The sequence below is a fragment of the Symphalangus syndactylus genome, chromosome 18, assembly GCF_028878055.3.
Source record: "Symphalangus syndactylus isolate Jambi chromosome 18, NHGRI_mSymSyn1-v2.1_pri, whole genome shotgun sequence".
Taxonomy (NCBI): domain Eukaryota; kingdom Metazoa; phylum Chordata; class Mammalia; order Primates; family Hylobatidae; genus Symphalangus; species Symphalangus syndactylus.
Window position 1 is genome coordinate 29,663,523 of NC_072440.2, and position 216,712 is coordinate 29,880,234.

The window sequence follows — 216,712 nt, forward strand, 5'->3', positions numbered from 1 at the left end:
AGCTGCAGAAGAAAAATTGGAAGCTAGCAGAGGTTGGTTCATGAGGTTTAAAGAAAGAGGCCATCTTCATAATATAAAAATGCAAGGTGAAGCACCAAATGCTGATGTAGAAGCTGTGGCAAGTTATCCAGAAGATCTGCCTAAGATCATTGATGAAGGTGGCTATGCTAAACAACAGATTTTCAATGCAGATGAAACAGCCTTAGGGTGGAAAAAGGTGAGATCCAGGACTTTCATAGCTAGGGAGGAGATGTCAACACCTGGCTTCAAAGCTTCAAAGGACAGGCTGACACTCTGGTTAGGAGCTAAAGCAGCTGGTGACTTTAAGTTGAAGTCAATGCTCATTTACTATTCTGAAAATCCCAGGACACTTAAGAATTATGCAAAATCTACTCAGCCTGTGCTCTATACAAGGAACAACAAAGCCTGGATGACAGCGCACCAGTTTATAGCATGGTTTCCTGAATGTTTTAAGCCCAATTTTGAAATCTACTGAGAAAAAAGATTCCTTTCAAAATAGTACTGCTCACTGACAAAGCACCTGGTCACCTAAGAGCTCTGGCAGGGATGTATAAGGAGATTAATGTTGTTTTCACGCCTGCTAACACAATATCCATTGTTCAGATCAAGGAGTAATTTTGGCTTTGAAGTCTTATTTAAGAAATACATTTTGTAAGGCTATAGCTCCCATAGATAGTGATTCCTCTGATGGATCTGGGCAAAGCAAATTGAAAACCATCTGTAAAGCATTCACCATTCTAGATACCATTAAGAACATTTGTGATTTGTGGAGGGAGGTCAAAAATCAACATTCATAAGCCATTACAATGGTCTATGCCTGTAATCCTAGCTACTCAGCAGGCTAAGGTAGGAGGATTGCCCACAAGACTGTTGTGGGCTATAATTATGCCTATGAATAGCCACTACATTCCAGCCTGGGCAACATAGTGAGACTCTCTCTCTAGAAAAAAAAATTAACAAGAGTTTGGAAGAAGCTGATTCCTACCCTCATGGATGACCATGAGAGGTTCAAGACTTCAGTGGAGGAAGTGACTGCAGATGTGGTGGAATAGCAAGATGACAAGCATTAAAAGTGAATCCTGAAGATGTGACCAAATTTCTGCAATCTCATGATCAAACTAACCAACAAAGATTCTTATGGATGAGAAAAGAAAGTTATTTCTTGAGATGGAATCTACTCCTGATGAAGATGCTATGAACATTGTTGAAATGACAACTAAGGATTTACAATATTTTGTAAACTTAGTTGATGAAGAAGCAGCAGGGTTTCAGAGGATTGCCTCCAATTTTGAAAGAATTTCTACTGTGGGTAAAATGCTATCAAACAGCATCACATGCTACAGAGAAATCTTTCATGAAAGGAAGAGTCCATCGATGCAGCAAACTTTATTGTTGTCTTATTTTTAAAAATTGCCACAGCCACTCCAGCCTTCAGCAACCACCACCCTGATCAATCAGCAAACATCAACATTGAGGCAAGACCCTCCACCAACAAAGATGCCAACTCACTGATGGCTCAGATGATCATTAGCATTTTTAGCAATAATGTTTTTTAATTAAGGTATGTACATTGTCTTTTAGACATAATACTATTGCACACTAGACTACGTTATGCTATAAACATAATTTTTATAATGCACTTGGAAACCAAAAACCTCATGTGACTTGCTTTATTGCAATAGTCATTTTATTGCAATGGTCTGAAACAAACTCACATTATCCCAGGGGCATGTCTGTATACCGAAAAGGTGTACAAAATGGTATATATGTTGTCATCCCATTTATGTAAACAATACATGAAATTCTGTCTTATATGTTAGGTTTGATTATCATTTCAATTCTTCACTTCTCCTTTGCCATGTGACCTTATAGTGCACTGGAGTCGGGAGAGTGCATTTCCCATCACCATTAATCTTCAGCTTGACCATTTGATTTGTTTTGGCCAAGGGAATGGAGACAAAAGTGACGATGTGTCAGTTCTAAGCCAAGCCCTTAAGAGGCATTACATGGTTCTGTCACATACTTTCATTTCTGCTATTGCCACAAGAAAAATATGTCCTGGGAAACTGCTGATTTAAGAGGATGTAAAAACAAGTGAAGCAGAATGAAACCAACCCAAATCTTGAACCAAGCCAAATTAACCCACAATCTAAGAAAAGGCACTCAAGCCAAATCATAGACCCACGCACAAGAAAAATAAACCTGTGTTATAAGCCATTGAATGTTAGTTGGTGTATTATGAAGCATTATTGTGACTGTAACAAAGGCATACTTTGTATTATTTAATTATATACAAGAAAGAGAAATCTGGAGAATAAATTGCCATCGTATTAACCTTGCCTATCTCTAGATGATAGGATTTAGTACTGATCATTATTCTTTTAGTAATTTCATCTAGTCTCATTACTTTATTTTTTTCTTTCTTTATATATATATTTTTTTCTTTTTTTTTTTTTCTTGACACAGGGTCTTGCTCTGTCACCCAGGCTAGAGTGTAGTGCTGCGATCACAGCTCATAGCAGCCTTGACATCCCCAGGCTCATGTGATCCCCCCACCTCAGCCTCCTGGGTAGCTGGGACTACAGGCAGCCCACACCACCAGCCCTGGCTAATTTTTTGTATTTTTTGCAAACACGAGGTTTTGCCATGTTGCCCAGGCTGGTCTCGAACTCCTGGACTCAAGCGATCTGCCCACCTTGGCCTCCCAAAGTGCTAGGATTACAGGCATGAGCCACCATGCCTGGCCTAAAATATATATATTGAGACAGGCATCCTGCTATGTTGCTCAGGGTGATCTCGAACCCCTAAGCTCAAACAGTCCCCCTGCCTCAGCCTCCCAAGTAGCTGGAATTATAGGCATGCTCCACCACACCTGGCTGGTTACTTTATCTAAAGGCTAACAACTCAGCCCAGCCTCATTTCTGAACCCCAGATCCATCCATCCAATTGCCTACTCAACATCATGTGAATCTCTCAATCTTAATATGTCCAAAACTGAACTACTGATATTCACCTTAAAAATCTGCTCTACCTACAGTCTTCTCCATCACAGTTGAAGGTAAAACCATTCAATTGTTCAAGCCAAAAAATGTGGAGCAATCTTTTTTCTTTTTTTTTTTTAATTATACTTTAACTTCTGGGATACATGTGCAGAATATGCAGGTTTGTTACATAGGTATACATGTGCCATGGTGATTTGCTGTACCTATCAACCCATCATCTACATTAAGTATTTCTCCTAATGCTATCCATCCCCTTGACCCCACCCCTCAACAGGCCCCGGTGTGTGATGTTCCCCTCCCTGTGCCCATATGTTCTCATTGTTCAACTCCCACTTATAAGTGAGAACATGCAGTGTTTGGTTTTCTGTTCCTGTGTTAGTTTGCTAAAAATGATGGTTTCCAGCTTCATCCATGTCCCTGCAAAGGACATGAATTCATCCTTTTTTATGGCTGCGTAGTATTCCATGGTGTATATGTGCCACATTTTCTTTATCCACACCATCATTGATGGGCATTTGAGTTGGTTCCCAGTCTTTGCTATTGTGAATAGTGCTGCAATAAACATACGTGTGCATGTGTCTTTATAATAGAATGATTTATAATCTTTTGGGTATATACCCAGTAATGGGATGGCTGGGTCAAATGGTATTTCCAGTTCTAGATCCTTGAGGAATTGCCACACTGTCTTCCACAATGGTTGAACTAATTTACACTCCCACCAAGGGTGTAAAAGCGTTCCTGTTTCTCCACATCCTCTCCAGAATCTGTTGTTTCTGGACTTTTTAATGATCTTCAGACCCAGCAGGCAGGAACGTTTAAGTCTGCTGAAGCAGCGCCCACAGCTGCCCTGGGAATTTTATCTATAAGCCCCTGACTGGGGTTGCTGCCTTTCTTTCAGAGATGCCCTGCACAGAGAGAAGAAATCTAGAGAGGCAATCTGGCTACAGCGGCTGTGTGGCACTGCAGGGGGTCCACCCAGTTCGAAATTCAGGGTGGCTTTGTTTACACTGTGAGGGTAAAACCACCTACTCAAGCCTCAGTAATGGCAGACGCCCCTCCTTCCACCAAGCTCGAGCATCCCAAGTCAACTTCAGACTACTGTGCTGGCAGCAAGAATTTCAAGCCAGTGGATCTTAGCTTGTTGGACTCCATGGGGGTGAGATCCACTAAGCAAGACCACTCAGCTCCCTGGCTTCAGCCCCCTTTCCAGAGGAGTGAAAGGTTCTGTCTCACTGGCGTTCCAGGTGCCACTGGGGTACGAAAAAGAAACTCCTGCAGCTAGCTCGATGTCTGCCCAAATGGCCGCCCTGTTCTGTGATTGAAACCCGGGGTCCTGGTGATATAGGCACCTGAGGGAATCTCTTGGTCTGCGGGTTGCAAAGACAGTGAGAAAAGCATAGTATCTGGGCCAGATAGCGCCATCCCTCATGGCTTCCCTTGGCTAGGGGAGGGAGTTCCCTGACCCCTTATACTTCCTGGGTGAGGCAATGCCCCACCCTGCTTTGGCTCGCCATCCTTGGGGTGCACCCACTGTCTAATCAGTCCCAGTGAGATTAACTTGGTACCTCAGTTGGAAATGCAGTTGGCCTCATTGGGAGCTGTAGACCAGAGCTGTTCCTGTTCAGCCATCTTGCCTGGGAATCCGGAGTAATCTTTTTTTTTTTTTTTTTTTTTGACCAGTGGGGTGATCTCAGCTCACTGCAACCTCCGCCTCCTAAGTTCAAGCAATTCTCATGCCTCAGCCTCCCATGTAGCTGGGATTACAGGCGTGCACTACCACACTTGGCTAATTTTTGTATTTTTAGTAGAGACAGTGTTTTGCCATGTTGGCCATGCTGGTCTCAAACCCCTGGCCTCAAGTGATCCACCCACCTCAGCCTCCCAAAGTGTTGGGATAACAGGCAAGAGCCACTGTGCCCAGCTGGTATCATCTTTTCACTCTTCCTTTTCTTATATCTGCCACATCTAGTCCCCCAGAAATTATATTGGCTGTAACTTCAAGATCATCCAGAATCCCGGCCCCTTTTACCATCTCCACTGCTACCACCCTGGTCCCAGCCACCATTTTCTCTCCCTTGGATGGCAGTATGAGCCTCCTGACTGGTCTCCCTGCTTGTCCCCTGCTCCCCCACCATGGCTGCTAGAATAAACCTTTTAAAATACAAAGTCAGGTTATCTCACACCTCTGATGAAACCCTCCAAGGGCCCCCATTTCACTTATGCCCTGGTCTTCATTGCCTCTGACCTCACCACTGCCTACTCTTTCTCTGACCCCATCTCCTGAGGCACAGAGGATTTTCTCACCTCAGGGCTGGTGCACCTGCCATTGCCTCTGCCCATAACATCCTACTCATCAATATTCCAAGCCTCACTCTCACCTCATTCAAGTCTCTGCTCAGCTGACACCTTTTCAAAGAGGCTTATCTCAGCCATCCTTTCAAATTAGAAAGCTGCCCCTTTCTCTGCCTCAACTCTCTTTCCCCCTTACTCTGTTTCTTTCTTTTTTTTTTTTTTTTTTTTGGTCATATCACTTACCATCTTCTCATATACTAGTTATGTACTTTACTTAATTATTACCTTGCCTATCTGCCTCCCATGCTAGGGGGTCAGCTCCCCAAGGGCAGCTACTTTTGTCTGTTTTGTTCACTGCTGAGTCCCAAGTGCCTAAACCATGTCTGGCACATAGTAGATACTTTAAAATTATTTGTAGAATAAATGAAGGAATGTCTTCTTTGTAAATATTTTTTCTTATATCTCATTAGCATGTATCATTTTAATAAATAAAACATTTTTGCAAATCTACAATTAGGTATTTTTGTCACCAGTCAACTTTTTTCAAAGACTGGTTAATTCCATAAGGGTTCTCTCCTTCAATAGAATTAAATCTGTGAATCTCCTAATTTGACATATCACCCTTAAAGTTTATCCACAGCTCCAGGTCCAACAGCTATCCTGATACCAAAAGCTGTTCAGCTGATTTTTTTTTTCAGCCATTGGCGATTTTTTCTGCAGCACTAGCCACAAATGTTCTCTTCAGTCTGCTTCAACTATTAAAACAAGGAGAGGAACAGCCTCAACTGGCCCTTCTAAGGTTCCTGAACAAGGTTTCCTTGAAATACGTTGTATGTCTCTGTGACAAAGACAGAGAAAAATAATTATTTACATGCCACGAACTCTCTCTACCACTCTGCTGGCTAGCTTTTATCTCTTTGGTAGACAACGCCTGCGCTATCAGCTAAACTCTGACAACAGGATGTTAGTACCTAGCTCTTCTCCCTGATTTCATCACTGATAGCTCCAGCAGGTTCTTGGTTCACCAGCAGACCTGCTTGGATTCATCCTGTTTTCAGTTACAGACTAAGCTCTCCAGAGTAAATACATGCAGCTAAAAACCTTCAGACAATTGGCTTGGGCAGAGGAAGTTTACCATCCCCATCAACTCCATCAGCCACCCCAAATAAGCATCACATCTAAGTAATAGACATCATGCTCACAACTAAAAGGCAGGGTTGTATAATGGACAAGTGTATACATTTTGGAGTAAGACTACATTGGCTTGAGTCCTTTCTTCACCACCCGTGTATGACTTTGGGCAAGTTACTCACAATGCCTCAACTGGAAGTCAGCACAGTAAGGTTAATAATAAAACATCCATCATAGGGTTGTTTTGAAGATTAAATGAAGCATGCTTACTGCAAAATAAGTTTTCAATCAATGGTAGTTTAAATTATTATGCAAACTCTGTTGCAGAACAAGTTCCTAGCTGCCCTCCTTTGAACCAGATTGGCACCCCTAAGCCCCTTTATTTAGAAAGTTTGGGAGAACCCCTGATTTAGACAAGATTTGTCAAGCACTTCCAGTTTTCAATGGTCACCAATCCAATAGCTCTTAAAAGGAGATATCTGTTTGCTTATGCTGTAAGACCACCAGCACAGTGACAGCATCTACCCAACACCTGCACACAGAGAACCCAATAACCAGAAGAGCACAGGCCATGTTGCCTGTTCTCTAGTCTGTAAGCAAGGGTAAAGTTAGCATTTTCAGACAGTCGGCTACCGAGTAGAAATCAGCCATCCTAGAGTCTATACTTCCACGACCACCTCAGTCTCACATTTCTGCAACCCCAAAGATTATTCACAATTGCAATTTGATAAGATCTACGAATCAAAGACTGCAAATGCAATTAAGACTTGAAGCATCTCCCATTTTCCATTTTAGTCAAAGAGAACAATGCCTAGCAACTTCTTGAAAAGTCAGAGTTTCCAGAACTCTCTGCCCAAATTTCAGACCAAGAGCTGGGAACTGATGAAAACACAACGTAATCTTAACCCCATGCAACCTACTCAATTTCTAACATTTATCACCCAAGTGATCTATTTGGATGAAAAAGAAATTCTATTTGTTGCAGAATTATATTATGTTCTACATGAATTCAAGGAGAATTTGTTTCATTTACCATTTCTTCTGGGCCATGAGGGCCTCCTTGTCCTCTGAGAAAGCAGATGGTACAGCTGAGGTTGTAAGCTCTCTGCCCAAATCCAAGTGACAGGAAGGGGACCTGCAGGCACAAAGAAGCAATTCAACTTAGAAATGTTACACTGCAGGCTGCCGATTAAAAACCTTTGTTGAGATGCAGTCAGCCATGGAAGATGTCATGTGTTGTCAGGTTTAGAGACACCTGTGCCACTGATGGGTGGCTTTCTTCCATTGACTTGGGCACTCCATCTGAAGTGAGAGGGCATTCCTACCAATAACTCTTGAGACTTAAAGGGAGAATGACACAGGAACAAAGAACACAAGCCTGAAAGTCAGATTATTATGCTACTACTGACTCTATTATGAAATTCTCAGTTCTCTAGACCTCGGTTTATCTTCTGTGCAGTGAGGGATTTGAGCTATAGGATCTCTGCGGTCTGTAACTCCAGCCACAGGAAATGGAAATCTGCTCCCTTTCACAAAGGCTCTTTGTCATGAAATCCCTTGCTGCTGACCCCCTGGACCTCATGCAAGCACAATCTTTAGAAATTAGCATTATATTGATTTTGACGTGGCTGTCATTAATGCTTCTGTTTTATGTGTTTTAATTAAATGTTATTATTTGCCACTGTGTCCCGAGGCCATGTGTTGGGAATGGGTGAGATTGCATAAATCAGACGTGGAATTCTATGTTGGGAGTCCATTGACTCTCTCAGGATATCGCTGTAATTATTTCCCTTGGATCAATAGAGAAGCTTTGATGTTGTCTTTACAGCCAAGAGAAGGCTTCTTTCCATTTATCTCCCACCTTGCTGAAAATGCACAAAGGCCTTCTCTAAAACTCACCCTCCCTTGACATAAAAATGAGCATTTCATTGTGTTTTCAATGTTGTTGCTGTTTTTAGGCACTGTCATCTCTCAGAGCCACCTCCACCTGGGGACTGGGAGCCAGTTTCACCCTGTGGCATGAAGTCCTGTCTTGGGCCTGGGCCTTCTGTCTGTTCCTCTCTGGCTCCCATCGTGGTTCCTCTCTGCTCCCTATGCTGCACTGCAGGCCTGGGGCCACTATTCATTCTAAACTTCTAAATGCTTGTGTTATCAAGGATGTCATTTTTATTACCCTCTCTACACCCGCATGTCTGCCTTGCATAAAGTTAGCTCTCAGTGCATGTTGGTTGAATCGAACTAAGAGGAGAGAGTGAGGAATTTGAACTTTTCTCTAGCAGAGTCACCCTAGAGCCAGTCGAGGTTCGTCTCAGAACCTGTACCCTAACTGGGACAGGAAAGACCGTAGCTGGAGGAAGAAGAGAGGCTATGGTTTTCTAGAGCATCATTCTGTATATTAAGTCCAAACAATACTAATGTTTTTTTAAAAAAAAAAAACTCCCATTGTATATAATAAATGCTTAGCACACTTTGGGGATGGGGCTGGGAGGGATGATTTACTAACCATTTTTTGCTCATGCTTAATAAATATTTCCTGAAAGTATACAAGTCAAGAATCCAACTCAAGAAATGAGAAAAAAGAGCATCTTCCTCAAAAAAAAGAAAAAAAATTTTTTAATCAATGAAATTCATTTTGTACTGTTTACCATTTTATTGCTACATCCTAGGCACTGACACATAATAAATGCTCAATAAATATTTATTGAACAAAAAATACATCAATAAACAAATCTTTCTTGAATAGATATCTACATAGAAATGAGGGACCAGAGCAAGTGCAAATATCCCCTCAGACTCCCTGTCTTCCTCAATCCAAATCCAACCACCTCCAAGAAACAGGGCTTTCCCCAACACTGGCATTTTCATTTTTCTGAATTTCTAAAGCCATAGGTTTCTGATTAATTATACCTTTATTTACTTAAAAAATATTTATAGAGCACTATGTGCCAGTCACCATTCCAAGCACTCATATATATCTCATTTAATCCTTAAACAATTCCATGAGTGGGTATTAATATTACTAATACTATTATCTTCAACTTACTGATGAGAAAACTGAGGCATGAAAGAGCTAAATAACTTGGCCAAGATCACACAGCCAGTGAGTACTGGAGTCAGGATTTATTTATTTTTATTTTATTTTATTTTAGAGACAAGGTCTTACTCTGTTACCTAGGCTTGAGTACAGTGGTACAATCACAACTCACAGCAACCTCGACCTCCTGGGCTCCATCAATCCTCCCACCTCAGCCTCCCAGGTAGCTAGGACTACAGGGGCACACCACCATACCAGGATAATTTTTTTAAATTTTTGTAGATACAGGGTCTCACTTTGTTGCCCAGGTTGTTCTCAAACCCCTGGGCTTAAACCATCTTTCTGCCTCAGCCTCCCAACGTGGGTAAGCCCCAGAATCTGTTTTTGTAACCACTATTCTGGGCCACTACCACCCTTGCCATGATTGATCTTCAGTTGTTTCATGCCAGCCTGGGCTCTCTCGTTGTCCTGTGAGCCTCCTGACAGGTGGGACCACAACTCCTGCTGCTTTTATCACATTCCCCCATCATATTTATTCAATAAATGTTTATTAAGCACCTCCTTTGTTTCTGGCATGTTCTAGGTTCCAGGAATACAACAATGAACCAAACTGTCCAATCCCCTCCTCATGGAGTTTACATTCCAATGAGAGAAAACAGACAATACCCAGGGAAACAAGATACTTAGAGATCACTACAAGTGCGATAAAGGAAATAAAACAGAGTGACAAGTCAGGAGGCCTTGAGGCAGAGGGAGCCTCCTTACATCATGGAGTGAGAAAGGGCTGTCTGCGCTGAGTCCTGAAGAAAAAGAGCCAGCCAGTGAGGAGTTGAGGGAAGAGAGCTCAGGTGCAAAGAGCCTGAGGCAGAAATGGGCTTGGCAAGTTCTGGAAGGAGAAAGATGCCTGGAGGGTGACCAAACAGGATAGGAGAGGGGAACAGAGCTCAGAGCTTGCAGGCCGGGGGAAGTTTGGATTCTGCACACGGTTTTGGGAGAAGCCACAGGACATGCCACAGCGCTGAGTCCCTAGTGAACACTAAACGACTCCCACATCTCTATACCTGGGTGCCTCTCTGCACACCAAGCTACTTGGAACCACTGAGCACTGCCTCCGGGGTGCCCCGTTACCCCCAAAATTGCTGTTCTAGTAGGGTGCCGGGGACAACCTCGTGGGCCTGGAGTCAGATGGTCTGAGTTTCAATCCCTACTCTTCTGATCACACGTTGAATGACTTTAAGCAAATTATTGAACCTAAGCTTCAGTTTTCTAGCCTGAAAAAAGTACATCATAAAAGACATATCCCAGATTACTGTAAGGGTTAAACGAGCGGATAGGTACCACATGCTCAGTCGTTCTTATGTTGTGGTGGTGATGTTTATTAATTGTGCTAGGAGTTCAGCCCTGAAGTGTAAAACACTTCCTAGCAGAACGTGCTGTAATTTCTGGCATCAGCCATACTGTTTTCTGGGCTAAGAGCAACAGATCAGTGAAAAGGCTCTGAAAAGAAGAAAAAAAAAACGGTATGATACAAGACGTCTACTATTTCCCAAATAACATGACTTCTACTTTCTATTTTTTATGCAACACGCTGGAAATTTCTAATGCGTTCAAAATCCCTCTCCAAGCTCTCTCTGGTTTCTTATTAGCATATGTCCAGAGACAACATCAGTCGTGCGACCCTCTGAGGAGAATCGCTGACTGAAAATGTAGGGCGCCATGACCAGAAACTCAATTCCCGGCCAGATGAAAAGAGAAGCCCATTTAACCCAAGGAATGCCAAGGCCAGGGTTTCTGTTCAGATTTCCTGAGAAACAAGAGTTACATGGAAACGCCGAGACGGAGGCCTCCATCCCCACGCCGAGCGTGTCTTTTCTTTGGTGCTCCAAGGATCCCATTAAGAACCAAGCCCTGGCGCCATCTCCTGGCAGTCTCGAAAACTGAAAAGCAGACGTTTAACACAAGGGACTCCTCCCTCTCCTTGACAGAAATTAAGTTCGGAGGAAAAAACTGGTAATTTCATGGGAACTTCTGTGTTTTCAACCTCCTGTTAAATATTTGAATCGAGAAGAGCAGATGGTAGCAGTCTCAGCCATTTACAGTCCCCACAAGGGACTGTCCCTGCTATACCGCCACTTCCTTTGTTTCTGTAAGAGCTTGTCACTCAACAGAGGTACCAGAGATCAGAGCCAGCACATTTATCTGCAGTAGCTGGTGCTTGGCCCCACTCCCACCAGTGCATCCAGCATTACCTGAGGATAGTCCTCTGCCCAAATTAACATCTTCAAATACATCTACTTTCTCAAAATACTTTACACAAAGAAAGCATGCATGAAATCTGCCTTCAAAGAGTTGGGCTCCAAGCTCACTGCAGAGCTGCAAGCCCAAGTTCACCTCAGTCCCCAGAATCTCATGATAAGGATGAGTTTGGGGTCCTGCTCTCCCAGGTGGCACGTTTGCCTTCACAGTCACTTTCACTTTCCAAGGCTTTGCCTGGCCCGGGGAGCTTCTGCAGTTAGCGTTCAGCTTCATACTCACCATAAAGCCAGGTAACTTGGCATCATTAGACACAGAGACTGAAGTGACTAGAAAAAATAAATCTGCAGGGTTGCTGACCAAGGAGTGAACCGAAATCCCCAGGAATTTGGTCTTATTCCTCCGGAAGGACAAGCAGGGTGGTTTTGAAAACAGGGAAGTCATTGGCTGGGCTGTTTCCTCCCTGCTTTACTCAGGGATATATATTTACTTATTTAAAATGCATTGAGCCCTTTCTGCTTGGCAGGTAATGTGAAAAGCACTCTACCAGCAGTTCTTTATTTAATCTCAACAACAACCCGTACAACTGGCATCATTTTTATTTCCATTTAACAGATAGAAAACAGAGAGAACTTTATATAATTTGCCCAAGATCTTACAGCAAGTAAATGGTAAAGGCAGGATTCAAGTTTATGCATCCCAATTCCTCTTAACCACATAAGAAACTATCTCTCAGAGACCCAGGACTTGGGATTTTCATTGGCACTGCTGAAAACACAGCCACTCCTCATATTTGTAGGATGAATGAAATGGGATAATTTTCCTTAAATAAAAAAGGTGCACTCCATAGTCCTTCGAATGTGTGTGTGTGGTGGGGGGAGAAGGAGCTGCAGTAACATCTGGCCCCGAATTTTAGTCCTTCTTGAACTGCATATACCCAATGTAAATTCTTTCCCCTGGGTCTTCACACACTTGATCCATTTACTGAACCGTAGTCCTCGTCCTCAGCCCATTTTTTTGGGACCTTGTCCTTAATTTTCTCATATCACTCATGCCTGATGACTGATTTCTCATGGTTATTTGCAAAAGCACAAATACAAATGCTATTAACTGGTAATAAAACTAGCCAGCCATTTCTAAAACTCAGTGCTGTGACTGCTTAGTGGTCTTTGGGGACCCTGGGTTTGCCAGATCCCACTAAAGCAAACATTGCTTTCGATACAAACATGCCAAGGGTGGCAAATGCCACATATGAAGTGATTCGAGACTAAGACAAGGCAATACACAGTCAGGTATGGGGTGGTGGAGTATGGGTAGTGAGTTCTAGTCATGCTCAGAAATAGAAATGGTTGGCATGGTAGGAGCAGTCAGAGGGGAAGCCACTGCTCCTGCCACCCACTGCCCCACTCTCCTTATACCTTGCCTGACCTCAGTATCTGATGTGTAAAATGACAGAGCTCAGTTGATAACAAATCCCTTTTAAGCAGTGACCATAATTCAGGCACTTTGTGGTCCTGGTGATACAGTGTTGAACAAGACAATGATTTTGTCCTAATGGATTTTATAGTGTGGTGGGGAAGAAGGGGAAGGCAGACGATAAACAGATAAATAGATAAGTCATATGGTAGGTAGTGATACAGGCTACAAATAAAAGTAAGTCAGGGTAAAAGGATAGTGAGTTGCAGTGGAGGTGCCAGAAAGGGAGGCTAGGGGGATCTCTTTGATGAAATAACATTAAAGTAGGGGTGTGGATGAAGTGAGGGAGCAACCCAAACTCAAACCTGTGGGAAGCGCATTCCTGGAAGAAGGAGAGGGAGGAAAAGGCCCTGAGATAGGAACGATGCAATGTGTCCAATGAGCAGCAAGGAGACCAGTGTGGCTGGGTCACCAGGAGAGTTGGGGAGTGGCGGGAAATGAGGAGCACCCAGGAGCCAGAGCATGGAGGGCCTGGCAGGCCATGGGAAGGAGCTCAGTTAGGAAGCCCCTGAAGGCTTTAGAGTGTGTGCCAGGCAGGGTGTGGTGGCTCATGCCTGTAATCCCAGCACATTGGGAGGCTGAGGCTGATGGATCGCTTGAGCTCAGTTTGAGATCAGCCCGGGCAACATGGCAAAACCTCTTTTTTACAAAAAATACAAAAAAAAAAAAAATAGCTGGGCATGGCGGTAAGTGCCTGTAGTCCCAGCTACTTGGGGGGCTGAGGTGGGAGAATCGCTTTAGCCCAGGAGGTTGAGGCTGCAGTGAAATGAGATTGCACAACTGCACTCCAGCCTGGGTGACAAAGTGAGAACGTGTCTTAAAAAAAAAAAAAAAGTGTGTGTGCCAGAGTGTCTCGAACCCTCTCCGAATCTAAGCCTTGAGACTTGAGCAGGACCATCCTAAATAAGTAGGACCTAGACTGGAGGAATACAAATGTTAAGTATTCACATTTAAGATGGTATGGGCTCATTTGCAATTAGAGAGTTACTTAATTAGGGAGGTAACCAAAGCAAGCAGAAAAAAATACCAGAGTTAGAGGTTCAGAGACCAAAGAGAGTCCCAAGCATTTCATGAGCAAATTGGGAAATACATGGTGCAACTGACCTCTTTAGGCAGCCAGTCCCTTACGCTGTCTCTCTTCTGCCCCAAGATTCTCAATATGGTGCCCTGTTAGAGCCATGCAAGGCCCTGTCCTCCTAAATACCAACGTGCCATTTGAAACTTATTCCTCCTTGTTTCATTGCCACTGTTATCTGTACTGTAGATTACAGGTAGTTGCTAATGTAAAATAAATCCAAGCTAACTTGGTACTTCCCAAATTTCCTAGAAGTCTACTAAGGTAGAAGAGAGAAAACTGTGGCCCCAGAGCATCTGGAAGTTGTAAGGTAAGAAGCAGTCTGTTGCAAGCAGGAAACTTAATTGAAGATTCACATTTTGTCATAAAATTCATGTGAATGTTGCATTCTATTCCAGGTCTATTTCTAAGACCTCAACAGCAATGTTTTATATTACTCAATGACCAAATATGACCCACCAAGAAAATATGGCACATACATTATCCTGTGCTTTGCCACACACCTGGCACACTCTACTGTGTCCCTATGACTGGAAAAACACAACTTTTTGTAGCTGAAAAGCATTAAGTTGATAACTAAACTTAACCCAATTAAAGCACTCTTCTCTCCAGAAAGATCTTAAGTCATTGCTAATATTTGGGACTTCAAAGATCATGGCTCACCATTGGAAGGAATATATGAGGCCGAGGACTCCTAAAGCAGATCTGGGTGCCTTCTTAAATAAAGACCCTAATGCCAGGCCTGATTTCACAGTTGTTTATCTTAGGAAAGCCCAAGCCATTTCAACTATGGGTTGAGTTGCCAATACAAGTTGGAAATATTCTGCATCTTAGCCATCTCTGAACATCAGCAGGCATCAATGAGAATAGCGTGCACAATATGGCAGCTTCATAGCCATTACATAAGTGTGAGTACGTAAGTGTGAGTACATTCCTTCAGTGTCGCATGCCTTAGAAAGTAATGTTGTTGCAGTGAATATGAAAAGCATTTACAAACTGACGTTTCTGTTTACCTAAGTGGTAGTTAGCAGCATCTCTGAGTGGGGATGTTTCTTGTATTGTTTAATATCTGACAATATCTTGGCTCATGTTCTAGTGGATTTGATATAAGAAGATTACTTGTACATACACAGTTGTCTGTAGAGATAGAAGAAAGTACTTATTTGGGGGGAAAAAGGAAATTAGAAGGATATATGCATTATGATACATGCATCAATATCACTGTGACTATACAATGCTGTATTTTGAGGGACTTACTCTAAATACCATCCTTTCTTCCATCACATAATGCACATAATCACAGGCTTTCTGGCTCCTAGAAAAGGAAAGAATGCCATGTTGAATGCTGTGGATACTAGGGGATTGAGCAGGCTGCTGCTGCCATACAGTGGGGACTGTTGAAATGGCAGCCACAGGAAGTTTCACCTGCTTCCAAAGAGAAAATGTAAAATATTTTCTGTCTGTGCAATTCCTATTTTCAGTTATCTCAAATTAACAACAATTATAATACATAGCACACACAGAATGCTTTATATAATTGCAAGTTCATTGTGCAGCACAAAATGTACTGAAGATATGGTAAATATATAATTTCATTCTGTCATTTTACCTTATTAAATATCTAGTTTTTCTTGTATTTACAGTAAGATTCCTTTTTAAAATTCAGGTCTGATATGTGTTTTTATACTGAATTTTAAAAATAGTATACTAAGTCCAAAGTAAGTGGCATTTTTGCTTTAGGGGGCAAAAATATCTCAGTCTGTGATGACAATTTTTGTTCTATAAGAGCTTTCCTTTTTGTTTAAGCTAAGCATTGTTTTTAGGTAAAATATTCCTACCCCCAAAATTTAAGAATCCTTATAAAATAAATAGAAGTCTTTGTTTAACTTATAAGTTAGTTCTTAAACTGGATATTAAAAGAATACTCTAACGGTTGACTTCCCAAATTGATAGAGGCAGATGCAGGGATGGGTTATTTGGGCAGCTTTCCAGGGCACCAATCAACCAGGAGAACTGAAACATCAAGGAAAGCATAATGAAATGAATTTATGAAATCTCTATTTCAGACAGACTATTATATCTAATCTGAAGGAATGTTTGTGATAAGCTTTTTGCATTTGGGAGGAAAATCCCCAAGTAGGAAGATAAAACTGACTATAAGAAGAGTTTGAAACACTTAGCCAACTAGGAATAGAGGGGAAATTTCCTTTTTTTATTTTATAATTTCAACTTTTATTTTAGATTCAGGGAGTACATGTGAGGATTTGTTACATGGGTATGCTGTGACCCTGGGGTTGGGATACAAATGATTCCATCATCCAGGTGCTCAGCAAAGACCCAATAGGCAGTTTTTCAGCCCTTGTCACCCTCCCTCTCTCCCTTCCCCATAAGGGAACTTTCTTAATCTGATAAAGGGTCTTTACCAAAAATCATCAGCAATTATCATATTAAATGGTTAAATATTAAGAGCAATGCAGTAATAGCTTGTAATCGTGAAAAATTTGGAAAACTTTAATATCCGTCAATCAGAGTAGATAAATTGTGTGCGGTGTTATTGCACAATGGAATACTAAATAGCAGTTAAAATTAATTAGCCACTTGGATCTACGTGGGTAGAGCTTGAAAATATGTTTAGAGAAAAGAGCCTGTTACAGAGTATTGAGTGAAGCGTACTGTAATTCATGTAAACTTCAAAAACACACAGCAGCATTGCATATTGTTCACAGATTCATAAAAGTATAAATGTAAGGATGCTCAAATTCTTGACAGTGTTGCCACTGGGGAAAGTGGCAAATATATAGGCCTTCACTTTCATGTAATATTTTCCTTTTTTTAAGAAAAAAAATAAGAAGATGAAGAAGAGGAAGAGGGAATATAGCAATTATGTCCAAATATTAAACACTTTTATAATTTTGTATGGTGGTGGTTACATAAGTGTTTTTCATATTATCCTTTCCTTTTTTCACTAAAAAGCAAAAGAGGCTGATCTGATTCACTGCAGAATCTTTGCTATGCCAAGTATAATTTGCAAGTCTGGGGCCAGATCTAAACAAACCAAGGGCAGAATGATCAGCATTTCTTCACAATAAATTTGATTAAACATCTCAAGAACACTGGTTTGAAGGTGCATCAAATCATTTTTCTGCCCAGGACACTCTATGTCTCCTCCAGCCCTTGAATTGACACATTCAGTCTTAAAACTTAATGTAGACATAACCATCAGTTTTTTTGGTGTGGAGCAGCCCTCTTGGTATCCTGAAACTCACAGTTAACAACTGAAAGAAATTTCTATGATAAACTTTTAGAGACAAAATAAAGAATAAAATTGCAGGCCAAATATTTTCAACTGAACAATGTACAACATCTCCTTCTAGTTTCATACAAATACACACACACACACACACACACACACACACATTCTCTCTCTCTCTCTCTCTCTCCTTCTGTATAAGTAAAACAGATACCATGAGAATTTGAAAGGGAAGAAAAAGAACTTGTCATTTACCTTCCTTAGGCATGTAACCATTTGTCTGAAATTCGTTAAATCCGAAACTCTCACTCTGACTTCAATATCTGATCAAAGAAAAAGGAACAGGAAAAAAAATCACTGAAAATCTTAACAGCAGCAAGAGAATGGGGCAAGATGGGATCCTCATTGATTTTTATTTTTGTTTGGATTGTCACTGTGCATTTCAGCAAATAGAAAAATGTCTATTTTTTGCTCTTGTTCTAACTCAATAGAGATACAACAACAAAAACAGTCTTATAGACTACTGTCACTCCCCAACACAGCAGACATTAGGAACAGAAACTTGGCAAACACAAATAAAGGAAATTTTAATTTAATTTACTACCATAAACAACATAAATGTGACCATGCATTAGAAGCTCCCTGGAGGGAATAGTTCTTCAGAAATAAAAGAAAATATGATTTGGAAGAACTGTATTTTAGGTGATTATTTATCTGTGTAAGGAAGCTAAAGCTTGCTCTAAAATAAATTTTGCAGTCTAGACTGCAGTCTACAGAGAAATGAGACTATAATCTATTTGTTCCTTTTGCTTTCACAATAGAGCCACTCACAGTTGTGATGAGAATCATCCGAAATTATAAGGCATAAAAATTGGCATTGCCTCACATATTATTAGTCTATTTGCAGATGGCACTACAATTTACAACCCAACCCTAGTACAAGAAAGGCTGATTCCACAGATACTCCGCCTGTGAGCAAAAGGAAGCTGTTAGAAATCACAGCAGAGCCATACTCTCTGTAAGCTTTGCAAAATGTACATTAAAGAAGTTCTTGAAAGTTACAGGAAATAACCCTACCTTCTTCAATCCATTGCAAATCTTTAGACCAAAAGTGGATATAAACTAATAAATGTTATTATTACTCTCTAATGTAATCACAAACAATTAAGCATAATTATTTCATAGAGGGGGAACTTAAAAGGACCTAATATGTTGAACAACTAGCAAAATATATCCAGCAAAACTTCGCAAAACTTAATTAAGATTCCTCCAACATAAAATTAAAAATATCAAATATGGAACTGCCAAATACTAAAATAGGCAACAGCAAAAAAGGTTATTGGCATATATTAGGAAATTCTTCCCAAAGATTGAGGATTCCAATTCTTAGGGATTTTTTTTCTGATATTTTACTTATGAGCTGCCCAAAGACTACAAGTTTAGTGTGAAAGCTAAAGTAACCAGTCAACTCCTCATATTTATATTTAATATTTGAACAGATGGAAATTCAAATCATCCTCACAAAACTGTTATCTTCAACTCAGCAAACAGCTACAGAGGACCTGCTGTTGGCACAATGCTCAGAATGGTAACAAATATGTCTGGATAAATCTTACCACAATTTTATCACCTCCTCCAGAAAGCCTTCCCAGATGTACTCTTCTATCCTGACTGGTTCATAAATTGGAGTTTATCATTATTTGAAAATATATGCTCATCACAAGAAATTTGAAAAATACAGAGAAATAGAATTAGGAGGGAAAGCCATCCATAGTCTCACTAGGTAATTATTAAAATCTTTATGTTTCCTCACAATATTTTGCTGAGAACTTTTATATAATTGCAGTTATGTAATATATCCAAGATTGTACAAGCCAACATTTCAAAGTAATATACAACATCAGGCCGGGTGCGGTGGCTCGAGCCTGTAATCCCAGCACTTTGGGAGGCCGAGGTGGGTGGATCACCTGAGGTCGTGAGTTCTAGAACAGCCTGGCTGACATGGCAAAAACCCTGTCTCTACTAAAAATACAAAAATTAGCTGAGTGTGGTGGCACACGCCTGTAATCCCAGCTACATGGGAGGCTGAGGTGGGAGAGTCGCTTGAACCAGGGAGGCAGAGGTTGCAGTGAGCCGAGATCGCACCATTGCACTCCAGCCTGGGTGAGAGAGTACGCCTCCATCTAAAAAAAAAGAAAAATGGAATATGCAACATCATAAACCAACTAGATCTAACAGAACAATTTACCCATCAACAGCAAATAATTTCAAATGCACATGAAAAATTCTCCAGAATAGACCATATGTTAAGCCATAAGATGAGCCTCAATAAATTTACAAGATTAAAAATAGACGGAATATGTTCCCGAACCACAGTGGAATGAAATTACAAATAATAACTGAAAGAAACTTGGGAAATATACAACTATGAAAATTAAAGAACACATTCTTTTTTTTTAACTTTTAGGTTCTGGGGTACGTGTGCAGGTTTGTTATATAGGGGGTTCTGGGGTACATGTGGGGGTTTGTTATACAGATTATTTCGCCACCAAGGTACTGAGCCTAGTACCCAACAGTTATTTTTTCTGATCCCCTCCCTCCTCCCATCCTCCGCCCTCAAGTAGGCCCCAGTGTCTATTGTTCCCTTCCTTGTGTCCATGAGTTCTCATCACTTAGCTCCCACTTGTAAATGGAACATGCAATATTTGGTTTTCTGTTCCTGCATTAGTTTGCTAAGGAAATGGCCTGCAGCTCCAACCATATTCCCACAATAGACATGATCTCATTCTTTTTTATGGCTGTATGGTATTCCATGGTGTGTATGTACCACATTTTATTTGTCCAATCTGCCATTGATGGGCACTTAGGTTGATTTCATGTCTTTGCTATTGTGAATAGTGCTGCATTGAACGTACGCATGCATGTGTCTTTGTGGTAGGGTGATTTATATTCCTTTGGGTATATACCCAGTAATAGGATTGCTGAGTCAGATGGTGGCTCTGTTTTTAGCTCTTTCAGGACTCACACACTGCTTTCCACAATTTGAACTAATTTATACTCCCACCAACAGTGTATAAGCATCCCCTTTTCTCTGCAACCTCGCCAGCATCTGTTTTTTTTTTGACTTTTTAATAATAGCCATTCTGACTGGTGTGAGATGGTATCTCATTGTGGTTTTGATTTGCATTTCTCTAATGATCAGTGATGTTGAGCTTTTTCTCATATGCTTGTTGGCCACATGTATGTCTTCTTTTGAAAAATGTCTGTTCATGTCCTTTACCCACTTTTTAATGGGGTTGTTTGTTTGTTGTAAATTTGTTTAAGTTCTTTATAGATGCTGGATATTAGACCTTTGCCAGAGGCATAGTTTGCAGATATTTTCTCCCATTCTGAAGGTAATTTACTCTGTTGACAGTTTCTTTTGCTGTACAGAAGCTCTAAGTTTAATTAGATCTCATTTGTCATGTTTTGCTTTTGTTGCAATGGCTTTTGGCATTTTGTCATGGCTTCCCTTCACCTTCCGTCATGATTGTAAGCTTCCTGAGCACCTCAGCAGAAACAGATGCCAGCACTAGCTTCATGTACAGCCTGCAGAACTACAAGCCAAACAAACCTCTTTTCTTTATAAATTACTCAATCTCAAGTATTACTTTACAGCAATGCAAAATAGACTAACACAATATAAACACAAAAGTACTCAAGAAAATGCTAACAAACTGACTCCAGCAACACACAAAAAGATTATACACCATGACCAAGTGGAATTTATCACAAGAATGCAACATTGGTTTAACATCTGATAATCAATCAATGTAATACACAATATTAATAGAATAAAGAACAAACCCCATATGATTACTTCAATAGATACAGAAAACAAAATTGATGAAATCCAACACCCTTTCATGATAAAAGCATTCAACAAAGTAGGAATAGAAGGGAACTTTCTCAGTCCAATAAAGAGCATCTTTTTAAAAATCTACAATTAACATAATACTTAATAGGGAAAGACTGAATGCTTTCCCCCTACCATTAAAAACAAGAAAAATATTCACTTTTACCACTCTATTCAATGTTGTGCTGAACACAAATTTGCCTGGGCAAGAGAAATAGATAATATCCAATTGTAAGGAAGAAGTAGAACCATCTCTGCTCAGAGATAACATAATCTTGTATACAGAAAATCCTAAGGAATGCAAAAAAACTATAAAAACTAATTAAAGTGTTCAGCAAGGTTCAAAACACAAGATCAATATACAAAAAGCAGCTATATTTCTATACACGAGCAATGAACAACATGAAACTGCAATTAAGAAAACAGTTTTAGTTACAGTAGCATCAAAAAGAATAAAATACTTAGGAATAAATTTAACAAAAGTAGTACAAGACTTGTATACTGAAATTTAAGTTCTAAATAAATAGAAAGACATCCCCTGTTTATGGATTGGAAGGCTTAATATTGTTAAGATGGTAATACTTCCCAAATTGTTCTACAGATTTAATGTAATCTCTATAAAAATTCACCTGGTTTCTTTGCAGAAATTGGCAAGCTGATCCTAAAATTTATATAGAGCTGCACGGGACCCAGAATAGCAAAAAAAAAAAAAAAAAAAAAAAAAAATCTTTATAAACAAGAACAAAATTGAGAGGATTCACACTTCCCACTTATAACACTTACTACTAAGCAACAGTAATAAAGTGTGGTACAGTCATAAAGATAGACAAACAGATCAATAGAATTAATTGAGAGGCCAGAAATAAGCCTGGATGCCTACCATCAACTGATTTTCGACAAGGGTGTCAAGACACTTGAATATGGACAGAATAGTTTTTTTAAAATAAGTGGTGCTGGGACAACAGAATATCTACATGCCAAAAATAAAGTTTGACCTCTACTTCACACCACATATAAAAGTTAACTCAGAAACAGTGACATGTACCTGTAGTCCCTGCTACTCAGGAGGCTGACAGGCAGGAGGATCCCTGATCTCAAGCTCAGGAGCTTGAGACCAGCCTGGGCAACATAGCAAGACCCCATTTCAAAAAGACAAAAATGAACTCAGGATCATAGGCCTACATGTAAAAGCTAAAACTGTAAAATTCTTAGAAGAAAGAATTTTACAGGACTAAATCTTCATGACCTTTGATTAGGCAATAGTTTCTTAGATAAAATACAAAGCATGAAAAGAAAAAAAATAGATAAATTGGACTTACATCAAAATTTAAAATTTCTGTGTTTCAAATGATACTGTCAAGAAAATGAAAAGAGAACCCACAGAATGGGAGAAAATATTTGCAAATCATATAGCTGCCAAGGGACTTCTATACAGAGCAAAGGACTCTTACAACTCAACAATAAGAAGAAGACAAAGAGCTCAATTGTTTTAAATTGAGAGCTCAATTGTCTTTAAATTGGCAAAGAATTTGAAAAGACAATTATTTGGAGAAGAAATACAAATAACCAAAAGAACATTTAAAATGTTCAATGGCATGTCATTGGGAAAAAGAAAATCAAAACCATTTCATACCCATCAGGATAACCACAATTAAAAAAAACAGAAAATAACAAGTGTTGGCAAGGATATGAAGATATTTTAACCCTCATACTTTCTTTGTGGTATTACAAAATGGCACAGCTGATTTGGAAAACAATTTGGTGGTTTCCAAAAAATGTTAAACATGGAGCTAACATGATCCAGCATATACAAAAAAAATTTAAAACATGTGTCCACACAAAAACTTGTCCGCAAATGTTTGTAGCAGCCATATTCAAAATAGACAAAAAATGGAAACAATTTAAATGTCAATCAACTGATGAATGGATAAACAAAATATAATATGCCACTATGATGGAATATTATTTGTCTATAAAAGGAATGAAATGGCCGAGCGCTGTGGCTCATGCCTGTAATCCCAGCACTTTAGGAGGCCACAGCAGGCAGATCAAGAGGTCAGGAGTTCGAGACCAGCCTGACCAACATACTGAAACCCCGTCTCTACTAAAAATACAAAAAAAATTATCCAGGTGTGGTGGCGCATGCCTGTAATCCCAGCTACTCAGGAGGCTAAGGCAGGAGAATCGCTTGAACCCGGGAGGAGGAGGTTGCAGTGACCAGAGATCGAGCCACTGTACTCCAGCCTGGGCGACAGAGGGAGACTCCGTCTCAAAAAAAAAAAAAAAAAAATGGGAATGAAATACTGACACATGCTACCACACGAATAAACCTTGAAAACATTATGCTAATTCAAAGAAGCTAGACACAAAAGGCAACTTATTGTAGGATCATTTATATGAAGTTTCAGAATAGGCAAATCCATACACACAGAAGTAGATGCCCAGGTCTGGATGGGTGGAAGGGCAGAGAATGAAGAATGACTGCTAATGGGTGCAGGATTTCTCTTTGGGGTGATGAAACTGTTCTCTAATTAGATAGTGTTGATGGTTGCAGGTTGCACAATTCCAAGTATAGTAAAAATCACCAAACTGCACACATATAAAGGGTGGATTATATGGTATATAAATGATCAAGTAGAGAACAATTAATATACAGTAATTTTTAAGCAGAGTGGAACTGTCACAAATCATAGATAGAAAATGATGTGCAAAGGAATTTGACATCACTTCTGTCCCTGAGTCATGTATTTATCTTTCTCAATTTAAAAAAATACTGAAGTCATTCAAGATAAATTATTATCTACTCTATCAGATTTCTTTCAAACTGAAAAAACAATACATGCTTGTATTGCCACTTATTTTCCAAGAAAAAAAAATCCTGAGTATCAAAGAAAAACCCAACAACATTTGCCTTTCCCGTGACTCTCACTCCTGCTATTATCCCTTCCTGAAAACAAGAAATGTTAATTTAGTGTCCACATTTTTCTACATTCATATGAATGCACACAACTGAAAATATTCACACCAATAAAAGGCTTTTCTGATTTTACAAAAAACAACAATCATTTATATACATTTCTCTGCAACGTACTTTGCTGGTGGCCTTTCCTATCGGTCATTGCATATAAATCTAACACCTCCTTATTAGTAGCTACGTAATATTCCAGAAATCTGGACATGCCACAGTTTATTCAATCACTCCCTATTGAAGGCATTCAAGTTGTTTTACTTTGCTTTGTCACGTTCAATGTGTATCTTTATACATATCCTTCTAAGCTAATTCTTTCATTTTTATAGGATAAAATCCTTCAATATAAGTTTTAAAGACGCAGAAAATCATTACTTGGCTTGGCAATAAAAAAATTCATTATGTTGCATTAAGCATCCTGCTTGGTGGAATCAGGGGAAATGTATTTATTTCTCAGCACTGAATCATTACCCTGTGTATAGACTAGCTTTTGTTTGCAAATACATAAACAAAATACAAATTACATGTGTTCACCAAACAAAGCTTTAAATTCTAGCTGCACCAAGGAGCAAAGGATGTATGGTGAGAGACACATTTCCTGGTACAGGAAATGAGCAGCAGGGCAAGGAAGCAGCTTGAGGAAGCACTGCTGGACCAAGCTTCACCTTTGCCTGCAAAATCTCCCTGAAAATAAACACTCCACAGGGATCCTGAGTGCAGGGTTACAGTTAGGTTTGGGATTAGGCTTAGGTGAGACCCACAAGTCCTTTCAGACCATGCTTGCCCATATTTAGCTCTCTAGTTTGCTTCTCTTGGTTGGCTGGAGCAGTTTTTTCAAGAAGGTAGTGTGGATGGTGTGATTCCTGTGCCCATACACATCTAAGAATAACTTTCTATTGCCATCACACACAAAAGACAACTTTGCTGATTTTAAACTTTACTTGTCTCCCTCCAAATTCTGTAGATACTGAAGTTTTTTAAGCATTCTAGCATATAGTGATTGTGAAGACAACCCAACTTTTGTTTATTTGCTGGTGTCATTAGAAGGTATTTAAAAATACTCCCATTCCAGCAGGTGTAGCTAAGAAGAGAAAAGAAAAAAAGAAGGTATTTTCAAACCTCCATAATTGTGTGCTCTGCTCCCTGCATTTTTCCCAGGAGTATGTATAAAGGGCTGTCCATGTGTGTGTGTGAAGAATATAAATACAGTAAATTAAAAAATAAACTCCCTGACCAGGCACGGTGGCTCACACCTGTAATCCCAGCAACTTGGGAGGCCAAGGCAGGTGGATCATCTGAGGTCAAGAGTTTGAGACCAGCCTGGCCAACATGGCAAAACCCTGTCTCTACCAAAAATACAAAAATTAGCCAGGCGCAGTGGCACATGCCTATAATTCCAGCTACTTGGGAGGCTGAGGCATGAGAATTGCTTGAACCTGGGAGGCAGAGGTTGCAGTGAGCCAAGATCATGCCACTGCACTCCAGCCTGGGCGACAGAGCAAGACTGTCTTAAAAAAAAAAAAAAAAAATCTATCATTAAAATGGCCAACAGCTAAACTGTCTGGTCTAATGCACTCACAGCTTATCTAAAGTAATAAAATAAGGAAGGAAGGTCACATGAAATATGCCCACAGCAACATGATTATATCAGTAATTTTGAGTCTTGAAGACCCAAACAGAAAGGCCACAGAAAATTAGCCTGATGTGATAATTTAGAGATCTGATTTTACTGTTCTCTTGCTTTATGTTATTCAATGCCACCAGAAGTAGCCATCCTACCCTGTTGTTCCAGAATGTTTAAATTATTTTTTGCCATCAGCTACTCAGTTTTTCAGAGCACCACCTTCTGGCGCACATAGAGGGAACATAACAGTTGTTTTACACTGTTGGGATACTAACCCACAATATGAAAGCGAATTTTCCCCCTTTTCCCCATTCTGGCCAGTTTCCCCGCTCCTCAAAAATCTACATTTCTCTGAGGGTATCTTGCCAACTGGAGCAAAAGTGGAAGTTATAAGCAGAATATAGGGGAACTTAGAACCTAGAAAAGGTAACCCAACAGGTTTGAAAAAGAAACAAGGGCCAATCCTGGAATTTGTAAGAAGTGGTAAAAGACATTATGGCATTGCAACTAGGATGAATGAGCAGACGCAACTATATTCTGTCATTTTATTGCTCTGCTAAAGTTTCAGCTCCAGAGAGACAATCCTGTCAGTCTCAGGTTGCATTCCCATTTCTTGGCAGGAAAGGTCAAAATATCTTGACTTATGGTTCCATTGTAATGACTCAAGTAGAGAGGAGTCAGTTTCCCAAAATAGCATCAGAGTGCTTTTAGGAGAAAAAACTACTCAATAATTCCTGCGATTGACAGATAAATTATCTTTTCTAAATAAATTTATAGGACTTTTTAAAAACCTGTATAATTCAAAATTTTTCTTTGAATATATGTAGATGTGGATCTCTTCTCTTTTCATCTGAAATGCAGTGAGCCCCTGCAGCTTGCAAACTTAGGTTTTATTTCATCTTTTATGATTGCTTCTATTCCATGTGTTATGCTGTCTTCCCTAGAAACACAAAGTAATCATATGTTAGAGCTTTTATTTTCTCTTTCCTTCTGCTTGTGCATTTTTTTCTGCATCCTAGAAAAGCTTCTCAAATTTGTTCAGTACATAACTGATTCTGATTTACAATTAGGTACTGATCATGTTATTGCGCTCTTGGTTTACTTGAAAGCCTTCCATATCTCAACATGCTGTCTTCTTTCAGCCTATTGTCTCATCATGGTGTTATGTTCCTATTTCACAACACAATGCCTCATTGAATTCTATTATTGCAGATTCTAAACAATCTCCTGTAATTTTCTTCTTGTTCCTATAGGCTCTTCAGAGATAGAATCTTTCTATGGGATTCCAGAGTACTGTCCTTTATCCATTGTTCTGCAGTATTTTTAACTGGGCTCATGTGTTGCTGATGTTTACTCATTCTCAAATGAGGCAAAATCTATCCACACTCGTTGAAAGCTAACAGGCAGGTGGTATTTGCCATTGACCCCATTCTCTATCCACTTCAGTATGAATCAAAGAATCCACTCAGGTCTTTAAGGGATAGACCAATGTGTCCTGTTCACAGTTTATTTCCCAGATAGTCATCTTGAGAAACAACTTACTGGTGAAGCAGCATCTTTCCCTACCTCCATGGTCCAGTTCTTCATGATAAGCTTCACTGTGACTTAAACTCACACTGCTCAGCACTATCACCCAGTACCTGGACCTTGTGTTTTAGAAAGCCCCACTCTGACATTTTTTTGGATTATGTCTCTCTCTACCACAAGAGGAATCTGCAAGACCAAGGGCATGTGCCCACCCAGAGCCCTTGCAGACCACATCCTAGAAGCTCAAGAGCCTTGAATTCTCTGCCCAGACAACCCCAAGCCTGCTTGCAGGACCTATACAGGCCTTGTCCATAGGTGCATCCTCCCAGGGTTAAACCACACCACTGGTATTTACACTCCCAGGTCCAAAGAATGGTCAGGGCAGCTATTTGCAGAGGCTCTGGACATTCCAATTGGGGCATCCACACACATGTACTCAAAGATGCTTGCAATGAAGGAGACAGTGATGGAAAGGGAAGGGGGCTCAGGCGGGGGCCAATGAGCTTGGGCCCAGCCTTCTCCTAGCCACCACATTTCAGCATAAAACTCCAAGGAGTTTGAAAATTCAAAATTTAAACCTGGCCTTCCAGACTATTTTGAAAACGTATTTGTCAAAGTAAAGTGTTAGAACTTATTTTATCTAACCTTGAACGCTCTGCCCCAGGTCCTGTAAATATTAGGGGTGGCCTAAGGAGCGACTTCTAAGGCTCATCCTGCCTCCTCCCACTCACAAAGAAGCAGCTACTTAGTTTCAGAGGCTCTTCATAAGTGTGTGTATCAGTAAGTAAAATGTAATCAAGAAGGGCCCAAGCTTGCAGTCCCTGGATGGATTGCCATCACACTCATGTGTGAGCAGGGCTCCCAAAGCTTTAAAACTGGCTGTGCTGTTCTCTTTGCTTTACCTACACTCTATCAGGCATCTTCTAAAATTAAACTGTTGCATCCACATTGAAAATCTCCTCAGGCAGGTGTCATCCACACCACCTCCCCCTCACCCCCTCGATGATTTCCAACAGTATTCTACAGAATTTTTAGCAACCATGGTGTAAACCACCTTCGTGTTCCAACCAGAACTCCTGGGATCTGTGTGTGTGGTGTGTGTTCACTCCTCCAGCTTCTGTGTGTCTTTACTTCTAACAGCCCATACCTGTGACTTTTTTAGAGGACTGCCATCAGGCTACAAGGCCGCTTTGCCACAACAGGCAGAAAACAAGGAACACTTGGGAATTTACATCTTGTTTGGCCCTTAGACAATGATCAACTTGTATTGGAATATGAAACCCAGCTCCCTGGCCTGAGTCTGATCAAACTCTCAGGGTAACTTACCAACCAGAGTTCCTCAGACACATCAAGCCAAAGCTACCTCCCCCAAGCCTTTACCTGAAATCACACACTGCCGCTTCCCCGTCCTGCTTCCCCTGCTCCTCACCGGTTTCTCATGGGAACTTCAGTATCCGCACCTGGGAAAGCCAGCCTAAGACACGTGGCCTTCCTTCTCCCCACCTCAGGACTTAATTTAATGTTAGGCAGATTCCAGTGAGGCTTGGGCCTTTGGAACCATCCAAGTCATGCAGTGTTTGCAACAATATTTGCAGCAGCCCCTCTACCATGTTTAATCTGTAATCTCTCAAACCAATTCCTAGCTCTATCTGAAATTAGCAATAGGTCAATAGGCATCTGGTGTTGATGCTGATCCCACGGCCATTGTTAGGGGATCTTAATGACTTTTTTTCTTTTTCTTGGGAAACATGGGGAATTAGAACATTGTGATTTTTATTTATTGTTCTTGAGTGCCCATCTTTCAGAAAATAAATTATACTAAACTCAACAACAGATGAGATCATTTTATGTCTGCCAAATTCCAGTGAGAAATCTCAGTCCAGAAATTATGCTTTCTTACTGATTTAATGAATATATTTTAAAAATAAAGAGGAAAAGAATTTCCCAGTAAATCCACCTCAAATGAGGTAAAAGTTACACTTAGATGCCCCAAATGCCACTATGGCCAATAATTTCTTCCCAGGGAAGTAAGAGAAGAAGACAGAGCCCCTCCCATTCTGAGGGAATCACTTGGTTGTATCCACTCCATAAAACATATAAGCAGAGTTCATAAGTATGCCAACGCCCAGAAAAAAAATATCTCACCATAAAAGCCAAAAAATAGTAGAATAGCATCTAGCATCTAGGTGTGATTTGCCATTGTCCAGTGCAGAGAACAAGAAGTATATTAGAAAATCCTTCAGTCCAGTGGCATGTGGCAGCCAGCTCAAGCTGGCTTTGGAACCCATTACACATCTTTTCCCAGCTCCAAGTTTAGTGAGGTCAGGCTCATTGTTTGAAATCAGCCATGCTGGGAGTATTTACATAGAAATTGGCAAATGTTACAAATCAGAGATTTTTTTTTTTCCTTTGAGGGCCTAATTACCAACATATCTTATTATAAGGAATTTTTTAAAGATCCTACTCCAGAGAAGCACATCAGTCTTGATATTGGTAATATTCTAAAATGACAGCTCTTACAATTTTCTAATTCATCTGTGACTCTTATTCATTTCCTGTTCATTATTGTTAATTGCATAAGCACAGCACTTTATACATTTTGCGTGATTGACTTTGTTCATGAGGAACGGTCTCTTAATGAACAATTTATTTCATATTTACATGTAGAATTTGTCATTTTATCTTCGTTTTGAATTTGTAAAATTATCTTGATTTTCATTTTCATCATAATCATCAGCCTTTTCTCACTAGCAAATGTAATACTCTGCTTTTGTACTTTCAGACATGATTGTATTAAAGATTATGTATTAAAAATTTTACAAAACATCACTACACTCAGTAAACAGAGTCTATAGGCTAATATATTTCAGAATAGTGAAAACTAAATGTCTGCTCAAAACTGCTTCCATTTTCTGTTGGTGACTGGAAATATTGACATGGTTTTGTTTGTGTCTATTAAAAAATTATCATATAGCTGGGTAGTAGTTAATTCATAGTATAATTTGGATTTAATGAGGAAATCTAATTTATTTATTTTATCTATAATTAATCTGATCTTCCTACTACAATTTCCTACCACGGTTTAGCAGAGGAAAATTCACTAAATATTCAGTACAATTTAAAGTTTATTTCAAACCAATCATTTATGTTGTTTTATAAATTTATATCTTTATCCCTTGGTTCATACACTGTTATCTCTTAACTCCCTATCATGTGAGGGAAATATATTAGCAGCTCCACCCTTCTTCTCCTCCTCGAACATTCTACTTCCTAGCTTCTGCCGACTGTTTATTTAGTCTTGTTGTTAAAAGGATAATTACATCCAAAATGCATGATTTTTGATTGTGCATTTATACTTAATGGGAGACCAGGTGACCAGCCAGAGTTTTTCCTGCTGTTCTATCCCTGTCAGGTCTTTCCCACCACCAAGACGGCTGACTGGACACTCTGTGTGTGTCTGTGGAGTTTGACTAGCTGACTTCACTATAGGGGAGACAGTTGGGGCACTAGACCTGGGCCTCCAAGTGACATATTGGCATTCAGATTGTAAATGTTTCCACTACTATAGTAATAAAACCAGTGATGACAGATAAGGCATCACAAGGTAGACTAGCAGTACCTGAAACCCCTCTTTCCAATTTCTCATAAAATATCCAACAAAATGGAAAGGACTATATATTGGTAATAATAGTGTAACTAATGATAAGAAAAGACCATTCCCCAAAGTCTAGGCTGCATCACCAGTAGGGATGGACTGAGAAACAAAGTGCTGGACTTCTGCAGACTGACCACAGTCCTCACGGAAAATAGAAAGAGGTCTGCCCCCACAAGGAGCATAGAAAGATTCCAGACCATGAAATAAGTGGACATTACACTACTGCACACAAACTGTCTGTTGAACTGCCAAGTGCAAGGTCCTTCCACCCCTCCTTCAGCCATTTACACTATCACACCTGTTGATCAGCAGTAGCCACTGTCAAGATATAGGGAAGGCAGCACTTAGACCCAAGCTAAGTCAAGCTAGGTGACCAGCACCACTACACCATGTCACCAAAACACATCATATGACCCATATGAACTCGGATGGTCCTGAAACGTCTTCCTGTGTGCAAAGAGTCAGGAAGAAGAAGGTGGAAAATAACAACAGAGATTCAGTTGCCACAGATATGATACTTATTCTTCTGAAATATTTAATGAAGTTATTTCTTAATCAGTTCAGGCTGCATAACAAATTACCATAGACTGGTTGGTTTACAAACAACAGAAATTTATTTCTCATAGTGCTGGAGGCTTGAAGTCTGAGATCAGGGTGCTGATATGGCCAGGTTCTGGTAAGGGCTCTCTTCCAGGTTGCAGATGGCTGACCTCTTGCTGTATCCTCACTTAGTGCAAAGAAAAAGAGAGATCACTGACCTCTTCTTATAAGGACACTAATCCAGTTAATGGGGGCTCCATAAACTAATTATCTCTCAAAGTCCCGTCCTCCTAATACATTGGGATTAGGGTTTCAACATATGAATTTGAAAGTGACACAAACATTCAGTACATTGCAATGATCATGCATAACATGCAAAAGAAATCAAAATACTAGAATTAGAGAAAGCAAAGAGATTCCTAATTTAAAAAAGTCACTAAACAACTCAGTAGTAAACAAACAAACAGCCAAATTTAAAGATGGGCAAAGGACCTGAGAAGACATTTCTCAAAAAAAAAAAAGACATACAAATGGCCAACAGGTATATTTTACAATGCTCAACTTCACTCACTAATCATCAGGGAAAGGCAAATCAAACCCACAATGAGATACCATCTCACATCTGTTAGAATGCTTATTATCAAATACATGAAATATAACAAGTGTTGGTAAGAATGTGGTGAAACGGGAACTCTTGTACACTGTTGGTGAGAATGTAAATTAGTATAACCATCATGGAAAACAGTATTGAACTTCCTCAAAAATTAAAAATGAACTACCACATGATCCAGCAATCCCACTACTGGGTGTACATCCAAAGGAAGTGAAATCAGTATGTCTCAGAGACATCTGCATTTCCATGTTCATTGCAGCACTATTTACAATAGCCAAGATAAGGAATCAACCTCAGTGTTCACCAATGGATGAATGGGTGAAGAAAATGTGGTATATATACACAATAGAACATGATTCTGCTTTTAAAAGAAGAAAATTTTGTCGTTTGTAACAACATGGATCAACCTGAAAGACATTAGGCTACGTGGAATAAGCAGGCCCAGAAAGACAAATACCGCATGAGAGGTTCCACTTACATGTGCAATCTCAAAAAGTAGAACTCATGGAAGTAGAGAGTAGAATGGTGGTTGCCAGGGGCTGGAGGGCAGGGAAGGGGGGGTCTGTTTGGGGACACACAAAGTTTCAGTTAGATAAGAGGAATTAGCTCAAGAAATCTATTGCATATCATGTTGACTATAGTTAATAATAATATATTGTATATTTGAAGTTTGCTGAGTAGAGTTTAAGTTTTCAGCACAAAAAAATGCTAAGTATGTGAGGTACTGCATACGTTAATCTACTTGATTCAGCTATACCATAACATTTACGTGTATCAAGACATCATGTTATATATTATAAACATATACAAGTTTTATTTGTCAATTTAGAAAATAAAAAATAAATCACAGCTGAAACACCTGTATGGCTTGGGTAGATCCTGTCCGTGACTGTGGTGTCCTCTTTCTGCTGCAGAGGGCAGTGGAGGACCAGTCTCTTCGGTGCTCGGCCTCAGCATTTTAGAGCAGGACTACTCAGAACTGCGTCAAGGCCAGCGTTCAATGTGACAACTCTTTCTTCCACAGCAGGTTCATTGTGAGGTTAAAGACTCCATGACCCCAGAGACTGGGCCTGTCTCCCTGCTCTTCCCATATGAATCAGATATTAAAAGCAAGAGCTGCTAAAATAAAAATGATTAAGCCCTGCCAAGTCTGTGATTCTGGAAGTGGTGAATATGACGTTTCTTAGGGGTGGGGGTTCTGGGGATACGTCTACAAGTAAGTTCTCTTCCCGTCTGTGGCACAGCCTTCTTCACACCCAAGAGGGGCACCTTTATTCCTTTCCACACACACAAGATTTTAACCATAGCTGCTTTCCTTAGAATAATGCCTCTCATGCTAAACAGATTCCTCACTATCATCGTGTCACTTTCCAGCCCAGAACTGGTGGCCCTGCATCCAGAGCAGGCACATGGCTCCGGAACACCTCTGGACACTGCTGTGGATCCAAGCAGCAAGGACACTCTTGCTGTTATTAGTTGATACTTTGCAGAAATGGCATCAGTCTCCTCCTATGGATCTTGACTTTCCTGTTGTTCAGTCAGCAGTGGGTTGCAGACACTTTTCATGCAGCTTTACGAACCTGTGGATCTGCCTCATCCTCTGCACCTGTTGTACCCATTCCCTATGTGCTCACATTAAAGTGCTCGCCTGCCAATGAATATTTGGGTTGTTTCTATTCTGGGTTATTTTTTATTTTTTATTTTTGTAGGTACATAGTGGGTGTATATATTTATGGGGTACATGAGATATTTTGATACAGGCATGCAATGCATAATAGTCACATCACGGTAAATAAGGTATCCATCTCCTCAAACATTTATCCTTTGTGTTACAAACAATCCAATTACACATTTTTAGTTATTTTAATGTAGAATTAAGTTATTTTTTACTATAGTCACTCTGTTGTGCTAGAAAATACTAGGTCCTACTCATTCTTTCTATTTTTTGTACCCATTAACCCTCCTCACTTCCTCCACCTCCCCCTACTACTCTTCCCAGTCTCTGGTAACCATCCTACTCCCTAGCTCCATGAGTTCAATTGTTTTAATTTTTAGCTTCCACAAATAAATAAGAATATGCAAAGCTTGTCTTTCTGTGCCTGGCTTGCGGCTGTTTCTTTTTTTTTTTTTTTTTTTTTTTTTTTTGACAGAGTCTCACTCTGTCACCCAGGCTGAAGTGCAGTGGCGTGATCTCAGCTCACCGCAAACTCTGCCTCCCAGGTTCAAGCAATTCTCCTGCCTCAGCCTCCCGAGTAGCTGGGATTACAGGTGAGCACCACCACACCTGGCTAATTTTTGTATTTTTAGTAGAGACAGGGTTTCACCATGTTGGCCAGGTTGGTCTCAAACTCCTGGCCTCAAGTGATCTGCCCACCTCAGCCTCCCAAAGGGCTGGGATTACAGGCGTGAGCCACCACACCCAGCCAGTAGTTTCTAGTTTTTAATATCATAAATAATATTGCACTGAATAGCTGCACATCTGTAAATATTTTGCCACAGTACGTTCTAAGAAGTAAAATTGCTGGACATAAGATATACAACTTTAAAATTTCAATATGATTTTAAGCCTCTCTCCACCTGACCTTGGGCATGATGGCAGATGGAAAAAGGTCCACAGAGCCCAGCGGCAACATGTCTAGGACGCCTCCGCCTGCATAGGGGGCAGAGCCTGTTCCCTTGAGAGTTTCTGAAGTGGGCTCCACAACAGCTTTTTGAAAACCCTCAGTGGACAAAAGTCTACTCATGCTGCTTTGGTAGAATTGGACATAGCCAAGGAGCTCATCAGAAAAGGAGCTGCTAGTCACAGGCAGCAACAAACCCACCTCCACAAGGGGATCCATTGTGGGGCTGCAATAACTGCTCCTTCTCTGAGTGATACAGGATGTTCTGAGGCAGTAGATGTGACACCATCCAGATCCTACAGAAGACATAGGATCAAAAATTTTCTGTCGTTCACTCAAGAAGTGGCTGATGGATGGGCGGTATGTAATGACACAAGCTCAGTGAGTACAAGCTGAGACATGATGGAAGTCTACGCGTCCCATCTACACAGCTTGATGCAGCTCTTCCAATTAATGGCCAGCATCTGGCTGAACTATTATAGGTGATAAAACATGCCACCATAAAACTAATTAAACTGCCAAGATGAGGCATAAGAATGAAGATGCACACACAATGGAATGATGTTTAGTCCTGATGTTGGTCCTTAAACAGACCGTTTAGCCATAGCCTGAGTCCCTGACTCCATTGCACACTTGAGCCAGGATGGAAAGGGCTCTGCTCACCAATCATTATTTCTTCCATATGCATGCCCTCTGCAGCTACCACTGTGTTCCACCCACAGGAGAATGACAGTGGGCAAGTGCAAACTGACTGGAACTGACAAATTGTGAAATGACATACTGTTCGCACAAAGGTGCACGATTTTCTGGGCAAAAGGCACAGCTTCATACGAGCGCAACAGCAGTCTTCACCAGAGATCAATGAGCTGGTGAGTGTGGTAATTTAACCATGACCAAGAGGCCATAATTAAAGGAAAGAGCATTCCAGGCCATCACCTGTATGATGAAGACTACAGGTGTGGGCTCAGGGATGTCCCCACAGTCACCAGCATGAAGGACAGCAAACACAAATGACTCTCAGCTCCTCTATATCTACCAGGCATACCTGCATATTGCTGAATTATTGCAAGTAAAGTTAAAAAGAATTCATCCTGCACAGATTGACCACATGTAAACCTAGAAGCTGAACGCTAGTACCATGAAGACTTTCCATGCTTTCCTGTTTAATTGTACCACCTGAAAGATTGCTAAAATTCCAAAATAGTTCTAAAGAACAATTGGTTTGAATTTCTCAGGTGAAACCCTAGAGCTTGCATTCCATCCTTTTCATAATAGTCAGCTTATTATCAAATGAATGAGACAGCATCTTCAGCAGCCTTGTTATGCTGTGCAGAGTTTCTTATAAATGTAGAACCCCAGTATATTTACATATATCTGGAGCCCATCTCTAGCCAGAATCATCGCTGTGCTTCCTGGCTGACATAAGAAAAAATCTAGAGGAAGCCGCTTTTTTATTTTTTGTTTTTTAAATAGAGACAAGGTCTCGCTATGTTGCACAAGCTGGCCTCGTACTCCTGGCCTCAAGCAATCCTCCCACCTCTGCCTCCGCCTCCCAAAGTGAGGAAGATTCCTATAACAACCAAGAACATAACATTTATTTGGTTGAGTAAAATAACCTCTCTATGAACTTGCTCAGGACAAAGAAGCTGTGTAAGCTGTTGAAATTTAAGGAGATATAACTCTTGACACAATTCCTGCACTCTAAAAATAAGAATGGCAGCTTGAGGCTACAGTTTTGTTTCAAATACATGAAATTAAACTGCCTTTCAGATGAATTGACTAGCTCTCTCTTCAGTTGGTTATTTTCAGGATGACCCTGGCTGTGGATAGAGGCAGAATGCCTTGAGGATGGGCCTGTGTTGGAACAGAGATCATGACCTTTATCCTGATGGTGACCGGCCAGCTATTTGGCTGCCCTATCTGGGACATGCCTAGGGCCTTATGGATGGGCTGCCTCAGGTGACCACCATCAGCTGTCCTGGTTTGATACTGACCTATCAATTATCCATAGGAGTGACAATACAAATGGATTTAGGGACTAATTCAAAGAAAAGAATGTACAAAAATGGGTCATAAGATGAAATTTTTTAAAACTGAATCTTTAACAAAATAATAAATGTAAAATATTTATAAAGGAACTCATTTTGCTTGCTCAGAAGTGGTCCTTTAATTAATGTCTTCTTTGGAATAATGGTTAGTTATTTAAGTTACAATAAATAGTGCACCAGCAATTTCTAATTTTTAAGAAGAATAATAAGGGTTCGGTGAACTAAGGCCTGTAGGCCAAATTCAGCCCACTGCCTGATTTTGTATGGCCCCTGAGCAAGAAGAGTTTTTACATTTTTTTAACATTTGGGCAAAAAAATCAAAAGAAGAATGGTATATCATACATATGAAAGTTATATGAAATTCAGTTTCTAGTATCTGTAAATAAAGTTGTATTGGAACACCACTTTGCTCATGAGCTAACATATTATCTGGGACTGCTTTCGTGTTTCAACAGAAGAAGTGAGCAGCTGCAACCCAAACTGCAGAGACCACCAAGGCTGAAATGTTTGAAATCTGGTCTTTTACAAAAAAAGTTTGCTGAGTTCCATTGCAGAACACTAATTCTAACTTTATTCTAAAAAGTCTAACATTGTATGGGCTCTTTAAGTAAAAATGACAAACCAAAGGGTTCCAATTATTTTCTTTTTTTATATGCTTAAAATAAGCAAGTGGATCTATTTCATGGCTCTGGGCAAATACTGCCTAAAATATTTCTGGGTGAGGGTTGATAAGAGATGTCATTTAGAATCTTACACCGGACAGTTTTGCTAGTTGTTGATCCCAAAATGCTCAGGAGAAAATGGATTTACCAAAATGATTCCAAATCAAAATAAAATTTTAAATTGATAAAAAGTTAAATATGTACTGAGAAAAATATTAACATACACTGATAAATTGCCCTCCAGAATATAGTACAATCCTAAATTGTCCTATATTACAATCCCGCCAGTAATAAAAAAAGGATATATGTATATCCTTGTATCTATCCATTTCCCCATATCCTTGCCAACAACTGATCTACTGAAAAATGATGCCTTTAAATTTGTAGTTTCCTGCTTATATGTGACAATAAGCATGTTTTCATCTTTATTGGTAATTTTTTATTTCATATTCTGTGAATTCCCTGTGTATGTCCTTTGCCAATTTTTTACTGAGTTGCTTGTCTAATTAACATTTAATTTTGTAAGATTACTATTGTTTAGGGGTCTCAAAGTGCAGTCAGTTTTCAGAAAGCAAACACAATCTGATACCACAATCTAAATTAAATTCTTGTCCAAGTCAGTGCTGGGGTTAGCATATTGCCCCCAGTGTGTGTTGTACACCTAGAATAAAGCGCAGAAAATTGCCAGATGATACATTAGTTATATTGTCTAGCAAAAGCCACATACCTCGTCTTTCCTCCTCTAAATAACCAGTTCAAACAAAGAAGGAAATTGGTAATAAAAATAGCTGCTGATTTTATCAGCAGAACTCAATAATAGTCAAAATCAGCTTTGGGCTCTGACAGCAACAGCAAGTATTAAACATCCTCATGTGTGCAGTAATGATGGTGAGTTTTTTAGAAGATAGCAAAGAAATGTCCAGATCCTCCTGCAGAGGAAAGGGGCTAAGCAAGAGCAGATCAGCTCACCAGGGGGAAAGACTGGAGATAGGAGGAAGTTGAAGCCTTTGGAGTGTGTCATGGTCAGTCAAGGTGATGTGGATCAGCTGACAAGTTCAAACAGCAGGGCCAGGACCAAAGACAAGAGGCAGCCTATAGTTTAGGGCATGGATAGATCTGGAAAGATAGAGAGGTGGAGAGGGAAGCAAGGCAAGCCCTGGGAGCTTGCTGTTCCAGAGAGGGAGGTCCCGACCTGCGATAACAGCCATAGGACACAGGTATGTGGGTGCCCAGGCTGAGTGGCTTAAAGCACAGTTTCTCCACTCTCACTGTGAAACCTCTGGATGCCAGGGACCCTCCCAGAGAAATGCATTCATTTGGTCCAGGGTGAAGTCCAGGCATCAGTATTGTCTAAAACCTCCGAAGTTAGTCTCCCTTGAGAACCATAGCCTTTAAGAGTCAAATCAGCAGGAGTAGATGGAAGAGGTGCAGCTGTGGCCCCGTGCAGGTGTGTAACTGCTGTGCTCAGAATGACTAGCTCCAGCTGCGGTGGAAAGCTACTCTGGGCTGCCCAAAGTCAAACTTGAGAGGGCAATAAATCCCAAAGTACTATGCCATACCATGCCACAGGGAAGAGGCTTATGCTAGAGAAACTATGTGCCATAAATTAATCTAGGAAACATGGCAGAAGTGGCTGATCTGAACAGAACATAATGTGTTTTGTGTGAGACTTCTGTGGGTGTCTGGATCAACTACATGTCAGAATGTTCCAGTTAGAAATATAGATGAATCACTCAGGACAGAATGCTGGGCTAAGGATGTGCATTAGGAACTCACTAAAAAGAGCTGCTACCTAAGGAATTGTGACCCCAAAAAATTCCTGTGTTGAAGCCCTAACCCCCAATGGGATCGTATTTGGAGATGGGGCCTTTAGGAGACAATTAGGTTTAGATAAGCCCGTGAGGGTGGAGTCCTCATATGGGATTAGTGCCCTTATACGAAGGGACACCAGAGAGCTTCTGGTTCTCCCCAATCCCCAAAGCCCCCATCATGTGAGGACACAGCCGGCAGGTGGCCTACAAGACAGGAAGAGGGCCATGACCAGAAATTGACTGTGCTGACACCTCAATCTTAGACTTCAGCCTCCAGAACTATGAGAAAATAAGTATCTGTTGTTTAAACCACCCAGTTTATGATATTTGGTTATGTCAGCCTAAACTGACTAATACAAGAGCCACGGGAAGGGATCAGATTACACAAGGAGAGGCAGAGAGGGAGGTGAGACCACGCACCTATAACTGAACCTCGGGAGCCTACATTTACGGCAGGGCAGAGCAAAGAGATACAGAGACGATGCAAACAAACAGCCAGAGAAATAGAAATAAAACTAGGAACGTGCCAAGACAGAAGAGATTTGAGGAAGGCAAGGGTGCTCTGCAGAGTAATTGGAGAGAAGGGCACAGTGCAGGGAAGGGAGAGAAGCCTTTCACATCCTCGGCAATGAGGCAGCCTTAGAGAGACAATGTCACTTGACGGAGAGAGGCAGGCAACACATTGCAGAGAAGGGGTTCTTTTTCTTCTGCCCCCCGGTAGGGCTTGCAGCCTGGCCTGGTTAGTCCAGCTGTGGGCCATAGGCTTTGGGCTGGAAAGAACATTCAGAGCTCCTCCTTCAAGGTGAGAGGACTGCTTGAGGCCAGGAGTTCGTGAACAGCCTAGGCAACGTAGCAAGACCCGGTCTCTACAAAATATTTAAGAATTAGCCAAGAGTAGTGGTGCATGCCTGTAATCCTGTTTACTCAAGGGCTGGGACAAGAGGATCACTTGAGCCCAGGAGTTCGAGGCTGCAGTTGAGCTATGATTGCATTGTCCTCTAGGCTGTGACAACCTGGGCAATGGAATGAGAACCTATCTCAGAAGAAGAAGGAGAAGGAGGAGGAGAAGAAGAGGGAGGGGAGGGGGGAGGGGGAGGGGAAGGGGGAGGAGAAGAAGAGGCAGAACTCCTCCCAAACCAGCTGGTCCACCAGGAATGGTTGCTGTCTGTGTCTGGGGCCCACAGAAAAAGCAAACAGTGCTTACCTCATCCCCAGGATATGCAGTCAGATTACTTCACAGGCCTTTTCCTCATGTCCCCAGTTCCTAGCTGTAACCTCATTGAATCTAGGGCCCAGGCCCTTGCCCCCCAGCCTCAGGAACTGGGGGCTTGGACTCTCTCAGCTACCCCCTGCCAGCTCCCTTTCTTGGGGCTAGTCCCTGCTTCCTTACATTAGCTTAGGCAAATCTCTGATTTGTACCTTGGACACTTAGCTATGACCAAGAACTGCAGCCATCTCCTGGAAGCCCTGACTTTTGGCTACCTGAGGCGTGGCTGACGGCAAGACCAAACACGTCAGTACTCCACCTTGCATTAGGAACTTGCTGCTGCCAGCTTATTGGTCCCTACCGGTCCCCTTCCCCATCCCACCGCTGCCCTATGCCAGCTTAGTCTCTTCCCTGCCCTCTGCCCCTCTGCCTTGAGAGCCCCAAGCATGCCAAGAGGTTGGGGCCACAGCACTAATAACACATACTCACACTTTGCTCAGAAGCACTGTCCCAGTTGACCCTGCTGAGTGCCTCAATGCCTCTGCCAATATGGGAGCCCATCACTTTTTAAAAATAATGTGAACAGATATCTCAACCCATTTGTCTCAATTACAAATCAACAGAGAAAATTCAAACACTTAACAGGGTAAACATGAGATCTGCCTCCAGGCCACAATAATTTTCTTGCTGGAATGCAGTCATGACAAACCTTCTCTCACCTCCCTCCCCCCACATCCTCCCCATAGAGCCTGCCTGTAGCTCCTCAGACCCAGATGGTCCCACCAATGAATAGACAATAGGCTTGAAGCAAGTTTCCGGGACCAAGCCAAACCCACGCTGCCTGTGGCCCAATCTATAATGAATGATTGGGGATCTTGGAAAATGCTGTGTGTCATATATCACCCAAGGAACAATTTCTTGTTGTCAACTTTTTAAAAGTGATTTCCAAGAGGACTTGGAAAAAAAAAAAAGCCCACAAGACAACATCACACTCCTTGAGCTTTGTAGAAGTCTTTGATGTGCTCCCATGAAAGAAACGGTCCTGTGTAATTAATGTAAGCCTGTGGACAATCCCCTAAGGTCTGATAGGTGTTGGACCAAGCCTGGCGGATGCAGAGGAGGCAGCAGGAGTTATTCCTGACCTGTTTGCAGCTTCAAGAAAAGTTAGATGAGCCCCAAGTCTGTTGTCACCATTTCCCCACAAATGAGGCAGAAATGAAATCCAAACCAGAGCCCCTGCTGAAAACCTGGATATACAGAAAGGCTATGATCATCTTTGGCCCTGGCAAATCTACTAACCTGCCTCAGTTTCTCCACTGGAACTGAAGATGGATGCAGCTTGGACCAAAGAATACTATTCTCTATAGGTATGCGCCCTTGCTCACTCCCCAGCCCTCTCTCTCCTGCCCTTAGTCACTCCATTCCAGGGGAATAGATAGGACTGGTCAGCCCATCAACCCAAATATCTGTATCTCTAAGAAATGGAGGTGGCCTCCTTCCTCAAGAGCTGTATGTTGCCAAGTACCCCCAATGGTCAGATTCTATCTGCCTCTTCAGATCCTGGGTATGGATCTTTTATTGCCATATCCATTTTCTTGGCCTGTCCCATAATCCTCAGGCAGGCAAAAGATAAAATATTATACAGAAATATAGATAACATGGCCCAAGTGGTCTGCCTTACTAAATCATGCTAAGTTAGTTATAAACACAAATATCTCCTCTCACCATCTTAACAAGTCCAGCATCAGGACCAAAGCCATGCCAATTACTTTTCCGAGTTACTTGGGCCAGAGGCTATTAGTGGGAAGAATGACTCAAGTGAGGGCGGAGAACATGCCGCCCACTCAGGTAAACAGCTGCCAAGCGTCAGAACGGGCCAGGCACAGGCCGTGGGAACACTGAGTCCCAACCCTGATTTTGTCCCAAGGTCACTCTGGACTTTGTTTTCTGTCTGCCTCACCTTCTTCCTTTGTGGATGAGAACACTGGCTGCCTGCCAGAAAGGGCCGGGCTGAGCAGTCCCTAATGAGAGACCTAGCAGCACTTTATGGGTGCCCTGTGTGGAACAGCACGTCCTCGTTAGCCCACATCCGCCGCCTCTCCTCGGAGACATCACCAGCTCCCCGCAGGCAGCTCAGAGGATGCAGACACCCACAGGCCTGTCAGCACTGTGGCCCCACAGGGGGTGTGAAGGCCGTTCGGTTGTATCATCACTGATCATAACTAAATAATGCGGTGCTTCTATTTCTGCCAATCAGTAATTGACTTAGGATGCTTAATAAGAGCCAGACATCATCACCTCATTGACAGCCCACCAAACACAGTGGTGTTCATTCCATTGATACTGCTGAGGTTTTATATGGAGTTTGTTTTTGATGCAGGGGACCATGGAGAGGCTCATGGCCAACAGAAGTGGTCAGTGAAGACTACTGCCCACCCAAATGGTGGGGAAAATTCAGCTTTAGGCCAGTCTTTTATTTTATTTTATTTTATTTTATTTTTATTTTTATTATTATTATTATTTTTGAGACAGTCTCACTCTGTCACCAAGCTGGAGTGCAGGGGCGCAATGTTGGCTCACTGCAACCTCCGACTCCCAGGTTCAAGTGATTCTCCTGCCTCAGCCTCCTGAGTAGCTGGGACTACAGGTGCACGCCGCCACGCCCGGCTAATTTTTGTATTTTTACTAGAGACAGGGTTTCACCATGTTGGCCAGGATGGTCTCTGTGTCTTGACCTGGTGATCCGCCCGCCTTGGCCTCCCAAAGTGCTGGGATTACAGGCGTGAGCCACCGCTCCTGGCCTAGGCCTGTCTTTTAACTTGCATCTCTCCATTTGTCATCTAGCTTTGAGTCCCTTAAATTAAGTTGGTCCTCTCTTGGGCGAAATTGTACCATCTTTGGATCACAAAAAATATTCCTGCAGGTAACCTACTGAACCTGTATCCAGCATTCAGTAATGAACCACATTATAATTACAAGGACCTCACCTTTGGCAGCTCACAATATCTTTCCCTCTTTCCTTCTCTATTCCTGCTCCTTCAGAAGCAGCAGCAGCAGCCAGTCAGTGCTGCGAACCATAACTGCAGGAGTTCTTATGTCACCATGATTATTGGAAAGAAGAGCATGGTTGCATTCAACTCTATCTGTGGTCATATGATCAAAGACCCAGGAATGACAAATCCTGCCCTGTCATCACATTTGTTCCCTACAGTAAGATTCCAGGAAGATACATGCAAGGTGCAATAGCAATATGAGAATAAAAAGTCATTTTATTAATTGCTCTCAAATGCCTGATGTTTTGAAAAGAGCTCCATTAAAAATACTGAGTTGGCCAGGCGCAGTGGCTCACACCTATAATCCCACCACTTTGGGATAACAAGGTGGGTGGATCACCTGGGGTCAGGAGTTCAAGACCAGCCTGGCCACCAACTCTATAAACACAAAAATAAGCCAGGTATGGTGGCAGGCACCTGTAATCCCAGCCACTAGGGAGGCTGAGGGAGGAGAATTGATTGAACCTGGGGGTCGGAGGTAGCAGTGTGAGCCAAGATCACGCCTTTGCACTCCAGCCTGGGTGACAAGAGAGACTCTGTCTCAAAAAAAAAAAAAAAAAAAAAAAAAAAAAAAAAAAAACAGAAACAAAACAAAACACTGAGTTATGGCCAGGTGCAGTGGCTGACACCTCTAATCCCAGTACTTTGAGAGGCTGAGGAGGGGGAATCACTTAAGGCCAGGAGTTTGAGGCCAGCCTGGATAACACAGCAAGACCCCATCTCTGCAAAAAAAACTAATAATAAATAAATAAATGGTGAATTAGAACATGTCGATTCTGCTTGAGACCTTAGCAGGATATTACCTCCCTGCCAAACCTAAATCTAGGGATTATCAAGCTCAGATGTGCTTTCAGAGAGCTATAAAAAGATGGATGAACTTTCAGGGCCACCCAGCATGCTATCATCCAATTTCTTGGACTCAGCATGAAAGAGAAAGAAGTACATACAGAATAAAGTGAAAACAAGAGAGGAGTGGTGGAACCAAAGATGGCACCCTTCAAGGCACATTGCCCCACCTCCCAGTAATTGTCTGGAACTCTGTTCCATCATCAGATTAACAAGTTCTCTCCCTTTGGAGAGATAGATAAAGGTATATACTCACAGGTGGCATGAAGAAGGAGCAGTGTTCCTTCCCTTACAACTGGCAACATCATTATTGTTATCATTAAGCCAAAACAAACATTCCTGTGTCCATGCAGTCATCCTAGGGAACCATCACTTATTTACTGTGCTTCTCCTAAGTAATAGGCATGGTGCAAGGCATCCACAACACCAATAGAGCTCTCTCTAGTGATTATAGCTTAAGACAACACTGTGAATTCAGATGTATATTTCAGAATGCAACTAGGAATGGGACATTGACATTGGCTAGAGAAGCCCCCAAAACAGGCCTAGGCCTTGGCAATAGAGCTTCTTGCATGGTAGAGCAGGCACTCAGCTTCAGGTCATGGGGGAACTCCAGCTAGGAAATTAATTCTAGAACATAAAAAGTAAGTAACCGAGATGTCATCTAATAGTCCAGTCAAAGGTAATGATAGGGGTGTCCTGCCAAGCAGACAGATGGGCAAAGCCCACCAAGGTTGAAAGGAGGTGGTGAAACGGGAAGGAAGAGGATGAGATGGGTGAGAAAACAACACAATCTGAGGGTGACTATGAGTAGCTGTTCTCCAAGTTGGCAGTGGGTAGGCAGTTGACCAGGGAAAGATTGTTTCAGGCAGATGGAGCAGTGTATGCACAGGTCCAGAGAGAAGAGTTGGCAGATTGTATGTACCAGTTAAATATTGCAAAATAGGGAAAGTAACAGACACCTGGGGAAAAAAAGAGGTGAGTTTATTTTTGTCTTAACTGAAAGATCAAAAGTGGGCATTTCTTAGTTGATATGTCAGCCCCACGAAGTCTTCACTGACCTGGACTTACTTGTCTCTTGCTACTTCATCACATTACTGGAATTACTGCCTCACAATCTCATGATCATGGCTGCTTGAGCTCCACGCTTGACATCTGCATTAAGGAAAAAGAAATAATCAGATTTGCCATTTTGGAGGATGACTGTTCCTACATTGTGAAGAATGACTTGGAGGAGATAATACCTGTTACCAGACTATTAAAGTAATTCAGGAAAAAGATCATTGCAATCTGGATCGCTTAAGCTCAAGAGTTCGAGACCAGCCTGAGCAAAATGGTGAAACCCCAGCTCTACAAAAAATACACAAAATCAGCTGGGTGCCTTGGCATGTGCCTGTAGTCCCAGCTACTTAGAAAGCTAAGGCAGGAGAATCGCTTGAGCCTGGGAGGCAGCGAAGGTTGCAGTGAGCCAAGATCACACCATTGCACTCCAGCCTGGGCAACAGGAGTGAAACCCTGTCTCAAAAAAAAAGAATATTAAAAATTCCAAAATTGATCATAAACATGAATCCAAAAATCCAGGAAACACAACACATCCCAAAAAGAAAAAAGAAATCTACACCTACAGATATTGTGGTGAAAGAAAACCAAAAGGACAGGAGAGGATTTTGAAAAGTAGCTGGAGAAAATTGATAGATTACTTTCAAAGTAATGACAGTTTGACTGAAAGCAAATTTCTCAACAGCAACAATGGGTATTTAGAAAAGGAAGAGAAATAACTATCAACTTAGAGCTGTGTGCTCAAAAGCAACTATCATTCAAGAATACCAGCTGATCCTGATTCCAGACAATTTAAAGTGAGTACATTTTCTTACTAGCGGCATATCCATAGGGGTCTGCGGCAACCTCAATTCTTGACTCCTCAGAAGAAAGAATTCAACTGAAGGACATAAGGCAGAGTGAGAGACCAAGGCAAGTTTTAGAGCAGGAGTGAAAGATTATTTAAAAGTTTAGAGCAGGAACAAAAGGAAGTAAAGTACACTTAGAAGAGGGCCAAGCAGGCGACTGGAGAGAGCCAGTGCACGGTTCGAACTTTGACTTGGGGTTTCTTACGTTGGCTCTCTTTCTGCATGACTTCTCCCCTGCTGTTCTTCCCTTGGGGTGGTCTGTAAGCATTTGCAGTGGCCTTCCAGTACCTGGGAGGGGCCACATGCACAGCATGCTTACTGGAGTCGTACCCATGCTCACTTGAGGCATATTCTTCCCTTACCAGTGGAACGTTCCTAGAAGGTCACGTACCAGTTAAACCCTGCCATTTTGCCTCTTAGTGCGCGTGCTTGAACCCACTCGCCTAACTCCTGAGATCTTGTCAGGAAGCTGCTGATCACCAGTTTCAGGTGTTTCTATCTGTTAGGAGACTGCCTTTCCCTGGCACAGGCTGCAGCCAATTATTATCTTAGAGAAACAACTGCCTGACATTACCTGATAGGTCACCTGACATTCCTGGTTGGGGGTGGCAGGAGCCCTGCCCTGCCCTGCTCGTGTCTGACTAGCTACCTACTGTAACAATTTGACTCTGTTGCTCTCATTGAACACAACTAAAACAATGGGCAGAATTCATGAGCAGCTGTCTCAGGAATATGAAAAGTAAATAAGAGATAACAGAAAGATTGAGGAAGGATGCCAAAATTTTAAGAATTGATCTGGTAGTGAGTTTCCCTTTTTTTTTTCCTTTCTAATATCTCCTGGCCTAGATTCAAAAGCAACACACAACTGGGTGAGAAAAGGAGGAGCTCCAAGAGAACCTCTCTCCTTCTGGTCTAAGGAGTGAGAAAGGAGATTTCTAAAGGTCAGAGAAAGTAGGAGAGAAATCCACGTTCTTTTTCTTTTTTCCATTTTTTCTTACCCATAGCAGCAGTAACAGTGGTAGCAGGTACTTACAGTCTGAAAGAGAGGAATCCTTCTCTCTGACCAGAGTAATTGTGATTCCAAGAGCATGGAATTAATTCCTGTTTCTCTCTCTCTCTCTCTCTCTCTCTCTCTCTCCTCCCATTGCTTGTGCTTGGATCCTTGGACAGAGATGCAGTAAAAGGAAGTATAGAGCAGAAGAAAGAAAAGAAGACCTCTTATTTCTAGACCGAAGACTAAGAATGGAGGCCCCAGTCAGCTGGAAAATGTTACAGAGATCACGGAGAAGAAAGAACTCAAGAGAGTAAACGGAAAGTGTGCATAAACTCCAGGCTCAACTCCAAGCTGTGTATGCATGGATCTGACCTTAAGCAGTATATTAAAAGCTTTGAGATCTGCATTATAAGGCAGACCACTTCCTCGGTCCCAGATGGGCTAATGTACATGCTGGACAGATCCAAATAGTACTATATAGGCTTTGAAAACAGAACTGACGCAGGAACCACAGTGCACAGAATGTAGGCCAAAACTTGAGACCTGAACCTAACAAGGTCAGTTGTCTCTTTTAAAATAAATCAACATTGTCCTTAAAATCTAAATAAGACCTAAAGTTTCATAATGGAGGAAGTTTACTTAACACACAACAAATACTCACTTTAAAAAAATTATAAAGAGCAAACCTTGGAAAGAACGACTTTTTTCCATGAAGACAGACTAGGATACAAAAAAAAAGGAAAGATAAGCAAATAAAATTATAAATATATTCTTTCATTGCTTTACAAATATATAAGTATATTTGTAAATATATTTATAATCTATATTTAAAACAAAACAAAATAAAACTGTCATGTAGTGAAAGCGATATTTAGATGGAAACATATGGCTGTGAATTCTCCATGAATAGCTCATGTTCCTGCACAGCCTGAGTCCTCTAAGTGAAGGCATTTACAGCCAATGCTTGCATAAGGAGACATTTCAGGGTAGTAAAGCTTAGAGACATCTCACTCCCTAGAAATAACCCAAGGTAACAAAGATAAAGACCTCTTTCTCCTTTCCTGGAGGAGATTTACTTACATTTCAGGATGAGTCATCGCTCCCTCTGAAGGGGAGGATAGATAGATCCCAGAAGTTTCATACAAGTTTAGAGTCTTTTAATTTCAAAGTTCTTTTGACTGCTCCCCATTGCATTACAGGTACCATGATACCCTCACCATTTCACCCATAGGATTAGGGCTCAGGAAAACAGCACTGTGAAGTTACTCTAGCTTATAACTATTCAACATAAGATATTAGAAAAGAATAGTGAAATGAACCCAAGTAGAAAGAAGATATATTTCATTTAATCAAAGACACTATTGATTTTATGCATTGTTTTTTATATATCAAGAGCAGAAGAGGGAAATTGTAGATATTTTTTAAACTTGTTTTAGGCTTGTTTGGGTACAGTTTTATCAGCATAGTATCATTCAATTATTTTTCAACTTCAAGTTGTCAGTGTCTGTGGCTTTTTTACATAATATTATTTTCTGTGCTGTTGAGAAAATGAGTGATGCAACATTTCTTAAAAGAGTGTGCCATGATTGCCTCGGGGATTTTGTTCCATTCTACAAGTTTTGATGCTGTAAAGGATCAGAACATGCTATTCCAAAATATGCCACTTTGATGTATTTTGAGCTGAAGTCACTTGAGAAACAGCAGATTCAAGAAGGGCTCTCTGACCACCCCCTTTCTACCTAAAAGCAGGTCATAAAATTTCCCATGAGAAAGGTACCCTTCCTGTGCCAACAAGTTATATTCTTATCACCAGAGATGGAGCATTTATACCAAGTTTAATGTGTACAAAGAAACCTACTGAAATAACCCTTATCTTGCATTAGTTTCACCCACATATTTCCTAGTCACTTTCCCAAAATTTATCATCCCTAGCCCAAACTCCTTTTTCCTTTGTCTTGTCACAACACCACAATTTATTTTTCTTTCTTGAAATGGTATATAAGATCTCAGGTCTATCCACTTCTTTGGGTCATCATTTCTTTTCTATGAAAGCTCCAATGCCTTGTAAAGAAAGTGAAAAGTGAAGACAGGCCATAACCTGGAAGAACATATTTTCAACACATATTACCAGCCAAGCATTAGTATCCGGAATATAGTTTTAATACTTCTTCAAATCAATAAAAAAGACAAAAAATCCAATAGAAAACTGGACAAATCACATGAATAGCCATTTCACAAAAGAGAAAACACAAGTGATAACTGGACACATTTTTAAATGCTCAAGATAATTAAAAACTAGTAAAATGCAGATTAAAACACGAGATAGCATTTTACACCTACTAGATTAGCAAAACTTAGGAAATACGACAATTCTCAGTGTTAAGAGAAGAATATAAAGTTTATCAGTGTACAGGAACTCTCATGCAATAATGGTGAAAGTGTAAATTGATGCAACCATTTAAAAAACTTGTTAGCATTATAAGTCAGTATTTAAATTTTTGAGTAACCACATTAAACAAGTAAAAAGAAACAAATGAAAGTAATTGTAATAATATATTACACTTTACTATATCTAAAATAATATTATTTTAGTAATATATTAAAATATTATTAATATTATTAACATGGAATCAATATTTAAATAATTATTAATGAGTTTTTTCATAATATCCAGGATGCATTTTACACATTCAGAGGCTGAATTATCACTGGAAATCTTTGATCTCTATTTAGATTTTATAAAATTGGCAGTTGAAAAAGTCATGTACATACTAAAATTGTTCCAAGCATACTTAAAAATTTTCCAATAACTACATTTCAGTATTTAAATTAAAATTAATTAGAATTAAATTAAATATTCAGTTCACCATTAATGATAGCTGCATTTCAAGTGCTCAGTAGCTACCTGTGGCTACAGTATTGAACAGCCATAGTCTTATAAGCTGGAGAGTTATATATCCTTTGCTATGGTTTGAATATGCCCCCCAAATTTTGTGTGTGGGGAACTTAGCCCCCAAATACATATGTCGATTGGAGGTGGGGCCTTTGAGAGATAATTAGAATTAGATAAGTTCATCAGGGTGGGACCCTCATGATGAACTGATGGCCTTATAAGAAGAGGAAAGACCTGAGCTAACAGGCATGTGCTTGCCCTCTCACCACAGGATGCCCTCTGCCATGTTATGACACAGCAAAAAGGTTCTCACCAAATGCCAGTGCCATGCTCTCTGACTTCCCAGCCTCTAAAATCATGTCCCAGCCTCTAAAATCATGAGCTGAATAAACTTCTTTTCGTTATAAATTACCCAGCCAGTGGTACTCTGTTATACCAACATAAAATGAACTAAGACACACTTTTGACCCATTAATTCTACTCCCAAACAAATTCCCAATATCAGTAGTTGTCTGCAAGCATCAAAATATCTGGAGGGCTGGTTAAGACACAGATTTCTGTATCCCACCTCAGAGTTTCTGATTCAATGGGTTTGGTATGAGGTCTAAGAATTTGCATTTCTAACCGTTTCCCATGTGATACTGAAACTGCCCTAAATGACGTGTATGAGAAAGTCTATTGCAGACTCTGTGATAGCGAACGAATGGACTCTAATAGCAGAAGAATGGACTTTTGTAAAGGGTGGTATAAACACAAAATAGAATACTATACAAAACTGGAAATGATGCATTGTCAAATAAAACAATGGGGATAAAACTTAGAAGTATAATACTGGGGTGGAGGGAGCCAAGATGGCCAAATAGGAACAGCTCCGGTCTACAGCTCCCAGCGTGAGAGACGCAGAAGACGGATGATTTCTGCATTTCCATCTGAGGTACCGGGTTCATCTCACTAGGGAGTGCCAGACAGTGGGCCCAGGACAGCGGGTGCAGCACACCGTGTGCAAGCCGATGCAGCGTGAGGCATTGCCTCACTCAGGAAGCGCAAAGGGTCAGGGAGTTCCGTTTCCTAGTCAAAGAAAGGGGTGACAGACAGCACCTGGAAAATTGGGTCACTCCCACCCTAATACTGGGCTTTTCCGACAGGCTTAAAAAACGGCACACCAGGAGATTATATCCCGCACCTGGCTCGGAGGGTCCTATGCCCACAGAGTTTCACTGATTGCTAGCACAGCAGTCTGAGATCAAATTGAAAGGTGGCAGTGAGGCTGGGGGAGGGGCACCCGCCACTGCCCAGGCTTACTTAGGTAAACAAAGCAGCGGGTAAGCTCGAACTGGGTGGAGCCCACCACAGCTCAAAGAGGCCTGTCTGCGTCTGTAGGCTCCACCTCTGGGGGCAGGGCACAGACAAACAAAAAGACAGCAGTAACCTCTGCAGACTTAAATATCCCCATCTGACAGCTTTGAAGAGAGTAGTGGTTTTCCCAGCATGCAGCTGGAGATCTGAGAACAGGCAGACTGCCTCCTCAAGTGAGTCCCTGACCCATGAACCCCGAGCAGCCTAACTGGGAGGCACCCCCAAGTAGGGGCAGACTGACACCTCACATGACCGGGTACTCCTCTGAGACAAAACTTCCAGAGGAACGATCAGGCAGCAGCATTCGCGGTTCACGAAAATCTGCTGTTCTGCAACATTTGTTGCTGAGACCCAGGCAAACAGGGTCTGGAGTGGACCTCTAGCAAACTCCAACAGACCTGCAGCTGAGGGTCCTGTCTGGTAGAAGGAAAACTAACAAACAGAAAGGGCACCCACACCAAAAATCCATCTGTACCTCACCATCATCAAAGACCAAAAGTAGATAAAACCACAAAGATGGGGAAAAAACAGAGCAGAAAAACTGGAAATTCTAAAAAGCAGAGCACCTCTCCTCCTCCAAAGGAACGCAGTTCCTCACCAGCAACGGAACAAAGCTGGATGGAGAATGACTTTGACGAGTTGAGAGAAGAATGCTTCAGATAATCAAACTACTCCGAGTTACAGGAGGAAATTCAAACCAAAGGCAAAGAAGTTAAAAACTTTGAAAAAAATTTAGACGAATGTATACCTAGAATAAAAAATACAGAGAAGTGCTTAAAGGAGCTGATGGAGCTGAAAGCCAAGGCTCGAGAACTATGTGAAGAATGCAGAAGCCTCAGGAGCTGATGCGATCAACTGGAAGAAAGGGTATCACTGATGGAAGATGAAATGAATGAAATGAAGCGAGAAGGGAAGTTTAGAGAAAAAAGAATAAAAAGAAATGAACAAAGCCTCCAAGAAATATGGGACTATGTGAAAAGACCAAATCTACGTCTGATTGTTGTACCTGAAAGTGACGGGGAGAATGGAACCAAGTTGGAAAACACTCTGCAGGATATTATCCAGGAGAACTTCCCCAATCTAGCAAGGCAGGCCAACATTCAGATTCAGGAAATACAGAGAACGCCACAAAGATACTCCTTGAGAAGAGCAACTCTAAGACATACAATTGTCAGATTCACCAAAGTTGAAATGAAGGAAAAAATGTTAAGAGCAGCCAGAGAGAAATGTCGGGTTATCCACAAAGGGAAGCCCATCAGACTAACAGCAGATCTCTCAGCAGAAACTCTGCAAGCCAGAAGAGAGTGGGGGCCAATATTCAACATGCTTAAAGAAAAGTATTTTCAAAGCAGAATTTCTTATCCAGCCAAACTAAGCTTCATAAGTGAAGGAGAAATAAAATACTTTACAGACAAGCAAATGCTGAGAGATTTTGTCACCACCAGGCCTGCCCTAAAAGAGCTCCTGAAGGAAGCACTAAACATAGAAAGGAAAAACCGGTACCATCCACTGCAAAATCACGCCAAATTGTAAAGATCATCGAGGCTAGCAAGAAACTGCATCAACTAACGAGCAAAATAACTAGCTAACATCATAATGAGAGGATCAAATTCTCACATAATAATATTAACTTTAAATGTAAATGGACTAAATGCTCCAATTAAAAGACACAGACTGGCAAATTGGATAAAGTGTCAAGACCCATCAGTGTGCTGTATTCAGGAAACCCATCTCGTGCAGAGACACACATAGGCTCAAAATAAAAGGATGGAGGAAGATCTACCAAGCAAATGGAAAACAAAAAAAGGCAGGGGATGCAATCCTAGTCTCGGATAAAACAGACTTTAAACCAACAAAGATCAAAAGAGACAAAGAAGGCCACTACATAATGGTAAAGGGATCAATTCAACAAGAAGAGCTAACTATCCTAAATATATATGCACCCAATACAGGAGCACCCAGATTCATAAAGCAAGTCCTGAGTGACCTACAAAGAGACTTAGACTCCCACACAATAATAATGGGAGACTTTAACACCCCACTGTCAACATTAGACAGATCAACGAGACAGAAGGTTAACAAGGATATCCAGGAATTGAACTCAGCTCTGCACCAAGCGGACCTAATAGACATCTACAGAACTCTCCACCCCAAATCAACAGAATATACATTTTTTCAGCACCACACCACATCTATTCCAAAATTGACCACGTAGTTGGAAGCAAAGCTCTCCTCAGCAAATGTAAAAGAACAGAAATTTTAACAAACTGTCTCTCAGACCACAGTGCAATCAAACTAGAACTCAAGATTAAGAAATTCACTCAAAACTGCTCAACTACATGGAAACTGAACAACCTGCTCCTGAATGACTACTGGGTACATAATGAAATGAAGGCGGAAATAAAGATGTTCTTTGAAACCAACGAGAACAAAGACACAACGTACCAGAATCTCTGGGACACATTCAAAGCAGTGTGTAGAGGGAAATTTATGGCACTAAATGCCCACAAGAGAAAGCAGGAAAGATCCAAAATTGACACCCTAACATCAGAATTAAAAGACCTAGAAAAGCAAGAGCAAATACATTCAAAAGCTAGCAGAAGGCAAGAAATAACTAAAATCAGAGCAGAACTGAAGGAAATAGAGACACAAAAAACCCTTCAAAAAATTAATGAATCCAGGAGCTGGTTTTTTGAAAAGATCAACAAAATTGATAGACCACTAGCAAGACTAATAAAGAAGAAAAGAGAGAAGAATCAAATAGATGCAATAAAAAATGATAAAGAGATATCACCACCAATCCCACAGAAATACAAACCACCATCAGAGAATACTACAAACACCTCTACGCAAATAAACTAGAAAATCTAGAAGAAATGGATAAATTCCTCGACAAATACACCCTCCCAAGACTAAACCAGGAAGAAGTTGAATCTCTGAATAGACCAATAACAGGCTCTGAAATTGTGGCAATAATCAATAGCTTACCAACTAAAAAGAGTCCAGGACCAGATGGATTCACAGCCGAATTCTACCAGAGGTACAAGGAGGAACTGGTACCATTCCTTCTGAAACTATTCCAATCAACAGAAAAAGACGGAATCCTCCCTAACTCATTTTATGAGGCCAGCATCATCCTGATACCAAAGCCAGGCAGAGACACAACCAAAAAAGAGAATTTTAAACCAATATCCTTAATGAACATTGATGCAAAAATCCTCAATAAAATACTGGCAAACCGAATCCAGCAGCACATCAAAAAGCTTATCCACCATGATCAAGTGGGCTTCATCCCTGGGATGCAAGCCTGGTTCAACATATGAAAATCTATAAATGTAATCCAGCATATAGACAGAACCAAAGACAAAAACCACATGATTATCTCAATAGATGCAGAAAAGGCCTTTGACAAAATTCAACAACCCTTCATGCTAAAAACTCTCAACAAATTCGATATTGATGGGACATATCTCAAAATAATAAGAGCTATCTATGACAAACCCACAGCCAATATCATACTGAATGGGCAAAAACTGGAAGCGTTCCCTTTGAAAACTGGCACAAGACAGGGATGCCCTCTCTCGCCACTCCTATTCAACATAGTGTTGCAAGTTCTGGCCAGGGCAATGAGGCAGGAGAAGGAAATAAAGTGTATTCAATTAGGAAAAGAGGAAGTCAAATTGTCCCTGTTTGGAGATGACATGATTGTATATCTAGAAAAACCCATTGTATCAGCCCAAAATCTCCTTAAGCTGATAAGCAACTTCAGCAAAGTCTCAGGATACAAAATCAATGTACAAAAATCACAAGCATTCTTATACACCAATAACAGACAAACAGAGAGCCAAATCATGAGTGAACTCCCATTCACAATTGCTTCAAAGAGAATAAAATACCTAGGAATCCAACTTACAAGGGATGTGAAGGACCTCTTCAAGGATAACTACAAACCGCTGCTCAATGAAATAAAAGAGGACACAAACAAATGGAAGAACATTCCATGCTCATGGGTTGGAAGAATCAATATCATGAAAATGGCCATACTGCCCAAGGTAATTTATAGATTCAATGCCATCCCCATCAATCTACCAATAGCTTTCTTCACAGAATTGGAAAAAACTGCTTTGAAGTTCATATGGAACCAAAAAAGAGCCTACATCGCCAAGTCAATCCTAAGTCAAAAGAACAAAGCTGGAGGCATCATGCTACCTGACTTCAAACTATACTACAAGGCTACAGTAACCAAAACGGCATGGTACTGGTATCAAAACAGAGATATAGATCAATGGAACAGAACAGAGCCCTCAGAAATAACGCCACATATCTACAACTATCTGATCTTTGACAAACCTGACAAAAACAAGCAATGGGGAAAGGATTCCCTATTTAATAAATGGTGCTGGGAAAACTGGCTAGCCATATGTAGAAAGCTGAAACTGGATCCCTTCCTTACACCTTATACAAAAATTAATTCAAGATGGATTAAAGACTTTCACGTTAGACCTAAAACCATAAAAACCCTAGAAGAAAACCTGGGCATTACCATTCAGGACATAGGCATGGTCAAGGACTTCATGTCTAAAACACCAAAAGCAATGGCAATAAAAGCCAAAATTGACAAATAGGATCTAATTAAACTAAAGAGCTTCTGCACAGCAAAAGAAACTACCATCAGAGTGAACAGGCAACCTACAGAATGGGAGAAAATTTTCGCAACCTACTCATCTGACAAAGGGCTAATATCCAGAATCTACAATGAACTCAAACAAATTTACAAGAAAAAAACAAGCAACCCCATCAAAAAGTGGACAAAGGACATGAACAGACACTTCTCAAAAGAAGACATTTATGCAGCCAAAAAACACATGAAAAAATGCTCATCATCACTGGCCATCAGAGAAATGCAAATCAAAACCACAATGAGATACCATCTCACACCAGTTAGAATGGCCATCATTAAAAAGTCAGCAAACAACAGGTGCTGGAGAGAATGTGGAGAAATAGGAACACTTTTACACTGTTGGTGGGACTGTAAACTAGTTCAACCACTGTGGAAGTCAGTGTGACGATTCCTCAGGGATCTAGAACTAGAAATACCATTTGACCCAGCCATCCCATTACTGGGTATATACCCAAAGGACTATAAATCATGCTGCTATAAAGACACATGCACACGTATGTTTATTGCGGCACTATTCACGATAGCAAAGACTTGGAACCAACCCAAATGTCCAACAACAATAGACTGGATTAAGAAAATGTGGCACATACACACCATGGAATACTATGCAGCCATAAAGAATGATGAGTTCATGTCCTTTGTAGGGACATGGTTGAAACTGGAAATCATCATTCTCAGTAAACTATTGCAAGGACAAAAAAACCAAACACTGCATGTTCTCACTCATAGGTGGGAATTGAACAATGAGAACACATGGACACAGGAAGGGGAACATCACACTCTGGGGACTCTTCTGGGGTGGGGGGAGGGGGGAGGGATAGCATTAGGAGATATACCTAATGCTAAATGACGAGTTAATGGGTGCAGGAAATCAACATGGCACATGTATACATATGTAACAAACCTGCACATTGTGCACATGTACCCTAAAACTTAAAGTAGAATAATAATAAAATAAAAATAATAATAATAATTAAAAAAAGACTTAAGGCACATCACCAAAAAAAAAAAGAAGTATAATACTGATGTTTTTAATAAAGTAATTTCAAGAAGACTGCAGACAGTATGTTGCTCTTTTTATAAAACTCAGAAGCAAATGATATATTATGTGGACAAAATTTAAAAAAAAAACTTTTATTTTAAAAAACAAAGGAATAAAAAACACAAAATTGGGAATAGTGGTTGCCTCCAGGGATAGAGGGGTGACATAAAGTTTAGACTAGATTCACGGATGTTCATTTTATTATTATGCTTTATAACTTATATACATGTCATGTTATTTTGAAGTATCATATATAACAGTAAAGAAAATAAAATTAAAAAATTAAAATTACACTATATATCACAGAATTTCAAATATATTTTAAAAATTCATGCATTTATAGATGCAAAGAAAAAATCTGGAAAACATAGAAGAATGTTAACAGTGCTTATTTCTGGGTTGTAGAGTTTGGATGTGTTTTTTTCTTTCTCTATAAAATATGTTTTCTACAATAAACATGCAGTGCTTTATAATTAGACAAGTTTGTTTCTTTTTATCTTCACCACATATGGAATTCAACTTGCTATTCTCAGTTATTCCCCAAACCCTCTGTACATTTCTGTACCACCTCAGTACCAAACCTCAAAAATAACCCACTTCTATTATCTACAACATATGTCTTGGAGGCCTTTTTGTGTTTTTAGTAATGTTAATAGCAACAATGATAGATGACTTTTATTGAGTGCCTACTATGTGTTCTTGTGTTCTGAGTTTTTAATGAATAAACTTGGTTAATTTTTTTTTTTTTTTTTTTTTTTTTTTTTTTTTGAGATGGAGTCTCGCTCTGTCGCCCAGGCTGGAGTGCAGTGGCGCAATCTCAGCTCACTGCAAGTTCCGCCTCCCGGGTTCACGCCATTCTCCTGCCTCAGCCTCTCCGAGTAGCTGGGACTACAGGCGCCCGCCACCACGCCCGGCTAATTTTTTGTATTTTTTATTAGAGACGGGGTTTCACCGTGGTCTCGATCTCCTGACCTCATGATCCACCCGCCTCGGCCTCCCAAAGTGCTGGGATTACAAGCGTGAGCCACCGCGAAACTTGGTTAATTCTTACAAAAAAAGCTACGTACAATTATTCTTCTCATTTTACAAGTGTAGAAAAGGAGGTATGATGCTTACTTAAGCAGCTTGATTAAGTTGCTCCTCCCAGGCCATACCGCTAAAAAGGTGGTTTCCCATCAATGGAATCAGTGAGGAGGAAAGCAAGAGTTTTCATTTCATAACTAAGTCCTGTTTTGTGGCACATTTTCTCAGAAATAACTTGGAGATATGTTCTACATACCAACAAAACGTGGGGAAAGGACTCATGGAAAATTTATTAGATTTCCTGATCTGATAAATTAAAACAAGCAATTGTAATTACTGCCAGTGACAGAACTTCCTGACCAAAATCAATATCTGTCACAATGAGTAGTGTTTGGCTATTCTCAGCCTAATCAAGACAAGCAGAAACCTGGATGACGTCAGCAGTGGTCAGGGTCAAAAAAGCCCTCAGCTTCCTCAGGCCCCAGAGACTCCTACAATTTGGTTCACCTTTAAAGAAAAGAGCCCCAAATCCATTAGCTGTGTTATTAACTGCTAGAGAAAGTTCTATGACTGTTTCTCTCCCTTTCCATGTGCGTAGATATTTCATCTTTGATGCTGAGATAATCAGTCATCAAAGATGCAAAATACAATGGGAAATAGAAGCTGATTTTTTTTTTTTTTTAAGCAGCATCATGCTGGGATACTGAGGCTCCCTCAGTTCACAGGTTTTGCTTTTCAATCAAAAGTGGCCTGAGTCATCAGCAAGCAATTTATCTACTTTTATTTTAATAAAATCCTCAAATATATCGTCTCCTCTACCCAAGCCAGCACCAAGGCCCTTTGGGAGCTTCATGTTTCTCTCTTCTTTTCTCTCTTTCTACCTTTCTTATGCCTTAGGGATAACTTCAAGTCTTTAGAAGCCCCACCTCCTTCCAAAAATAAATAAATAAATAAAGTCTACTTAATTTCATGTCAAGGAAGCAAGCACCTGCAAAAAACAAAATCGTAAATCCATAATGACAGAAAACTTGGGTATATTTGTGGGAGCCAGCCTGAGCAGTCGGGTTTGGGTCTGACCAGATTCAGAGTGACCATGGAGGCCACTGAGAGTTGTGTTAGACCAAGCTGGTGGCTTGCCTCAGCTATCTGGAAGGGCAGAGCCACACCCCAGTCCAGTAGGTAAGGACAAGGGATTTGTCTAGGCAGAGAAACCAACACACAAACAATCCTTCTCATTAGACGAAAATCTATAACTTAGAATGATGAATCACCTACAGTCCTCACAGTTGGTTTGAGAGAGCAGTTTCCTCTAAGTAAAGCTTAGAGTCTGCCAGGATTTAAATAGAAAGGAACTCAGAAAAAAAATCTTCAGGTGGAAGGAGCAGTAGAGCGCAGTAGTTATAGCCACAAGTTTTGGTTCAAATCCCCTTTGGCCACCCAACAGGTGTGTGAGACTTTAGGTTCACTCACTGAACTCTTTCAGCCCCAGTTCCTTCATCTGTAAATACGAAGGATCTATGCCATACATTTTTTGGGATGATTAAATATGACCATGCATATGAAGTGCCTAGTTCATAAGAACTCTGTAAATAGTAGTTGCAAGGGTCAGCTGAACGAGGACTTCCTGTGTTGTACAAGTTTAGAGAGCACCATTCACACAGAATTCAATGAGAACAGTACTCCATGGAGTTGTGCAATATGGCAACCCTGCAGCTAAAGCTGAGCTCTTATTCTTTTGCTGATACCCGCAGCCTCACAGATACGCTATTCTTCACCAACTTTCCTTTAAAATGCTGGCCTATTAAAGACATTTTTTTCTTCCTTTTCCATGGCACAGCTGAGAAACATTGAAATTTTCCAAAGAAATATCACTAAAGACAAGTGAACAATCCAAATATGAAATTAACTGTGTCATTTGGCCAGGCACAGTGGCTCACACCTCCAATCCCAACACTCTGGGAGGCCGAGGCGGGCGGATCACCTGATGTCAGGAGTTTGAGACCAGCCTGGCCAACATGGTGAAACCCTGTCTCTATTAAAAATACAAAAATTAGCTGGGCGTGGTGGTGCATGCCTGTAATCCCAGCTACTCGGGAGGCTGAGGCAAGAGAATCACTTGAACTCGGGACGCAGAAGTTGCAGTGAGCCAAGATCACGCCACTGCACTCCAGCCTGGGTGACAGAGCAAGACTCTGTCTCAAAAAAAAGAAAAGAAAAAAAAAAAAAAGAAGAGAAAACTGTGCCATTTGCAGTAATTTCAAAAATAATAAAGTACTTAGAAATAAATTTAAAGAGATGCAAAACTTGTACTCTAAGAATTACACAATATTATTGAAATAAATTAAGGAAGCCCTCAAAAAATGGAAAAACAATCTACATTTATGGGTCAGAAGACACTGTTAAGATGGTAGTGCTCCTGAAATTTATCTACAAATTCAGTGCAGTTGCTATCAAAATTCTAGCTGCTCTTTTTGCAGAAATTAACAAGATGATCTAAAATTCATGTGGACATGCAAAGGGTTCATAGTAACTAAAACAATCTTGAAAAGAAGAACATAGTTGGAGGGCTCATACTTCCTGATTTCAAAATGTCCTACAAAGCTACAGTAGTGAAGACAGTGTGACACTGGCATAAGTATATACATATAGATCAATTTAATAGAATTGAGAACTCAGAAATAAACACTCACTGGCCAGGTGCAGTGTCTCATGCCTGTAATCCCAACACATTGGGAGGCCAAGGCAGGCCTTGCTTGAGCCCAGGAGTTCAACACTAGCCTGGGCAACATGGCAAGACCTCATTTCTACAAAAAATACAAAAACTAGCTAGGCATGGTGGTGTGTGCCTGCAGTCCCAGCTACTCTGGAGGCTGAGGTAGGAGGATCACTTGAGCCTGGGAGCTGGAGGTTGCAGTTAGCCAAGATCATACCACTGCACTCCGGCCTGGGTGACAGAGCAAGAAGTGGTCTCAAAAAATTAGAGAGGAAGGGAAGGGAAGGGAAGGAGGGAGAGAGGAAGGGAGGGAGGAAGAGAGAAAAAGAAAGAAAGAAAAAGAAAGAAAGAGAAAGAAAGAAAGAAAGAAAGAAAGAAAGAAAGAAAGAAAGAAAGAAAGAAAGAAAGAAAGAGAGAGAGGAAAGAAAGAAGAAAAGAAAGAAAGGAGAAAGGAAGGAAGCGAGAGAGAGAAAGAAAGAAAATATTTACATTTTCAGCCAATTGATTTTCAACAAGGATACCAAGACAATTCTGTGGGTAAAGAATAGTCATGGTGCTGGGACAACTTAGATATCCATTTGTAAAAGAATAAAGTTGGACCCCTGACCCACACCTTACATAAAATTTAACTCAAGATAGATCATAGACCATAGTAGGTAGAACAGCACCTCTCCCAAAAGATGTCCTAATCCCCAGAACTTATAAAATACTAAGTAACGTATCTGGAAACAAAAGTGACTTCATCTTGGATGCTAATCTGCCATGTTAACTTCTGATTAGCCCTAGCTTCATGAATTCCTAGTTTATTTATTGTCCTTAGTGTGAGAAAATGTATTTACTATCGATTCTACTCCAGATGAAAACAACCTTAATGTTATCACACAAATTATAGGCTATGGCACACATAGCATTCTTGCCTGTTCTGGAGGTCTGCCTTCAATTGTCTAATTGCATATAGAGCAGGCACACTCCTTCCCTGTGGTATACTTCCCTGGATCTGAAGAGTAACAGGTGTGAAGATCTACCTGTCTTGCAGCCACCCAAGACCACACTTCCATCTGTAAGTTCCCCCCATAAAACATTGTTTGCTGACATGCTGAATTTGTCTGCCATGTTCTTTGGTTTCTTGGCTCTCTCTGTATTTAGGGACTGCTTTGCATATATGGCTCTTTCATGGAACACATGGCAAAAGTGAATTCAGGTTACAGATGGAATTAAGGTTGGTAATCAGCTGACCTTCAGATAGGGAAAGTATCCTTGATTTCCAAGTGGGCTCAATGTAATTACAAGGGTTGTTAAAAGTGGAAGAGGAAGCTGGAAGAGGGAGCTAGAGAAATGGCAGCATGAGACAGATAGTTTTTGACTTTAAAGATGGAGGAAGGAACCATGAGCCAGAGTGAGTGGCATCTAGAAGCTAGAAAAGGTAAGGAAATACATTCTCTCCCAAAGCCTCTGGAAGCAAAACAGACCTGCCAACACCTTGCTTTTAGCCCAGTGAGACCCATTTCAGACTTCTAACGTTCAGAACTGTAAGATAATACATTTGTATTAAGTCAGTAAGTTTGTGGTCATTTGTTACAGCAGCAATAGATAATATAGAGACCGGAATGTAAGCGTTAAAAATAGAAACACCTAGAAGAAAACATAGAAGTAATTATTTGTGACCATAGATTAGGCAGTGGTTTCATAAATATGACACCAAAAGCAGAAACAAGAAAAAATGGATACATTGGATTAAATCAAAAGGTATAGCTTTGATGCTGCAAAGGACACAGTCAAGAAAGTGAAAATACAATCCACATAACAGGAGAAAAATATTTGCAAATTATATGTGTAAGAGACTAGTATCCAGAATGCATAAAGAACTCTTACGACTCAACAATAAGAAGACAAATAGTCTAATTTTTAAGGGGGCAAAGGATCTTAAGAGTCATTTCTCAAAAAAAATGTATATATACAAATGGCCAATAAGTATATAAAAAGATGCTCAGCATCATTAGTAATTAAGGAAATACAAACCAAGACCACAATGAGATACCACTTCACAACCACTGGGATAGCTATAATTAAAAAAAAAAAAAAAGACAATAATAAGTTTTGGCAAGAATGTGGAGAAATTGGAAACCCCACACATTTCTAGTGGGATTATAAAGTGATGCAGCCACGTTAGAAAACTGTTCGACAGTTCCTCAAAAAGGTTAAACATACATATGATCCAGCAATTCCACTCTGGGCATATATCTAAGAGAAATAGAAACACATGTCCACAGAAAAACTTGCATGTGAATGTTTATAGCAGCACTTTCCACAGTAGCAAAAATAGAAAGAATCTAAAGTGTTTATCAACTGATGAGCAGGTGAATTATATGTGTCCTATCCATATGATGGATGATTCAGCAATTAAAAGGAATAGAGTACTGATACATGCTACAACATGGATGAACCTTGAAAACATTAAGTAAAAGAAACCAGACACAAAGGGCCACGTGTTGTATGATTCCATTTATATATGAAATATTCAGAATGGGCAAATCTATAGAGGCAGAAAGGAGATTAGTGGTTGCCTAAGGCTGGGGGAGTGGGGAATGGGAAGTAACTGCTAATGACTACAGGGTTTCTTTTAGGGATTTAAAAACATTTATTTGGGGGGGATCAAAGTTTGATCATAGTGATAGTTGCACAACTCTGTGAATATACTAAAAACCATTTCACACTTTAAATGTGTGAATTGCATGATGTTATGGTCTGAATGTGTTCCCCAAAATTCATATGTTGAAACTTAATCACCAGTGTGATAGTACTGAGGTGGGACCTTTAGGAGGTGATTGTCACGGGAGCTCAGCCCTCATGAATGGGATTAGCAATCTTGTTGAAAGGGCTGGAGGGCACTAACTAGGCCCTTTTTTGTTTCCACCCTTCCACCATATGAGGACACAGCAATCATTCCCTCCAAAAGACATGGCAACCAGGCACCATCTTGGAAGCAGAGACCAGGTCCTCACCAGACACCAAACTTGCTGGCGCCTTGATCTTGGACTTCCCAGCTTCCACAACTGTGAGAAATAAATTTCTAATGTTTATAAATTACCCAGTCTCAACACAAATGAACCAAGGCACGAATTAAACTGCTAAGAAAAGTTTCTCTCCCGACCCACTTTCTTCTAATTCGGCCCAGTCACCGCCCAAATGGCCATCAGGAGCTTGGTTCTTTCTTTTTTTTTTTTTTTTTTTTAGAGCTTAGAAATAGACATGTTTATTTTATTTTTTTTAATTATAATTTAGGTTTTAGGGTACATGTGCACAATGTGCAGGTTTGTTACATATGTATACATGTGCCATGTTGATTTCCTGTACCCATTAACTTGTCATTTAGCATTAGGTATATCTCCTAATGCTGTCCCTCCCCGCTCCCCCGACCCCACAACAGTCCCCGGAATGTGATGTTCCCCTTCCTGTGTCCATGAGTTCTCATTGTTCAATTCCCACCTATGAGTGAGAACATGCGGTGTTTGGTTTTTTGTCCTTGCGATAGTTTACTGAGAATGATGTTTTCCAGTTTCATCCATGTCCCTACAAAGGACACGAACTCATCATATTTTATGGCTGCATAGTATTCCATGGTGTATATGTGCCACATTTTCTTAATCCAGTCTATCGTTGTTGGACATTTGGGTTGGTTCCAACTCTTTGCTATTGTGAATAGTGCCGCAATAAACATATGTGTGCATGTGTCTTTATAGCAGCATGATTTATACTCCTTTGGGTATATACCCAGTAATGGGATGGCTGGGTCAAATGGTATTTCTAGTTCTAGATCCCTGAGGAATCACCACACTGACTTCCACAATGGTTGAACTAGTTTACAGTCCCACCAACAGTGTAAAAGTGTTCCTATTTCTCCACATCCTCTCCAGCACCTGTTGTTTCCTGATTTTTTAATGATGGCCATTCTAACTGGTGTGAGATGGTATCTCACTGTGGTTTTGATTTGCATTTCTCTGATGGCCAGTGATGATGAGCATTTCTTCATGTGTTTTTTGGCTGCATAAAGGTCTTCTTTTGAGAAGTGTCTGTTCATGTCCTTTGCCCACTTTTTGATGGGGTTGTTTGTTTTTTTCTTGTAAATTTGTTTGAGTTCATTGTAGATTCTGGATATTAGCCCTTTGTCAGATGAGTAGGTTGCAAAAATTTTCTCCCATTCTGTAGGTTGCCTGTTCACTCTGATGGTAGTTTCTTTTGCTGTGCAGAAGCTCTTTAGTTTAATTAGATCCCATTTGTCAATTTTGGCTTTTGTTGCCATTGCTTTTGGTGTTTTAGACATGAAGTCCTTGCCCACGCCTATGTCCTGAATGGTATTGCCTAGGTTTTCTTGTAGGATTTTAATGGTTTTAGGTCTAACATTTAAGTCTTTAATCCATCTTGAATTAATTTTTGTATAAGGTGTAAGGAAGGGATCCAGTTGCAGCTTTCTACATATGGCTAGCCAGTTTTCCCAGCACCATTTATTAAATAGGGAATCCTTTCCCCATTTCTTGTTTTTGTCAGGTTTGTCAAAGATCAGATAGTTGTAGATATGTGGCACCATTTCTGAGGGCTCTGTTCTGTTCCATTGATCTATGTCTCTGTTGTGGTACCAGTACCATGCTGTTTTGGTTACTGTAGCCTTGTAGTATAGTTTGAAGTCAGGTAGCGTGATGCCTCCAGCTTTGTTCTTTTGGCTTAGGATTGACTTGGCGATGCGGGCTCTTTTTTGGTTCCATATGAACTTTAAAGTAGTTTTTTCCAATTCTGTGAAGAAAGTCATTGGTAGATTGATGGGGATGGCATTGAATCTATAAATTACCTTGGGCAGTATGGCCATTTTCACGATATTGATTCTTCCAACCCATGAACATGGAATGTTCTTCCATTTGTTTGTATCCTCTTTTATTTCATTGAGCAGCGGTTTGTAGTTCTCCTTGAAGAGGTCCTTCACATCCCTTGTAAGTTGGATTCCTAGGTATTTTCTTCTCTTTGAAGCAATTGTGAATGGGAGTTCACTCATGATTTGGCTCTCTGTTTGTCTGTGATTGGCGTACAAGAATGCTTGTGATTTTTGTACATTAATTTTGTATCCTGAGACTTTGCTGAAGTTGCCAATCAGCTTAAGGAGATTTTGGGCTGACACAGTGGGGTTTTCTAGATATACAATCATGTCATCTGCAAACAGGGACAGTTTGACTTCCTCTTTTCCTAATTGAATACCCTTTATTTCCTTCTCCTGCCTGATTGCTCTGGCCAGAACTTCCAGCACTATGTTGAATAGGAGCGGTGAGAGAGGGCATCCCTGTCTTGTGCCAGTTTTCAGAGGGAATGTTTCCAGTTTTTGCCCATTCAGTATGATATTGGCTGTGGGTTTGTCATAGATAGCTCTTATTATTTTGAGATACGTCCCATCAATACCTAATTTATTGAGAGTTTTTAGCATGAAGCGTTGTTGAATTTTGTCAAAGGCCTTTTCTGCATCTATTGAGATAATCATGTGGTTTTTTTCTTTGGTTCTGTTTATATGCTGGATTACATTTATTGATTTGTGTATGTTGAACCAGCCTTGCATCCCAGGGATGAAGCCCACTTGATTATGGTGGATAAGCTTTTTGATGTGCTGCTGGATTCAGTTTGCCAGTATTTTATTGAGGATTTTTGCATCAATGTTCATCAAGGATATTGGTCTGAAATTCTCTTTTTTGGTTATGTCTCTGCCAGGCTTTGGTATCAGGACGATGCTGGCTTCATAAAATGTGTTAGGGAGGATTCCCTCTTTTTCTATCGATTGGAATAGTTTCAGAAGGAATGGTACCAGTTCCTCCTTGTACCTCTGGTAGAATTCAGCTGTGAATCCATCAGGTCCTGGACTCTTTTTGGTTGGTAAGCTATTGATTATTGCCACAATTTCAGAACCTGTTATTGGTCTATTCAGAGATTCAACTTCTTCCTGATTTAGTCTTGGGGGGGTGTATTTGTCGAGGAATTTATCGATTTCTTCTAGATTTTCTAGTTTATTTGCATAGAGGTGTTTGTAGTATTCTCTGATGGTAGATTGTATTTCTGTGGGATAGGTGGTGATTTCCCCTTTTTCATTTTTTATTGCATCTATTTGATTCTTCTCTCTTTTCTTCTTTATTAGTCTTGCTAGCAGTCTATCAATTTTGTTGATCTTTTCAAAAAACCAGCTCCTGGATTCATTAATTTTTTGAAGGGTTTTTTGTGTCTCTGTTTCCTTCAGTTCTGCTCTGATTTTAGTTATTTCTAGCCTTCTGCTAGCTTTTGAATGTGTTTGCTCTTGCTTTTCTAGTTCTTTTAATTGTGATGTTAGGGTGTCAATTTTGGATCTTTCCTGCTTTCTCTTGTGGGCATTTAGTGCTATAAATTTCCCTCTACACACTGCTTTGAATGTGTCCCAGAGATTCTGGTATGTTGTGTCTTTGTTCTCATTGGTTTCAAAGAACATCTTTATTTCTGCCTTCATTTCATTATGTACCCAATAGTCATTCACGAGCAGGTTGTTCAGTTTCCATGTAGTTGAGCGGTTTTCAGTGAGTTTCTTAATCCTGAGTTCTAGTTTGATTGCACTGTGGTCTGAGAGACAGTTTGTTATAATTTCTGTTCTTTTACATTTGCTGAGGAGAGCTTTACTTCCAACTACGTAGTCAATTTTGGAATAGGTGTGGTGTGGTGCTGAAAAAAATGTATATTCTGTTGATTTGGGGTGGAGAGTTCTGTATATGTCTATTAGGTCCACTTTGTGTAGAGCTGAGTTCAATTCCTGGATATCCTTGTTAACTTTCTGTCTTGTTGATCTGTCTATTGTTGACAGTGGGGTGTTAAAATCTCCCATTATTATTATGTGGGAGTTTAAGTCCCTTTGTAGGTCACTCAGGACTTGCTTTATGAATCTGGGTGCTCCTGTGTTGGGTGCATATATATTTAGGATAGTTAGCTCTTCTTGTTGAATTGATCCTTTTACCATTACGTAATGGCCTTCTTTGTCTCTTTTGATCTGTGTTGGTTTAAAGTCTATTTTATCAGAGACTAGGATTGCAACTCCTGCCTTTTTTTGTTTTCCATTTGCTTGATAGATCTTCCTCCTTCCCTTTATTTTGAGTCTATGTGTGTCTCTGCACGTGAGATGGGTTTCCTGAATACAGCACACTGATGGGTCCTGACTCCTTATCCAGTTTGCCAGTCTGTGTCTTTTAATTGGAGCATTTAGCCCATTTACATTTAACGCTAATATTGTTATGTGTGAATCTGATCCTGTCATTATGATGTTAGTTGGTTATTTTGCTCGTTAGTTGCTGTAGCTTCTTCCTAGCCTCAATGGTCTTTACAATTTGGCGTGTTTTTGCAGTGGCTGGTACCGGTTGTTCCTTTCCATGTTTAGTGCTTCCTTCAGGAGCTCTTTTAGGGCAGGCCTGGTGGTGACAAAATCACTCAGCATTTGCTTGTCTGTAAAGTATTTTATTTCTCCTTCATTTATGAAGCTTAGTTTGGCTGGATATGACATTCTGGGTTGAAAATTCTTTTCTTTAAGAATGTTGAATATCAGCCCCCACTCTCTTCTGGCTTGTAGAGTTTCTGCCGAGAAATCAGCTGTTAGTCTGATGGCCTTCCCTTTGTGGGTAACCCCACCTTTCTCTCTGGCTGCCCTTAACATTTTTTCCTTCATTTCAACTTTGGTGAATCTGACAATTATGTGTCTTGGAGTTGCTCTTCTCGAGGAGTATCTTTGTGGCGTTCTCTGTATTTCCTGAATCTGAATGCTGGCCTGCCTTGCTAGATTGGGGGAAGTTCTCCTGGATAATATCCTGCAGAGTGTTTTCCAACTTGGTTCCATTCTCCCCGTCATTTTCAGGTACACCAATCAGACGTAGGTTTGGTCTTTTCACATAGTCCCAAATTTCTTGGAGGCTTTGTTCATTTCTTTTTATTCTTTTTTCTCTAAACTTCCCTTCTCGCTTCATTTCATTCATTTCATCTTCCATCACTGATACCCTTTCTTCCAGTTGATCGCATCTGCTACCGAGGCTTCTGCAATCTTCGCATAGTTCTCGAAACTTGGCTTTCAGCTGCATCAGCTCCTTTAAGCCCTTCTCTCCATTGGTTATTCTAGTTATCCATTCTTCTAATTTTTTTTCAAAGTTTTTAACTTCTTTGCTATTGTTTTGAATTTCCTCTCGTAGCTCAGAGTAGTTTGATTGTCTGAAGCCTTCTTCTCTCAACTCATCAAAGTCATCCTCCATCCAGCTTTGTTCCGTTGCTGGTGAGGAACTGTGCTCCTTTGGAGGAGGAGAGGTGCTCTGCTTTTTAGAGTTTCCAGTTTTTCTGCTCTGTTTTTTCCCCATCTTTGTGGTTTTATCTACTTTTGGTCTTTGATGATGGTGATGTACAGATGGGTTTTTGGGTTTTTGGTGTGGATGTCCTTTCTGTTTGTTAGTTTTCCTTCTACCAGACAGGACCCGCAGCTGCAGGTCTGTTGGAGTTTACTAGAGGTCCACTCCAGACCCTGTTTGGCTGGGTGTCAGCAGCAGTGGCTGCAGAACAGCGGATTTTCGTGAGACCACAAATTCAGCTGTCTGATAGTTCCTCTGGAAGTTTTGTCTCAGAGGAGTACCTGGCCGAGTGAGGTGTCAGTCTGTCCCTACTGGGAGGTGCTGCCTCCCAGTTAGGCTGCTCAGGGGTAAGGGACCCACTTTAGGAGGCAGTCTGTCCGTTCTCAGATCTCCAGCTGTGTGCTGGGAGAACCACTACTCTCTTCAAAGCTGTCAGTCAGACAGGGACATTTAAGTCTGTGGAGGTTCCTGCTGAGTTTTTGTTTGTCTGTGCCCTGCCCCCAGAGGTGGAGCCTACAGAGGCAGGCAGGCCTCCTTGAGCTGTGGTGGGCTCCACCCAGTTCGAGCTTCCCGGCTGCTTTGTTTACCTAAGCAAGCCTGGGCAATGGCGGGCGCCCCTCCCCCAGCCTCGCTGCCGCCTTGCAGCGTGATCTCAGACTGCTGTGCTAGCAACCAGCGAGACTCCGTGGGCATAGGACCCTCCGAGCCAGGTGCGGGACACAATCTCCTAGTGTGCCGTTTTCCAGGCCCGCTGGAAAAGCGCAGTATTAGTGTAGGACTGACCCAATATTCCAGGTGCCGTCTGTTACCCGTTTCTCTGACCGGGAAAGGAAACTCCCTGACCCCTTGTGCTTCCCGAGTGAGGCAATGCCTCGCCCTGCTTCGGCTCGCGCACAGTGCGCCGCACCAACTGTGCTGCACCCACTGTTTGGCACTCCCTAGTGAGATGAAACTGGTACCTCAAGCAGAAATGCAGAAATCACCCGTCTTCTGTGTCGCTGGGGCTGGGAGCTGGAGACCGGAGCTGTTCCTATTCGGCCATCTTGGCTTCACCCCCGGAGCTTTGTTCTTTCTGCAGCAGCCGCGGCCTGGGATATCTTTCAAAATGTAGCTCACTTTGCTCTGCCAAAGCTAGATTGCTTCAAACCTAAGCCTCTCTTACATCTAATTTTTCCTAAATTTCCAAGAACAATCGGATTGAGCCTGACATACAGAATTTGGCAAAGGAGGTAATTCATGAACCAACTCAATCACTACTCAGCTTAAAACCTAAGGACCCGTTTTCCAGTATAATGTTTCCAGCAATCATTTAATGCTGCTGTCTAGAGGATAGACTCACATTGCTGTTATTATGGGCCACAATAGAGATTTAGTGTTATCCAGGGGAAGATTGTAGAAAAATAAAGTGAGGACTGGGGTGAGTAGGAAATCGGAAGTAATTATCTTTTATTATTACTAGGATATCATTTAATTCATGTCTGTTGTGGAGAGTTCAATGGGTACAATCAAAAAGCTCCCTTGGAAGACATAGCTGACAAAAGTTTGTGAAACTAAGATTCCTATGTCCTGGGAGTGAAGAGATCTGCTCCTCTGTAGAGGCATCCCAACCAGCCCAATGGAAATGTATAGCAGGGCTGGCACAGTGGCTCACACCTATAATCCCTGCATTTGGGGAGGCCAAGGTGGGAGGATCACTTGAGCCCAGGAGTTCGAGACCAGCCTGGACAATATAGTGAGACCCCATCTCTACAAACAAAATTTAAAAAAATTAGCTGGGTATGGTGGTGCACACTGGCGGTCCCAGCTACCTGGAAGGCTGAGGTAGGAGAATCGCTTGAGCCTTGGAGGTCAAGGCTGCAGTGAACTGTGATCATGTTACTGTACTCCAGCCTGGGCAACTGAGTGAGACCCTGTCAAAAAAAAAATAAGTATACTGGTAATGCCTCCATTCCTGAAGGCCACTTCTTTCCTTTATGCCCATCTGATTTATTTAAAATCTCCAGTATCATTTTCATTTCCCCTTTAAACTTGATTTTTCTGAATTGATTGTTAGACTCCACCTGGAAACATAATTCACATTCGCCTATGAGCCATGCACACAGCCCCTCATAACAATCATCCCTCACAATTCCATTTCCTGTGCTTTTTCTGTTTCTCTATTTCTCCAGAAAGAGCAGAACACAAGGTCTTGCTGCAGCTGTTGGTACGTGACAAGCCTGTCTCTCAGGAAGTCAGAAACACAACATAACCTTGGCCATGTGCTTAACTGCAAAACCCTGCACTTCCTCAACTTTTATTCTTCTGACTTTTAAGAACATTGAACCATTAAAAAGTATCCTCTCATACAACAAATATTTATGGTACTTCTATTTTCTTCCAGACATTGTGCTTATCTCCAGGGATCCAGTGGTAAGCAAAATAGACATTGTCCTTATCCCTGGGAAGTTATTGAGGGAAAGAGTGGTGAACCATTACTAAAAAATAAAACCACATACTTAAATAGGCACTGTTTTAAGTACTTAACATGCATTAATATTTTATTTTCCCAACAATCCTAAATGTTATTATTTATATACCCATTTTATTGATGAGGAAAATGAAGCTCAGAGGGGTCAAATAACTTGCCCAAGATTATCTATCTAAATAGTAATGGAGCTAGTACTCAAACCCAGACTGTCAGGGTCCAAATTTTGTGCTATCTGTCTTTTTTGGTTTCAATAATTTTGTTTGTTTGTTTGCTTGTTTGTTTGTTGAGACAAGGTCTTGCTCTGTTGCCCAGGCTGAAGTGTGTGGCATGATTATAGCTCACTGTAACCTCAAATTCCTGGGCTCAAGTGATCCTCCCACCTCAGCCTCTTGAGCAGCTGGGGCTGCAGGTGTGCACCACCATGACTGGCTAATTTTTTCTTTTTTCTAAAGATGGGGTCTTGCTATGTTGCCCAGGCTGGTCTCAAACTCCTGGCCTCCAGTGATCCTCCCACCTTGGCCTTCCAAAATGCTGGGATTACAGGTGTGAGCCACTGTATCTGACCTTATCAGTCTTTTCCATGTATTATCTCTTTGTGACACCATGAACATATGTATTCCCTTTGTGATGCATCTCTCTTTTGCGGAAACATCTATTTTACCTAGAGTGACAGACCAGAAAAAAGATTGCTGAAAACAGGTTGAGAAACAGGGCAAAGAAAAAAATAATCCATCAAACATCTGGCACTAAGCCAAGAAGCCCAGTCTAGTTTGAGGGGAGCCTGTTGCAGTTCTAGAAATGAGCAGCAGCACTGGATCCCACTAACTAGAGGCAGCCATCAGAACCTCTACCATTTGCAATGGCCTCGCCAAAGAACGTGAGACTGCCCTGCCAGTTACAGTCCTAGATAAGCCTACTATGGCCCCAGAATGGATCTCTGGCTTCATAAAAACCAGATTCTAGATTCTACCTAGTGCAAGAGAGCTCTGATCTCTACCTAAGCCTTCACCTGCAAGGAAACACACCTTCACTGACAGTCTGAGATCAGTAAGAAACATGCCTTCACCCAGAAACTGCTTCCTCTCTTCTCAAAACTCAAATATGACCAGCTCCGTAGTGGGCACTGCCCAACAGCTTCCAGCTGCAGGCATGCTTTGAAGTGTCCCTGAAAGGTCTCTTCCAATGCAGGAGCCCCGCTCTTTGTGTAGGGCTTTCCCTGATGATATACCCAGGTCACTCTGCAGAATACACCAGATGTAAGTCAAGCAACTAAGAAAGAAAGAAATAGAAAAAAGTGAATGAGACCCCTAAACTCTTTAGCACCTGCCTGCTAAGGCTTAAGCAGGCCTTAGAGCCCCAACCATGTTCCTATAAGAGAAATGAACAGAGACAATAAAGTCAGAGCAGTATCACCAAGCATCACCTTGCCTTCAACCTTCTCTGCAGAAGCCTGGATGGGTAAACTGAATTGTATTTCAGAAGGTTGTGCTTTGGCCGGTCTAATTTGACTTGAGTAACTTAATCAAAAGCCGTTTCAGTGACCTCCTATTTCCACTGCCCCTAGGCTCATACTCTCTCTTAGCTCCTTGCGATCTCACCAGTGGTGAGAAGAGAAAAGGAAAGATAAACCTGTGGGGAAACGTAATAAAGAAAAGGGGAATCTTTCTCCCTAAGGTCTTCAGTGTCAGCCTAAAGTTACCTCCCCTGAAGTCTTCCAAGAGCCATGAGGAAGAGGAAGGCTCCCAGGGGACAGAAGGCTCCCAACCCATCTCACTGCATTGAGGAAGGGAAACATTCCAAAGGGGCCAGCTCCAGCAAGAACACACACGGGGGATTCTAAAAGATATTTGGATTACAATATTCTTTGCAGCATATTCCCAACAGCCAAGAGGTGGAAACAACCCAGTGCCTATAAACAAATGAGTGGATAATGAAAACGTGGTGTATACATACAAGGGAATATTATTCTTCCATAAAAACAAATGACAGTTTAATATATGCTGCAAAATGGATGGACCTTTAAAACACATTTAGTGAACTAAGCCAAACACAGGAGAACAAATATTGTATGATTCCACTTATACGAGTTACCTAGAATAGGCACATTTATAGAAACAGAAAGTAAAATAGAGGTTACCAGGAGCTAGGGAGAGGGTTATTGTTTAATGGCTACAGAATTTTTGTTGGAGGTGATGAAAAAGTTTTGAGTATAGATAATGGTGTTGATTACATAACGTTGTGAATATATTTAATGCCAATGAATTGTACAATTATGAATGATTAAAATGATAAACATTATGTTTTGTATATTTTGCTATAATTTTTTGAGACAGAGTCTCACTCTGTCACCCAGGCGGGAGTGCAGTGGCACAGTCTCAGCTCACTGCAGCCTCCACCTCCCAGTTTCAGGTGATCCTCCCACCTCAGCCTCCCAAGTAGCTGGAACTACAGGTGCATGCCACCACAGTCAGCTAATTTTGTGTGTTTTTTGTAGAGACAGGGTTTTGCCATGTTGCCCAGGCTGATCTCGAACTCCTGGGCTCAGTCTCCCAAAGTGCTGGGATTACAGGTGTGAGCCACCACACCTGGCCTATAATTTTTTAAAAGGCCAAAAAACAACACTCACAGAGAATACCAAGATTCAGCCTCATAAGGAAGATTCGGGAAGGAAAAGAACCCCCAAAGGCTTGAAAAATGAACAGGAGTGATGATTTTCTTCTTATTTTCTCTTTTATTCCATTTTTGTGAAAATAGCCATAAAGTTAGGAATAAAAAACTAAAAAAGAAAAATTTTCACCATGAATTGAGTAACATGCTTGTTATTCAAAGAGTTATTGGATGAACGCATGGTCTCCTCTCACTACTCAATAAAATTTTCAGAATTCCAGAACGAGTTTAGGATTCTACAATAACTAACTACCCACTACAGCCAAAGGGCTTGAGCATTTAGCTTCAAGCTCCCTAAGTCTGTCTTGATCTAGACATCCCACTTGAAAGTCTACTCTGTGTCTATCTGCTTCTTCTTACTAACAGGACAGGAGTGACCAAACTGTTGCTCAGATTCAATAGGGAAACCCCATCATTATGTCCCACCATGTCTACAAGAGACGTCATGGAACAAACCCTATAGACGTCACTCACAAACTCAGAGAGCCCAGAAAATGCTGCAGAACTTTGCTTTATTCTTTGGAATAGCTAACCCTTATTGAGTTCTTATAGTGTTCAGGTGCTGTTCATATATGTTAATTCATTTAGTCCTCCTTGAGTCTACAAGGTCAGATTAAATGGGGGGAAATGTCTTCTTAAATCGTAAGTGCAGTGATTTAAACAGGGTATCAGTGGCTTTACGCATCCATGGCTTTACTAGAAAATTTTGTTTTAGAGAGCTGTATCCAGTTCCTTTTGCTACATTTTAAGAAGTCTCTGCCTTTACTGAGAAAGGCATATCAGTAAAGATGAGCCCACCTCCTAGCTGAAAGAACAGACAAGCTAAACACCTGCTTCATTTGATCCTATTATGCCCACTTCCACATCCTCTGTCTCTGTGAGGGAAGAGTTCAAAGGAATTCAAGGCAAAACATCCACCCTGATTTATTTATGAAAGATGGTCTGTCTCTACACAGCCTACATTAGAGGGAGAATTATTATTTTTTCCTTTTCCTGAGGGACATCATTAGCATGGTGATAATTAATGAAAGGCAGCAGCTGGAGTTGGGTAAATTACTAATGGTTTCAATCATCCAGAGAGCAGACAGCCCTGGGTGAAGTTGTCCTTGGTGACAGCGTAGAAGTGCTCTGGGGAAACAGGGATGGTGGGCAGGGAAGAAAGGCCATATGTATATAGCTCTGCCTTCTGGAGTCTGCACACATAGGTTTGGCTGTTCTCATCCAAATGGGCTGGGTTTTCATGCAGAAGTGTTCGTGGATTAAAACTGGGGGTGAGTCCCTCTTGTAGGTGGTGGATACGATCAGATTCTCCCTACAGAATGGCTATGTGGGAATTAGGACTTGTTCCAGAGACCTGTTGGAAAGTTAAGGGTAGGGGGTGGTCTCTTACAGCAACCACAGAAATTAGAAACCAGGGGGCAAAATTGAGAACTGCACTAGATCAATGAGGAAGAGTAGCTGGAGGATGTATCCAAAATGGGTTATCAGAACCAAAGGGATGGAAACCAATATCAGGAGCTAAGATACACAAACGAAAGGCATCCAGACAACCCGGGGAAATGAAAGTGAGGAGTATTGTGTGGGAACAGGCGAGAGAAGAGAGGACCAGGACAAATTCCCGGGGAAGAGGAATTCAATGCCACAGTAGGAATCTTTCTCCCTCCATAGATTCACCTTTATGAGTCCCTCCTAAATAGAGCCTTCTTGTTACATAACATCATAAGCTCCTTGAAGGTGGCAGTCTTTACTGTTTTCTTCTCGGCTGTATCCCTGGAGCCTACCACAGTGCCTGACACAGAAAAGGTGCTTTAAAATGTCTGTTGAATAACAAATAAAGGGGTGAATGAATGAATGAGTGAATGAATGAATGAATATATCTAGCTTGCTATACTGGATACCGGTCAAAGGAAATAAATTTGATAAGCGACTTTTTACTTATGTATTTATTTTGGATACAGAGTACAACTCTGTCACCCAGGCTAGAATGCAGTGGCACAACCTCAACTCACTCCAGTCTCAAGCTCCTCAGGCTCAGGTGATCCTCTCATTCAGCCTCCTGGGTAGCTGGGACTACAGGCACATGACACTATGCCTCACTAATTTTTGTATGTTTTGTAGAGGTGAGGTTTCACCATGTTGCCCAGGCTGGTCTCAAACTCCTGGGCTCAAGCGATCTGCCCACCTTGGCATCCCAAAGTGTTGGGATTACAGGCATGAGCCACTGCATCTGGCCTAGCAATTTTTTCAGTAAAACCACATTAATTGTTACTTGAAGTAACAAATAATTTACTGAAAAACTCGTTGGAGAACAGGAAGAGAGGTTTCCAATATACATCACACAGCAAATCACTTAATAAATGCTCATTAGATATTTATGTTTTTCCCCAAATTCCTTCTCCAGATGTCTTCTCTTCTTCAACCATTCCCCAGTGCAGAGCACAGGATTTTATTACTGCTTATGTAAAAAAATCCACTGCTCTTATAATCATAACGTGATTTAAATAGCAAGAGGTACCATTCCCACCTGCCATCTCAGAGCTCGTGGTACCCTCTCTCTCTTTGAGAGCATATGCTAGCCTTTGAGATCTCCAGCCAGGGACAGGTATTAACAAAATGTGATAAATCTGGTCCCAGTATCTCCCTACAGAGCCCTGATAGCTCAGCTTCTCTGCAGTCACCGAAAAAGAGGCTGTGGAGAACCCACCCCCCGGAAGTCTGAGTAAGTGAGTGGTCTGTGCCTTTCAGGAGTATTTCCTTTTTACACCAGAACTATGAGAAAAGGGAGTCTGGGAAAATGATTGTAGAGACTTATCCAATAGACTGTAGATTATTTACTGAATAAAACCAAATCTATTAATTATAGAACAGTCTCAAGATTTTTTCCCCCAGGACTCAGAGGACAAACACCAAGATGAAAAGGAGAAAAGAAAACATGCAATTCACATAAACATGGATATGAGAGAGCCTACACTTATGTGAAAGGAATCCCAGAAAGAAACTGAGCACACAGCAGAGAAACAGTAAGCAAAGAAATGAGAGAAATCCCTTTCACTTACCCAAAGCAAATCTTGAATATTTCCATTGAAAGGGCTCAACAAGATTCAGACAAGATACAGAGACAGACCTATACCAAGATACCCCGAGTGACATATATGAAGCTCAAATATAGGAAAAAACACTTACTCAGAGACTGAAAGAAATAAGATACCTGGGGAAAAAAGGCAACTACAGTGAAAGATTTCCCTTACCACAATACCAGAAAACAGTGGACTAATCGCATGGGAAGGAGTTTCGATACCTCTGTTATTTAAACAAACAACAAAAAAAAGTTTCTTGCAAGAGCAAAGTAAACCCAATCTCAAGAATGCAAAGATTCAGAAACATAGTACCCAAGTACCCATCCTCAAAAGGTTACTTAAAGAAAGACTGCAATTAATTAAAATTAAGAATTCAAGAATCGAGATGATTTTATAAAAGAATCAATGATGAACAATAAAACTTAGAATTAGGGAAAGAAAATTGTTGCTACGTGGTTGCAAAGCTTAAGGCAAATGTTAACAAATCACTCCTAAAGTGAAGTATATAAAAATTTAAATATTAAAAATCTAGATATGAAATATCAGATTATTTTAAAAGAGGCTAGAAAGCAGAAGGAAGTCTCAACTCAAAGAAAGACTCCTACTACACATCCAAATAAAGATGCCATGAGGCCGGGCACAGTGGCTCATACCTGTAATTCCAGCACTTTGGGAGGCCAAGGTGGGTAAGGTGGGTGGATCACAAGGTCAGGAGATCGAGGCCATCCTGGCCAACAGGATGAAACCCCGTATCCACTAAAATACAAAAAAATTAGCCAGGCGTGGTGGCGTGTGCCTGTAGTCCCAGCTACTCAGGAGGCTGAGGCAGGGTAATTGCTTGAACCCAGGAGGTGGAGGTTGCAGTGAGCCGAGGTTGCGCCACTGCACTCCAGCCTGGGCAACACAATGAGACTCCGTCTCAAAAAAGATAAAATAAAATTATATAAATATGCATCCCAAAATGAGAAATCTAGACCCCCACAGTCGTTGCTGGAGGAGATTCACATAAGGAAGCCCCACAACCCAGTGTCAGAATCTGATTTGGGTCTGGTATTGGAGTAATTGGTTACAATGGCTAGTATCACTTATCCTAATACACATCAGAAGCGATACTTCAGGGCCAGGTGTAGTGTCTCACACCACTAATCCCAGCACTTTGGGAGGCCAAGGGAGGAGGATTTCTTGAGGCCAGGAGTTCAAAACCAGCCTGGGCAACATAGCGAGACCAAATCTCTACCAAAAAATGAAAATAAAAATTAGCCAGGTATGGTGATGTGCACCTGTAGTTCTAGCTAATCTGGAGGCTAAGGCAGGAGGATCACTTGAGTCCAGGAGTTCGAGGTTGCAGTAAGCTATAATAACCCCACCACACTAAAGAATTGCTACTTCAAAGCAAATTTATAACTTTAAAAATATGTATTAACACTCCAAACTATTGGGAATAAATTAATTTTCAAGAAACTAGAAAGTAAAGCCTAAGAAAATAGAAAGAAACAAAGATAATACCAGAAATCAGTAAGTTAGAAAACAAAGCAACTATAGAGGATTAATAACACAAAAAAGACCAATAAATATACAAATCCCCCCCCCAAAAAGAGAAAGAGTATTTAAGCAATGTTAGAAATGAAAGTGGGACAAAATTATACTTACAGAATAGATTTGAATCCAATGCCAATGAATTTCATAACTTAAATGAAAAAGACAATTTTCCAGAAAAATACAGAACCTTTAAGATGGACTCAAGAGAACAGAATAAACCAATAGCTATCTATGTGAGTGGTTTGGTTGGTTGGTTTTGTATCTCTGAGAGTAGTTTTTATGCACAGCAAAGATTAATCAAGTGCTATCTTGAGTTTTAAAGTTATCCTTCAATTTATAAATTCAAAAACTTAGCTCTTCCTTATTCTATTCTTAGACCTTTTTTTAACATCCTTCCTAACTAGATTTAAATTAAGTCCAATTGAAGTGTGCAAATCTCTCATGTCTCATCTATCCCCAGTCATAGTTCTAAGGTCATTTAAAAAATCATTAAAGAAATTGACTCAGTAATCAAAGTCTTCCGCCCACAAAAGAATTTAACCAAACAGTCGCAGATAATCTCTCTTTACAAACTGTTTCAAAAGACAAGGAAAGGGAAGGGGAAAACAAACTTCCTAACTCATTTTTTTAAGCTATTACAGTCTAACACTGAAACTAAGCAATGACAGTATAAGAAAAGAAAATTACAAATCAATTTTTCTTAGGAGCATAGATTTAAAAGTTCTAGCATATATACCAACAAATAGAAGCCAATAATGTGTTATAAAATTCGTCATAACTAAGTGGAGTTTATCCCATGCATGGAAAAACGTCATTATAAAATCTATCAGTAAAAAGTACCACTATCAAGCAGACAATGTGAATGACCAGGCAGCACATATAGCCTGTCTACAACATCATTTAAGGGGGCAGGGAAACTCATGATGGGGACAAGAGCAAGAGCAAGTGTGTGACTTTCCACTGCCTCTTGCATGCTGAGCAATGCCCAGGATATAGGATTAGATGTTAACCTCTGAGAAAGGAACCTGGCCCTTGGGTTAAGGGATGTATGAGCCACTCACCCCATGGGATCAGCAGCTATGACTGTAAGACAGGGCAGAACCTTGGACTCCAGCTCTGATCTTCTACCCCAACACTCACCAAGATTGATCACTCAAGTATTGACAAAATGGAAAGGCAAAGTTACTTTTAACGAGCCATTGAAAATTAAGAGCTGCTATCATTAGTGCAGAACATGTTAGCACCATTAACTGAAAATCTGGGCCCCCAAACAAAATTTTTGGAAAAAAAAAACCTCTTCATACAGAGTCCACAGATTCCCCATTACCAACTTCCTATAGCCACTTGTCCACATCCCTTAGTCTTATCAAACAAGAAAGGAGGCATGACAGAGTAAAGGTAGGGGTGAGGGGAGCAAGCTAAAAAGGTTTAGAGTCAAGTTTATATTCTTTTCTTTGAACTCCAGATTCCTCCAGCATCTCTTGCTTTTGGGGAAACACACCAGGCTAAAAGGCAAAGCAATTCTGGCCAGATGTGGTGGCTCACACCTATAATCTCAGTGCTTTGGAAGGCAGAGGCAGGAGGATCGCCTGAGCCCAGGAGGTCAAGACCTAGCCTGGGCAATAAAGCAGGACCCCATCTCTCCAAAAATTAATTTTAAAAAATCAGCCAGGTGTGGTGGCATGCACCTATAGTCCTAGCTACTTGGGAGGCTGAGGTGGGAGGTTTCCTTAAGCCCAGGAATTTGAGTCTGCGGTGAGCCAGGATAGCACCACTGCACTCCAGTCTAGGCAACAGAGTGAGACCTTGTCTCTAAATAACAATAATAATAATAATAAGGAGAAAAGGCAGTTGTGTGTGTTAGCCCTGACGGTCCTGCCTGTTCACTAAAGCAATTTCCTGATCTGATTTATTTAGGAATGATACAGATAGGAATAGTCAAGGGGCTCAAGAATATTCTAACTGAAATGATTTCTGGAAAAGTAGCAGACTGTGAAACTATTAAATAACTACTTGCACTTTTTAAAGATTAAAACATATCCCATTCTGCCTGGGTGATGTGGGTTGTGCCTGTAATCTCAGCACTTTGGGAGGCCAAGGTGGGCAGATCGCTTGAGCCCAGAAGTTTGAGACCAGCCTGGACAATATGGCGAAGCTCCATCTCTACTAAAAATACAAAAGTTAGCCAAGCATGGTGGTGCATGCTTGTGGTCCCAGCTACTTAGAAGCCTGAGGTAGGAGGATCACTTGAGCCTCGGAGATCGAAGCTGCAGTGAGCCATAATTGTGCCACTGCACTTCAGCCTGGGTGACAGAGTGAGACCCTGTCTCAAAAAAAAACAAAAGAAACAAACAAAAATACCACATTCTAATCACATATAGGCTTGTGTAGAGGAATTCAAATGGAAGTGCAGCCCCAAAAAATACACCTTGGCCCCCAGTGAGCAATCTTTATTAAAGAAAGATGTGCTTTCTGGGAAATTCAAAGCCCAGTCTGTTGATTGCCTAAGTGACATGGAGAAAAAGGACAAATCTTTGGATTCAAAGGGATTAAAGCTAAAATTATTATTTAGGATGGTATGATGTAAGCAAATTCCATAATTCTCTTGCCCTCTGTTTTCTACTCTGAAAAATAGTAATAATATCTATCTTGCATGATTAGCCATGCTAATAATAATCACACTGCAAATGGTAACTGGGTACCATTTTCTATCAGAAAACTCCCTGTGAATCCGTGGAGGGGCTTTATTTTTCAATTCTGCTATTATGCAAGTGCCTCTTGAGTTTGGATTAGGAAGCTGTTAACATTTGTTTCTCTCCTGATGCTGCTACTTAGATGTTACTTAGTCTAGTTTAAACCCTTGGAAATGTGACCTCAAATAAGCACTCAGAAATATTTATAGGCTACTTAACTTTACATTTAATATGTTTTAATTTCTTGAGATGAATTCTCACCTCCTCCAATTTTTATTTGTTCCCCTCAAAACTATTTTCTGAAATGACTCTTTCTCCTGGAATAGAGAATTTTTCCAAGAGCGTGAATTTACTTATGGGAATGAATGGGTCTCATAACCTTACAGCCTTTAGACAAATAACAACCCTAAACAGCCCATATCTTTAAATCAATGTATATTTTCTAATAAGGGAGTTGTCAAAACAAAATTTCTAATTTTTCAAATTGCTTTTAATGTGACTAAAACATGAAAGAGTTTATATTTTATCGGTCTCACTGTTTAAAGTAAAGGATCTGGCTAAAGGTTTTAATAAACAAAATCATATCACCTCAACTCCAACCATCTCAATCTCATTCATCTCTCTCTCTTTCTCTCTCTCTCTCTCTCTCACACACACACACACAAACACACACACATACACACCCCACATCGCTGCAATCAAAGAAAAATAGAGTATACTAAAACTGGCTTGGCAAACTCCTAATTAACGATCAAAACTCCTTGGAGCTAAGGTGCCATTCTCCCAATAGGCTGCTATTTTTAAAATATTTCTCTTTGAAAACAACAGCACGATTAATCTCACCATTTCCACTTAAATTACTTATATGAAAACAACAGTGCACTATGGGCAATTATTAAAAACACTTTATTATGTATAATTTGTACATGCTTCAATTTGTGTCACTTAGGGTGATTTATTTTCCAGGTTGTAATGACATCTACCAAGATTAGCTAGATCTAATTTTCATTCTGCCATGCCACATACAAAAATACAATTTTCAAACAAAGCTTCCCTTCTTTACACAAAGGTACACAAGAGTTTGTCAGACAAATAAAATAAGAATACTTCACACACGTATCAACACCATACAAGGCATTATTCTTCACACAGTAACATCTAATATGTTCTTTTATTTTTGAAACAGCCGGAAAAGAGCCCTTTCCCTTCAGAGGAAAATAAAAACTTTATCTGTTGCTTAAGCTAAACTCCAGGGATGAAGGTGTGGTCCTCTGGGGAAAGTAGAGGGATGGGGATGTATGGAGGAGAACGGACGCCCCTTCATAAGCACTTCAGGAGGAAGGAATTGCAGGAGGTTCCTCGGGGACAGTCACACAGCTTCCCGATCCTTGCCCCTTTCCTCACTGCACACTGCTCACCGGCATCACACTGCAAACAACAAAATGTGTGGTCATCGAGTATGAACAAACCCAGGCTCCCAACAGGCAAGTCTCACAGTCAACGCAATTTCTGTCTCTTGAAAGGGGCAATTGGACCCCATCACCATCACAGGAGGTCTACGTACAGTCAGGTCTGAAACAGCGAGCCTTGTGCTTATGACTTCAGTGAGAGTACATTTTTAAAAGAAACTTACGTTATTAGTTTTATCCTAGTTTCTTCCACCTCTAGGTGGCGAGGGTTGGGGGGCGTGGGAAGGGGAGCATCACATTTCCTAGCTCCTTTTCTTGCCCAGTCAGAGGGGAAAAAAATCAGACCTTTTTCCTGAGCAACAAACAATAGACTTACACTTTCTTAAAACCCCTGTTCCTGCTTTCCCATTTCCTCACCCGGGAAGGAAGAAGGAGCCCACAGAATCCTGCAAGCCCATTACCTAAGTTATTTAGCCACATCCTACGGAGAAGATTGTGTGTACAATTCAAGGCGGTATACTTTCTCTTGGAAAAACACGGGAAGGGAGTGACCACAAACCTTACCATGGGGACTTGGCCATACTTCTTCTCATAGATGGGAATACGTTTACTCTTGAGCTTCTTCAAGACTTCCTGCAGCGCTTCGATCTGCAACACACGGCTCCGGAGCCTGAAGTTGCCGCCTTGGCTGCGAGCCCAGCCCAGGTGCGCACTTCCAGCCCTAGTTATAAGGAGCCCCGCACCCACACGCACTCTGCGGTGGGACTCCGCGGACACAGGGAATGGTCGAGGGGTGGAACCTTAGCGGGCGCTGTCCCAGGTACTGACAGCGGGTCTCTGAGCCGCTGGGGCTCCTGTTGCTCGGAGGGGCCGGGATGAGGGATTCGCTCAACAGACTGCCAGAAGCCTGTGGGCTCGAGACGCTCTTCGGTTGGCAGTGGGTGCCTGGGAGTTGCGCTCAGCTCCCCGAGCCCTGACTCTGGGAATAGGAGTGGGGGTGGGGGGAGGAGGGAGGCGTGCAAGGGAAGGGACAGCGCGACAGCTCAAGGGGGTCGGGAGCGAGGGGAATACCGACCAGCTCCTTCTCGTGGGAGGCATCATCCACGGCAGAGTAGATGTCCAGGGCTCGGGGCTGGAGCTCGGCGTCCTCCTGGGCACGGGTACCCAACAGAGGTAGCATCAGCAGCAGGGCGGCGCCCAGGAGGGGCAGCAGCCTCATGCGGGAGCTCTCCATGGTGCTGAAACTCGGCGTTGCTGGGGCACCCCGCGCTCCCACCTTTTATAGTGAGCCCGAGCTCCCGTGCAGGAAAGAGGGAGGAGGCGAAGAAGGAAGGGGGTGTGGAGGAGGGCCCGGGTCAACCGTCTGTAGGCAGCGCTCCGCCGGCGCTTGACGTCAATGCCCGCCGGGCTCCAGGCGCCTGGGAACGAGGCTCTGCGCACAGATGGGCTAGAGCGCAGAGAACAGGACCCTGCGCCCCCAAATGCTGTCAGTCTCACGGCAAGGGATGCTCCCCGAGGGGCCTGAGCTGAAGCCGAGGGGCTAGAGGTGAGGGACGGGAAGCGGGAGGGGCCTAGGAAATGGAAAATGCCTTCGAGTCAATGCACAGGCAGTAGAGTCGTTTCCTATCACCTAGCAGCGGTGGCAGCCGCACCATCCACCTCGCCAGCCCTGCCTTGCCTCGCACCCCAACCCCAAGTGTGGCAGTGAGAAGGGGGTGTTGCCTCCAGACAGCCACGCTTGCTGAGCACCTTACTCTGTGGGGTAGGGGAAACACAGTATACAAAAGAAAGAGAAATAGTGGCCCTCCCCGTGATGGGTTCTATGATGGAATCTGTGTGACAATAGTTAAAAGAAGAGAGGGAAAACAGACAAACCCGGATTCAGTAGTGGTGTGGGAAGCGCAGACAGCCAGGCTCTGGTTCCCATCCTGGCTACACCACGTACAAGTTGTATGACTTTGAGCAAAATGAAGAACCTCTCCAAGCCTCAGCTTTCTCTTTTGTAGATCTAGGATTAAAAAGACGCACCTCACAAAGTCATCAGTAGGATGAAATGAGAGATTAAGTATGTCAAACTCTTGGTTCTTAGCTAAGCTTCCCTGTCCCTCCTTTTTGAACTTGGAGGCTGCCCAGGCAAATTTAACCATCCCCAGAACCTCCCGCCACCCACCACCGACCCCTGGTATCCAAGAAGCCTGTCCAGAAAGAGAGTAAAAGAATGAAAAGAAAGGCAGCTCCATGATTATGAAAATATCTCCAGAGATCAGAAGTCAAAGGTGAACCAGCTCCCCAACAACTTGTGAGAACATTGTGGCTTTTTTAAAAGTTGAGGTCCTTACAGCCTGAATGCACATGGAAATTCCTGTAGGAAAAGCAATGCTTTCCCACTTAGACCTGCTTGCTCACCTGGCTTCCTTCACCACACCATCTTTCCCTCAACTGTTCCTAAATTCATCCACTCTTCTCCATCCCCATTACTACAACCCAGTTCTAGACAGCTGCCCCAGTCAACTTAATGTCTACCACTTAATCCCCACCCTATCTTCTCTTACCTTCCTCTACTCCATAGTTCACCACCAACCAGAGTATTTTTCCCCTTAAAATACACTAATGACTCCTAATCCTACTAAGCACTGAATCTAAATTCCTCATCCTGACTTACAAAGCATTATATGTTCTTCATTCCTCTCCACCTCATGTTCTACCACTCTGCCCCAGAATCCTCCACTCCAGCCTCACATGGCCTTCTTTCTGATCCTCTAGCAGGCCAATCACATTTATACTTTGATGTCTTTACACTTACCCCACCTTGAAAGGTCTTCTTGTATTTCCAAATGGCTCACTACTTCTGTCATTTAAATCTCAGTGTAAATGTCTATGACTACTCAATCCAAACCATCTATCAATTCTTTTCTCCCACAGATAAATTGCTTAGCAGATTATGTGGGTCATTAAGATAGTTAATACACAATATATGCCTGGTTACTTCAACTATCAAGTATTTAATTGGTACTCAAATACACACTGGGAAGCAATTCAAGAAGTGATATCTCTTCTAATGAATAGCACACATATTAACAGCATCAAAATATTCTGATGTGGGGTAAACCCAACTTGAAAATATATCTAACACCTCCCTCAGCTCTGCCTTCCACATATACCTTTAGATTCTGCACAAGAAAACTTCAGTGGCAGCACGTTTTACTGTTAAAACCTTACAGAGACATATTGACACTCACTGCAAAAACCATCTCCAGTGATGTTTAAACTATTCTAAGCTTCAGAAGAAAAATAATCTCAAATAAGATTTTAGCCTATTCTTCCTGAAGGATGTAGATATTGTCAATGCAATACTTTCTCTCCAATTTTGTTCTACCCAAACACAAGTAATGACTTTCCCTTTGTGCTACTTCTATTGGAAAAAAAAATCCAAAGTTTAAATCTTGCTGAACTTGAGTTGGTGCTATCATTTTCTTATAAGGAGGGCACATTTAGTTAAGGGGTTAGGGAAAGGACTCTTGGAAAATCCTGTGAAACAAGGCAGGGGCATCTTTGTCACTTACATACCACACGCTTTTTTCATCTTGAACAGAATGACTTTATAAACTGTCTTTAGCTAGCATGGTATAGTAAAGTCTAGGCTATTTTCTCCCCAAAGACAACTTACGTAAGTTAAAACTCAAAAAGAAACAAAAGCATGAGACATTCCACAGTCTTCATTTTATGCCCTGTTAGGAGAATTCTTATATTCTTACTACTTTGTAATGACCCCATTAGGGGAAAAAGCCCATCTTTGATGCCCCAAGCAATTAAAATCATAATGGAATTTAACTACTACTTCTCACCCCAGATATAGAAAAGGGAGGCAGGTCACCTCATGAAAGAGAAGCAATAGCCAGGATGTGTCTTTGGAGATTTAATGTGGACAAATCTCTCTTAACCATCTTTTCTGAGATAGAGTAGGCCTCCAGTCCTGCTCTTTGAAATAGCTCAAGTAAAGAAATCTCATAAGCAGACAGCCAAGAAACTAGTGCCAGCAAGATCTACTTACAACATACTGCTATGTGAGAACATTTTAAAAACCTCTTCTTACTTATGCCTAACTCTTGGAGTCCTGAACTTTTCACTATAAAAACAACCCAACAATTGATTTGTGACTTGGCAAGAAAACGATGTCTGTATTGTTCTTGGAAAAAAGAAAATAAAACACACACACACACACACACACACACCTTAAAACATATGTGTTCAATATTACTAAATTAGAACTCTAGAGCCCTAAGATGTTAGGTAATGAGAAGGTCATGGCAGAATTTGACACCACAATGATGCTTTTTCCCAAGCTTTAGTATTTCTGTCTCCCTTCCTTTCTCCTTCAGTTGTGAATAATTTCTGTTCCTATGTAATTCAGAATAACACTGGCCTCTTAGGTTGTCATATTTCTCAAATATCAGACTACTTTGTTATCCATTAACGCTCATCTCCCATCCCTCACCCCAACCAAGTCTTGTTCAACAGTAAAACATCCTCAATTTCAGCGAGGTGCAGTGGCTTATGCCTGTAATCCTAACACTTTGGAAGGCCGAGGCAAGAAGATTATTTGAGCTCAAAAGTTCAAGACCAGTCTGGTCTGGCTGGGCACAACGGCTCATGCCTGTAATCCCAGCACTTTGGGAGGCCAAGGCAGGTGGATCACCTGAGGTCAGGAGTTTGAGATCAGCCTGGCCAACATGGCAAAACCCCATCTCTACTAAAAATACACAAATTAGCCAGGCATGGTGGCATGCACCTGTAATCCCAGCTACTTGGGAGGCTGAGGCAGGAGAATTACTTGAACCCAGCGGGGCAGAGGTTGCAGTGAGCTGAGATCACACCGCTACACTCCAGCCTAGGTGACAAAGCAAGGCTCTGTCTCAAAAAAAAAAAAAAAATCAGTCTGGTCAACATGGTGAAACCACACCTCTACAAAAGAAAAAAAAGAAAAGAAAAAAAAAAACTTAGTCAGAAGTGGTGGCACATGCCTGTAGTCCCAGCTACTCAGGAGGCTGAGGTAGGAGGATTAATTGGGCTCAAGAAGTTGAGGTTGCAATGAGCCATGATCACACCACCACTGCACTCCAGCTTGGGTGACACAGTGAGCCCTTGTGAAAAAATAAAATAAAAATTTAAAATTTAAATTTAAATTTTTGCAAGTCCTCAGTTTTATTGACTTCCTAAATATTTGTATTTAAGACTGTTTCTCCTTATTTGTGTTAGTTGCACTTTCCTCCAAGTTAAACATCACTCTGTTCTCTTTGGTACACATATGCAATCTCTTGGGTGACATTTTTTTCATTTCTACATTGTTTACTCTCTGCTCTTCCTCCCTTCAGAAAAGAGATTAATTCCCATTGACATTTATGTTCTGCTTACTTCCAAGCCATAGCCTTCCAAAGGAACTGCTATTCACTGTGTTCTAACTAAACATCTTTATCGCTATCTGAAAGAAAATAATCTGTAAGTAAAGGACACTTGGAGTCGGTACTAAATTGGGAGGTGGTGGAGATGTAGTAGCAAAGAACATGGGCTTTACAGACTGCTTCTGAAGGAGCAAAGCAGGGGAAATTAAACAAAGCTTTTCAGTCAATTTTTTAAGCTTCCAATTGAAAAGCTTTCCATTTCAAGACTTAATTTTAAAATCTGGGTGCCCCATATTCTCACAGCTCTGCTAAGTATTTTGAGGACAGCTGAGATAATCCAGACAGCTCTTGCCTTGAGGATCTTTGGGTCTAGTCATTTGTGGCCACATCCACAAACTCCTAAAATACAATGACTTAGTGAGATGAGGGTCCTACTAGAGAAAGAGGAGCCCAGAGAAGTCAGATATTCATTGCCACAAGAGGGAATCTTCATGAAAAAGTGGTGTCCTTTGAATGAGCTGCTCAGTCCTAGGGGATGGGTAGAATTCCAACAATAACAAACATTCCACTCTGGGACCTTGGGGGCGGGCAGGCAGCAAAGTCAAGTCATCAAGGCAGGAGATCTGGGGATCACTGAGTGCTCTGGGTTGCTGGAGAGCAGGGTGCATGGGAATGTGAGAGACGGGGAAGCATAATGGGGAACAAGCCTGAAAAGGAACTTTGGAGCACGAAAAGAAAATCCAGAGTGGCAATAGACAGTTCCAAATTTGGATCCAATAAACAGGTGGTAGAAGCACAGGTGAACCCAAAAGATTTCATTTTTCAAAAACTAATACTAATAACAAGCTTTTAACCTAAAAGCCTAGCCTGAGAAAAGTGGTCCTTTTCAGATATAGGGAGATAGCACTGACCAAGAGATAGATTGTTTCCTAGGACAAGGAAACATTTATCTGGATCCGAGCACAGCACACCTTGTTGGAGTGTGGCAGGGGTGGCATGCCAAACCCACACTTTGCATGCCACCGCTAACCCCATCTTATCCTCTAACTTTTCCAGATCCAGATCTCCTAAGCTTACAGAAAGTGTAAAACTAGCACTAAAGCAGCTGATTAGAATACCCAAGAAATTAACTATATGACTTAATAGGGAGAAATTTTGAATATTCAATGATTGTTCATTGTCTATAGGTTCAAGTCAACTTCTCAGCATGGTGTTGAAGTTTCTTTTAATATGGTTCTGGCCATATTTCTAATCTCATTTTTCTCTACTCCCAACCAGTTCCATCAGATATATTTTACTTTGTAGGCACATCATCCTTATTTCTTAATTTTGCACTGAATTTACTAGGTTATGCTGCTATAACAAACAACTCCCAAATCTTGGTGACTTAAAAAATATACAGTTATATTTCTCACTCGTGTCCCATGTGCATCAAGAATTGATGGAGTGTTCTATTCATCGTCACTCAGGGATCCAGACTGACAGACCATCCACCATCTCTAAAGTGGATAATTTTGTTCCAAATGGAAAAAAGAGTTTGTTCTATTCATTGTCACTCAGGGACCCAGACTGACAGATCATCCACCATCTCTAAAGTGGCTAATTTTGTTCCAAATGGAAAAAAAGAGTTCTGGATAGTCTTTCATGAACAACTAAAAGCTTTGGCTCATAAGTGATACTTCACTTTTCCTTCCAACTCATTAGCCTGAAGTAATCATACAGCTCCACCAAAGTCAAAAGGACTAAGAATTACAGTGTTACCTAGTACCCAGAATTCAAACATTATGGAACAGCACTAATGACTACACATGCGTCTGCCTTTGTTCATGCCCTCTCCTGGTCCTCGAATGTCTTTACCACACCTTGAACATCCAAAAAACTCATGCTTCCTATCGGCAGAATTTGTTTCCTTGTGGATCTATGATTAAAGGCCCCCACCTCTTGCTAGCTGTTGGCTGCAGGCCACCCTCAGGTTTTTAAGAGGCAACTCACAGTTTTTAGAGGCCACCCTTTGTTCTTTACCACGTGAGTTCCCTCAACATGGCCACTTCATTAAGGACAAAAGGTGAGTCTTTAAAGTGCAGTCTGCTAAGATGGAGCTTTATGTAAATTAGTTCAACCATTATGGAAGACAGTGTGGCAATTCCTCAAGGATCTAGAACCATAAATGCCATTTGACCCAGCAATTCCATTACTGGGTATATACCAAAAGTATTATTCTACTATAAAGACACATGCACATGTGTGTTTATTGCAGCACTATTCACAATAGCAAAGACTTGGAACCAACCCAAATGCCCATCAATGATAGACTGGATAAAGAAAATGTGGCATATATACACCATGGAATACTATGCAGCCATAAAAAAGGATGAGTTCGGGCCAGGCGCAGTGGCTCACACCTGTAATCCCAGCACTTTGGGAGGCTGAGGTGGGCAGATCACCTGAGGTCAGGAGTTCGAGACCAGCCTGGCCAATATGGTGAAACCCTGTCTCTACTAAAATACCAAAATTAGCTGGGTGTAGTAGTGGGTGCCTGCAATCCCAGATACTCAGGAGACTGAAATAGGAGAATCACTTGAACCCAGGAGGCGGAAGTTGCGGTGAGCCGAGATTGCGCCATTGCACTCCAGCCCGGGCAACAAGAGCAAAACTCCATCTCAAAAAAAAAAAAGGGGGGATGAGTTTATGTACTTTGCGGGGACATGGGTGAAGCTGGAAACCATCATTCTCAGCAAACTAACACAGGAATAGAAAACCAAATACCGCATGTTCTCACTCATAAGTGGGAGTTGAAAAATGAGAACACATGGACACAGGGAGGGGAACATCACATCAGGGCCTGTTGGGGGATGGGCAACTAGGGGAAGGATAGCATTAGGAGAAATACCTAATGTAGATGATGGGTTGATGGGTACAGCAAACCACCATGGCACATGTATACCTATGAAAGAAACCTGCACATTCTGCATATGTGTCCCAGAACTTAAAGTATAATTAAAAAAAAAAAGATGGAGCTTAATGTAATGTAGTTGCAGAAGTAACAGTCAATCACTTTTGCTATATTGTATTGGTTAGAAGCAATTCACAGATCCCATCCATACTCAAGGAAAGGGGATCACACAAAGGGGTGAATACAAGAGGCAGAGATCACTGGCGTCACCTTAGTTTTTGTCTGCCACATATATACACTGTGAAACCATCACTACAATAAAGATAAAAGTTTCAATCACCTTCAGAAGTTTCCTTCTGCCCCTTGGCAATCCATCCTTCCTCCATCCTGTCCCCAGGCAACCACTGACTCATTTTCCTATCATCACAGGTTAGTTTGCATTCTCTAGAATTTTGTATAATTGAAGTCATACGATATGTACTCTTTTTGTCTGGCTTCTTTCACTCAGCATAATTATTGTGCGACTCAAACATGTTGTTGTGTGTATCAATAACTCATTTCTTTCCATAGCTAAGCAGCATTCCATCATGTGAATATATCACGGTTGTTTATCCATTCATCTGTTGATGGATATTGGAGTTGTTTCCATTTTTGATATCACAAACAAAGCTGCTATGAATATTTATGTGCAAGTTTTTTTTATGAACGTATGTATTCACTTCTCTTGAGTAAGTGCTTAGGAGTGAAATGGCTAGTTCTTTTGGTAGATATATGTGTAATTTTTTTAACAAACTGTCAAAGTCATTGTATCATTTTATATTTCCACCAGTAGGCTAGGGTAGTTCTACGTCTTTGCCAGCACTGATACGATTGGTCTATAATTTTACCTAATCAAGTGAGAGTGAAATGGTATGTCTTTGTGGTTTTATTTTGCAATTCTCTGATGACTAATGATGTTGAACATCTTTTCATATGTTTATTGGCCATTAATATATCTTCTTTTGTGAACCATCTGTTCAAAAAAAAACTCATACTTTGAGACACATTCTATCTGAAGTCTTCCTCATCATGGCTCCATCACACCACGAGATCTGCCTTGTCTTTGTTTCTATAGATCTTTATACACATATGTATTAATATGTCTAATGTCTTCCATCATACGATCATATATCTATCTCACTTGCTAGACAAGGAGATCTTGGAGGGCAGGGAATGTATCTGATCACTCTTATATTCCCAGTATTTATTATAGTGCCTGATAAGCATATGCATAGGGGAAAGTTAATTGCTATGAAATGAAAAATAACCTGTAGACACTAACTAGATGACCATTCAGTAAAGTACATAATCTGTGATTCACCAAGCACTTTAGAAGCGCTGCCAATTTACTGTCTAGAAACACCATTATCATCCTCATATCAGGAAAAAAAATGTGCCAGAGAGGAATAAATTTTTCAACAGCTAGTCAGTCTCAGAAGCAGGATATCTGAAGTATAGACTATGGCCTCTCTCAACAGTTCCTCTGACAACTAAGTGCATTTCAATTGCAAGATGGAACAATTTTTCTAAGCGCAAAACTTGCTGTGTCACTGGAAGCGGTATAGTCTCCACACTCTTGCCACAGACTTCTACTGCAATGCTTTCCCCTCACACTCTATGGTGCAATACGAAGGGGAAGAAACTTGGGCAGGATCATATCCTAAAGAATCCTGGGGAGTTTAAATCTTGTCCCTGATCACCAATTTCCAGTGTGTTTTTGATGGCCTAGATCATGGACTTGGAGAAAATTATTCCTATGCTGGACAGGAGTTTGTCTTTAAAGGCATCTAAGGGTCACTTTTTAAACCAAAATTCTGAGACTCTTCTATGCTTCCTTCAGAATTCATCTAAGTGAGGTCTATTTCTTTTGACATAAATTACAACCTCAGGAAAAACAGAATACCATCTGGCATGATCCAGAGAGGCAGGGCCTGGGGGCAAAAGTATATTTTATGGGAGGAAGGATCATCAACCAGTCTCTCCTTTATTTTTTAGGGGATTTCTGGCCCTGACGTTTATCTACTGTGTGTCAGGAGAAGTTTAATCTGATTCTGGTTTTAACAATAGATTCATCATGTTGGCTTGGCTTACCAACTAAGTCAGGGTCTGACTTCTCCTGCAAGCTTCTCTGCAAGCTAGATGTATTACCATTCAGATCTCAACACTTCCCATGAAGCTGCTTCTCTAAAGCCAGCCTGGTGAGGCCTCTGAGGTAGATGGGCTAGCAATCACTCCTTAAGCTCCTCCAACATTTGCAGAAAGCCCACAGGGACTGTGCTTATTACTCAGGAAGGTGAGATTAGAGTGAGACTTTGAGAAGACTGAAGCCCATAGGATGGCAGGCTTGCCCAGGGCTGTGTGTCAGGTTTTGTCTCCCATTAATTGACTGCTGCAAGACAGTTGTTTGAAAACACAGTTTAACTTTATGAACAGGATTATTCATAAAGTTATAAAGACAAGGGAGGTGCTTATACTTCTATACAGAGAAAACTTAGAGAACTTAGGGAAGGCAATCTAACCAATCAGAAGAAGGGTGCTAGGGGGCATGTCTTGAAGCTGCATTGGTCACAGAGGGTTCACTGGTTGTGGGGGATCTTAGGGAAGTGACAATGGAGATTATGGGGCTGGTAAAAACCCTCAACTTCCCTTACTGTTTCACATTCCCTTAATTTTTCACTCTTCTCTAGGAAAGATAGCTCTTCAACCATAGCCTTGTCTCTTAGACAAGACTTGGGCTTTCTATACACATCCATTTGTGGATGTAAGCTGTTCCTTCTCTTTTCTGTACATCATAGCACTGCATGGCTACCACTTCCTCTGACCATGTACAATTTACACTGTGTCACTGTTCACAAATATGTAGCGCCCCTTCTTGGAGGAGGATTATACTTTCGGGCCCTGTTGAACTGATATGTGATCATGTGACTAGCACTGGCCCATGAAATACAAGTAGATATATGATGTAACCTTTCCATGGGGAAGCTGTAAAAACCAATGCGTACTTTGCCCTGCTCTCTTTTTCCTCTTCCAGAATGATTTACAATGTTCCAGATAGAGGCAGGTCTGTCAGCCTGAGTTCTGGAGGGTTCTGAAGGGAAGAAAATGTTAACCATAGTTACAGCCAACCTTCAATGGACATATAATGTGAGTAAGGAATAAACTTTTGTGGACGTAAGCTACTGAGATTTTTGGTCGTTTGTTACTGCAGCATAATTTAGCCTAATCTGATCAATACAGGTAGATATCTCACAGATAGTATTAGTTATCTACTGCTGCATAACAAATTTCTCAAAAACTTAGTGGCTTAAAACAACACACATTTAGTATCTCACCATTACTGTGGGCATGGCTGTGGGCAGAAATTCAGGCATGGCTTAGTGGGGTCCTCTGCTTTAAAATCTGTCATGAGGCTACAATTAAGGTGTTAACCTAGGGTCTCTCACAAGACTACAATCACAAGGTGTTAACTAGAGCTCAGTTATCTCAAAGTTCAATTGGGACCAGATCCGCTTCCATGATAACTCAGTGGTTGTTAGTAAGATTCAGTTCTTCACAGGCTGTTGAACTAAGTTACTTGTTGATCCTTGACCAGAAGCTACTCTCAACTCCTTTTCAAGTGGCCCTTTCCCTTGGAGCAAGCATGTGAGAAGATACTAACAAAATAGGAGTCACAGTCTCTTCCAGACTAATTACAGACTTGACATCCCATCCCTTTTACCATATTCAATTCACTGAGTCCAGCCCACACTTAAGGGCAGGGGATTACACAAGGGTGTGAATAGGAGGAGGCAGGGATCATGGGGAACCATGTTAGAAACAGTCTACTACAATGACTCTGACAACAAAATAAAACAAATCAACAAGAATCATGTAAGAAACTAAGCTTGAGTGGTAAGGTAAGAAACAGAATTATGGAGTTCTATAACTGGGGCTCTGAAGCCCAGAAAGGCTACATATCTTTCTTAGGATACATAGTTTGAAGTAAAGCCAAAAGTAAAATTCAGATCACTGCCATTTCCACTAGACAGAGATAAATGAAAAAATTAAACAGCAATATGAGACAAATTGCATTCAATTGAAACGGAATCTAGGACATCAATCACTAATTAAATAGTTAAATAAATCATCAATCATAAATGACAATGAGTGAACTAAAAGTGCAGAAAAGGCAAGCTCTTCAGGCTGGGGCAATCGAAAAAGTAGGTTATTATATGAACTAGGCTTCAAAGGGTGGAATTGTTTGTTTGAGCAGAGAAGAAAGGAAAGGTGTTCTTGGCAAGGGACTGGCCAAGATGAGGCTTATCCAGGGCTACCTAGGCACCACACAGGAGTGTCAATGTCACTCCTCTTCTCTCTTGAATCTAAATTCATCAGATGACATTCTTGGTCCATGCCTGTATTCCTAGCACTTTGGGATGCTGAGGCAAGAGGATCTCTTGAGCCCAGAAGTTCAAGATCAGCCGTTGTAAAACATGAACAGTTCCATAGCTAAGCCAGTATAAACGATAAAGTCAAGTCATTCTTATTTCAGCAGCGATTTCCACTGTCCTCTCATTTAAGTGGTCATGAACACACTTCAAGGGGCTTCCAAAGAGTTCCTGGCATGCAGAGATAAGCCCCCTAAATAGTAAATCATCAAACCTTGATGAAAGACTTATTTATCCTCACCTTGAGCAGATATTCTGCTCCCAGTTTTGCAGGTGATAAAACTGATTATTTAAGTAACTGTATGCAGGTCCCCAGGTAAATGGGAAGGAGGTTGAATCCAGATCCTCTGAAAACCTAGTGTTTTTTAATTTACATTGCCCTTCTACTTTATTACCAGTTTTTATCATTTTTAAAAGGAGATAGAAAAAGGAGCAAAAGAGAAAATAAAACTCGAATTCTAAAAAAAATCTTTAAATATTGTAAAAGAGATTCTCTAGTGGTTAAGATCCTCCTTGCTTCTTGAAAAACAAAGTTGTTTTCTACGGTAAGCTGGAAATAAATGTCAGGCTGAGTCTCCAAGTGCAGGCGTTGACTTTCCAAATGCGAAACAGGACTGGCCACTTTATGACAAAGATCTTGAACTTTGGACTGAGACCTGTCTTGGTGCTCCAGCAAATATCTTCCCTCTGAGTAGACAGTGGAGGCCCTGGAAGCCTTTTGGCTGATGGAAGAGCAAAGGTCTCACCCTGAGTGAACACAAAACCCACCATGCCTGAGTGATAAGGAAGACCCTGAGGAGCCACAGCTGTGAACATTTATGACGCTTTTTGCCCAGACGCAAATGTCATTTTCTGCCATTTGCACTCTTGACCAGGGTAGCCCTGGATGAAGACATCACTGATGGACATGGCCTTTGCCCAGCACCCTGCAGCGGGGGTTGGTTGGAATGAATATAATTGTAGCTTCGCCTGCAGCGGCCGTCACACACCCACAGAGACCAAGCTCTCCCAATGCTTGCTGATGAAAATTTCTCCTCAGGAGATGAAGAAGACTTCAGAGAAAACTGTCACGTTTGTTTTATATTTTATTATGTGTCTTACTTCTGAAGCAAGGATGCACCTAAAGAACAAGTGCCTTCGAAATGTCATTACTTGTTTCCTAGGAAGTTTAAGCTTTGCCATATGATAGTCTTAATGTCCAAAGCATTTCAAAGGAAAAAGGAAATAATTCTCGGTTCATTCCTCATCTGTTCTCTTTCCCCACCCACAATTCTGTAAAAACATGTCTTAACTCTGGAAGCATAGACGTAAAAGTCATAAAGACCCAGTTGCTTGTCAGTCAGGACAGGGTGAATGGGGCCACCTAAGAGATGCTGGGAGCAGAGTAAACAGCCACTTTGCATACAAGGTTTCAGGAGCTCATTTCTCTGACAGAGGGCTGGAGTGATATTTATGGGGAAACCCTAAAGCGGAGCTTCCTAACTTGGCTGCAGATTAGAGCCACTTGGGGAGCTTATAAAAAAGAAAAATACTAGTATGAACTCCATCCTCAGGGATACTGATTCAATTGGTGCAGGGCAGTGCCCAGGTAAGGGTAGTTTAAAAGCTCCCCAGATGGGAGCAGGAAGTATCTCATACTTTCAGTGATCAGTATGGCTCTTTTGGTGCTTATGCACAGAACATCAGCTGGGCATTTGGGTCAGTTAGCTTTGTTCTAGCTTAAGGGTTACAAACTCAGATTTCTACAAGCAAGGTAAGGAATGAAGAGTGCCAGATACCAGGAAATAGAGAGTGGCGGAGCTTCTAGTTTCTCAAAAGGATATAAAGACTTTTTTTTTATGTGAAAGATTCCCAATTTTTTAAAAAAATTACACAACTAATTTAAACTCTTTGAAGATGTACAATGTGGCTGCCTTCGTTCCCACCTAGAGCTTTTTCTGTGCTAAGTCCTCAGATGACCTGGATATCTCTTTCTTGAGGAAAGAAAGAGCACGTCCATCTGCAGAGCTTGACTGCATGACCTGCTAAATGTTGGGCCCCATCAACTGGCAGCGGTCGGAGGAGGTCTCATTTATACATTTTTCAGTCGACATTTAGCAAGACCATGGTTTCAGGGAAGACACAGGAATGTCCTCATAACCAAGACGGGTGGCCTGGCCCTAAGAAGCTTTACTAGGGCTTCTTAGGAATATGCCACTGGATCAAGGGCTTGGAGGAAACCCAATAAAAATAAATAGGGGGATGATTAAGCCCCTAAAAATCATTGTTGAGGCTTTTTGTTAAAATGACAAGTTAGAGAGTGTGGTGAAAAAACACAGGCACTGAAGCCAGGCACTTACCCACTGTATGACACCGGGCAAACCAAACCATCACAAGCCTCAGATTTCACATCCATAAAATGGGCATAAAAATACCAGCTCCATGAAGTTGCAATGACAGATACAATGACTACCGTACCTGGCACATAGCACGCAACTCACAAATTCCCAGTCACATAAGGCAATCATTTTTTTTTCCCTTGGTAATCTAATCACAGCCTCTCCAAACTCTTACAGCTGGAGAGTTCTTCCAGCTATCTAATGTAATTCTAATTTCCCTTTATCTGCAACAGCTGACAACTACACTTTCATTCTATGTGTGTGGAACAAAGGTGATAAATACCTTCTTCAGTCATAGCTCTTTCTTCCCGCTAGTGTCGTACCCAGGCTGTCGTGATTCCTGTTGCCCTCTGCATTCTGCCTGCCTTTCCACACACCTCAAGCATATCACAGTATTACTATATCACCTGCCACTTGGCACACTGGAATGGGAACGCCACAACTTAGCAGTCTGCATATGGTCACCTGACATAATTATCCTCATAGAACAGACTGTGTGTTGTTCATCTTTCCATCCTCTTTAGATACACAAATGTCACCCAGGAGATGAACTGTCACCCAAAGCACTTTCTCCCAGCCTCTTTATGCAAAACCGCATCTTGCCTCCAGCACCCACGCCAGTTCCAAGATCACATTTCCCATCTCATCTTGGTGGGCTTTGCATTCCACAAAGTAGCTACAGTCAGGGCTCCCCATCTTTCACAACATCTGTCTACATACAGTTTAATTCCTCAAACGTGCAGAGATTTCTCTCTCCAACCTCCCTCCTAAGGCCCTGGGGAGGAAAAGCTGAACAATACACAGCCTTTTGCCCAAGCCCCCCACGGTACTAAGATAGAGTACCAAGTTTGCTTGAGGGGATGACATCTCACCACGAGTTAGACTGCTCTTTATTAATACTTCTCTGCTCTGTATCTCTTCACCAAGCCATCTCTGGTCCAGAGTCCCGGTGCCAGTGTGGAGTGGGTAAGACTATGAACTGATATAACTGATTATTTTTAAACAAAGAAATTTGATGCCCAAATAGATCCCCTTCAGAACAGGCATTCTGGGGGCCAGTATACTTAGACTCAAAGGCTCAGGACCTATGCCCCTTTCCTAGGAAGATCTGTCGCAGCTGATCTAATTAGCAAGCAATTATTGCCTTGTGGGTCAGGGCTGCTGATGGAGGGCTGCAAATACTTCTCTGTCCTTTAGCAATGGCAAGGCTGCTGGGTGTGCAGTGGGAGGTCAGTGGCGGGAGGGAGGGATCCAAACAATGACAGGACAGTGTGATATGAGAAGAGGAAAACTCAACTCAGAAGCTCAGCTTCTAGCCTCCTTCAAGTCCCAGTCTCCAACACAGCAGCCACAGGAGCCCTTTTTAGACATACATTGAGCCCTTTGGTTCCCTTGCTTAAATCCCTTCAGTGCTAATTCATAACTCTTTACCAGCCTGCAAGATGGGGGTGATCCGGCCCTTGCCAACCTCTCCACCTTCACTCATTTATGAGCATCTATTAGGCTGTGGGCCTCAGCTCATCTTATTTCATGCCATTCCCCTTGACCCACACCTACTCCTAGACAATTTCTTCTCATTCTCTTAAGTTTTTTGCTTAATATCACCTCAAAGAGGCCTTCTCCAGCTGCTCAAAAATATTTGCCTTTTGTTATTCTTTATCACAAAACTCCATTTTCTTCAGAGCACTTATTTCTGTCAGTGATTGATGTATTTTGGGGGGTTTTTGTGTTTTTTGTTTTTTTTGAGACAGAGTCTTGCTTTGTCGGCCAGGCTGGAGCATAGTGGCACGATCTCAGCTCACCGCAGCCTCTGTCTCCTGGGTTCAAGTGATTCTCCTGCCTCAGCCTCCCGAGTACCTGGGACTACAAGCACATGCCACCACACCAAACTAATTTTTGTATTTTTAGTAGAGACAGGGGTTTCACCATGTTGGCTGGTCTCAAACTTCTGACCTCAAGTGATCCACCCGCCGCAGCCTCCCAAAGTGCTGGGATTACAGGAGTGAGCCACTATGCCCAGCCTGATGTATTTGTTTAATTGTTAAATGTTTATCTTCCTCCTTAGACTGTAAAGACAACAAGTGCCAGGCACAGGCACAGAGCATCCACAGAGTGAACAGTTCTGAATGAGGGAATGAGCGAGAGGTCAGCCATCTGGGCACGTGCACCCCTGTCCATCTCCTCCCCTGTATGCCAGGACTGTGCTGTCTGCAGCCAACCACCCCTCACCTGGTCACAGCACAGCAGGTGACCGATGCCCCATACACCCTGGCACATCCAGCGTATCTCAGGGTTCCTTTGCAGCTGCACTCCTGGTTTCCCTCCCCTCTCCAGGAAAGCCTTTTGAGAGCTGACTGGAGGGAAGTAGAAGCCCCTTTCTCCCCTCTCTCCACATCCCACACCCCTCATGGGCAGCCTGTCACACACATGCTCATTGAAGGAACACATCTTGGGTTCCGCAGAGGGAGACACAAACCTGTCCAAGAGCATCTCCTATAAGGTACAATCTGGGCTTTGTTCTAAGATCTTAAACTCCCAGCCCCTTACCCCTGAGCCTTTGCCCAGGGGTTCCCGCATAAGCCTGCAGCAAGTCAGCCTTGGGAGCAAACTTTCCACTGGCACTCAGGACATCAAGTGTGACCAGAGCTACTGACAGTGCAGTGAGTGATGGTGGACAGCTGGATGACATCGGACATGACCTAAGCGCTGGACTTTAATGCCATACAGCAAGGGCTTCATCCTGAGGTCCAGAAAATACTGATTTGATACCTCCAGAATGAAATGACGGAGATCTCTTTTCCTGGGGATCAGACAGATTGAGCTGAAATGGGTGTTAGTAATACCGACTGATTTCATCTCAAGGACTATTTTCCTGAACTAAGCCTGGGTCTTACTGTCAGAGAGCTTATTCCTTTATAACTGCATCCACTGGGGAAATGCTAGTTCTAAAATATATAGCATTTGAGAAATTTAAAAAAATTCTTTTATAATTTATAGTGAAAAGGTAGGGGAGATAAAAACTTAATTAATTTCTAGGCTAGCATGGAGCAGCTTATTGAACAGTAACCCTGAAGGAAAGATGCATTAGCACCATTGGGGATATTCAGTGGATTTTGCCATCAGAACCCCACTGTATGCGCTATATACATCAGAACACCACTGTGTTACTACTAACAAAGCCCTTACTCTGGCCCAGGCACTGAGCAAAGCACAGACATTTCTCATTTAAGTAATTTTTTTTTAATAGAGACAGGGTCTCCCAGTGTTGCCCACAGGCTGGTTTCAAACTCCTGGGCTCAAGGGATCTTCCTGCCTTGGCCTCCCACAGTGCTAGGATTACAGGCATGAGCTACCGCACCCAGCCGACGTTTCTATTTAAATCAAGCAGTAGGAATTACTCTCCCATTTTCAGATGAGGCCATTAGGGCTCAGAAAAGTTAGGTAGCCACACAACTTCTGAGTGGTAGAGCCTGGGCCTTTGTCACATGGCTCGGCAACGCTTCCTGTGACCATCTCTATGCAAGGAAGCCAGGGTAGGTAACAGCTTGGAAGCCACCATCCACTGCCATCCACTGCCATGCTGCCACCATCTAGATGGCCTCGTCACTAGCCACCCTAGGCAGGTAGTTCTCAAGGCTGCTGCTCCACTCTGAAATAGGACCTGAAGGAGTGGTAAGAAAACCAGAGCAGGAGGACAAAAGCCTCAAAGGCCCCTGTCACCTACTCATACTACCCCAATCACCCATACCCAGGGCCTCCTGCCACCCAGGACACCTGATGACTTGGCTTTGACACATTAACAGGACTCAGTTTAGTCATCACGTTTTTCCTGAACCTGAAAACACTGTAATTTTAAAAGAAAAAAAGTTTCCATTCAAAGCTCCATAGAGAGAGCTGAATCTAATCAGTGCCTTTTAAATATAACCTAGCATAGGTTTCTTTCCTGAGAGAATAACAATAATAAAAAATGTCTATTTACTGAACATCTGTTATGTGTCAGATACTTTACATAGATATTTCTCTTAAATAGCTATATCAGGAATAATGTACACTATATCAATATTTTAATAGCTATTAATTTAATAGTTATTACTAGTTATCTTAATAGTTACAAATATAATAATAAAGTGTTTTATTTATCCATTTTTAATCATTAGCAAAATTAACAATTTCATTCTTTCAGACTTTTATAGCAATTACAGTTCAGAACAGGGCCATGCACTATGAAGATTAATTCATTTAGTTCTCCTAACAAGACTATCTTATGCCATTTTGTGGATGAAGAAACTAAGGCCCAGAGAGGCTAAGTAATTTGCCCAAGGTCACACAGTTTGAAGGTAGCAGAGCTGAGGCTTTGATATGGCTGAGGCTTTGTGTCCACACTCAAATTTAATCTTGAATTGTAATCCCCATGATTCCCATAATTCCTAGGTGTCAAAGGAGAGAAAAAGTGGAAGTAATTGACTCACGGGAGCAGTTTCCCCTGTGCTGTTCTCGTGATAGTGAGTGAGTTCTCTCAAGATCTGATGGTTTCATAAGTGGCTCTTTCCCCTTCACTTGGCACTCCTCCTTCCTGCTGCCTTGTGAACAAGGTGCCTCGTTTCCCCTTCGGCTTCCACAAGAATTGTAAGTTTCCTGAGGCCTCCCCAGCAGTCCTGAATTGTGAGTCAATTAAACCTCTTTCCTTTATAAATTACCCAGTCTCAGGCAGTTCTTTATAGCAGTGTGAAAATGGACTAATACAGCCTTGAACCCCAGCACTCTGATTTCAGAGTCCAAGCTTGGGACCTCTATGCTCTGATACATCAAATGTTTAATGATCCCAGTGGCTGAACTCTTGAGAGAGTAAACAATAAGTGCAAAACAATAATACAATTGTTTTTTTTTTTTAAAAAAAGACAACAACAAAGGGATTAACAGATCAGAGACAAGGTTGATCCTGTGACAGTCAGAATCATGTATAATTCATAGAAACACCTTTACACACTGTTGAGATAAAAATAAATGGTAAGTATTTAATGTTATACACATTATAGAAATTCTAATTTTTTAAGATTAAGTAAAGACTTAGAAATGCTTGCAGTATTTATAAACATTTCTAATTGTCATTTGTTGTTACCATTTATGAACCAGCAGGAATGGTTTGTAATGTATTCACCAGATGTTCGTGCAGTCAGGGGTGATCAGCTAAATCCCATACACAGATGAATCTCGAGAAAAATATCTAAATACTTTACTAATACATGTGTGCATGGATATGCCTATGTATATGGATACATCTATGTGTGCATGTCTAACATACAGCAGCCTGCAAGGTTTATGGATGGGAAATAGCAGAGTTGGTAGAATACATAATACATTTCCTGTCACACAGTCACCTGTGTGCTAGAGCCTGGATTTACAGCAGATCAGCTCCAAAGCCCATGTCCTATCTACTCATCACCCTGCCTTCCTGAAAGAATAGAATGAGAAGGGATTTCAGTTGTGTTTTCATTTAAAAAACTCTAAGTTTATGTCTAAAGCTATTTATCAAGAAGGTATAAACAGACCTAACACTCATAAAGTATAATTTATCCGCTATTCTTTCATCTATTCATTTTCTATCCTCCATGAATTTTGTATGCTCAGGGTCTTTCGTAAATTATATTGGTTATCATTAAAAAGGTTATCTATTTAATTGATTGCTTTTTAGTGTGAAATGCTGTGAAATTTGCTATAAGCTTGGGATTTACATTTTGCAGTATTTCTTTCTAGTTTCTTGTAGACTATTCCTTTCTTTCTTTTTCTAAGTGATTTATTTTTAACTAAAATGTGTAGCAACAGAAACCAAGGAGTTTCACAGGAAACATATCTGTGGATATTGTTATTAGTTTATTGCCTATTGTTAGTTACAGAAAGCATGATCCTTATCACAACAGTGACTGACAGGGTAATTGTGAATAAGACATTGTCTGCAGAATAGGCCAAGGGAGAAAGGAAAGGAGAAGGAAAATGGTTAACCTCATTGTAATTGGGTCACAGAGACAGAACAAAATGTCCAAGCTGTGATCCTCCCTCAAAATGTGTTTGTTTGTTGTTGTTGTTTAAGAGATGGGGTCTCGCTCTCTCACCCAGGCTGGAGTGCAGTGGTGTGACCATAGCTCGCTGCAGCCTCCAACTCCTGGGCTCAAGGAATCTTCGTGCCTCAGTCTCACAAGTAGCTGGGACTACAGGTGCATGCCACCATGCCTAGCTAATTTTTATTTTTAATTTTATTTTTTGTAGAGATGGAGGTCTTGCTATGTTGCCCAGGCTGATCTTGAACTCCTGGGCTCAAGTGATCCTCCCGTGTTGGCCTCCCAAAGTACTGGGATTACAGGCATGAGTCACCGTGCCCTGCCTCAAAATGCATTACTTAAAAGCATAGTTGCTTTTTTCTTTGCCTTTGACTACACTTTTAAGGCAAGTTTCTAAACCCACCCCTTTACCCCAGCTGGCTGGCTAATCCTGAGATCACTAAAGATAACTCCGACTGGGCACAGTGGCCCATGCCTGTAATCCCAGCACTTTGGGAGGCTGAGGCAGGTCAATCTCTTGAGGTCAGAAGTTCGAGACCAGGCTGGCCAACATAGTGAAACCCATTTCTACTTAAAAAAAAAAAGGAACAAAAAATACAAATCCCAGCACTCTGGGAGGCTGAGGCAGGTCGATCTCTTGCGGTCAGAAGGTCGAGATCAGGCTGGCCAACATAGTGAAACCCCATTTCTACTGAAAACAAATACAAAAAGTTAGTCGGGCGTAGTGGCAGGCGCCCATAATCCCAGGCTACTAGAGAGGCTGAAGCAGGAGAATCACTTGAACCCGGGAGGCGGAGGTTGCAGTGAGCCAAGATCACGCCACTGCACTCCAGCCTGGGCGACAGAGCAAGACTTTGACAGATAAATAAATAAATAACTCCAAGAATAACAGCTATGACCTTAAAGACGCAGGTTGCTCCTGACGAGAACTGACCTGCCTGGAGTGGGCGATCTGGCCGTCCTGGCCTCCCACCGACTCAAAGAATAAAGGGGCCCATTTGTTGGGAAGGCCTGTGTCTCCCTCTCAAACTACTTCAGAGATAAGGGTTAAGGTTAGGGTCAGGGACAGGGACGAGCCAAAGCAATGCCCTGAATTTTCACAGGCTGAGGCGACTACCTGCTTGCTGCTTCCCAGGAAGCATGTGGCGTGGCATACGCCAGACACCGCCGAGCCCTTCACCCCCCACTCAGCAGCTCTAGGCCAGGAGGGCTCTGATTTGCGCCCTTTCTCAGGTGTGGAAAAGGAAGCTCAGGTTAGGATGGCAAAACCAGGCAAGCTGGCTCTGGATCCCGCCACCAGGAGCGCTCTTCTGCCCGCAGGGCACCTCAGCTCCACCACAGGTGTCTTGGGGCGCTGGGTGGAATAATGGAGAGCATTATTCTACCTTGGAAAGCCAAGGACTTGGGAAAAGAAGGGGCGGGGGATTGAGGACCAAGGGAAGGGCTCAAAGTCTGCACCAGGTCCTCTCCCCACTGGGCCTCAGGAAGGTACCTATTAGCTCCCAGACCTGCCTTCAGGCTGCTATCTGGGTCCTCAGAGACCCAAAAAAGAAGCAACGGGACTAAATCTGAATTTCCACATTTTTTTTAGGCTGCTGAAAGCTGAGAAGGGTCTGCTTGGGGGAAATTGTAGAGTTTGTCCCTGCAGATGAACTTGATAAGAGAACAGACCGTCCTCTCTCGGGTGTTGAACTTCCTTCCTTCAAGTCAGGACTTCCTGCTATTGCCCCACCTCTGCCACCAATGAAGTACTCCTTTCTTTTCTCCTTTCTTTCTCCTTCTCTACAATTCTTCACTAATTTGACATTTTGAAATATTCCACCACTTGTCTAGTCACACCATCAAATACTTCATTGAGCTATTTGATATACAGACAATTAAATAGTTCTTGGCTCAGTAATATGACTTACTATGTCAGACTGAAAAAGAAATACTGTTTCAATGCATCTTGCCCGCACAAATCACCACTCTTTCAACTCTGCAACAAATGTCTATGATTAAAAATTTAAAAATATTTTTTTCTAATAAACTCTAATTTGGGAGCAATAAAAACTATTCATGTTGTTAATATCCCTGTACAATGTTTTTTGTTTGTCTTAATACGTATTGCATTCAGCTAAATATTCATTGGGGGTTCATTTATGAGGTAAGGAGACCTTTAATATCTCCCCCGCCAAAGGTCCCTCTGAGTGATCTCTTAGGGATAATGTGCATCTCTGAAGAATTTTTCCATTAGCCGTGGATCATCATCACCCTCAAAATTTACTGTCTGTCTCTACATATGACTCTGTAAGTGGGAGCAACATAAGGTCTTTGGCATTAGGGAGGCCTGGGTTCAATCCCTACCCAGCAATTCCACATGCCCACGTGTGTGTAAGGAGACATATACCTGGATGAAGATTGCAGCATTGGTTTTAATAGAAAAACATAAGAAACAATCTAAATGTCCATCCCTAAGGAAATGAATGGATACGATGGAAGGTTATGCAAGAGTTCAAAGAAGTGACTGAGATAATGACAATAGCCCACACTTACCAAGAGCTCACAATGGAATAAATGGACAAATTCTGCTCAGTGGCTAGTGATTTCAAGTTCACCTTCATGCACCAATGTTGGTGATGCTTGCTAAAGGAAACAAGAGGAATTTGGTGGAAATGAATATAAACAATTCAACATTTGTCTTACAGATGGACGCAGGGCCGTCTTTAATAACAACAGCAAATATCAGTTATTAAGTGTTTCCTGTGTCAGGCACTGTTCTAAGTGTTTTGCATGTTTTTAACTCAATCTGCTCAACAACCTAATAAAGAAGACACGATTAGAGTCCACATTTCACAGATAAAGGAATTAAGGCATAGAGAAAACAGGAAATGTGTCAAATGTGTCGAAAGTCACACAACTAGTAATGGTAGGGCTGGATTCAACCCAGCCAGGCAGTCTGGCTCTAGATCCTGTGATCTGAACCACTTTGTTGTCTGTTTCTCTAGATGAATTAACATGGAGAGATGTCAAAATAAAATATGAGCAGAAAAAAAGCAGGATGTAGAATTTCACATATCATTTACAAAAACTTTAAGAGCACACGTATGTTAAAATAATACCATGCATTGGCTACTAATGTATAAATATATTATGCTAAAGTATTTGAAAGTGGACTGGAAGGGGAAAAGAGATGACAAAAAAAACCCATAACTGTCTCTCTAATGTTTTATCTCTTTCAAAAGGGAAGCTAGAAGACAAATATAAATTAACATAGTTAATTCTTGTTGATAGAAATATGGGCGTCTATTCTATTTTTCCTTGGACTTTTCTGAATTTTTTTAATTTCTCAAAAAAAAAAAGCAAAAAAAAAAAAAAAGGAAAAATGTCACAAATTCAGCTGCACTGTTTAGTAGCTAGGATCTTGAATCCTCTCTGAGTATCAGGGTCCTGATGTACAAAAGAGAGCTGCTAAGACTATTAATCACCACACCTCCTAGGGCTATTGCAAAGACTAAACAAGGTCATGTGTGTAAAGTACTTTGTTTCAGTGCCAAGGATATGGTAGCTACCATTTTTGAAATCTAACTATTGTAACATAATAGAGACAAAAGTAGCTGAAAGAATGTGAGGACTTTGATTTTATGGGATTGCTTTCTTACAATGTTGCAACATGAGAAGCACTTTAAAAAGAGAAGAAAAAGTGAGGTAAGTGCTGGGCTGGCTTTGTCAGAAAAGAAGAAAGCAAACCTAAAAAAACCTTTTTTTTTTTTCCTTGTAAGTCTAAAAGAGAAGCCAGCCTCAAGTTGACCAGTCATTTGACAAATATGTATATGATCCTTGGAGTGACCATCAACTGTTGTCTTCTTGGCCTCCCAGCATCTAAACCACCTTCATGTGCTTGGGAAATTCACCACTGTGGATGTCTTGATATAAGGCAGGGCCCCAGTTCCCTCCACAGAAGCCCTAAGGTGAGGTGCTTGTTCTCTGGGACACATGACCTCTGGGCCACAGACAACTGGAGCCCTCACTCTAGACCAACAGTTGCAAAATGGCAGAGCAGTTCAGAGTTCACTCTGGCAGTGGCAGCTGCGGCACCAGCTGTGCAAGGGACTGGCCAAACATGCAAGGGCGATGGCAGCAGCATCCCGGGCGGGGTGTCCTGGAGCAGGGCCCTGGCGCCTTTCCTGCCACCTGGCCCCGCTTCATTCCTGCCCGTCTTTCAAGCCAGGTTCTCCCTACTCTTGTTGATTCTAGGAATGAACCCAATACCCGCTGATCGAGTTGGCTTTCATCATTTCCAATCAAGAACTCTGATGGTATAGCATGGTGACTATGGCTACTAACAATATATGGTCTACTTAAAAATTGCCAAAAGAGTATGTTTTAAATGTTCTCAGTGCAAAAAAAAAACTATGTGAGATAATGCATGTGTTAATTAACATAATTAAGGCATTCTACAATGTTTACATATATCCAAGCATCATATTGTACACCATAAAGATATACTATTTTGTCAATTTTTAACATTAATTAATTATTTTGTTTAAAAGAACCCTGCTAGGTATATCCTCGTAAATGTAATATCTTGTGGTCAGTGAATGAGAGCTACTAGTGTAACTGTTACAGCTTTGGAATGAGAAAGTCTTAGGCTTGAATTTCATCTCTGCTACATATTGCAATGAGACCTTGAACATTTTATTTCTATATGAGCCTTGGGTCCCTTATCTGTAAAACAATACTCACCTTGTAGAATTGCTATAAGAACTAAATGAAATACTGCATAGAACAATGACAAGCTTGCAGAAAGAGCTCCCTCGGTGGTAGCTATGAAGATAATAAAGAAGACAGTGAAGGAGGAGAAGTAGAAAAAGGGAGGAGGAGAGCGATAGTTCCTGTTCTCAAGAAGCCAGAGGAAAAAGATTTTTAGTATGCCATATGGATTTATGTCACAAGAGAGGTACTAATAGCGAATGTACCTACTGGAAACAACAAAAATACTGGCCAAAAACATACTTTCAGATGCTGAACAGCAGGCAATACACAGCTATGATCCTAGAGAGGAGAAAAACAAGCAGATGAGTCCTCTAACCAGATCCCAGCACAGGGAGGGAAAGCCACACAGAGTACAGAGGTCACTGTGAGCTGCAGATAAAGAGCTCAGAGTGTGGAAGAGAAACATCTGAAATGTATAGGAACTAGCTGGAGAGGGAGCTCTGGAAATCTGCCTAAGGGACCCCTGGGGACTCTGGCTGAATGTGATGGCTATGTAGGGTAAAACTCCATAAAGCCCAGCAAAGAACAATCACTAGGGAAATAACAAACACTAGTAAGAAGAAAAAAAACTGAAAAAATACACAAAAAGGCAAATCTGTATGATTCCACTGATATGACATATCTAGAGTAGTCACAGTCATATAAACAGAACTAGAATGGCGGTTGCCAGGAGATAGGGGGAGGAGAAAATGCGGGACTGTTGTTTAATGGGTATAGAGTTTCAGCTTTACAAGATGAAAAATTTCCAGAGATTGGCCACACAGCAAGGTGAATATACTTAACACTATTGAACTGAACACTTTAAAATTATTTAAATGGTAAATTTTATGTTATGCATATTTTGCCATAACTCTGTTTTTAAAAAATAAACAATTAGGAAAGCCTATACAGGATTGGGAAAATGTGAATTTCAACCAACCTTGTGGAAAGAACTTGCTGAAAACCCAGAGTAATCAACAAAGACCCCAGAAAGATACAGAACACATCTCAGAGTCATCTCACAGCAATACCAGGGAGCCAGAAGATTTATGCAATGACTTCCATCTCTCACAGGCTGATTGTTGCCCCCAGAGGCATTACATGCCTGTAATCCCAGAACTTTGGGAGGCCAAGGCAGGCCAGGAGTTCAAGACTAGTCTGGCCAACATGACAAAACCCCCGTCCCTACTAAAAATACAAAAATTAGCTGGGCATGGTGTGCATGACTGTAATCCCAGCTACTTGGGAGGCTGAGACACGAGAATCGCATGAACCTAAGAGGTGGAGGTTACAGTGAGCCGAAACCACACCACTGCACTGCAGCCTAGGTGACAGAGCAAGATTCTGTCTCAAAAAAAAAAACTCCCCAAAACCTCCAAGCTGCCCTGCATACTGAGCAAAGCTCTCACAGCACAGGAGAAAGCCTCCAAGCAGACTCCAAGCAGAGAGAGGCAGGTAGTTCAGATAAGAAACTGTCAATATAGAGAGAAATGACCTCATCTCTACAAAAGGTATGAAAATTAGCTGGGTCTTGTGACCCATAGTCACAGCTACTCTGGAGGCTAAGGCAGGAGGATTGTCTGAGCCCAGGAGTTCGAGGCTGCAGTGAACTATGATTGCACCATTGCACTCCAGCCTGAGCAAGACAGCAAGACCCTGTCTTTTTCTCTGTCTCTCTCTCCCCACAAACACACACACAGATACACACGCACACATGCACACACACACACACAGAATGGTGACTGGGGGTTAACTCAGAGGTGGGCTGCAGGGATGTGGTGCCAGGCATAATCGTTTCCACTACAATAGGCTCCAAACTCAGTGACCAGAATGTGTAAAGGGCAGCAAGGAGATCTAAAACAGGAATCAGCTGAAATTCAGTTCACCAAGCAATGCTCTCCCATGGCCTTATACAGCCAGATGATTCCCCTATTCTTGCTCTGTTATTGATTGCAAACTGAAAGTTTACAAGGCAAAAAGATGGAAATAGCATTTTCAAATATGTTTCCTCCAAAATCCAAAAAGGCCTACCAAGTGTTATGCCTCGTCTTCTCGGTAGATGCTGAAATGTACAGCAACCTTTTCACCTTGCAGGAGGGTGTGTGAACTGAACAGAAACCTCACTGAGGGGACTTCCTGAGAAGACTTCACTGAGGAGACAGACCCCTCAATTTTCATGGCTTCAAAATTGTCTCATTTAGGTATCATGGGTACTTTCTACTTCCTTCTCATCAGGTCCAATTAATACAGTCATCAAAATTGTAATGTTGTATGGCATGTCAAAATGACCAAGGCTTTTGTGAACTACATTATGACAGAAGCAGGACTCACGGTGTAATCCTGAGAAAAGACTGTGAAAGTGTACTGTTGTTCCTGCCAGTTAAAAGCAAATGGTTTCTGGTGATACTTGCAAATTGGTAAAGAGAAAAAAACATTTTCCAGGTCAGTATCTGCATACCAGGTGCCAGGAGCTGTATTAATTTGCTCCAGTATGCATACCATACCTGCAAGAGCAGGTACAATGGAAGTCAAGTATGAATGACCATCACTCATGGTCATTCTCCAAGATTCTTCTGCCTTCTGCAAGGGCCAAACACAAGTTCAACAGGGATGAGATAAGTATTAGCACCTTGCATCTTTTATGTCTTCAACTGTGTTTCTGCAACTCTTCTGCAGGATTAGCTATTTCCTCCCATTTCAGGCTTTATACTTGTCTCCCTAGTTATTGATCTAGGGAGACAACAAGGGGAGATTGAAGTGGATCTTAAAGACAATAGGTATTCTCTTATAAGGAAACTCCCCCAGGTAAGATTACTATAAAGCCTTCAAAGTTGAGAAAGGCTAGGCTACAGAAGGGTAGCCTGCTTCCACCAACAAGGAAAGCTCACAGAAACATGGGAACTTAAGATTCTCAGCTTCATCTAAGCCTACCAGATATCCCATTCCTTCTCAATCAATGTCCTAACTCTCATAACAGAGACGTGGCAAGGCTGTGAACTCAGTTGAATTTTGTCCTCAGCAAGATTGATTCTGTGGCTTTAAGAAATAAGAGGTTATTTTAGGAATTTATTATTTAGCCGAAGTGATTATGCCTGGCACCACATCCCTGCAGCCCACCTCTGAGTTAACCCCCAGTCACCATTCTGTGTGTGTGTGTGTGTGTGTGTGTGCATATGTGCGTGTGTATGTGTGTGTGTGTTTGTGGAGAGAGAGAGACAGTTCTCTAGTTCTCTATTACTAGAGCTGAGAATTTAAATATCTAAGCTTGCCATTTGCTTTCTCTAAAATACCCAGAAGAATCCACCCCAGGATACTGTCCTTTGTAGTCATCATTACTGACACAATGGTCAGGGGGAGTAGCCACTTTTTCCCCAAAGGCACTTGCTTCACTAGACACTTTATCAGAACTAAGTACATGTAAGATAGTTTAGAGATTGAATTTGACATAAAGTGGGTTTGGGCACCAAACTTACTCTGCCACCACCAAGAAAACCCTTTAGACTTAGTGGTCTTTCAATGATAAAACTGTGGATAAAAGATGATGAATCTGTGGTATTATAACTATATTGAGGGGAGAATGGAGAGGAGGGGGGTTGATTGTGTAACTGAACTCAAACGTTGATTTTAATAGCAAAAATTAAACAGAAAATTTCTAAGGTTGAAAAGCAAAGAAATTGTAATATAGACATTCATATAGGGATATTGTAATCACTAAAGAATAAAATATAGAAATGGTTAAAAGTAAGTATCTCTGAAAATAGATTTCAAGACAAAAACTATAAAACGAGACCAAAAAGGTCATTATATAATGATAAAGGGGTTAATTCAGCAAGAGGATATAACAATTGTATACACATATGCACCCAACACTGGAGCACGAAGACATATAAAGCAAGTATTATTAGAGCTAAAAAGAGAGATAGACCTCAACAAAATAATAGCTGGACACTTCAACACCCCGCTTTCAGCATTGGAGGGATCATCCAGATAGAAAATCAACAAAGAAACATCAGACTTAATCTGCACTGTAGACTGAATGAAACTAATGGATATTCAGAATACACATTCTCCTCCTCAGTACATGGATCACTCTCAAGGACAGACCATATGTTAGGCCACAAAACAAGTCTTAAAGCATTCAAAAAATGGAAATAATATCAAGTATCTTATCTGATCAAAGTGGAATAAAACTAGAAATAAACAACAAGAGGAATTTTGGAAACTATAAAAACACACGGAAATTAAATAATCCTCCCACCTCAGCCTCCCAAGCAGCTGGGACTACAGGCACACGCCACAATGCCCAGATAATTTTTTTGATGTTTCGTTGAGACAGGGTCTCACTGTGTGGTCCAGGCTTGTCTTGAGCTCCTGAGCTCGAGTGATCCTCCCACCTCAACCTCCCAAAGTGATGGGATTACAGGAGTGAGCCACTGTGCCTGACTCAATGTACCTTAATGAACTAGAAAAGTCAAAAGCAAACCAAACCCAAAATTGGTAGAAGAAATAATACAGATCAGAGCATAAATAAATGAAATTGAAACGGAGAAAACAATACAAAAAATCAACTAAACAAAAAGTTGGTTTTTTGAAAAGATAAACAAATTTGACAGACCTTTAGCCAGACTAAGAAAAAAGGAGAGAAGACCCAAATAAATTAAATCATAGAGGAAAAAGTGGACATTACAACCAATACCACGGAAATTCAAAGGATTATTAAAAGCTATTATGAGCAACTACATGTCAACTAATTAGAAAACTTATAAAAAATTGATAAATTCCTGGACACATACAACCTACCAATATTGAACCATGAAGAAATGCACAATCTGAACAGACCAGTAACAAGTAATGAGATCACAGCCATAACAAAAAGTCTCCCAGCAAAGAAAAGCCTGGGACCCAATATTCACTGCTGAATTTTACCAAACATTTAAAGAAGCATGAATCCCAATCCTACTGAAACTATTCCACAAAATGGAGGACTAGGGGATACTTCCAAACCGATTCTACAAGCCCAGTATTATCCTGATACCAAAATTAGCCAAAGACACATCAAAAACAAAAAAGAGGCCAGAGGCCAGGCACCGTGGCTCAAGCCTGTAATCCCAGCACTTTGGGAGGCCGAGGTGGGCAGATCACGAGGTCAGGAGATCGAGACCTTCCTGGCTAACACGATGAAACCCCGTCCCTACTAAAAATACAAAAAAAAAAAAAAAAAAAAAAAAAAAAAGCCTGGGGTGGTGGCGGGCGCCTGTAGTCCCAGCTACTCAGGAGGCTGAGGTGGGAGAATGGCTTGAACCCAGGAGGCGGAGCTTGCAGTGAGCCGAGATTGCGCCACTGCACTCCAGCCTGGGTGACAGAGCGAGACTCCGTATAAAAAAAAAAGAAAGAAAGAAAGAAAGAAAGAAAGAAAGAAAGAAAGAAAGAAAGAAAGAAAGAAAGAAAACTAGCCAGGTGCAATGCTTCACACTTGTAATCTTAGCACTTTGGAAGGCCAAAGCAGGAGGATCACTTGAGGCCAGGAGTTCAAGGTCACCCAGGGCAACATAGGGAGATCCTGACCATATTAAAAAAAAAAAACAAAAAAAACAAAAAACTAAACTACAGGCCAAAATCCCAGATGAATATTGATGCAAAAATCATCAACAAAATACTAGCAAACCAAATTTAACAACACATTAGAAAGATCACTCATCATGACCAAGTAGGATTTATCCTTGGGATGCAAGATGGTTCAACACGTGTATATCAATCAAGGTAATACATCATGTCAACAGAATAAATGACAAAAACCATATGATCATTTCAATTGATGCTGAAAAAAGCATTTGATAAAATTAAACATCCCTTCATGATAAAAAAAATACACTCAAAAAACTCGGTATAGAAGAAACTTACTCCAACATAATAAAAGCCATATATGACAGACTCACAACTGGTATTATACTGAATGAAGAAAAACTGAACGCCTTTCCGCAAAGATCTAGAATACAATAAGGATGTCCACTTTCACCACTGTTATTCAACGTAGTACTGGAAGTCCTAGCTAGAGCAATCAGACAACAGAAAGAGATAAAAGGCATCCAAATTGGGACAGAAGAAGTCAAATTATTCTTGTTTGCAGATGATATAATTTAATATTTGAAAAAAACCTAAAATGTCATCAAAAAACAATTTGAACTGATAAATTAAGTTGTAGGATATGAAATCAACATACAAAAATTAGTAGCATTTCTATATGCCAACTGTGAACAATCTGAAAAAGAAATTTAAATTAATCTCATTTACAATCATTACAAATAAAATTAAATATCTAGAAATTAACCAAATAAGTGAAAGCTCTCTATAATGAAAACTATAAAACATTGATGAAAGAAAGTAAAGAGGACACCAAAAAATGGAAAAATATTCCATGTTAATGGATTGGAAGAATCAATATTATTAAAATGTCTATACTACCCCAAGCAATCTACAGTTTCAGTGCAATCCCTGTGAAAATACCAATGACATTTTTCACAGAAATAGAAAAGACAATGCTAAAATTTATTTGGAACCACAAAAGACTCAGAATAACCAAAGCTATCCTGAGCATAAAGAACAAAACTGTAGGAATCACATTACCTGGCTTCAAATTATACTACAGAGCTTTAGTAACCAAAACAGCATGGTACTGGCATAAAAAACAGACACATAGACCAATGGAACCAAATAGACAACCCAGAAACAACACACACATCTACAGAACTCATTTTTGACCAAGGTACCAAGGACCCACGATGGGGAGAAGACAGTCTCTTTAATAAATGATGCTGGCAAAAATGGATATCCATATACAGAAGAATGAAACTAGACCCCTATTTCTTGCCATATATAAAAATCAAATCAAAATGGATTAAAGGCTTAGATTTAAGACCTCAAACTATGAAACTACTAAAAGAAAACATTGGAGGAACTCTCCAGGATATTGGACTGAGCAAAGATTTCTTGAGTAATACACCACAAGCACAGGCAACCAAACAAAAATGGACAAATGAGATCACACCAAGTTAAAAGCCTTCTGCCCAGCAAAGAAAACAATCAACAAAGTGAAGAGACAACCCACAGAATGGGAGAAAATATTTGCAAACTGCCCATCTGACAAAGAATAACTAGAATATATAAGGAGCTCAACTCTATAGGAAGAAATCTATTAATCAGATTTTAAAATGGGCAAAAGATCTGAATATACATTTCCCAAAAGAAGACAAATGGTAAACAGGTATATGAAAAGGTATTCAATATCATTGATTATCAGAGAAATCCAAATGAAAACTACAATGAGATATCATCTCACACCAGTTAAAATGGCTTTTATCCCAAAGACAGGCAATAACCAACAATGGTGAAGATGTGGAGAAGAGGGGACCCTCATACACTGTTGGTGGGAATGTGAATTGGTACAAGCACTGTGGAGGACAGTTTGGAGCTTCCTCAAAAAACTAAAAATAGAGGCCGGGCGCGGTGGCTCACGCTTGTAATCCCAGCACTTTGGGAGGCCGAGGCGGGTGGATCACGAGGTCAGGAGATCGAGACCACAGTGAAACCCCGTCTCTACTAAAAATACAAAAAATTAGCCGGGCGTGGTGGCGGGCGCCTGTAGTCCCAGCTACTTGGAGAGGCTGAGGCAGGAGAATGGCGTGAACCCGGGAGGCGGAGCTTGCAGTGAGCCGAGATCGCGCCACTGCACTCCAGCCTGGGCGACAGAGCGAGACTCCGTCTCAAAAAAAAAAAAAAAAAAAAAAAAAAAAACTAAAAATAGAGCTACCATATGATCTAGAATCCCACTGCTAGGTATATACCCAAAACAAAGGAAATCAATATGTCAAAGCAATATCTTCACTCCCATGTTTATTGCAGCACTATTCACAATAGCAAGATTTGGTAGCAACCTAAGTGTCCATCAACAGATGAATGAATAAAGAAAATGTGGTACACAATAGAGTACTATTCAGCCAGAAAAAGAATGAGATCCTGTGATCTGCAACAACATAGATGGAACTGGAGGTCATTATATTAAGTGAAATAAGTCAGGCACAGAAAGTCAAACTTCACACGTTCTCACCTATTTGTGGGAGCTAAAATGTAAAACAAGTGAACTCATGGAGATAAAGAGTGAAGGATGTTTACCAGAGGCTGGGAAGGGTGGTGGGGCTCGGGGGTACAGGCGGAATGCTTAATGGGTACCAAAAAATAAAATGAATAAGACCTAGTATTTGCTAGCACAATAGGGTGACTATAGTCAAAAATAATTTAATTGTACATTTTAAAATAACTAAAAGAGCATAACTGGATTGTTTGTAACACAAAGGGTAAATGCTTGAGGTGATGGATACCCCATTTACCCTGATGTGATTATTACACATTGCATGCACGTATCAAAATATCTCATGTAACCCATAAATATATATTCCTACTGCGTACCCACAAAAAAATTAAAAAGTGGGTGTCTCTATGGATAACGGATGATGAGAAAGGTGGATCAAGGGACTGTTTTGAGCCTCTTTATTTATTTTTTAACCATTGGTAGGTATTACTTGATTTTCTAAAAAAATTTTAAATTGTAAGCCAGGCTCAAAACACTCAGGGATGCCGAGGAAAGACATTTAAATTTTATCCCTAAGTGACAGGGAGCTAACAAAAGTATTTAAGCGAAAGAGAATGCCAAGAGGGTCTGCAATGTGAAGAGAGCATTGGAGGGTGGGGGAGGGGTGGGACACAGGACTGTGGGAGACTGGTCGGGAGATGAGACTCCCACATGCGTGAGTCTCCTCACTGAATGGCCCAGGATCAATTTCACCATGCAATTTCAGAGTCACCTTTGCTGAAGCTCCAGCAGCGAGAGTATATAAGTGAATCCCTCAGACAGCTGTCAAGCAGTGGGACAGCACACTAACGTGGCTTCCTTGATTCACTATGCCATCAGTCATCATCATTGCCTTGGGATATGGAGACATAAATAGCCCCAGATTGCACTAAGCCCAATCTGTATGGTTAGCAGGAAAGAAACATCTTCCACTAAGAACCAGAGTCCAGAGTGGATGCCTGGGGTTTAATGGCCTTGAGATAAAGGTGTGGATAGAATAGGTGTGGAAGGGAGCACCCTTCAAAAGCCTTCGTTGCTTCCATGCCCCTTCCCTGCTGGCAAGCACGGACAAGAGGTTGACAGGGAGATAATCAAGGGCTAGGAAACGGTCTTAAAACTGATCCAGCTTGCAAATCACATTTTAAAATATTCCTTCTCAAATTTTATCCCAAAATGTTTATGTAGAAAGTATGGATAAAGAAAGAGAGGAAGGAGGAGGAAAAGAGAAGGAAAAAGAGAAGAATTCACCAACAGACTAACACAATCCTGAAATGTTTGTTTTCTGTGAGTTGATATGTCCCCAATTATGATATGCTTACTAACTTTATGCGTCACCTCTCCAAAAAATATAGATAGGGCCAGGCACGGGGGTGGACACCTGTAGTCCCAGCTACTCAGGAGGCTGAGGTGGGAGAATTGCTTGAGCCAAGGAGTTTGAATCCAACCTGGGCAACATCGCAAGGCGCTGTCTCAAAAAAAATCGAGAGATATAGATCAAACATATCAAGCATAACACAGGTATGTAGATAGTTTCTATTTTAAGAAAGGTTTTAGAGTTACATTCCAAAAAATGGCTTCTGAGAAACTTTTTAGGAAGTAATTCTTTCTTACAAAAGGAGAAAATTCCTTCCCCAATTTATTGGGATTACAGAATATTTTTTAATTCTCCCACTGCTTTTGGGATGTATTGCCGAAAGCAGAGACATCAGTATTAGTAATGGTTCTTTTAGCTAAAGTAATAGAAAATACAACTAAAATGGCTTAAACATTAAAGATATGTATTATTTTGCCCAGTGTAAAGTCCAGAGATGCAGCTTCAAGGCAGTGGCTCCATGGCTCAATGGCAGGATCAAGGAGGTAGATCCCTCATCCTGCTCAGCCTCCTCAGTGTTGGCTTGATCCTCCAATTGGCAGCAACAAGGCTCCACAGATCCCAGAGTCACATCTCCACATGACCAGATCCAGGAGAAGAAAGAGATCAAATTTTCTAGCTTTTCCTTGGGGCAAAGAAATGTCTCCTACAACCACCGCTCAACAGACATCCCTTCATGCCAATCCCTGGGAAAGAGAATGGGAAGTTTTTCACCAGTCAGGCCCATCTGGAGCTGTGTGTTAACTGGCTTCCCAAGGCACGTGGATATATTTGTAGGTATGAATAACAAAAGAAAAAACAACTGGAGTTCTGCAGGAGAGAAACAGGAACAGATGCTGGGCAGACACCTAACAGACACCTGCTCTATGATAACACTAAATCCAAAGAATGGCTATGAGTCCAGGAAATCAAATTATATCCACTGATAATTTTGATCAAAATATGTGGAGAAAATATTTAGTTCTCAATTTGTGAAGGTGAAGGCAAGAAAATGCCAATCGTAAAGACATGAGACACACACAAAAAGGTATTTCCAGTAACCTTACAGAAATTTGGGGAGAGTGCCTGGCCTCTGAGAACTCACCATCACGCTCCATGACATTTACAGAGTTCTCAAAAATCCTCCAAGAGCACAGGAGGAGTAGGGAGTGTAGCAATGCAGAGCTGATGCTTATTTAAATTAATAACTTAATAAAAATCATAATGAAGAGCACATATATATGCTAAGTACTTTACATACAGTAACACAATAAATACTCATATAAAAAGCCAGACACGGTGGTTCACATCTGTAATCCCAGCATTTTGTGAGGATTGCTTTAGTCTAGGAGCTCAAGACCAGCCTGGGCAACATAGTGAGACCCTAACTCTACAAAGAATTTTAAAACTTAGCCAGGTTTGCTGGTGCACACATAGTCCTAGCTACTCAGGAGGCTGAAGCAGGTGGATCACTTGAACCCAGGAGTTTGAAGTTACAGTGATTGTGACTGGGCAACAGAGTGAGACCCAGCCTCTAAAGAAAACAAATTAGAAACAGTGAGAGGTTATTACAGATGAGGAAATGAGGCTCAAATGGGCTCAAATGGGTCATTACTTCCTAGCTTCATAATCCTAGTAATGGTGAGGGCAATGCATAAACTCAAGTTTATTTTATCCTAAAGCTTATGCTCTTATGCTCTTCATCACTCATCTCTAATACCTAGTTTCTAGAAAAATGAAAGAATTAAATTAACCTAATTAAAGCATGTTCCACACCAAAAGTTCTCAAGGATTCCAACGTAGTGTTGTTAGATGCTTTCTCTATCTTGAATTAACTTTGCTGAATACCCTCTCTAACCTGAGAGATCACTGAGGTCATCTGGCCTAGACCAGTACTGGAACTGCCTACTGCAGCCTCTAGAGCACAATCCACAGCCTGGCAGCACTGGCATCACTGAAAGCTCATGGGAAATGCAGAATCTCAGGCCCTACTCCAAAGCTACTAATTAGAATTTGCTTTCTTTTTTTTTTTTTTTTGAGACAATGTCTTGCTCTGTCTCCCAGGCTGGAGTGCAGTGGCACAATCTTGGCTCAGTGCAACCTCCGCCTCCCAGGTTTGAGCAACTCTCCTGCCTTAGCCTCCCAAGTAGCTGGGATTACAGGTGCACACCACCACACCCAGCTAATTTTTGTATTTTTAGTAGAGATGGGGTTTCACCATGTTGGCCAGGCTGGTCTCAAACTCCTGACCTTATGATCAGCCCGCCCCAGCCTCCCAAAGTGCTGGGATTACAGGCGTGAACCACCGCGCCTGGCCTGAATTTGCATTTGCATCAGATCCTTACGGGATTCAAGCATTCAAGTTTGAAGTACTTTTCTACAGCATACCTGACATCTGGGCTCCTCTTTACTCTTTCCTGAGATAGCCTGGTCCATAACCATGCGGTCCGCAGTACTACTAAATTCTTTTTTTTTTTTTTTTTTAAACGGAGTCTCGCTCTGTCTCCCAGGCTGGAGTGCCGTGGCGCGATCTCGGCTCACTGCAAGCTCTGCCTCCAGGGTTCACACCATTCTCCTGCCTCAGCCTCCCGAGTAGCTGGGACTACAGGTGCCCGTCACCACGCCTGGCTAATTTTTTGTATTTATAGTAGAGACGGGGTTTCACCGTGTTAGCCAGGATGGTCTCAATCTCCTGACCTCGTGATCCACCCACCTCGGCCTCCCAGAGTGCTGGGATTACAGGCGTGAGTCACCGCACCTGGCCAGTATTACTAACTTCTTATGAAAACTTCCCTGAACACCACACCTTCTCTTCATTCTGCCATCTTAACTTACAAATAACAGAGCTTCAGAGATTAGAAATGCCTAATTTCATCTCCCCATGTCCTTTCCTTCTAGGCTAAACACCCACTTCCTACAGTATCTTCACCATCACGTTGTTCATGTCCTCTAGATCAGTGATACCCAATCTAAGATGTGTATTAGAATCACCTGAAAACATCCAGGGGTAGTTCCCAGGAGTCTCTATATTTTCTACACTCCCCTAGTACAGCCACGGGGCATTACTCAGGCTTCAGAACCACTGCCCCTCACGCCCTCTAGCTGGTTAATATTCTTCCAAGAATATGACTCACAGAGCTGAAGGCAATGATGAGCTCAAAGAATAGAGATTATTATGGCCCACGATCAGGATACATTTTTTTAATTAGTACAGTCTAAAATGTGGATAGCTAAGCTGGGTGTGGTGGCACACACCTGTCAGCTATTCAGGAGGCTGAGGCCCAAAAGTTCAAGTCCAGCCTGGGCAACATAGTGAGATTCCATTTTGAAATTTTTTTTAAAAGGCCTGGTGCAGTGTCTCATGCTTATAATCCCAGCACTTTGGGAGGCCAAGGCAGGCAGATCACCTGAAGTCAGGACTTAGAGACCAGCCTAGCCAACATGGTGAAACGCTGCCTCTACTGAAAATATAAAAATTAGCCCGGTGCTGTGGCATGTGCCTGTAATCTCAGCTCTTTGAGAGGCTGAGGCATGAGAATCGCTTGAACCCGGGAGGTGGAGGTTGCAGAGAGCTGAGATCGTGCCACTGCACTCCAGCCTAGGCGACAGAGTGAGACTCTATTAAAAAAAAAAAAATGAAAGGAGAGAGAGACGAAAGAAAGAAAAGAAGAAAGAAAAGAAAGAAAGAAAGAAAGAAAAAAGAGAAAGAAAGAAAAGAAGAAAGAAAGAAAAAAAAAGAAAGAGAAGGAAGGAAGGATGGAAGGAGAAGAAAGAAAAAGAAAGAAAGAAAGAAAGAAAGAAAAAAGAAAGAAAAGAAAAAAGAAAGAAAGAAAAAGAAAGAAAGAAAGAAAAAGAAAAGAAAGAAAGAAGGAAGGAAGCAAGGAAGGAAGGAAGGAAGGAAGGAAGGAAGGAAGGAAGGAAGGAAGCAAGGAAGGAAGGAAGGAGAGGGGAGGGGAGGGGAAAGGAAAGGAAGGGAAGAGAAAGAAAGAGAAAAAGAAATAGCTATCATGAGGCATGTCATCACAGCATTAACCCACGTCAAGCTTGTTGACAAACAAAACTCCAGGATCATTTTATTTTTCCATATGAACTATTGCAAAGCCAGATGTCCCCAGTTCTGTGTGTAAGCTCTTTATTTTCCTAAGTTTAGAGATAGGATTCTGTATTTATTACTCTTAAATTTCATCTTGTTGTTCTGAGCCCTTGATTTAACCTGTCAAGAGTTTTGAATCTTGGCCGGGCGCGGTGGCTCACGCTTGTAATCCCAGCACTACTAAAAATACAAAAAATTAGCCGGGCGTGGTGGTGGGCGCCTGTAGTCCCAGCTACTCGGAGAGGCTGAGGCAGGAGAATGGCGTGAACCCGGGAGGCGGAGCTTGCAGTGAGCCGAGATTGCGCCACTGCACTCCAGCCTGGGCGACAGAGCGAGACTCCGTCTCAAAAAAAAAAAAAAAGAGTTTTGAATCTTTATTCCATCCTTTATTGGGAGGCTGTGAGTGAACTGGGGAAAGCGCGGCTCTGGAGTCAGACATACTTGGGTAAAATCAGATCTGTTTGAGACAGATGGCCCAAGGGGTTATGCAGAAGATGGTAACTGAAGAGACAGGCTCAAGGCCAGATGAGAAATGTTCATGCAGTACATTTGTTGGGTGAATTCATGAAATAATGGCTGATGGCCGATAACCAGAGAAACTGGTTAGGGGGCTCTACACTGATCCAAGAGAGAATAAAGCCCTACCCTGAGGCTAGTTCAGTGATAACAGAGGAGGACTTAGCTTTTGGTGAGGCAGAATCAACGAGATTTATTGAGCAATTGGATGTCAGGGTAAGAGAGAGGGAGGAATCACAATGACACTCACGTTTCTGGACTGAGCAAGTAAGAGGATGCAGTTGCCGGGAGCAGGACTAAATGCACACCACACCCGCCCATCCCGGGGGCTTCCTAAAAGCTCTGGGGAAATAATTGCTCTCTTCATCACTTGTGTGTTTGTTTAACTGAAATGAGACTGACATCTTTATGGACCCAATTTAATTGTGACACGAATATATTTGATCAAAAAATAATCTCTAGATGAACCTTGATGACATTATACTCAGTGAAATAAGCCAGACACAAAAGAACAAATACTGTATGACTCCACTCTTATGAGGTAGAATAGGCAAATCCACAGAGATAGAGAGTACGATAGTGGTTACCAGGGCCTGATGAGAAGGAAAGAATGGGGAGTGACTTTTTAATAGGTACAGAGTTCCAGTTTGGGATGAGGAAAAAGTTCTGGAGATGGATGGCAGTGACAGTGGCACAACAATGTGAATGTATTAATACTTAATGCCACTGAGTTGTACATTTAAAAATGGTTATGAGGGTAAATTTTATGTTATATGTATTTTACCACAATAAAAAACAAAAAGATGGCAGGGCCCGGTGGCTCACGCCTGTAATCCCAGCACTTTGGGAGGCCGAGGCAGGTGGATCACAAGGTCAGGAGATTGAGAACCTCCTGGCTAACACAGTGAAACCCCGTCTCTACTAAAAAATACAAAAAAATTAGCCAGGCATGGTGGTGGGCACCTGTAGTCCCAGCTACTCGGGAGGCTGAGGCAGGAGAATGGCATGAACCCGGGAGGCGGAGGTTGCAGTGAGCCGAGATCGTGCCACTGCACTCCAGCCTGGGTGACAGAGCAAGACTCCATCTCAAAAAAAAAAAAGATAATAATCTCAAGTTATCAGTCATCCATGCTGGTGATGAATATTTACTATTTTATTTTATTTCATTTTATTTTTCAGACAGGGGTCTCACTCTGTCACCCAGGCTGGAGTGCAGTGGCATAATCTCAGCTCACTGCAACCTCCTTCTCCCAGGCTCAAGTGATCTTCCCATCCCAGCCTCCCAAGTAGCTGGGACTACAGGCAAGCACCACCACACCTGGCTAATTTTTGTATCTTTAGTAAAGACGGGGCTTCACCATGTTGGCCAGGTTGGTCTTGAACTCCTGAGCTCAAGCCATCCATCCACCTTGGCCTCCCAAAGTGCTAGGATTACAGGTGTGAGCCACTGCACCTGGCCTAATATTCCCTTTTTTAAAAGTCTAGTCATGGTCGGTTGGAAATGAATGGACAAGAATCCTCAGAGACTTAAACCCTCTGTTTAATCCACTAAGAAGTTACAACAAAGCCATCAGAGCAGAAAGAAATGACTCTGGAGATGATGCTTTGGAAGCAAAATGCCAGCTACTGTGATGGCCCATTATATAAAATGCTTCTGTCTTTGCTTGTTTGTTTTTGCTCTGATCTCATTTCTTTCCATCACCAGGGATCTCTTTAGAAATGTTTAGCTATCGGTACCCACTTCCAGCAGTTTGCCTGAAACGAGGTAGGTCAAGAAACCAAAATAAGGCCAACTTTTATCTGTGCTGGGAGCTCTATCTGGAAAAACTATACACAATGTAAAATTTAAGATTTTAAATTCATGAAAGTGTATTGAAATGAACAGGTGCCCATTTTGAAATCTACTGATCTAGCCTTCCCCTGTGAAGTGATTCTCAGCTTTGACTGCACATCAGAGTCACTTGAGAGCGCTTTAAAAACTACAGATACCTGGGTCCTAACCTGAACAGGTCTGTTTAGTTCACCTGGCATGCAGCCAGGGCCTCAGGACTTTTTCTTTTTCTTTTTTTTTTTCTTTTTTCTTTTTTTTTGAGACAGATTTCTTGCTCTGTCGCCAGGCTGGAGTGCAGTGACGTGATCTTGGCTCACTGCAACCTCCGCCTCCTGGGTTCAAGCGATTCTCATGCCTCAGCCTCCCGAGTAGCTGGGATTACAGGCATGCGCCACCACACCCGGCTGATTTTTGTATTGTTAGTAGAAACGGGGTTTCACCATGTTGGCCAGGAAGGTCTCAATCTCCTGACTTCATGATCCGGCCCCCTCAGCCTCCCAAAGTGCTGGGATTACAGGCGTGAGCCACCGCGCCCGGTCAGGATTTTTCTTACTCAAAGTTTCTCAAGTGATTCTAATGTGCAGTCTGGGCTGTGAATCACTGATCTAAAAGAACGCTTACTTACTGAGAAGTTAATACAAACTCACCCTTCCCTGAAAATGGGGGAGATAAATGTACAATTACCTAGCAAATATGCAAGAATAATATCACCAAAGCAGAAATTTATCTTAGGATCCTAACATTTTGGAGCTAGGAAGGGATTTACAGATCATTGAGAGTGGTGGTTCTCAGAGCATGATCCCCAGACCAGCAGCATCAGTGTCAGCTGAAAACTTGTTAGCAATGCACATTCTGGGCTGGGCACAGTCACTTCTAGCACTGTGGGAGGCTGAGGTAAGCGGATCACTTGACCTCAGGAGTTCGAGACCAGCCTGGGCAACAATTCGTTTATCATTCATAAGACCATCACTGTGGCCTTAAGGCTATACAAAGCCACTTAAGACTACCTAAGAAGTCACTACCTTCTGTCTCCTGGTATGGTTGTCTTTAAACTATCCCCAGTGGTAGACTTTCAGATTTTTAGCCAGATTTCCAATTAAAAGTAACCTAACATCTTGCTCAGTGACATATTTCAGTGATCAAAACATTGCAATAAATTGAGTTGCCCTTGTGACAATTTAAACCCTTGATCCAGAAGCCCCACATGGTGGCCCATGCCTGTAAGCTACTCAGGAGGCTGGGTGGGAGGATCCCTGGAGCCCAGGAGTTCAAGACTGCAGTGAGATATGACCATGTCACTGCATTCCAGCCTGGGTGACAGAGCAAGCCCCTGTCTCAATCAATCATTAACTAATTACATTTTTAAAATAAACATTCAATCCATCCTCACTGAGGATGGTGATGAGAAGCCACAACCCTCCTCCTTTGAATGCTCTGTGTATTTGAGGACCAAAATTCTCAGTTTACTCTTCTGTCTATACCATCGTTCTTTCACCAAGTTTGAAAACATAGAGTGACTTACTGTAACCTCTGGCTTGCAGAAGAACATGTTGCCAGGTAGGGTTGGTTGCTACAAGCATTGAAGCATGACTCTGCTAAATAAATCAATAAATAAGATTGTTGGAAGGATACAGATGCCTCTGACTCACAGATTCTCAGTAATCAGGGTTGTGCCAGGGACCCTGGAGCAGAGGTGAGTGAACGAACAGCTTCTTCAGGTCTACTTGAACTCAGGATCGTTCGTCTTCCATCTTTGTCTCTCTGCTCATGAGTCAAAGCACTTGGGAGAGGCCACGCCTCAACACGTGTCCAGTCCTTGGTGTCCAGGGCTCTTTGCTTGCCACGCTGGCCAAGACTGCGCAGAACAGGAAAGGGGTAGTTCCCAAAGGAGAATGAAAGTACAGTTACCAAAAGAAGACAGAGGGGTACCAAGAGGCTGAAGATAACCCTCAAGTCACTGACCAGATACTGCACCAGGCCAGGAGCCACGTCTTCTTATCTTTGTGTACCATCCAGAAGCCCGACACGTAGTGAGCCCTCAGTAAATGTATGCTCATTTGAACAAAACAAGCTGTGACCAACTGGAGAATGGGTCTTCCTGGTAAATGATTGCCACCATGAGTCCCACCGAGCCCTGAGGTACATGCTTTCCTGTGGAATAAAAAAGGCTCTCGGCCAGGCGCGGTGGCTCACGCCTGTAATCCCAGCACTTTGGGAGGCCGAGGCGGGCGGATCACGAGGTCAGGAGATCGAGACCATCCTGGCTAACAGGGTGAAACCCCGTCTCTACTAAAAATACAAAAAAAAAAATTAGCCGGGCAAGGTGGCGGGCGCCTGTAGTCCCAGCTACGCGGGAGGCTGAGGCAGGAGAATGGCGTGAACCCCGGGGGGCGGAGCCTGCAGTGAGCCGAGATCGCGCCACTGCACTCCAGCCTGGGTGAAAGAGCGAGACTCCGTCTCAAAAAAAAAAAAAAAAAAAAAGGCTCTCAGCATACTCTATCTACCCTTCCCTCCAGTTCTCACCCCTCGGCCCACCTTCCCTAGCACCATCCACTAGCAGAGAAAGAGGGAATCTGGAGAGGTGGAGAAAAGACTTAGCCATGTAGAAGGAGGGAGGGAAAACAATCGCTAGGCCAGGAAGGCTGATTTTAATTCCCTCCCATCCTCCTCAGGTTCACACAGCGCATTAGTAGCTGAACTAAAGCGAAACTCGTCCACACCCTGCCCAGTGTTCTCTCCACGACCGTGACCTCCCATGCATTAATGCTCAGTCTTCACAACTCATTGCTAATGTGACATGGTCACTTAGACACAGCTTTTTTTTTTTTTGAGACAGGGTCTCGTTCTGTTGCCCAGACTGGAGTGCAGCGGCACGATCACAGTTCACTGCAGCCTTGGCCTCCTGGGCTCAAGTGATCCTCCCACCTCAGCCTTCTGAGTAGCTGGGCCTACAGGGACACACTAGCATGCCTAGCTAATTTTTTATTTTTATTTTTTTGTAGAGACAGGGTTTCACCATGTTGCCCAGGTTGGTCTCAAACTCCTGGGCTCGCGCGATCTGCCTGCCTCGGCCTTCCAAAGTGCTGGGATTACAGGCATGAACCACCATGCCCCATCCTAGACACAACTTTTAACAATGAAAGAAAACATTGGTTTATGCTAAACAATTTAATTCTATGGGAAGCTATTTCTGTATCTAAAAACACCACGGTAACCATTACATCCAGCAATACCGTAATGTACACTTATGGAGCAAAACTTACCAACAAGTCTTAAAGGTCTGTGTATACTTTAACCTGTACACTTTTATCCAACAACATCATTGCTAAAAATGTATCCTAATAATCACAGATATGTAAAGAAACTAAACAGATGTTCACTGCACCATTATCTGTAATGTGGGAAACCAGAAAAAACCCATGTACAGCAATAGGGGAGTAGTTAAATCAAAGGGAGGATTCATGCCCTGTATTATCGTGCAACATCAGAATTATTGCAGAATATCAGGCTGGGTGCGGTGACTCACGCCTTTAATTCCAGCACTTTGGGAGGACAAAGTGGGTGGATCACCTGAGGTCAGGAGTTTGAGACCAGCCTGGCCAACATGGTGAAACCCCGTCTGTACTAAAAATACAAAAATTAGCTGGGCCTGGTGGCATGCGCCTGTAGTCCTAGCTACTCAGGAAGCTGAGGCAGGAGAATCGCTTGAACCCGGGAGGCAGAGGTTGCAGTGAGCCGAGATCACGCCACTGCACTCCAGCCTGGGTAACAGAGTGAGATTCCATCTCAAAAAAGAAAAAAATTCTGCAGAATATTAAATTTCATGTAAACAGGTCAATATATTTACAATACATTAAGTGAAATGCAAATTACAGAATAACATGTAGCACAGCATTTTTGCAAAAAAAAAAAAATCCTTAAAGATAGAAAAAGACTAGTACACGAAAAATATTAATAGCAGCAGTTATCTCTAGGTAGTGAGATTATGAAGCTTTTTTTTTTTCACTTTATTTTCTTCACTTTGTCTTCCTAAATTTTCCACTAGTAACATTGTTAGATTTTTAAATTACAAATAACTTTAAGACAAAAATTATTTCTAATTATCCTGTAGATAAAGGAATGTCATTAACAGTGCTGTGGCTGAAAAATGTTGAACACATTTTCTACAGAAATGTTTAAAATTAGTCTGAATATTCCAAAATTCTACCTGTTTTTATTCTGAGTTCACTTCTTACAATCAACACTTACTGAATTACACTTAAAAAAATTGTTTTTCTCGATTGAGCACAATGGTTCATGCCTGTAATTCCAGCACTTTTGGAGGCCGAGGCAGGCGGGTCACTTGAGTCCAGGAGTTTGAAGCCAGCCTGGGCAACATGGCGAAAACCCATCTCTACTAACACAAAAATTACAAAATACAAAAATCAGCCGGACGTGATGGCATGTGCCTGTAGTCGCAGCTACTCCGGAGGCTGAGGTGAGAGGATCACTTGAGCCCAGGGGGTAGAGGCTGCAGCGAGCCAAGATTACGCCACTGCACTCCAGCCTGGGCACTGGAGCGAGACCCTGTCTCAAAAAAAAAAAAAAAATTTTTTTCTCCTCCAGCTTACTTCTAACATCTGGTTCTGGGTATATTTTCCTTGCGATAACTTCTCTGTGAAATCATCACCTTCTAAGACCTTTCTCCCTCAAAGATGCTTCTCTTGCTTACCCTAAAAAGTAGCACAAACATGTGACTTGGTTTGTGAAAGACAAAGCTGCCAGACATATCAAACCACCGATCTCAGAAAACTAACAGCTGGGAAACAAAATCATCCCCGCCCTATGGTAAACTCTCCTCTAGGGTCAATTAAATGACTTTCTAGAATGCTAATGCACACATATTATGTGACTGGTATCATACTGAAATCTATATTAAAAGTCATGAAGCAGGTATCTGGAGCGAAGGCTTCTAAGAATTCTCAAAAGCTGATATGCAGCCAAAGTATTCAGTCATGATGATGTTACAGGCAGTGAGCACACATCCCAGTTCAAACTGGGATGAGTCGGCCCCAGTTCAGACCTGTTTCCCAGTGTAGTTATTATTAAGACCCCCTTTTTCTCACTCTCAAAAGCCCCAATGTGGATGATAAATTACACAGTCAACTTGATGGAATGTACATTTGCCTAGAAAGGTAAAAGGGGCATAGAAATTTCATTCATCCCTAAGAACAACTTAGTCCTCAGGATCCTGATTCCAGATAAAACAGAATTTGAAGCACATAAAATAAAAGCACTATTTATTTATTTACTTATCTATTATTTATTTAGTAGAGACAGGGTCTTGCTGCGTTGCCCAGGCTGTTCTCCAACTGCTGGGCTCAAGCAATCTTCCTGCCTCAGCCTCCTAAAGTGCTGGGATTACAGGTGTTAAGCCAGGGTGCCCCACTGAAACAAACTATTTGTAAGTGTTTAGTGGAAAGGCACAAAACTTTGTCAAAAATGATTAAAATCTATGTCATCATTAAATATTAATTGTACTTAATTGTAACATTTTAAGAGAAATGTTATGAATGACACTAGGCTATGATAATCTAGTTCATGCCATTTTTCCATATATGAAACTTCAGCACCAATCATTAAGAGATCACTAAGAAAAAAAAAATCGCTAAGACTCTTAGTGGAGATTTGATCTTCCATAAAACCAACCTCAACGCATTTTAGAACTAATGTGCCCTCTCAAAAATAATCTTATTAATGAAATCATTCCAAAACCTGCTTTGATTTATCCCTGTGAAGGAAACATATGGCCTCTCTCCGGAGAGACATGCACATAAGCATGTTGGCAAATGATGAAGTGTCACTCAAACACTCAATAGTGCCTTCTGCTGGTGCAGGAGTGCTTTTTCTTTTTTTTTTTTTTAAACAAATTCGATTTGAAAATACATTTCTTATAAACTGAAAAATAGAAGTAATCTTGTCTTTTTCATTCTTTAAGTGCCAACAGGGGCAAATTTAGAGACTATCTTGTTGTGTATTTCTTCAAATTCCAAGTAGCTCATATTATCCTTGCTGGAATTCATATTTATGATAGTCAAAATGTTTAAAAAGTATTACCTATTTTGGTAAGACAATTATAAATGTTTATTGTTGGATAAAATATACAAAATAGAGCAAGGCGTAGTGGTGCAAGCTTGTAGTCCCAGCTACTTGGGAGGCTGAAGCAGGAGGATTGCTTGAACCTAGGAGTTCAAGTCCAGCCTGGGCAACATAGCAAGACCCTGCCTCTAGAAAAATAAAAAAAAAAAATCCAATTCACTTAAATGTGGTTTTATTGATGGCCAGTTTCTTCCCAGAAAGGCAAAAGCAGTCCTAAAATATCCATGAATCCCTGACTTGTTAATGGTTCCTACCAAAGGAATACTACCTAGTCTTTATATAGAAAATCATTTTCTTGACATAGATGTGCATTTTCATTAAAATTTTAATATTACTATTTTAGTATGATTAATGTGTTTCTTCTGAAAATGTAACCTACCACTGAATTTGATCATCTATCTGTATTCTCCCCACAAAAACTAAATTGACTTCCTGATACACATTGAATATCAGACACAAATGTTTAAAATATTAAATATCACACACAAATGTTTGAAATATTGACTTTATTAGGAAAACATCTGATAGTTCTATTCAGTCATATAATCAATCACCTAATTTTAAAACTATGTGGCCAGAGGACATCAATTACAATATGGATTTTTCATTCATTCAACAAATATTTGAGCACCTAGAAGTGCCAGGCATTGGAGGTACAGGGTAAACGGGAGGATCCTTGCTCTCACGGAGCTTACATTCTAGCAGGAGGACAATATTAATGTTTATAGTAAGATGATGAGTTTATGACAAAGGAAGTAGATAGTGTTTAATAAGAGCATAGAGTTGGGAAGCTAATCCAGCACAGGGAGGTCACAGAGACATCCCTAAGGAAGTGGAGTTTAAACTGAAGAGAAGCAAGTGCTTAAACTGAAGGATGTGTTGAAGAAGGGAGAGTAGAACAATTTGGGCATAGGGAACCTTATAGGCCCTAAGGTGGGAAGGTTCAAAGAACTGAAAGAGAGCTAGAATAGCTGGAGCCGTTCTCCTGTGTAAAGAGGAGTCAAAGAGATAAGATTAAAGATGTGAAGATTAAGATCTTGGTGGCATTCAGGGATTGGCACTTCTACAAGAAATCACTGAAGGGAGTAACGTGACATTACTTTTCACTTCAGGATGGCCATTCTAACTCCAGGGGGTAGACTGCACTAGGTAAGACTGGAGGCAGGTAGACCTCTTCTAAGGCCTGTGATAGTGAAAGACAAAAATAAGTGGGGAAATTCGGGGGATAGTGAAAATCAGTAGGACTTAATGGGCAAGCCAGAGGTTCCTCCACAATAACCAGTACAGATGTCCAGTAGACCTACTGGATATGCAGGCCTGCAGCTCAGGGGAGAGCTGGCGTAAGAACTGTCAAGGCAGTAATTATCTGCATTTAGATGGCAAGTGAAGCCATGACAGGCTGAAATGGCCCAGCAAGAATATATCAAACCATGAGAAACACATACATTTAAGAATAAGGAGATGTGGTCAGGTGCGGTGGCTCACGCCTGTAATCCCAGCACTTTGGGAGGCCGAGGCGGTGGATCACTTGAGGTCAGGAGTTCGAGACCAGCCTGGGCAACATAGTGAAATCCCGTCTCTGCTAAAAATACAGAACTTAGCTGGGTGTGGTGGCGCATACCTATAGTCCCAGCTGCTTGGGAGGCTCAGGCACAAGAATCGCTTGAACCCGGGAGGTGGAAGCTGCAGTGAGCCGAGATCATGCCAGTGCACTGCAGCCTGGGCAACAGAGAAACACCCTGTCTCAAAAAAAATAAAAATAAAAATAAAAAATAAGGAGATGTCATGGGCTCGGGGGAGGGGGAAATGGGCAGCACTATTGTTTGAATGGTATAGTTTCAGTTTGGGACTGAGAACAAATTCTGGAGATGAATGGTGGTGATGGCTGCACAGCAGTGTGAGGGCATTTTATGCCACTGAAGTAACAGATGCCTTTCAAAAATAAGCCCGCTAAAATATCACCAAGCATAACCAGCAAAACAATCATTTCAGTGAAAATACAACTTCATATTAATTATCTCAATAATACAGATTACAGAACTGAGTTTACACATTACAGAACTTTTCATACTTTGTGGGTCACAAAGGATAACTGTAAATTACTGTCTCTGCTTTATGGGGGGTAAAACTGAGCCACAGAGAAATTTCTCTAAGAAAATTTAAAAGGAATTGATGTTCATTAAATAAATATCCTCACTGATTTTTTTAAGATAGAAAAGTACAATGCACAGTGTTAAAAAATTACTGTAATAGCCTCATGTTCGAGAAGTCTAAAATTTTAAGGCTACTACATGTGTTAATTTTTGGTATATGTCCAACAGAAAACATCCTTTATTCCAGTTACATCCTGAAAATACCAAAGTCAGTCTTCTCTATTGGTGCGTTGAGGGCTGCACTAAAACTGAGACCCAAGACCAGTCTGGTGTCTGCTGGATCAATGATCCCATCATCCCACACCCTGACAAAAGAACAAAAAAAGAGTTACGAATTTACCACCAAACTACCATTTATACACTCTCCGTGTGCAGAAATGCCAAGGAAGTTTTCCTTCAGGTAACACATGGATCTACTGATTAGCATCCATGTACCATAATCTCACAACAGAAACTATGTTCAAGACAGAGGGGGAAAAGGTGGAAAAAAATGATATGACTTTCATCCCAGGCCACCACAGAATGTCATGTCAGGCTTAAGGCTTAAGGAACTACTTTTACAAGAGATCTCAAAGTAACCCCTAATTTGACAATACGTTTACTTATTTCAGGAAAAATTTTCCTATTCCTTTTCTTCCCACACAAATATGTAGGCCAAGTTGGTGTATTCTGTCATTAATATGCAGAACCACACATACCCAGGTAATAACCTCAAACTTTACTGGAAAATGTATATTCCCCAACCCCCATCCAAACTCTTAAGAAACTATGAAAATTACTGAATAGGATTCAGTACATTTTATTTATTATTATTATTATTTTTGAGATGGAATCTCTCTCTGTCACCCAGGCTGGAGTGCAGTGTAGTGGCATGATCTCAGTTCACTGCAACCTCCGCCCTCTGGGTTCAAGCAATTCTCCTGCCTCAGCCTCCCTAGCAGCTGGTATTACAGGAGTGCGCTACCACACCTGGCTAATTTTTATATTTGTATAAGAGACGGGGTTTCACCATGTTGGCCAGGCTGGTTTCGAACTCCTGACCTCAGGTGATCCGCCCACCTCAGCCTCCCAAAGTGCTGCGATTACAGGCGTGAGCCACCACACTCGGCTGGCTTCAGTACATTTTATTAATAAAATAGATACCTTCAAATGTAGGTCTTTATTTTTTGCTACAATAGGAAAAACAATAACTTTAAACTGCTTGCAGAAGAAACTTTTAAGTAGAAATTTTAGTTTCCTTTTCATCGACAACCTCAAATGTATAAGGAAAAATGACTGAGAAATATTACTTTTTAAAGGTTATTAGTAGGTGGCAGTTTGCTTTTTTTATACAAACTCCCTTTGGCATCTGAACCTGGCATCAATTATTAAACCATTCTTACATTGACAGACATGAATCAAATCTTTGCTCATAAAACATTCATAATAGGGACCCTAAAGTATCAACACCCAATAAAAAGAAAGCCACTCTTGTCATCTGCAACCAGGTGAATTGATTACACTCCCTCTGAAGCCTGCAGCACAGCAAGCATGGTGATGAAGGGGCTGCTTAATAATGTTCATTAAAAAGACTGCCCCAGGTAAGAGGCACTAATGAAATGCCTGATAAAAGTTTGATTATAAAAACAACTGAGCAGAAGCAAATTGGCATGCTACATATGTAACCTATTAGGATTAAGGAAAACATTGTAGGTTCCAGTAACTGCTAATGACAAGCTCTGTCTCTGAAAAGACAGATCTAGCCATGTTCAAACCTAAGCAGGCCAGGGAATTTTACTGTGAAGCTGAGATTTACTAAACCCGAGGAAGGTACCATAAACTGGCTTGGAAATCCTTTCAACTTTGAAAGAAAGCTGCTGTCTCCATGCCACCAGCTGTTTCAACAGAAGGGTTATAAACATCTACAGATCTGGCCAGGTGTGGTGGCTCATGCCTGTAATCCCAGTACTTTGGGAAGCCGAGGCGGGTGGATCACCTGAGGTTGGGAGTTTGAGACCAGCCTGACCAACACGGAGAAACCCCATCTCTATTAAAAATACAAAATTAGCCAGGCGTGGTGGCACATGCCTGTAATCCCAGCTACTCGGGAGGCTGAGGCAGGAGAATCCCTTGAACCCAGGAGGCGGAGGTTGCGGTGAGCCGAGATCATGCCATTGCACTCCAGCCTGGGCAACAAGAAGCTCTGTCTCAAAAAAAAAAAAAAAAAAATCTACAGATCCACAGAAAACTTTACTGTCTGTTAAAATTTATTTCCAGAGATAAGTCTCTCTGGGCCATTTACTCTTCTGCCTTGAATATAATCCATTAAAAAATAATGATAATGTTAGTATGAAAATAATAAAGGATGCAATCTTTCTCAAGAGATGACTTATCTTAGCCAGGGCTGAAAAACAAGCTAATGACTCACACAAAATACACAATTTTTCAAACTTTAATATTTCAGCTGTCCCGGTGTATTTTGGTCAAAATCTTATGTGCAAAAAAAAAAACTATAGAAAAGCTTAACAATATATATTTTATATTTCATCTCAAACCTCTTATACGGCTTTCTATTGCTTCTTTGCATTTACTGGCTACTATATGTCTGTTTACATGATGATAAAATCAGGAACATGTTTAGCTCTCAAAGACTATAAAATATTTTGTTCTTAATTAAATGAATCAAACCACTACAATAAAATATACCTGTAAATTTGTTTGTAAAAATATATATTTAGCAAAAAAACCTTTAAAAATTCCCAAATGCTGGCCAGCCACGATTACAGGTGGCTCACTCCTGTAATCCTAGCACTTTGGAAGGCCAAGGCAGGATCACTTGAGCTCAGGCATTCAAGACCAGTCTGGCCAAGATGGTGAAACCCCATCTCTACAAAAAATACAAAAGAATTAGCCAGGCGTGGTGGCACATGCCTGTAGTCCCAGCTTTGGAGGCCGACGCAAGAGGATCACTTGAGTCCGGGAGGTAGAGATTGCAGTGAGCTGAGATCACGTCATTGCACTCCAACCTGGGCAACAGAGTGAGACTCTGTCTTTAAGGAAAACAAAAACAAAAACACATACACACACCCAAATGCTATTATTTATCTCCTCAAACTAATTATATTCTTGAAAATCAGTATGTTTTGTCTTTGTATCCACCAAGGAACCATTCAAATGATTGTAATGGACTGTAACTTTTGCTTTTTTTTTTTTTTTTTGAGATAGGTCCTTGTTCTGTCACCCAGGCTGGAGCACAGTGGCATGATCTCGGCTCACTGCAGCCTTGACCTCCCAGGTCCAACTGATCTGCTTGCCTCAGCCTCCTGAGTAGCTGGGACTACAGGTGCACACCATCACGCCTGGCTAATTTTTGTATATTTTTTGTAGAGACCGCGTCTCGCCATGTTGCCCCACTGGTTTCGAACTCCTGGGCTCAAGCAATCTGCCCGCCCTGGCCTCTCAAAGTGCTGGGATTATAAGTGCGAGCCACTGTGCCTGGCCTGATTTTCTTTTCTCTCCCCTCTCCTCTCCAGTTTGCCTTCGCCAGCATAAATTACAACATAAGTTAATTTTACAAGATGCAGAAAGAGTTACTTTCTTTTTTCCATCTGCCCAAGGGATGAAAGGAAGACATGAAGCTTAGATTAGTCTTCAGAATGCAGAACACTAAAGTTGTTGAAGAAAGATGTGAAAGCAGGCACCAGCGGGTCTTCAGCTGGGACAGGCGTGATAATTTATTACCTCATTAAGTGGTGTAAGAAACAAACAGAGCCAACAGCGGCAATGCTCTGTGAGGTAATTATTTGGCGCTGACACACAGACCCTGGCGGTGACTAATCACCTTCCAAACCTACAAGCATACTTGTCAACAAATGCCAGTAAGTGTTCAACCAATCTCATGCTTAAAATGGGGTGAAAACAAAATGATCAAGGAGAGGGGTTTTTAAGCAAAAATTAGAGCTGCTGAAGTAACACAGCCAAGCTTATAACCTATTCTCAGCTCCTAGCATGGCCCACACCTTGGGCTGCAGCACTCCTCTAGGCCCCAGACACTTCAACTAGGGGCAAGACAAGGGAAGCGGGAATCACACCAGTGGTGGAGAGTCCACAGCGCAGGGATGCTGGGAGGAGGGGTGGCATTTCAGCAGTAGCCATTCACATTGTAAAGAAACAACAGTACAAAATTAAGTGTGTCCAAATGTTATTTTCCAGTTCCTATGAATGCTGGACCATCTCGAATACATAGAGTTCTGTAAAACTGCTCCCCTGACTGCCATCCGCACCCATCAGAGAGTGATGTTCTGGCCCCCACCTTGCGCTGGAATAGTAAGGGTTTCCCTCCTCTTCAAACTTCTTAACGATAGGCTCTTTTAAAGCCGCTTCATCAGCACTGGAGAACTAAAGGAAAAGAGGCCATGAGTAAGTCAGCTTCAGTGAGAACAGCTTCAGTGAACATCTCAATTCAAAAGAAACAACAGATTTCAGGAATAATAATGTTACATCTAACATGTGCGTGGTGATGTATAAATTACAAGTGATCATTAACATACATGCTCTCGCCTAAGACATGAGTATCAAGTTAGTGCCCCATCCCATCTCTCCTAACAGAGACAATATCCTGAGGCTATTTCACGTAAGATGAAAACCCAGGGTACTGTGTATCACAGCAGGGTACAATAATAGATGTGAATTATACAACCCAACAAAAGGGCTGCATTACACTTAGCAGTCGCCAGTTAAGAACGTGGAAAAGTATGAGATTCTCATTTAAAATAGCCAAAATTTAAAACTTAAGCTTAAATGTTTAAGCTCAAAGGGGTAAAATACCAACCAAATCTTGAATAACCTTTTCAGTCAAGTTCCCAGAGAACTGAGAGATAATTTCCCCCAATTAAGAATTTCACAGCCTTCCCATCAGTATTACAAGGATCAAGCGATAATTAATTCAGATGTAAAAATCTTCAGAACTTAATTTGAAACCCTGAAAAATACTTTCAACTCAAAAAGCAACTCAACACCAGAAACAGAGACTTATTTCAAATAAACTCTACCTTCTTTTATGTAAATATGCTAATACCTTAATATCATTGTCTAGGTCATGAATTCTGAGGGAGAACCATTAACACACTGTGCTTTCCTTTCCTATATAAAAATAAACGAATTCATGTATCTGTATATTGAAGTAATCAAAGAACAACTACTTAATAAGAGATCACCATGCTAGGCTTCATAGAATTTCAGACGTCTTTGAAGTATCAGGTAGAATTTCATATCCTACCTCCCCCGCCCACAGCCCCACACCCCAACCACTCGCATGAAAGCAAAGCTATCCATTTCCTTTGATACTAGTAGGTACTAAAGTGAATGTGAAACCTCAGTGTAAGCCTCCAGAGTTCCCAGTGCTCGGAAAAGACAACTAGGGATGTAAGGCATGGGTGGATGCATTCAGGGAGGCAGTACCTTACTCCACAATCTAGGTGGAAGACTTGATGATTCCTGCACAGAGCAGACAGGGCTCCCTCCATTCCATCCCTTCCCATAATGAGATAACAGTGCACCTAAGCAACTTCAGGAACACACATCCATCATCTTCATACTTGGTGCTTACGCAGGAGTTAAAAGTTGTAACTAATAAAAATTAATGCAAAATTTCAAAACAATCTCCAACAGAGACACAAACAAAAGAATTCATTTTAAAAGCAGCCACTTGCTGATTTGCCTTTCATCAAGTTTCCATTGCCCTTTCCATTTTTCTTCATTTATACGCAGGATAATGTTATTCAATTCTCAATAGATGACGGAGCCCTCCCACTCAGGGTATCCTTAACAACAATCTAAAAGTAAAATACAAAGAACAAAATTCTGCTGCTTTTGGTCATAAAATCAAAGTAGTACATCAGACTTATTTAAACCTCACTAAGTACAAATGACTAAGAATCAAACATCTTTATGCCTCAGATACTTACTGTCAGTTTCTAAAGTGTTTTCTTGGCTGGGCACAGTGGCACACACCTGTAATCCCAGCACTTTGGGAGGTGGGCAGATCACTTGAGGTCAGGAGTTTGAGAGCAGCCTGGCCAACATAGTGATACCCTGTCTCTACTAAAAATACAAAAATTAGGCTGGGTGCGGTGGCTCACGCCTGTAATCCCAGCACTTTGGGAGGCTGAGGCGGGTGGATAACAAGGTCAGGAGATGGAGACCATCCTGGCTGACACAGTGAAACCCCGTCTCTAATAAAAATACAAAAAAATTAGCCGGGCATGGTGGCAGGCACCTGTAGTCCCAGCTACTCGGGAGGCTGAGGCAGGAGAATGGCGTGAACCCAGGAGGCGGAGCTTGCAGTGAGCCAAGATCGCACCACTGCACTCCAGCCTGGGCGACAAAGCGAGACTGTATCTCAAAATAAATAAATAAATAAATAAATAAATAAATAAATAAATAAATAAAAATACAAAAATTAGCCTGGTGTGGTGGCAAACACCTGTAATCCCAGCTTCTCAGGAAGCTGTGGCGTGAGAATCACTTGAACCCAGGAGGTGGAGGCTGCAGTGAACCAAGATTGCGGCACTGCACTCCAGCCTGGGTGACAGAGCGAGACTCTGTCTCAAAAATTTAAAAAATAAATAAAAATAAAATAAAAAAATGTTTTCTTGGAAATTCTGAAACAATTTTAAATGGCCACAAAGAAAGTACCCCAGATGAAATGGCTTTAAAAAGATAAAGGACAGAAATCATGTGATTTGCTGGAACAACTTCCAGGGCAGCACAGTCTAAATATGGCCAGGCGGCGTGTGCCGGGTCCCCAGCCATGAACACCAAGGGCTTCCAGGCACGCTGCTCCTTGGCTCTAGGGTGTTTATGGTGAGAGGCAAAACCAGAGAGAAACAAGAGAAAACAACACTCACCTGCTTTCCTTCCCGGGCTCTTTGGTCCTTTGCTATCGTGGCCAACACATTGGCTGCCTGCTCTCCTCCCATCACTGAGATACGAGCATTTGGCCAAATGTAGAGAAATCTTGGGCTGGGGGGAAAAAAAAAGAATAAACAAATTAAGTCAATATACAACCTAGATTTTCAGAGGCCCATGTTTGCCTTTTAAATTAGTGGTTCCTAATTCTGGCTGCACATTACAATCATCTGTGGAGCTTTCACAAATATACAAATGCCTGGAACCTACCCCAGACTAGACTCCAGAGGAGGGGCCTGAGCACGGACAGGACTTCTAAGTTCTCCATGTAATTCTGGGTAAAAAAGTGTTCATAATATCCTCTCGTGATCTACAGTCATGTCCTGTTTTCCATTCCTGATAGTGGTTATATGTGCTGTCTCTCTTTATTTTTTAGTTTAAGCATAGGATTATCAAGTTTGTTAAACTTTCAAACCAACCAACTTTGGGCTATACTGATTCTTCTATCTGATGTCTGCTCTCCATTATGTCCTTTCTATTTGTCATGCGTTTAATGTGCTGTTCTTTGAACTTCTCACAGATGAAGGCTTAGCTCACTGGCTTGCAGTCTTGCTTCTTTTCCCATATATGCCTTTAAGTCTACATACCTTTCTCAGAGCCAGACTTTAGCTGCACTGCACAAATCTTAATGTGTGGCATTTTCATTATCAGCCATTTCAAGTATTTCTTGACTCCCATTGTAGATTTCTTCCAATTAACACCTTTGGCATTAAATTTCATTTCACCCCTCCAGATGATACAAATTAAGGTATAATTGATTGAGATCTGGGAATGGCATTCTTTATTTCAAATAAACCTGAAATAAACTGACCATGTATTTTATACTTGAAGCATGTTTCTTTGTTTCAGAGAAACTCATGACACCCTACCTATACGCTCTGCCACACATCCCATAGTTTCCAGCTCCGTACGAGCCCCCAATGATGAGGGTTATCTTAGGCACTTGGGCACAGGCCACAGCAGCCACCATCTTGGCACCATCCTTGGCAATTCCTTCAGCTTCATACTCTCTACCAACCATAAATCCTGAGAGAAAGACCAGAAAGAGAGCCTCTGGGTGATGGGATTAATATGCGGAATGCAATTCCACCAAAAGGACATCTTGTTTTACTAAACTCATTTTACTAAACGCCTCTCGCCTTAAGAAAATGTTTATATGTGAAACATGCCGTTAAAAAGTTTGCTTTAAAAGGATAAAATAAAATTTTCTCTAATCACTTTCTAAATTTTCTTAAAGCAGTTCATCTGGATGCACATAGAAACCTTCAAACAATATGAGGATGCAATCTATCTTCAAGAGATGATCTCGGCTGGGTGCAGTGACTCACCCCCATAATACCAACAATTTGGGAAGCCTAAGTGGGAGGATCACTTGAGGCCAGGTGTTTGAGACCAGCCTGGGCAACAAAGCGAGACCCTACCTCTATTTAAAAATAAATACATAAAAATTTTTAAAAAGAGATGATGTCAAAGAAGCAGCTTGATGCTGAAAAGAATGTGACATGGCTAGCTAAGGACAAAGTGCTGTGATGAGCCCAACTATGAGGGCTTCAGCCTTCACTGACCTGGTTTTAAAACAGACTGTTCTTTCTAAACTGATGCTTTAAAACTTTGATGACATAAAGATGAATGTTTCATAGAGATGCTAACAGTCCCTGCCAATGACTCAATAGCAAGGTTAAAAAAACACTATTTTTCCATTTCAATACAGGATCCTTCTATTTCTTCAAGCCCCTAGCTCTGTGGAGGCTGCTCTGCAACTTCACTGCCTTCCAGAACTTGGGTTCCTCTTTCTCCGCCTTATAACACTGAGTCGGGCTTTGCTTGTCTCCTTACCCTGCCAGTCTCCAGCGAAGGCATTTCTTGAATCTGTGGACCTGCAGACTCACCTGCCTCACTGACTGCCACTATCCCTGGTTTGCCAAACTCCAGTATCTGGTCATCCAATTCAACCCAACCAGTTCCCCCAGAGCACGTGCCTCCTGCAGTCACCACAGGAATGGCAGCACAGCCCTTTACTTGGCACCACCTGCTTCCTGCAGCTACCCTACTCAGCCGGACCCTCAGAAAAGCTCAGAAACTCCTCAATCTCCCCAGCCTTGACTCCACTGTAACATTCCCACCATACCTACTTCAAATATCAGCTATCTTCAAGTTCTTACCCCACCCAACCCGACCCATCACCCCTCTATTCTCTGGAGGGCATCCTGCCTTCAAAAAGAAGAGTGAGGCATCTCACTTCTCTTTCTCAAATCCTTCTCCTTCCCATCTTAAGAAAACTGCATAATCATGCTCCCTGTCTTCCTTTACTCTTGAAGAAAAAGGAAAAAATCAGACGTACTCGAAGACTGTCACTGAACCTTCTTCTCTTCTCTCGGGGGGTTCTTATCTATTCCCACAGCTTTAAAATTACCTCCATATTCTGATGACGTCTACATGTGCATCTCTACCTAAAACACCTCTCCTGTACTGAGACTTATTCACCTGCTACTATATGCCTCCAGGTGAATATCCCACAGGAACCTCAAATGCAATGCTGAAAAACTAAACTCAACCCAACAGGGCCAAAACAAAACAAAAATGTAGATATCTTCAAACCACAGAGTTTTAACTGCCTGGTGGTTAACAATCCAGGAATCATTATTAAAAACAAGAACTCTGGTATAGTTAGGCTTCAGAATCCTTTCTATCTGCCCTTTTACATAAGTTGCCACGCAGGACCCTCTTAGGCTGCCATTTGGATATAACTTCTCTCAACACTCATCTAACCAAATATCATGAACCTAAGTAGCTCACAGGATGAAGATGCTTTAGCACCAGTACTATTTCAAGCTCTGTTGACTGCCAAGAGCCTGACTCCTCCTTCTCATAGAGGCTTGCATGATCCCAACAACTACTAAGAGCCTCTCCTTCCTTTGAAGCTGAGGTAGCCTGGGATGGGGGAGGCTGTTTTCTGCTAACCAACATATCTGAGTGCCCTGTATATCTCAGACACTCTGCAACATATAATGAAGGATACCAGAGAATTGGAGAATTCACTCTTGAACCGTAACAGACCTTAAAAATCAATTTATCTATCATGTTAAGATCATCTCTGGAGAAAAGTCCAGAGAGGTGACATATCTCACTTTGGTCATACCATTCTTTGGGGCCAAAACTCGAATCCCCAGACTTTGGTTCAGGGTATACACATACATTTTAAAATGATGTTACTTCAAGTAGAATTAACTGTACAATAAAAGGGAAGACCGTAGCACGTGCCTGAAATCTGGAGGAGGAAAAGGGCCCTAGGAAAAGCATGATGCTCTCTGCAGTGATCAGATCATGCTCCTGCTGCTTTCTGGGTGTGTGGCTGTGCACACACAGGACTAAAGGGTGGCCATGTGAATGCTGATCATGTACATAACTCAGAAATAGCTTCATTTAGAAAATATGGATAATCAGCCAGGTGTGGTGGCTCGTGGCTCATGTCTGTAATCCCAGCACTTTGGAAGAACAAGGCGGGCAGATTGCTTGAGCTCAGGAGTTTGAGACCAGTCTGGGCAACATGGTCTGGGTGAAACTACATCTCTACAAAAATACAAAAATTAACCAGGCATGGTGGCACATGCCTGTAGGCCCAGCTACTTGGGGGAAAGAAAATATGGATAATCTCCTCAGAGTATTTAACATGCATGAAGAAAAGTGCTTTTTTTTTTTTTTTTTTTTTTGAGATGGAGTCTCACTCTGTCACCCAGGCTGGAGTGCAGTGGCACAATCTCAGCTCACTGCAAGCTCCGCCTCCCGGGTTCACGCCATTCTCCTGCCTCAGCCTCTCCGAGTAGCTGGGACTACAGGCGCCCGCCACCACGCCCGGCTAATTTTTTGTATTTTTAGTAGAGACGGGGTTTCACTATGGTCTCGATCTCCTGACCTCATGATCCGCCCGCCTCGGCCTCCCAAAGTGCTGGGATTACAAGCGTGAGCCACCGCGCCCGGCCGAAAAGTGCTAACTCTTAAAGGGCCTCCAGAAAGAGCATGTCCAGTAGAACTTCCTGCTCTGCTGAAGTGGTCTACATGTGTGCTGTCCAATACATGAGCCACATTGATGGTACAGCTCTGGAATCAATACAACCAAACTGATTAAGCTATTTTCTTACCAGTAATGTTTTGAAGGAACAGCAGAGGAATATTTCTTTGGCAGCATAACTGGACAAAGTGAGCACCCTATAAGCAAATAACATAAAAATCTTTTTAAAAGGGAATTAACTCTATTATCATCATGCATTCTACAAACACCACCACTTCAGCCAAAGACAAGAAAGAATACTCCCTTTTAAAATTTTTTCTCTTCTTCTTTTTTTTTTTAAAGAAACATGGTCTCACTCTGTTGCCCAGGCTGGAGTACAGTGGCACAATTATAGCTCACTGCAGCCTCAAACTCCTGGGCTCAAGCAATCCTCCTGTCTCAGCCTCCCAAGTAGCTGGAACTACAGGTGTGTGCTACCACTCCTGGCTAAGAATATCCTTTGTTTGGCTAGTCTTACCTTATAGTAAGAGTAACAGTAATAGTACAGTGCTACTCCTCTATCAATAGGATATGTAACTGTAGGTTTGTACTATACTGGTTTTGCACAATCACCTGTATAATCACTGGCACATGACTCTAAGACTATTGTTGGCGTCAAAGATGAAGTCAATCACTAACATTGTAAACAGCAAGTGAAACTTAAGTAACAGAAAAGAAAGAACTGATGCCAATGAGAATTGCTGAGTTCTGCTATATGACAATTCTCTAGCTCTCCACTTTAGAAAAGCCAGAATATAAACCCTCCTGGGATATGAAGATGACATTTCCATTTTGATGATCATCTGAAATTCTTTAATGCATTAAGATTATAGTAAATATGTCGTCCTTGCCACCATTCCCCAGATAAATGGAATTTTAGATTAGATGAGTGATAGAAATCTTCTAACCTTGAGTTTAGGAAATTATTTAATGATACGAAAATACAACTATTTCTTCCCTAAAGATTGTATGAGTTAGGAAACTCTTATAAACCATTTCCTTTATGTTTTAGTCTATCTGAATTTCTCTTTACCTCTACTGGAAATGCCTTGTCAGGTACAAAATTGCAAAGTAATTGCTCGACTTCAATATGACTACGTTTACAAGAATGAGAAAATCACATAGACCTTTGGGGCTTATTTCAACAAATGAAACATCAGGCTGAGGCCAAACATAACTCCTCTGGGGTTTATTTGTGCCAAGCTGACAAATAAAGCCAGGCAGAGTTTGTTTGGACTCAGTCTGACATTTCCTCCATTGAATAAGTATATTATATATTCATTAAAAGTCATTATTTCACGAATATCTAATACTTTGAGAAATACTGTCTATATACTATTAAATGAAAACACGCAGAACCTCTCTATATATAGCATATCAATTTTTTAAAAAAGGAAACTATTAAGAAAAAATAATAAAATGTTACTAAAAGCTATTTCTGGTATAATTATAAGTGATTTTTTATTTTTGTTACTTTTAATTTCTTGTTCTCATTTTATAATCAAGTTGAAGGAGTAATAATAAATAGCAGAATACAGAAACCAATTTTACTGACAAAAAATTTCACCAAAGACAAATTCTTCCTCAATCAGGGTATCAAAGAGCTCAACTGCCTATTATCTGCATCAATAAAGAGACCTTTTACCCTGTTATTCCAAGAGAAAAAGCAATACTAAACATATTTTTTCTTAAGGAAACATTTTACTTCCTGAAGCAGTTTGGTGAATTAAAATTTTTTTAAAAGACATTTTTATCAAATAAGTATATGAATTACATTTATCCAAGTTTAGGTAAATCTGAGACGATACATGAAATCAAATAATAACTAAGCCAAAAGATATTCAAGAACTCCCTCTTTTTTCTGATGTCTTGGAGGACTGAATTAAATAATAATAATAATAAATAAAAAGAACTTCCTTTTTTAAAGCCACGGGTCCAGTAACAAAGACCCACTATTCTCATTTCCAAAAAGTAAAAATACAATAAAGTTAAAGTGATAATGGGATAGAAGAGAATAAACAGATCATGTCTCAGAACCACCTGAATCTTTTTTTTTTTTATTTTTTTTCTTATTATACTTCAGGTTTTAGCAGCCACCTGAATCTTTGAACCATGAGACCTCTGAGTCCCACCAGGACATGAAGCACTTTCAGGACAAGTATTCTCTATCATCTGAGAATATGTACATGTCCTCTATAGCAATTATAACTCAAGTATCTTAGAAGAATTTTCCTAAAACGAGCACATTTTTAATAGTGCTTCAGATGGTTCATCAGCACGTTAATGTAAACCACCATAAAAACTGTTTCAAATACTAACGTACATGCACGTATACACACACGCATGCACACACACACACATGCCCGCACACACAGTGTTCTGGTTGCTGAGGCATCTAGTTAAGCATTTTTATACTTTTATGCAATAAATTTTAACTCATTATTTGACCTTCAACATTACATTAAATTAAAACAGAAAATCTTGAAATATTTTTAACAGTACTTGCCTTTTTTGCAGATTCAGAAAAGAGAACTCCGTTGTTTCCAACGATACCTACTGGGTACCCAAATATTCGAGCAAATCCTCAAAAGAAAATTCAAAGAAGATTTATGTTTTGTGCTTTTCCAAGGGCTTCTAATTCACAAGCAAGAGGTATATTTACACATTCTTTAATATCAGATCCAAGTTTAAAATGCAAAGAGATTTTGTCTATGGTATAAAACAGCTCATGTCACAATCTTCTTGTTCCTAAGGTCCTAGACTCTGGTTTCTTTTGCTTCTAGAAAGGGTCATGATACATGTTGAGTTATCCATTTGTCTTGATTGAGTTGGTTAAATAATTGGCTTACTGTATTATCCATTTATTCATTTATCTCAGTGTCTAGTATGTGCCAGACACTAGGGATACTATAAAAATATCATTTTTAATATCAAAATAATTATTTAAGAAAAATTAACAGATAACAGAGAGTATCAACATACTGATAAGCCAGAAAACTGAATTTTTTTTTTGAGACAAGGTCTCACTCTGTTGCCTAGGCTGGAACACAGTAGCACAGTCATGGCTCACTGCAGCCTCAAATTCTCACGCTTCCAGTGATCCTCCCTCTTACCTCAGCCTCCTGAGTAGCTAAGACTACAGACACTCACCTCCACACCCAGCTAGTTTTTGTATTTTTTGTAGAGATGGGGTTTCGCTATGTTGCCAGGCTGGTCTCGAACTCCTGGTCTCAAGTGATCCTCCCACCTTGGCCTCCCAGAGTACTGGGATTATAGGCATGAGCCACCACGCCCAGCCTGAATCTTTAAAGATTTGCCTTTTTTTTTTTCTTCTTTACTCTGGCTTTGTCTGGATTTATGACTTTTTAAAAATCATCACGTTCTTATTTATCTATTTATGAGACAGGGTATTTTTCTGTCACCCAGGCTGGAATGCAATGGTGAGATCATGGCTCACTGCAGCCTCAACCTCCTGGGCTCAAGTGATCCTCCCACCTTGGCCTCCCAAGCAGCTGGGACTATAGGCCCCAGTAGTCACTACACCTGGCTAATTTATCATGTTTATTTAATGTGATACAATGAAACCCTGATTTGATGGCCACCTACATGTCTTTCAGTCCTAAAATCCCAGCCAAAAACTTATGCAGTACATCCTAAATGGCACTGCCACTTACAGAAGCAATTCAGAAAGGGGTAAACTTCCAAAAAGTCCAGCAATCCATTCTTAGTCCTGCTTCACTGCACAAAGACATGGGAATTTAACACATCACTCACTGGAAAGATGCTACCCCTGCAAATGTGCAAACCTGTTAACTACTTAGATTCAACCCACACTAGGCCCGCTTAGGGATCTCCAGGAACAGACAGGATGCGCTGAGTAGGGAACATGTCCCACACTACTAGGGACACTCATAGAGGGAGGGTCTTCACCAACTGCTTGATCCAAACCTGAGTTACAAACGGGAAAGCACGGTGTCCAAGAAATGACTATAGGCTACACATGGTAAGTGCTGAGGCAGGAGGAAACCCTGAGGAACTTTCAGAGACATTTGAGACCCAGAAAAATCTGTCCTCCCCTCTCACCTCCTCACCCTTTATGCCTCCCACATTCTCATTCCTCCCACCCTTCTTATCCACCACCCCCACCCCCACCCCCCACCACCAGCCTCTCAATTCCCTTCTTCTCCTTCTCATTCCCCTTCTCTGTCCCTAAATGTATTTGAACTCCAGTACAGTCAAGAGATGGAAGAAACCAGGTTGTGTATTCTACGGGACAAGAGTGACAGGGCTTTTAGCAAGGAGGAGGCAAATCCATAAAAGCAGGTAACAAAGACAGCCCATCCATCTTTAGAGAAAGCAGAAACGGCTTTGACTTGTTTTAAACTGCTACACAATGACTGTTACATTCTGAACAATTTGGTGACAAATCCTGTCTATATATCAAACAAAAAGCTTTTAATCACTTAAACACCTAAGTACAAAAACATAAATTCTACTCCCAGTGTGAACCCTCCTTTTGTTCACAAATCAAACTAGGACAAAGTACTGTGATTTATCCTTAAGCCTCAAGGTATATTTGCAATTTGGATTTCTGTAGCTAGTTTTTTTCCTACTCTGGTATTACCTTTGACTAACTACTATATTTTCAAGTTTTTTATGAACAAGTAAAATTCACAAAATTTGTTCTTCCATTTGTCCCAAATAGATTATTATGGGTCTAGCATCTATCTCAAAAACTTTTCTTCAAAGGCCTATAAACGAAACAGTTTAGATTAAAAAAATTAACTTTTATAAACATCCTTATTTTGTTTTTCCTGATGGGATATACTGAATTCTCAATCTAGTGTCTGCATGAATCAGTTTAAGACCTACACAGAGGCTGTGAGAAGGTTTAACTCACTCTATATCCTTCTGGGAAGGTAAACACAATAGAAAACTTCCTTGTTGAATTGGACACCAAAGAACAAAGGAAACAGTGCTGAAATTTGCAAAATAATTATTGTTATCCAGAAAAACAAAAAGAACTACAAGTATTTTCTACTAATTTTACTATAAGAACCTTTTTATACAACTAATGTCACAAAGTCACAGATAGGGACCCACACCACAGCATCTAGCTATTACCATTTACAACTTTTTGGATTCATGAAGCCATTAAGCTACAAATTGTCTTTATAAAGCAATTCCTTTTGAAAACTGGCTCACACATTCGTAGTGCTCTCAACAACAAAGCCCATGTCAAGTGTATCAAAGTCTTGAAACAAGAGATTCCTGATTTTCAAAGCAGCAGAAAGTGTTCGTATTTTTAATTCTTCACCTTTATACCTGTAACTAATGTGTCTCCATAAAAGGCTTTGAACTCAGTGAATCTGCTTCCATCCACGATTCTGGCAATGACCTAAGAGGAAATACAACAATGGCCTTGAGAAATTATAAAATAATTTTTGTATTAAAGTTACTTATAGGAAAACAATTCACAGTGAAGTTGTCACTTTCACAAAATTTTACACTACACAGAAAATCTCACTAGAATTTCATTTGACATGCCTGGTTAATGCCCTGAAGTCATTCTGGGTTCTGATTTTATACTTCACCATACAAGCAACAGCACCATGCTGTAGGCAAGAAAAGCAGGAAAGGCTCCACGGGCTGGTTGCTAGACTTAGAGCTTCAAGGACTGTTCGAGTGCACTGGCAGAGGTTCAGGGATGCAATCAAAAAACTGGGTAGAGACAGGGCTCAGAGTCAAAAGACACAGGCTCCAATCTAAGATATCAGGTATGACTGGTGTGCCCTGGAGTAAGTCACTTCACCCCTCTGAGTCTCAGTTCTCACTTCCGGAATGATGGAACAGAAGAGCTGTGAAGATATGATCTACTTGTAAGGAAGTAGGAACCTACAAAAATCAGGCTGAGATGAAAAGCCAGCTCTGACTCCCAGCTCTCCCACTGAGAAACTAGAAAATTTTCTAAGCTTCGGTTTCCTCATCTGTTAAAAAAAAAAAAATGTAAAAAGTGCTAATTCTTCCTTTCAGCAAGAAATAATAAATTAGAAAAAAAATAAAAGGATAAACAGCACTATCAGTTAACAGAGTAGAAAAAAGAAAAATAAAACGTAAAAAATAAAAATAAAGTGCTAACTAAAGCATACTGCCAGGCTCTCATTAAAGTGTAGCTATCACTATTATTAAGCCCTTAATACTCACTGATTCTGAATCTGGTATATTTGAAGGATCATCAACATATGTATAAACGAGTGGAAATTACTAAATAGTTTATCCCTGGGGCTTATCATTATATATCAGGACTACTGTAAGGAGTTCTAAACACGAAGCATATTTTCAATTTCAGAAACTATTTTAGATGGTACATACTCTTTTTCTACATAGTTTGCACTTCCCTTTTGCTATTTGCCACATCAATCAAAATCTTGTTCTGTATGATGCAAAGGCTGAAAACTGAGTGAATGCTTTCCAACATCTTTCTCTCCATCAAGTAAAAGTTTACTCTGAATTATTTTTTACTTCTTTTCCTAAAAAATCCAATAATATAATGGGAATGTAACGGTTATCTGTTTTGGGCGCTATATACCTCTAAAAATTGTACCTTTAACAAGCAATCAACACGTAACAACTATCATTCTTCCACACAGAGATACGGCTGCTCAAAGGGCACAGCAATCTAGGACCATTTAGTGAAAAACTATGTTGCATTTGCATTACAATTAACACCACCAGGCCACATAAAATACATTCACTTATCTTCACAAAAAATCCATAATGTTGAGAAAGCGAAAACAGCCTTGTTGCTGATATGGAGAAGGTTTGAGTAGTCTGGATAGAAAATCAAGCCAGCTACAACATTCCCTTTAATCCAGAGCAAGGTCTTAACTCTCTTCAATTCCCTGAAGGCTTGGATAGGTGAAGTCGCAGAAGAAAAATCTGAAGCTAGCAGAGACTGGTTCATGAGGTTTAAAAAAAAAAAAAGCCATTTGTACCACGAAAGTATAAGGTGAGGCAGCAAGTGCTGATGTATTATAGAAGCTACAGCAAGTTATCCAGAAGATCTAGCTAAGATCATTGATGAAGGTGGCTACATTAAACAACAGATTTTCAGATGAAACAGCCTTCTGGTGGAAAAAGATGCCACCTAGGAATTTCATAGCTGGAGAGAGGTCAGTGCACGTCGTCTGAGGACAGGCTTACTCTCTCGTTAAAGGCTAACGCAGCTGGTGACTTTAAGTTGCAGAATTATCCTAAATCTACTCTGCTTGTGCTCTATAAGTGTAACAGCAAACCCTGGATGACAGCATATGTATTTGTGGCATGGTTTAATGAATTTTTAAGGCCACTATTGAGACGTACTACTCAGAAAAAAAGATTTCTTTCAAAATATTACTGCTCACTGACAATATATCTGGTCACTCAAGACTCTGATAGAGATGCACAAAGAGATGAGTGTTCTTTTCATGCCTGCTATTATAACATCCACTCTGTAGCCCATGGAGCAAGGAGTCATTTTTACTTTTAAGTCTTATTATTTAAGAAATACATTTCCTGGGCCGGGCGTGGTGGCTCACACCTGTATTCTCAGCACTTTGGGAGGCCAAGATGGGTGGATCACCTGAGTTCAGGAGTTCAAGACCAGCCTGACCAATATGGTAAAACCCTGTCTCTACTAAAAATACAAAAATTAGCTGGGAATGGTGGCATGCACCTGTAATCCCAGCTACTTGGGAGGCTGAGGCAGGAGAATTGCTTGAACCTGGGAGACAGATGTTGCAGTGAGCCAAGATTGCGCCACTGCACTCCAGCCTGGGCGACAGAGCGAGACTCCGTCTCCAAAAAAAAAAAAAAGAAATACATTTCCTCAGGCTATAGTTGCCACAGATAGTGATTCCTCTGACAGATCTGGGCAAAGTAAATCATAAACTTTTGGAAAGGATTCACCATTCTAGATGCCATTGAGAATATTCACGATTCATGCGAGCAGGTCAAAATATCAACATTAAGCATATTTAATTAAATTAAAGATACTGGAAGCAGTTGATTCCAACCCTCATGTAACTTTGAGGGGTTCAAAATTTCAATGGATGAAGTCACTTCAGATGTGGTGGAATTAGTAAGATAACTAGAGTTAGAAGTGTAGTCTGAAGATGTAACTGAACTGCTGCAATTTCATGTTCAAACTTGAACAGATGAGGAGCTGCTTCTTATGAATGAGCAAAAAAGTTTCTTGAGATAGAACGTACTCCTGGTGAAGATGCTACAAACACTGTGAAATGACAACTACGGATATAGAGTATTACATAAATTTAGTTAATAAAGCAGTAGTCAGGTTTGAGGGGACTGACTCATTTTGAAAGTTTTACTCTGGGCCAGGCACGGTGGCTGACGCCTGTAATCCCAGCACTCTGGGAGGCCGAGGCAGGCAGATCATGAAGTCAGGAGATCGAGACTATCCTGGCTAATACGGTGAAACCCCATCTCTACTAAAAATACAAAAAATTAGCCGGGCGCGGTGGCGGGCGCCTATAGTCCCAGCTACTCGGGAGGCAGGAGAATGGCGTGAACCCAGGAGGTGGAGCTTGCAGTGAGCCGAGATCGCGCCACTGCACTCCAGCCTGGGTGACAGAGTGAGACTCTGAAAAAAAACAAAGAAACTTCTACCCTGGATCAAATGCTAGCAAACAGTATTGCATACTACAGAGAAATATTTCATAAAAACAAGAGTCAGTCAGGGTGGCAGACTTCATTGTTGTCTTATTTTAAGAAATTGCCACAGCCACCCCAACCTTCAGCAACCTCCACCCTGATTAGCTGGCTGTCATCACCATCAAGGCAAGACCCTCCACCAGCAAAAGATGATTCACTGAAGGTTCAGATGATTGTTAGCGTTTTTAAAAGCAATAAGGTATTTTTAAATTAACGTATGTACTTTTTAAAGGCAAGGTGCTCCTGCACACTTAACAGACTACAATATAGTATAAACATAACTTTTATATGCTCTGGAAAACCAAAAAGTTCATGTGACTCACTTTATTGTGATATTAACTCTATTGCAGTGATCTGGAACTGAACCCACAATGTATCTGAGGTGTGCCTGTGCTTTAAAATGTATTTCACACACAAATGACATAAATTCTAACAATTGTTGACTCTATGAGGTTCATATACAGGTGATCATTGTATTATTCTTTGAACATCTCAGCATATTTGAAAATTTCTTAGGAAGAAGGAGGGAAATGTTAAAATTTCCTAGACTTATACATAGAATAATGTATCTTTAAGCTGAACTTAAAAGCTATAACTTTAATACATTTTTTTTTTTAAAGAATGTATTAATTGGCCGGGTGTGGTGGCTCACACCTGTAATCCCAGCACTTTGGAAGGCTGAGGTGGGCAGATCACCTAAGGTCAGGAGTTCGAGAAAAGCCTGGCCAACATGGCGAAACCCCGTCTCTACTAAAAATACAAAAATTAGCCAGGTATGGTGGCAGGTGCCTGTAATCCCAGCTACTTAGGAGGCTGAGGCAGGAAAATCACTTGAACCTGGGAGGCGGAGGTTGTAGTGAGCCGAGATTGTGCCACTGCACTACAGCCTGGGCAACAGAGCGAAACTCTGTCTCAAAAAAAAAAAAAAAAAAAAAAATATTAATTAACTGTTGAATGGAGGATTAAAGGAAGCAGACAGATAATATGATACTATCCCTATTTCTAGAAGCAGAAAGCAATGTTCAGAGAGGTTAAATCCCAGGACTACTGACTGGGAGAATGAGAACTGGAACCCAGGTTTCCCAACTCAGATTCCAATGCTGTCCCACAGCTCCATACACTATTAAGACTTCCATATAAGGAGCTGGGCGTGGTGGCTCACGCCTGTAACCCCAGCACTTTGGGAGGCTGAGGCGGGAGGACTGCTTCAGCTCAGGAGTTCAAGACCAGCCTGGGAAACATGGCAAGACCCCGTCTCTAAACAAAAAAACAAAACAAAACAAAACAACAACAACAAAAAAAGACTTCCATATAAGGCTTATTTGCCAATATAGAAAAATGTAACAAATTATATTCACAATAATGACCATGGATCAGCAAAAGGTAGAAGCCCAGGTTACTATTTAAGAAGACACAAGTCAGCTGGGCGTGGTGGCTCACACCCGTAATCCCAGCACTTTGGAGGCTGAAGCGGGCGGATCATGAGGTCAGGAGATAGAGACCATCCTGGCTAACATGGTGAAACCCCATCTCTACTAAAAATTCAAAAAAATTAGCCGGGTGTGGTGGCGGGCACCTGTAGTCCCAGCTACTCGGGAGGCTGAGGCAGGAGAATGGCGTGAACCGGGAAGGTGGAGCTTGCAGTGAGCCAAGATCATACCACTGCACTCCAGCCTGGGCGACAGAGTGAGACTCCGTCTCAAAAAAAAAAAAAGACACAAGTCTATCTTTTTAAAAAGATTTCCATTAAAATGAAATGAAAACAACATGAAGGCATGTGTTTGTATCTGTTTGTTTGCTTGTTTGCTTCTGTATCCCTGGCACCTGAAACAACCCCTGAATAGAACAAATACTCAATAAATACTGTGGATAAATGAAGAAGTGGCTACATGAAAAAGGGTGAATTCTCAGCCAACCAGAGAACTTGGATACCTGGAACTCATTTTTCTCTTTTATTTATTTATTTTTATTTTTATTTATTTATTTATTTGAGACAGAGTCTCACTCTGTCACCCAGGCTGGAGTGCAGTGGTACAATCTCGGCTGACTGTAACCTTTGCTCCCAGGTTCAAGCGATTCTCTTGTTTCGGCCTCCCGAGTAGCTGGGATTACAGGCATGTGCCACCACGCCCGGCTAATTTTTGTATCTTTAGTAGAGATGGGGTTTCACTATGTTAGCCAGCTGATCTCCAACTCCTGGACTCAAGGGATCTGCCTGCCTCCACCTCCCAAAGTGCTGGGATTACAGGCAAGAACCACTGCGCCTGGCCCAACACATTTTTCAAGTATGTCAGAATTTAAGTGCCATTTTTTTCTGTGCTTATAATTAAAAGTCAAACTAAAAACCTAATTTAAAAATTTACAACTAAGTCATGTTTGCTAAAGTGACGTATCACTTGAAGCTCAATAAAATCCAGGATTTAAGACCCACTAGCAATGCTGGGGTATTGCCTAAATAAATCCATACAACAGAACGTTACACCCATCAATGCATTCAGAAAATCGTTACTGATTACTTACCATGTTGCCAAGTACTATTATAGGAATTAAGATCTAGCCGTAGAAAATATTTCATGAAGAATTTCTAAAGACATAGGGAAATGTTTATAATTTAAACTAGAAAAAGTAAAATAAAAAAATATACATATGCACTAACTCAACTACATAAAAATGTGCGTATATACACATTAAGCTAAAACATCCAAATATTAGCCACCTTCTTTAGAGGGTGGAATTATATGCAATTTAATTTTTTTCTTTTCTGTATTTTCTATATTTTTCACAACTAATATATAATATTTTATAGTCAAGGGGGAAATATAATTTGAAATATTAAAACTTCCAGCACAGAATTTGATATTAAGATAATTTCCTAATTTAAAAACTACTCTGCCAGCTATGGGTACTGAACAAAATAAAAGACTATATGCTCTAAACCCTAAAAGTTATCCATCTAAATTACAGAACACTATGTCGACAATGTGTAACCATAGCAACATTTTCAACTGTAATCAGGTCTAATCATTGCAAATGTCATATTGATCTAAAAGGGTATGTTTTTTCTTCCAACAACTTACTGACATTTCATCCATTTCCCAAAATAAGAACAATGAAAAGAAATAGCTGACAATTGTTAAGCTGCCTTACATCATTCATAATGTGCACAGGACATGGAGTCTTACTTATGACCAAATCACACTTTTTGCGCAATGAAAACTTTCCAATCACTGAGGTCCCCCACTCCCCTCTTTTAGTATTTACTCTGTACCAATGATATCTACAGTATGGAAAGGTATCGTTGCCACATATGTCACTCCTTACTGAGATCCACATCTATTTCTAGGCATGAACATATCTTAACAAACTTTAGCTTTGAAAATAGATACACATACAAAGAGACTCACAGCTGGTCAAAAAGCTCACAGTTCCACTTTCACATACCTCTCGGACATCAAAGTTCCTCTTAAGGTTAGCACCAACTATTCCATACAATTCATCAGCAGGAAATAAAGGCTCTTCAGAAGGTTCAATGGTGACCTGCAGAAATATAGATTATGTTAACCTGTTTAAAGACATGATTTCAAGGCGTAGTGAGTCAAAATGCATTTCAGGAAAATAAAAGATATAAGAACATATCGTACTCACATCCAATTTCTTCTGATAATTTAGATTCCTCACAACCTTCCTAGTTAAGTGAAGGGCATGATGATCATCCAAAGCATAGTGGTCACTTACTCCAGACTTTCTACAGAGTAAGCAAACTAAACTCGTCAGAACAGGGAAAAGGAAAATAATTAAATATTTCAAGTCCCAAGTATCTTCTCTCATCTAAAGATCACAGCACTTTTACTTCTAAAACATTTTAAAAATTTGTCATCTTTAATAAATGTCATCTTAAGTAGTCATTTTAAGAACCCTGGCAAAACTGTATTCCCTTTGTTTTACAAACAGGAAAAGCTGAAGTACACATAAGTTAAGTACCTTCACCTAAGACCACAAGTAGCTGCATAAGAATCCATGCCTTATATTTTCTAACCTTAACCTTCCTTTGCTAGACCAAGGGGCCTTGCTGACAAAGGCTATTCTATTAAGTACTCATCCTCTGTACCTTAAGCAGAATTGCATGTGATGAAGGCCAACCACAGATGGCACGCTTTCATGATATAGCTGGTTACAGCATAAACTGTATACATAACTGAGCTCCTAATGGAGATGCCAACTTCGGCCTCTCATTTCTGAGAGAACTCTGAGCCACCTCCCTACAAAGTTACACTGACAGTAAGCCATCACAGGCAACAGATGAAAAAGCTTGAATACATTGGCCCTTGGATTATGCGTAAAAATTGGAACTGGTAAAACGGTTCTGAGGCAGGGGCCATGGACGTTCCTGTTCAATTACAAGTGCAGTGAATGAAGTACGGGCTTGCTCTGGTTATTAGTCCGTCCCAATTAGATGGCCTGTTATTTCAGATGTAGATAAACTATGACTTTCTAATAAAGTATTTAAAAATCTGTAAAGTCAGGCAAAAATACATACCTGAAAAAAATAGAATTTGTTCATTTTATGAGTAAGGACTAAGCTGCTGCAATCTAAATTTTTATGGCTTGCCTGGGAAAACACCAAACTCCTTGGGAGACATATCTTACAGCTAGGCTCTCAGTGATTTCATGACACTCTACTTTAGGACTGGGAGTTCGTAAGTAAAAGCAGAGACCATGTTTACTCCTTTTCATAGCCCACAGATGCCTCGCAAATGGTAGATCTTTTTCAGTTTCTTTAATTTAATACAACATTTTATCATGTTATGACTGACCATATCTTTTAAATGCTTCACACATAATACCAGTTATAAATGCTGACTTCTAACTACACTGTCAGAAGTCAAATAGAAGCAGAAGGAACAGCTTCTAAATCAGTAAATATTTAAAATAAAATGCTTTTTTATGAAAACTGTCTAATATTTACCAAAACAGCAGGAAAAGAAAACCTTTAATGAGACATTGTATATATAAGTCTTTGTGTCAAATTAGCTCTTAAGGATGACTTAAGAAAGGTATAAAGATGCATTTGAGAGAACACAGAGCCACTTGTGACTAATAAATTTCATGGTACTTTCCAAAAAAAAATTCATCACCCCCAATCATTTCCTCACAATTTTAAAGAGGTTATTATGAATATTATGAATAACAGTAATAGAGTTATTACTGTTATATGTAGTAGATGCTGTATTATGAGGCAGGCACTACTCACAATTTTCACTTTATCTATGAGGAAATGAGACTCAGGGAGGGTAAGCAGTTTGTCTAAGTCCCAAGGATAATAGGGGAGGCAAACAGAAGTTAAGTTCCAGAATCTACACCCTTAACCTAATATATTGCCTACAGCTTTACTTTTTTTAAATAGTCAAACTGCTTAAAAATTTAGTCCAGGCGCATAGCTCACTCCTATAATCCCAGCACTTTGGAAGGGCAAGGCAGGAGGACTGCTTGAGGCAAGGAGTTTTAAACCAACCTGAGCAATACAGTGAGACACCTGTTTCTACAAAAAATAAAAATATATATATATATAAAACTGAAAAAAGAAACCCCTCCTCGATTGTTTCCCAATTACTCCTAAAAAAAAAAAAAGTCTAAAAAAAAAACGTCTAAAACCTTTATTGAGTAACTATGATGACAAACAAGAAAATAATCATAATGGCAATCAACATTTATAGCTAACTCATCAAAGGCAGGTATAGTTTCATTCTAAAGCGGTCCACATGTATTGTATCTCATTGACTTCTGACAACATTCTAGGAGGTAGAGGGTCTTCTTACCCCTGCACTCTAACCTAACATGGTCAGGCCAACGATGTGACGAAGCCAGCTCACACCTAACTCACAAGAGCCAACTACATGCACCTATGTTTGATTCCACATAGAGGCATCATGTTGGCAGCTTGAAATCAGCCATGGTGGGATCACTCATAACACAGAAACTGGCAAATGCCACAAATCGGGGCTTTTTTTCCTCCCCAGAGAACCAGTTACTAAACATTTACCTGCACACCCCGGGGTAGACCCACCTCCTCTATGCTCTCCCTCTTCTCCTTTGTAAGCCTTATCACGTATCAGCCACATTTACATAATTTTGTGCAATTACTTGCGATTGCCCACCTCCCTGACTAGAATATAAGGTCCTTGAGGTCAAAGATAGTATCTACCTCTTATCTCAGGCACCCAGAACAGTGCCTGCTACATAACAGGTGCCCAATGAATGTTTGTCAAATAAATAAGAAGCCTGTCTCTCCAGTTCTTCTTGGCTGATGCTCTAGCTTGGAAATGCAACTCTACAGTTCAAAGAATTGAACATTAAACCAGCAGTTCAAGAACAAATAAACTGTGATGTGGTCTGGCAAGTTTAGCACCAGAAACAAATACGTAAAACTTCTTTTAAACAAACAAAATGACACTCAATCCTGGAAAAAAACAACCATTTCTGTTTCACCTGCAATGAAGATCAGCACCTCCAAGATCCTCAGCGGATACTTCTTCCCCAGTTGCCGCTTTAACCTACAACAAGGATAAAAATCATCAGTGAAACCAGTTCATCAGAGATATAAAAATGCTTCCCCAACATGCACATCTCCTCATCTGACTATACCTACACTTTTTCTTACACAGAACTAAAGAACACTGTGCTTTCTCATTCATGCACCTAGGAAACCTGGGGACTATTATCTCTACAGGTGAAAAATCTAAGCCCAGAGTCACAAAGAACTTGCTTACAGTCCATAGCAAGCAACGGAGTCTAACTTGAGCCCACACGTTTCCAGCTTGAAAGACCTGAAAGGCCATCCTCTTTCCCTACGTCATGCTGCCCTGACACACATGGTCAAGCCTTTGTGTCTGTGTGTGTGTTCCTCCCACTGCCTGGGATCTCTTCTTCTCACCTACCTGATGAATTCCCACTTACCCTTCAAGTCCCACCTCAAGTTACCTCCTCTACACAGCTTTCCTGACCCACCCTGGCCTTCTCCATGGTATTAATAGAGGACTGCCTGCCTATCCACGGTCCAAGGGCATTCACTTACACCTCCAACACGGCATGTGTCAGAATGTAGTTCAGTAACGTGAATGTATGTCTATCATCTCCTCTACGCTGTGAATTACTTGATGGCAGGAACTGTGATTTATTCATCTTTCAATACTCAATAACATGCTGAAAAATTCCATTTACTATCACAAACTGCACAGGAAAAAGAGGTAGGAAAAAAATCTCCAAGATTACCTAAACCTAAGATCTAGCAGAATGTGGCCAAAAAGAAACAAACCCCAGTAATAAATTAAGAATAACTTAATTATAGCCAGAGAAATTCTACCAGGAAAAAGAAAGAAAAATAATTTAAGGCTAAAAGCCAATCCAACCCCTAAGGAATTATTTATTGATTCCTACTTCTTTGAAGAAAAAGAAACAAATTAATCAACTCAAATAAGAAAGGCTTTTATTAGAATAATGAACATTAATCTAAAATACAGCACAGAGAGGTTGGAGGTAAAGAAAAAGTCTTTCTTGAGGGGAGCCCTGAAACAAAAAGAAAAAAGAAAAGAAAATACAGCATAGAAACAACTTATTACTCTCTGCATCAAAAGCTTTGTCTTAAATAAAATATCTTTCTGCAAAGAGAGTTAGTTAAAATTTTCACCTCCAATTATTCCACCCCCGGAACTAAATTCTTGGTTCTTTTCCTTCCAAAACATTTAGTGTAAAATAACATTCAGTCCAGACAATAACAAATTATAAAAGTTGTCTGGATATTTAAAGTTGCAAAAAGGAATAAACAACAGATAAATTATATTTATTTTCAGGGATCTGACTAATATCAACCAAAAAAAATAAGAATTTGTCATCAGTTAATATTTATTGAACACTCACAACGTTTGATAGTGTGATAGGTGCAAAGATTATAGAAGTCAAAGAGAAAATTAAAACAGCTCATTTGACTAAATGACAAGTTCAAAAGATAAACAAAAGACAGGAGAACAAAAAGCTCCTTCAAAAACTTGCCTTATTGTTTTTTTCAACCACTCTAAGCTACTAAAAGCTACAGCAACTACACCCCACACTACATGCAAACCCTTCAAAGCCCATTCTCAACATTCAGTCAAACGTGCGTCAGAATTTAGAATTCTCTAAAGGATGAGGCTGCTGCTACTGCCTTTTTCTGCCTGTGAACGTGGTCTTTCAGAGGTGGATTGCTGGATGGGGTCCAGTTCTCCAACAGAACTTCAGGCTTCCCTGGCTGCCAAGTGGCTTCTTTATAATGTACAAGTTAACTGAATGGACATTGTAACTACTGACCCTTAGACAAAATCTTCTCTCTAAAACCCTTCGCATTATTCCGCTATTATGATCTGCCTATATTTCCAAAAAAATGTTTTCAAATTGTAGTCACATCTTTATTCATTTTCTAGTCAAAAAATAAACAAGAATGGCCCATGAAAGTCTGTACCTTTTACTATACAAAGGTAAATTTTGAGTGCATTTTCCTCTCATTAACAAATGGCAGCTATCACATACAAGAGATAAATTAAAATAATAATAGTAATAATAATAATAATAATAGCTGTAGGCTTTTAAAATAACGCCTTAATACTTTTACATTTGAAATGGCAGCCCTTCGGGCCACCTGATCTTCAGTAAAAGTTATTAAAAATTAACACCGTCTTTTGGGAAATATACTTATTTTACGTCAAAACATAAGCTCTATTTAACACATTCTTTCTAATGAATTTGTATTAGTATTCCATAACCAAAGATGATTCTTGCACAAATTTTTGAAGCAACAAACTTTTTGGAATAGAATTCACATACCATAAAATTCACTAATTTAAAGCATACAATTCAGTGGCTTTTAGTACATTCACAAAGTGTGCAACCATCACCACTACCCAATTCCAGAAAATTTCATCACTCCCAGAAGAAACCCCATCCTCCTTAGCGGTCACTCCCATTCCACCCTCCTCCTAGTCCCTGGCAACCACTAATCTAGTTTCTGCCTCTATGAATTTGCCTATTCTCAATATTTCATAGAAGTAAAATCATATATTTGTCCTTTTCTGTTTCTTCTTTTTTTTTTTTTTTTTTTTTTTGAGATGGAGTCTCGCTCTGTTGCCCAGGCTGGAGTGTTGTAGCACAATCTCAACTCACTGCAACCTCCACCTCCCGGTAAAGCAATTCCCCTGCCTCAGCCTCCAGAGTAACTGGGATTACAGGTGCACACCACCATGCCTGGCTAATTTCTGTATTTTCAGGAGACACGGGGTTTCACTATGTTGGCCAGGCTGGTCTAGAGTTCCTGACCTCAAGTGATCCACCCACCTTGGCCTCCTAAAGCGCTGGGATTACAGGCATGAGCCACCGTACCCAGCCTCAGGCTCAAAAATATCAAAGGTCTTTCTTCCACCCTGTATCCTCTCCTCTACATTTTAAGCAGTATTTTTGTATCTTTTCTAGAACTTCTTTATGCATATACAAGCATACAAATGTATATTTCCCTCCATTTTACACAAAAGTTAATACACTGTAGGAACCTTGCTGCTTTCTCTTTAACAGCTTATTAACTTGTTACTGACCTTGAGTCAAACAATTGTATAGCTGAGGTAAAAGAAAAAATAAGTAAACGTTTTCTTCTGCCAAGACCATTCAATGGGGAAAGGAGAGTCCTTTCAACTAATGATGCTGGAACAACTGCATATCCACATACAGAGCAATGCTGGAGCCCTTCCTTATCACACACCCAAAAACTAACTCAAAATGGATCACAGACCCAAATGCAAGGGCTAAAATTATAAAACTCTCAGAAGAAAACAGAGGAGTAAATGTTCATGACCTTGGGTTAGGCAAAGGCTTCTTGGATAAGACACCAAAAGCACAAGAAACCAAAGGAAAAAATGCATAAACTGGATGTGATCAAAATTTAAAACTTTTGTGCTTCAAAGGAAGACATCACTAAGAAAGTAAAAAAGACAACCCACAGAATGAGCAAAAATATTTGCAAATCTAATAAGGGACTTGTATTCAGAACATATATAGAATTCTTACAACTAAATAAAAAGACAAATAGCCCAATTTAAAAATGAGCAAAGAATCTGAATAGACATGTCTCCAAGGAAGACATACAAATGGCCAATAGGCACATGAAAAGATGTCTTGGCCAGGCGCAGTGGCTCATGACTGTAATCCCAGCACTTTGGGAGGCTGAGGCAGGCATACCACCTGAGGTCAGGAGTTCAAGACCAGCCTGGCCAACATGGTGAAACCCTGTCTCTACTGAAAATACAAAAGTTAGCTGGGAGTGGTGGCGTGCACCTGTAATCCCAGCTACTTGGGAGGCTGAGGCAGGAGAATCACTTGAACCTGGGAGGTGGAGGTTGCAGTGAGCCAAGATCACACCACTGCACTCCAGCCTGGGCAACAGTGTGAGACACTGTCTCAATAAAAAAAAAAATTAAAAAAAAAATGCCTCAACATCACTAGTCACGAGGGAAATGCAAATCAAAACCAAAATGAGGTACTACCTCACACCCACAAAGATGGCTGCCATCAGACAAACACACAATTACAAGTGTTGACAAGAATGGAACAATGAGAACCCTCAAATGCTGCTGGTAGAAATGTAAAACATGTATTGGATAGATTGGAAGTTTTTCAAAATGTTAAACACAGCTACCATATGATCTGGCAATTCTACTCATAGGTACATATCCAATAGAAATAAAAACATTTCCATGCAAAAACCTACACATTCAAAGCACCGTTATTCATAATACCCAAAAGCAGAAGCAACCTAAATGCCCATCAACTGATGAATGGATATATAGAACACAGCATTGACATGCAGTGGAATATTATTCAGCCATAAAAAGGAATGAAGTGATTCCTCAGAAAGTAAACATAGAATTCCATATGATCCAACAATTTCACTTCCAGGTATATACCCAAAAGAAATGAAAGCAGGAACTTGAATAGAGATTTGTACACCCATGTTCATAGCAGCATTATTCATAATAGCCTGAGAGTGGACGCAACCCAAATATCGATTGATGGATGAATGAATAAACAAAATACAGTGTATACATACAATGGAACATTATTCAGCCTTAACAACGAAGGGCACTCTGACATCTGCTACAATATAGAAGAACCACGAAGACGTTTTGCTAAGTGAAATACGTCAATCACAAACGGACAGATATACAGTTCCACTTACATGTGAGGTACCTAGAATAGTCAAATTCATAAGGACAGAAAGTAGAATGGTGGTGCCGAGGTGGCAGAGGTGACGGAAATAGGGAGAATTCCAGTTGGGGAGGATGAAAATGTTCTCGAGATAGATAGTAGTGATGGTTGCACAACAATATGAACATACTAAATGTCACCAAGCTGTACTGAAAAATGGTTACAACAGCAAGTTTTATGTTATGCATATTTTATCACAATATTTTTTAAAACATTAAAAAAATAGTTTAAATGGTGTATTTTATGTTACACATATTTAATTTCCATCAACCAACGTTCTTATTTCTTACCAAGGGGGGTCCTCCCAAGAAAATGGTACCCTGCTTGCGTACGATGATGTTTTCATCAGCCATGGCAGGCACATAGGCTCCTCCTGCGGTGCAGGAGCCCATGACCACTGCAATCTGGAATCCAAGCACACGACAAACACATGAGATGCAGCTCATGCAGTGACTTCTATAGTGTTTGATCCAGAATCCCACAAACACTGCAGTGACCAGGGGACATTACTAGTTGGTCCCTGAACATCATTTTAAAAACAAAGTCCTCTAAATGTTTGAAATAGTTTTCTGACTTCTTGTATCAAAACATTTTGAAGGGCTTATGTCTCACTTTTACAAAACTTATGGACAATCTCCCTGTCAGAGAGAAGACTGGCCTGATAGACTACTGGCCTGAAAAACTAATGGAGAGAAGAAACCCACAATATACCTATAATTTTGCAAAACTGTATTAAAAGGATAACTTTTATCCCTAATAATAATAAGTCCCTAAACAATTGCCACTTACCTCACAGGAATACTAAAATAACTCTTCAAATGGATGTTATTAATATTTTGTGTTACACTGGATGTAATACTTTCTAAATATAAAACTAATGTTAAGATTGCAGTTTAAAACCTTCCTCAAAAGAAAAGTCGATTATATTGAAGCTGGGTGATGTGTACATAGGGTTCACAGTACTATCTTCTCTAGTTTCGTGTGTTTAAAATTTTGCATAATAAAAAGCTTTAAAAAAATCTTGCTCAGAAATTAGTATGGTACAAAGAATAATAAATATAGGTTTGGCTGATGACTCCTAAATAGGATTGAACGATATCACCAAAGAAAAATAAAGTATATAATGAATATTTTTAAAATTATCATATGAAAGCAATTTTTGCTACTAATTCCAATATTCCATCAGTTTTCCTTACAGGCATGCAAACAGCATGTCCTGAAAAACAGCATGCCATACTAGTATAATCAAAAGATGAAAGGTAACATGAGTTAGCATTTTTCCATCTAAATGGCCAACACAAAAAGCATTCTTCCTCATCTAAAGCTTTCATGTATGTTATTGAAAGTGGCTTCAACATTTATTTGTCAACATATTACAGAAGTGATTATCACTTACAGTTTTGCTTATCAGTCACCCAGAAGTTTGTGTTACAGATATCTATGGCTACAAAAACTTGCCTATGAGCACAGGGAAACACTCACATAGCATTGTTACAATAGCAAAAATATGTAAATAACCAACATGTCCATCAATATATTTTGAACAGATAAATAAACTTTTAAATGAGTACATTCTTTTCAAATCTGTGGCAAAAATAAAATATAATGTTAATGCTTAATAGACCCAGGTAGTGAGCACACCAGCATTCAGTTCTATTATTCTGTATACTTTCTGCATGTTTGAAATATTTTATGGGCTTTCTTTTTCAAGTTTCTGTGGGAAGCAAAGGACACAATTTTACCTTAGCAGCCTGTTCTCTGTACCAGAACACCGAGTTCAGCTCAAACTATTTCAGTATCCAAAAAGAAATACAGTCAAGGAACTTACAGAAGAGTCACAGTGATGTGAAATCGAAAAGGGAACAGTTTTCAAAAATAATACCTAAAGAACTAAGCAGGCATGGCAGAGTCCCATGAAAACAACCAGAGAGCAAAAGGAGGAGAAAGAAAGCAACTGTCAGCAAGAATTCAAAGACCAAGATGAGGGAGGCAGGTCGGGGAGGAAACAGAGGAAGAGGAATTATTGTGTTGAGATGTAGTTAGACAGGCTGGGCACAGTGGCTCATGCCTGTAATCCCAGCACTTTGGGAGGTCGGGGTGGGTGGATCACTTGAGGTCAGGAGTTCAAAACCAGCCTGGCCAACATGGTGAAAACCAGTATTTACTAAAAATACAAAAATTAACTGGATGTGGTGGTGCATGCCTGTAAACCCAGCTACTCAGGAGGCTGAAGCAGGAGAATCACTTAACCTGGGAGGCGGAGGTTGCACTGAGCCGAGATCACACCACTGCACTCCAGCCTGGGAGACAGATCAAGACTCCGTCTCAAAAAAAAAAAAAAAAAAAAAAAGAAAGAAAGCAGGGGGTGGGTGTGGTGGCTCATGCCTGTAATCGCAATACTTTGGAAGGCCGAGGTGGGCGGATCACCTGAGATCGGGAGTTCGAGACCAAACTGACCAACATGGAGAAACCTCGTCTCTACTAAAAATACAAAATTAGCCAGGCATGGTGGTGCATGCCTGTAATTGCAGCTACTCGGGAGGCTGAGGCAGAATGGCTTGAACCCGGGAGGCAGAGGTTGCGGTAAGCCGAGATCACACCATTGCACTCCAGCCTGGGCAACAAGAGCAAAACCCTGTCTCAAAAAAAAAAAAAAAAAGAAAAAGAAAGGAAGAAAGAAATGTAGTAAGACAAGGGTGAGAGAAATGAAACTAAATGCCATCATACCATCTACTACAGACTGAATGTTTGCGTCTCCTCGGAACTCATCTATTGAAGCCCTGTTCCCCAGTGTGATGGTATGTGGAGGCAGAGGCCTTTGCGGAGTAATTTGGTGAGATGAAGTCATGAGGTAGGGCCCCCCTCCCCACGGGATTAGTGCCCTTATAAGGAAGAGACAGGAGGTCTCTTTGGTCACCATGTGAGAACATAGTCAGGAACAGGGCCCTGACCAAGACCCAGGCCATGCTCGTACACTTATCTCTGGGGACTTCCAGCCTCCAGAGTTGTGAGAAATAAATGTCTGTTTTTTAAGACACCCAGTAGTCTATGATAATTTGGTATAGCAGCTGGAAATGACTAAGACACCATTTGAGTAGGGGAAGAAGGATGGAAGAGAGATCTAGAAAAGTATCACAAGGGAATAGCTGACAAATTATTAGCATATCTACTTCCGGGAATTTTACCATATGGCTAAGGGCACTTCCGACACGTTTCTCCACAGTTCCTCAACAACCGAGGAAACCAGCAATCCACCTCTCTGACACTAGCTACACAAGCTCAGAAAAGGACAGGAGATTCTGGTAACCAGGCTTTCAAAATGGTCCCCCCAAACCCATGACTTGGTATTCACATTCTGTGCAGTTCCTTCCTCTTGAATATGTGGTGGCTCCAGTGACTCGCTTGTAATAAAGAGAATATGGCAAGTGATGGATTGTCACCTCTGTGGTGAGGCCATGAGAAACTGTCCACCATCCTGCTGGCCCTCTTGCTCTTGCTGGCCCTCTTTCTTGTCTTCTCACTCTCTCGCTTTGATGAAGCCACGTGACATGCTGTGAGATGCTCCAGGGAGAGGCTGTATGGCAAGCAACTGAGGAAGGCCTCTGGCCAGCAGCTCGTAAGAAACTGAGGCCTGCAAAGTGCTGGACCCTGCCAACAGCCATGGGAGTGAGCCAGGAAGTGGGTCCTTCCTGGTCAAGCTCCGAGATGACTGCAGCCACGTGAGAGACCCAGAGCTACACTGCGCCCAGACTCCCAACCCACAGAAACTGCCAGATAATCAATGTGTCTTGTTTTACACCACACAAGTTTTGGGACAATTTGTTCTGCTACAATAGGACAATTAATACAGAGATCAAAAAACATCTACCTTAAGTGACTACAATTGAAGTGCATCTGAAGACTTGAGACAGACTTTGTTTGGAAGTACTTTTCTATTGTTGTTCTTCAAAGAACCTATCTAAGCTGTTCAACTATTCCAGAGATGGCAGACAATATGTAGAACTTTTTTTTTCTTTTTTCACGAACAGTTTATGAAACATACTGCAGAAATATGTACAACTTTCTGTGCCATCCCAGAGAGCGAAGGAAAATCAGGAGCAAGACATGGAAACCATGTTAGCCAGGATGGTCTCAATCTCCTGACCTCGTGATCCGCCCGCCTCAGCCTCCCAAAGTGCTGGGATTACAGGCATGAGCCACCGCGTCCACCTTGAAATGCATTTTTAAAATAAGCCAAGCAGGGTAGCACACACCTGTAATCCCAGCTACTCGGGAGGCTGAGGCAAGAAGACTGCTTGAAGCCAGGAGTTCCAGACCAGGAAACCATCATGTTAAGTGAAAGAAGCCAGTCACAAAAGACTACTTATCATATATGATTCCCTTTACATGAAATGTCCAGAACAAGCAAATCTATAGACAGAAAGTAGCATAGTGGTGGCCTAGGGCTGCAGGGGACTGGGTAGAAATGGGGAGTGACTGCTATCGGGGGAATTAAAATATTCTAAAATTGATTCATTCAACTCTGTGAATATCCTAAAAGCCATTGAATTGCACACATCAAATGGGTAAGTTACATGATATTTGACTTATATCTCAACAAAGCTGTTGTAAAAAAAAATTTAATAAGAGTCAAAAAAATAAGTACAAAGGAGTCAAAATTCTCAAACAAGTATCTAATAGGCAAAATCTTGTTTTTATTTCTAATTTATAGGGGTACATAGTAGGTCTATATATTTATGGGGTACCCGAGTTTTGTTTTTTGTTTTCTTTTTTAGTAGCGATGGCGTTTTGCCATGTTGCATTCATCTGTGGTACAACAAAGACGTTACATCAGCCTACACTGGACAAAGCTCACTGGACAAGTGATCTGAAACCCTAGAAAGAAAATTCTGTGGCATTCTCCACTAAGAGGACACTGAAAGGATATAAGATGCATGACCAGAAACTTGGCCCAGGCTGGTCCTGAACTCCTGTGCTCAAGCGATCCTCCCACCTTGACCTCCCAAAGTGCTGGGATTACAGGCATGAGGCACCACACCCAGCCAGAGATGTTTTGATACAGGCATGCAATGTGAGATAAGCACATCATGAAGAATGGGTATCTATCCCCTCAAGCATTTATCCACTGAGTTGTAACAATCCAATTACACACTTTAAGTTACTTTAAATGTGCACTTATTATCATTGACTACAGTCATCCAGTTGTGCTATCAGATAGTAGGTCTTACTCATTCTTTCTTTTTTTTTTGTACCCATTAACCATCCTCACATTCCCTCAACCTCTACTCCCATTCCCAGCCTCTGGTAATCAACAGGCAAAATCTTAATATTGCTAAAAGCAAACTCTGATGACAGAAATAAAAATTAAATTAAAAAACAGAGATAAAAGAGCTCACTAATTAATGATTAGTCACTGTCACGCAATGTCATACAATCTCTTCTCTCTTTTTGTTTTGAGACTCTGTTGCCCAGGCTGGAGTGCAGTGGCACAAACACAGCTTACTGCAGCCTTGACTTCCTGGGCTCAAGAGATCCTCCCACCTCAGCCTTCTGAGTAGCTGGGACTACAGGTGCACCACCATGCCCAACTAATAATCCTTGTCATTTAGTTCTGAGTCATTCACTTACTCACAAAAGGTGACAAAGTGAATGGAACAAGAGTTCTGCCACTGTGTCTGCTTTTTTTTTTTTTTTTTTTTTTTGAGATGAGGCCTCCCAATATTGCCTAGGTAGCACTCCTGGGCTCAAGCAATCCTCGTACCTCTCAGCATCCTAAGAAGCTGGGAGTACAGGCATGAGCCACCATGCCCAGCTGTATCTGCTTCTTCCTATATCTGCTTCTTCCTCTCACAAAGCACAGGGATCCCAGGGCCAAACAGCATTAACAACTTGCCATGTCCCAAAGCATTCACTGGTGGTACCACAAAGACGTTACATGAGGACACTGAAAAGACATAAGATGCATGACCAGAAACTTTCCTGACCAGACTCAGAGGCAGAGATTTGGCTTGTGATGTGGCACAACACAGGCATTGTACCAGGACAGACATCACAGGGACCTGCATCTGCATCGGGACAGAGGTGAACTCCAAAGAACTCCACCGAGAGGCTACCATCCACCCAGTCACCAGTGAGGTGGGCCTGCTCTGTGACAGGAACAAAGAGAGAGATCACTCTTGCAAGGTGAGGTGATTCTAAGACTTGAATCAAGAGTAAGAACGTGCAAGAAGGATGAGGATGAGACATACCTGACAGTAACAATTCTTGTCATCCCCTCCACAGAAGGCACAGGCAACATTTCTGAGCAAAAGCAAATGAGATGCTACAAAACAGAGGTAATCATCTGGAAAAGCTTTAGATTGAATTTCATTACCCTCCAGGTCTCGCCTAAACAAATAGCGACTGGGTCTCCTTGCACCCAAAGCAAATTACATATTGGAGGTCAGCAGCCTGCCCCATGGAAAGGGTCTCTGACAGAGAGCTAAGAGGTTTTTTATCTAATTCTGAAAAGCTAGGTGAACTCTAGACCTCAGTTCCTCCCTGCAAAATTGTAGAATACTATCCAATTCATAGAAATGCTGTGATAAATGTAATATAACTTGGAGGGAGAAAAAAGTTCCAACTGCTTGATAGAAAAGCCATTAAAAATATAATTTTTTTTATCTGTCACCTTACTTCTTTTTCAATTCAAAGTAGAAAGCAGATACTACTGCCCACATCCCATTTTTCCTGCCCCTACCTGAAGAGCCACCATTAAAAAATAAAAGCCGCAAAACATACATCTCAATTCAATAGCTGTCAAGAATTTAAGAACATTACCAACTATACTGACTGATCAATACCACTGATTTGATAGTAGTCATGCTTACCTATGCCAACTGGATAGACTGAAATGCACAAAGAATACAAAAAGTCAATCTTACCCAGTATGTTCTGTTTCTTCCTCAATCTTTTTGTCAGAGAGCCTCAAAGAAATCAGACAGTGATTGTGTTTCTCCTAGGCTCTATCCATCTCCAACAAAGGTTGAAATTCTTTTTTTTTTTTTTTTTTTTTTTGAGACAGAGTCTCGCTCTGTCGCCCAGGCTAGAATGCAGTGGTGTGATCTCGGCTCACTGCGACCTCCACCTCCCGGGTTCAAGCAATTCTACTGCCTCAGCCTCCCGGGCAGCTGGGACTACAGGCACGCACCACCACGCCCAGATAATTTTTTGTATTTTTAGTAGATATGGGGTTTCACCATGTTAGCCAGAATGGTCTAGATCTCCTGACCTTGTGATCCACCCACCTCGGTCTCTGGGATTACAGGTATGAGCCACCGCGCCTGCCTTGAAATGCATTTTTAAAACAAGCCAAGCAGGGTAGCACACACCTATAATCCCAGCTACTCAGAAGGCTGAGGCAGGAGAATTGCTTGAACCCAGGAGTTCAAGACCAGCCTGGGCAACATAATGAGACCTGTCTCGAAAAATAAATAAACAAATAAAACAACGAGAGGCCACATTAGCTCACGCCTATAATCCCAGCACTTTGGGAGGCCAAGGCAGAAAGATCCCCTGGGCCCAGAAGTGTGAGACCAGCCTGGGCAACACAGTGAGATTCCATCTCTACAAAAATAAAAATAAAAATTAGCCGGGCATGGTGGTATGCACCTGAAGTCCCAACCACTTGGGAGGCTGAGGCAGGAGGATCACTTGAACCTGAGAGGTCAAGGCCGCAGTGAGCTGTGATTGTGCTACTGCACTCAAGCTTGGGCAACAGAATGAGACCCTGTCTTTAAAAGAAAGAAAAAGGATGCAGTACCTATCCTAACTAAGCTCCTCAAAACAATTACCAAGGTCAAAACAGTGAAAACCAACAAGATACATTTCAAAAATAATAAGCTAAGGCAAGCGGGAAGGAAGAGGGAGGTAAGGTAGGGGGGAGAAAGGGAAACCTGAGAATAATTTTAAATATGTCTCCAAAAAGAAGGGAAAATAGGCAGAATACAACACAAAGGAAAAGAGAAAGGCCTGAGGAACTGCAACTAAGTGTGGTTAGATGAATGATGCCTATTTCAGAAGAAATAAACTGTTCATTCAAACAAAAACACCTTGTTGCTTATACTAAAACAAGAAAGAGAACCAATGCACCAGGGCAAAGATCAATCTACAGCAAACTAGACTATCAATAAATTATAAAAATGAAAAGTAATGTGAGACCTAAAGAAAACACACATGAAGATCCCACTTCTGAGGCGGATTCTAAGTCTCACACTTAAAAAGCCAGACATGGAAACCACAATCGGTGTCTTAGACTGTTTGCTGCTGCTATAACAGAATACCCAAGACTGAGTAATTTATATAGAAAAGAAATTTGGCTTGGCATAGTGGCTCATGCTTATAATCCCAACGCTTTGGGAAGCTGAGGTGGGAAGATCGCTTAAGCCAGGAGTTCAAGACCAGCCTGAGCAACAAGACTTCACCTCTACAAAAAAAAAAAAAGAGAGAGAAAGAAAATTTTAAAAAGAAATTTACTTTTCACAGTTCTGGAAGCTGGGAAATCCAAGAGCATGGCACTGGCATCTGACAGTCATCCCATGGTAGAACAGCAGAAGGTGGGAGGGCAAGAGAGGGCAGGAGTGTGTGAGACAGAGAGGAAAAGAAGGCCAAACTCCCACAGTGATAGCATTAATCCATCCATGAGGGCAGAGCTCTCATGACCTAATCACCTCCCAAAGGTGCCACCATTTAACGTCACCACAATGGCAACCATGTTTCCAACACATAAACTTTTGGGGGACACATTTAAACTGCACCACTGGGAAAATAAAAGAAGCACATTGCAAAGATCATCATGTCATCAGGCCTCAGATAGGGAGAAGGCCCAGAGAAGGCATTCTCATGACATGAGACTCAAAGAAGGACCACCAGACACCCACACATCAACTCTTTAAACTCCAGAAACAATTAAGGGGTCTTAAAACCTGCCATGAAGGAAAGATGAAACAGAAGAGAACATAAAGGTAAGCTCCTAGTTTAACTATCTTTTCTCCTTGAGAGCAAAAGAATATGTTGAAACCTGGAAGGTCTACAGTAATCTGTCCACAATTTTACAGCAGCAAAGATACAGAAAACGATAGAAGTATGATTGCCAATAGACATACTCTTTGAAATAAGTAGGTAAATGAATTTACAATGGGCAAGGCTAGTAACATTAAATAAATACCAACCTTGGAGAGAAAAACAACAACTAAATTTGAGTAAGGAAGCTGGTGCTTACTATCGAAATGAATACATAACATAATTGAAGTTAGAAGTGATTAATTTATATAATAAATATAAGGAATTGTTTTATCAGTCTGTCTAAACCAAAGTCTTAAATAAACAACAAAACAAACATTAAAATTAGGAAATAGAATCACTCAGTATCTATCATATTATAACTTTAATAGTTATAAGGAGATTTATCTTTTAATAAATATTAAGTAAGTACCATCTCAGGGAAATGTGTGAGGATATAAAAATTCATCTAAATTGTCCCTAATCTCAAGTAGCTAACAGACTAGTAGAGGAAATTAGTCCAGATATATCTAGATCAAAGGGATAAATGCCATTAGTAAGGTACAGTACAAGAACTATGGGAGCTAGGAGGAAGAAAAGATTACTTCTAGTAAAGGATTCTGGGATTTCCTTCAAAGGGTTGCATGTGAGATGTGTCTTGGAAGATGGGTTGGAGACTCAGACCCAGGAGGATGAGGGGAAAGAGGACCAGCATGGGCCTGAGCAGATGGTCAAAAAAGGCCATGGTATATATGGAGACCAGTGACTGCATCAGGTTGACTGCAGTTCAGGGCCCAGGAGCAATAAGGCTAGAAAGTTAGGTTGAAATCCAATCACATGGGGGCTTAAGTATAGGGCTAAGAAGTATGAGCATTGTTTTGTAGCAAATAGTAACGGGGGGCCACATAAAGAGTAACCTTGCAGCATGTGTCCACTGTATGGGAAAGGATAGACTAGGCAGGCAGGGACACCAGCCAAGCGAGGCTAGAGCCACAGTCTAGTGGTAACAAAGGCCTGAGCTACCTCTGGGGGTGACAGTAGGAAGAGAGTGGAGAGGACCGACCCAAAGGTAAAACCAACAGGACTCATCAGGGTATTCGGCAAAGGCTTAGGATGTGTTGGCTTTGTGCCTGGCATCAGAGCAACTGCCGGGGATACAAAAATGACAAAGATGTATATTTTTGATCTAAAAGGATTAAGTAAGGGAAAATGCAGAGAAAAGAGCCAAGGATTTCATCAAGTCCTAGAGAAAGAGCAAGGTAGTGCTAGCAGTAGATGGGAACTCAGGTGAAGGAACAAATGAGTAGGGGAAGTTAACGTGTTCAATGTGTAGTTTGAACCTAAGTCTGAAAAGACAGAGGAAAAAGTGTTTTTCCTACCATCTGACACAGTCACTCAATACCTCTGACACCAGATATGCGGGGGTATTTCTCCACACACCAAGCAGTTCTCCAGCAGACACCAGCTGTCCTCTAATCCAATTCAGTTCTTACACTGTCTACTTAGAGACAGCATCAGATCCCACAGACTGAGGGCTCAGTCCCACAAGATGGCCCTCACTTCAGATGCCAATCCACAAGGAGCAGGTTGTCACCTATATTTCTGATTGACTGTAAATCGGGGCTGCCACTACCCATCCTTGGGTTTGATTAATTTACAAGAGTGGCCCACAGAACTCAGGGAAACACTTTACTTACGTTTACTGGTTAGGAAGGGTATCATAAAGGATACAGATGAACAGCCAGATGCAAAGATACATAAGGTGAGTCTGCAAAGGTCCTGAGTGCTGGAGCTTCTGTCCCCACGGAGTGGGAATGCACCACCTTCCTGGCACTTGGATGGGTTTGCCAGCTCAGATGCTCTCTGAACACCATAGTTTAGGGATTTTTATGGAGGCTTCATCACAGAGGCATGGTCAATTATTAACTCAATCCCCAGCCCCTCTCCCTCCCTGGAGGACAGGGCTGGGACTGAAAGCTCCAAGTTTATGGTCATGGCTTGGTCTTTCTGGTGACCAGCACCATCCAGGAGCCCACTAAGAGTCGCCTCATCAGAATAAAAGATGCTCCTATCACCCAGGAAATTCCAAGGGATTTTGGAGCTCTGTGACAAGAATTGGGGTCAAAGACCAAATCATAAAACAAAAGATTCTTCTAGTACCCCTATCTACAAGGGTATTAGGAACTCTGTCTGAGGAACTGGAGCAGACACCAAATATTGGAACAAAAGAGCCTCCTAGTGCCCCTACTGCTCAGAAACTTATAAGGATTTTAGGAGCTGTGTTCCTGGAACGGGGAACAGAGATCAATGTGTATATTTCTTACTATTTCACGCTAAGGTACCAGCAGGAAATCGACTGAGAAAGCAGAACCCCTGAGGTTCAGAAGTAGAGATGTAGAGGGGGTCAAGACTAGAGAAAGATCAGGGAGATGACAGATAATGAGATCTGGCTAAATCGTTAAAATAAATAAATAAATAAGGGCACCCCAGTGGCATGAAGCATAAGGAGAATTTCAGGAAAAGGAAAAAAATGATGATACCAAGAGGCTGTGCAGAGTGGGAATCTGGTCTCTAGGCTGGTGAAACTCTCGTAGGGCATGGAGGTTTGAAGGAGTGAGCAGTTAGAAATGAAGACACTGTGCCAATCCTTAAGAATGTTGGCTGGGCGCAGTGGCTCACGCCTATAATCCTAGCACTCTGGGAGGTCGAGGTGGGTGGGTCATCTTAGGTCAGGAGTTCAAGGCCAGCCTGGCCAACATAGTGAAACCTCATCTCTACTAAAAATACAAAAGTTAGTCAGGTGTGGTGGTGCATGCCTGTAGTCCCTGCTACTAGGGAGGCTGAGGCAGGAGAATTGCTTGAACCCAGGAGGCGGAGGTTGCAGTGAGCCGAGATCGTGCCACTGCACTCCAACCTGGACGACACAGTGAGACTCCATCTCAAAGGGGGTAAAAAAAATGTAGCCACCCAGGTAGGGAGAAAAGCTTCAAAAACAGCAGAAGGTAAGAAAAGGTCTTTATCTTTTGGCATCATTTTGGTGTTCTTTTTTTGTTTCCTTTAAAGAAAAGGTATCAACGTGATTTTGGGGTATGAGAAGAAAAATAAGCAGATAAAAAAATTGTTTTTTCATTTTTAAAAGGTGGGGTCTGGGCTGGACACAGTGGCTCATACCTGTAATCCCAGCACTTTGGGAGACCAATGCGGGCAGATCACTTGACCTCAGGAGTTCGAGACCAGCCTGGGCAACATAGTAAAACCCCATCTCTACTAAAAATACAAAAATTAGCTGGGCATGATGGCATGTGCCTATAGTCCCAGCTACTCAGGAGGCTGAGGCAAGAGAATCCCTTGAGCCTGGGAGGCAGAGGTTGCAGTGAGCCAATATTGCACGCCACTGCACTCCAGCCTGGGAACAGAGCAGGACTCCATCTCAAAAAAAAAAAAAAAAAGAGAGAGAGAGAGAGATGGGGTCTCACTATGCTGGCCATGTTAGGTCTTAAACTCCTGGCCTCAAGCAATCTACCACCTCAGCCTCCCAAAGTGCTAGGATTAGAGGTGTGAACCACCGTGCCTTGCCCAAGAAAATTAATTAGAGTAAGAGAAAGGGAATAAATGATGAAGCAAAAAAGAGAGGTTAGTATTAAAATCATAAATGACAGGTTTAGATTTTGAAAAAAGGAGAAACATAGCCTGACATCTTCAGTGCAGATATCAGGTTTAGGCTCATATATTCAGGAAAGGCTCAGAAAAGATACTATGGAAACTTAAAAACACGGTTCATAAAAATATGAGAAGGCAAACCTTAACCCTAAACCTCCTTTCCTATTTAAGGGAAATAGAAAAAAATAAAGGCTAAGAGAAGTAGCTCAAAGAAATACTGATATGTGTGTGTGTGTATATTATATATGTTATACATAATATGAACCATATATATATAATATGAACTATATAATATGAATTAGATATATAATATGAACCTCTTGGAATTTAAAAAGAAATTTATTATCATATATTGAGTCTCCATAGTATCTTTTCTGACCCTTTCCTGAATATATGAGCCCTAAACCTGAAATCTGCACTGAAGATGTCAGGCTATGTGTGAGCACTTTTCTTCATACTGAAAACACTAGTACTTACTCCATCTTCCTTCTTTGATATATTATATATTATAAATATATGTACATTTTCTTGAGACAGTGTCTCATTCTGTCACTCAGGCTGGAGTGCAGCGGTACAATCATGGCTTACTGAAGCCTCAACCTCCTGGGCTAAGTAATCCTTCTGCCTCAGCCTCCCAAACAGCTAGGACCACAGGTGTGTGCCCAGGCTGGTCTCACCTGGGCTCAGGCAATCCTCCTGCCTTGGCCTCTCAAAGTACTGGGATTACAGGCATGAGCCACCATGCCCAGCCCTAATATTTTTTAAAAAACAAAAACAAAATAAGTAAAAGGAAGATAGACATTCAGTCAAATGCCCTTCAGACATTTTGAGTTTTTTATCATAAGCAGGGATTGCTTATTCCAAGAAGTATGTACACTTTTGATTTTTAAAAGATCTGATTTTAAAGCACTTTAAACTTCAAAATTCCACAGGAATAGAGACTCCACCTGGCAGCAGAAAGACGCAGCAAAGAACATGTTAGATGACAGGGGGCTATAGTGCTTAAATAGTAGCCTCCCCCAACAAAAGATAAAAAGATATAGCCATATCCTAACCCCCAGAATCTGTAAAGGTGGTCTCATTTGGGAAAGGAATCTTTGCAGATATAATTAAGAATCTTGTGGATTACCTGGGTGGTCCCTAAATCCAATGGCAAGTGCTCTTATAAGACAGAGAAGGAGAAGACGCAAATACCCAGAGAAGGTCATGTGAAGATGGAGGCAGACATGGGAGGGAGGTAGCCATAAGCCAGGGGAATACCTGGAGCCACCAAGAGCTGGAAGAGGCTAGAAAAGGAACAGAATGTCCCCTGGAAGCACAGCCCCGCTGCTGCCTTGACTGCAGAGTTATGGCTTCCAGAACTTCACAGAATAAATTTCTGTTAGCCAAGCGTTGTGGCTCACGCCTATAATCCCAGCTACTCGCAAGGCAAAGGTGGGAGGATCATCTGAGGCCAAGAGTTCAAGACCAGCCGGAGCAACATACCAAGACATTCATCTCTAAATAAATACATAAATTTCTGTTGTTTTAAGCCACTCAATTTGTGATAATTTGTTACAACAGCCCTAGGAAACTAATAAAAGGTAAGCTATAAAAATTATAACACCAGGCCCAGCATGTTGGCTCAGGCCTGTAATCCCAGCACATTGGGAGGCTAAGGCAGAAGGATTGCTTGAGGCCAAGAGTTTGAGACCAGCCTGGCCAACACACAAGATCCTGTTTCTCTAAAAGAAAAAATTATAATACCAGATTAAATGGAGACCACAATATGAATTTCATATAGATAATGCAACGGCCATCTGTGCAAAAGTAAGCAAAGCCAAAGTTTCTATTTAGATAAATAAAGCATATAGGTAGGCAAGGTCACTGTGTAACAGTAAAATATACCATAAACAATTACAACCAACTATGTTGACAGAAAATCAAAAAGATATATAATAATTGCAAGTATAGATTACTCAGAATATTAATAAAAATATTACAAACTTAAGAAATCCAATAAAGAAATGAAAACACAATAGCGGCATCTGTATTATAAATATTCCAACCATGCAAAAAAAATTACAGAATAACAAACATCCATTAGCCTAATACCTAGTCTTAATAAATCTTGACATTAAGCAAAATTTACTTCAGATCATCTTTTTAAGGAATAAAGTATTTGGCCGGGCGCGGTGGCTCACGCCTGTTATCCCAGCACTTTGGGAGGCCAAGGCGGGCAAATCACGAGGTCGGCGGATCACGAGGTCAGGAGATCGAGACCATCCTGGCTAACGCGGTGAAACCCTGTCTCTACTAAAAATTCAAAAAATTAGCCGGGCATGGTGGTGGGCGCCTGTAGTCCCAGCTACCCAGCCTCATGAGGCTGAGGCAGGAGAATGAGTGAACCCAGGAGGCAAAGCTTGCAGTGAGCCAAGGTTGCGCCACTGCACTCCTGCCTGGGCAACAGAGCAAGACTCCATCTCAAAAAAAATAAATAAATAAAAGGAATAAAGTATCTGAGATATAGGTGAAGCGCCTATCTACCTCCTACCTCATCCCTGTCTCCTCCTTCTCGCCTCAGAGGCAACCACTGTTCTAAAGCTGAGTGTATCACTCCCATGTGCATGTTTATACACAAATAATATACAGTAGGATTTGATGTATTTAACCTTTACATACATAGTAATTAGCCATATATTGATTCTACTATTTTTTTTACTCAATCTACTTTTTGAGACTTATGTTGACAGATGCAATTTTAGTTCATTCCTTTTAACAGATAAAAACTGTATTATTAATCTCCCATTAATGGACAGTTAGGTTATTCTCTAACTTTTGCTCTAACAAACAATGCTACAATGAACTTTTCTTTTCTTTTTCTTGAGACAGGGTCTTATTCTGTTTCTCAGGCTGGAGTGCAGTGGTGCAACCACAGCTCGCTGTAGACTCAAACTCCCAGGCTCAAGTGATCCTCCTACCTCAGCCTCCTGAAAGCTGGAACCACAGGCATGTGCCACACCACACTTGGCTAATTTTGTATTTTTTTGTAGAGACGGGGCTCCCTATGTTGCCCAGGCTGGTCTCTCACTCCTGGACTCAAGTGATCCTCTCACTTCAGCCTCCCAAAGTGCTGGGATTTCAGGCACAAGTCACAGTGCCTGGCCATCAACTATTCTTCTAAGTATCTCTTCATACATATATTAGATTTTCCCTAGGGTATAGCCCTAGAAAAGAAATTACTGGAGCCCTTTCTTTTTAAACCCTGTTTTCCTTTTACAAACCCGTTCTTTGTTTGTTTGAGATGGAGTCTTGCTCTGTCGCCAGGCTGGAGTACAGTGGCACGATCTCAGCTCACTGCAACCTCTGCCTCCCAAGTTCAAGCAATTCTCCTGCCTCAGTCTCCCAAGTTGCTGGGACTACAGGCATGTGCCACCACACCCAGCTAATTTTTTGTATTTTTAATAGAGACAGGGTTTCACCGTGTTAACCAGGATAGTCTCAATCTCCTGACCTTGTGATCTGCCCACCTCGGCCTCCCAAAGTGCTGGGATTCCAGGTGTGAGCCACTGCGCCTGGCCTAAAACCTGTTTTAATAATCTTATTACAATATAGGAGTATTCCTATAGTTAATAAAAAGCTCTAATTGGAGACAACCTTTAGATACTCTCTGTGGAAAAAGATTAGATTTTGTGTTAAATTCTGTTTTACTTTCAAGCCATCCCAGAGTACCTAATTCGTAAAGATATTTGGAGTAAAAAGCACCACTGTACACTTCATTCATGAAAAATTACCTGTGCAATATTTTTAGAAGACATAATTGCCTGATTATAGAATGTACGGCCAAAGTGGTCTCGATCTGCAAACACATCTGCTTGTCGAGGTAAGTATGCTCCTCCCGAATCAACTGAAGACAAGGAAAATGAGAAACATAAGCATCTCTATGAACAAAATGTGCTACACAGAGGGAAACTTGTATCAATGACAGCATCAGTTCTTAATCACATTCACAAAAAACTTGTCCTGTCTTTCTAAACTATTATAAAGCCTCGTTCTCCAAACCCCCAATGCAGCCAAAAGGATTCATTGCCCCAAACCCATTAGGCTTTCCTACCCCTGTGCAAAATTCTCCTCGAAATGTTTAGAACATTCTCTCCTTTGAGGACCAGCTAAAGCCCCAGAAACATCATAAATTCTTAAAGAGTTAAGGTGGAAAAGTATCTTTCCTTCTTCTAAACCAATACAAAAGCCATCTACAGAATTCATATAATAATTTATACATATTGCCTTCTGATACTGTTTTTATTGCAGATTGGAGTGGTGGGTACACAGGTCAGCTGCGTTCAAAGCAGAGCTCATGACTTCACAGCTGCGTGATTACAGGTGTGTTTCCTAGCCATCCTATGCCCCAGTTTCCTTACCCATGAAATGAAGATAACAAAAGGAGCCATATCATATATTAGGATGACTTGAAAAATGTATAGAAAGCACTTAGTTCAGAATCTACAACCATTAAGTCTTTTGTTGGTTGCACATTATATGCTGTGTCCAATTCATTATGAGCTTGCTGAAGACAGAGACAACAAAATCCTCCTCACTGTATCCCCTATAATGACCGGCACAGCACCTGCAAGCAGCTGGGCCTCATTTGCTGTTTTCTCTATGTGCAGAGCAGTTCGTATTGTGAGTTAATCAGGTAAATTCAACTTCACAGAAAAAAAGAAAACAAAAAATACCTCTACATCAGTACTGTTCAAATACCTGCATACATGAACAACATATGTTGGAATTTTACCAGACTAACCCAGTATTAGGAAAAGCCCATTTTTTTTTTTTTTTTTTTTTTTGAGACACAGTCTCTCTCTGTCACCCGGGCTGGAGTACAGTGGCGCGATTTCGGCTCACTGCAAGCTCCGCCTCCCAGGTTCACACACCATTCTCCCACCTCAGCCTCCCAAGTAGCTGGGACTACAGGTGCCTGCCACCACGCCCGGCTAATTTTTTGTATTTTTTTTTTAGTAGAGATGAGGTTTCACCATGCTAGCCAGGATGGTCTCCATCTCCTGACCTCATGATCCACCCTCCTCAGCCTCCCAAAGTGCTGGGATTACAGGTGTGAGCCTCTGCGCCCAGAGGAAAGGCTCATTTTAAACTGCTTTGCTTTCAGGTTCTTTGATTTAAATGTGTTTTAATTTCAAATATAAGTTTACTTTCATTGGAAATTAACTTTACTTTAAATTACATCTGCTCAAATTATATAATACTTGCACATTTAATGCAGTACCTGGCACTCAAGAGCTCTACAAATATTTGCTACTATTTTTTTCATAGTATGATCCATAAAGTTAAAAGAAAAACAGGATCTAGAGAACAAAAAAACCACACAACATGTAGAGAAAAAAAACTGGCATGCATCAAAATGTATGAGTATTATGCACTAGTACTATGAACAGTTCTTGTTTTACTTTCCCCCAGAGTTTTCAGCAAAGAACCTGTGTTTCCTTTATAATTATGGGAGAAATCAACAGGTTTTTAAAATACCCATCCCAAATGTAATACATACAGCCTTCCAAACTATCTTGCATTTTACCAGCTAATAATAGTTTATTTTACCACTCTTGTGACTTACCCAAGTAGATGCAGGGGAGCCTGTTTTGCATGGCAATTTCTTGTGCCCGTAATTGTTTTTTCACAGTCACTGGGTAGTAGGTACCTCCTTTGACGGTGGCATCATTGGCAATAATCATGCATTCTACTCTGAAAGGCAGAAATTTCATTGGAGAGCGAATTTAAGAGATTTCTTCAAAACTAATTACACTCATTACAAGACACCCCAATACAACCTTCAACTTCTAGTACATATCACTATTAACATCCATTAGCAGACAGCAGTCTTAGGATATAAATGCAAGCTTTAATCACAGTTCACATATTAATTTATATAATACAAAACAATTACTTTTAACAAGTTTATAAACTCATACTTGGTTTTTGAAGAGTCATCAGTCCTAGATTAGTAATAAAAAACTAACAACCTAAGCCATGTGTCATAATGGTTCTTTGAATGAAAGGGTCCTAACAAGATGAAAATAATAATGAAAAAATAATCCAAGTCTCAAGGGAAAAGAATTCTCTCATAACATAATAAACTTCAAAGTCTCCTTTTAGGAGGGTATTTTGCAAAAATGAAAACTGACCTTTAGTACTAAGATTTATTTTTTGTATTCTCGTTCTTCAACATTACAGCCCCATGGTTTTCTATAAAACTAAAAGTAGTCTAAAATATAACGTTCATCTTACGTAAAGTCAGAATGAATGCAAACTTTAATATACTAAAAACACATGAAAGGTATCCTGAGTCATCAACAGTGCCCTTTCTCACCAAAACCAGTTTATTGGGTATGAGTCACAAAGAGCAGGGCGGCCGACAACCACGGCTGGTTGGGGAAACTGCACAGCACTGGCCGGAAACCTTAAGGTCAGAGGTGCCCTTGATATCTGAGATGACAACAGTGTGCTCTTTACAAAATTCCATTTTCTTTGTTTCTGATGTTTGTGTTACCTCACTTTATGCTGCCTACAACTCTAAGAGTGAGTCATTAAATCCCTGCTGAAAACAGAGAATGGCAACTGGACACCCAGCACAGGCTAGTGTTGGGCTTCTCATACTAAGATATGTGGCCAGCAGGGCTCACCACAAGACAAAAAGGACTCTTCTTTGAGAATCAATTTTATTCCCTGGGTCATATAAAACCTTTTTCTGCACTGCAATGAACATTTTATAGAGTAGAATGCAAACTTTTAATGATTTAACATTAAGCGAACTAGACTTCAAAGGAAATGTAGGCTTCTCATAGGTTGCTGGGCCATAACCTCACACTCCAGAGTGTGTGCTCATACTTCCTACCACTGGGGGTGCTATGCTAGAAAGTTTAAGAAGCTCTGGTACTGGAAAGAGGCCGGGCTGTGAAGTCAGACAAAGTTAGACTGAAATTCTGGCTCTGCCAACTTGTTAGTTATGTGACCATGGACAAGGGACATAGCCATATCTGCTTGTCTATTAAAGGTCACAGACTTGTTACAGAATGAGAAATCAAGTTGGCCCACAAAAATACTAGATTGTATATCTATTGGTTTTGCCTGCCCAGCATCTATTATTTTGGCAACAAAACTAAACCTTCTCTCAGAAACTGCCTCTTATCTTTAATCCAGGTGGGTCAAGTAGGACTGACCCCAGAGCCTGCCTTAAACGGGGGCACAGGGACCAGGTCTTTCTACCCAGAGTTCCCACTGAGGCTCGGCAATGGGACAGGCTCTAAGCCTAAGCGGATCTTGCCTTCCACTGCAGCTGCTAAACTTATAGAATATAAACCAGGAACTGCCTATAACCATCGCTGCCTCTGCATTTAGAGAGGCTGCCTAGAAACAAAGCCGACACACAGCAAGTCAGGGCCAGGAGGAGAAAACAGCCTGGGACCTAAGATCATTTGAGCTCCCAGATCCAGCCATGCCCAGACTCACCAGGTAAGAGAATCAATATATTCTCTTTATTGCTTAATTTGAGCAAACCCAGCTCATCTGTCATTTGTCAGAGAAAGAGTAGTGATGATACAAACCGTTCAACAACAATTTTTATGTAAGAAAGGTCAATTTGAACTATGATGAAGGCCAGGGCAGTGGCTCATGCTTGTAATTCCAGCACTTTGGGAGGCCGAGGCAGGAAGATCATTTGATGCCAGGAGTTTGAGGCTACAGTAAGCTATGATCATGCCACTGCACTCTAGCCTGGGCAACAGAGTAAGACCCCAACTCAAAAAAAAAAATTATAATGATGTGCTAGCCTATATTCAACATCGTTTGAGCCCAGAAGTTCGAGATTAGCCTAGGCAACAGAGCGAGACACCGTCTCTAAAAAGAACAAAAAAGGAAAAAAGAAAGAATTTATAATTAAGTGCTACTTTATACCTATTAAATGACTGAATTTTTTTCAGCCATAATATCCAATACTAGAGCATCTCTAGTGAAAAGATAAAGACTGGTCTCCTTCCTTGCCCTTGTCTCCATGGAAAGAAATCTTTTTTTTTTTTTTGAAACGGAGTCTTGCTCTGTCACCAGGCTGGAGTGCAGTGGCTCCATCTCAGCTCACTGCAACCTCCGTCTCCCAGGTTTAAGCGATTCTCCTGCCTCAGCCTCCCGAGTAGCTGGGACTACAGGCGTGTGCCACCACGCCAGCTTATTTTATTTTTAGTAGAGACAGGGTTTCACCACATTGGCCAGCCTGATCTCAAACTCCTGACCTCAAGTGATCCACCTGCCTCGGCCTCCCAAAGTGCTGGGATTACAGGCCTGAGCAACCACACCCAGCCAGTCCTACATAATATAAATAGCATATAAATCACATGCTAATATGCAAAGTGAGTGCTGGATGCCTGTGCCTCATCAAAGTCTTCTTCTTAACCCACATTATGAAGCACAAGTAGAATACTCACCCTGATACTCTTCCAATGCCTGTAATAATGCCACCTCCTGGCACCTCCTCATTGTCATATAACTGGTAACCTGCCAACTGGGATAATTCCAGAAATGGAGACCTAAAGGGAAGAAAGGATGTTGTTTGAATTAATGTCATTAAAAACTACACATTTAAACAGTTACACATGGAAAAGGAAAAGACTTTTCCTCAATGGGACAATATTTCAAATACACATGCTGTATATAAAATCTGTTTTTAAAAATCTAAAATGGGTGTGGTGGCTCAAGTCTGTAATCCCAGTTATTCAGGAGGCTGAGACAAGAGGATTGTTTGAGCCCAGGAGTTGGAGGCCAGCTAGGACAACATAGTGAGACCCCATCTCTTTTTTTGTTGTTGTTGTTTTTTGAGATGGAGTCTCGCCCTGTCACCCAGGCTGGAGTGCAGTGGCACGATCTCAGCTCACTGCAACCTCCACCTCCTGAGCTCAAGCGATTCTCCTGCCTCAGCCTCCCGAGTAGCTGGGATTACAGGCATGCACCACCACAACCAGCTAATTTTTTGTATTTTTAGTAGAAACGGGGTTTCACTATGTTGGCTAGGCTGGTCTCAAACTCCTTACCTGAAGGTTATCTGCCCACCTCAGCCTCACAAAGTGCTGGGATTACAGGAATGAGCCACCACGCCCAGCCGAGACCCCATCTCTTAAAAACTTTTGGAGGTAGGTGGGGTGGCTCACACCTGTAGTCCTAGCACTTTGTGGGGCTCATGTGGGTGGACTGCTTGAGCCCGGGAGTTCGAGACCAGCCTGAGCAACACGGGGAAACCCCATCTTTACAAAAAAAAAAATTTTTTAACACAGCCGGGCATGATGGCACACGCCTGTGGTCCCAACCACTTGGGAGGCTGAGGTGGAAGAATCACTTGAGCCCACGAGCCCAGAGGTCAAGGCTGCAGAGAGCTGTGACTGTGCTACTGCACTCCAGCCTGGGCAACGGAATGAGACCCTGTCTCAAAAAACAAATAAACGGCCAGGCACGGTGGCTCATGCCTGTTATCTCAGCACTTTGGGAGGCTGAGACAGGTAGATCACATGAGGTCAGGAGTTTGAGACCAGCCTGGATAACATGGTGAAACCCCATCTCTACTAAAAATACAAAAAAAATAAATAAATAAATAAAAAATAGCCAGGTGGGAGGCTGAGGCAGGAGAATCACCTGAATCTGGAAGGCAGAGGTTTCAGTGAGCTGAGATCGTGCCACTGCACTCCAGCCTGGGCAACAGGGCAAGACTCCATCTCAAAAAATAAATAATTATTAATAAAAATAAAAATCCTTTCCAAGTGCCAGGCTCTCTTCTAAGGGCTTTAGAAACACTCACTTATAGCCTGGTGTGGTGGCTCACGCCTGTAATCCCAGCACTTTGGGAGGCCAAGGTGGGCAGATCACGAGGTCAAGAGATTGAGGCCATCCTGGCCAACATGGTGAAACCCCGTCTCTACTAAAAATACAAAAATTAGCTGGGCATGGTGGTGCGCACCTGTAATCCAGCTACTCGGGAGGCTGAGGCAGGAGAATCGCTTGAACCCAGGATGCAGAGGTTAAGTGAACAGAGATCACGACACTGCACTCCAGCCTGGTGACAGAGTGAGACTCTGTCTCAAAAAAAAAAAAAAAAAAGGGACAGGCACGGTGGCTCACGCTTGTAATCCCAGCACTTTGGGAGGCCGAGGCGGGCGGATCATGAGGTCAGGAGATCGAGACCACGGTGAAACCTCGTCTCTACTAAAAAATACAAAAAAATTAGCCGGGCGTGGTGGCAGGCGCCTGTAGTCCCAGCTACTCGGAGAGGCTGAGGCAGGAGAATGGCGTGAACCCGGGAGACGGAGTTTGCAGTGAGCCGAGATGCGCCACTGCACTCCAGCCTGGGCGACAGAGCGAGACTCCGTCTCAAGAAGAAAACAAAAAAGAAACACTCACTCATGTCCTCCTTAGAACCACCTTCTGAGATGGATCCTATTGTGACCCTCATTTACTGATGAGGAAACTGAAACACACAGAGATCAAGTCACTTGTCTAAGGATACACAGTAAGTAAGGGGCAGAGCCGGGAGCTTCAAAAGCAATCTTGCCCCAGGGACAAGGCTCTTAACCTACTAGTCTGCCTCTCACTTACTTACATGGTCAAGATACATTAGGGGGGAAAAAAGAGAGCTGGTTACAAAACAGCAAATTTAGTATGATTTCATTTTTGTTTTTAAAAAATGTAGGTGTCTGATATATATGCATACAAATGGCCTAGAAGGATAATACACTAGGTGTTAACAGTGCTGTCTCCAGGTTGGATGTGTGTGCACGTGTCCGGAGAAAAAATACTTTGGGAGTTTTCACTTCCCCCTCTCTCCCCCTTACACTCCATATCCAATCCTTCAGGAAATCCTGTTGGGTTGGCTCTGTCTTCACAATACATCCAGAACCCTGCACTCCTACCACCACCACTACTACCACCCTATGCTGAGTCCCCATCACGTCTCCCTCAAATCCCTGCAATCGCCCTCTAACTGGTCACAGGGCGTCCGCCCTTGCTGCTCCGTCTACTCACAATACAGCAGCCAGAATCACTCTTTCAAGCTATGTCAGATCATAATCATCTCCTGTTCAAAACCCTACAATAGCTCCCCATTTCTCCCATGGTGAAAACCAAAACCTTTACGATAACCCACAAGGCCATACAGGATCTGACCCATCTCCTACTCCTCTCCCCTCACTCCCTCTACCACAACCACCCTAGCCTCCTGGCTGCCCCTTGAGCATAACAGCATTATCTGGCACACTCCCACCTCAGGGCCTTTGCACTGGCCATTCCCTCTGCCTGAAACACTCTTTCCCCAGAGAGTTACAAGGCTCTCTCTCTCTCTCCTCCTCCAAATCTTTGCTCAGACGTCACCTTCTCAATGAGGCCTACCTTGGCACCACCTCTTAAAACTGCAACTTGCCCCATATCTTCCTCTCCTTTACCCTGGGCTACCTTTTCTTTTTCTCATGACATTTGTCACTTACTAACACACTACAGAAGTTACAATCTTTTTTTTTTTTTTTTTTGTGACAGAGTCTCGCTCTGTCACCCAGGCTGGAGTGCAGTGGCGCAATCTCGTCTCACTGCAACCTCTGCCTCCGGGGTTCAAGTGACTCTCCTGCCTCAGTCTCCCGAGTAGCTGGGACTACAAGCGCATGCCACCACGCCCAGCTAATTTTTTGTATTTTTAGTAGAGACGGGGTTTCACCGTGTTAGCCAGGATGGTCTTGATCTCCTGACTTCATGATCTGCCCACCTCGGCCTCCCAAAGTGCTAGAATTACAGGAGTGAGCCACCACACCCAGCCAGAAGTTACAGTCTTTACTGTTGTTTTCTGTCTCCCTTTGCTATGATGTAAACTCCAGTGGGGCAAAGAGCTGTGTCTGTTTTGGTCACTGATATATCACTAGTACCTGACACATAGTAGGCTCTCAATAAACATGTCAACACACAGTGTTTGACACATAGTAGGCTCTCAATAAACACATGTTCCTGAATCTTATGATGGGAACTAGAATTCAAAATAACTGATTTACAAGACTGTCTAATAAAGTACCATGGAACAGAGAACACTCTGAGTCAGCACTTGGCTATGTACGCACCCTGGGTCTATGAGATTGTCAATTCTTTCTCTGGGCAATAGTTTTCCTCTTGATATGTGAAGTGCTCGGGCTTTCTCACCACCTCCTATGATAGAAACATGATTACATTAGATTAGATTAGATTGACACGATAAAAAGGTCTCAAAGCCAGAAAAACATAATAATCCAAAATATAGCACTTTTTTAAAGTTCAACATATCCTCTGAGAAAAGGCTAATAATCATTCACTCAACTTACAAGTTGCCAATTTTCTGAAGTAAATGTAAAAACTGGTATTAAAAAAAATCAATCTATCCCTGATTTTAGAGTATATCCTAGACTCCATGTTCTGAATTCACTAGTAGTTACGTAAATTACAGAGTATTTTCTCTGCAGCTCACATATTGCAAATATTGCCTCATCTCCACCACATTTATTAAATACATGCTACGATAGATCTGGAAAATTCCTATCTTCATTTGTACAGGTAAAAATGTAATTTTAGAAATTACTTCCATGATAAGTGCAGTAAATTTACCTAAAGATGACATTAGTGATCCGTAACTTTTTAGGCTTGCAACTGAGTGAGCTGAACACTTTAGCAATTTAAAAGTCCCCTTCCTTGACTCAGAGATTGTCTTCAGCGCTTCTCAACATTGCTCACATCATGGCAGACAAAGAAAATCATAACTGAAGAGCCCACTGGAGTATTCTTGGGAATATCTATAACCCACTCTGGGCAAACCAAGGTAATGGAGCACGAACAGAAGTATCAAATTGTACCTTTAATAATTAAAACATTAGTTTATTTTTATTGGTGCCCAAGAATTTCATCTTAATATAGTCTTTGTCTAATGAAATGTTCAGCTATTTCAGAAAGCTACTTATTTAGGCAAGAAAATAATCTCAAACAATCTTCCAAGTAGGACCTTTTTTTTTTTTTTTTTTTTGAGACAAGATCTTACTCTGTCACCCAGGCTGGAGTGCAGTGGTGCCAACATGGCTCACTACAGCCTTGAACTCCTAAATTCAAGTGATCCTCTCGCCTCAGGCTTCCCAGCAGCTGGGACTACAGGCATGTGCCACCACTCCAGCTAAATTTTTGTGATGAGGTCTCACTATGTTGCCCAGGCTGGTTTCAAACACCTGGCTTCATTCAATTCTCCTGCCTTGACCTCCCAAAGTGACAAGTGGGTCATGCCTGTAATCCCAGCACTTTGGGAGGCTGAGGTGGGCGGATCACTTGAGGCCAGGAGTTTGAGAGCAGCCTGGACAACATGGTGAAACCCCATCTCTACTAAAAATATGAAAAATTAGCTGGGTGTGGTGGTGCGTGCCTGTCGTCCCAGCTATTCAGGAGGCTGAGGCAGGAGAATCGCTTGAACCCGCGGGGCCACGGTTGTAGTGAACCGAGATTGTGCCACTACACTCCAGCCTGAGCAACAGAGCAAGACTCTGTCTCAGTAAAAAAAAAAAAAAAAAAAAAAAAAAAAAAAAAAAAAAAAAAAAAAAAAGACTTAAGACAACATCACTCTTTAGCAATTCTGCCTAGAGTGGGGCCTTATAATTTGGAGCAGCTGGTGAATTCTGGTTTTATTGGGAAGAACCAGAAAGAGGGTTATCCTTGATGCAGGCTCACAGAGCAGATAATTAAGCTCCCCTGACATTTAATTCTTGGCAAAGCTGTGATGGCCAAGTTTGTCCTTTCCCCCTTCTCCCTACCTCCTTCCCCAGGGAGTCCGGCTCAGTCCTCTACCCTCCTGTGGCCACCATCCTTCACCACAGTCCCTCAACACCCACCATCCCCAGCAGGCACCCGATGCCACAGAACTCCTCACCCCTCCATTGAGTCAAACCCATCTTTTTTTTTTTTTTTTTTGAGACGGAGTTTCGCTCTGTTACCCAGGCTGGAGTGCAATGGCACCATCTTGGCTCACTGCAACCTCCGCCTCCCAGGTTCAAACAATTCTCCTGCCTCAGCCTCCCGAGTCGCTGGGATCACAAGCATGCGACACCACACCCAGCTAATTTTGTATTTTTAGTAGAGACAGAGTTTCACCATGTTGGTCAGGCTGGTCTCAAACTCCTGACTTCATGTGATCCGCCCGCCTCGGCCTCCCAAAGTGCTGAGATTACAGGCGTGAGTCACTGTGCCTGGCCCCAAACCCACCATCTTAATGTCTAAGGGGGGACAGTGAGTTCACCAAATCAAACTCTCAAAATGGGCATAACGATTGAGTTATCACCCCTAACAAAACACATTTTCATTTCAGCAAGAGTTTGAATTCTTTTTCTGGAGACAACATCTTGATCTAAAATGGCTTCAAAAGTATGAATTCCATAGCTGGGTACAGGGGCACAGGTATAGTCTCAGCTACTTGGGAGGCTGAGGCAAGAAGATCACTTGAGCTCCCGACTTCGAGTCCAGCCCGAGCAACAGAGTGAGAAGACCCTGTCTCTAAATAAACAAGTAAATAAGCAATTCTAGACCATACTTTCCAAATCCAGTCTTCTTCACTATTTTTATACTCCTGAGATCCAGTATTTAAACTACTCTACTCTAAATGTACAATTTTACATTAAAAGTATTAATACTATTTTAAGTATTATATACTTGTTGATAAAAGTTATCTGAAACAGCCTATCAAATATGAAGAATGCTTTCCATCTGAGATTCAGCACTTAGGGAGGAAATATTAAACGCCTACTAAGAAATCACTGGCCAGGTGTGGTGGCTCGTACCTGTAATCCCAGCACTTTGGGAGGCCAAGATGAGAGGATTGCTTGAGCCAGGGGTTCGAGTCCAGCCTGGCAATAGAGCAAGAACCCGTCTCTTAAAAAAAAATTAATAAAAATTAAAAATAAATTATTTATTCATAAAATTTATGAATTTGAATCTTTACTTTTCCCCCCAAAAGTGGTAGTACTCTATGAAGAGAAAAACTGGCCAAGTATTAGGAAAAATAAAATTAAATGCCTGCATACCAACAAAGGCATAGTCTTAAGAGTCAAAAGCTCAGCCAGGAGTAGTGGCTCACGCCTATAACTGCAGCACTTTGGGAGGCCAAGGCAGATGGATCACTTGACATCAGTAGCTCAAGACCAGCCTGGCCAACGTGGTGAAACTTTGTCTCTATTTTAAAAATACAAAAATTAGACAGGCATGGAGGCAGGCACCTGTAATCCCAACTACTTGGGAGGCTGAGGCAGGAGAATGGCTTGAACCCAGGAGGTGGAGGTTGCAGTGAGCCGAGATGGCGCCACTGCACTCCAGCCTGGGCAACAGAGCAAGACTCCATCTCAAAAAAAAAAATGTCAAAAGCTTAATTCCAGTAGTTTTTCCTAAAACCAATAACTATTTTAGGACATCTTAAGTAAAGGCATAAGCTGTGGAATAAATGCTGTGTTTACCTAGTTTTATACGCTCCACTTGTTCATGGAGCTGATTTACTAGTGCTTTCATCTGCTTGTAGTTCTCCTAAAACAGAAATAGAGGAGACAGGGGAGAGAAATATTAGAAAGCAATTCCTTTTTACCAAAATAAAGGTCAAAAAAAAAAAGTGGTCTGTGCCAACTCTGTGTGGCCGCCACACTGGGCCACCCCTATCTGTGGCAGCCACACTGGGCCACTGGATCCTATGAAAAAGACTCACCCCTGCCTGTCTTGTTCAAGCTCTTCTTCACCACCCCACTTGTCCATCTCTCCATATCTTACTCCTCTGTAAGCCTAATTCATGTTTTATCTCATCTTCAACTCTACTTCTGGCCACTCCTACGCAATGTAACATCTTTCTTCCTTAAACACCCTCTGAACTTAAATTGATCTCTATTTGTTTTCCTATTTTAAGGAATATAAGCTTTTTGAAGGTTAGAATACCATCTTATTTTTCCTGTCCCATCAGTCACTATCTGAGATTCCAACCAATGCTTGCTTACTGACAAAGTACACTTAAAAACAAATCCCAGAGGGAAAAAAGGATGCTATTTTTATTTTCGATTTTGTATTTTTATTTTTTGGGACAGAGTCTCCCTTTGTTGCCCGCTGGAGTGCAATGGTGCAATCTCGGCTCACTGCAACCTCCGCCTCCTGAGATCAAGCGATTCTCCTGCCTCAGCCTCCTAAGTAGCTGGGACTACAGGTGTGTGCCACCACGCCCAGCTAATTATTGTATTTTTAACAGAGACCGGGTTCGCCATGTTGGCCAGGCTGATCTCAAACTCCTTACCTCAAGTGATTTGCCCACCTCGGCCTCCCAAAGTGCTGGGATTACAGGCATGAGCCACCGCACCTGGCCAAGGATCCTATTTTATGTTTTAAAAAGAACAGGCTGGGTGTGGTGGCTCATGTCTGTTACCCCAGAGCTTTGGAAGGCGGAGGCAGGAGCATCGCTTAAGTCCGGGAGTTTGAGACCAGCCTGAGTAACATAGGGAGACTTCCATCTCTATAAAAAGAATAAAAATTTAAAAATTATCTGGGCATGGTGGTGTGTCCCAGCGACTTGACCAACTAAGGTGGAAGGATCTCTTGAGCCCAGGAGTTTGAAGCTGCAGTGAACTAGGATCGTGCCATTGTACTCCAGCCTGGGCGACAGAGCAAGACTATTTCAAATAAATAAATAAATTAGTAAAAAGAACAAAACTCGGCCAGCCGTGGTGGCTCACGCCTGTAATCTCAGCACTTTGGGAGGCCGAGGTGGGCAGATCACCTATGGTTGGGAGTTCAAGACCAGCCTGACCAACATGGAGAAAACTCATCTCTACTAAAAATACAAAATTAGCCAGGCATGGTGGTGCATGCCTGTAATCCCAGCTACTCGGGAGGCTGAGGCAGGAGAATCCCTTGAACCCGGGAGGCGGAGGTTGCGATAAGCCAAGATTGCGTCATTGCACTCCAGCCTGGGCAACAAGAGCAAAACTTCATCTCAAAAAAAAAAAAAAAAAAAAAACAGAACAAAACTCTATGTTGACATATATACACAAATTAAGTAATATGCAAGGAAATACTGACAGTGAGAAGTAGAAAAGAGGTAGAGGGACTAACTTTTCACCCTTCTGTATTTTAAAATTTCGTTTGGTCAGCATATTACTTTAGAACAATACTTAACTAGCTAATTATCTTTGAAATTCAGACGTTGGCCCACTAATACATTTTGCTCCCCATGTGATTAGCATCTCTAGTTATTTAGTTCCTTCTATTTGACAGAACACTAAGCAACTTCCTAACTGTTCAAACTTAGATGAATATTCAGTCTACAGTATATCTCCATTATTTCCTATTTTCTACAGCTCCAAGAGCTCTGGGGGTCATGATTTCTGCTACATTTTCTTGCTCTGCAAAATCCAGAAAATAAAAAACAAGGAAGCAGCATGGTATTAGGGAAAGAACCAGTTGGAGCTAACACATATATACAGAACTTGTCACCCTACAACAGCAGAAAAAAGTATGTAACTTTTCTCAAGTGCACTGGGAACATTCTCCAAGATAGACTACATGTCAGGCCACAAAACAAATCTTAATAAATTTTAAAAGACTGAAATCATACAAAGTATCCTTTTTTTTTTTTTTTGAGACAGAGTCTGGCCCTGTCGCCCAGGCTGAAGTGCAGTAGCACAGTCTCGGCTCACTGTAACCTCCACCTCCCGGGTTCAAGCAACTCTCCTGCCTCACACTCCCAAGTAGCTGGGATTACAGGCATGCGCCACCATGCCCAGCTAATTTTTTTTATTTTTAGTGGAGACAGGGTTTCACCATGTTGGCCAAGCTGGTCTAGAACTCCTGACCTCAGGTGATCCACCAGCCTCGGCCTCCCAAAGTGCTAGGATTACAGGCGTGAGCCACCGCGCCTGGCCCAAAATTATCCTTTCAATCACAATGGAATGAAACTAGAAATCAATGGGAGAAGGATGACTGGAAAATTCACAAATATATGGAAATTAAACAACGTACTTTTAAACAACCAGTGGGTCAAAGAAGAAAAGCACTGACCCACTGAAGCTGACATTTGCCTCTACAGATTGGGCAATATCTGTGCCAGGCTAAGCCCATCAGACTTAAATCACAGAAGAGCCAGTACTGGCTACAGTTCACCTCCCAGGCAATCCTTTGTCAACCAACCTAGCCTCCTTAGGATGAGGCTCACTAACCAAGAGGCAGTGTAGTTTAGTGGCAAAACCAAGTTCAACTTTTAGTTTCCCTATTTACTGATACTGCATTTCGCAAATCTTGATCTCTCAGGACGCCAGGTTTGTGTGTGTGTGTGTGTCTGTGTGTGTGTGTGTGTAATCACCTGCAAAACAACATTCTACAACCTAGTAATTTTCTTGTGAAGCTGAGCAACCACAGAGGTTAGTGCCTGACAGTCACAATGAATTGGAGCTGAGCCACTGACAAGTTCCCACCCCATCTTTTCAACCACAGAACCCACCTCGGTAGAGCTGGGTGAGTGAGAAGCATTATAGAGCAACAGTTAAGACCCTGGACTCAAGTGTTATGAGCCAGACCACCTGGCTTCAAATTCAGGCTCTGTGTTATCTCAGACAAATTACTTGGACCCTATATACCACAGTTTTCCCATCTATAAAACAGAAATAACAATTGTACCTACTGCACAGGATCATTATGATAAATACATGAGTAAAACCATATAAAGCCTTTAGAAAAATGGTGGGTACACTATAAAATTCCTGCCATTATTATTATTTATTATAGTTGCTTTTATTTGTAATCAGGAAACACAGCTAAGCTGGATCATTCATCCTATTCTCCCCCACCCTCATGGACTTGCTTTGTCTAATGTGAGCACACATTAATTTCATCACGTGCCAGCAAGAATTTTAAATCCAATTTGTGTTCAGCCTCTTGCTCCTGTGCCTTCGGCCATGAGAAGGGCATGTTTAATTCAGGGCTGCTCTTCAGCCTCGGTCCAGGAATGCGAAGACACATGGAGCAGACCTGAACCTACCCTGCAGTGGAACAGTCACAGCAGCAGCTAACCAAAGGCCACCAACACGAGTGAGAGATTAAGAAACAAAACAAAATCAAGTGAGGCACTAATATTTGCTGTTGTGAGTTACTGAGATTTTTTGATTGTTTGTTACACAAAGCGCAACCTAGCAAAAGGTGATTCATACAAAACCCATCACCAAAGCCTTCTTTGTATTAATGGCAGTTCCACCTACCTGAATATTCTGCCCAGTTGGAAACTCCAAAGTCATCCATTTTCCCCTTCCACTCAGTTATTAACTCTATAATCTTTGCTCCTCAGGTATCTATGCCCCCCTCCTACATACAACTCTTAACTTTGACTCCTTCATCTCAAGACTCAACTCTCCACTGTCACCTAGGTCTAGTCTTTTCCCTACATCAATCCATCCTCCACATTGCCACCACACTGATGATTCTACCATATCCAGAGGATCATGCCACTTATCTACTTAAATATTTTAATGGACAACCTGCAAAATGGAATCTAAATGTGGCTTTTGCACGGAAGATCCTCGTCTATCTGGCCCCATAATCAATCAATCCCATCACCAGACACTATTCAATGAATTCCATGCCCTAGACATGGAATTCAAGTCCTCACACCAGATATACACTTTCATAACTCAGTACCTATGTTCTTGTAACTCTCTTGGTTTATAGAGTCTTACCTTCCATGCTGCACCCTGAACTTGGCCAGCTCTTACCCAAGATTCATCTCACCCATTACTTCCTATCTGTAGCTTTCTGTAACCACCTTCTCAAGCTTTAAACAACCCTTCTCGCACTGTACCACAGTTACCTGCTTTCTTGTCCATCTTCCCTACAAAATTATTAGTTCCATTCCTACGCATCTATACCAAATATCTAAAATAGTGCCTAGACCACAACAACCACTTAATAATTCTGAATTAAACATTCTGTCCTGACAAACAATTGTGTGTGTTTTTGCACTATTTAGATGTTATCTGAATAGGCTTAGAAATCGTGGGAACACAATGAAATTTTCCAGCTCTGATATTTCACAAGTTTTGAGTTTTTTGGCGTTATGATGCCTCCTAATTCCAAGAAAAGCCACTCAAAGATACTGTGGGATATTTTCTATTAACATAACCAACTTTTTTTTTTTTTTTTTTTGAGACAGAGTTCACTTTTGTTGCCCAGGCTGGAGTGCAATGGCACGATCTCAGCTCACTGCAACCTCCGCCTCCCGAGTTCAAGTAATTCCCCTGCCTCAGCCTCCCAGGTAGCTGGGATTACAGGCGCGCGCCACCACGCCCGGCTAATTTTTGTATTTTTAGTAGAGATGGGGTTTCACCACGTTGGCCAGGCTGGTCTCGAACTACTGACCTCAGGTAATCCACCCGCCAGGGCCTCCGAAAGCGCTGGGATTACAGGCGTGAGCCACCGGGCTCGGCCATCATAACCAACTTTTAAACTCAAATTTCCTAAGCACAGCGCCCCTCGTTGGGCTGCTCTAGGCCAGTGGTTCCCAAAGCTGGCTGCCAAAAGTCCCCTAATGAGTTCACTAACAATGTAAACACCGCGACTCCACCTGAGACCCATAAGGTCCAGAGTAGGGCTCAGGCAGCTATTCGGCGAGCTCCCCAGGTGGCAATTCTAAACCAGGCTTTAAGAACCACTGATTTCAAAGACACAAAGTACAGTGCCAGCTCTAAAAGTGAACTAAACTTTCTTTTATCTGTTAGGCTTTTCTTCTTCAAACTTCACGTGCGTCACAGAATCAACTGGGGCTCCGGACAAGAGAGCAGCAGTTGTTGAAGCGTGCCCCTCCTCCACTTGCTTCCTAGCCTGGCACCGGCGGCCAGGCCACCGGGGCGCTCAGCCTACCTGGTAGAGGGCAGAGCCCACGTCCGGCTGGGTACCCAGGGAGGCCACCGAGTCCCCGTGATAGGCGCGCAGTCCGGCGGGAGAGGCGCGGGCACACTGACGCAGGGCTAACCTCAGAGCGGCCCACATGGCGGCGGGCACCGAGCAAGAGAGGAGAGCGAGAGAGCGGCCCACGCTGGCCTGGAGCCGGTGCTTTCCCCCGCCGCTTCCCTGCTTGGGCGGCGGCTGGGCTCAGGGCCTTGCAGCCCTAGAGAAGGCTTCTCTGATTCTCGGGCCTGTCCACACACGTGCCTACGCGCGCCGCCCGCGATTGGTCAAGCCGCGCCACGCCCCCTGACCCAGCCAATAAGGGACAGAGCCTCAGCCCCGCGAGGTCGCGTCTAGTCCCTAGCGCAGGAGAGCGGGTCTCCCGGGCGGAGCTACCCTCACGTGGCCAGCTGGGTTCCCCCGAAGCGGTGCGGCACTGAGAGAGCTGTGGTTGGGCTTGGATTGGTGTTGTGTTGACACAGCGATAGATAATATCACGATAGTGACCGTACCTGAGGCAGGAGAATAAGGTCTGGAAGCAGGGAACCTAAGGCTGTCTCACGCTGACTTCCTGGAGCTAAACTGAAAGGAAAACCCTAACTTTCCATGCCTAAGTAACAAAAGGACCAAAGGCTACTCCCTTTGCAAACCCCCCACCTTTTCCACAGGGCAGATAGGAAATTGGCTGTCCCCCGACAAATCAGACTTACTGCCGGTGGAGTCTTGCTTTGCCAAGTTTGAACCTTAACTCCAGCCTCTGAATGGTTGCTGTCCACAACCAATCAGACTGACTGGGGGTCCAGTCTTCGTTTGCATAGAAGTGTAACTTTGTAACTTCACCTTAGCCTCTGATTGCTTGCTTTTTGCAACCAATCGGGTTTGAGGTGAGCATAAAATGGCCAATAGGAAACTTCTAGTGGGTATTTGGACCCAAGAAGATTCTATATCCGGGCCCTTGAGCTCTGCTCGGTCCGCTCCCACATTGTGGAGTGTACTTTGGTTTTCAGTAAATCCCTGCTTTCGTTCTTTCGTTGCCTTGCTCTTTCTTTGCTTTGCTGGGCGTTTTGTCCAATTCTTTGTTCAAATTGCCAAGAACCTGGACAACTTGCAGTCACAACCCCCAGTGACACACCGACAACATGGGTGAATCGCATCTAACACGTGCTTGCGAACAGCACAAGCCTGTTGTCCTTTCACTGGAGACCTTAAACATTCTTCTGATTATTTTCGCTATGTAGTTATTTTTCTTTATTTTTTACTTTATTTCATTTTTTGAGACAGGGCCTCACTCTGTCGCCCAGGCTGCAATGAAGTGGCACGATCACAGCCCGCTGAATCCTTGACCTCCCACCTCAGCCTTTCGAGTAGCTGAGACTACAGGTTCGTGCCACCAAGCCCGGCTAATTTTTTATTTTTGTAGGGGTTTCACCATGTTGGCCATGCTGGTCTTGAACTCCTGGACTCAAGCGATCTGCCCGCCACAGCCTCCCAAAGTGCTGGGATTACAGGCATGAGCCACCACGCCGGGCACTATGTAGTGACAGATTGTGGACATCAGCACTGTGGTCTTAAATAAAGGACTCCAAATATACCCATAAAAATTAAAACATTCTATACAAAATGCCTTGAACTTAAGGTTTTTCGTTCACATATTTATTGAGCACTTACTACTTCTACTCCATCGGTTGCTTAGTGGGGCAGAGTAAAGGGGGAGGATGGGGTAGAGAAAGGATGCGTCTACACCTGGAGGTAAACTTAGTTTCAGACTTCAAGGTCCTTATAAGAAAATAATACAAATGGCCACATGATTTCTTGCTGGACTGTGTAGGACAGACATTAAAGGAATAGAATGCAATTGGGAAAGGGTTGCAGCTGAGCCTTGCAGAAGCGCTGAGAGTGGACTGAGCCATGAACATGGCCAGGCTTTGTGCAAATGGAGGAAAGCATGAGCTAAACTGCAAAGGTATGATTTACACTGTGCTTGCCTTCCATGGTCAACAGAAAAAAAGACCAGTAAAAACTGACTTTTCATGTGTATCAGGGTAGCGGAAGAGAGTGTTTGATATTTTAATTGTCACACTTTATTTTTCTTTAAATAGTTCTTCAATGATGCAAAGTACTTAAAATTACCACCCGAAGACAGAAAAGACACAATAGGATATGATTCCTTGCTTTCTTTAAAAGTCATACCTGTTTCAGCCGGGTACAGTGGCTCACGCCTGTAATCCTAGCACTTTGGGAGGCCGAGGTGGGTGGATTATCTGAGGTCAGGAGTTTGAGACCAGCCTGGCCAACATGGTGGAAACTCATCTCTACTAATACAAAAATTAGCCAGGCATAGTGGCACATGCCTGTAATCCCAGCTACCTGGGAGGATGAGGCAGGAGAATCGCTGGAAGCCGAGAGGCAGAGGCTGCAGTGAGCCAACATGGCACCACTGCACTCCAGCCTGGGTGACAGCAAGACTCTGTCTCAAAAAAAAAAAAAAAAAAGTCATACATGTTTCTTATTTCTTGTAACTTTTGTTACAAGAAGCTCTTTGGAAATGTGTAATGTTCCCAGAACAGCTAAGTAGAAAAATGCAAAAGGTGAAGTGCAAATGCACAGAAGGCCAAAAGCAAAGTCACCTAGCATCTATTAGTGTCCAGTGTCTCTCTACCCCACTATTGAGATTACAAGGAACATAATCTTTGCCATCTCTGATTTTTTAAAAGAATGTTTTATTGAGGCCAGGAACTTGAAACTAGCCTAGGCAACACAGTGAGCCCATGTCTCTGAAAAATAAAAATAGCCATGCATAGTGGCATGTGCCTGTAGTCCTAGCTACTTGGAGGGTGAGGTGGGAGAATCACTGAGTCCAGGAGTTTGAGGCTGCAGTAGGCCATGATCTTGCCAAGCACTTCAGCCTGAGTGACAGAGCTAGACCCTGTCTCTAAAAAAAAACAATAAAAATAAAGTAAAATAATGTTTTTATTTAATTCACTTATTTATTTATTTTTCTGAGACGGAGTCTCACTCTGTCGCCCAGGCTGGAGTGCAGTGGCACGATCTCGGCTCACTGCAAGCTCCGCCTCCTGGGTTCATGCTATTCTCCTGCCTCAGCCTCCCGAGTAGCTGGGACAATAGGTGCCTGCCACGACGCCTGGCTAATTTTTCATATTTTTAGTAGAAACAGGTTTTCACCATGTTAGCCAGGATGGTCTCGATCTCCTGACCTTGTGATCTGCCCGCCTCAGCCTCCCAAAGTGCTGAGATTACAGGCATGAGCCACCGCGCCTGGCCAAAATAATGTTTTATATAATAAAAATAAGATAATTAATTGAAAAATGTAACCGCCAGGGCTGATCTCTGCAGCCTGGTGCGCTGCCTTTCATCTCACCCTCAGTTCCTTCCCATGCATTGCTCATTCCCATTGGCTGCCATCTTCCACATGCTCTCCTTCCTTTATCCGCGCCGTTCCCTCTGCCCAGGGCATCTTTCCACCACTAGACTTGTCCGTTCCATCTTCTCCACCTGGTGAGCCCATACACATCCTTTAGGACTTGGCTCAGGAATCTCCTCCTCCAGAAGCCCTCCCTGACCCCACCTCATTACCTCTTTCTCCCTTAAACAGGCTTCTATTGTGGCTCAGGTCAGCACTTGTTGTTAAGGCTCATTTAGTTTCTCCAACCTGGGGTCTTGTCACTGTCATCATTTATGGCCTATGCCGGGCATATTACAGATGCTAAATTTGTTGAATGAATACATAAAAAATAACTGCTCTGGAATCAGAGCAAGGAGACATTCCAGGACACCTAAGGGAGGGTTATTTAAAGGCCAGGCAAGAAGCTGGGAGGTCAGTATGAGCAGTTAGACCTGGCAGGCTCTCCTTTGCTATCAAGTCTCTTCTGTAGAAACTTAATGACCTTACCTGGGATATCACATGGTATTACTTTGGTTGTACTCTGTTGGATTCAAGCGGAGGGGACATAGACCCCACCACTCAATGGGAGGAGTGTCAAGGCCACTGGTAGAAAAGATGAGAGACATTGTGTGACTATCTTTGGAAAACATGACTGACACGCCAGGCACATGCACTCATGTTTATACACTTATCCCGATCCAACCTTATATTTGTTTTCCTTGGCATAACAATCCATTTCCGTATTCCCTAACTCTGCCAATACACACTGGCAAGAAACTATCTCTTTCTGGGCCATGTTCAGTACTTTTTGGTTTGCACTGGAATAACTAACTTCTGTTAAGATCCAGAGGCAAGGAGACAGGGTAGGATCAGTCCCTCAAGAGAACTGGCATCAGCTCATAAGGCAAGTGCCCCAGATGAAGTGACTGAGTGACTTTTACACAGCGAAAGGCTGGTCGGGAATGGGGAGTGGATATAAGGGTAGGTTGCCTCCACTCTGAGAAAGGCTCAAGGGGATTTGGGCATTTGAGAGTCTGGGTCTTGACCACATCTGCCCAAATGTGTCCATCCTATTTCTCAGCTTTCCATTCCTTCCTGTGTAGTGTCCTTACATCATACTGTACCTTTCATTGACCCTTCAACTCCCTTCTTGTCAAATCCTGGCTTGATTCTCAGCCAAACTGCCCTGCATCTACAGAAGATAATAGACTCCAAGCTGTGATAAAGGCTTTTTTTACTTTTCACTATTATAAGAATTTACTCAAGGTAAATAAAATTACGTGTGCATACAAAAACTTGAACAAAAATATTTATAACAGCTTTATTTGTAATACACAAAATCTCTAAACAACCCAAATGTCCATTAACAGATGAATGAATAAGCAAATTATGGTAAATCCATATGACACAATACTGCCTGCAATAAAAACGATGTAGGGCATAGTAGCTCACACCTACAATCCCAGCTACTTGGGAGGCTGAGGCCCTTCAGCCCAGGAGTTCAAGACCAGCCTGGGCAACATAGCAAGGCCCCACTCTTAAAAAATCAGCCGGGTATAGTGGTGTGTACCTGTAGTTCCAGCTACTTCGGAGGCTAAGGTGGGAGGATCACTTGAGCCTAGGAAGTCAAGGCTGCAGTGAGCTATGATTGCACCACTGCACTCCAGCCTGGGCAACAGAACGAGGCCCCAACTCTTAAAAAACAAAAACAAAAACAAAAAAAGTTAGATTTTATGTAAAGCACAGTCTCTAAAGGTTATCCAAGACCACTTTAAGCTTAATGATTAACTAGAAAGACTCACAGAACTCAGAAAAGCTATGTTCAGTTATGGCTTATTACAGTGAAAGGATACAGTTTTAAATCAGCATAAAATTAGCATAAACTGTTATGGCTGAAGGCCCCAGGTATATGAAAACATTCTTAAAAGGCAGGACATTTATTTCAAGGGCTTATAGGTTAAGGAACTGGTCAAGTGTCAGTTCCTTCTTTGGAATGTGTACAACCCAAATCTGCTGAATTAACCCTTTATTGCAGTTACATACTGTATGATCCCATTTTAATGAAATGAAAAGTTGTGGGCCCAGCATGGTGGCTCATGCCTGTAATCCCAGCACTTTGGGAGGCCAAGGCAGGGGCGGGGGATCGCCTGAGCCCAGGAGTTGGAGACTAACCTGGGCAACATAGCGAAACCCAGTCTGTACAAAAACTTTTTTCAAAAAAACAGCTGGGCGTGGTGGCATGCACCTGTGGTCCCAGCTGCTGGGGAGGCTGAGGTGGGAGGACTGCTTGAACATGGGAGGTCAAGGCTGCCATGAGCTGTGCACTCCAGCCTGGGTGACAACAACAACAACAACAAAAAAGTTGTAGTGGAGAACAGATAAGTGGTTGTCAAGGGTTAGAGCTGGAGGAGGGAATGACTATAAGTGACAGCATGAGAGTGATTTTCGGGGTGATGGAACAGCTCTGTACCCTGACTATGGTGATGTTACATAAACCTATACATGGGATAAAATTTCATGGAATTGTATATACACATGCACTGCCTGTAAGCATGATATATAGTCAGCTTTCTCTATCCCCAGGTCTCACATCAGCAAATTCAACCAACCACAGATGGAAAATATTGGGTGGGAAGAGACAATAAAAAAATAACAATACAGGCCAGGCGCAGTGGCTCACACCTGTAATCTCTAAAGAGATTTGGGAGGCCAAGGTGGGCGGATCACTTGAGCCTAGGAGTTTGAGACCAGCCTGGGCAACATGGCAAAAAACCCATCTCTATTAAAAATACAAAAATTAGCTGGGAGTGGTGGCGCCTGTAATTCTAGCTACTCGGGGGCTGAGGCAGGAGGATCACCTAAGCCATGGGAGGTCGAGGCCATAGTGAACTACGATCGCACCACTGTACTGCAGCCTGGGCAATAGTTGAGACCCTGTCTTAAAAAACAAAAAAAAATGCAACAATACAATAAAAAATACAAATCTAAAATGCAGTATAATGACTATTTTCATAGCCTTCACATTTGTATTAGTTATTAGAAATAATCCAGAGAAAATTTAAAGCACATGAGAGGATATGCATAAGACATATGCTCATACCATTTTATATAAAGGACTTGAGCATCCTGGGGTTTTGGTGGAGGAGGGGAGTTGTGGAACCAATCCTTGAGGATATTGAGAATTGGCTGTAATTTGAATAAAATCTTTAGTTAACAGTATTGCACACATGTCAATTTCCTGGTTTTCATCATTGTACTAGGGTTATATAAGATGTTGTTGGGGAAATATAATTTAAAACAAAAATTCCTGCCACGACAAAAAACCTCTCCATTAAAGTAGAAGAGAAGAAAAACAATTTTAGTATTTGAAAACCTATCAAACCAGAATGTGATGTGCATTACAGGCAATCTGCTAAAGAGATTGCAAAGACAGAACCTAACCCTCACCCCTGGAAGGCAGAGGTTGCAGTAAGCCGAGATTGCGCTACTGCACTCCAGCTTGGGTGACAGAGTGAGACTCTATCTGAAAAAAATAAAAAACACTCACTCCTTCATATAACCAGGCAGATGCAACCCATGTCATACATGTTTTCAAGATAAACAACTAGTCCTCAAGTAAGATGACTTCACAGCACCACCTGTCACCTGCGAATCGGAGCAGCCACCTGTGTTTGTTAATTGTCTTTATCCGTAGGAAAATTAAATTTCTTATGTCTTTATGGTAGGTTTGTAACTTAACAGGTGCCAGCTGAAGTTAGGTTCCTACCCTTCCATAGGACTAGGAAATAGGAATGCTATTTCCTTCAATGATTTCATTTCAAAGAGAAGGCTTCCAGGTCCTTAAGGATAAGATTATGGGGTTGGGAAAGAAAAAAACTGACAAGAGATTTACTTTTTTTTTTTTAAAACTAACACCTTTCTCATGGGTTATTAAGCTTATTAAAAAAAGATGTAGGCCAGGCGTGGTGGCTCACTCCTGTAATCCCAGGACTTTGGGAGGCCGAGGCAGGCGGATCATGAGCTCAGGAGATCGAGACCATCCTGGCCAACATGGTGAAACCCTGTCTCTACTAAAAATACAAAAATTAGCTGGGCATGGTGGCCCATGCCTGTAATCTCAGCTACTTGGGAGGCTGAGACAGGAGAATAGCCTGAACCAGGGAGCCGGACGTTGCAGTGAGCCGAGACTGCGCCATTGCACTCTAGGCTGGCGAAAGAGCGAGCCTCAAAAAAGAAGCTGTTAAATACATCTTCAAAGGGCAGAGAAGGAATTCACAATTACAAGTTTCCTAAAGTAAACGCTCTGAAGACAGATTGGGGGATTCTTTCTTTTCTAGGAAAATTCAATTTTTAATTGTTTTTAGATTTTTATTTACACTTACATAATCATGGGGGAAAACTGAAGGATACAAGGGGAACTTTTTGTATTATTTTTGCAACTTCTATGTGAGTCTAAAATTATTTCAAATAAGCTATGTGCAGTGGCTTGTGCCTATTGTCCCAGCTACTTGGGAGGCCAAAGTGAGAGGATCACTTGAGCCCAAGGGTTTGAGGCCAGCCTGGGCAAATAGACTCCATCTCCAAACAAAACAAAAAAAAAAAGAGAATTATAGTCAAATTGAAACATGTTGAGAGGAGAAGAGGAGATTGGGAAAGAAACAAAGAGACTAGAAATAAGGAGTACTTGGTATATACTTATGCTATATGGCTAACCTTTAAAAAAACACAATATATTCACTTTATGAGAAAAGTCATACAAAATATAAAGATTAAACCATATTTTTAAAGAAGAATAAACTATTAATATATTCAACAAGGTAGATGAATCTCAAAATAATCATGCTAAGGCTGGGCGTGGTGGCTCACACCTGTAATCCCAACACTTTGGGAGGCCGAGACAGATGGATCACCTGAGGTCAGGAGTTCGAGACCAGCCTGGCCAACATGGCAAAACCCCATCTCTACTAAAAATACAAAAATTAGCCGGGCGTGGTGGCGGGTGCCTGTAATCCCAGCTACTTGGGAGGCTGAGGCAGGAGAATCACTTGAACCCAGGAGGCAGAGGCTGCAGTGAGCCAATATTGCACCATTGCACTCCAGCTGGGCCAAAAAGAGTGAAACTGTGTCTCAAAAGCAAACAAACAAACAAAAAATCATGCTAAAGGGAAGAAGTGAAATCAAAAAGAAAAAAGAGTATAAATGATTTCATTTATATAAAATTCTAGAGAATGCAGGCTATCCATCGTGACCAAAAGCAGATTGTTACCTTGGGATCTGGGAGGTGTTCAGGAGAGAGGGAGGAGCAAGAGGCCTGGGTAGAAGAGGCAACTTTGGAAATGATGGATATATTATTATTATTGTGGTGATGGTTTATGGGTGTACACATACATTAAAATTTAATTGTATTCTAAATATATGCAGTTTGTGTGTCAAATATAGCCAATAAAGCTATTTAAAGGAATCCCAAGCCAAGCACTCCATACCAGTTAAATGATCATTTCTGATGTTGGAACCTAGGAATGAGTATTCCTTTAAACATCTCAGGTGATTCCAGTAGGCAGCCAAGTTTGCAAATCTGCTATAAAACAGTGATTCTCAAATCATGCTCACAGGCCAGTGGCATCAGCCTGACCCAGGAGCTTGTTAGAAATGCTCATTCTTAGGCCCCAGGCTGATCTGCTGAATCATAAACTTCAGGATTGGGGCCCATAGTGGTGGCTCATGCCTATAATCCTGTAGAGCACCTAATTCTGTTGCTGTTCGAGGCGCCACTTGTAGCCTGCCAGGATCCCTAGTGGACTGAACAAAGGGGGATGAACGCAAGAATAAAGACAAGAGACCAAAGAATATGTTTGGAAGAAGGGTCAGGGGACACCTTGCCTCTAGTGGACAAGGGCCCTGAGCTTTACACAGCCCTCTGTATTTATTAGGCAAAAGAGATAGTGAGAAGGGGTGTGGAAGAAGAGGTCAGCTTCTCGGTCCAGACTAGGCTTGCAAGACTGCATCCTCGAACAATAGGCTCTAGATGTCCCAGTAGATAACCTCAAGAAGCCGGGGCCAGGGAGTGATGGCCCTCAGCAAACCTTCTGGGGCAGGCACAGAAGCGAGTTTGCCCACATTCTGTATTCATGATAAACAGTTTGCTGTTTGATCATATAGCCGCCAGTGGAATGCTGAGTTGGTCACCATCCCTTTGGCCTTTTTGGCTCCCAACACTTCCCCCTTCTTGTTTATGTATTAAGTGAAAGAACGTAAGGCCAGGCTGGATAGCTCTCATTCTCCGATTGGCAGTCCATCCGATTTTACAGACTATGAACAGAAGACAGAGACAAAACAACATTATTCCAAGAACTACATATAAGATGTTAATGTGGTGCTTTAGATAGGTCCAAGGGTTGAGGCTCTCCAGGCCTTGCTGGAATTCAGTCCAGTCTTCTAAAGAAGGCTGAAACTCTTGAATTTGTTTATTTAAATCAAGAATTTTGTTTTGTAATTCTCCAATATCAAAGGTGATGTTGATGTGAAAGCTCTCTGCAAATGGGCTTTCACAAGGTCCCACGGATACTCACTTTTGTTATATTCTAAGTTGGTTACACAAATATGAGTGTGATTAAAATGACAACACAATTACTGCTGCAATTGCAAGCTTTGTACTTGTTCCCCTAACCACAGAATCGTGGATTATAACACTGCCACTTCAGTTTGTAACTCAGTGTTAATTTTATTCTCAAATAGCTGCCCTTGGTTGACTGTGCGTGTCCAGTTCTCCACATACTAAGCTGTTTGAATAGAACTATGCAAAGCTACAGAGGATATCATAACAGAAATTATTAGTGTGACCAAGTAAACAATAGCAAAAATTATCATGCCTAAGTCTCTGTGGACACGATGAGTAAACTGAGTTAGAAGAAGTTTCACAAAATGTAAAGCAATTGTGGCAGCCCAAGGCTCAGAGAGATTAACAGGAATCCATAGCCCAGGGATGCGACCTAAAATCATCAAAGTAGAGATATTATGTGTTTGCAATGTGCTATGATTAATGCAGTGATATACCTGGCAAGATTTACAGGTCAATTGGGTATTGTTTACCTGGAGCTGGTCCTTCTTAGCTGCCAAAAAGACAAAAGGATTAAAAACACGAACTGTAAATTGAGTGGTGATATTCTTTACAAATGCAACATTAAGACTGTGTTGCTTACTATTGCTAATATTGGATAGTATTACAACCCAGATGTTGCCATTCATAAATGGGAATGCTGCCTTCCACATCATTTCTTGAATTGGTCCTTTCCTCCCTAGATAATGCCACTGAGGAAGAGGCAGGCTAAAGCCTGCTCCATGCCAAGCAATCTGGGCGGCCGACTGGGATTGGATCCCGGTGTTATATAAAGAAGAAGCATCAAAAGCTTGCCACCAATGCCAGCAAAGTTTGTGCCATGATTTCTGATTTTCTTCTTTTCCATCTAATTGACCTTTAGGTCCCCAATCCACAACGTCTCCAGTTAACATAGATTGTTTTCTAGCCAGTGGGCCAAGATACTGGGTCCATGGAGGTGGGTAGGAACTATTGAAGGGAATCCATTCTGTATAGTCAGCACAATTAGGATGATTGGGCCAGGAATGGTTGGTTAGCACACCAGTTACATTAATATAACCAAGACTTAATAAGTACATGATTTTCCCATAGTGACTCAACCATGTTTGAGCTTGAACTGTAAGACAGCTATGGCTGAGTGAGGTCTTTGTGGTGACACACAAAGGAAGTCCTTCCAGTGGAGCGGTGTAATTAATGACATTATTCTGAGAGTCTAACTGTTCTATGTCAGGTGGAGTTAGGAGTCCTGGAGCCCATGCTCCTTAATCATGATAAATCTTAGGAGGAGTGTCACTCCAAAGTATGGGTCATACTTCTGGGGGCTTGGAAACATATGCCCAATATGTTTTTGCCTCTGCACAGGAAAAACATACTGCACAGGACATTATGGCTAACATGGCCAAGAACATGGAATCAGGGGTTTTTGTCTGGCCTTGAGGCTCCAGTAGTTTCTCAGCTTCCTGAGTGGTTTTCTTGAGTTGTCCCAGGTTATGGGGGTTGATGTCGTCGTGACTCCGGTCGATCTTCTCTCCGTAACAATAGTTCCTAAGTATTGGTATGGGGAAGTTGTTTGTACCTTCTCTGGAGCAATGTTGAGATTCCAATTAACAAGAGCTTGCTTTACTTCTCTGAGTAATTGATGCAATATTTGATCTGTAGGAGTGGCCAAAAGAGTATCATCCATAAAATGAATGATGTAAGCAGTAGGAAACATATTCTGAGGCTCCTTTAATGCCTGTCCTACAAAATGCTGACATAGCGTAGGACTGTTAAGCATGCCTTGGGGCAAAACTCTCCATTGATAATGAGAAACAGGTTCTCTTTGATTAACAGAAGGCACAGAGAAGGCAAATTGAGGCTTATCCTTCTCGTGTAAGGGTATAGTAAAGAAACAGTCCTTAAGATCTATTACTACAAGAGGCCAGTCTCTTGAAATAGCCGCTGGAGATGGTAAACCTTTCTGTAAGGTGCCCATCAGTTGAATTTTTGCATTAGTAGCTCTCAAATCATGCAGCAGGCACCATCTTCTGGACTTTTTTTGGAATAACAAACACTGGAGAATTCCAGGGGCTAACTGACTCCTCTATGTGTCTTGCATCCAATTGTTCTTTTACTAGCTGCTGTAGTTGCATCAGCTTCTCCCGAGATAGGGGCCATTGATCCACCCATATGGGTTTGTCACTGAGCCATTCTAATGGTAAGGCAGAGCGTGGAGAAGAAATATCAATGACCTCCGTCAGAAATCCTGACGTCCTAGCCCTTTTCTATTTGTTTTTCCAGTTACTGATATTGGATTAGGGTTTTATTGTAGGAACCTCCCCAGACCTTTTCCACTCTGATATCCCGTGTTCTTCAACATTTTAAATCCTGGGTTATCAAAGTTTTCATTTGTAAGTCTCATATCCCATGCTGTGAGTAAGTCTCGACCCCATAAATTGATAGCTGTATTTGCGTCATAAGGCTGAAAAGTACATGACTGTCCATCTGGACCAAGACAAGGTAAAATCTCAGCACTTTGTTGAACACTTTGAGCTGTTTCTACTCCCAGTAAGGATGCAGAAGTTAGTTGCAAGGGCCAGGATGGGGGCCAACTGTCTTTAGATATTACTGACACATCAGCCCCCATATCCATAAGCCCATAACATTTCTTTCCTTTAATTTGTATTACGCAGGTGGGTCTATTAGAGGCTATTGGTTGGGACAGATTTCCCATGTAGTTGTGCTCCCAAACCCTTTATTTCCTCGTTTCTCCTTTCATGGAGAAGGGTGTAATTTGCAGGGAATAAGCAATAACTCAGCAATATATTCTCCCGGTTCAAAAACCCAAAGATGTGACATTAAAACTACTTGAATTTCTCCTTCATAATCAGAGTCAATCACTCCTGGGACTATAGTAATGCCCTGTAAGTTAAGACGGCTTTTGCCTAAAATTAGTCCCATGTATCCTGTGGGTAAAGGTCCCCAAATACCAGTGGGAACTTTGATGAGTTTGTCTCCCCCAACTAACATGATTCTTACTCTAGCGGGTAGATCTAATCCTATATTTCCTGGTGTTCCTGGGGTGAGGGAATCAATGTGCCTCCGGGAACCCATCCCTGAAACGGGGTTGTGGTCTAAACTGGGAATGCCCTCATTGTTTGAGGGGCCCAGGGCCAGGCCCCTGTCTCGTTTCCCGACAGGGGGGTGCCATTCTGATGAAATTTTGAGCAGCACTGATTAGCCCAGTGATTTCCTTTGTTACAGCGAGGACAAAGTCCTGGCATTTTTTTCTGCTGGGGGAGGAACTGCATTGTAAGATCCTTTCTGTCCTGAGATCTGGCGGCATTCCTTTTTTAAATGTCCAGTTTTTCCCACAATTATAACATTTTCCCATTTTAGGGTCTGACCCTTGGCTCCTTTTAGATTTGTCAACGGCTAAATTAGCCATTGCTTGCACTAACATTGCAGATCGATGAAGCTCAGTTCCTACATCCTGACAAGCTCTAAGAAAATTTCCCAAGTTTTTGTACACCTCACTGGTGCCAGGGCACATTTACAATCCGTGTTTGCCCTGCTTTTTCTTTTCTTTCTTTTTTTTTTTTTTTTTTTTTTGAGACAGAGTCTCGTTCTGTCACCCAGGCTGGAGTGCGGTGGCACGATCTTGGCTCACTGCAACCTCTGCCTCCCGGGTTCAAGCATTCTCCTGCCTCCACCTCCTGAGTAGCTGGGACTACAGGCACATGCCACCACGCCTGGCTAATTTTTGTATTTTTAGTGGAGACGGGGTTTCGCCATGTTGGCCAGGCTGGTTTTGAACTCCTAACCTCAAATGATCCACCCGCCTCGGCCTCTCAAAGTGCTGGGATTACAGGTGTGAGCCACCACGCCTGGCCCTGTTTTTATTTTCAACTGGAGCTGTGGGTGGGACAACAGATTCTTTCAGATTTTTAGACTCAGCCTGCTGTCCCGCAGAATAATAAGGAGATAATGGTACAAGTACAGTACAAATTAAACTCCAAGTGGAAAAAACAGAAGAATCAAATTTAAGACCTTTTTTCATGAGCCTGTTTTAATCGTTCTCCTGCTCTGTCCCAATTTTCCACATCAAGAGTTTTAATAAGCCATGGAAACCATGGGTTATGCGTAATAACCTCCTGTAGCATCTTAATGAATGTCTGAGAACTAACCGGAGCACCAGCTTGTTTCAACAAAACTTTAAGCAACTGAACATAATGTTTTCCTTCAATAGACAAATTCTGCTCCATGTTACCCTGATTCAGAAAACTTCCCGTTCCCAGTACTTCTTTAAAGCACTGCTCCTGGTACCTCTTTAGGGCACTGACCTTATATCCGCTGCCAGCAGACTCCTCCCGGGGTCCCCATTCGCCTTTTCAATTTCAGTTCCTCTGCTCCAGCAGACATTCTTCATTCACGTCCTCGAAGCCCCTGTGTTTAGACGCCACTTGTAGAGCACCGGATTCTGTCGCTGTTCAGGGCGCCACTTGTAGCCTGCCAGAATCCCTGGTGGACTGAACAAAGGGGGATGAATGCGGGAATAAAGACAAGAGACAAAAGAATATGTTTGGAAGAAGGGTCAGGGGACAACTTGCCTCTAGTGCACAAGGGCCCGGAGATTTACACAGCCCTCCATATTTATTAGGCAAAAGAGATAGTGAGAAGGGGTGTGGAAGAAGAGGTCAGCTGCTTGGTCCAGAGTAGGCTTGCAAGACTGCATTCCTCGAACAATAGACTCTAGATGTCCCAGTAGATAACCTCAAGGAGCTGGGGCCAGGGAATGATGGCCCTCGGCAAACCTTCTGGGGCAGGCACAGAAGCGAATTTGCCCACATTCTGTATTCATGATAAACAGTTTGCTGTTTGATCATGTAGCCTCCAGTGGAATGCTGAGTTAGTCACAATCCCTTTGGCCTTTTCGGCTCCCAACATATTCCCAGCACTTTGGGAGGCTGAGGCAGGTGGACCTGCTGAGGTCAGGAGTTCGAGACCAACCTGGCCAACATGGTGAAACCCCACCTCTACTAAAAATACCAAATAGTGGTGCATGCCTGTAGTCCCAGCTACTTGGGAGGCTGAGGCAGGAGAATTTCTTGAACCTAGGAGGTGGAGGTTGGAGTGAGTTGAGATCTTGCCATTGCCTCTAGCCTGGGCAACAAGAGCAAAACTCCATCTCAAAAATAAATAATTAAATAAAATAAATAAACTTCAGGATTGGGGCCCAGCAATCCGTGTTTAATAAGCCCTCCAAGGTGATTCTGATGCTCACTACTATACAGAGGAAGCCATGTACAGGAAGCCATCTGAAGACTCAGGAAAACGAGGAAGTTGGGATGGATTACAGTTGTCCCCGGGTATCTGAGAAAAATTGGTTCCAGGGGCCAGGTGCGGTGGCACAGGCCTGTAACCCCAGAACTTTGGGAGGCAGAGGTGGGCGGTTCACTTGAGCTCTGGAGTTCAAAACCAGCTGGACAATATGGCGAAAACCCATCTTTACAAAAAATATAAGAATTAGCCGGGCATGGTGGCATGCACCTATGGTCCCAGCTACTTGGGAGGCTAAGGCGGGAGGATCCCTTGAGCCCAGGGGGTCGAAGCTGCAGTGAGCTGAGATCATGCCACTGCCCTCCAGCCTGGGCAACAGAGCCAGACTTTGTCTTAAAAAGTAATAAAATAAAATGGCATAGTATTTGCATATAACATAGCACTATCCTTCTATATACTTTAAATCATCTCTAGGTTACTCATAATACCTAATACAATATGAATGCTATATAAATAGTTGTCGTACTTATTTTTTATTTGTATTGTTATAGTTGTATTGTTATGTTTTATTTTTCAAATATTTCTGATCCTTGATGGGTTCAATCTCAGGATATGGAACCTGCCAATACAGGGGGACTGGCTGTATTTATGTGCATCTTATTCAGACACCCCCTAACCATAACTCCCAAGAGGGCCTGGAGGACACTCTTTTCTTTAAAGTCTTGGTAACAGAAGCATCAGCCTCTTTGAAGAGCTGATGCAGCCACTACGATGGTTGTCCTTTGCAGACTGGAGATGATGGTGAGAGGTACTGCCAAGGAATTAGGCCCCTTGACCTCAATGGGAATACTGGAAGAAGCCAGGCAGCAATGCCGAACTGTTTTAGACCAGATGGGCACAATTACTATAATAAGCCATAGCAAAGGATTGACATGGTGTATTTTTACATGTGGGGATCTGTGATGATGGCTAATTGATCCCAAGGTTCCTGTTAGACTGACAGCCTTCTAAAGTGTTGCATGACACCTAGGTCTGTTGTGCAAGAACCAAACTCAAGTCTCCATAGTGGAGAAAGCCTCATATCCAGTTTCCAGGCTAAATAAATCCGGTTATAGACCCAAAGTCCCTTGACTGAGGGGGCAGATGGGAGCCTCTGAGGAAGGATTTTGTAATTGTGGCTTCATGGGTATACCATAAATCTTCCCCCAAGCCTTCTGCAGAGAGAACTATGGTTATTCATCGGGTCTTTGCACTGGGGAAACAGAAATGCTCGGCTATTTCATGGTTATTAAAATAGTGACTCTGAAATTATACTGATTTCCAGAGACCTGAAAAGCCTCTGTGATCGTTTTCAGAGTGAAGGCTAACGGAGGTTGCGTGCAAGATGGATTCTTGGTCTGACTTCTCACAGGAGCCCATCCTGTAATTATTTCCTCAGTCCCAGAATACACAGAAGTAGAATATAGCAGAATCATCACACAGTTTCCTTAACCCATGAGATAAGGCATTAAGGAAAGGCCAAGTAGAAGGTTTAAACCACCCCCATTCTCTGACCCACATAGTGAGTGGGATCTGTTGATTCCTACTACATTTCCATTTGACTCACCAGCTTGGCCAGTTGTTCAAGTCAGATGGGTCCAAATGAACAATGTTTCACATTTTTTTGTTTTGTGTGTTGGTGTTGCACCTTAGAATCACCTGCACTTTTTTTTTAATGGTGATGTCTGATGCCCACCCCCAGGCACTGCGGGGTGTGTGTGTTTTCTAATTATTTTCGGTCAGGGTCTCCCTGTCACCCACGCTGGAGTACAGTGGCACAATCTCAGCTTACTGCAACCTCCACCTCTGGGCTCAAGCAATCCTCCTACCTCAGCCTCTCCAGTAGCTGGGACCACAGGCGCGTGTTAGCACGCCTGGCTAATTTTTGCATTTTTAGTAGACAAGGAGTTTGCCATGTTGTCCAGGCTGGTCTCAAACTCCTGGGCTCAAGCGATCCTCTCATCTCAGCCTCCCAAAGTGCTAGGATTACAGGCATGAGCCATTGTGCCTGGCCCTATTATCTTTTAATGTTTTTTAGCAACAGCGTCTTACTCTGACCCAGACTGGCATGATCATACCTCACTGCAACCCTGAACTCCTGGGCTCAAGCAATCTTCCTGCCTCAGCCTCTCAAGTAGCTGGGACCACAGGCACACACCACGTTCTGCTAGTTTTTGTTTTGCTTTGTTTGTAGAGGTAAGGTCTCGCTATGTCTCGCCTCAGCCTCCCAAAATGCTGGGATTACAGGCATAAGCCACTGCACCCAGACATTGATTTAACAATAAGGGATATCACTTGGACATAGAAACTTTTTAAAGCTTCCCAGGTGAGTCTGATGTGCAATAGTTTGGGAACCACCGGTCTTGGGGAATGACAATGTTATCACAGATTTAACAAATGATGATGTCAATCACAGCTGCAGTTCGAGATTGGTACCTTTATTAGACCAAATCAACACAACTCCTAATACCTGGAATAAAGCTAGTGCCATGAAAAAAATGCAACATTTTCCATCCTAGTAAGAAAAATTAAAAGAACTTGCATTATTATGTGGCAGGGACAACTGATTTTACTGTCTTACTTCAGAGTGATATGAATACCCTCATTTTCTTTCCTAATATAGTCTGGAGAGACTTTTTTCTTGATTTTTGACAAAAAAATGAAATGACATGGATAACGTTACGCTAACTGGAGCTAGAAAGCAGGAATTAACAAGCAGCTAGATGTCTTAGGAAGACATACGTATATAAGAGGTTGGGAGGTAAATCCTGTTAAAGTTCAGGAGCCTGCCACATAGGCGAATCTCCTAAGGGTCTAGTGGTCTGAGGACATGGGGATCTATTTTTAAAGGGAAGAAACAAGCTACCCAGGCATGATGGCTCACCTGCCTGGGAGGATTGCTCACACCCAGAAGTTCAAGGCTGCAGTGAGCTATGATCACGCCACCACACTCCAGCCTGGGCAACAAAGCAAAACCCCACCTCTTAAACAAAGGCAGTAGGGAGAGGGAGACAAGATTCTGCACCTTGCACTGGCCACCATGAAGACAGAAGCAACAATGTTTGAAGTGGCCCTTTGAATTTGAGATAAAGTATATTTGGGAATACTACCCCAATCTATTTACTGGGTAGCCCGTAAGACTGCCGATTGTTAGTGAAACCCAATGTAAGACAGGGCTCTCCAGCAGATTCAGGA

At 41.6% G+C, this 216,712-nt stretch overlaps 2 protein-coding genes across 6 annotated transcripts; both read right to left on the minus strand.

Moving 5' to 3' along the window:
* Window positions 1-82,918: 82,918 nt before the first annotated feature.
* On the minus strand, window positions 82,919-84,921 carry CARTPT (CART prepropeptide). The gene is made up of 3 exons (XM_055251994.2): window positions 84,513-84,921; window positions 84,002-84,085; window positions 82,919-83,456 (listed from the first exon to the last, which is right to left on the minus strand). The coding sequence occupies exons 1-3, from the start codon at window positions 84,669-84,671 to the stop codon at window positions 83,349-83,351; spliced, it is 351 nt and encodes a 116-aa protein (XP_055107969.1). The 5' UTR covers window positions 84,672-84,921; the 3' UTR covers window positions 82,919-83,348.
* A 340-nt stretch (window positions 84,922-85,261) lies between these two features.
* On the minus strand, window positions 85,262-198,510 carry MCCC2 (methylcrotonyl-CoA carboxylase subunit 2). 5 transcript variants are annotated; one of them, XM_055251991.2, is made up of 17 exons: window positions 198,195-198,460; window positions 192,773-192,839; window positions 189,383-189,467; window positions 185,726-185,827; window positions 182,866-182,993; window positions 181,031-181,143; window positions 164,849-164,962; window positions 159,765-159,829; window positions 156,924-157,023; window positions 156,720-156,815; window positions 149,892-149,964; window positions 147,073-147,149; window positions 144,658-144,724; window positions 141,388-141,544; window positions 140,458-140,572; window positions 137,862-137,947; window positions 85,262-85,445 (listed from the first exon to the last, which is right to left on the minus strand). In XM_055251991.2, exons 1-17 carry the CDS (start codon window positions 198,321-198,323, stop codon window positions 85,370-85,372), a joined length of 1,650 nt encoding a protein of 549 aa, XP_055107966.1. In that variant the 5' UTR covers window positions 198,324-198,460; the 3' UTR covers window positions 85,262-85,369. The 5 variants fall into 5 exon arrangements, 4 of the variants coding, with proteins under 4 accessions (XP_055107966.1, XP_055107965.1, XP_055107968.1 ...); XM_055251990.2 differs by lacking the exon at window positions 85,262-85,445 and adding an exon at window positions 131,907-133,875 and having other exon boundaries at window positions 198,195-198,510; XR_008652388.2 differs by lacking the exon at window positions 85,262-85,445 and adding an exon at window positions 139,010-139,177 and having other exon boundaries at window positions 137,861-137,947.
* Window positions 198,511-216,712: the final 18,202 nt, after the last annotated feature.

What these genes read in the sequence shown, in the direction of transcription:
- MCCC2 (XM_055251990.2), bottom strand. Translation starts at nt 198,323, where the DNA reads ATGTGGGCCGCTCTGAGGTTAGCCCTGCGTCAGTGTGCCCGCGCCTCT. An exon ending in GCTCCCCTGCATCTACTTGG is followed by an intron (nt 181,144 to 182,865) that starts GTAAGTCACAAG and finishes CCTTGTCTTCAG; the next exon opens with TTGATTCGGGAGGAGCATAC. An exon ending in CTTCTAAAAATATTGCACAG is followed by an intron (nt 164,963 to 181,030) that starts GTAATTTTTCAT and finishes CTTGGATTCCAG; the next exon opens with ATTGCAGTGGTCATGGGCTC.
- CARTPT (XM_055251994.2), bottom strand. Translation starts at nt 84,671, where the DNA reads ATGGAGAGCTCCCGCATGAGGCTGCTGCCCCTCCTGGGCGCCGCCCTG. An exon ending in CCTCCCACGAGAAGGAGCTG is followed by an intron (nt 84,086 to 84,512) that starts GTCGGTATTCCC and finishes CGTGTGTTGCAG; the next exon opens with ATCGAAGCGCTGCAGGAAGT. An exon ending in AGTATGGCCAAGTCCCCATG is followed by an intron (nt 83,457 to 84,001) that starts GTAAGGTTTGTG and finishes TGTTGTTTGCAG; the next exon opens with TGTGATGCCGGTGAGCAGTG.